Below are 254,629 nucleotides of genomic sequence, written 5' to 3'. Positions count from 1 at the left end.
GCAGAATAATATTGAAGAAATACAACTTGACATCATCCTAGAATTTCAATAGGATATTAGCTTGTTCCTGTCTCAGCATAAGCCTTTAATCTTGAAGCTAAGAAACAGCTACAGGGAAATACAAGCCATGTCTGATCACGTAATTATCAGCACTTGTTAAGCTGTTAATATATAAAAGACAAATCCATAAATCATTGTAAGGCACTTGAATTTAGATTCTTTTTTCAGTGCTCTGGGAGGTTAGTTGAAAATTAGGTATGAGGATTTCCCCCAAAATGTATTACTTGGAATGCAAAGGGTCCTTATTTCAGTTTTGCAACTGAAGTTTGCTTCCAGGTCAAGTTTATTCTGCTTTTTAGAAGATTTCTAAATGTTATTTATAGAAAGATTATGAGACTAATTGGTAGCAGAATTATATAATTTTTTTTAAAGATGCAGGACTTGTTTTATGGATTACAATTTTGTCAGTGACTTCTGTTGAAGAGTAAATAACCTCTTACTGTGCCATCTTCTGTATTTCCGCTACCCTTCAAACAGTGGCTTGAACCTTTTGTATTTTTGTTCCTGTTGGCATAAGATTATTTGGTGCAAATAAACCTTTGCTTCCTTTACAGTAATTGTTGAAATAAATTATTGTGACCCAATAAAATCTTGCAAGTGCTTTAACTGCAGAAGTTAACATTATCTGTGCCAGATAAAACAACTGAGCTCACTGTCTCTTCAATGTAGTAATAGTCTTGACATTTATATTGTGCTTTTGAGTTACCTCCATATCAAAGGTCGAGGTGGAGCTGATGCTGCTTAGTAAACTGTTGGCAGGGGTGAGATTCAAACTCTGGACTTCTTGATTTGTAGCTCAGTTTCTCAATCATTACAGCATGCTACACTATTGCAAATAACCCCTGGGCAACTATGCAGGGACACAATTAACTTGGCACCCGTCCCCCTCTTGATACGTAACACAGGTAGCTTCTGACACCCCCAGAGCCTAGTTCGTTGGGGCTGCTGTCCGTTGTGCAGAATGCCCACCTGCTCCCTGAAATTAAGTGAACTGTCTTTCCGTAAAGGCTTTGCTTGATGCCCCCAGTCTTCACCAGCTGCAATGCAATGTAAGCATATTCGCATCTGTTCTTCATTACCTTTGCCTATCCCAACCCTTCCCAGTTGGGTGTAGTGGTTAAGAGCAGTGGACTGGAGAACTGGGTTTCATTCCCCACTCCTCAACATGCAGCTGCTGGGTGACCTTGGGGCAGTCCCAGTTCTCTCAGAGCTCTCTCAGCCCCACCTGCCTCATGAGGTGTCTATTGAGGAGAGGAAGGGAAGGAGATTATAAACTGCTCCAAGACTCCAAGTGAAGGGCAGGGTATAAATCCCATCTCTTCTTCTTCCCTGTCTTGTCCCTCTTCCCTCAGTTATTTTTGAGTGTAAGCTCACTGGGGCAGAGCTCTGAGATCTTTGCACAGAGTGCCTGGCATGGTGTAAATAAAGCAACAATGACAGTTCCCACACAGCCAAGAGAACATCATTTGTAGGTAGTTTCAGAGTGTAGACGTGTTGGGCTGCAGTAGAACAGCTAGATTCGAGTCCATTCGCACCTTTGAGACCAACAACAGATGAAGGTTATGTTAGGTTTATTCAATTTATATCCCGCCCTCCCAGGAAGCTTTAACTCCAAAAGCTTATCTCCCCCCCCCCCCCAAAAAAAATCTTGTAAGTCTCGTGTTACTGGACTTAAATCTAGCTTTTCTTTGTGGAGTATAGCATGAATTCTCTCCCGTTTTAGCTTTCCTTATAGCATCTGAATCATTTTGACTGTGCAGCTGGGGTAGTCTTCCTTCCTGAACGGTATTCATTAAATGAGAGTGTTGCAATACAATTTATGAACTCATCATGAAAGAGCAAGATTTCAAAAATTAAGGCTTCTAGAATTGCATCTGTTTACTTCTGCCTTGGATACATCACTACAACAACACACAACCCATTTCTGAATATAGCTTCAGAAATATGAAGCCGCCGTAGGCATGGCACTAAACTTTGCCAATTGGAAGGTATCTCAGTGTGGTCTAGTCAACTATAGCAGCACTTCAGAAGCGCTGCAGCTGATATATAAGCAGCATTTGATAAAACCCTTTTTGAAACTATTTAGAAGAGAAGAATTTCCGAGGGGCCAGAGGAACAAGTGTGCAGTTCCTACAGCCAGCAGATGGCTCCATGCCACAATTGATGATGTCAGTCTGGGAAGTGACAGAGTTCCTGGGGGTTTTTTATACATTTCAAGTTTGCATTTGCAAATACTGATTTTTAAAATTGCAAAAGCAACACAAAATATGACCAGGGATAAGTGAATAACAGTGTCAAAAAAAGCATCATGCATAACTAATTGCAGGCATTGTTTAGACTTGCAAAATGGAAGTTTCCCACACCTGTCCTTCCCTCCTGCAACCAACTGTGCCCCATAAGATTCTGTCCCCGTGGTTCTGGTACTACTGAGCATAATTCAGGAGCCTCCAGTGGAAGGAGAGAAATCAGCAAAAATGACCTGTGGAGATATGCCAGCATGGCTTAGTGTTCGAGTGTCAGCTTAGGATCTGGGAAATTGAGGTTTGAATTCCTACTTCTGCCCTCCAAGCTCACTGGGAGAGTTGCTCTACTTTGGAACCCCACTGGGGAGAAAAGCAGGATATAAAGTAAATAAATTTCTAAACTTATACCCTTGGTTATCTGTTCAAACCCAAAGTAAATCAGGAGATGTTCTGAGCCCCTGCTGCTCAACAATAGGTTCCAGAATCTCCCCACAGTAACTGATTTTGAACCATTGGAACAAGGCCTACTTCTCCAGCCTCCACAAAGCTTGAACAAAGTTTCTCAGGATCCTGTGGATAAGAAGCCTGGAGCTTCTGCTCCCCAATATAGGAAGGTGGTGGTGATTGGAGACTCCTTGCTCAGAGGGGTGGAGCCCAAAGTGTGCCGACCGGACTTGTCATCCCAAGATGTCTGCTGTCTGCCGGGTGCACGCATCCAGCATGTGAGAGAAAGGATTGGAAGACTTATCAAGCCCACGGATTACTATCCTTTCTTGCTGATCCACGTGGGAACAAATGATACTGCCCATCATAGCCCTGAACGTATTAGAAAAGACTATGTGGCTCTGGGTTAGAAGGTGAAGAAGCTGGGCGTACAGGTTGTGTTCTCATCAGTGCTTCCTGTTGAAGGCCGTGGCTTAGGACGAGAAAGAAGAATACTGGCTACGTCGATGGTGTCGTCAGAAGACCACAGTTTACACTTTCAAGATGGTGGTCTATTGGGAGAAGATTTGCACCTTATGGAGGTAGGGAAAAGGGTGCGTGGTAACAGCCTTGCTAACCTACGGTAATAAGGAGGGCTTTAAACTAAATTGAATGGGGGAGCGAGACAGTAATTCAAAGCCTTGTATGATGCCAGAAACTGGGAATAAGAACATTTAGGATTTGCAGAGAGTGGCGCATACGCTAGGTAATGTTAACTTGCAGGCTTGTACGGAAACCAAACCCTCGGGATGCATAAAACGTGGATTCCGATGTCTCTACACTCTCTCTCTCGGCTTGGCTTCGCGAACGAAGATTTAAGAAGGGTGCAATAGCCCACGTTTGCTGCAGGCTCGCTGGTGGCTGACAAGACCAATGTGGGACAGGCAGGTCCGGCCACAGCGGCTGCAGGGAAAAGTCTGATTTAGGGTTGGTCCTGTAGCAGTGCGATTCTTCCTCAATCTCCTTTTGTCCTCAAGACCAGCTATGCGTGCGTTCTCAAAGGAAGAGACAGCCTGGTGGATGGTGTGCCTCCATGCTTTGCGATCTGAGGCTAGGTCAGACCACTGGTGATGGTTGATGTGACAGGTGCTAAGGGATTTCTTCAAGGAGTCCTTGTACCTCTTCTTTGGTGCCCCTCTATTTCGATGGCCGGTGGAGAGTTCGCCATACAGGGCAATCTTGGGAAGGCGGTGGTTTTCCATCCTAGAAATATGCCCTGCCCAGCGCAGCTGCGTCTTCAACAGCAGTGCCTCGATGCTGGTAACCTCCGCCCTCTTGAGGACTTCAGTGTTGGTCACAAAGTCACTCCAGTGGATGTTGAGGATGGTGCGAAGGCAGCGCTGATGAAAGCGCTCAAGGAGTCGCAGGTGATGACGGTATAAAACCCACGATTCGGAGCCGTAGATGAGGGTTGTCATCACAACCGCTTTGTAAACATTGATCTTTGTGCCTTTTTTCAGATGCTTGTTGCTCCACACTCTTTTGTGCAGTCGGCCAAAGGCACGGTTTGCCTTTGCCAGCCTGTTGTCAATCTCCTTGTCGATCTTGGCATCTGAGGAGATGATGCACCCCAGGTAGCTGAACTGCTGGACTGTCTTCAGAACTGATTCACCCACAGTGATGCAGGGAGGGTGATAATCTTCCTGGGGTGCAGGCTGGTGGAGAACTTCTGTCTTCTTCAGACTAACTTCTAGGCCGAATAGCTTGGCAGCCTCTGTAAAGCAGGACGTCATATGCTGCAGAGCTGATGCCGAGTGGGAGACGAGTGCAGCATCATCAGCAAACAGTAGCTCTCGGATGAGTTTTTCCATTGTCTTGGAGTGGGCCTTTAGTCGCCTCAGGTTGAACAGGCTGCCATCGGTGCGATAGTGGATGTATACACCATCGTCATCATCTAGATCTACTGCGGCTCTTTGGAGCATCATGCTAAAGAAGATCGTAAAGAGAGTTGGCGCGAGAACGCAGCCTTGCTTTACACCTGTGCCTATTGGGAAGGGCTCCGAGAGGTCGTTGCAGTGTCTGACTTGGCCTCGCTGGTCTTCGTGTAGCTGGATGATCATGCTGAGGAACCTTGGGGGACATCCTAAACGTTCCAAGATTTGCCACAGGCCTTTCCTGCTAACGGTATCGAAAGCTTTGGTAAGGTCGACAAAAGTCACATACAGAGCCTTGTTCTGTTCCCTGCATTTCTCTTGGAGCTGCCTGAGAACAAATACCATGTCAGTGGTGCTCCTGTTAGCTCTGAAGCCGCACTGGCTCTCTGGGAGGAGTTCTTCTGCAATGGTGGGCACCAGTCTGTTCAGGAGTATTCTGGCAAGGATTTTGCCTGCGATGGAGAGCAGGGTTATCCCCCGGTAGTTGGAGCAGTCTGACTTTTCCCCTTTGTTCTTGTATAGGGTGATGATGATTGCATCGCGAAAGTCCTGTGGTAATTTGCCTTGTTCCCAGCAGGTGACAAGTACTTTGTGAAGTGAGCTATGTAGTACTGTGCCCCCATGCTTCCAGATCTCTGGTGGAATTCCATCAACTCCCGCTGCCTTGCCACTTTTCAGTTGCTTGATGGCTTTAACAGTCTCTTCTAGGGTGGGGATCTCATCCAACTCTGTTTTCACCGGTTGAAGTGGGGTGAGGTGGATTGCTGAATCTTGAACTACGCGGTTGGCACTGAAGAGAACCTGAAAATACTCCGACCACCGGTTCAGTATGGATGCCTTGTCTGTGAGGAGCACTTGGCCGTCTGCACTATGCAAGGGACTCTGAGCCTGATATGATGGACCATATACTGCCTTCAGGGCTTCGTAGAACCCTCTTAAATCACCAGTGTCTGCACACAGCTGGGTTCTCTCTGCAAGCTTGGTCCACCACTCGTTCTGAATGTCTCGAAGCTTGCGCTGGAGGTTGCTACATGCAGCGCGAAAGGTTGCTTTTTTCCCAGGACAGGAGGGCTGAGCAAGATGTGCTTGGTAGGCAGATCTCTTTTTTGCCAGTAATTCTTGGATCTCTTGATTGTTCTCATCAAACCAGTCCTTGTTCTTCCTTGTGGAGAACCCGAGGACTTCTTCAGAGATCTGCAGGACGGTAGTTTTTAGGTGTTCCCAGAGTGCTTCTGGAGAAGGGTCTGTGGGGCAACTGGGGTCCTCAATTCTTGACTGGAGTTTTGCCTGGAAGGCAGCTTTAACTTCGGCTGACTGGAGGCTGCCAACCTGAAACTTCCTCCGAGGGATACCTCCTCTCCTGGGTGTGGGTTTAAAGTGAAGACGGAGATTGCAGCGTACAAGACGATGATCCGTATGACATTCTGCGCTGGGCATTACTCGGGTGTGTAAGACATCTCGAAGGTCTCTCTGGCGCACCAGAATGTAGTCGATAAGGTGCCAATGCTTGGACCGTGGGTGCATCCAGGTTGTCTTCAGACTGTTCTTCTGCTGGAAGATAGTGTTGGTGATGGTGAGCTGGTGCTCCATGCAGAATTCTAGCAGGAGGCGCCCGTTGTCATTGCAGTTGCCAATGCCGTGTTTGCCAAGTACTCCTTTCCAGGCTTCCGAGTCTTTACCTACTCTGGCATTGAAGTCGCCAAGGATGATCACCTTGTCCTCTGTAGGGGTCTTCCGTACGAGGTTGCGTAGATCAGCATAGAACTTGTTCTTTTCTGCAGGATCTGCTTGAAGGGTTGGGCCATACACACTGAACAGTGTTGCATGCTGCTTGTTTTGAAGTGGGAGGCGCATGGACATGATGCGATCTGAGTGACCTGTTGGCAGGTTTTCAAGTTTGGAGGCAATGGAGTTCCTGACCATGAAGCCAACACCAGAAAGGCGGCTCTCAGCCTTTGACTTACCCGACCAGTAGAGGGTATAGCCAGCACCGTGTTCTTGAAGACTACCTTCCTCAGGGAAACGGACCTCACTGAGAGCTGCTATGTCGATATTCTACACTATATTCTACACTAATGCACAGAGTATGGGAAACAAACAGGAGGAACTGGAAGTCCTAATAAAGGAGGGAGACTATGATATAACAGGCCTTACTGAAATGTGGTGGGATGATACTCACAACTGGAATATTAGGATTCAGGGGTACAACTTATTTAAAAGGGACAGGCAAATGAGAAAGGGCGGAGGCATAGCAGTATATGTGGAGGTATATTCTTGTGAGGAAATACGTGAATCGGAGCATGGCAGCTCAGTTGAGAGTCTCTGGGTAAAAATAAAGGAGTAAGAAACAACAGTGATATTATTGTGGGAGTCTGCTATAGACTACCAAGTCCGGCAGAGGACTTGGATGAGATACTTCTACAGCAGATTGCAAAATTCTCCAAGAGAAGGAATACAGTGATCATGGGAGATTTCAATTACCCGGACATCTGTTGGAAGTCCAACTCTGCTAAAAATGAAAAGTCAAATAGATTCCTGACTTGTCTTGCTAACAACTTCCTTTTCCAGAAAGTGAAGAAGGAAACAAAGGGATCTGCTATCTTGGATTTGATTCTCATCAACAAGGAAGAATTGATTGAAGAAGTGGAAATAGTGGGCACCCTGGGCAGTAGTAACCATGTGATTTTGGAATTTACAGTCTTAGGGAAGGGAAAAGCTATCCGTAGCCAGACTTATGGGTTGAATTTCAGAAAGGCAAACTTCGATAAACTTAGAACTATGCTGGGTAAAATCCCATGGTCAGAAATACTTAGGAGGAAGGGGGTTCAGGAGGGGTGGGAGTTTCTTAAAAATGAAATACTGAAAGCGCAATCACAGATGATTCCTATGAGAAGAAAAAATGGAAAAAGTCTAAAGAAGCCAAAGTGGCTCCATAAACAGCTGTCTAAAGACTTGAGAAATAAAAAAGACTCCTTTAGGAATTGGAAGGAGGGCCTTATAACCAAGGATGAATGTAAACAAATCAATGCTTGTAGAGAAAAGGTTAGGAAAGCTAAAGCTCAGTATGAGCTTAGGCTGGCCAAAGATGCTAAAAACAACAAAAAAGGGTTCTTTTCTTATGTTCAGAGTAAGAAAAAGAGCAAGGACTTGGTAGGCCCATTGCGAGGGCAAGAAAGTGAAATTGTAACGGGTAATGAAGAGAGGGCAGAACTGCTCAATTCCTACTTTTTCTCAGTTTTCTCTTCTGAGGGGAACGGTGCTCAACATGGCAAAAACAGAACATATAAGGAGAGTATGAAGTTCCAACCCAGGATCAGCATAGGGGTAGTACATAAACACCTAGTTTCTTTAAATGAAACTAAGTCCTCAGGGCCAGATGAATTGCATCCAAGGGTTCTAAAAGAGCTTGTGAATATAATTTCTGAGCCTCTGGCTATTATTTTTGAGAATCCTTGGAGAACAAGAGAGGTGCCCGAAGATTGGAAGCGGGCGAATGTTGTCCCCATCTTCAAGAAGCGGAAAAAAGAGGATCTGGGTAACTACCGACCCGTCAGCTTGATGTCTATACCTGGAAAAGTTTTAGAACAAATCAAACAGTAGGTCCTGGAACATTTAGAAAGAATGGATGTGATTACTAAGAGCCAGCATGGTTTTCTCAAGAACAAGTCATGTCAGACTAACCTGATCTCTTTTTTTTAGAAAGTGACTCCCTTGCTGGATCAGGGGAATGCTGTAGACATCGTTTATCTTGATTTCAGTAAGGCTTTTGATAAGGTTCCACACACTATCCTTGTTGACAAGTTGGTAAAATGTGGTTTGGATCCTGTTACCGTTAGGTGGATCTGTAACTGGTTGACAGATTGCACCCAAAGAGTGCTTGTGAATGGTTCCTCATCCTCTTGGAGAGGAGTGACAAGTGGAGTGCCTCAAAAATCTGTCCTGGAACCTGTTTTGTTCAGCATCTTTATCAGTGATTTGGATGAAGGAATAGAGGGAATGCTTATTAAATTTGCAGATGATACTAAATTGGGAGGGGTTGCAAACACAGAAGAAGAGAGAAACAGGATACAGGCTGGAAAACTGGGCTAAAACCAATTAAATGAATTTTAACAGGGATAAATGTAAAGTTCTGCATTTAGGTAGGAAAAATCCAATGCATGGTTATAGAATGGGGAAGACCTGTCTTAGCAGTAGTATGTGCTAAAAGGATCTAGGGGTCTTAGTGGATCATACGCTGAACATGAGTCAACAGTGTGATGCGGTGGCTAAAAAGGCAAATGCAATTTTGGGCTGTATCAACAGAAGTATAGTGTCCAGATCACATGATGTGATGGTATCGCTTTGCTCTGGTAAGACCTCATCTGGAGTATTGTGTTCAGTTTTGGGCACCACATTTTAAGAAGGATATAGACAAGCTGGAATGGGTCCAAAGGAGGGTGATGAAGATGGTGAGGGGTCTGGAGACCAAGTCCTATGAGGAAAGGTTGAAGGAGCTGGGGCTGTTCATCCTGGAGAGGATACAATCACCATCTTCAGGTACTTGAAGGGCTGCCAGAGAGGATGGTGTGGAATTGTTTTCTGTGGCCCTGGAAGGTAGGACCAGAACCAATGGGTTGAAATGAAATCAAAGGAGTTTCCGGCTCAACTTTAGGAAGAACTTCCTGACCGTAGAGCGGTTCCTCAGTGGAACAGGCTTCCTCAGGAGGTGGTGGGCTCTCCTTCCTTGGAGGTTTTCAAACAGAGGCTAGATGGCCATCCGACAGCAATGAAGATCCTGTGAATTTAGGGGGAAGTGTTTGAGGGTTTCCTGCATTGTGCAGGGGGTTGGACTAGATGACTCTGGAGGTCCCTTCCAACTCTATGATTTCTCATTGTCTGTTATTTGTAGCTGCTAATTTTGTTTCAGACGTGCAGGGTTCAAAGTGAGAAGATACGGGAGATGGATTCACACCTTAGCTTTCTACCTCCTTTTCCCCACACAGAGAGATTCATGATGAAATTTACTTTTTCCCTAACAACTCCTTTCCTGCTTTCGCTTAAATAGCATGTGTGCATGCATGCACACGCCTGTGCAAAGTTGGCTGCAACTCCACCACGTTTTTGCACAGTGCCGCAGTTTATGAGGAGTCCTCTGGCAGACGCTCTCGAGAGCTTTTTTAGTCTTGTTGAAAATAAAGGAACTCTGGCCAATGCCGTAGAGCAGCTGCGCAGTGATACTCATCTCCTGCCTTTCTTTGCAAATCTGCATGGGTTTTTTCTTCGTGATTCTTTAATTTGATCCTGCCCACTGGTCGTGATGTGGGCAGTTTTTGTAAGCCTCTCCTGTGCCAACTGCGCTCTTTCCTCCAAATGGATCGATCCCCAAGTGATTCTGTCATGGGTGCTGGGGACCCTGCAGAAGAAGCTGAGCCTGCAGAAGAAACTGTGCCCCTGCCACCTGCACCAGTGCCCCTGCCTCCTGCTGGAGAAGATCCAAGCCCCCCTGCTTCGCCCTCTCAGGTGGCTCGTGTGCGTGACCGCCTCCGTCAGGACCTCAGGGATCGGAGGAGGGCGGCATGCTCACAAGCAAGACGCTCCCTGAGCCCTGAGTTTTGAAAGGATTCTGGCCCTTCTAGGAGTGAGGGTGCTTGAGTCTCAGCAGGATCCTGGCTGCCTCTCTGAGCCAGCAATTAGCCCAAATGGGCAACAGACAGCAGAGGGCTATATAGCTGTGGGCTTTGGGAGGAGGCTTTGTGGAAGCAACTAGTCACTTACCTGACGTTCTAGCATCCACTTCGGCTTCTGGACTCCCTGACTCTGGCATTGACTTCTGGACCCCCTGACTTTGGCTTCTGAACCTCTGACCTGCGATGCCTGGACTGTGATTTGGTTTTGGCGCCTTGGACCCTCTTTGCTCACCGGCTACAGACCTTGGACTGCCCCTGGACTTTGCCTGACCCGGCCCCAGCCCGTGACAGATTCTTAAGTTGATCGGTTTGCAGAAAGTCCGTGAGGCTCAGCCACCATTTTAATGTTAGACTTCCAGAGACTGCCAAAATGGTTCTCCCCTCCCCCCCCCCCCCAAAAAAAAACCCCTTTGTTTACTAAAGCATTAAAGGAAAAATGTTTCCAAAATTTTAGGCTTTTCATCCCAGTGCCCCCACCCCTCTTTACATCCCATGTCAATTCATTCCATGCTGACGAATTTTGTCCACACACTTTATTTTGTCCGCATGCAGCAGTGAAATCCCCCCCTTTTTTGGCACTGAGGATGCTGCCATTTGCCTGTTTGGTGTAGTGGTAAAGTGTGTGGACTCTTATCTGGGAGAACCGGGTTTGATTGCCCACTTCTCCACTTGCAGCTGCTGGAATGGCCTTGGGTCAGCCATAGCTCTCCTTGAAAGCTATGTTGTCCTTGAAAGGGCAGCTTCTTGGAGAGCTCTCTCAGCCCCACATATCTCACAGGGTGTCTGTTGCGGGGGTGGGGGGGAGGTAAAGGAGATTGTGACCGCTCTGAGACTCTGGGATTCACAGTATAGGGCGGGATATAAATCCAATCTCTTCTTCATCATCTTCTCTCCAATCCCTCTTTCAAGTCAATACCAGCAGGGAACTAAACCTTGCCCAGCTCCTTTTACACTTCTCCCCCATTGTTGGTTTTTTTTTTTAAATTCTGCAATCAAAAACTAGTGATAGTCTCATATCACTAGACTCATGCCGCTTGTTAGAAAAAAATTAAAAATTCAAGATGAGGAAAGTAATCAATGGAGCTTGTACACTGATGAAGGAGGGAGGATGGTGGAAAGTGCTGAGTGGGCAGAATGACCTCAATGTGGGCCAGGGAGTGACCTTTGAGGGGCAGCAAAAGGGTGGAGGGGGGATCCAAGGGAATCCGTATGCTTCTCCTTCAGCTTGGAAGCAAAACAAGGGGAAAATCTGCACAAAAACACTCTCAGAAAACTCGAGGAAACGGCAACTAGAAAGTGAAGTGAACACTAAAAGGAAGAAAATCAAAGCAGAACAAAAAAGAAAACCCGATGGACGTGCACAATAAAAATGAGGGGAAATGCCAGTGCATCATTGGCCTTTATCAGTATCTGTGTTTGGACATCTGAGGAACGCAGGGGCTACAGCAAGATGGTAAATGTGGCAGATCCATCCTGCAGCACTTCAGACAAATGCAATGTGAGAACCACATCTTTTATTAATCCTACCAACTCATGGAGGGGAACAACCATTGACAGTTCGGGGGGTGAAAATATTAGAAAGCATCTTTGTAGATCATCTCCAATCCATACTTCTTAGTTCATACTTCAGTTTGGCTCCCACCAGCAGAAGCAGGGTCAGGGTTACTTGGCTATCTCCACCCCCCCCCCCCCAAGCATCCTGATGTGTGCTGGACTTTCCAATTCCCTGAGGGCAGACTGTCTACCCCCTCCTGATGGACAATAAATATCATTTACAACCAGAGCGCCTGCAATACCTGGGGGCTCAGTCAGCCACAAAAGAGGTGAGGCCGGCTGGCAGTGAATCAGGCTGTTATTTATTTATTTCTCCCTTCCCATTACTCTGTAACATAACAGAAACAACAAGAAGTCACTTCAATTATTATGAACTCAAAAAAACCCTAAAACCCCACATCACTTCTGTTCCCAACATCTTGTTTTAGGATTATTCTTTCAGTCCTTCAACCACAGCCCTGAAGATGCCGTCCATTTTCTGTCTCCTTTTCGTCATTGTTGGTGCTCACCTGCTCTCTCTCACCCTTCCTTCTCTCTCTCTGGACCTTCTTCACCTCCCTCTTTTTAGAAGAAGATATTGGGTTTATATTCCACTTCACTCTGAGTCTCAGAGTGATCACAATCTCCTTTACCTTCCTCCCCAACAACAGATAACCTGTGAGGTGGGTGGGGCTGAGAGAGCTCTCACAGAAGCTGTCCCTTCAAGGACAACTCCTGCGAGAGCTATGGCTGACCCAAGGCTATTCCAGCAGGTGCACGTGGAGGAGTGGGGAATCAAACCTGGTTATTGCAGATAAGAGTCTGCACACTTAACCACTATACCAAACTGGATCTCAAGAGAAGAGATTGGATTTATACCACACCCTTAGCTAGCCAAAGGAGTCTCAGCAGCTTACGAATCTCCTTTCCCTTCTCTTCCCCACAACAGATACCCTGTGAGGTGGGTGGAGCTGAGAGGGCTCTCCCAGAACAGCCTTGAAGAGAACTTTTGGCTGACCCAAGGTCACCTCAGCAGGTGCATGTGAAGAAGTGGGGAATCAAACCCCGTTCTCCCAGATAAGAGTCCACGCACTTAACCACTACACTAAACTGGCTCTCTTTTATCCAACTTTGTCACCCACACTCTTTCCACATTTTGGGCCTCTCTCTTCACTTGCTCTGCATTCTATCACGCAGTGGACTTAAAACGTTGAAGTGGATTCTACTTCCAAACTGAACCTTCAAGCACATCCACGTTACTTCCCCCTCCTTCACATAAAATGCAAGAATCTCACACCAGTTAACCCTGAACCAAATTTAGATTCTGTTTTTCATGCTTCGTATTTCTACATATATATAATTACTGTGCAAAAAAAGCTGTATTTTATGGCTATAATGCAAGCAAACTGAAATTTGCCCTTACACCTCCCACACTTCTAGATCACCCTATCTCTTCCTCTTCCCTTCTGGCTTCATGATCCACGTACATGAGAACTGCAGTCCACTTTTGGGTTCTGATCCGTGGTTTGGGAACCTTTGCCGCAAGGCATGATATATCCATTTTCAGGCTTCTGTAAAATAGCAGATCACAGTATCTTCTGTCACTTCTGTACCAGGTGTGCTCAGGGCTCAAGGTTCTCTGGGTTTACTCAAGAGGAGGGACTTGCCTGCAGACGATCATGAAGCAGGGTTTGGAGCTGGCTCCAGCAGGCAAGGGCTGAGCCTTGTGAAGTGGCCATCCAGCAAGGTTGTCTTTCCAGGCATCGGCTTCAGTAGACTGGGACATCACTGGGCCCAGCTTCATTGCCCACAGGTTCTGAAATTCCTGAGAAGGCCAGGATCGGGCAAGGAATCACCTTCAGCTCTCTAGCTCTATCCGGGTGTGCGCATGCAGCCTGGAACTCCACCTCCTCTGTGCCATTTTGCCCAGGCCTTCTGCCGCCAACCTTCCCACATACTGGGAGAGGGTCCTGGGTGACTACAGGGCTGGAATCCTGCCCGGTGGAGGCTCAGTAAATATTTCTGAAGCTGGTGGTGAGGCTTCCCGATAGGGTTGGGCAATGCGGCCCCTGGCACCGAGGAGGCATTGAGCATGGGTGGTTCTTTCTGCACTGTGCCAGGTCAGTCCAGGCCCCTGCAGTCACTGACCCCTCGGGATTCTGAGGCGGTGTCACTGAGCAGGTCAGAAGGGTTGTGATTCTGGACCCTGCAATGCTATTTGCAAGATATGTCATGTCTTAAAAGATGGTGCTGTAGAATAATGATGTTTGCAAGGCACTAAATATCCCCAAGGTCTCTGAGGCACGATGGGCACAGAACCAGACTTCTGGAGCAGCTCAGGCACCAGACAGTCCCTCGTGTAAACCTGAGCAGCCTGGAAACTTCTGTCATTTATATCAACCACTTAATGTAATGGAGCTCCTAACAACATTCGTTTCCTTGGCCACATCTTCATTCTCTGTCACCCCGAAGAGTCTTCTTGGATTGGTTTAACCTTTACAGCTATGGAACCACCTCCCCAGAGAGGTGTGCCGGGGCCCCTCCTTGAAGACCACTTTACTTAGGCCTGCATTGGACTGCTTTATTTTTATTTATTGGCAGCCCTAATTAGAGTTTTTAAATCGTGACCTTTTACATGGTTTTTTTCATGACTGTTTTATTCATTTTGTTTTAATATATTTTCACAGTTTCATTTATCTCATAAACAGCCTTGAGTTCTGCAAGGGAGAAAGGTAGCTAATAAATGTTTTGAATAACTAACAGATAATTGTTCATAAGCAATTTGGACCCCCTTGCCTGTTTTTGGCATACTGTAACGTTTCTGTTTTTAGATCATAATCATAAGTGGTGTTGATTTCATCATCTCGCCACGCTTACTCAGCTGCGATGACTGAAGAAAATTCTACTTTTTCTAGGTACAGAATATTCTTGAATACAAACTGAAGACTGTGATTTCTAAATTAATTCAAATTAAATGAATCCGCTGGTTTAGGGTTGGCAGGAGAACATGGAGCTAGATCCTCATGGAATCTGAACGCAAAACCTCTTCCTCCCTTCCAGAATATTTGGATCCTGGCAAAGGAAGTTTATACTACTTATTGTTCTGAATGGTCTGCATGGCAAGGTTCTCATGGAATGCACTGGGTGCAGTTTGAATGTGCCCGGAGTCAAACTTTCCCATCCAGTTCCAAAACCACGATTTGCTGTGACTAGTTGCCGGGCAGGCACCAGAGAGAGACTCGCGGAGAAATCATTTGAAGTTGGGATAATTTCATTCTGAAACAGCTTCATTGGAGCAGCCTACCCTGACAAAACATTTAAAGCTACCCACCCTAAATATGTCCCAAGTACATCCTAGCTATGGTGTGCTGCTAATCAGGGCAATGCTGGGCCCAAGCCTTTCTTTGAGTTAGAAGGCTGGAACTCTGAAAACTTGGTTTGGGGGTCTGAAGAGCCCTTGTGGTCCATTAGACCTTTCTTTCCCTGGCAGTGGGGGTATTCACAAAGATTTCGGTTCTGAACTTGCGTTCTTGGGGTGCGTACTGATGCTTACTCGGTAGTTTGCTCGGTATAAACAAAGGTACTGGGAGCACATTCTTGTAGGGAAGGTGATACATTTTCAATTTTTTCCCAGGCCTTCCCATTTGTATCTTCATTGTAGGAGATCGCTGTACAAGGAAAGTGTCTTGATGCTGTGTTTCATACCTCTCACGACAGGCACTGTTCCACTCCAGCAGTGTGGTCCTGTAGAAAATGTAAACTCACACTAAGCTAATGGAATGTATTTTCACAACGTGAAAAGAGCCAGAACCCAACACCCCATTCCCACATGCACCCTTCTGCTAAGAGCTAGCCCTGGGGCGCGTGGCCCCTCAGGTAGATTCATTGCCCACTGCCCCGTGCCCCCGGGGGCCCTATGTGCACATGCACCCCAGGTCGGGCTGCCCCACTGCCGCCCCTCCCTCCTTCCACAGCTCTGCAACATGGCACCATGCTCGCTGTCGCCCCCCCCCCCCCACAGTGAACTCAGAGGAGCCCTGCCCACTTTGACATGGTCTGGGCATCTGAGCATTCTCTCTTAAGAGAACGCTGGAGGATGCTTCACTTCCCCCTCCTTTCCGGAACTGGAAGGGAGGAAGAGTGAAGCCTCCTCTGGCGCTGTCTTAAGAGAGAACGCTCAGATGCCTGCATCGAAGTAGGATGGGCCGAGCCTAGTGGTGCTCCTCTGAGCACACCGGGGGTGGTGGTGGTGGTAGCAGGCAGCAGAGCACGGCACTAGGGAAGCGAGGGAGGGGCAAGTGGTAACAGAGGGAGGAATTAGGCATTTGTCTTGGGTACCAGGAGGGGGGTAGAGCCCAGTTCAGTGCCCCCTCCCCTGGTGCCCTAGGCAAATGCCTGGTTTGCCTAATGGGTAAGCCGGACCTGCTTCTGCTGTTTGTAGGTTTTGTTATATCTCTCTGTACCACCTGAATGCATTAATTTAAGCATTCTTTAGAAGCTCACAAATGCTTGTGCCACAATAAATCGGCAAATCTTTACAGTGCCACAAGACTTTATCATGTTGGCTGCAGCAAATAAATCCCCTTCTGGAATCTCTATCCAGGGGTGGCCAATGGTAGCTCTCCAGATGTTTTTTGCCTACAACTCCCATCAGCCCCAGCCATTGGCCATGCTGGCTGGGGCTGATGGGAGTTGTAAGCAAAAAACATCTGGAGAGCCACCATTGGCCACCCCTGCTATAGACTGATGGAAGTTAAAATCAGAATCTGCAACAAGGAGCCAACTTTTGATTTATTTTCTATATTATTTTTACTTTTCCTCTCAATCTCTTGACTCTCTCCCCTTTTCTCTCATCTGTCTTCTCTCTTCCATGTCAAAATATGGTCCTGGTATGGAACCCACCTTAAACAAGGGTGTGACTTAGTTGTAGGCAACAATCTTTTATCTACAGAACAACAATGTAGAAATTGTCTTTTCCCTACAAATTAAGATCCATTCAGACCCTGGCCTTGTTAGCAATATATATTACACTATCTGGAAACACATCTCGATCTGCTTGATCTCTTCTCATGCTTAAGCAATGCTGCATGATTATTTTGATCCCTATTTTAAAAAATTTTCTACTAAAGCAATCTCAGTTCTCAGAAGCTAGGTAGGGTTGGCCCAGGCGAGGGAGACCTCCAAGGAATACCAGGGTTGCAACACAGAAGCAGGCAATGGCGAATCACCTCCAAAGGGCTCTTGCCTTGGAAACCCCTCAGGGTCAGCTGTGACTTTACAGCACTTCCTACCACAAACCAATCGAAGCAGAGTACTAATGGCATCTCAGCTTATGAAAACCTGATCACCTGTTTATTTGATGGTTCTCTTGAAGTCATTTTGCTCTTTAACAGCTAGATTCAAGCCCACCAGCACCTAAGAGATGGATAAGATTTTGGGGGTATGAGCTTTTGAGAGCCCAAGTTCAATTCCTCAGAAACCAACAAGGTTAGCCCTGACCCAGATAGCCCAGGCAAGTCCGATCTCATTAGATCTTGGAAGCTAAACAGGGTTGATGCTGGCAAATACTTGGAAGGGAGACCTGCTTGGAATACCAGCAGTCAGGAGGCGGGGGAGGTTTTATTCAGCCACCTCCCTGAATATCCTCCAGGCCACCAGCACAGGTGTGCCACCAGTGGTCGAAATGACACCCAAATACCAACAAAATTTTCAGGATATGAACTTTTGAGAGTCAAAGCTTCTTTTGTTGCACGTACCTGACAAAGAGAGCTTTGATTCTCAAAAGTTTATTTCTCCCCCCCGCCCCTACGTCTTTTTGGTCTTGTAGATGTACTGGACTCCAATCTAGCTCTTCTGCTACAGGTCAACACAGCTACCCTCTGGAACTTGGCTCCCAACACATGCTTTTGAAACAGCAGTAGCAGACAAATGCATTGATTTGTCTGGATGAAAGAAGCATCACAAAGACGAGGGTCTAGAGAAACCACTTTCCAACACACACGCACTAAAGTACCTGCTGATTCACACAGAGTTTAATTGTTCCATGCCTATTACGGGTTTCTTCAGATCTGTAGAATAACTTAATGGACAATTTTCTTTTTTCACGGTAGCCAAGCACAGCAAAGTAACTTCTTGTCATAGGACAAAATTTTGAGTCCAGTGACCAACAAAGACCGACAAAGTTTAATTCAAAAGCTTATGCCCAGGATGAAACTACATCGGTCCTAAAGGTGTCCCTGGACTCAAACTCTGATTGCTTCAGACCCACCTGAAATCGAACTTCTTGTCAGTCTGAGAAATCTTAATCAAGCCATCTCTAAAATTCTGAGCTATAAAATCATTCCCCTAAATCATGGACAACCATTGAAAGGAACAATGAGTATTTCTCAATCGTCTCTCTTTCACTATCGTTCTTTTAACTGGGCTCAGTTGGGCCTCAGCACAAACTAAAACAAATCTAAAACGACGATAAATCCTATTCAAATGTTATAAAATCTACTGCAAAAATAATTTTGAAAAAAACCCACCCCACCCAGATAAATGAGAGTGCTGGGCTTGTACCTCTCCTGCCGTCTCTCTTCCAGAGTCAGATCTTCCCACAGCAAAGAGAAGCTTTCCTTCTTGGCATCATCTCGCTCTTCTACATCGCAGTTGAGGACCCCGACTTGCACGGTGTCAGGGCTTTTTAGCAAAGGAACTGGCATTGCAAAATGTGGCTTTCTACCATGAATAAGCAAAAAAAAAATCCCCCTCGGCCGGAGGCGCAACGTGTTAATTTTTTGATCTCGTTTTGTTGTGGGAGTTCGGTTCAGATTACCGCTACTTAAGTATTTTAGTGGACCTATTTTTATATTTATGAATCACTTGGTGGGCGATAAGATGAATTGGCACGCTGGATCCTCAGGGGCGTTCAGACGTAAATGTCTTTGGGTGACTAACTGAGAAAGAATGTGGCGTTTGGGACTACTAGCCTGACACATCCATTTTGCTGGGGCTGTCAAGATTCCAAACTAGACCCCCCCCCCCCGAACAAAAACAGAAGAAAGAATGGCCATTTTGTTTTCCTTCTTAGTCTCTTGGCTGTCTGAACAGAGTAATCTTTCCGCCAGTGGAATTCATGGGTGGCACACTAACATGACACCCGTCTGCCCCACCCTTGTGGGCATAACTGCTGTCTAATTTATTTTAATCAATCTACCTCATTTATACACCTACCTTTCCCCCCCAGTGGAGACCCTGTTGCAACTTCTTGTGCCTGAAAACAAAACGGGGCCTATTTAAATGGATTAGAGGGGGAAGACTTTTCAGTCCGGTAGGGTTGCCAGCCTCCAGGTGGAACCTGGAATTCTCATGGAATGACAAGTGATCTCCAGATTACGAATCTGCCATCTTAGTCTTTGTAATTTTAGATTTTGTATATTTTAAATTGGTCTTTTACTGCTTTTACTGTTGACTGTTTTTATGATGCAACCCACCCTGAGCCTTTTCTACGGGAAGGGCGGGCTAAAAATAGAATAAAATAATTAATAAAATACATTAAAAATAAAGGTCAGTTCCCCTGGAGAAAATGGCTGCTTTGGAGGGTGGAGTCTGGGGTGTTATACCCTGCTGAGGCCCCTCCTCTCCCCAAACATCACCATCCTCAGGCCCCACCCCCAAAACCTCCAACACAGAACTGGGCACCCAGTGAGGCCAGCGAGTGACGTCTGTGAGGGAAATGAGGGAGTTGGGGAGAGTTCTCTCTCATGATCTCTCTATGGCCCTTGGGCAGTTACTGGCTGTACTTCTGTAACAAACGGCACTGGTTGTTTTGTTAAGTTGCTCTAAATCTCCCACATATAAGAAGGATTTTAGAAACGAAATAGAACACCCTGCTTGCGAGGGCTGTCATCTTTGGGTTAAGAAGCATCTTGTGATTTGGGGGGTGGTCTCGAGAGGGGAGGGACCTCAGTGGGGTAACCTGCCATAGCGCTCACCTTCCAAAGCAGCCATTTTCTCTTCTGTTACCTGGGGACCGGTTGTAATGCTGGGAGCTCTCCAGGTACCACCTGGAGACTGACAACCCTTCTCCTCACACATGATCCTTTTCCGAAAAGTCTGCTTGTCACTGTTCCTGAGACAGACAACCGTCGCCTGTGATGATGACCTTACGCAGGGAAGAAATAATGAAACCCTTCAAATCAGAAGGTCGTAATTTAATCTCTCACCAGCACCTTGTTCTCTTTCCCTCACACAGACACACGTGTGCATACACCCTCAGCTGTGTTTTCTCGCTCCTCTGTCCTAAAACAGACTGGCCTGGACAACTCGTGAGCCCTCCCCACCCACCCAGAACCAGCAGTCCGAGAGGCACTAGACATGTCTCTTGTTTCTGCTGCCTGCTGGGATTACAAAAATAGGAGGTTGACACCATTCAGCAGGCCAGGCCGCTGGACACGATGAGCAGGGCACTGCCTTGGAAGACGCCATGGGCCTGGGGTTGCCAACCTCCGGCTGGGACCTGGCGATCTCCCAGAATTACAACTGGTCTCCAGGTAACAGAGATCAGTTCCCACAGAGAAAATGGCTCCTTTGGAAAGTGGACTCTATGGCATTATAACCTGCTGAGCATCACTCCTAGGGTTGCCAGCTCCAGGCTGAAAAATATCTGGAGATAGGGTTGCCAATCCCCAGGTGGGGGCAGGAGATCCTCCAGTTTGGGGCCTCTCCCCTTGCTTCAAGGTCATCAGAAAGCAGGGGAGGGAAATGTCTGCTGGGCACTCTATTATTCCCTATGGAGACTGATGCCCATAGGGTATAATAGAGAATTGATATGTGGGTATCTGGGGCTTGGGGGGAAGCTGGTTTTTGAGATAGAGGCACCAAATTTTCAGCATAGCATCCAGTGTTTCTCCCCACAATACCCTCCAGGTTTCAAAAAGGTTGGACCAGGGGGTCCAATTCTATGAGCCCCAAAAGAAGGTGGCCCCATCCTTCATTATTTCCAATGGAGGGAAGGCATTTAAAAGGTGTGCAGTCCCTTTAAATGTGATGGCCAGAACTCCCTTTGGGGTTCAATTATGCTTGTCACAACCTTGCTCCTGGCTCCACCCCCCAAAATCTTCTGGCTGCACCCCAAAGTCCCCAGATATTTCTTCAATTGGACTTGGCAACCCTACCTGGAGATCTGGGAGCGGGGCAGGGTTTGGGGAAAGGACAGACTTCCATAGGGTATAATGCCACTGAGTTCACTTTACAAAGTGTCTATTTTCTCCAGCAGAACTGATCTCTGTTGCCTCAAGATCGGTTGTAATCCCAGGAGATCTCCCAACCACTGCCCGGAGCTGGGCAGCCCTAGCCACTAATCTCCCCTCCCCTACTTAAGCCCCATCCCCAAATCTCCAAGAACTTACTATTACAGAGTTGGCAACCCTTTGGACCAGCTCTCTGTGGGGTCTATTCATCGACCTTTTGGGCCAGAGCCTGGGGTGTTTACCTCAGACCAAGGCAGCAACCCAGGATCAAGTCTCCGGATTCCCGGACTCTCTCACTGTTAGGGTTTCAGACATTCTCCCTGAAAACCAGCCGTGAAGTGGTCACAAACCCGTAAATCCCAGCTCTGTCACTGGGAAAGTTAACTGTTTAAAAAGGTTATCTCTACAGGAGCTGAATGTTCCAAACAACTTTTCCTTTTTAAAAAAACTAAAACATCCCAGAGGGTTCTCTATGTTTCCTAAAGGGGGAAGGGCTGGCAAAAAGGTCAAATGCAACCAGCCTGACCTTTCTGTGTCTAAAGGCAAAACCTTTCTAGGTTTAGATTAGGGTTGCCAATCCCCAGGTGGGGGCAGGGGATCCCCCAGTTTGGAGGCCCTCCCCCCACTTCAGGGTCATCAGAAAGCGGGGGGGAGGGGAGGGAAATGTCTGCTGGGAACTCTGTTGTTCCCTGTGGAGATTTATTCCCATAGAAAATCATGGAGAATTGATCCGCGGGTATCTGGGGCTCTGGGGGGGCTGTTTTTTGGGGTAGAGGCACCAACATTTTAGTATAGTATCTAGTGCCTCGCCCCAAAATGCCCCTCCAAGTTTCAAAACGATTGGACCAGGGGGTCCAATCCTATGAGCCCCAAAAGAAGGTGCCCCTATCCTTCATTATTTCCTACAGAAGGAAGGCATTGAAAAGGTGTGCCGTCCCTTTAAATGTGATGGCCAGAACTCCCTTTGGAGTTCAATGATGCTTGTCACAGCCTTGATCTTGGCTCCACCCCCAGAGTCTCCTGGCTCCACCCCCAAAGTCCCCAGATATTTCTTAAATTGGGCTTGGCAACCCTAGTTTAGATTCAGGTGGACAGCCGTGTTGGTCAGAAACAATACAACGAAGTTTGAGTCCAGGGGCACTTTTAAGACCAACAAAGTTTTATTCTGCTATAAGCTTTCGTGTGTGTACAAAAAAAAGCTTATATCCAGAAATAAACTTAGTTGGTCTTAAAAGTGCCCCTGGACTCAAACTTTGTTGCTTCTAAGCTTAGAAAGTGCCTTCGACTACGTTTTTTAGTCTTGATTGCCTTGTCAATTGTCTTGATTGCCGAAAAATTTTGTATTTTCTGTGCATTTGACCTTTTTAAGTGGCTCCCCGTCTCGTTCTGATTTTTTTGCATCAGTTTTATCTTCTACTTAATGAAAGACACCATCGTCTTAGAGGATTCCTCTTTATGTGCTAGATTTTTAAAAAGACTATTATTAATAAAGTAGGTCCCCCTTCCGTTTCCCTCCTCATTGTTAGATAAAAACACCACATAACCTAATAGGATGTTCTAGGCGCGCCATCTTTTCCCCTGACACAGAAGGCTCTGTCTCTTCACCAGCTACATGATGGACAGAAATTCAGCCTCTGTATATCACTGTGCCTTCAATGCTAAGCTGATCTGGTGAATGTCTGCATTTTATATAATTGACAAAAGCGTATGTTGTGTCCATCTCAAATAGAAAGGATTAACATTCTCTTTCAGTAGTATTAATTTTACTTGACATGAGTTCTTGCTGGGAACATGTTTCACACATTTTGTAACTGCAAAAAAATGCCATGTTTTGGTACTTGCTGTGGTCAGGCACGGGGCTTAAAGAGTAGATCCAGATTTAGGAACATGTTTCTCTCCAACTGGAAGGGGAATTTAGAGAGCTTTGAGATTTTTAGCAAGAGGGAAAGGGGGAGGAGCTGACAGGTTTGCCATTGAGAGAGAGATTGAGATCCAGTGTAGGAGAAACCCATGGACAGAGCTGAGTTATTTCTGAGGAAGAAGAGAGGAGATTGGATTTATACCCCTCCCCTTCACTTGGAGACTCAGAGCAGCTCCTTTCCCTTACCGCAACAGACACCCTGTGTGGTAGATGGGGCCCGGCTGAGAGAGCTCTGAGAGAAATTGCTCTTGAGAGAACAGCTCTGACAGAGTTATGACTGACCCAAGGTCACATCAGCAGCTGCAAGTGGAGGAATGGAGAATCAAACCTGGCTCTTCCAGATATGAGTCTGCACACTTAACCACTGCACCAAACTGGCTCTCCTATCTAGAGAGGCTGGGCTTTCTACTGGAGAAATACCATTGTCCCTGAGGAAAAAACAATATTAAGGTTGCAAGCTCTGGGCTGGTAAATTCCTGGAGATTTGGGGGAACTGCCTGGAGAGAAGAGAGACCCCAGCAGAGTTACAGAGTCCACCCTCCAAAGCAGCCATTTTCTCCAGGGAAACTGATTTATGTCATTTAAAGATCATCTGTAATCCTGAGCGATCTCCATGCCCCAAACTAGAGGCTGGAAACCCTGGGAGTGGTTAAGAAGCTGGTGAGTAGAAGAGCAGCCATTTTGGAGTTGGGGCACTTTAGTTCTTCAACTCCAGTGGAACTTCTATCACTGTGACAGAAAGGAGACTTCTGTAAGCATCCCACATTGACAATGACTCTTCTACAGCAAGAGACTTATGCTCACCTGCCAAAATCCAAAGAGAGCTTCCAGCTCCTTCTCATTTGACCCCAGAGACTAAGGAGATATATTTCATTCCTTGCACTGACTTTGGGACTAGTCTATACATTACTGGGGTCAGGGCTTCTTTTGCATTCCAGCAGGAACTCATTTGCATGTTAGGCCACATCCCCTGAGGCCAAGCCAGCTGGAACTGCTTTCCTGTATGTTTCTGATAATAAAAAAAAGACCTGACTGGGTTACTGCTAACAACATTTCAGTCGAAAGTCTGATTAAATGCTTTTTAAGAGAAAGGAGGCTTAAAAATGCCGTAAGCAAAGATATCACGCTCCCTGTTCCTATTTCCTTTCCCCACCCTTAAATAAAAGTTGTTTTAGGTATGAACGGTGTGTGCAACAACTGTTCTGTGACCAGAGAGACAGTAGTGGGACCAGGCCTTTGTTTGCCAACAAGGGTTACACTGAAAGGGTGACATTATTCCCATTCTTGACAGGGTGGGCACTGACCCCTGCAACATTCAAGGGCAGGAATACTGGCAAAGAAAATAGAGAATTACAATTAAAAGCCAATGAAATCCAACTGTGATTCTCTCTCTTCCTTTCTCCTGCAGCAACGGCCTACTCTTTAATTAACCTTTGCCACCCCTCCTGTTAAATTTAATTCTTTTAATTTCATGCCTCCCCTCTCCCCAGATGTACAGCACATACTTCCTCTGTTGGTTTTTTTAAGTGCAATTTTAGGGCCATCCCCAGCAGTTGTCCTACACCCCAAGACAGAACACCACTGGCCCTGGGTTAAACCACTGAGCGATGAATGCAACAAAACAAAACTCACAAAAGCTAATACTCAGAATGCGTCGGTCTCAAAGTTGCCCCTGGAATCCAGCTTTGGTCTTCTGCTTCAGACCAACATGGCTACCTACCTGATCCTATAGACCACCTGAATCTATAAATCCAATATTTATATAAAGTGACCCTTCATAAGAAATGCCGATAGCTAGATAAACCAAACCAGATGCAATGTAGGACATCTCTGATCGATTCTTCCAACATATTTATTTAAAGGAGAGATACACCAAATAGGTTCTGGAGAGTAGCACTGGAGAGAGGGTGTCTCCTCACAGCATGATTTCTACAATCTAAATTACATTTCCAAACTGCTACTAGGCATGTCAGAGGTACCTCCATTTTGTTTACAGATTGGGGTTAAAAACAGCTTCATGAGGATAGAGGGATAGATGTATTAGACTGAGAAATTACTGGAAAGCACTCTACTTGAAGGGCAGGAGGAGGAGGAGGAGGAGGAGGAGGAGGAGGAGGAGGAGGAGAAGAAGAAGAAGAAGAAGAAGAAGAAGAAGAAGAAGAAGAAGAAGAAGAAGAAGAAGAAGAAGAAGAAATTGGATTTATATCCCGCCCTCCACTCCGAAGAGTCTCAGAGCGGCTCACAATCTCCTTTCCCTTCCTCCCCCACAACAGACACCCTGTGAGGTGGGTGGGGCTGGAGAAGGCTCTCACAGCAGCTGCCCTTTCAAGGACAACCTCTGCCAGAGCTATGGCTGACCCAAGGCCATGCTAGTAGGTGCAAGTGGAGGAGTGGGGAATCGAACCCGGTGCTCCCAGATAAGAGTCCACACACTTAACCACTACACCAAACTGGCTCTCCAGAGGAGAAGAGGAAGTGTTCCTTCTTTATTTCAGTTGTGCTTGTGCAAGAGAATGCCATGATAATGCATTTAGGGCAGCCTATCTGAACAACAGCAACTAATGAAGGCTTGACTTTGATTCACGGATTGGAAAAGTGCCGCTTGTCAGCTTTAAACTTCAGTTAATTTCCTGGAGTGCCCTACTGAAGCTCTCTAGGGCGTCTCTGAAGGACTTCAGCAAAAAGGATCCCAGTTCATTCCCCGTTTCCTGCACTGCTGCATCGTAGCTGCCAAAGAGCGGCGTGGAAGCCTTGATGTCGTCACGCTTTGCCTCCAGCAAAATCATGTGAAGGTCTTCCGCTATCCTCTCATATTTCTGGCGATCAAATTTCGAAAGATCGGCTTCATTAATTGGGTAACTGATGTCGTTTGGATAACAGTCTTTCGGAACTGGGAATTCAATATATTTCAGCCTAAGAAAGTCAACGAAAATATTGAAAAGGCACTTCAGCCCTCGAGAAGATAGAGGATTTCCGAGGAACTTCAGTTCCTCCAGCTTCCGGCAGGGGACCAGTCCCAAAACCAGCATGTTGACGTGGATGTCTTGAATGTTGCACTCCTCGAGGGTGAGGCTCTTCAGTGTGTGAGACGAGTGGTTCAGAAGTTTGAAGAAGGTGGATGGGTAAAGGTCTGTCACATCATGTCCGCTGAGATCTAGAACTTCCAGGTGGTTAGAATGAAGACTGTTGGCTAAATATGCCATGTCGGCATGGTTTAAGGAGCAGTTAGAGACATCCAGCACTTTCAGAGGGGTTTTCAATGGGCTGAAAAAAAGTCAAAGGCAAGGGTAATGCAAAGGTAAAAATCTACAAACCCCACCCCCCACTGGATATTTATTAAATCATCATTGAATATACAATTACCCTATACACAATGGATGCACCTGTGTCATCAGTGAAGGTAGGTTTTGTTGACATCACTAAAACTCACATATGAGAAATGAGAGGCAGGATTATAGACACAAAATCATAGTGCCAATGGGGTTTCCTTTTTTGCCATCTAGTCACAACTAGAGAGCTGGTTTGGTGTAGTGGTTAAGTGTGCGGACTCTTATCTGGGAGAACCGGGTTTGATTCCCCATTCCCCACTCCTACACTTGCACCTGCTAGCATGGCCTTGGGTCAGCCATAGCTCTGGCAGAGGTTGTCCTTGAAAGGGCAGCTGCTGTGAGAGCCCTCTCAGCCCCACCCACCTCACAGGGTGTCTGTTGTGGGGGAGGAAGGGAAAGGAGATTGTGAGCCGCTCTGAGACTCTTCGGAGTGGAGGGCGGGATATAAATCCAATATCTTCATCTACCTCACAGGGTGTCTGTTGTGGGGTGGGGGAGGGAAAGGAGATTGTGAGCCGCTCTGAGACTCTCCGGAGGGGAGGGTGGGATATAAATCCAATATCTTCTTCACAACTGACTTATAGCAACTTCACTGGGTCTTCAGGGCAAGAGACCTTCAGAGGCGGTTGGCCGTTGCCTGCCTCTGAATCATGACCCTGGGCTTTCTTGGTGGTCTCCCATCCAAATACTAACCAGGGCTGATCCTGCTTAGCTTCTGAGATCTGGCAAGAGTGGGCTAGCCTGGGCCATCCAAATCAGGTCCCAATGGGCTGTAAGAGACCTCAGACTCTTTGGTCCTTACCTGGGAGGAGGAGGAGGAGGAGACGAAGAAGAACAGGAGGAGGGAGAGACTGGAGATTGGATTTATTCCCTGCCCTTCACTCAGAGTCTTCGTGCAGCTTACAATCTCCTTTCCCTTCCGCTCCCCACAACAGACACCCTGTGAGGCAGCTGGGGCTGAGAGAGCTCTTTTGAGAACTGCTCTTGAGAAAGCAGCTCTTTCAAGAACTGTGACTGACCCAAGGCTATCCCAGCAGCCGCAAGTGGAGGAGTGGGGAATCGAACCTGATTCTCCCAGATTAGAGTCCGGCACTTAAGCACTACCCCAAACTGCCTCTCTGGAGGTCATGCTATTTCTTGATTTTCTTGATTGGTTCATTGGTTAGAACAGTATGATCAAATCAAGATAAACCTTTAAAGAATGAGAGCAGCTGTGGAGAGGGAAGTAAACCACAATCCCCTCAGTTATCCCAGCATAGTTATCAGAAACTAAGTAGAGTCAACCCTGGTTAGTACTTGGGCAGGAGAATACCAAGGAATATGCAGAGGCAGGCAATGGCAAACCACACTGGAACTTCTCTTGCCTCGAAAATCCTATGGGGTTAACATAAGTCAGCTGCAACTTGGCAGTTTCCGCCACTACCAGCAGGACTTTTTTTGTAGCAGGAACTCCTTTGCATAGTAGACCCAGGGCCGAATCTAGGGGTGAGCAGAGGGGGGTGCTCGCTCCGGGCACTGATAGAGGGGGGAGGGCGCCAAATTGGGTATGGAGTCCATTGTATTCTATGGGACCATAAGATAGAATGGCCCGTAAGGGGGCATCATTTTTTGATTTTGCCCCTCCTCAAAACCATGCAGATCCAAACCTGAGTAGGCCACACCCCCTGATGTAGCCAATCCTCCTGGAGCTTACAGTAGACCCTGTACTGAGGGGAACAAAGTTTGAGTCCAGTGGCACCTTTAAGACCAACAAAGTTTTATTCTGGGTATAAGCTTTTACACTTCTTCAGATACAGTGAACCAGAAATCACCAACAATTACCAATAGGTAGATGCAGGGGAGTGTATTGCCAGGAAGGGCTAATTAGAGCTCAGATGCATAAGTAACTGGGCAGTAAATATAGCTACGACTGGATGAAGGCAATTGGTAAGATCTGTGAATAGCAGCAAATTAGCATACAGCATAATACAGGCGTTTACAGATGTGTGAGCTGAATGACATTAGCATGTGTAGTGAGATAAGAAACTGATATCTCTGTTAAGTCCTGGGGGTTCCACTGTCCTGAGTATTGTAATAACCCGTAACTCAGCAGTCTTCCATTCTAGTCTATTTCTGAAATTCCTTTGTAATAAAACAGCTACTTTGAGGTCACCCACTGAATGTCCTGGAAGTGTTCTCCTATAGGTTTCTCAGTTTTGTGATTCTTGATATCAAATTTGTGCTCATTTATCCTTTGGTGTAGGGTTTGACCTATTTGCCCTGTGTGGAGAACTGAAGGGCATTGCTGGCATTCAGTGGCATACACAGTGTTAGAAGGAGAGCAAGAGAATAAGCCTGAGATGGCGTAGTTGATGCTGATAGGTCCAGTGGTTATGTTGTCTGGGTGTATGTGGCAGAAAAGTTCGCATCTGGGTTTATTGCAAGTTCTGGTACCAATGTCTATGTTCAGATTAGATGTATTATTGTGGGTGAGGAATTGTTTAAGACTGGGGGGGGGGGTTCTATGGGCAAGAAAAGGTTTGCCTCCAGTACTTGTGAAAGAGAACTTTAATTATCCAGTAGACTAGAGATTGTAAGTTACTGATGATGCTGTTTTGAGGAGAGCTGAAGAAGAAGAAGATGATGATGATATTGGATTTATATCCCGCCCTATACTCAGAGTCTCAGAGTGGTCACAATCTCCTTTATCTTCCTCCCCCACAACAGACACCCTGTGAGGTGGGTGGGGCTGAGAGAGCTCTCACAGCAGCTGCCCTTTCAAGGACAGCTCTGCGAGAGCTATGCCTGACCCAAGGCCATTCCAGCAGCTGCAAGTGGAGGAGTGGGGAATTGAACCCGGTTCTCCAAGAGAAGAGTCCGCACACCTAACCACTACACCAAACTGGCTCTCACTGGTCTTACCAGTTGCTTTCATCCAGTCTTAGCTATATTTATTGCTCAGTCACTTCTGCATCTTGACTCTAATTAGCCCTTCCTGGCAACACTTTCACACCTTCTACTGATATTTAATGGCTGATAACTTCTGTTTCAATGTATCCGAAGAAATGTGCATGCACACGAAAGCTTATGCCCAGAATAAGACTTGGTTGGTCTTAAAGGTGCCACTGGACTCAATCTTTGGTCTTTCTTCAGTTTGAGAGTACTTTGTCTCAAAACGGTGATTCTTGATGCAGATTCAGGGGGGCGGCTGATTCAGACTGAAACAGCCACCCCCCTGAATCCGCATCAAGAATCACCGTTTTGAGACAAAGTACTCTCAAACTGAAGAAACCTAAGTAATGAAGCCAAACACAGATTCTGCACACAACAGTACAGTCTGTGTCCCAGCATGTCTTTCTGTTCAGCGATCAGCATCCAAAATGTCAGGGGAGGATCTGCAGCTCACTGCAAGAGCCTCTGCTTTGTATTCAGAAGGTCCCAGGTTCAATCCCTGGCATCTCCAGTTAAAAATGGTTCTGGCACCAGCTGATGTGAAAGACTTCTACTTGAGACTCCAGAGAGCTGCTGCCAGTCTGAGTAGACAATATCAATCTTGATCTGATCTGGTGTAAGGCAGCTTCAAATGTGTTCATATGTGTAGCTCAGATAAAAAGGTAAAGATAGTCCCCCTGTGCAAGCACCAGTCGTTTCCGACTCTGGGGTGACATCGTATCACAATGTTTTCACGGCAGACTTTTTATGGGGTGGTTTGTCATTGCCTTCCCCAGCCATCTACACTTTCCCCCCAGCAAGCTGGGGACTCATTTTACCGACCTCGGAAGGATGGAAGGCTGAGTCAACCTTGAGGCTACCTGAACCCAGCATCCATCGGGATCAAACTTGGGAGCAGAGCTTGGACTGCAGAGCTGCAGCTTTACCACTCTGCACCACCGGGCTCTTGTGGCTCAGATACACAAATGCTTATATAATTTTTCAAAACATTTAAGCAGACTCCAGCCCCTACTGCACCTGAACGCCAAAATATGGAAGAGAACCCCTCCACAGGAACATATCACAGCTCTCTGCCTCCCCCAGAATATATCTATGGCCTTGCCCCCAGGAAAACTGGCTTCAAATCCCTGCTCAGGCATGACCTCAACTACTTAATTTTGGGTCTGTTGATCTTCAGTAAGATGAACATAATATAAGGAACCATTAATAGGGCCAAGAAACGCCCCTGCCCAAAGTCTTAGCAAGCTACTGCTATTACAGTACCTAAATAATACAAAGCTGCATGGACCAGGGGCTTGACTTAGCAGAGGACAACAGAAAATGACTTTACCTTTCTGCGTTTTCATTTGTAAATACTGTTCCAGCCGCATGACCTTAACTTTCCTCAAGGGGCAGCAGCTCCATGACTACCCTGTGATCCTGTTAATGTAGGGGGAGGTCTTTGTGAGTTCCCTGCATTGTGCAGGGGGTTGGACTAGATGGCGCTGGAGGTCCCTTCCAGCTCTATGATTCTATACCATCATCCACTCCTACAACAACTGTTCTGTTGTGAGGCAATCTACCACACCAGTAAGGATTATCCCAAACAACTTACCTGAGCAGTTTGCGTATCCTTCCCGTGAGGGTGGAAAACGGCAGGCTCAGCTCCGTCAGTTGGGTCATCTGGCTTAGCTTTTCTCCAGTGCTCGCCAGGGTGGCTTCGTCCTCCGGAGCAAATCTCCTCACGTCAAAGGTCCTCGCTGGGAGCATGAGGGCCGTCAGCTGAGGGAAGTGGACGTTATTCAGCAGGACCTGCAGGTGCTCCATTTCCAGCCGCACATTATGGACCACTTCGAACCGGCGCAGCAAAGAGGGCTCCACAAGCTTGATGATGTAGAAGAGCTTGCGCGGGGCCAGGTTGTCTGCTCTGAAGGCCACGCAGTGAATCTTCAGGGGGCTGTGGTGCCTCAAAAACAAGGCCTGGACAGCCAGCTCATAGCTTCTCTCTGTCACAAAAAGATTGACGAGAACATCGACAGAAATCTCGGAAACGTAGGGGCCAAGCTGGCGTCTTTGGATCTCAATAAGCAGATCGAAGCAGATCTTGCAGAGCATCTCCGTCCTGGCCCAGCGCCCCAGCGTCTTCTGACATTTGCAGAGCTGAACTTCCACATCTTTGATGCCCGTGAGGTCCACCATTTTGAGTCGCTTGGCGTAGGGAGAGGAACAATTCAGCACATAGTCTCTCAGACCAGCCAGACAGCTGGACAAACACACAAAGCAGGCTCTGCTGGTGAGGTCTTCCTCGTGATCTGCTGTCCTGCCCAGCAGTCTCCCGATGTTCAGTTCTGGCAGCGGCCAGTTTTCTACTAGGTCATGGATCACGTCGCCCTGCTCCTGCAAGAAACCGGCCTTGAAAAGCAGGGGGAAAAGATTGTGTGCAACACTGCCGAGATTCCTCCTGACCCGCTGCGTGTCGGATACCAGAGCCTCCGCACTTATGAACCGCAGAGAGCGCATAGCTACCGTCCGACTCCTTCTGTCATGGAGGGTTTGTATCCAAGCAGAGCACTCTCTGGTTCATCTGTCTATTTTTAGCTGCAGCTGCCACTGTGTGGGTATGTGGGAAAAGCAAGCTGAGAAGTCACATGCTGATCTGATGTTACTACTTCGGTGCCGGACACTTGACAAGTTTAATACATGTGTGGGTTAAGTTATGCACGCACAATCGCATTTACATCATCTTTTGTAATCACAAATTTCTTTTAAACTTGGGGCTGAGAGTTAAAGTGACCTGTCTGCTGCAGCGAAACACACACGCAAGAATTCTTGGAATAAATATTCTGACAATTTACACGTAATCAGATTTATTTAGAGAGGGAGGCAGCTATAAAAAAAATCAAAACAATTTTGAAGACTCTCGTTTCTATCAGCAGTCTTTGAAATTCTTAATATACCATATTTGATATGTATTTGTGTATTTTAAAACTGCATGTTCGGTATCTCCCAGCCGAAAAGACTCTCAAGGCAGCTTCCAGTATACGAGTAATATACAAAATCAAAGCCAGATTAATATATCAAATACAATAAGACAAAATATCTTTCACAGAACAGTCCATAATACCCTTTCATGGTAAAAACACTCCGAAATATAAAATCTAAGAGGGGAAACCAGCACTGCTGTCCAATCAAGCAAAACCCAACAAGTCAAATAAAGCAATTACGACATTGGTTCAATGCCTGAGTAAGAATAGGCTTTTTGTTGCTGATTTTCAAATCAGGCACCTAAAGCTAAGGAGATTCAGTGCCAGTCACATCTCTGAGAGGACAGAATTTCAGGGGCAAAGTGCCACCTCATAAGGCGGCTGTTAACCGCCCCCCCCCCTCTGGTCAACAGCCAACTCAGCTCTGCAGGTTGGATGGATAACAGAAGATCTTATCTTCTGGTCAGAGATGGACTGAAGCAGGTGATTTCCACAACATTTAGGGGAGGGGCATTGAACATAACAAATGAGGGCCATATCTGACACAAATGGAACTCTGTGGGCTGAGTCATGCGTGTCATAAAATGTAATGCCAGGTAGTGGAGATATAAACTTTATAAAAGATACAGATAAACACAAAGATTTTTTAAAACTTAAAACTCGACATGTTTTGTTTAAAATGGAAAGGTGGGGGAATAGTGGGATTTGGCAATGCAATCTTTAACATCAAGAAAAAAACACAAGGATCACAGCAGAAACTAAAAGTATAAACTAAAAATACAAAATGCTCTGAGCCTGGGAAAACATGAAATCTCTGGGCATTTGGCAAGCTTCTCCCACCCCACCCCACCCCCATCTACTCAGATCGGCAATGGCTCTCCAGTGTAATATCCATCTTTGTCGGTGGGTTCCCAGGTTAGAGTACTCACTAGGCACCAGTTCTCAGGTCCATTCACCTGACTCAAATCATCAACCCTTTATTTGCAAGGAGTTTCAACTGGCCATAAACGCTGCAAAACTTAAATTGCTTTAGGTCCAGTCTACTGAAATAAATTGCAGCAAAGTTGCAAGAAAATACGAAATGGATTTTCCATTAAGGCCTCTGGGCCCAGAGACACTATGTGGGTTCAGAGACCATAATGGAAAATCTATTCCACATTTTCTTGGCAGCTTTGCAAGCCCAGAAGAGCTTCCAGCTGGAGCAGGCAAAGACAAGGCAGAAGGAGCTGGGAACGTTGTTGGCCGCCTCGGAGCTTCGAAGAGTGAGGGCAGGAGGGAAGAGGAGATTGCTACGGGCTTGCTTGAAGCCCTGGGCAGGCCAAGTGTGTTCTTTGTGGGCTGGGAGTTTCACAGCCCTGATTTAGGGCCTCAAATAATTTTATGTTGATAAGGGTCCTGCAATCCCACTCGATCAAAGGAAAGGCCCATCTAGTCCAACATCCTGCTAGTAGGAACAAGTGACCAGACATTTTAAGGAACGCCCCAAGCAGGTAATGAAGACATCAACCCTCTCCTGCCATTTCTTTTCAGCATCTGGTATTCAAAGGTACACTGACTCTGTACATGGAGGTTCTATGAAACTATCATGGTTAGTAGTTACTGACATACTTGTTTGCCACGAATCTTCCTAATCCTTTTTTAAAGTTGTCTGAGCTTGATCTACCGTTTCATGACCTGACTGCACAAGAACCTTTAGGGAGAAAAAAAGATCAAACAATACATACCACTAGTTAAAATGATACGAATTTCTTCTTTATTGTTGCATTTTAAAAGGAGTTATACAAGAAGATTTCCTGAATAACAAAAATAAACCTACTTGGACAGAAGTTGCATACAAGTCCACTGTTCCCCAAGGATGCGGCAGATGTCCTTATGAAAGCGCAGCCACTTGCTGAAGGAAGCGCAAGTCCTTCGCGAACTCCTTTCACCTCAATGTATCTGTGATATGTTTAGGCAAAGTGCCAGACTCCCTGATGAAGCGACACAGACAGCTGTGCAGGGAGTCTTGAGTGGTCTCGCTCCGTAGCCCTGCATCGTGCACCGAGGACCAAATAACGCTTGAGGATCGCATCTGACAAAGGATGAAGGAAGATCCAGGTTTTGAAGCTGTTAAAAGAGGTTCTTCGCCCACCGCACGTGTCCTGGCTTCCTTCTCCCATCACAGTCCGCACGACAGGAATATCTATCTGTATATCTATATATCTCATTCCAAGCACGGCCCCATAATGTTGACCAAAAAATCCACATAAGAGGCCCCTGTATAGAAGGGGGAGATTTTTCTACACATCTGGGGAAATGCCCAGGTTTCCAGATAAATAACATAAAGCAAAAGGGGAAGGGGTTTACAGCTCTTCAAAATGGAGGATGCCAGCTGAGACCTCGCAGAACCTTACGAGACCATAGTCAATATGGTAAGGTTGCCTAGCTACCAAGGCATGGGAGCCTGGGCCTTGGCTACCAAATAGGACAAAAGATTTGGGGTGGGAATGGCGGAGAGGAGAACGAATTAGTGAGTGGGAGTGGGACAGTAGAGCGGAGGTTGAGAAGACCACGGACGTGGGGGACAGTGTGGTGGAGAACAAATCCTTTTCAGTTGTCAGGGCTACATTTAAAAAATATTTTAAAGTGCCACATATATATTATCCCTTTATGTGGTTGTCATTCACCTTATTTAGGGAAAAAAAACAATGGAGACAATTAAAAAAACGCTTAGCAACTGTTCCAGGGACTGGGGGGAGATGTCTGAATGTCACAGGCATGAGCAATCAGTGCTGTCCAGAGCTGGCTTTTGCTCCACCTTCCCCCACCCCCTCCCCAGTACTCAGGACTGGATCTGTTTCAACTAAACGTAGTGAAATTATTTCCAAATTCAACCCATTACTGTATAAATGTTGCATTTGTCTTCAGCAATGTGACTGTGACATAGTTTTAAGCATTTACACACGCACACACACACACAATGGCAAGGATTCTTAAGATTCTACCAAAACTGCACAGACCATACTTATAAGCCCAATACAGATTTCTGGGGCTGTGTGAACTGTGCTTAAAAAGAAAAAAGATAGATCCAAATTCTGTACCTTAAAAAGCTGAATTCTGTGGTCGGTATTTGCATAGTTCCTCTTTTATGCATTAATTTTACATGCCAATAAAACTGACTGACTGGTATTAATTTAGCTTTCTTTGCTAGCCATGGGAAAGGGCAAGGAACTATGAAATATCCCAAAGTGTGAGCACTGGATACCCTATTCGGTCACCCCTCTGGCTTTCCGATCCACCTTCATATAGGAGTAGAAATATAGAATTAGGACTTTTAGGAAGTGACGGACAGTTCGCATTTTCCCAGTGCTTGTACAGAATCATGGGATACTCACAGCCTAAAGACTTTCACCTGCCTTTATGTACTTGAGTGGCCGAGCGTACAGCCTAATTGAATATAATCAGATACTGTGACCTGGATAACCCAGGCTAGCTCAATCTCATCAGGTCTCAGAAGCTAATCAGTATTTGGATGGAAGACAACCAAGGAACTTCTGGGTTGCAATGCCCTGAGAACTCCAGCAGGGGTCGCCATAATTCAGCTGTGACTTGATGGCAAAAAAACCCACAACAAAATCAGGCATCGGGTCTCTTTAAACTTCCTCTTTGCGACCCCATGGCCAAATCACGGACAAACGTCCTCTTGCTGAAGTTCAAATAACTCATTCTTCTCAGTACAGAAGCTTACTTTGAGCCTGCTTAGGAATCTCAAGCCTAAATTATTACAAATACATTGATCTGTTCTTACTATTCCCATATTTTAATTCAAGTCCACGTATGCCCTCTGCACAGAACAATCACTAGTTAAGAATTCAAAACAAAATACTTCTATCAAAAGAACAACTCATATGGTGACACAATAAAATATTTACATGACGGTCAATGGCGCAAAACCATTAATTGTACACATAATGCTTTCTGCATTTACAGGATTGCCAGAAATATAGTAACATCTAAATCTCATCTGCCGAATACAGGTCCAAGTTGAAGAAAAATAAAAGAACCCCACAAAACTGGACTTCTTACATACAAACAATGATAAATCCCCTTCCCAGAAGAATGGCAGCTAGAATCCATGGAGCTACAGCTGCGGAGAGGTTCTGGTTTTAGAAGGTCATGTTATGTACTCAGCACCAAATCGTCCTGGAAAAAAAAAAATGACAAAAGAAAGTTTATCTTGTAATCTGCAAGTGCTGTGAGGGGATTTGAGGGGAAACATGTTCTCTGAAAGGGAGGGGAAAGCCCCTTACTAAAATCCAGGCTCCAAGATGTATGGGATTGCCTGATAAAAGGAATTCATATTATCTACAATTTCTGGGTCTGCACTTCTCTGCATAATTCCTCAGCATTTAAGCTTAACTGTCAGTTTCTGTTTCAATTCCAGACATTAAATGGCATGAAAATCTGTCAAAACAATAGGTCCAATGCAGCCAGTATACACACGGGAAGGGAACCACAGGAATGCATTTGCTTGTTTTCTGTGCCAGCACAGCTCACGGATGAAGTAGCAATCCAGGGGAGAAGAGGTCCCTCCTCCCTCTTGCTGGAGAGACCTCCCAAGGCCTCATCCTCAGGATGTGAAAGAGGCTGCCAAGGGCCTCAAAATTATCTCCCTTAAGTTTCCTTGGGGGCTTCAGTCCAAGGAGGCTGGGAGGAGACCGGGCAGTTGCAAAAGGTGGAGGAACCTGCCCCGAGATTCCCCAAGGCCAAGATGCAACCTTGTCTCCTCCTTCCTAGCTAAAAGTTAACCAGCATGCTCAGGCCAGTCCCAGCTTAGGCCATTACATGGTCTGTTGGGAGGCAAGAAGAGCGCATTAGGATGGCAGGGTCTTCCCAACTAGAATGACTGAGGCACAGATGCTCAAACATGCAGATCACAAAGTTCTGAAGGCTACCAACAGCATGCACACTCCCCCCGAGCTCATCTATGACTGCAAAGGCCCAGTCTGCACTCTGTCCTCTGTGCACAGAAACTGGGCCTGGAAATTAAATCAAAAGAGTTTCCGGCTCAACGTTAGGAAGAACTTCCTGACAGAGCGATTCCTCAGTGGAACAGGCTTCCTCGGGAGGTGGTGGGCTCTCCTTCCCTGGAGGTTTTTAAACAGAGGCTAGATGGGCCTCTGACAGCAATGAAGATCCTGTGAATTTAGGGGGGAGGTGTTTGTGAGTTTCCTGCATTGTGCAGGGGGTTGGACTAGATGACCCTGGAGGTCCCTTCCAACTCTAGGATTCTATAATCATGTTCAGTAAATGCATCTTCTTTTGAAATCACTACTAGTTTGCAGATTTGTAGCATGATGGAATCCAGCTTTGTTCGGAAAGCAGGATGATATCTTGGACTGGGACAGAAATAGCTCAATTCCAACACCTGTTCAGACTTTGCTAGGCTGTTTCTCCAGTCTAGAATGGTGTTAAAGGTGCCTTGAACAATGCAAGGATCCAGGTGAGCACAGTCTCATCAGACCGTGAAAGCGAAGCAGCATCAGCCCTGGTTTGTGCTTGGAGGGGACACCAACAGGGAAGCCCAGGGTTGCTACCCAGAGGCAGGCAATGGCCAACCACCTCTCTTGTCCTGAAAATCTCCTGGGGTCAACATAAGTCAGCTGCGACTTGACAGAGCTCTGCCACCAACAATGAAAGGCTCCCCTTCCCCTGCCAGGGTTTCATTTCCTGTCCCTACATCATGCCAGGCCAGGGGTTGTCTAGATTTAGCATTCTGTGGGCTTCTGGGGACAGCTGAAGGAGCTATTTTTGACCTTTGATAACCTTCAGTCAGAAGAAGAAGAAGATGATATTGGATTTATAGCCCGCCCTCCACTCCAAAGAGTCTCAGAGCGGCTCACAATCTCCTTTCCCTTCCCCCCCCCCCCACAACAGACACCCTGTGAGGTGGGTGGGGCTGGAGAGGGCTCTCACAGCAGCTGCCCTTTCAAGGACAACCTCTGCCAGAGCTCTGGCTGACCCAAGGCCATTCCAGCAGGTGCAAGTGGAGGAGTGGGGAATCAAACCCAGTTCTCCCAGATAAGAGTCTGCACACTTCACCACTACACCAAACTGGCTCTCCATGAGAACAAGAGAGAAACATGAGAGAAAGCTCATGTTACCAAGACACCACACTTTCCCTGTGATTTCCCTGCCCGTGTGATTGTGATGTCATCACTCATGTCACAATCCATTCTGAGGTCCTTTGGGGCAAGCCCTGCAGAAGGGAGTTCACGCCCAGGAATCTCCTCTAGGTTGTGTCTCTGGGCTATTGTCCTTCCTTTGAGGCTCATCTGTGTGCATTTATCATAATCTGAAAAACCTGCATGTCATTCAGGCCCAAGGCAACTACAGGCCATATTGTGGCAGTAACATTTTTTCGAAAATCCCACATCTGATGAAAGCAAGATAGTAAGTTGACTAGCCTCAAATAAGGCTGAAACCATCAAAGTGGTGGCAAACTTCCTTTACTGTGTTTATAAGAGAAGTCTGTTTAGAATGTTTAATTAGCCACCTTTCCCCCCTGCTTCCTTGGTTTGATACTGTTGTCGTTATGCCAAAAAAGGTTCTGTGACTGTCAAAATCCCACAGGCCAATTTGAGAGAACGGAGAGAAGAACCATTTCAAAGAAGTAAAGTTGATGACAGTTACAATAGGAGTTAATTCAAGATGAGTAGCCATGTTAGCCTGTTTGCAGCAGTAGAAAAAAAGCAAGAGTCCAAGAAACACCTTCAGGACTAACAACATTTGTGACAGGGCAGAAGCTTTCATGAGGCAGGTATCTGAAGAAGTGAGCAGCATCCCACAAAAGCCCGTCCCCTGCCACAAATGTTAGTCTTGAAGGTTCTCCTGGACTCTGGCTCTTTTCTACTAACGTAAGTTAATATTCAATATTTTCTCCAATACTGTTAGAGCATGCAAGTCAAAACCTTCTCATGCCCCGGTATGATTGGTTATTCATTTTTTTTTTTAGCAAATTAGAATCAGCCTAGTATTTTAAATTAAATAGATCAGTTCTGCATAAAGCTTTACTTACTGAATGTATTGTCTGTGTGTCAAACCATGGTTGAAAGGCCTAAAATATGAGAGGTTTCGTTCTGACAGAAAAGGGAGGGAAAGTTAATTAAAATCAGCATGACTTCTTATTAAAAATCATCCACCCCCTACTGCTAATCCATTTTCTTTACCTTCATAATACCTCCTGGTCGACAAGGACTCTCACGCACTAAGAGTGTAATCTCATGCCTATTTACCTCAGTGGGTCTCGTAGGGTTGCAATAATGTTTAAGATTGCATGGCCTTAGAGTTTATAAAAGGTGATGATGTAAGCATTTATTGTATATTTTGTTTGTAGCAATAAAGAAGCAACGATTTAAGGTAAGAGCATCAGAGAAGCTATGTTGGATCAGGCCAATCATTCCACTGTGGCCACATGGGGGAAGTAATTTTAAAAGTATGATGGGAGTAAGGTTTGATTATGACAATTCTAACCTAAGAAAAAATTTAAGCTAGATGCTGTGCTATAATTTAGCGCACCTTCTAGTGATGTGGGGGGGGGGGGGTGGCATTCACAAATGAGTTATGGAAATGAGTTCCGCTAATGAGCTCCAGCACCTCTTTTTCTAAGAAATGTCTCCGGATGACCCAAAGAGTCTTCCAGTACCTGGAGCGAGCAGAGGGTGGTCCCTGGCCAATTAAGGGAAGAGCCTGCCTGTTCCTTTAGATCAGTGGCCCCCAACCTTTTTGGCCCCAGGGACTATTTTTGTGGAAGATAATTTTCCCACAGACCGGTGGGGGTGCTGGGGTTTTGGCTGCCCCAGGTTGCCCCCCACCCACACCCCATCCCTGCCCCCCATGGGGGTCTTTAAATGAGGAGTAGGTGAAGGGCGCTGCCTCACTCCGTGGCCCGGTTGCTAACAGGTCACGGACCGGTACTGGTCCGCGGCCCTAGGGTTGGGGACCCCTGCTTTAGATGGTCTGATGGACAAAAGGGAAAAGTGAAGGGCAAAGCCTCGAGGCAAGGCAAACAAAAAAATTGTCTGTCTCCTTGAATCTGGCACTGCCCACTGAGAATTCACACCTCCCCCCATCAATTCTCCCTCTAAGCTGCAGAGTCTTGTGAGCAAAAATTCTACTTTGTGAGTGACTGGCATTAAAGTTGTGAGCTACTGCTCTGGCGCCATCCTTCCTGAGCTAAGAAAAATGTGTGAGCCAGAGGCTAAAAAACTGTGAGCTAGCTCACGCTCAGCTTAGAGGGAACACTGCCCCCCATTGGAGGTCTTGAAAACGCAACTAAAAATTCAAGCCAGGCCTTCCAGTCACCTCAGGCTAGGTTATGCACATTATGGCAGTCTAGCCAGGCAGTATCACCCTGTCTGGCTCAGGCACTTCCAATTCCCACAGATACTCTCCAAACTACTGTGGCTTCCTTTGTCCTGGAGCATGCTGGGAGGCTTCAATTCCTTTCTGGGACACTGTGGTGACTTCTCTGAGTTAGTGAGGACAGGTGAGCAGCTGCTTTTGAACTGGCAGAGTCCCAGTGATTAGTTTTGCTCTCTGGATTTGTTGCTGAGGGAACTGAGCCAGAGGGAGAGGGGGGAAAGTCAGGAGAGGAAGCTGAGCAAAGTTAGAGTCCAGTGGCTGGTTTTTATTCTGGCTATAAGTGTTCATGTGCATGCACATTCCTTTGTATACATTGAAACAGAAGACACCAACCATTACATATAGGTAGAGGATGGGGAGGATGTTGCCAGGAACGGCCAATTAGAGTCAAGATGTATGTAACTGAGCACTAAATATAGAGTAGACAGAATGAAAGACCTGTGTATAGCAGCAAATTAGCACACGCCATAATAAAGGAATTTACAAACAGATGTGAGAACTGAGTGTCAGCATATGTAATGAAATAAGAAACCGATGTCTCTGTTAAGCCCTGGGGGTTCTATTGTCCTGAGCGTTGTAATAACTTTTAATTCCGCAGTCTCCCATTCTAGACTGATTCTGAAGTCCCTTTGCAATAAGATAGCCACTTTGAGGACCCCCATGAAATATCCTGGATGGCTGAAGTGTTCTTTTATAAGTGTCTCAGTTTTGTGATTCTTGATGTCAGATTCGTGCCCACTTATCCTCGGTGTTAGGGTTTGACCTATTTGCTCTGTGTAGAGAACTGAAGGGCATTTAATGGCTATTTGATGTGAGAGCAAGCCAGGAAATACAGCATCACCAGGAGATGCATCATTTATGATTTTGTTGGTATTTAATGTGTTATAGAAATGTCTGCTTGTTTGTGTGACCAGTGGATTTTTAATAGCGTTGCTTACGTTCCTCGGAAAGATTAATACCAGTGGACCAACTTATAGCAGCATCACAAATCTCTCTACAATGTACAGCCACAGAGAACGGGAGGGACGGTGGCTCAGTGGTAGAGCATCTGCTTGGGAAGCAGAAGGTCCCAGGTTCAATCCCCGGCATCTCCAAAAAAGGGTCCAGGCAAATAGGTGTGAAAAACCTCCGCTTGAGACCCTGGAGAGCCGCTGCCAGTCTGAGTAGACAATACTGACTTCGATGGACCATGGGTCTGATTCAATATAAGGCAGCTTCATATGTTCATATGCTTGGGGAGGGACGGTGGCTCAGTGGTAGAGCATCTGCTTGGTAATCAGAAGGTCCCAGGTTCAATCCCTGGCATCTCCAAAAAAGGGTCCAGGCAAATAGGTGTGAAAAACCTCAGCTTGAGACCCTGGAGAGCCACTGCTGGTCAGGGGAAGGACGGTGGCTCAGTGGTGGAGCATCTGCTTGGGAAGCAGAAGGTCCCAGGTTCAATCCCCGGCATCTCCAAAAAAGGGTCCAGGCAAATAGGTGTGAAAAACCTCAGCTTGAGACCCTGGAGAGCTGCTGCTGGTCAGGGGAGGGACGGTGGCTCAGTGGTAGAGCATCTGCTTGGGAAGCAGAAGTTCCCTGGTTCAATCCCCGGCATCTCCAAAAAAGGGTCCAGGCAAATAGGTGTGAAAAACCTCAGCTTGAGACCCTGGAGAGCCGCTGCCAGCCTGAGAAGACAACACTGACTTCGATGGACCAAGGGTCTGATTCAGTAGAAGGCAGCTTCATATGTTCACCTTCACAAGTCTATGTCTAATCACTGCATAGACCATTCTAAAATTAAGGGGCGGGACAGTGGCTCAGTGGTAGAGCATCTGCTTGGGAAGCAGAAGGTCCCAGGTTCAATCCCCGGCATCTCCAAAAAAGGGTCCAGGCAAATAGGTGTGAAAAACCTCTGCTTGAGACCCTGGAGAGCCGCTGCCAGTCTGAGTAGACAATACTGACTTCGATGGACCATGGGTCTGATTCAATATAAGGCAGCTTCATATGTTCATATGCTTGGGGAGGGACGGTGGCTCAGTGGTAGAGCATCTGCTTGGTAATCAGAAGGTCCCAGGTTCAATCCCCGGCATCTCCAAAAAAGGGTCCAGGCAAATAGGTGTGAAAAACCTCAGCTTGAGACCCTGGAGAGCCGCTGCCAGTCTGAGAAGACAATACAGACTTTGATGGACCCAGGAGGGTCTGATTCAGTAGAAGGCAGCTTCATATGTTCATATGTTCAATGCTGGGGGTGTTCTATGCTGCATTGTGTGAACTGTGTACTCCAGAACATGCCCCAGAATCCTCTGCAAATGTGGCACCCATTCAGAGTTCCCAACAGACACCAAGACAAAAAATATTCTCTGAACGGTAACACTCTGGAAACCCACCACCGTGCAACGAATAGACAGATATGACCTGGGTTTTGACTTGCTTTTTAAATGGTGCTGCGCAGCGTAGGACACCTAGATTTGAATCCAGGAGCACCTTAGAGGACCGATACGATTTCAGGGTAGGAGCTTTCGAGAGTCAGAGTTCCCTCCATTGAATCGGACAAACAGGTCAGTTTGACCCTCAAAGGCTCAGACCTCAGGAACCTTGTTGGTCTTCAGGTGCACTTGATGTCAAGTCTGTCTGTAACTCTGGCTCAGTCAAAGAGCATTCTGGGTAGAACCAAAGTATATTCAAATGCTGCTAGCTCATGTCTTTCCTACCCCTCCCTTCCTGTAGTGAGTGTCCTTGCTTTGAAATGGAAAGATGTGAAAGTCTTATCTGTGCCTTCTCAGGCCTGGCTCTCGGAAGGGAGTCAGGAGCCCACTACGATCAAGGCCATACAAGCCTGAGAACGAATTGGTAACATCAATGTGTGAATGTTCCCTGCATAATCCTTCCCCCGTAGGAATCCCTTTGAAGTGTCCCTTATACGCAATGTATCTACAGGTTATTCTTCAGTCTTTTCAATACTGGCCTAGCCTCAAGTATCAGTATCAATAAAGTAGTTTCTTTGTATCAACAACGACTCGTTATTGAATCTGCCGACTTGACACTTGAATCCACTGGAACGTGGAGGTGAGGCCTCTGCTATAGATGAAGCAGAAAAGGTAAGAACGCCCTCCAAGCCTTGAAGCTCCCAAGCCAGACTCCCTCTAAGCTGTGGAGTCTTGTGAGCAAAAATTCTACTTTGTGAGCTGCTGGCATGAAAGTTGGGAGCTAAGCCAGAAATGTGTGAGCTGGCAGCTAAAAACCTGTGAGCTAGCTCACACTGATTCAGCTTAGAGGGAACACTGCCTCCTAGTGGCAATGGACTGAGCAGCTGGCAAAATGTTTCAACTGCTGTCCATCTTTCCCTGTGATTATCGTTCTTTGCTCTAGATAAGGAGAGACTGACCTCTGTGATGTACTGAGGGCTGGCCTTGGATCGGGGGTTCTTCTCGGAGAGAGCGGGCGATGTGCATTGCGAGGGCAGCTTGGAAGAACCAGGGCTGGGACTCCCTTCTTCATCTAGAAACCCCTCTGAAGGCAGCGAGGAGAGCCCAGCCGGGGCAGAGCCACTGAACCCGCACAGACTTTCACCTGACGTGCACTGGGAGGACTCAGAGCTCTCGGTAACTGCAGGAAACAGGAAGGAAGAGGCCAGAGACTTTAGAGGCTCCCATCAGCCTATTCTTCAGCTGGAATTCCAGGGATACACACACACATACACACAAACCTGTGATTAAGATTACAACTCTTTGACAACTGCAGCACACCAGCTGCTAACATTCCTGGGGTTGCCACATCTACTTCCCTGGCTGGTGGGAGGGAGACTTCCGGGAGTGGGGAGGGCAAGGTGACATTGCGGCATGCAACATCATCAATGCAATGATGACACATGGAAATGACATCATCACACCAGGCATGTCACACAGGGATGCTCTAGCATCGGAGTAAAAACTCTACGGTTAGCATAGAGTTTTGGCCAAAACACTACATCATTGCTTGATGTGATAATGTTACTTCCGTATGACATCACGCAGACGACATCAACACGGGAGGGGACTCTTTGGGGGTGGGGCTTTTCCTGCTGGCCTCCTGGCTGGCAGAGAATTGGAGCCCCCATGCCTAAACATTCCGCCAATATCCACCTGCAGCCTACAAAGCATCAACCGTCTAATGACTCACTGCAGGGGCTCCCAACCTCTTTGAGCCTGTGGGCCCCTCTGGAATTCTGACACAGCATGGTGGACACAGCCACACAGCAACTGTCATAAAATGGCTGCCACAGAAGAAGTATAGTTGTTTTTTATACCCTGCCTGCCCTTCACTACCCAAAAGAGTCTGAGAGCGGTTCCCTTCCGCTCCCCACAGCAGACGCCCTGTGAGGGAGGTGGGGCTGCATCTTGAGCGCCTTCTCTGCAACACGCCTCCCACCTGCTGACTGGGGCACAAGGACTCAGAGACCTCTAGTGCTCCTCAGAACTGACGAAGGAAACTTTGTTGAAAGCCTTATGCCCCAAAAATCTGGTTGGTCTCTAAGGCACTACTGGACTCAAATCTAGCTGCAGTGTGGTGTGGTTCCATAGCACACGGCAAGTATTTCTCAGCAAACATGTGGATGTGGAACATGCAAAAACCAGCAGGATAGCACCAAATGCAATCGACTATGTGAGTGAGAGCCCTGAGCTGGGTCATTCTAGATGCCCGTCTTGCCTCTACCAGGGCCAGGACTTTCTCGGTGCTGGCCCCGACTTGGTGGAATCAGCTCCCAATAGAGATCCGGGCCCTACCTGGCTTGCTGGCCTTTTGTAGGGCCTGCAAAACGGAGCTGTTCCGCCAGATCTTTGGAGGAGGCAGCGGGCATCTATTCATCGATCGGTTGGCCTCCCCACTACTGCTCTGCTGCTCTACTGTACCGTGATGCTGTATTGCGGTACTGTTTTGTGCTCTACCACCTTGCTGTCGTGTCATCTTGCTGAATCATCTTGCTGCAGTTTGATGAAAGTTGGAATTGGTTTTATTATGATTTTATTTTTATTTGCTGTACTCCGCTCTGAGCCCCCAATGGGGGGATGGGCGGAATATAAATAAACAAATAACAATAAAATAATAATAATAGTAATCTCGGAAGCTAAGTAAGGAAACAATAAAATAATAATAACAGTAATCTCGGAAGCTAAGTAAGGAAACAATAAAATAATAATAATAGTAATCTCGGAAGCTAAGTAAGGAAACAATAAAATAATAATAATAGTAATCTCGGAAGCTAAGTAAGGAAACAATAAAATAATAATAACAGTAATCTCGGAAGCTAAGTAAGGAAACAATAAAATAATAATAATAGTAATCTCGGAAGCTAAGTAAGGAAACAATAAAATAATAATAATAGTAATCTCGGAAGCTAAGTAAGGAAACAATAAAATAATAATAATAGTAATCTCGGAAGCTAAGTAAGGAAACCACCAAGAAAACCCAAGGAAATCCAAAGTTACTATGCAGAGGCAGGCAACGGGAAATCACCTCTGAACGTCTCTCGCCTTACAAACCCTGTGGGGGAGCCATATGGCAGCTGCAAACTGAGAAGGGAGCCGTTCTGAATAGTCAGTAGTGCTGTCTGAAGATATTTACCACTAGGCTTTAGCATGGGTCTATTAGCATCACTTTTATTAACTGGATTTGTGAATTGCCCAGTCCCTGTAATACACAGGGCTCTGAGCAATGTACAAAGTAAGTACAAAACACATGAAAACACATACGACAAAAGATCCCAGATGGTGTCACCACATAATCTTGTGCCCATTCTGGATTCCACCACTGCATCGTGGGCAGGGTAAGGAGGAGAAAAATAGAAGGGCAGGGGAGAAGGAGGAGGTGCCAACCATGATAAAAGCCGTCACTACCCTCAACCAAAGGCCTGGTGGAAAATCTATACCTTACAGGCCCTGCAGAACCGCACGAGGCCCCACAAGGCCCAGGTGGTATCTGGCACAGAGTTCCACCAGGTCAGAGCTAGGACCGAGAAGGTCCTGGCCTTCGTTGAAGACAGCCAGACATCTTTGCAGCCAGGGATCACTAAATCACTGCACCGCTCTCTCTGCCAAACTGTGAGTTATAACTGGCCATCGTTGCCACTTTTCCCTAAGTCAGGGAAGTATGTAACATACTCACTCATGGAAGGCTGGCTTCCAGTTTCTTGCTCCAGTTCATCTTCCTCAATGCAGGTTCGGACATCGTACGACCAGTGGTAGAAAGGTGGCCCAACTAAGCCAGGATGAGATGGCGTCGAATACACATGCAAGTTCAGTGAGCCCAGGATGGAGGAGGAGGACTGGCTGCTGGAGGAAGACGTGCTGCTGTTGGAGATGGTGGAGTGAGGCCTCTTAAACGGAGTGGAGTGGTCAAAGGAGGAAACAGCGATCGAGGCACGAGTCCTTGACTCTGGCAAAGTGAAAAACGACAACAAAAACCTTCAATTGATTCTTCAGTCCCTTATAGGAACATCAGAAGAGCCCTGCTGGATGAGACCAGTGGTCCGTCTAGTCCAGCATCCTGTCTCACACAGCAGCTAATCAGTTCCTCTGGACAACCAACAACTGGGCAGAAAGGCTGAGGCTTTCATAAGAAAAGAAGAAGAGCCCTGCTGGATCAGACCAGTGGTCCATCTAATCCGGCATCCTGTCTCACACAGGGGCCAACCAGTTCCTCTGCAGCGCTAATAACAGGGCAAAGAGGCCTAGGCCTTTATTAGAACATCAGAAGAGCCCTACTGGATGAGACCTTAATCCAGCATCCTGTCTCACATAGGGGCCTACCAGTTCCTCTGGAGGGCTAATAACAGGGCATAGAGGCCTAGGCCTTTATTCGAACATCAGAAGAGCCCTGCTGGATGAAACCAGTGTCCGTCTAGTCCAGCATCCTGTCTCACACAGCAGCTAATCAGTTCCTCTGGACAGCCAACAACAGGGCAGAAAGGCTGAGGCCTTTATTAGAACATCAGAAGAGCCTGCTGGATGAGACCAGTGGTCCATCTAGTCCAGCATCCTGTCTCACACAGGGGCCGACCAGTTCCTCTGGAGAGGTAATAACAGGGCAAAGAGGCCTATGCCTTTATTAGAACATCAGAAGAGCCCTGCTGGATGAGACCTGTGGTCCGTCTAGTCCAGCATCCCGTCTCACACAGCGGCTAATCAGCTCCTCTGGACAGCCAACAACAGGGCAGAAAGGCTGAGGCTTTCATAAGAAAAGAAGAAGAGCCCTGCTGGATCAGACCAGTGGTCCATCTAGTCCAGCATCCTGTCTCACGCAATGGTCAACCAGTGGTTTTGGATGTCTAGCAACAGGTCACAGAGGTCAAGGCCTTCATAAGAACATGAGAAGAGCCCTGCTGGACCAGATCAGTGGTCCATCCAATCCAGCATCCTTTCTCACACAGTAGCCAGCCAGTTCCTCTGGATGCCCAACAACAGGGCACAGAGGCTGAGGCCTTCCCCTGATGTTGCCTCCTGGCTGTGGGATTCAGAGAATGAGTGCCTCTGAGCCTGGGGACTCATAAACACTCATAAACACCATGGCTTATAAAATAGAAAGCTGCTTAGAGAAAGGGTCTGGTAAAGGGCTGCAGTGGAAAAATACATACTTTGCATACAGAAGGTTCTGCCCCAGGCCTATTCAGCTGAAAAGAGTCTTGGGAAAGACTTTTGCCCAAGAACCTTGGAGAGGCTCTGCCATTCAGAATCAATAGTACTGGTCTAGGCAGGACTTTGGTCTGACTCAGGAAATAACAGCTTCATACGTAAGAACACATCCACTGTCAGGCCAGTTATGTCTCTCGCTCAACACGAAGGCCATCTCGGAAGGGTCAAAAACGGTTTTCAGATAGAAAAAAAATGATATGTTGTACCTGTTCACTAACCTGATCTGGATGGGCCAGGCTAACCCAGTCTCACCAAATCTTGGAAGCTAAGGAACATCAGCCCTGGTTGGTACTTGGATGGGAGACCACCAAGGAAGACCAGGGTTGCTATGCAGAGGCAGGCAATGGAAGAACACCTCTGAACGTCCCTTGCCTTGAAAAACCATCAAGGTTGCCTGGTTGGTACTTGGATGGGAGACCACCAAGGAAGGCCAGGGTTGCTATGCAGAGGCAGGCAAGGGCAAACCACCTCTTGCCTTGAAAGCCCTCTGGAGTTGCCACAAATTGGCACTTTCCATGACCACCTATTCACTAATCATGTGGTCACTCCAGGTCAAGATTCTATGGATTCTGAACACTGGTTTGACTTCAATCACACTTTTTGCCTAGTGTGAGACTTCCCCTCCACCATACTGCCATTTGACCAGACCCTGATATGATCTTGTGACCGACCCTTGGTTTGACTTCAGACCTTCTCAACCTGCCATGACCCTCAGCACCTGACACTTCCATGTGTGAATGGGGAATCATGGCAGAACTTCTACACCACCTCCAACTCAAGGATTTTCACTGGAGTTCGGTCCCAGTGACATGCTGCAGTAATTACACATGAACACGTAAAACTGTGTTATATCCTTGGTCCGCCAAAGTCAATACTGTCCTCTTACACTGGCAGCAGCTCCCCAGGGTCTCAGGTCGAAATCTTTCACCCGGTCCTGATTTAACTGGAGATGATGTGGATTGAACCTGGGACGTTCTGCATGCCAAACAGAAGCATGGCCCTCCCTGAATCAAGTGATACACACAGATGTGTGAACCTGTCCTTTAGACAGAGTGACGTCTCAGCAGAACTGCCCTGCTCTGTTGCCAACGGGGAGCTAGACTTGCATGCTTCAACACCTGAAGCTGAAGAAAGCATTCACGTATCCATTCACATATGGAGGTGAATATTACATTGTAATCAGCATCAAATTACTTATCCTGGGATAAGAAAAGCCTGCTGCACCTCTGTCCCAGCTGTGCGGCTCCATGGGACTCCATGAAAGGTCGCTTATAGAAGACTTTCAGGAGGTCTCCCTACCAGGATCTGATGGAACCCCCACCTGCTCAGACTTGGGAAAGTTCGACTTCCGCCCCCGCCCCCCTCCAAACTATACGCTGGCTGTTAAACAGAGCATCATAAAGCACGCATGAACACACATGAAGCTGTCTTCCCCTTAATCAGAACTTTAAATTCATCAAGGCCAGTCTTGTCTGCTCAGACCAGCAGGGGCTCTCCAGGGTTTCAGGCAGGGGCCTTTCACATCACCTCCTCCCCGGTCCCTTTAAATGGAGATGCTGAGTATTGAACCCGCCACATGCCAAGCAGTGCTCTACCACTGAGCCACGGTCTCTCCTAGTCAGGGCTTTGTTTTGTAGCAGGAACTCCTTTGCCTATCAGGCCACATAGCCCTGATATAGCCAGTCCTCCAAGACCTTACAGCACGCCCTGTACTAACAGCCCTGTAAGCTCTTGGGAGATTGGCTACATCAGGGGGGTGTGGCCTAATCTGCAAGGGAGTTCCTGCTACAAAAAGAGCCCTGCTCCTAGTTCACTGGCATGATGTCTGTGTTTCTGGTCTGGTCTCCAGAAGCCATGGGAGAATTTATTACTTCCCTACTGAGAACATTTACTTTTACGATCTCCCCCCCCCCTCCCACTTTCATGAAGGGCTGACGGAGACAAAATACTGCTTCTTTGTGGAGATGTATAAAAGGTGGCTTTTTCTGTACCCTGAATGAAGACTGAAAGTGCATTCCTATACCAGCCAGAAGAGTAGCTTATATGGCAGAGGGGGGCAAGCTGACTGTTCTTTCTTTCTTCCTTTCTTTCTTGACCTTGACATTTATTGTTGGCACAAGGAAGGAGGGAGAGAGAAGGGGAAGGAAACTGTCTATTCATCTGACTGGGATCCAGCTGAATGTGTGGTGGGAGCCAGTTTGGTGTAGTGGTTAAGTGTGTGGACTCTTATCTGGGAGAACCGGGTTTGATTCCCCACTCCTCCACTTGCACCTGCTAGCATGGCCTTGGGTCAGCCATAGCTCTGGCAGAGGTTGTCCTTGAAAGGGCAGCTGCTGTGAGAGCTCTCTCCAGCCCCACCCACCTCACAGGGTGTCTGTTGTGGGGGAGGAAGGTAAAGGAGATTGTGAGCCGCTCTGAGACTCTTTGGAGTCGAGGGCGGGATATAAATCCAATATCTTCTTGGTAATGCCTTTCCCTTGAACTGCAAGCCCTCAATTCTATCTCATGCATTACTTCAGAAACTCTCTATACCTTCAAAAGCAGCTTACCATAAAACATATGGGGGAGGGGGGTTGCATTGCCCTTCTGCACACATGGTTTTTAAAAATGAGGTTTATTACTCTGGATTCTTTAAGTTAGGCTGAGTCCTACCTGCTCCTTTCATGATGTAGTCAATTGCTCTGTCGCTTATAGCTGCGTCGCTGGGCTTGATATCCATGAACGGTTTGTTCCCAATGCCCATGGACACCATTTCTTGCATTCGGAGTTCTAAGGAAACCAAACGTAAGAGACATCATATCACATACCTCCTTTTTCCAGGCAGGAAAGGCTTCTGAGCTAAGGAAATCCAACGGCATGCCAAGGAAGATGACAGTATATGGAAGATTCAAGTCACCTAGTAGCCACCGCTGCAAATGGGTGAGTTATATACAAACTGCATGGTAGCCAGTTGCCTGGTGGTTGCTGCTGGGCCTGGCCCCAATGAGCACTTCCTCAAGGGTGGAGTGGGGAAGCAGGGATGGGCTAGGAGGTCAAAACCGCCCTGCAAAGGGCCTTGCCCCCTCCTGCTGCCTTTTACTGTCAGAAACCAAGGCTCGAAGGCTGGCAACATTGTTGTGGATGCTAAGCAACCTCCTACAGTGGCCACAGAGATGTAAGAGGGCATTCATTACTAAAAGGTACAGGCATTGTTTCTATTATTTGGATGGACGTTAACCCCCAGTGATTTTTATTTAGCTTTCTTATTTCATAGAGTCCCTGCTACACCCCCCCCCCTGCTTCTGGCTGAGCAGGTCTACTCCAGGGTGCAGAGATGGAGCCTTATACATACCCAGGGAGGGAGAAATGTTAAGTAGGTTGCCCTCCTTTAAGTGGCAGGGTCTTGGTTCACCATCTTGGAGCCTGAAGAGGTGGCAGGGGAAGGTTAAAGGTTGCTAGGATGGGCCATTCTTTCCATCTGTGGCAAGCCCTCTGAGAAGCATGGTTGTGCTCCAGACCACACTCAGCAGAAGAGGCCTGTTATACAGCCTGGCAAATTACAAAGACTGATGGGACCCACCGGAGGGACCACTGTTCCCACTATGAGTCTATGGGCTATCTCAGATCCTCTCAGAAATTTCTCAAGTTGGCTCCCACCCATAACTCTTCCCAACCCACCATTGCTCAGGCAAGAAGAAGATGAAGAAGATATTGGATTTATATCCCGCCCTCCACTCCGAAGAGTCTCAGAGCGGCTCACAATCTCCTTTACCTTCCTCCCCCACAACAGACACCCTGTGAGGTAGATGAAGATATTGGATTTATATCCCGCCCTCCACTCCGAAGAGTCTCAGAGCGGCTCACAAGCTCCTTTCCCTTCCTCCCCCACAACAGACACCCTGTGAGGTAGATGAAGATATTGGATTTATATCCCGCCCTCCACTCCGAAGAGTCTCAGAGCGGCTCACAATCTCCTTTACCTTCCTCCCCCACAACAGACACCCTGTGAGGTGGGTGGGGCTGGAGAGGGCTCTCACAGCAGCTGCCCTTTCAAGGACAACCTCTGCCAAGGACAACCTCTGCTCTTTCAAGGACAACCTCTATGGCTGACCCAAGGCCATTCCAGCAGCTGTAAGTGGAAGAGTGGGGAAATCAAACCCGGTTCTCCCAGATAAGAGACTGCACACTTAACCACTACACCAAACCGGCTGAGTTTTCTCAGTCGTGGTTCTCCTAGATGAAATGAGTAAGACCAGGGCATTTTTTGTAGAAAAAGCCCAGCAGGAACTCATCTGCATATTAGGCCATACCCCCTGACATCACTATTGTTTCACACAGGGCTTTTTTTTGTAGAAACAGCCCAGCAGCAGCTCTTTTGCATATTAGGCCACACCCCCTGACACCAAGTCAGCCGGAACTGTGTTCCTGCTTTAAATAAGGCCTGAAGTCTCCTGCACTTGTGTGGGTCCTCAAGTGTTTCAAGACTGTGCCGTTTGCAAGGCATCTTGAAAGTACTTAAGGTTTTGTGATGCATTTGTAGAGAAAGCCTTTCAGGGCAGTTAGCCGACGTAAGAATTTGTTCTGGCATTCAGGTTAAATGAATTTTCATGTTCTCACTTGCCCATGTGCTGTTTTGCAAGTTGAGTAGCCCTAGAGATTTTCTAACAAACACATAAATTTGCTGGTCGAGTACAGCTTTTACATGTTATTTCTCTGAAGCTTTGCAACTGACATCTGGGCTGAAGGTAGACTTTTAAAAATTCAGATGCAGAGCCTGAGACTCCTTGTGGTTTTTGTGGATGATGCCACATGCATACCTCGGTTTCTCAGTGCCTGCCTCCAAAGGATCTTGCCGATGATGTTAGTCCACGCAGTCTTTGTGTCCACTGAGTTTGCTTGAAGGATGTAAGTGTCCTGGGATTTCCTTCGCCTTCGGAACCAGATTTCAAATCGCAGGCCACTGTCTCCGACATTCTCAGTCATTCCAATCTCAGCCGTCTACAAGCCAACAGGGGGAATGCAGTTTTAGCAGCCTGAAAATTTATAGGACTCGCCAAATAAAGGGTTGCAGATAGACCACTTACGGCAGCTGAAAAATCATAAACATACAGGTTTTCTCCAGAGGAAGAGAAGAGATTGTATTTATACCCCACCCTTCGCTAGGCAAAGGAGTCTCAAAGCAGCTTACAATCTCCTTTCCCTTCCCCTCCCCACAACAGACACCCTGTGAGGTAGGTGGGCCTGAGAGAGCTCTCTCAGAACTGCTCTGGAGCAGAACAGCCTTGCGAGAATTTGTGGCTGACTCAAGGTCACATCAGCAGGTGTATGTAGAGGAGTAGGGAATCAAATCTGGTTCTCCCAGTCCATGCGCTTAACCACAATACCAAATAATATTAGTTAAACCAGTGGGCAACGAGCACAGAGATTTATTTATTGCATTGACTTTGCTATCTTTAAGACAGAGGTCGGGATTTGAACCTCTATCTCCGCAGTGCAAATACAGCATTCTGTCTGCTTCACGCCCTGACCTGGATGGCCCAGGCCAGCCTGATCTTGACAGATCTTGGGAGCTAAGCAGAGTCAACTTTGCTTAGTACTTGGATGGGAGACCACCAAGGAAATCCAGGGTGACTACGCAGAGGCAGGCAATGGCAAGCCACCTCTGTTCATCTCTGCCCCGACCTAGATGGCCCGGGCTAGCCCAATCTCGTCAGATCTTGGAAGTTAAGCAGGGCCAAGTGGTCAGTCTTGTTTAGTACTTGGATGGGAAACCACCAAGGAAATCCAGGGCGGCTACACAGAGTCAGACAATGGCGAACCACCTCTGAACATCTCTTGCCTTGAAACCCCTTGAGGGGTCACCAAAAGTCAACCGAAACTTGACAGCAAAAAACAACAACACCTGATTCACATCACTGTCATCATGCTTTTAAAACTTAAGGTGATTTCAAGGATAGATTGGACATGCAGTGACTTAAGAGTGGAAAGTGAGGGAACAAATCAATGGGTCTTCAATGTGTTTAAGAACGGCTGGGTCCTGCCTTCAGCATTCCCCGTTAGTAGAAACCACAAGACCAAAGGCCTGCAAAAACTGGGCTCCCAACACCCACCAGAGAGGAATTTACCTTGAATGACTGTTTGTACATGTAAATGTCGTATCCTCCATCAATCTTTTTTGTTTTGCTGAACAAGATGAGATCTTCAAAGAGAAAGACGTGCCTCAGATACTTCTTTCTTCCACAGCACACGATAAACTCATCTTGACACATCAGTTGCCCTTGCTCCTTTAGATTGACCTGAGGGAAGAAAGAAGTAACTTCTGTTGTCATTCCTTGCAATTTCAGACACAGAGGTCAGGCCAGTTTCACTAGGCCTGTGGTTGCACTGAAGTCTTGCTATCTGAACAACACTAAGCCTCTTTCTTTCTTTCTTTCTTTCTTTCTTTCTTTCTTTCTTTCTTTCTTTCTTTCTTTCTTTCTTTCTTTCTTTCTTTCTTTCTTTCTTTCGTAGGCTTATATTTCCACTCAGGGCTGATCACAACATTAAACAATTAAAAACCTACAATTCAAATTTAAAACAATGCAATAAAAACCACAACAATAGAACAATAGAACAAAATAAACTGCACCACGGATAGAAAGGGCACATTTCACAAAATGCAGCAGTTTTTGGCTCAAGAAGAAGTAATGGTATTAATAATAAGATTCAGCACCACAAAAAGGCTGAAAAGCATGACATCACAACAAGGAAGGCCAATGTGGAACAGTTGCTGGAACAGGACGCCCGCTGCCTCAACCAAAATTTTTGTAACATGTTTCAAGTGGAGACAAAGGGCCATTATCTCTGTGGTTGATACACTCCTAGCCAACAGCTGGTGCTTCTGAGACCTTCTCTGCTTCTGCCTCTTAGTTGACAAGTGGGCGTATCAGAAAGTAGTCTGGATTTGGGCCTCCTGCTGTCACCTCAGATCTGACATGCTATTATCCCTATCCTGCTGACATGGAGCTTAGTCTAAAGGAAATCTATGGGTTGCCAGCCCCCCAGTAGGGATGTGGGGTTTCCCCATCTCTGTCTCTCATTTCTCACGGCTCCTCACAGCGCTAGAGGGAGATTTTTTTTTTTTAACGTGGCTGTTGGGTCAGTGGTGTGTCATCACTTCTGGGAAAAATCTGGAAGTGATGTCATGCCTCTCTAGGAATCACTAGAGACTCTACAGCTTTACCATAGACCCTGGTTTGAATCTAACCTTGCTGCAAACGTATTTAGGATATCTTAGACAAAACTCACAGTGCAAGCCTGTAGGTAAGTCTTTGTGATTTTATCAGGGTTCCCAGCGATTCCTAGAGGGACATGATGTCACTTCTGGGCTTTCCCCAGGAAGGACAGTACACCAATACCGATGGTCACCCCTTCATGTCCCCGCCTACACTGGTTTCCCATTGGTTGCCAGGTCAGATTGCAGTGGTTGTACTGCAATCCTACATGTATTTTCTTGGGAGTAAGTTCCATTCAATGCAATGGGTCTTACCCTTAGGCGCTCATTATTTGAATGTTTTTCTCCCATTTCATTGTATCTGAAGAAGTCATGAAAGCTTATACCTTGAAGAAAACTTCGTTGGTCTCAAAGGTGCTACTGAACTCTAACTTTTTTCTGTTGCTTCAGATCAACATGGTGTCAGCTTGTGTTCATTGTAGTAAACTGTTATTTTGAAATGTTTATTTACTGCCAACTAACTCCATAAATCTTTGCTTTACTAACACCAGTGCCATTGTAGAATGTAGAGGGGAAGGAAGGGGGGTGATTTAGGTGCCAAGGGCCAGCAAGGTCTTTGAAGTGCAAAACATCCAGCTGCTTCTCAGGCGCCTGCTGGAGCCGGGCAAGGACACCATCAGGGGGAAGACACCGCCTGCCCAGGCTGAAGATAAGGAGTGTGTGAAATGGTTGCTTTATTATGAGAAGTGATTTAGATCCCCTAGTCTTTGATGTATGCCCATAAATGCCAATGCTTTTGCCTTACATGTTATCAGTATCAATAGACCTGTGTAGAGAGTAACATTGTTGTAATCAATAAATCGAAACTTAGTTTTAGAAAAGAAACAAGTCTCCTCATTCTTGAAACTCCAATGAACCCTTTGCCGACACATGGCTGCCCACCTGGATCTATGAGTTTGTCTAAGATCACCTAAATATATTTGCAGCCAAGGTTAAATTCAAACTAGGGTCTTTCTTACAGCTCACAGCTATTGTGTCAAACAAAAACCAAACATAAACAGTGTTTGAGATGCCTAACAGGAAGCAGAATCTGGCTGGGCTTACATCACATCCTCTGATGGCATCCATAGCAAGCAAATCATTCCCATGGCGAAGCTGAAACTTGACCATTTCTTCAGCAGCACGGAGGGCGCTGAGCTCCTGCTCTTGTGCCGCTGAGCACTCCTTGATCAGATCCTTCAAAAGGAGAGCATATTTGCTCATCCTCTGGATAGGTTTCAGCAGATAAGAAGCCAGATCCATTTTATCGCCCAGTTCCTGTTGCTTATTCTGTGGGGATATGACAGAATGTTAGGGGAGGAAGCACTTCAAAGAGCCAGCAAATTCTACAGACACTACAGCAGACAACATTCAACGGAAATTACTTTGAAGAAGGTATTTCCATGGTTTATGAGTAGGGCATCTGACTGTGGCTTGTTCTTGCTGTACAACGCATACATCCCAAACTGTTCTTCCTGAAATAATGGAAAACAGTATTGACAAATATCAATTAATGGTGTTGCAAACTGAAGGTCATTTGTTGGTAAGGGTATATTATCATAGAAAGATTTTTTTAAAAAACTGGCTTTTTTAAGTGTTGTAAGATAAAACCTAATCATTTTTAGAAGAATGGAAAAGAATGATACATACAAATTCAGACAGCTCAGTAACAAAAATTATAAAGCCACAAGGGAAAAAAAGGAATACAGGTATAGACTTTTGACAGAGAATAGAAAGTAAACATAATCATGTTGTTTAGTCCATACTGCTTAACGATTATGTCCAGAAATTCAATATTTGTCAAACTTCATTTTTTGTAATACCGATATTTTTGTATATAAATGAAATTCCTTAATTTTATCTCCGAAAGCTTTATGAAGTGGTATTGTTTTTCTATCTCTGAAATTCAGTGAACATCAGCCTTAAGGCAGTTATAGCATTTAAAGCAAATATTCTAAATTTCTTTAGGAAAGCAGCCATCCAATCCCATTTTTTTGAAGTTCAGGAGAGCCAATAATGTTATAACCTGTCTCCTTCACCAGATAATTGTCACCATTTCCCAAAATTTTGAGGCACTAATACACCCCAATCACATGTGGGAAAAGTCTGCCTGAGGTTTTACCACTGAACTGGCAGTGGTGGTTAGCATCTTTATAACATCTGCTTTCTTACAGTTGTGGCTTAAGCTGGCAACCGTTCACTATTGCAGATTAAACAAGCAACACAAACTGACTGGTGTCAGATTGAGCCGCCATGCCTTCTTTTTTGTGAACTATGTTAAGTTTCATTTCTCTAATGCTTGTACGTAACCATATATTTTATACTCTAAGTGAGGTGCAGGAGTAAGACGGAGGACAGAGACCTTGTTATCTATCTATCTATTCTATCTATCTATCTATCTATCTATCTATCTATCTATCGATCTATCTATCTATCTATCTATCATCAATCAATCTATCATCAATCAATCTATCATCTATCATCCAATCCATCTATCACCATCCCATCTATCATCTATCCTACCTACCTACCTACCTACCTATACCTACCTACCTACCTACTATCTATCTATCTATCTATCTATCTATCTATCTATCTATCTATCTATCTATCTATCTATCTATCTATCTATCTATCAATCAATCATTCATTGTTGTAACAAGCTTGCCTTATCTAGTTGTTATAGCAATGGACCATTTGGCTGCCTCGGAAGATGCCTTGCACTTTGGGAATACCAACCTCTATGGGGAAACAACAGACCAAGGGGGTGGGGATGATGCTAGCCCATGCTTTTTGTTGCTTGTAATTGTAAGCACTACGCCTATCGGGCCATTCCTGGCAATGACTTTCTAGCAGATTACGGTAATTCTAGTATCTGACTTTAATAAATCCTAAATAATGTGGGGGCTTCAAGAGACACACAATATGTGTGAAAGAGCCACGTGCGGCTCCTGAGCCACAGTTTGGCCATCCCTGTATAATAAGAACCCTGTAAGCTTTTGTAGGATTGGCTACATCAGGGTGTTTGTGGCCTAATATGGAAAGGAGTTCCTGCTACAAAAAAAGGCCGGGGGGGGGGAGGAACATAGAGCTGGAAGGAGCCTCCAGGGTTATCTAGTCCAAGCCCCTGTGCAATGCGGGAAATTCACAAATAGGTCCTCCCACGCTCCCAGTGACCTCTAATCTAAACCCAGAGAAAGGCAAAAAACCTCCAGATCCCTGAGCCAGTCTGGCCTGGAGGAAAATCCCTTCCTGACTCCAAAGAGGTGATCAGCCTTAACCTGGGCATGTAATGAGTGGTCATGAGAGCTAAGCAATGACTCATTCCTTCCTGCCTGTGGTGTCCTGAGCTTGAGGCGCAACACAATAGACTGAGAGGATCCAAAGACCTGCATTCTGATTGGCTGCATAATTCAAACTGGCCAATCAGGAGGCAGTATCAGGGAATTCTAGGATCTACCAATGGGTATGGATATTCTAATGAAGGATCCAAAAAGGGTGCAATCACGGGTTTTCTGCTTCACTGTATAAATTGCTGCATGTTCTGAGTGCTTGTATGTAGGATGTGGTCATTTAATAAAGATGAATCACTATGCTGGCTGAACTCACTACTTAACACAGCCCTCTGTCTCATGATCTCCCTGGGCGTTTTCGCACTCACCTTCAGCCAGCGCGACCCCCCTCTTCACCGCGCAGGATCTGCGCGGATTTCGCAGTAAACGCCGCGGAGCAGCCTTTTGCACCGGAAACTCCCGGCGCAAAAGGCCGCTCAAACGGAAACTGCTTTTTGGCGGGTTTCCGTTTGAGCGGCTTTTGCGCCGGGAGTATTCCGGCGCAAAAGGCTGCTCCGCGGCGTTTAGTGCGAAATCCGCGCAGATCCTGCGCGGTGAAGAGGGGGGTCGCGCCGGCTGAAGGTGAGTGCGAAAACGCCCCCTGTGTTATATTCTGGGGTTTTGCTGTTAGAGCAGGCTCACGAGGACTATTCTCCAGGAGCTTTAGTGGAGGCTTGACGTTCCTGAGCAATAGACCACTAGGATCTTGGAATCTGCATGCTGATTGGATTTACAGTTAATTGCCAATAGGGAGCCCAGAGAAAGTTTACACCTCCAGTTTGAGGAGTGGGCGGAGTCTGGGTGTATTAACCAGCCTCAGGCCCGAGTGTTTTATGCATGTGTTTCGTTTGGAATATTTTTGGTGGTTTTAAAAAGGATGTGTTATGGTTAATGGCTTGTAGAGTGTAAATAATGGTCTTTGACTGTAAATAAATATTCATTCATTCACGTGTTTGCTGAAAACACTAATAAAATGAGCTGATCACTAGTCGAATATCTGCCTATACATCAAACCCAGTACATTTTAGCCTGAATTCACAGAATCAGCATTGTTGCCAGATGGCTTAAAAACCTCTCAAGGAGAGCCTGCCACCTCCTGAATTATATGAATATCAGCACAACAGAACAAGGAGAGCTCTGGTAAGGGTCTTTTTTGACCTGTGATGGACACACGCAGCTGTTTCTATGGAGGAGGGAGACGACTGCGAAGCAGAACTGGACAATCCTTTGTACAAACAGAATGTAGAGACACAACAGAACATGGCAGCCGAATAAGAAGAAACAGGAAGTTATATGCTGTGGTGCGCACCAAGACTCTGTTGGCAAGACTTCGCCCTGCCTTGGAAAACGAGACTCACGTGTCTGAGAAAAGAGTGGCTGACTCGCAGGGGGTTGTCGGTGCAGCGTTCCAGCTCTTTCAGGAAATACTGGCAATGGAAATCATACAGTTTTTCTAAATTCCCAAAGATGATGTTCCGTTTTCCTCGCAAGTCCTGAGGCAAGTCGATCCTTTCCATTTCTGGAAAATAACTGTCGATGATGTAGCCCAAGGATCTGACATATTCCCTTTCTGTTGTGATCATCTCATCCATTATATGGTGCACTTTGCTACTGAAAGACACAGGAAGACTGGATGGGACACAGGCAAATGCGAGGAGTCCCAATGCAGAGCACTTGACAGGCACAGTTCTTAACTTACTATGACTCCTGTGAACCAAAGACATGGAAACATCCTGACAGATTAAAGCTTCCCTACGATGGACTCCTGAGAACTGCCAAACTGTGAACTGCCAAAGGCCCTTCCCAAAACAGCAGTTCAAAGATCTCCTTGCTCGTTCTGGAGAACCAGAACAGGAGGGCCTTGTGGCTCAGTGACAGAGCATCTGCTTGATGCAGAAGATACCAGGTTTGATACTCAGCATCACCAGTGGAAAGGATCAGGTCACAGGTGATGCGGAAGACCTCTGCTTGAGACCCCAGAGAGCCACTGCCAGTCTGAGTAGACAAGACTGACCTTGATGGACCAAGGGTCTGATTCAGTAGAAGGCAGCTTCATTTTTGTGCGAGTGTGTGAGAGAGAGAGAGGGAAGGAGAGAGGCTCAGTGGTAGAGCATCTGTTTGGTACACAGAAGGTTCCAGGTTCAATCCCCAGTCTCTCCAGTGGAAAGTTTTGGGTCACAAAAGATGTGAAAGACCTCTTCCTGAAATGCTGGAGAGCCACTGCCAGTCTGAGTAGACAAGACTGACCAAGGGTCTGATGCAGTATCAGGCAGCTTCATGGGTGCAAAAGAGACATTTGTCCCTCTTTATATTCTTACGACACTGCCCATGGGTGACCTTTGTAGGACAAAACCTTTTCCAGAAAACTGGCCTGCATAGTGCCAGTGTCCTCACTTTAGCATGTCTCGCCTCTTCCAGACTCAAGGGGCCTGCTGAGGATGCCTTGCCCAAGGGCTCCCCCACAAAGAAAACCAACCCTACAGCTGGTGCCATGGAGAGAGGCTTGTGTGATCGCTTGCTAAATGGTTATTGCTGAGTTAAGCTTACAGGTGTGCCTCCACCTCACTTTGCCATCACTGTAGCTCACCTCTCTCTCCTGCCTCTCACATTCTTGTCTCCTGACCTAGTTCCCATCCTCTTCTCCCCCCCCACACCCGCCCAATATGACAGCAAAGTATTCACAGGTCAAACATGGCAGGGGTGACTCCCAACAGTTGACAGAAGCTGAATAAGAACAATAAGCCGCCAGGAAGACAAAATAATTTTGCGTTTTGAAAAGTCTCCCCCCCCCCCGCCCTTAGAATAGAAAAGTTTCCTATGGCATCTGCAAAAACTGCCATGACCTTTTCTGTGTTTACATTCTGGCGGGAAACAGAAGAACATTCTTGGGATGATGGACAGCTGCTTTCTCACCGGCTTCCCTTAAACAATACGGCCTCCAACAAACAGGGAGTTCCTCCTGGGACGGGGACCAAAATATTAAAATAAAAGGCAAACAGAGTTATTGGAAGAGGCATGAAGGCTGGATTGAAAGGCCTACTCTGAGACACAGCCATTGCGTCTCCATAGGGATTTGGGCTCTGCCCCCCCCCCGCCCCGTTGAATACCAGACTCCATGGTCCCACCATAAGTGCTCTTATGCATATGCAAGGGTATTTTTGGGGAATTATTTTTGGGGGGGGGCAGGGCATTTTTTTGTGGGGGGGGAAAATCCAGCAGGAATTCATTTGCATATTAGGTCACACACCCCGGCATCACCAGTGCTTCACACAGGGCGTTTTAAAGAGAAAGCCCAGCAGGAACCCATGTGCATAAGAACATAAGAGAAGCCATGTTGGAAGGGTTGCCAAGTCCAATTCAAGAAATGTCTGAGGACTTTGGGGGTGGAGCCAGCAGACTTTGGGGGCGAAGTCAGGAGACATTGGGGGGTGGAGCCAGGAGCAAGCATGTGACAAGCATAACTGAACTCCAAAGGGAGTTCTGGCCATCACATTTAAAGGAACTGCACACTTTTTAAAAATGTCTTCCTTCCATTGGAAATAATGAAGGATACGAGAACCTTCTTCCGGGACTCATAGAATTAGAACCCATGGTCCAATATTTTTGAAACTTGGGGGATATTTTGGGGAGACGCACTGGATGCTATACTGAAAATTTGGTGTCTCTACCTCAAAAAACAGCCCCAGATACCCACGGATCAATTCTCCATTATTTCCTGTGGGAATAAGTCTCCATAGGGAACAAAAGGAGTGCCCAGCAGACATTTCCCTCCCCCCCCCCCGCTTTCTGATGACTCTGAAGCGGGGGGAAGGCCTCCAAACCGGGGGATTCCCTGGCCCCACCTAATGTTGGATCAGGCCAATGGCCCATCCAGTCCAACACTCTGTGTCACACAGTGGCCAAAACTCAGGTGCCATCAGGAGGTCCACCAGTGGGGCCAGGACACCAGAAGCCCTCCCACTGTGCGCCCCCCAAAGCACCAAGAATACAGAGCCTCACTTGCCCCAGAGAGTTGCACCAATATTAGGCCACATCCCCTGATTCTAAGCCAGCCAGAACTGTGTTCCTGTTTGAAAAAAAGCCCTGTGCAAGGGGGTCTCATTTGTCCGCTTATGGTGGGAGACCTCCAGTCCACTGAAGCCCCTGCCTGGTGATGCTCAGCTGATTGGCAGGTGGAAACTGGGGCCAAAGGGGGTGGGGACATGACCAACCTGGGATGAAACATTGAAAGAAAACGAAGGCCTCATCTACTGACAGGAAGTACTGGCCACAGGGTTCCTAACGATGCCTAGAATTACCCACGAGTGACAAGGGTAGCTCTAGCAATTGCCAGAAAACCTTGTCACTTCCAGGTAGGTCTAGGAATTTCCAGGAACTCTGTGATCAGGACTTCTGGTAAGTAGCCAAAGTCTTACTTTTCATTTTAATTTTTTCTCCCAGGATGCTGTTGCTCCCACAACTCTAGTATGTGCACATGTCTTGGGGTGCATAAAGGGGATAAGGCTGCCCATTCAAGGAAGTCCAAAGTCTCATTAGGTATGGAGAGGTAATTACACACCTCTTTGGATTAAACTTCTGGCTTACAAGGTTTGGGTGGGGTTTTTTTGGGAGGGGGGATACATGATTTCAACCACTTTTGCAGAAACAAGAGATTACCAATTCATGTCTTTGGCTACAATGGACATTTTTCTTACACCCAGACTTTTGTTAAGCATGTGAACTGGGGAAAGATCCATGAAGTTAAGCAGAAGGATAAGGAATGGTGGCTCAGTGGTAGAGCATCTGCTTGGGAAGCAGAAGGTCCCAGGTTCAATCCCTGGCATCTCCAAAAAAAAAGGGTCCAGGCAAATAGGTGTGAAAAACCTCAGCTTGAGACCCTGGAGAGCCGCTGCCAGCCTGAGAAGACAATACTGACTTTGATGGACCAAAGGTCCGATTCAGTATAAGGCAGCTTCAGATGTTCATATGAACATCCAAGAGATTATTATGAGCTCTCGCGTGCCATTTTAAGATGGACCAACATTCTAAGACGGACCAATCCTTTCGACTTTTTTTTTGAGCAGGAATGCACAAGAATGCAGTTCTGGCAGGCTTGATATCAGGGGGTGTGGCCTAATTTGCAAATAAGTTCATGCTGGGCTGCTTCCCCAAAAAAAGCCCCACTCATAGGTAATACTCGAGCACCTTCTCACCCAGCTGGAGTGTCTACCTAATGCACAAAAAACATTTTTAAAATTCTGGTTCCAGTTCACGGGAGCCTCAGACTGGCATCTATCTTGGGAGGATGGGGGTGGGGAGGGAGCCTAGCCTCCCACCAAAAGCATGCTCAGTCTTGCTTTTCTAGACAAAACAAATCTTGACCACTAGATGGCAACCAACATGAAACGTATAGAACGGACTGGCTAGCCTATATCAGCCCTGTCCTGCATAGCCCAGGCTCAGCTCCATCTCCTTGGATCCTGCAAGCTAAGCAGGGCTGCCCAGTTTGGTGTCGTGGTTAAGTGCGTGGGCTCCGATCTGGAGAACCGGGTTTGGTTTCCCCCTCCTCCACTGGCAGCCAGCTGGGTGATCCTGGGTCAGTCACCGTTCTCTCAGAGCTCCCTCAGCCCCACCTAACTCAGAAGGATGTCTGTTGTGGGGAGAGGAAAGTGAGGAGATTGTAAGCGGCTCTGAGACTTTGAGTGACGGGAGGGGTAGAAATCCAGTCTCCTCCTCTTCTTCTTAATACTTGGATGGGAGATCCCCAAGGAAGTCCAGGGTTACTGAGCAGAGCAGGCTATAGCAAACCACCTCTGAAGTCCCTTGGCCTGAAAAACCGACAAGTCAGCCGTAGCTTAATGGCCCTTTTCCACCACCACACCAGTATCTTAAGTCAGTAACTTCTAAAAGGCTGAGAACCGTTACCTGAAGAGCAGCCCTGACCTGGATGCTCCAGGTTACCCCATCTCATCAAATGCTGGAAACCAGGGCTTTTTTTGTAGCAGGAACTCCTTTGCATATTAGGCCACACACTCCCGATGTAGCCAATCCTCCAAGAGCTTACAGGAGGCCCTGTCTTAAGAGCCCTTGGAGGATTGGCTAAATCAGGGGTTTGTGGCCTGATATGCAAAGGAGTTCCTGCTACAAAAAAAGCCCTGCAGTGGAAACTAAGCAGGGCCTGCCCTGATTACCACTTGGATGGGAGACCAGCAAGGAAGCCCAGAGTTGCATTGCAGAGGCAGGCAAGGGCAAACCACCTCTGGATGCCTCTTGCTTTGAAAACCCGACAGGATTGTCATAAATCAGCAGCAACTCAGAGGGCACTTTCTACCTCCACCAGGCTATGCCAGCAAAGGTAGCTCAGTCAAAATGTGTCATGAGCAAACCACAAAACGATTTCTTCTCCACCCGGTCATGTGCAGAGTCTCCACAAACACGCATCTAGCCAGCATTCTAGTTTGACAAAAAAAAACCCCATAGATCAGCTCAGGACAGCAGGAGCAGCCAAGTCAACAGGCTCCCAAGCGTCAAAGTGTGTTTTGAAGACCTGTCCCGTCCGTGGCATCAGCTCTCTTCATCTTATCTCTAAAGCTTCCTCTAAACTCTTCTTCTCTGTCTACAACAAGCGACTATAAAAATAATAGAAATATTTATAAGTTGGTAACAAAAACAGGAAGAAGTTTAATCTCATGCATCTACGGCATCAAAATCACAAACAGTTCCTTTCCGATAAATCTATCACTAGGAGGAAATGCTTCCAAACAGAACAGTTTTACGGAATGCGAGATGAATGAGATGCAACAGGAATTAATACAGAGGGTCTTTTCAAATTCAAGGTTGTGCCTACTGCATCAGGGATGTTATATTTTTAGTCTCCTTAATTTGGGTAGCAAGGATGTCTTTATTTTCCTTGAGGAAACAGGGTTGCTTTTAAGAGCATCCTAACTTAGATAGTCACAGCCGGGACCTCTGTGCCCAAGAGAAGACGATAAGCAAGAGCCAAAGCAGACCTTTGGCAGATGCATGCCTCGGATGAACATCTCAAAAGTGGTACAGGGGATGCCGTTCTGGGGTGGAGATGCACCAGAGGGGAAAGTAGCTGCGGAGAAACCTTTCCCATGCCTACTTCTTGCCTTCTGCACCGCCTGTCCATGGCTTCCAGAAGTGTACTTGCTGCAGCTTGGAGAACAGAAGCTGAGAACCAGTTCGGAGAGAAAATTGTATCACTTCTGAAAGCAGCCCCGTGGCACAGAGCGGTAAAGCTGCAGTACTGCAGTCCAAGCTCTGCTCATGACCTGAGTTCGATCCCGGTGGAAGCTGGGTTCAGGTAGCCGGCTCCAGGTTGACTCAGCCTTCCATCCTTCTGAGGTCAGTAATAAAATGAGTCCCCAGCTTGCTGGGGGGGGGGGGGAAGTGCAGATGACTGGGGAAAGTAATGGCAAACCATCCTGTAAAAAGTCTGCCGTGAAAACGTCATGATGCGACATTACCCCAGATTCGGAAATGACTGGTGCTTGCTCAGAGGACAACCTTTACTTTATCACTTCTGAATCTGCAATGTTGAGGTCAGAGCTGAATGATACTGATTGGGACTCAGTTTGAGTCCAGTGGCACCTTTAAGACCAACAAAGGTATGAGCTTTTGTGTCCACGCACACTTCTTCAGATACACTGGAACGGAATTCACCAGTCCATACATATAGGGAGCGATGAGCAGTAAATTAGTAAATTAGCATGCAACACAATGAAGATATGTAGCAAATTCAGGAATAACAAGTTTTGTTTATATTGTTGCTATTTGTTTGGGTTCAGTTCTAGGGAGACCGTTTGGAACTGTGCAACACAAGCGTGTTAAAAATCAAGATGAAAATATACCAGGATAAAGAGATTTGAACAACTGGAAGAATGGTTTCAAGACAACCATAAATGGCCTATGCCAAAGCCTATCACAGGGAAGTTTATAGAGGTGGATTTCAACTATGCAACCCTATCTGAAGGAAGAAGAAGAAGATATTGGATTTATATCCCGCCCTCCACTCCAAAGAGTCTCAGAGCGACTCACAATCTCCTTTACCTTCCTCCCCCACAACAGACACCCTGTGAGGTGGGTGGGGCTGGAGAGGGCTCTCACAGTAGCTGCCCTTTCAAGGACAACCTCTGCCAGAGCTATGGCTGACCCAAGGCCATTCCAGCAGCTGCAAGCGGAGGAGTGGGGAATCAAACCCGGTTCTCCCAGATAAGAGTCTGCACACTTAACCACTACACCAAACTGGCTCTCACTGTTCTCTAGCCATTCTTACAATGCAAACATGACAACCACCATTTCTTACAGGTAATAACATGACAACACAAAGTTAGAAATTTAAGCTTTCCCTGGCACAAGAGGGGAAAAAATATGCATAGAATATTAACATAGAATATTATTATTTAGAATCATAGAAACACAGAGTTGGTATCTCCAGGGTCATCTAGTTCAACCCCCTGCACAATGCAGGAAAAGCACCTTCCCCTGCCCTCCATCTCTTCAGGATCTTCATTGCTGTCAGATGGCCATCTAGCCTGGTTAAAAACCTCCAAAGAAGGAGAGCCCACCACCTCCCGAGGAAATCTTGAGAAACCACTCTGTCAGGAAGTTCTTCCTAATGTTTAGCCAAGAAATCTTTTGATTTAATTTCTACCTGTCAGTTCTGGTCCTACCTTCTGGGACCACAGAAAACGATTCCACAACATCCTCTACGTGACAGCCCTTGCCTGCATAGTAGATGGAGATAGCCTCGTTTGGCTATCCTTGTTTGTGGACAGAGATATCCTTGTTTGGACAGTGGATGAATTCAATCGGTGGTTTGCTACGATACAGAAGGAGGGAACCCCATGGTGCAGAAATATAAGTTTCAGCACTGAAGCCCAAGCTCTGCTCATGACCTGAGTTCGATCCCAGTGGAAGCTGGGTTCAGGTAGCCGGCTCGAGGTTGACTCAGCCTTCCATCCTTCCGAGGTCAGTAAAATGAGTCCCCAGCTTGCTGGAGGTGAGGTGTAGATGACTGGGGAAGGCAATGGCAAACCACCCTGTAAAAAGTCTGCCGTGAAAACGTTGTGATGTGACGTCACCCCAGAGTCGGAAATGACCTTTTTACAATACAGAAGCCAGGCGGAACCATTCCTCTTAATTAAGTGACTTCAGATGAATAGAAGAGGCGGGTGGTGACTTCCAGCAGCTTCTGCTCTTTGGGAAGCTTTTGTCAAGGGATAGCAAGAAGCACAAGCAGCTCCCTCGAAAAGCTACACCTTTTTCAGTCAGTTCTGAGAATGGCAAGTGACAGACAGTTGCAATTATCCAAGAAGCCCAGGAGAAACCATCACCAATGAGACCATGAAGGAGGGATGGCCACCAAAGTGGAAGGGCTGCTCTGTCCATGATCATTCTTCTGATGCTAGTGGAAGCCGACACCAAGTCATAGCCAACTTATGGTGACCCTTTTCAAGCCAAGAGACATTCCGAGAGGGTTTTTGCCTTTGCCTGCCTCTGCCCAGCAACCCTGGACTTCCGGAGTTGACCCTGCTCAGATTCCGAGATCTAATAAGACTGCACTAGCCTGGGCAATCCAGGTCACAGCATTCTTCTACTGCGTTTGGTTTATATGAGCTCTTAAGGACACTTGCAGTGACTGAAAAAAATGCAGGCACACGTAACTTGGCTTTCTGCTTAGGGGAACAGTCTTCTCTTTGGATTGACAAAAATGTTTTGTCATTACAACAAAGTGTAATAAAGACATTTTGCCTTTCTTTACTTGTGCTTCCTGTTCTCAAAGAGAGAACTTATTGGGTTAAATGCAAAAAAACCCCTCTCCATTTATCCCTGATTTCCCACATTTCCTGATTAAGGGGGAAATGCTATTCAAACAAATTACAAAGATGACCTGACTCCAGTGGTAACAAGAGAAATTTTATTTACAAAAATAGAAGCACATCATATATGACACATTTATTTAGGTACATTTAACTTATTGTGAACAGATTAACTTCCAAAATGTTAACTTTTCTATAACTCCAAGCCCAGGAAAGAGACAGAAAAAGAGAAGTCCTCTATAAGATGAAACAGAAGGCAAGTAACGGCCAAAGAGGCTCAACATCTAACCCATGGGGAGCAAATGCCAAGTGTACCCCAGAGAGAGAATTCCCTTAACCCTTTCTGTACCCTTAATACTTTCTCATTCCACTGGGGCACTGCATTCAACTGAATAGCCTACCTAGAATGCACTAAATTGGCCTCCGCCGGCCCAAAGGGAAACATCCATTGTTTTCCAAGTCACATCCCTTATCCAAAAGTCATAATTTCCCAAATGTAGTATGTTAGAAAGCTCGTCTAGGAAGCCAGCTCTGAAATTGCCTAATGCGGATGTCGTGCTGCAGGCCTCTTATTTATTTATTGAAAACATTTTTATGTATCCTCCGTCCCCCCACTTCTCTTGCGGCTGGCCCCAGCTTGCCATCCATATCTATCCTCCCACCCCACTTCAGCCAACCTCCCTTTATTTTCCCTTGCTTGAGGTGGGCATCTCACAATCTCTAGCTGGTGTTGATGGGGTGTAAATTATTCGATTTATGAAGTTCCTCCCTTCCACAGTTGCTCCTGCCCTGAACAGTTCCTGCCCCTCCCAACGGTTTTGTCTCAACTGTCATCTTTTTAAAAAATGAAACAAAAACTGTCCACGTGGGGGGGGGGGACATTTTGATGTCACCTTTCAACCTGATCAAGGCTCCCAAGCCACCCACATAAATGCATCAAAACATTTAAGCAATTATAAACAGCATTAAAAAGCCCCACCAAATAGGAAGCCCCACCAAACAATGGGTACATTCACAAACCAATTGCCCTCTCACCACACCCCCTCCAGCCTAGAAATAGCAGCTCTCCAGCAGCCCTGGCCCCACTCAATGCACAGCAGCCAAGAAGGTCAGAGCGCCTGCTCCGGCTGCAACGCCACTGAGGATGTTCGCAGCTGAGAACAAAACGTCTGGAAGAAAAACTTTCTCCAGTAGAACACGGCACTTGAGCCCGAAAGATTCTACAAACCCTAAGCATTAAAAATGTTAAATAATTCAACACAAACACATTAACAAACAACACTAGAACTAGGGAGAAAGGCCGGTAACTGTATTAGAGGGGTACGACAGATGGGGAAAAAAGCCTTCACCCTCTGGCGGAAGACATATAGGGAGACTGACAAATTTCCTTGGGGAGGAGTTCCAAAGTTTTGGTGCCATGACAGAAAAGGCCCTTTATAAGGTCACCACCTGGCTAGCCTCAGAGGGCAGGGATAACCAAAGCAGGCCTCCAAGGATCACCGGAGTGAGCAGGTTAGTCCATATTGGAGAAGTTGGCCCTTGAGATATGTTGGTCCCAGGCCATACAGAGCTTTAAAGGTCAATATCAACACTGAATTAAGCCCAGAAGCACACTGGGAGCCAGGGTAGATAGACACGAAGCAGACTGCACTCCACTCTCCAGCCAGAGTGGTCCTTGCCAGCTTCAACCTTTCTTTCCAAGAGGCCCCACCGCTAATGGTCATGGGCTGAATTCTTTTCAAAAAGAGCAGAGTATAGCACGTTTGGAAAAGAAGAAGATATTGGACATATCCCGCCGTATACTCTGAATCTCAGAGCAGTCACAATCTCCTTTACCTCCCTCCCCCACCCCCACAATAGACACTTTCTGTGAGGTAGGTGGGGCTGAAAGGGCTCTCACAGAAGCTGCCCTTTCAAGGACAACTCCTACGAGGGCTATGGCTGACCCAAGGCCATTCCAGCCGGTGCAAGTGGAGGAGTGGGGAATCAAACCCTGTTCTCCCAGATAGGAGTTTGCACACTTAACCACTACACCGAACTGGCTACAAAGGGCAGGGGAAACCCAGAAACAAGAGGATTACGGCATGACATCATCTGGTAGTGCCAAAAAGAAGTGCTCCACTTTGGAAACCGAGGCAGACATCCCCATGGAAGCAAGTGACGGCTCCTTTTTAATCAGGGTGTGGTACTCAGGCTGCCGGGGTGGGAAGGGCCATGCACAATGGACCAAGGAGAAGCTGAGGGGACACAAGGCCTGTCAGAAGCATGACAGCAGCAGCCAACAAATGTGGGCTTTTCTCATGTCACTCAATCATGCCTTTCTTGCCGTGGGAAAATATTACACATTCCAAATATTATTATCCCCGGGTGGGAGAGGTGGTATCTCTATTGAGATCTCATTTATTTTAACTTCAGCAGAGAAGTAATGAAGAGAATGGAAAATCCTGCTGGACTGCGGTCCTTTGCACGGTTGGGTTGCTTCAGTTGACATCTATGGGACTGGAGTTGAGATGTCCCAGCAAGGACATTTGGAGTTCTTTTTGATTCGAGATGTCATCCGTATCGGTGCAGCAGGCTTTTTGTGGCTGCATCATTAAATCTCTTTTTAGCTTCCATTATGCCATTTATACACTGCACAACGGGTAAAGTCCACTAAAATAAGATTGGATCATCTGGATCCATTCTGTTAGCAGACCTGCTTCACTCCAGCAGAAGATGCATTCCCCAGAGCAAAATCCTCAGAAGGAGATACGAACCACTGGCCAATGAGTTTGTTTTTAGAGGGAAACTCCGTATGAGGAAACTAATCCAAGCACAAAGAGTCGCAGATTCATTCCTCACAAGGGAGAAATTAAAATTGAAATGGGCGGAGGGGGTCGTTACAACCAAGTTAGACAGCTTGATTTGGTCTTATTTCTTCTTTAAACAATCCACACAGGGATAGAATTATATACCCTTTCATGTAGGTATTATTTAATTGTACCCTGCCCTTCTCTGCAATGGGGACCTAAGGTAGCTTTATTCGTTCTCTCCTCCATTTTATCCTCACAGCAACCCTGTGAGGTAGGTAAGGCTGGAGGTGGAGAGGAGGTCTGAGAGGAGCAGAGCAGAGCAGCTCTGATAGCTGAGACAGCTGGAGAAATTGCTGAGAATTTCTGAGTTTTGAAGGACTTCATTCTAAGGTTTGTGGGGCTGCCTAAAATTCTAAGGTGTGATAGCTGGGGAACTGCTCTTTGTTTGGTTGACTGCTCTTTGTTTGGTTGACTGCCTTAAGGGTGAAAGAGATTGAGAGTGATTGCTGCTGATTGAGAGTGATTGCTGAGGAGTGCCTCTGCCTCTGCTCCACCTCTTTGCATTTTAAGCTGCGCCTTGCCAAAGGCGCGAGCCGAAGGGCGAGAGCTAAAGGGCTCTTGGCCTGTGGCTCTTCGGCTAGGGGCTCCCTAAGGAGCAGGAACCCAGATCCCTAGCTTCCTTGTTCTCCAAATAAGGTAAGTTCCCAATAAGGTAAGTTTAGGTAAGGTAAGTTGACCCGCCAGAAGGGGAGCCACTTAAACAGCATTTAAAGAGGACTGTATATTTTAATATATATATATATATATACAATGAAGATAGAATGCCAGCAGGGGGTTGGGGGCTTTCCAGTGTTTTGCACTGAGTGTCACATGTATGACTATCTGCCCAAAGGACAGAAGTCTTGGGTGTGTGCTCGATGCAAGGAGCTCCTGGTCCTCAGGGAACGAGTTCGTACCCTTGAGGCCGAGGTGACTGCCCTGGAGAAGCAGAGACGGTCAGTTAGGCACTTGGGGAAGACTCTCGGGGGCGTATTAGATGAGCCCCGCTCTGAACGTAGCAGCCCCGTTGCTGCCAGAGAGCGTGAGGGTCGAGAGGGAACAGGGCACCGTGCTGAGGATAAGGGGAATGTGCCCTCAGAAGCGACCTCTTCTTCGGTTGGTGAGTGGGAATCCTTTCGCGCCAAGGAACCTTCCCTGAGCAGGGGGAGAGGGGGGGTATTGGTAGTTGGTGATTCGATCATTAGGCAAGTAGACAGCCGGGTGGCGAAACCGCGTACTGACCGTATGGTGACTTGCCTGCCTGGTGCGAAGGTAGCGGACATTACGCGTGTAGTAGATAGACTGATAGACAGTGCTGGGGAGGAGCCTGTGGTCGTGGTGCATGTTGGCACCAACGATGTGGGGAAATGCAGTCGTGAGGTCCTGGAGGAAAAATTTAGGCTGCTAGGCAGGAGACTTAAGGCCAGGACCTCCAAGGTAGCCTTCTCGGAAGTGCTACCTGTTCCACGTGCAGGGCAGGAGAGACAGGCACAAATTAGAAGTCTCAATGTGTGGATGAGACGATGGTGTAAGGAGGAAGGGTTTAAGTTTGTTAGGCACTGGGATGCTTTCTGGAACAAGCGGGAGCTGTACAAAAGAGACGGTCTCCACTTGTCCCCGGATGGAACCAGGCTGCTGGCGCTTAAAATCAAAAAGGTGGCAGAGCAGTTTTTAAACTAAATCTTGGGGGAAAGCCGACAGGAGATGAAATGTCTCTGGTTCAGGAGGACTCGTCTCAAAGAGATGAAGGGTTAGCTGCTATTTTTCTACCGGGTAACGGACCGGAGTTGTCCACTGTGAAGGTGACAAACAATATGGACTGTCTGCCAGAGTCTCGAGGCAGCAGGAGGAAGGTGGCGGGCCTAGCTCGCCTGGGAAATTATAGATGTTTGTATGCAAATGCTAGAAGTGTTCAAAGTAAAATTGGTGAATTGGAATGTTTAGTGTTGGGAGAAAACATAGACATTGTGGGAATTTCAGAAACTTGGTGGAATGAGGAGAATCAGTGGGACACGGTGATTCCTGGATATAAGCTATATCGGAAGGATAGGGAGGGAAGGGTTGGAGGTGGGGTGGCTCTGTATGTCAGAGAGGATATACGGTCCAGTAAGGCTGAGATCAGAGAATTAGATTCACTTTTAGAAATGCTTTGGGTTGAAATAGAGGGCCCAAAAGGAAATTTAACTATGGGAGTTTGTTATCGCCCACCAAATCAAAAGAGAGAGGACGATTATAATATGATGGAAGGCTTAAAGATAGCGGCTAAACGTAAAAACTGTGTTGTAATAGGTGATTTTAACTACCCGCAGATTGATTGGGTCAATATGTGTTCTGGTCAAGAGAAAGAGATTGAGTTTCTTGATGCTCTCAATGACTGTGCTATGGAGCAGATGGTCTCAGAACCTACCAGGGGTGGGGCGATCCTTGATTTGGTCCTAAGTAATGCCCAAGACTTGGTGAGAGATGTAAAAGTGATTGCGCCGCTTGGGAGCAGTGACCATAATGTTATTGATTTCACCGTTTGTATAAATAGGGAGTTGTCCAAAAAGACCGCCACAACCACGTTTAACTTTAAAAGGGGTAAATACACTGAGATGAGGAGGCATGTGAGGAAGAAACTGAAAGGAAAGGTACATACGGTCAAAACCCTTGGGGAAGCTTGGACGCTATTTAAAACTATAATCCTAGAAGCTCAGATAAAATACATACCACAAGTTAGGAAAGGCACAAACAGGCATAAGAAAAGGCCTGCGTGGTTAACAAACAAAGTAATGGAAGCTGTAAAAGGTAAGAAGGACTCCTTTAAGCGGTGGAAAACCAGTCCAAGTGAGATTAGTAAAAGGGAACACAGGCTGTGGCAAATCAAATGCAAGACTGTGATCAGGCAGGCAAAAAGGGACTATGAGGAGCATATTGCAAAAAACATAAAGACCAACAATAAAACTTTCTTCAAATATATTAGAAGTAGGAAACCAGCCAGGGAGGCAGTGGGGCCCTTGGATGACCATGGGGTAAAAGGATTACTGAAGGAGGATAGGGAAATGGCTGAGAAGCTAAATGAATTTTTTGCCTCCGTCTTCACTGTAGAAGACGAGAACTTTTTGCCCGCCCCAGAACCACTAATTTTGGAAGGGGTGTTGAAAGACCTGAGTCAGATTGAGGTGACAAATGAGGAGGTCCTACAACTGATAGACAAATTAAAAACTAATAAGTCACCGGGTCCGGATGGCATACATCCAAGAGTTCTGAAGGAACTCAAAGTTGAACTTGTGGATCTTCTAACAAAAATCTGTAATCTTTCATTGAAATCTGCCTCCATTCCTGAGGACTGGAAGGTAGCAAATGTCACCCCCATCTTTAAAAAAGGTTCCAGAGGAGATCCGGGAAATTACAGGCCAGTCAGTCTGACTTCAATACCAGGAAAGTTGGTAGAAACCATTATCAAGGACAGAATGAGTAGGCACATTGATGAACACGGGTTATTGAGGAAGACTCAGCATGGGTTCTGCAAGGGAAGATCTTGCCTCACTAACCTGTTGCATTTCTTTGAGGGGGTGAACAAACATGTGGACAAAGGAGACCCGATAGATGTTGTTTACCTTGACTTCCAGAAAGCTTTTGATAAAGTTCCTCATCAAAGGCTCCTTAGAAAGCTTGAGAATCATGGAGTAAAAGGACAGGTCCTCTTGTGGATCAAAAACTGGCTGAGTAATAGGAAGCAGAGAGTGAGTATAAATGGGCAGTCTTCGCAGTGGAGGACGGTAAGCAGTGGGGTGCCACAGGGCTCGGTACTGGGTCCCATGCTCTTTAACTTGTTCATAAATGATTTAGAGTTGGGAGTGAGCAGTGAAGTGGCCAAGTTTGCGGATGACACTAAATTGTTCAGGGTGGTGAGAACCAGAGAGGATTGTGAGGAACTCCAAAGGGATCTGTTGAGGCTGGGTGAGTGGGCGTCAACGTGGCAGATGCGGTTCAATGTGGCCAAGTGCAAAGTAATGCACATTGGGGCCAAGAATCCCAGCTACAAATACAAGTTGATGGGGTGTGAACTGGCAGAGACTGATCAAGAGAGAGATCTTGGGGTCATGATAGATAACTCACTGAAAGTGTCAAGACAGTGTGCGTTTGCAATAAAAAAGGCCAATGCCATGCTAGGAATTATTAGGAAGGGAATTGAAAACAAATCAGCCAGTATCATAATGCCCCTGTATAAATCGATGGTGCGGTCTCATTTGGAGTACTGTGTGCAGTTCTGGTCGCCGCACCTCAAAAAGGATATTATAGCTTTAGAGAAGGTGCAGAGAAGGGCAACTAGAATGATTAAAGGGCTGGAGCACTTTCCCTATGAAGAAAGGTTGAAACGCTTGGGACTCTTTAGCTTGGAGAAACGTCGACTGCGGGGTGACATGATAGAGGTTTACAAGATAATGCATGGGATGGAGAAAGTAGAGAAAGAAGTACTTTTCTCCCTTTCTCACAATACAAGAACTCGTGGGCATTCGATGAAATTGCTGAGCAGACAGGTTAAAACGGATAAAAGGAAGTACTTCTTCACCCAAAGGGTGATTAACATGTGGAATTCACTGCCACAGGAGGTGGTGGCGGCCACAAGTATAGCCACCTTCAAGAGGGGTTTAGATAAAAATATGGAGCAGAGGTCCATCAGTGGCTATTAGCCACAGTGTATGTGTGTATATAACATTTTTTGCCACTGTGTGACACAGAGTGTTGGACTTGATGGGCCGTTGGCCTGATCCAACATGGCTTCTCTTATGTTCTTATGTGTGTGACTGGCCCCAGGTCACCCAGTAGGCTTCCTTGGAAGAGTGGAGATTTGAACACGAGTCTCCCAGATACCAGCCCAACACTCTACATGCCCCCCCCCCCTTATCTGAAGATGCATGAAAGAGCAAGAAGGATCTTGGGGGGGGGCACAGTGGGAGGGCTTCTAGTGTCTTGGCCCCACTGATGGACCTCCCGATGGCACCTGGGTTTTTGGCCACTGTGTGCCACTGAGTGTTGGACTGGATGGGCCATTGGCCTGATCCAACATGGCTTCTCTTATGTTCTCTTAAAGATGACTTGATCAAGTGTAAAAGAAGGAAAGGTATGCCTCTATGAAAAAGAAACAGGAACTTGTACTATGAGATGAGCTAGATTCAATTCCAGTAGTAGAAGAAGAAGACCGCAGATTTATAACCCACCCTTATCTCTGAACAGAGACTCAGAGCGGTTTACAATCTCCTTTCCCTTCCTCCCCCACAACAGACATCCTGTGAGGCTGAGAGAGCTCTCACAGTAGCTGCCCTTTTAAGGACAACTCTTGTGAAAGTCACGGCCATTCCAGCAGCTGCAAGTGGAGGAGTGGGGAATCAAACCTGGTTCTCTCAGATAAGAGTCTGCGCACTTAAGCACTACACCAAACTGGCTATTACCACACCACGACACCACTAGAAACACATCACTAGCACCTAGGAGCCCAACAATGTTTCCAGGGTGGGAGCTTTTGAGAATCAAAGCTCTCTTCATCAGATACAAGTAGGAATGGAAAACCCAGAGCCCTTATATTCAACCTGAAGGTGGGAGGGGTGTGGCAAAGAAAAAACAGGTTTCTTACCTGTAACTGGTGATCTTCGAGTGGTCATCTGTGCAGATGCAACACCCCTCCCATTCTCATAATAGGATGTAAGAACTTGGGATCTCCATTCCTACATGTACCTGACAAAGGGCACCTCAGTTCTCGAAAACTTCTACTTTAGAAACCTCGTTGGTCTCAAAGGTGCTACTGGACTTACCGCATTTTTCGGACCATAAGGCGCTCCGGACTATAGGACGCACCTTCCTCCTGGGGGGCGATCCGCCGCCTCCGCCTCCGATCCTGGCGCTTCCCCCGCGCCTCCCTGCCTGGCTCCAGCTTCTTCCAGCAAGCGCTGGGATCGCTCCACGCTGCCCCCACCGCAAACCCAGCGCTTCACGAGCGCCGGCTGCAGAGAGGGCAGCGTGCTTCCTCTGTGCCTGTCTGGCTGGCTCCAGCTCTGACGCTTAAAGCAAGCGCCAGGATCGCTCCCTCTGCCCTCCGATCCCAGCGCTTGCTTTAAGCATCAGAGCTGAAGCCAGGCAGACAGGCATGGAGGAAGCACCCACCCCCTCCGCAAGCCCAGCGCTTCGCGAGCACCAGCTACGGAGAGGGCAGCATGCTTCCTCCGTGCCTGTCTGCCTGGCTCCAGCTCTGACGCTTACAGCAAGCGCCAGGATTCGCTCCCTCCACCCTCCGATCCCAGCGCTTGCTTTAAGCATCAGAGCTGGAGCCAGGCAGACAGGCACGGAGGAAGCACGCTGCCCCCTCCACAGCCGGCGCTCGCGAAGCGCTGGGTTTGCGGAGGGGGCGGGTGCTTCCTCCGTGCCTGTCTGCCTGGCTTCAGCTCTGATGCTTAAAGCAAGCGCTGGGATCGGAGGGCGGAGGGAGTGATCCTGGCACTTGCTGTAAGCGTCAAAACTGGAGCTAGGCAGACAGGCACGGAGGAAGCACGCTGCCCTCTCCGCAGCTGGCACTCGCGAAGTGCTGGGTTTGTGGTGGGGGCAGCATGGAGCAATCCCAGCGCTTGCTGGAAGAAGCTGGAGACAGGCAGGCAGGCACGGGGGAAGCGCCGGGATCGGAGGCGGAGGCAATGGATCACCCCGCCCCCCCGGAGAAAGGTACCTTCGCTCCATAAGACGTACACAGTTTCCCCCCATTTTGGGTGGGGGGGAAGTGCGTCTTATGGTCCGAAAAATACGGTAATTCTAGCTCTGCAGACCAACACAGTTACCCACCTGAAACTGTTCTGAGATGGTACTGCTTGAGTAGCCATAGGAAGAACTCATGGTGTACCTTGTAATGATGTTGCAAACACCACATTTGACATTACCCTGCCAAAATAACTGTTCCCCTTGCAACATCACATGCATCAACAGGTGCGCTTGCTGGGAGCAAAAATCACAGGTTCCCCATCAGTGGTGTTTAATAATGGCAGATGTGCTTGGTGTCAGAAACCCCTTCAACAAATTGTGACAGCCAAATTGCACCTCCTGCACCATTGAAAAAACCACTCATCTTACATAGGTAACTAGGATAAGCATAAGAATTAGATCAAGATGAGCAGCTGTGTTTGTCCGGAAAAAAAAGAAAAGAGGTAGAGTCCAGGAGCACCTTAAAGACTAACAAAATTTGTGGCAGGGGATGAGTTTCACTTCTTCGGAACACAAAAACTCGTCCTCTGCCACACGTTGTTAGCCTTGATGGTGTTACTGGACTCTTGAGCTTTTCTGCTGCATGAGCTTCAAATTTAAAAAGAGAGAATATTTCTAAATGCCACTGGATGCTTATACACTGGGATTTCCTCCTTGAATGGACAGCAGCAAGCCCCCACTTTCAAAGGGACCATCCGTGTGACACCATGTTTCTTCCCAGCATGATTTGTAGGCTTCCTGGGGCTTTCGCCTTTGAACTGGATCAAAGGAAAGCCTCACTTGGTCCATCTCAAAACAGGAACCAGGGGATTACCAGTTCAGGGAGGGGGGCAGAGCAGACAAATTCTGTATTTCATCCCCCACCTCTTTAGCCCCTTAAATTAGCTTTTTCCTTTCACAGCTGAGCCAAGAACAGCTTTCCTTCTGTCTTATGAACTGTCTTCTGGTTTTATGGGGGAGGGAGCTGTTTTCAATTGTGCTGCAAACTGCCATGGTCAAAAGGCAGCCAACAAATTTACTGAATGAATAACTTTTGAGTCCAGTGGCATCTTTGAGAACAATCACGTTTAACTCTGGCTGTAAGCTTTTGTGTGCATCGATTCATGTGTATCTGATGAAGTGTGTGCATGCACACATGAGAGCTTATATCCCAAAGAAAACTTCATTGATCTTAGAGGTATCACCAGACTTAAACTTTGTTCTGAATGTTTCCTGTGACCAAAGTATTTAGCATTTACCGATGACTAAGAGGGTTGAATTCTTCTATGTAATTTTTGCACTCATTTAACATTCAGTATTAGTACCAGGGTGGAATTCTAGCAGGAGCTCCTTTGCATATTAGGCCGCACCCCCCGATGTAGCCAATCCTTCAAGAGCTTTAAAAAAAGAGCCTAGTAAGCTCTTGGAGGATTGGCTACATCAGGGGCTTGTGACCTAATATGCAAAGGAGCTCCTGCTAGAATTCTACCCCTGATTAATACTTATGCTTTGCTTCACCTCTGAATATATCCAGATTGCTAAAAGTCAGTGGAAGATCTGACAGAAGGAATACAGAAGGAATACACAATACTTTATGGATAAAAACACACACACACAAACATATTTCAAAGGTTCAGCATGTTATTAGAGACATTATTAGAGACAGTTTACTTAAGAATATGAGAAGATTTAATGATTTCATAACTTGTCAAGAGATGTTGAATTCTCAAGGGAAAATTAAATCGTGGCAAAAAATAGAAGGGGGGAAATTAAGCGAATGATATATCTTCAAGACTCAAGGAAGCTATCCATGACTATAGAGGTCTATTGAGAGAGTTAACAGACTTTGAAAAAATAATAACTCAGCAAAAGGACCACTTGTGGGGAAGAATTTACAAACTTTTAGTCAACAATGGGAAAATCTATGGACAAGAGCTATTAAATTTAATGCCTGTCAGGCATTAAAGTTGGTACAAAATGTTTTTCGTTGGTATATAACTCCTAAAAATATTAAGATGGACCAGAGTTACTTAGATGTCTGTTGGAAATGTAAAGAGGTGGAAGGTTCCTTCTACCACATGTGGTGGACTTTATTTCTGTGTTACCACTACTTCTAGATAAGAGATGTAATCTTGGAAGGCACGTATGGTTGTGCTATTGACTGTACCTCAGCTTATTTAGAAAGCTTGTTTAAATTTAAATAGTTAATGCATGTTGAATTTGGGGATAAATAGCAGGGCTTTTTTTGTAGCAGGAACTCCTTTGCATATTAGGTCACACACCCCTGATGTAGCCAACCCTCCAAGAGCTTACAGGGCTCTTAGAACAGGGCATACTGTAAGCTTCAGGATGATTGGCTACATCATGGGGGTGTGGTCTAATATGCAAAGGAGTTCCCGCTACAAAAAAAGCTCTGATAAATAGTAATAGAAGACAACTTTGATAATAGTCAAGGGAATAATTATGTTTAGAAGAAATTACTGTATTAGAAGACTGGAGTAGATTTGTATTGTCACAATAATAACTGAATGTATTGTTGGTGTTATGTTTGGGTTGCTTTGAGACGGAAGAAGGGGTAGACACTTTATGTTATTTTCTTTTCCTTAACCTTCCCTTTCCTTAACCTTTATGTTATTTTCTTTTCCTTAACCTTAATTTTTGTATCCTATAAAACAAAATAAAAATATTTGAGACCAAATTGCTACAAGTCAATCCTATAGCACTGTCTACTGGATGTCCCACTCTGATTATATTGATCATTGTGTGTTCTCTACCTTGAGTCCCAGTGAGAAGAAAGGAGGTCTATTAATAATGCAAACAAACAAACAAACAAATAACAGCCCTTTGCCCAGAAAAAGCACAGTTCTTGCAGACTACAGCATGAAAATACCCGTGGGGTGAAAACTACTGGGAAAAGGTTTCTGCCAAGAAAGGAGGAGTCAGGTACTGTGGAGACCTTAAGAGTGACTCAAAATAGAAACTGGGGTGGGGGGAGGGAGGAAGGGAGCAAACAGAAACAAGGGGAAAAAATTTGGTGATGAGAGATTTACAAAAAAAAAAGGGGAAAGTTGTCCTATTACAACCTCAGACTTTTAAGTCGCAAAAAGAAATGTTTGGGAAAACAAGATACCTTACCTGTAAGTGTTTCTCTTCATCAGTGGTTCAGTAAAGGTAAAGGTAGTCCCCTGTGCAAGCACCAGTCGTTTCCGACTCTGGGGTGACATCGCATCGCAACGTTTTCACAGAGAACTTTTTATGGGGTGGTTTGCCGTTGCCTTCTCCAGTCATCTACACTTTCCCCCCAGCAAGCTGGGTACTCATTTTACCAACCTCGGAAGGATGGAAGGCTGAGTCAACCTCGAGCCAGCTACCTGAACCCAGCTTCTGCTGGGATTGAACTCAAGTCGTGAGCAGAGAGCTCGGACTGCAGCACTGCATACATATGGCCCTGGGCAGGCCACTTGGTGGGAAACTCTTCTCAGACCGGTGTGACATCGGCTTGTAGCAGCATTTGGTGCCTGTCTGTGGCCAGTCTTTCTCAGTATGCAGTGCCCTTCCTAACTCCTCAGGAGGAGATCTTTCACAATGCCCACAATATGATATTTTTAGCTGGAAATGCTGGTGACTGAACCTGGGACCTTCTGCAGGCCAAGGAAATTCTCTACCAATGAGCCATGCTCCCTTCCCTACATGAGGCTGCCTTGTACTGAATCTGAATCTTGGTCCATCAAAGTCAGTACTGTCTACTTGGACTGGCAATGGCTTTCCAGGGTCTCAGGCAGAGGCTTTTCACATTATAGAATCCTAGAGTTGGAAGGGATCTCCAGGGTCATCTAGTCCAACCGCACAATGCAGGAAACTCACAAATACCTCTCCCTAAATTCACAGGATCCTCATTGCTGTCAGATGGCCATCTAGCCTCTGTTTAAAAACCTCCGAGGAAGGAGAACCCACCACCTCCTGAGGAAGCCTGTTCCACTGAGGAACTGCTCTAAAGGTCAGGAGGTTCCTCCTAGAGAGCCGGAAACTCTCTTGATTTAATTTTGATTTATATATCACTTTATATTTTCAGCTGGAGATGCCTGAGACTGAACCTGGGACCTTTTGCTCTTCCACTGAACCACCGTCCCTCCCAAGTACTGACTTGGGCCTATACTGGATTCAGCAACTGGCTCATTCACGGCAAGCCCTTTGGCTTGTGTCTGTGATCACACCCCAGAAGAGGACAGGAAAGGAAGGCACCTGTGGACCAGTGAACCAAGAGACTTCTCCAGAGCACAGACACTGCTGCAGGAGGGATTCTGGTCAAGAAGGCCAGTCAGCTGGGGAGCCCTGTTGGTGACACTTGCATGGACCCCGCTTGAAGAAATGTATGTTGCGGGGAAAGCTTTTTGGTACTTTAGTGGGAAGAACATAAGAGAAGCCATGTTGGATCAGGCCAATGGCCTATCCAGTCCAACACTCTGTGTTACATAAGAACATAAGAGAAGCCATGTTGGATCAGGCCAATGGCCCATCCAGTCCAACACTCTGTATCACATAAGAACATAAGAGAAGCCCTGTTGGATCAGGCCAGTGGCCCATCCAGTCCAACACTCTGTGTCACATAAGAACATAAGAGAAGCCATGTTGGATCAGGCCAGTGGCCCATCCAGTCCAACACTCTGTATCACATAAGAACATAAGAGAAGCCATATTGAATCAGGCCAATGGCCCATCCAGTCCAACACTCTGTGTCACATAAGAACATAAGAGAAGCCATGTTGGATCAGGCCAGTGGCCCATCCAGTCCAACACTCTGTATCACATAAGAACATAAGAGAAGCCATATTGAATCAGGCCAATGGCCCATCCAGTCCAACACTCTGTGTCACATAAGAACATAAGAGAAGCCATGTTGGATCAGGCCAATGGCCCATCCAGTCCAACACTCTGTGTCACATAAGAACATAAGAGAAGCCATGTTGGATCAGGCCAATGGCCCATCCAGTCCAACACTCTGTGTCACATAAGAACGTAAGGGAAGCCATGTTGGATCAGGCCAGTGGCCCAAACAATCCAACACTCTGTGTCATTTAAGAACATAAGAGAAGCCCTGTTGGATCAGGCCAGTGGCCCATCCAGTCCAACACTCTGTGTCACATAAGAACATAAGAGAAGCCCTGTTGGATCAGGCCAATGGCCCATCCAGTCCAACACTCTGTGTCACATAAGAACATAAGAGAAGCCATGTTGGATCAGGCCAGTGGCCCATCCAGTCCAACACTCTGTATCACACAGTGGCCAAAAATTTATATATATATATACATATACATATACACACACACACTGTGGCTAATAGCCACTGATGGACCTCTGCTCCATATTTTCATCTAACCTCCTCTTGAAGCTGGCTATGTTTGTAGCCGCCACCACCTCCTGTGGCAGTGAATTCCACATGTTAATCACCCTTTGGGTGTAGAAGTACCTGGTACTTTAGTGGTAAAAAGTGTTCAAAATTAAATTTAAAAATAAAACACGGAGGCCAAAGTAAAAGTCTGCAGTGGGCCATTATGTTTCATGCAATTATATCAGTTATCTGGGCATCGTGAGAATTTTTAGGACAGAATACATTTTCCATCTATTGTGTGTGTGTGGGGGGGGGATGTTATAGCATCAAGTGGTCATTTCTCTAAAAAGTGTATGTTTAAATCCAAACATGTGAATATCAGCATTCTCTTCCACTTTAGTGATATTCAAGCATTTGTCAGTTTCACACATGCTGAATAACACACTTTCCATCCACTTTCATTCCGCTGGACGTTACTGTGTGAAATAGCAAAATATGCTTGCAAAAATTGCTAAAGTTCATTGAAAGGGTATTATTCAATGTCAAAGGAGGATTTATCAACAACTGACAAACAGAATGCTGGATGTCTGGCACCATCTAAGCGTGTTGGGGAGTGTTCACATATCCATGCTGTATTCTATCATCAAATATTTGCAAATCAAGAAACACCAGAGATTGCTACAGATTTTAACTACTCTCTAATTTAAAAGTGGAAGGACAAAATGTGCAAACCCGTCTCCAATGTCATCAAATTCATATACCAACCTACATATCCTGCATTATGGGCACGGAGTTCTTGCTCCTGAAGACACCCCATTCACTTCATGGAGGGGGGCACATTCGCCCTTCCTCTGGAGTGAGTGAAAACGCAAAAAACGAACCGAGATAAATCCCGGGGAAACACAAGTTCAGTATAACGGTTAATTTCAGGAACAGAGTTGAACATGTGATAAGAACCCAATGTGAAATTCGCTGTGGATGCTCTTTCTCCCCTCCTCTTGGTAGTATTACAGGCCTAGAAACTCAGCTGCGTCTTCCTGAACTCAGAGCTTTCCTTGTAGAAAAAGCCCAGCAGGAATCATTTGCCTAGTAAGACACAAACCCCGACATAACCATTGTTTCACACAGGGCTTTTTTTGAAGAAAAAGCCCAGCAAGAATTCATTTGTATATTACAGGGGTGGCCAAGGGTAGCTCTCCAGATGTTTTTGCCTACAACTCCCATCAGCCCCAGCCAGCATGGCCAATGACTGGGGCTGATGGGAGTTGTAGGCAAAAAACATCTGGAGAGCTACCCTTGGCCACCCCTGGTATATTAGACCACATCCCTGACACCAAGATATCTGGAACTGCATTCCTGCTCAAAAGAAGCCCTGCCTGAACTTAATGATGGCATGAAATCTGTTCCCTCAGTGGCTCTGAGAACAAAACTACTGCTCGCTTAATCTTTCAAGCTCAGATCCAAAATTATGTTTTCAGGGCCGGATTAACCATCAGGCCAAGTAAACACTGGCCTATGGGCACCTGGCCAGCTTCCCCTCCCACCCTCCCCCCAGTTTCCCCCCTGCTTAAAGCCTGCACACGCAGCCAGCAACTGAGCCGCTCTTTGCCCGACTTGCCTGGTGCGGCTACTGCTGGTGTAGTTGCCAAGTTTGCCTCTCTCTGCCTCTCCCCCGCAGCTTTGTCAAAGGGGCTTTTGGGGAAGTGCCTGCAGGCTGCAGTGGAGACCATGGGTGGCGGGGCGGGCCCTCCAACTCTGAGATAATTTGCAAGGGGGCCCCCGAGATTTTGACTGCCTAGGGGCCTCCACAGGGTTTAATCCAGCATAATGTTTTTTGAATTATAAGCTGTTCTGAGAGCTTCATGGAGCCATAATACACATAGACCCATGAAGCTGCCTTATATGGAATCAGACCTTTGGTCAATCAAAGTATCGTTCACTCAGATTGGTGGCAGCTCTCCAGGAACTCAGGTGGAGTGCAGGCTTTTCCCATCACCTCCTACCTGGACATTTTAACTGGGGATTGAACCTGAGACCTTCTGCATGCCCAGCATGATGGCTAGATATAAATGTTAGAATATAAATACATTAAAATAATTGACAATTCCTCTAATATGTTGCTTAGTGCACACTGCAATGCTAAAAAAGAAAAAGTGTCATCTTTGGTGAAGGAACCTTAATCCGCCACCCATACAGAGATGGTACAACATTTGTTGTTAGTTTAAACAATTAAAAGTAAGACAGTTAGGAGACTAGAAATCTTTAATTTGCTAGCACTCTCACGAGAGCATGCTTAAAGCTTTCTACCCCTTCCGAGGTTGCAGTACGTTGCTGCCAGCTCTCACCTTCCCGCTCTTTTTCTTTCTTCTTCTTCTTCTGCCACGTGGTGAATTCGTGACGGAGACGATAGGCTCCGATTCCTGCCAACCAAAGGGCTTTTAACAGTGGAGCGCTGCGTGTGCCTCTTCTCTGCGGCGACATTACTGGCCACCTCCAGTCCTCTGATGTAAACGCCGGTGTATCCCAGGTGGTGATCTTCACGGTGGCTGCTCTCGTGTCGGGTCAGTTCAAAACTCTGTGTCTTCTTCATGATCTTCTTTAGCGGGTGTTTCCTGTGACGGGTGGTGGGGGTTTGGACTGGCTCAGAGTGGCAGGTGGAGATGCTGTCCAAATCCTCTGAAGCACAGCTAGTCCTTCGAAACCTACCCAGCAGTGGAGTGCGCACTTGTGACTGGGAAGGGTAAACAGGAGAAAACACCTCTGTGCTTTGAGTTCCATCCCTCTGATTTACAAAAGGAGAGGCGCCATCTGTTAGGCTGCCCTGCTGAAATGTACAAAGTGACTTTGTGTCCCAGAGGTTATCATCAGGGCTAGTGGTGGGGCAGTGCTGAGTTCCAGGTTCGTTTCCCAGGCCGTGGCTACCCCTTTGGCCAGCTTCCTGGAGTGCCCTGGTGGTTTCTTCTGGGCTGGAACCTCTAAGTGCTTCAGAAAGGACCTCTTCTAAGTGGTGCTTGGCCTGCTGGCATTGCAGCCATAAGATATTCCACCGCTTTAGTTCTTCTTTGCTACCCAGGGCGATGATAACCTCGTTGACTCTCTGAAAGTTTTCTGCAGAAACCTTTGTCGCTTCCTGGTGGTAACTCTGAAGACAATGAATTGCTGACTGGGAATATTTGGCTTCCGCTGAAAGATGCTCAAGGTACTCGTTACAATGAAGCATCCACTTGTGAGCCTGGGAAAGAATCAAGGCCAAAAAAATGATTTAATGAAGGATACTATTACACTGGTAGTCATTAATTAACTTTTTGTGGGTTTGTGCAGCAGCCGTGCCCTGACCTGGACAGCCCCAGAACAGCCAGATCTCAGCCCTAGTTACCCTATCCTCTGGGGTCACCCCAGCAGTGGGGAGAAAAGGGGACATCTTGGCCTCTGAGGGTTGATGAGTTTCACGAGATGGCTTCACAGGAAAAACTGGGACCGATTTCACACTAGGTTTGTCCCTTGTGCTCCTGGCACTACTCTCGGTTTTTACACAAGCTGCCCCGCAGCTGCGAGTTTGCCTGCCGTTTTTCCACAGCAAGCGACATCCTCTTACAAGCGGTTTCTGCTTGCCACTGAAAAGCAGCAGGCTAATTCACAGCTCCAGGGCAGCTTGTGCGAAAACCAAGAGAAGCGCCAGGGGCAAAACGGCTCTCCACCCAGAACAAGCCCTAGTGCAAAATCGGTCTGGATGATTTTTTGGAGATTGTAAATTAAGAGGGTGGACAAATATTTTTCTCTCAAATCAGACCAGATTCCACACTCCAATCAAAGCTGTTCTAAGGACTCAAGCTGGCCAAATCTACATTTACAAACTCCCCCGATTTACAAAATCCTTCCCCCGATGCGAGAGGACAACCTCAAACCTTTTCTTACCGTTTCATAAAATTCATACAACTTGATCAGCTTCTCCAGCTCCCTTCTCCTCTTCTCTGTCTGAATGGTGATGTTGTTCAGATATCTGCTGAAGGTCTGAAATTCCTCCTCAGAGCTTAAAGCAGAATTCTCCTCGATGAGTTCCAGTCCCTTCTGGGAGTATTGCTGCAGTACAAAACAAGAAACACGGCACTGGCTTTTCTTCATGACCCAAGCTGGGTTTGGGTTTGTTTTTTGTTTCGCCGTTGCTTAAGGAAAGGGCGATGGATCTGTGGACTGGAGAACATTGTTCCCAATTCTTGGAAGAGGCTGGACAGTGTTTTGTAGAGAAGAACATGTTAAACCTTCAAAGATGATATTTTGCGACCAAGTGGCACCATGCGCTTCAGTTATATCAAGGTGAACAATATGAGGTGCGGAAGACCCAGAAGGTTCAATTATGGGCTCTGTGAACTGTTCTCTCTGCACTGCCGGTTCTTGGCTCTACAACGTGGGTCTGCAACATGGTGCCCAGCGACTCCATGGTGCTCACTGACACTTTTTCCAGTGCCCACCAAACGTTTTTAGAATGTGAGTGGGGTCAGGTGGGGCTACTGATTGGCGGATTATTAAAAACATTGCTTGGGCAGCAGCTGCCACCACAGCACAAGATCTTCACTGTGTGGGGCAACCATTTTGTTGCTGGCTCCACCTCCAGCGGCAGCCATTTATGGCAGCCATTTTGTGGCTGCATGATGCCCACCACACAAAGATGCTCACAGGCTCAAAAAGACCGGAGATCCCTGCGCTACACCTTTTGGGTACTTTCCCTCTACTTGGCAAAGTCAAGACTAGCTCCCTCAGAATTTACAGACTCATTGGCTAAACAAAACTCATTGGCTAAACAGAACGGCTGCTTGCACAATGAGCCAAGAGTGTACCTGTGTCTGCCCAGCATTTGCACAATATGTGCTTAGAACAGAGTACTTGTTACTAGTCAAAACTAACATCCCCACTTATTTGGACAATTAAGGCTAATGCTTCACTTCTCTGTGTCTTGAAGATTGGGGAGCATTTTTATACCTCAAACAGATGCCTAGAAGAAGAAGAAGAAGAAGAAGAAGAAGAAGAAGATATTGGATTTATATCCCGCCCTCCACTCCGAAGAGTCTCAGAGCGGCTCACAATCTCCTTTCCCTTCCTCCCCCACAACAAACACCCTGTGAGGTGGGTGGGGCTGAGAGGGCTCTCACAGCTGCTGCCCTTTCAAGAACAACAAAAGGAGCTCCCTTGCATAGCTCAACTGTCTAAGGATAATTTGGAAGACAGTTGTTTATTTAAATGCTTGTAAAATCTCTTCCAACAAGAAGCAGTGATGTTAACTAACAGTCCTATCCTATTAAAAGTTTGGAAATATAACTTTTTATTTGCAAGGCTGCTTCAGCTACACAAGGAATTTAAGTAAGCAAATGAAAAAGGTGTCCTGAAGCAGTAGCGTACCATTGCTCTGTCATGGAAACCTTGGAATTCTTCCTGCTTCATTTTCACTTTTTCAGGGGAAAACTGTTCTTGGTCCAATGGGCTGAGATACCTCTTGCTCTCATTTTCAAACCAAATTTTTATCTATAAAGAATGCATCTAAAATTAATAAGCAATTTATCCAAACATCCTTTAGCAAAAAAAAGAAAAAGAGAGAGTAGCTGTACAAAAGTAATTTTTAATTCGCTTTATAAAAAGAAAACACAACTCCTGTCTCTCCTAAACTGATCATGTATATTTCTATAACTTTCATGGGCAACTTTTCATTTGTAACTTTCAGCCTCACACATAAAGGCACATGAGTACACCTGACATACACACCTTTTCTCCAATTTTTAACCTGTGTATAATAGGTAGGGAGGATGAGGGGGAAGCACAAAGACCTGCTGTGGTCGCCTCTCACCCTTCTTTCCTGCTCTGCCAGGTCAGGGGCCCTGAATTCAGTTTTGTTAGGTTTTGTGACGACTCTGTTTCTGGTTGCTTCCACAGCTAGATTTGAGTCCAAGAGCACTTTTGAGACCAACAAGATTTTCAGGCTTTTGAGAGTCAAATCTCCCTATAACAATTAACAGAAAGCTCTGACTCTCAAAAGCTACCCCAAAAACCTTGTTGGTCCTGGACTTGACTCTAGCTCTTCTCTTACAAACCAACCCAGCTGCCATCTGGAACTATTTTCTTAGTTGGGTCCACATTTCTATCATCCAGATCCTTACTGCATTCTTCATTGGATGTCCTGGCCTGATGCCTAGGCAGGAGGAGGGAGGGGCTGTGCTCCAAGAAGCTCTGGAGACTTTTACAGCTGGACGGCCACAGGGGCAGGTCCTGAAATGCTAGACATCAAGCTTGGCTTCCAGTGTTCCACAAGGGCCTCTTATTTTCCTAAATAACCGTTTCAAGCCCCAGCAGACTTGGTTATAACAGTTAGTCGCACTGACCTGATCACAGCCTTCTTCAAATTTTCTCATTGCCAAGAAATTCTCCAGTTGCTGCAAGCACTTATTAGACAACAGAACCAGCCTATGAACTTCCTCATCTACTTGATTATATAGCCTCGTAGCTGTTTCCATGGCATCTCTGTTGGGGGGGAAACATAAGCACCCATCAATTCTATATTGTTGTTTTAATTCTAGACGATGCCAAAAGTTAAGTACTTCCCTGATTTTTCAAGCAGCAGCAAGGTCTGCTTACCGAAAGGGAAAGCTAAAGTTTCCGGGCCAACGGTAACAAAATGATCTCAGGCCTTCTGATCGCTAAGGAAGTATCTGTATCGTCTGCATATTGTTAAAATGAAAGCCTGGAATCAAGACAGCAGTGTCACTCGCTCCCTGCACACAACGGATTTGGGTGGCTCTCTTCCTTGAGTAGAATTCGTCCACACATCACATGACAAAGCATCTTGAGAGGGCTTTAAAAGTGGACTGCAATTCATGGTAGGGGGACCAGGAGTCTGATCTTTACAGGAACAGGTCAAAAGTTCCATTGTGCATAAGCAAACAGTTGCACATGCCTACAGGCTATGCCCTCACCGGGACTAAAACTTGAACGTCTTCCTAAAATCCTCCATCCAGAATCTTGTACGCAATTCCCTAATCAACCGAACCACCAGGCTGGAACTGACTTTGGCCACATCGGCTGTGATGTAAGAAATCAACAGTTTTATCTAATCGTCAGCAATTTTACTATTTCCTAATCAGCTTAATTATTTTAAGAGATTAACATGTCAGTCCCGCTTCTCTGCTTCACAAGAAGGCTTACACTAAATGGCAAAAAGAAACGAGCAACCATTAAACAACAAAAATAACCCTTACACTAAAAATATAGTTGCCAGCAGGGCTTTTTTTGTAGCAGGAACTCCTTTGCATATTAGGCCACACACCCCTGACGTAGCCAATCCTCCAAGAGCTTAGAGGGCTCTTCTTACAGGGCCAGGAGGATTGGCTACATCAAGGGGGTGTGGCCTAATATGCAAAGGCGCTCCTGCTGCAAAAAAAGCCACACCCCCTTCCAGCAACAACTCTCATAGGAATAAAAAGCAGTAGAATGCAGCATCAAAGTGTCAGAAAAATTCTGAGCAATCCCACAACATTACAAACACTTCTTACTAAAAAAATCAAAACCATTAGCGAGTAAATTTGTAGCCAGTCATAAAAACTGTGCAGGAGCATAATAACCAATGGATAGAAACAACAACTGGAGATGGGGGAAATTCACAAATGTTGTCAAATTAATCCATAAAACAAGAGTATCTACAAAGGATGTACCTACCGATAATCATCTGTATTGCAGAACTCCTCTTTTCGAAGCCTTGCCAAGATTGTCCCGCCCTCAAGTCTTAAGGTCACCAACAGTTCGTCTTCCAGAACCAGCTTCATCATGGTCTTGTGCTTGTGTATCAAGTCATTCGCTTCCTATAAAAATTAATGACCTTGCTCACAACTCTACAAAGAAACTGCTTCATTGGCCTTCTCCAGTTATTGCAGGGTTTTGTTATTATTTCTTTAGTATATTTTTATCCCACCTTTTTAGAGTCGTGCTAGAGCTGGCTTGTGAGAAGGCTGGGGTTTTAAATGATGTTTGAATAGAGGCAGTGTGATGCAAAGGTTGACAAATGTGGTCTCTACTTCAGCCTCCACATGACAGACTTATCCTAAGTGCATAATGGATCCAGAGGAGTTAGCCATGTTTGGGGCTTTTTTCTGAGCAGGAACGCAGTTCCGGCTGGCTTGGTGTCAGGGTGTGTGGCTTAATATGCAAATTAGTCCCTGCTGGGCTTTTTCTACAAAAAAGCCCAATGTAAAACAATGGTGATATCCGGGGGTGTGGCCTAATATGCAAAAGAGTTCCTGCTGGGCTGGTTCTACAAACAAAGCCTTGGCCATGTTAGCCTGTTGCTGCCAGAACTTTTTTTTATAGCAGGAACTCCTTTGCATATTAGGCAACACACCCTTGATGTAGCCAATCCTCCAAGAGTTTCCAGGGCTCTTCGTACAGGGCCTACCGTAAGCTCCAGGAGGATTGGCTACATCAGGGGTGTGTGGCCTAATGTGAAAAGGAGTTCCTGCTACAAAAAAAAGCCCTATAGCAAGTCCAGTAACAGTTTTAGGACTAACAAATTTAATAATAACAAATTTTATTGTAGCATAAGCTTTCAATAAACACAGTAAATAAAATTTGTTAGTCTCAAAGGTGCTACTGGACTCTCTACTATTATCCCAAGTGCTTCTTATTCTAGTACACGTGAGGGAATTTGCCACTGCTTATTTAGTGGTGTGGCTGCCTGGTGAAGTAATGATGGTGGTGAGTTCTTCTCTCCTGTAGTGCCTGGACTATATTTTACAGAAACGCCTTGCCCTCACTAGGACTTTAATGAACCCATGAAGGAACTGTGAAAAAAAAACAGTAACTTCTATTGACTTTCTTGGATACAGGCTAAAGATGTTAAGCAAGGAGTCATAGATTTTTAGTTGTTCATTCTTGTGTCCTTTTTGCTTCTCCACTCACATGGCTGCTCCAGGGCTGCACTTCTGGGTTTTCGGGTCACTTCCGGTTTTACTTGGTCTGAAAAACTTCGTTTTGGGTTGGGATTTCCCCTCACCAGTGGCCCTAATAACAAATGAGTCTGACACCACTGAGATTAAAGATTTTCAGATTTTTCTTTTGAGCCCATATTCTGTCTATTCAGCTAGCTGCAAGAGGATGATAATCTAACTCTTTGCCATCTTTAGATAATTTATTATATATGATTTCTGAAAACTGACAGGAAAATAATCAAGCCCATTTACAATATCCAAACCCTTATCGCTTAACTGCAAGGTGTCTTGTAATAACCTATTCAGATCTCTTCTACTGCAGGAGCTGGTGGAGAAGTCTCTACAACTTTGTTTTAAGCTATTCCTATCCATGTCCAAAGAGCTGATGTTGAAATCTCCAGCTATAACCAAGGTTCTGGATGTAACCTATAGATCTTAGTTTTTTTCACTTCTGATGTCCTCTGTGATGTTGAAATCTGTAATCATGAGAAAACCTCCTTGGCCCTAATCACCCAAATTACAGTAAGATCTTCTTGCCAGAGAATCAAAACTGCTCCCCCCACCACCACCAGCTCCTTCCGTAACAAAATACCAAATAGATGATCCCCAGGTCCAATACTTCTGGGTCTCACTCCATCGATTTATACAGGGGCATTATGATACTGGCTGATTTGTTTTCAGTTCCCTTCCTAATAATCCCCAGCATGGCGTTGGCCTTTTTTATTGCAGTCGCACATTGTCTCCACATTTTCACTGAGTTCTCTACCACGACCCCAAGACATCTCTCTTGGTCGGTCTCCACCAGTTCGGACCCCATCAGTGTGCATTTATAGCTAGTATTTTTTGCTCCAATGTCCGTTACTTTGCACTTGGCCATGCTGATACCCACTCATCCATCCTTCACAGATCCAGGGCCATAGCCAGAATATGGAAGGTTGGGGGGGCATTTAAATTTGTCAGGGGGCACTCACACCCCCCAGCGCCCCACACAACCTTTCCTCTCCTTCCTCCCCCCTCCCTCCCTGCTGCTCTTGCTGCTGCTTTCCCTTCCCCGCCGATCCCTTTAACTGGTGCGGGAGGCTGGGGGCTGCTTCTGCCCCCGTCCACGCACACTATTTTAGTGCAGGGAAGGGAGGGCAGCAGCAAGAGCTGCTCTCTTGTTGGCCTTTCTTCCCTAGTCAACACTAAAGTAGAGCGTGGGGCCGGGGGCAGTAGCTGTCCCCAGCTGATCCGCACGGGCCTTTTATCTGGTGCCGGGGGCTGCTTCTGCCCCCGCCCTGTGCGCTATTTTAGTGGCGAGAATGGAGGCCGGTGGTGAGAGCGATTCTCCCTGCCGCTCTCACCGCTGCCACCCTCCCTTCCTGCCACTAAAATAGCTGTCGGGCAGCAGCAGAAGCAGCCCCAGCCCCCCAGCTGATCTGACCCTTTAACTTGTGGGAGAGGTTGGGAGATGCTTCTGCCCCCGACTCGACACGCTATTTTAGTGGTGGGAAGGGAAGGTGGCAGTGAGAGCGGCAGGGAGAATCGTTCTCACCATTGGCCTCTGTTCCTGCCCTAAAATATCACCTGGGGCCAGGGGCAGAAGCGGGCCCCGGCACCAGTTAAAGGGCCCCCAAGAGCCCTGACTGCTTCTGCTGCCTGCCCCGCAAGCGAATTCTCCACCATGCAAATCGCTCGCGGGGCTGGAGACAGCCCCCCGGAAATGGCAGAGGACCCAGGGGCTGCTTGGGGCCCCGGAGTCGGGGGGGGGGGGGCTTGGGCAGAAGTCAGGGGGGGTGCCCCCACAGGCCCCCTCGTAGCTACGGGCCTGCAGAGATCTCTTTGGAATGCCTCACAATCCTCCCTGGGTCTCACCACACTGAACAATTTAGTGTCATCCTCAAACTTAGCCACTTCACTGCTTACTCCCAACTCCAAATCATTAACGAACAGGTCAAGAAGCAACAGATCCAGTACTGAGCTTTGCAGTACCTTTTGTTATAGATAGCACCATGCCCTGTGGTTCTTTTGGTTATGGATAGCATTATGCCCTATGGTACTTTTGGTTATAGATAGCATTGTGTTTAACAAAAACAAATTAGAACAACACTTACCTGTGCAGTGACTGGCGTTGGAGTATTGTTAAGTGAACACACAGAATACTGTAAGAAAACAATGGCTTCTTGGCAGCTGGTAACAAATGGCTCAAGTTTCTGCAAGTGCAAGCACAATAACTAGATAAAACTGTTTTGAAAGACTATGATCATCATCCCCTTATTCATTTATCTCATTTCTAAGATGAAACAGAGGGGGCTGTACTTCTGCCAGAAAACTCAAAGGACTACTCTTATTTATTTGCTTTATTTATACCACACTTTTCTTGGGGACTCAAGGTGGCTCACGACATTTCCCCCTTCTCCATTTTGTCCTCACAACAACCCTGTGAGGCAGGTTAGGCTGAGAATGCAGCCAGCTTCCAGGGCAAAGTAATACTGTTTTTTCAAATGCCAGATCATTCCCAAACCATGATTCGGATCCACTGTCAACTTTCATTTACCATCCTCACAGCTCTGTGCGCGCGCACGCGTGTAAGTTCACCACTATCGTCACAGTTTTGGAACTGAGGCCTCTAGAAGTGAAGCTGTGACTGGAGCTGTGGTTTATTAAGTCGAACTCCATGCCAAACAATAGCACAAAACATGGTTTGTAAACCCACAACAACAACAACAACAAACAACAACAACAACAAAATTTTATTTATATCCCGCCCTCCCCGCCGGAGCAGGCTCAGGGCGGCTAACAACATAATTCAAGCCTTAATTATACAAAGATAAATAAATTACATTTAAACAGTTTAATTAAAATTCTAATTAAGTTTTAAAATTAATTAGTAAAAGTGCTAATACTATGTTTGCTTTTATGATGGCGGTTTCCTTAACTGTTTCCTTCTTCAGCGAAGGCCAATCGGAAGAGGATGGTCTTGCAGGCCCTGCAGAACTGTTCAAGGTCCCACAGGGCCCGCATTTCCTCTGGAAGTTGATTCCATAGGCTCGGAGCTATAGAGGAGAAGGCCCGGTTACGGGTGCTTTGCAACTTCACCTCTCTCGGTCCGGGAATAGTCAACAAGTTTTTCCCGGCTGACCTCAGTGCTCTCTGGGGTTCATATGGGGAGAGACAGTCCCTACGGTAGACAGGTCCTCGGCCATATAGGGCTTTAAAGGTAATGACCAGCACTTTGTAACGAACCCGGTATACAACTGGCAACCAGTGCAGTTCGCGTAGCCCAGTTCGCGTAGCCCAGGCTGTATGTGCTCCCACTTGGGAAGCCCCAACAGCAGTCTAGCTGCCGCATTCTGCACCAGCTGCAGCTTCCGGGTTCGGTACAGAGGCAGCCCCATGTAGAGGGCATTACAGTAATCTAGTCTCGAGGTGACTAACAGCAATGGTTTCTGATTCCAGTTTGTCAACACACTTGGCAGTTCTTTTTTCTTTTTTTAGTGTAGGAATTAATATATATTAAGTGTGCATATATTTATTTCATTCGATTTATATCCCGCCCTACCCCACCAAAGCATATATCAACATATTTATACATCTCATATAAATACACTTCATTTTTTTGCTTCTTGTCTTCTACAAATCAAACTGAATACTAACAACAAACAAATGAACTCCTTCCTCTTTATCTTAGTTCCTTTCTTTACCCGATTTCACCCGATCCCTGGAGCACTTTTCTAATTCTTATTCTAATCATAATAATATTCTTTCTTTTTGTTTCCAAAACTTCTTTACTTCTTTCACGGATTTCCATCTTTACACACTTAATATTTTGAAACTTTAACTATCTTCTCTCATGCCTGCAAAAAGAAAGCTGGACAGGATTACCTCCAGAACTGGGTGCTGCAGAAAAATCTCTACAGTCGGAGAGTTCTGACATCAAACTAAACTTCCTACCTGCCACAATGGCTGACTTGCGCTAACAATTTTTTTAACTGGTTCATATTTAACTCTGGCAAAAGAAAATTATATTTCTAACTTTGGCAACCAATTCAATGAGAAAAACAGGGCTGCTCGTACCTGTAACTAGTGTTCATCAAGTGGTCACCAGTGCAGTCACACATGGCTATTGCACATGCACAAGGCTGCTGAGGAGAATGCAAAAAAAAAAAAAAAAAAAAGCACAAGGCAGCCTTCTCCCATACCAGCTTCCCACTTTTTGCAGAGTGAAAAGGAGGAAGGAAGTTCCTCGACTCAGTTTCCAGACTAGGTAACAGAGAAAAACAAACAGAGCTCGCCCTCTGGGTGACTTGATGCCACCTGACTGGCATGACTTAACTAGGCCTGGCTACTGGCTACTGTTCAGCAGCAGCCCCCCATAACAGCCAGGGTGGGATAGCACTTCAGACCATGGTCTGCCAGACCCAGGTTCTTGCTGTGGAAGCTGACTGGGTGATTTTGGAACAGTCGCAGACTTTCAGCCTAACCTACCTCATAAGGTTGTTGTGCAGATCAAAAGGGAGAAAGGAGAATGATGTAAGCTGCTTTGGTCCCCACTGTGGAGAAAGACTGTCCTTTTCCTAGGTAGAGGCTGCAGGGAATGGGGAGGAGATGGAAAGCTGAAGTCAGAGGAGCAGATAGGTAGGCTGATGGTTGGCTGGGAAGGAGATAGGGTTGCCAACTCTAGGTTGAGAAATTCAAGGAGATTTGAAGGGTGGAGCCTGGAGAGGGTGGGGTTTGAGGAGGGATGGGACCTCAGTCAGGTAAAATGCCATAGACTCTGCCCTCCAAACCAGCCATTTCATCCTGGGGAACTACTGCTGCCAACTCTCCAGGTGAATTACAACTTCTCTCCAGATGACAGACATCAACTCCCCTGGAAAAAATGGCTGCTTTGCAAGCCGGACTCTGTGTCATTATACTCTGCTGAGGTTGCTTCCCTCCTGCTTTGGTCCCCACTGTTGAGAAAGACTGTAATTTCTCCAGGTAGAGGTTGCAGGGATTGGGGAGGAGATGGAAAGCTGAAGTCAGGTCACTTCCCCTACTGAAAACAGCCACCTTGAGGTGCATGCTCTGTGGTATACCATAACACAACCATGCCAAGCCAAAAAAGACAGGTCATGCCACAAGCACACACTGATACGAAAAGCCGCAAGGCTGAATATAACAGGAAAAGGCAACAACGATGCACTGCAGATTAAAGGAATGCTGAACTTCAGCATCTGCTCGATCATCGTCATGCTATGATGCCATGGCACCTTGATGCTGGGCGTCGAAGACCAGGACACTCACCCAGAGCCTCTTTCTAGAGCCCATTGTATTTATTCTCACAATGGGTCTTATTCCAAGAATTCTATAAAGCACAATGAGAAAGACATGATATTCTGACTTACCCTTCTGAAACGTATCCAGTCATTGTGATTGTAGGGGAAAATTCCATCAAAGTCAGCTGTCAACTGAGCGCAGTCGATGTACCTAAGCAAAGCTTTCAGTGATGAAAGAACTTCACACTGTCGAACAAAGTTAAGAGAGGAGTGCCCAGTTTGTAGGGTCATTTCTTATTGCGTCACACAACAACACCAAAAACAGTTAACAGGGTGTCTAACGTCATCTAACATCAAAGCTTTTAAGAAAATACACAGAATAATGACACTGAACTTTTCTTCTTATGTAGCGCTCTCATTTACAAAATTCATCGCAAGAACACTGGGAATTCATATCATCAAACCACAGCAAGAAAGCTCACTTGTGAAAAATAATGACTATCACAAGATCAATATCTATCCATCCACTCATCCACCCACACAGACTGGCACAGGATTTCATATCTGATCTTCAAAGCACTGCTATCAGCTGCTATTCAAAACCTCCTTCCTTGGAGGATTTTAAACAGATGCTAGATGGCCATCTGACAGCAATGCAGATCCTGTGAATGTAGGGGGAGGTGTTTGTGAGTTCCCTGCGTTGTGCAGGGGGCTGGACTAGACGACTCTGGAGGTCCCTTCCAACTCTAAGATTCTATGAGACTTTTGAAATTGCTTCTGTATGAGTGCCAATATTCAAAAATGGAAAAGGCAGAAGTCCAAAGAGGATCAGATACTTTAAAAACAAACAGCTGTACTTTATAAGACGCCCCATCCTATACAAACGATTTGGAAATCAGTGTCATTTAATTTTATGGGGCTCCAGCTCCAGCACTGCAAACAACTGCTTTGCCCGAAGGAAGTGGCAGTGGAGACACCCTGATAAGAAGGATTGCCAGCTCCTGGTTGGGAAATACCTGGAGATTTTGGGGGTGGAGCCTGGGAGGGCGGGGTTTGGGGAGGGGAGGGATCTCACCAAGGTATAGTGCCATAGAGTCCACCCTCCAAAGCAGCTATTTTGTCAAGGGGAGATGAGATGAATTGTAATAGGGTGTGATCTCCAGGCCCCACCTGGAGTTTCGCAGCCCTACAAGGAACTGGCATGGCTGTGTTAATTCTCTTGTAATTCTTTACATAGTGAGTGATTAAAATGTGGAATCTGCTGCCAGAGGAGGTACTGATGATAGACATCGACAGCTTTAAAAGGGGATTAGATAAAATCTTAACAGTAGTGGCTACTAGCCATGATGACTAAAAGGAACCTCCACAGTCTGAAGCAGCCAGCCTTTGAATCCCAGAGCCAGGAGGCATCAGGGGAAGGCCTCAGCCTCTAGGACTTGTTGTAGGACCTTCAGAAGACCTGGTCGGCCACTGTGTGAAACAGGATGCCAGTCTAGATGGGACACTGGTCTGACCCAGCCAGGCTCTTCATATGTCCTTATGTTTTTCTCTCTCTCTCTGAATGGACACTTCCCCTTACAAACTGCACAAATATGTGATTTATTCTCTTCTTTAATGACATCATGTTATCCGTTCTCTTTATTTTTGTAAACAACTGTGCTTAAATTCTTCATTAATCTTCATTGGTTTTAGGGTAAAATGCATTTCTGACTGTAACCAGTTTTGTCTTCCAGATTATTGGTTTGAAATTCCCAAGGATTGTACCATTCATGCCAAGGGGAGCCTATCAAATTTCGAATGTTCCCATTTTATAGGCAATTAAAATTCTTACTTGTGGGGGGGGGGGCTGTTTGGTGCCCTAAAAATGCAGGTACAAAATTGCACTTAGGGAAGGGGCTGTGGCTCAGTGGAAGAACCTCTGCTTGGCACGCAGAAAGTCCCAGGTTCAATCCTCAGCATCTCCAGTTAAAAAGTAGGTGATGTGAAAGACCCGAGCCTGAAACCCTAGAAGTAGACAAGACTAGACCTTGATGGACCAGTACCAGGCTTCATGTGTCCATGTGTGCACTCCCTTCCACACAGTTTACCAATTGCGAAGCAAGAATAACACAAAGTCAAATGACAGAAAACCCTTGAATGTTCCTTTAAAGACATAATAACAGCTTAAGGCGTAAGAGGGAGGGGATTTTGATTAGCAAAACCACGTGGTGATTGAAGAGATAAACTCCATCTCTACTCTACCATATGGCACTGCTCTGGAGGGGTGCCACAAACCATTTGCCTTTTACAAATGAGCACAGATTTGTGATCACATCTGTTTTGGCTCCAGCCACTCCTCTCTCCTCACCCACTCCTGATGATCCTAAACAGCACGGGGAAAGCCCCAGAACACAAAGGAGTGACACCCTTCACTCATTGTGTCTGCATGGCATTGAATTTTCCAGTCAGAAATAGTTATAATGATCATACTATATATATTTTTTATTTTGATTTGCTTCTGTCAGAATGCACACCACTTCTGGCTGGTCAGCTAGCTTTCGCCATGCCTTGGCTTCTAGAGTACCACACTGTTTACACCTCAAGCAAAATGTAAGCCATAATATCAATTATGATCTATCTTTAATCAATTTGATTTTTTTTTTACCTGAACAGCAACCTCTTTGTCAGGTTTGAAAATGGATTCCTTATCAGTCAATATCAGAGCACTGTGAACAGAGTGAGGAATGGCACCCTAAACAAGGCAAAATGATCAGTAAGTATTGACATACTCTTAAGTCCCAAAGCCAAGATCAGCCTTGATACTGGTCTATTTGGTAAGCATGATGGTAACTTTTTTTTTAATGAAGATATTTTCATTCTTAAAAATAAATCTGCAGCTGTAATAATAATAATAAATTTTATTTGTACCCCGCCCTCCCCGCCGAGGCAGGCTCAGGGCGGCTTACAGGACATGGCAAAAGCCTTGTGAAACAATAAAACAAAAAATACAATTCAATACAATTAACAATTAAATATTTAAATAATCTAAAAACAATCTAAAAATATAATCTTATAGTGCTACTATCTCAGTTATAATAATGATGGCGTGATGTTTATTCCAAGTTCCATCTTAGAAGGCTAGCCGGAAGAGGGCGGTTTTGCATGCCCTACGGAATTGGCTAATATCCCGTAGGGCCCGCACCTCTTCCGGCAGCTGGTTCCACCATTGGGGTGCTTTTATAGAGAAGGCCTGTTCTCTAGTTGTTTTTAATTTGGCCTCCTTTGGCCCAGGTACTTCCAGAAGGTTTTGTGAGCTGGATCGTAGTGCTCTCTGGAGAACATATGGAGAGAGGTGGTCCCTAAGGTAGGCAGGTCCTCGGCCATATAGGGCTTTAAAGGTAATAACTAGCACCTTGTAACAAACTCGGTATACAATTGGCAGCCAATGCAGCTCCCGCAGCCTAGGCTGCACATGTTCCCACCGGGGTAGGCCCAATAGCAGTCTGGCTGCCGCATTCTGCACTAACTGCAGTTTCCGAGTTCAGCACAGGGACAGCCCCATGTAGAGGGCATTACAGTAGTCTAGCCTTGAGGTGACTGTTGCATGGATCACTGTTGCCAGGTCATTGCGTTCCAGGAAGGGAGCCAACTGCCTCGCCCGCCTAAGATGAAAGAAGGTGGATTTGGCAGTGGCTGCTATCTGGGCCTCCATTGTCAAGGAAGACTCCAGTAGCACTCCCAAGCTCCTGACCCTGCGCACTGGTACCAGTGACGCACCGTCAAAAGCTGGAAGGGAGATCCCTCCCTCCGGACCACCGCGGCCTAGGCAAAGGACCTATGTCTTCGCTGGATTCAATTTCAGCCCACTCAACCTAATCCAATCTGCCACAGCTTGCAACGCCCAGTCCAAATTTGTAGGGACATCGGCAGCCCGGCCGCCCATCAATAGATAGAGCTGGGTGTCATCTGCATACTGGTGACAACCCAGCCCATATCTCCGGGCAATCTGGGCAAGTGAGCCACTTGTGGGAAGGGCGGGATACAAATCTTAAATAAATAAATAAAAATAAAAATAAATAGATGTTAAATAACATCAGGGAGAGAACTGCCCCCTGAGGCACCCCACAATTAAGTAGGTGTCTCCAGGACAGCTTTCCCCCAATCGCCACCCTTTGTCCCCGGCCCTCCAGGAAAGAGGAAAGCCACTGCAAGACTAACCCCTGAATCCCTGCGTCGGCGAGGTGGCGGGTCAGCAGCCAGTGGTCGACCATATCGAACGCAGCCGAAAGGTCTAACAACAGCAATATCGCTGCACCGCCTCGGTCCAGATGTCGCCGGAGATCATCCATGAGGGCGACCAATGCTGTCTCTGTCTTATGGCCCGGGTGGAAGCCGGACTGAAATGGATCTAAGATGGAAGCGTCATCCAGGAAACTCTGTAGCTGCAACGCCACAGCCCTCTCTATGACTTTGCCCAAAAAGGGCAAGTTTGAGACTGGCCGGTAATGAGCCAATTCGGCCGGGTCTGATGTAGCTTTTTTCAGGAGGGGGCGGACCACTGCCTCTTTCAGAAGGGTTGGAAAAGAACCCTCCAAAAGAGATCTATTTATGATGTCCCATATAGGACATCTCAGCTCCTCCTGGCAAGCTTTAATTAGCCAGGAGGGGCACGGGTCCAGATCACAAGTTGTTGGGCGTGCAGTAGAGAGGATTCTGTCAACTTCCTCTAGGCTGAGCGGGTCGAAATGGTCCAGAGTCAAACCAGAAGACAGGCACGGAGCCTCGAGTTCACATACTGTACCTAATATGGCAGGGCAGTCGCGGCGGAGCGACTGGACTTTGTCTGCAAAAAATTTCACAAATGCCTCACAGCCTATCTCTAATTTCTTAACATTTGGTTTGCCTTGTGGCAATGTAGTAAGGCAAACGCCTAGGTCCAGGGCTTTTTTGTACAAAAAGCCCAGCAGCAACTCAGTAGCATATTAGACCACATCCTCTGATATTAGCATACTAGGTCACACACTCATTAGCATATTAGGCCACACCATCTGAGATAATCAAGTGCAAAATGAGCTGTGACAGTAACTTTTCCAGGTCCTGCAGCAATTCTGGCCGGCCAGCCAGGCCCCAGGGAGGCTGCTGTACAGTACATCTGGGCCCTGTGATCCCTTCCTGGGCCTGGGGAGGCAGCATGGCTGGGCCCCACGATCCTCACTGGCTAGCCAGGCCCCAGAGAGGCTGCCACATGGCTTGGTTCGGCCTAGCAATCCCTGAGGGCCACACTGCATACAGCCCTTGGGACGGAGGTTTCCCACCCCTGAGTTAAACCCACAGCTTCAGAAGAAAATTCACAGTACAATAATTATTGTGGGAAATGCCTCGTTCCCTTCTTGCAAATGCAGACTTAGTTCAATGTGAATTACAATTAAAAAAAAAATCTTTCAAAGGACGAGTTGAAATGTGCCAGGTCCTGACAAAGAAAGGCATTATAATTCCTCATTATAATCTAATTCCTCACTTCCACTACTTTCAGCAGAGGCCAAAACCTTGTTAAAATCTGCTGCCAACACAAACTCTCATGCTTCCAGAATTTAGTTCTCCGTCTCATGAGGACTTGCTTTCTCACAAGGCGTGCTTGGCATATCCAGGAAACACTAACATCAGTTTAATAATTGCGCTGGTATGAATTCAAGATCTACCCTCCTGGATCTGTTGACTCAGCCACCAGAAAGTAGCTGAGTACTTGCTAGATGTGCTGGGCTTGCCTCTCCCTTCTTTTCGTGTGATGAGCTTGGAATCATCAATACATAAATCAGTGGCAATCAGGGCGTTTTTGGTAGAAAAAGTCCAACGGGAACTCATTTGCATATTGGGCCACACACCCCGACATCACCATTATTTCGCACAGGGGTTTTTTTATAGACAAAGCCTAGCATGAACTCATCTGCATATTAGGCCACACCCCCTGACACCAAGCCAGCCGGAATTGTGTTCCCTCCTCAAAAAAAGCCCTGATGACAATGCAGCCATCTTTACTGAGGTTCCCGGCGACTGCAAATCTTAAACTGGAGTTCGATGGCCAGAAAAGCAGGAGGAGGAAGGGAGGGAGGCAGTAGAAATGGTGATTTCTGATCTGATCTGTTTTTCAATGGATGTTTCTTCCAGCCCTTTCAAAATGTTAAAGCAGGGTTCCCCAACGCGGTGCCCATGGGAGGCTTGGTGCCCACTAGTACTCGCCTTGGCACCCATCAAGCTTTTCAGAAAGAGGAAGGGACGCATTGTAAGGAAGGGCTTGTTATTGGCTGCCACATTCCAATGAAAGGGTTTTCCACCGGAGAACTGAGAAGCACTTGGGATTTCAACGATTTCAGGTTTTCACGGCTGGTAACATCATTAGGGTTTGTAGAATCTTTCGGGATCAAGTGCCGTGTTCTACTGGGGAAAGTTTTCCTTCCAGACGTTTCGTTCTCAGCTGCGGAGAACATCCTCAGTGGCTTGCAGCCGGAGCAGGCGCTCTGACCTTCTTGGCTGCTGTGCATTGAGTGGGGCCAGGGCTGCTGGAGAGCTGCTATTTCTAGGCTGGAGGGGGTGTGATGAAAGGGCAATTGGTTTGTGGATGTGCCCATTGTTTGGTGGGGCTTCCTGGAAGGGTAGTGATAAGGAAACTGGCTGTTTCAGTTTCCTTATCACTGTTGAATGGTCACATTCAACAGCCAGTTTCCTTATCACTACCCTTCCAGGACGCCCCACCAAACAATGGGCACATCCACAAACCAATTGCCCTTTCATCACACCCCCTCCAGCCTAGAAATAGCAGCTCTCCAGCAGCCCTGGCCTCAATGCACAGCAGCCAAGAAGGTCAGAGCGCCTGCTCCGGCTGCAACGCCACTGAGGATGTTCTCCGCAGCTGAGAACGAAACGTCTGGTAGGAAAACTTTCTCCAGTAGAACACGGCACTTGATCCCAAAAGATTCTACAAACCCTAACTTGGGATTTCCTTAGCTATTGTACGGTTCTATTCCTCCTTCAGGTTTCCTTCTCAGGAGGTTAGGAGAAAAGTACTGGGTTTGGCTCTGCCTCCTTTTGGGGTGGTGCTCACCATCTCCATCTCCATCTCAAACTTCCCAAGGTGCTCGTAGGCTCAAAAAGGTTGGGGAACCTTGTGCCAGAGGTATGGCCAGGAAAGAATGCTTCATTGGGTAGCAAGCTATAGCCTTTGTAGGGTCAGGAAGGAATTTTCCACCAGGCCAGATTGGTTCAGGAATAATGAGCCTTCCTTTGGGCACAGAGCAAGGGTCTCTGGAGGAGTGGGGTCGAGGGATTTGTGAATTTCCTGCATTGTGCAGGGGACTGGACTAAATGACCTTTAGTGGTACTTTCCAGCTCCGTGTTTCAAAAGCAATGGCAGCATCTTCATGCTCCAGGCCTCAGAGAAAGCCAATTAAAATCAATCGTACCTACAGCTACTACCATCCTAACTAGCACCAGCACCTAAATTTCATCAAGCTACACAGCACCGCAGTGAGAAAACTAGGGCCGATTTCGCACTCACCTTACGCCACTCTCCCGTCTGTCTTCTCAGCACAGCGTCCTCCTGAAATCAGTTTCCGTTTGCTGCACAAAAACCGCGATGTTTGCTGCAGCCCCGACGCAAATAGTGGGGAATCAGGAGGACGCCGCGCTGAAAAGACGGACGTGGGAGCGGCGTAAGGGTGAGTGCAAAATCAGTCTAGGTCAGGCAGCAGCAGCAGAAAGCGGCAGCTAAAAATGCACCAGTTGCAAGGGAAGAAATACCCTTCATTGTTCCTGAACAGAGAGGCACATACCAATGCCGAATTATCAGAAAAGAGCCCTAGTCAGATAGTAGATGCTTCATTGTAACTATCTGCACTCACCTGTAAAGCTGCCAAGGCTTTGAAAAAGACAGGTACATTCTGACTTTTGCGAGCATCCATTAAAATGAGTAGTCCCAAAACACGGACCTCCTTTCTAAAACAAAAAGAGCAGACATTCTGTAAACTGTACCGGCTAAAGAACTGAAGTGGCAGAAATACAAATGACATACTAAACCCCGCTGGGCAGCAAGAAACATTAAAAAGCAGAAATGTGGCCAGAAACCCCCAGAGACCTGAATATGAAGCTACGCTTTATGGACAATGGAAGAGCAGCAAACCATTTCCCCTGTTGTTTCCCTTGCTTTAAGCTGCCTTGAGTTCCATAAGGTAGAATGGCAGCTAATAAATGTTTAAAAACAAATAAATAAATGACAATGGAACATACATAAATATGCATCAAAAGAAACATCACCATGTCTATTCACAAAGCTGAGTAAACCTGATCTCTCCCCCTCACCCCTGCAAACACACACCTTCACTGTCTTTTATAAAAATCTGTATTTAACCCAACTCACCTTTGCTTTTATCCCTCCCACGAACTCCGGACAAACTGTCCATACGTGATCTTATTTTTAAAAGAGCAGGTTCAATGTTTATTCAATGTGGTGCCCTCCCCAACAACAAAATGCCTTGACCTGGATGGGCAGACGAGGCCAATCTCAATAGCTAAGCAAAGTCGGCCATAATTAGTGCTTGGATGGGAGACCACCTAGGAAGTCCAGGGCTGCTATGCCGAGACAGGAAGTAGCAAACCACCTCTGAACATCTCTGACCCAGAAAATCCTATGGGGTTGCCGTAGGTCAGCTGCAACTTGATGGTACTTCCCCCCACCATAAAACATAATAATAGTTAGTTTGTTAAACTGCTCTAAGGTTGGGGGATAATCACCAAACCCCTCTCCACACAAACACAGTATTCAAAGTTTTAACATTTATAGGTGTTTACTAACAAATCCAAACAGTAATAAATTCCAGTAAATGTACATAATATGCAATCTGCAAGAAATCATACAGGAAAAAATCCATCCACAACGCACGCCACCCCTACTGTACCTTTCTGTAACCAACATCCAAATATTATTATTTATATTTACTGAAAATCCGACGACTGGAGAACCGGTCCAAAATTGTTTCAGGCCAAGTAGCCCTTCTTCCAGGGACTGTCTTCTCAAATAATAAATGCAGTAGGTAAGTAGTGCCGAAATTCAGTTGCTACTCATCATCATGTGTCATTTCTCCTGCCTTGCTGTATTTTATTTATCATTCATCCTCGAACGTTTCTGCAAATTACCTTCATGCCAGTTTCTAAAAACGATCTCAATATTTGGATGTTGGTCACAGAAAGTACAGTAGGGGTGGCGTGCGTTGTGGAGGGACTTTTCCCTGTATGATTTCTTGTAGATTGCATATTATGTACATTACTGGAATTTATTATTTTTGGATTTGTTAGTAAACACCAAACATTGTTAAAACTTTGAATATTGTGTTTGCACAGAGATGGGTTTGGTGATTATCCTCACATTGTTCCTCTGTGGTCCCAGCAGCTAAGGATGGGGGAGGCGGTGTCCTGATGGTACAGACACTCGCCAGACAGCCTGGAGTCTCAGTAAGAAAAGTGGACTATGGCTGCTAACAGAAGGCAGTTTAAGGTGACCCTGAGATGCCTTAGAAACTGACTAGAAAAACCCGTCCACACAAGCACATCTGTCGCCTGCTCCCATCCCGTACTCGCCCCATCCTCCAAAATCCTCAGAGCGACTTTTGCAGGGGTAGCAAATTTCTGAGCTGCATGCCAGTCATATCTTTGGGGTCTGGACACAGATGCACACGAGCAAGGCAGATTGGTGGTGTGAACCTGCCAATCCGCTCTAGGCGCTCACCAGTATTATTTTTTTAAAAAACCTGCCCAGAGCACACGAGCGCATATGCACATGACCACTAAAAATGTATGGGGAAAAAGAAACCCAAACTGTGCCGAGGGAATGGTGCGCTGCAGTTGCCTCATGCTGGAACATGTGGATGGTTTAAGATGCTTCTTTTTGAGCTTGCCCAATTTGGGACACCTCCCACGTGCCCCAAACTGCCTGCCTGCTAGCAGCCTTATAAGTAATTAAATAAAATGTAGACATTGAACCAGCTTCTTCTTCTTTTACATACCTTGGGATGCTGTAGAGATACATCAGAAGTCGAGTGAGCTCCTGGACTCTGGAATGCTCACTGAACCACACACCGTTTTTAACGCAGACCTGCACCACGGCTCTTCCACCACGGTCCCTGTTTCCTAACCAGAAATTACAAATGAATAAAGAATCTCTATGTAACCATTTCCCATGCCTCCGCATCTGCTTGCCTCCTGATTCTGCCTCCAAATCACTTTGCCACTAGAGGCAGCTCCTGAAAAAACACAGGATGACATCAGAAGCAGCTTTGTGACATCAGGGAGCCCTTACACCAATCCCCGACTTCTGATGTGTGATGGGCATGGGATTGATGCAGTGGTGCTGACGTCACAAAAGCAATGCCCTCCCCTGGCTATTAGGTTACTTAGCAACCATAGCCAGCCTCTCTGAACTTGGCCTTGGGAATGGCCTCTGTGGAGAAATGTGGTTTTCTCCAGGAGGGAGGTTAGCAAGCTGGCATTTTAAAAGGCCTTTCCCCCCTACAGGCTGAGAAGGAAGAAGTAACTCATGGCCTTTCAGACCCATCTCTTAAGAAATGTTAATGGGTACCCCTCCTTCTGCAAGCAGGTAACATTCACACACCCCTTCTACGACTGCAAGCACGGAACATAGAGACATGGAGGACTTTTTGCTAGACAGGTAACAGGAAGGGGCTTCCTGGAGACACAGGTTTGTTAAAACTGCCTTGCAAGGGGGAGGCGGTCTCTCTGTTCCTGGGGATGCTGAGCTGAACAGACCTCTTGACAGAAGATGGGAGCAGCACTTAATTTTGGACCATGCGGCTGGCCTAGAAAGCTGGACTAACCTCTCAAGGTAATGGAGGATCTTTACAGGAATTAGCTGTTTTCTGTCCTACTTTTCTATCAGTTAGAGCATGTATAGAAGAGGGACAGAGGTTTTGCGTTCTGCCAGTTTCTGTTGCTCTTCCTTGCTTCAATCTGGTGTGGTGCTAAAATCATGTGCTTGTAAATATTTTTTTAAAAAATAAATACTTTAAACTTTTGATTCTGGAAGTGGTTCTCTGTACCACATAGACCCACATTGGGGACCCCTGATCTTGGATGATGGGCTTTCTTTCATGCTTCACAATTAACTTTATAGCACTGGATCAGGAGTGACAGAAGCTCTTGCGAGGACAATGCCGCAAGAAATCTCCGTGCATGTGCTTGTACAGTATTTTGTCAAAACGACACCGTTATCTATTTTACTACGTACCACACAGAGTTATGATTCCTGACTGCAGTAATTCTTGATTCACTTCAAGCAGCTGGCTGGGAATCGTACAGTCAGGATCCCCGCTACTGGCCAAGAGTTCATTCTCACGCCGAAGCCTCGTGTTTACATTAGACTTGCAACTCTGGAAACTGATTCTGGAGCCTCTTGCTGGGTCTGGAGAGAACACTAGGCAAATGAAAGTGGACAGCTTAAATACCTTTCTGGTTATTTGAAGTTTACTTTGGATTGTTTGGTAATGTTCTGGGAAAGCATTACATAGGGAACTAACATTAGAGGTTGGATTAGTTTAACTTTAAACAAACCCAGAAGCCTGTGATATTCCAGAACTACTCCAGCTGTTCTACTACAGGCCATCTGTAACCCAGGGGTGTCAAACTCATCTGTTATGAGCGCCAGATCTGATATAAATGAGACTTTGTTGGGCCGGTCCAGACCACGTCGGGCCAGGCAATGTATGTACCTATTTAAGATTAGGTAGCGGAGATAAAAATTTTATAAAGGACACAAACACAATTAAATATATTCTTTAAAAAACTTAAATTTTTAAGTTTAATGCTGGGAATTATTAGGAAGGGCATTGAAAACAAATCAGCCAGTATCATAATGCCCCTGTATAAATCGATAGTGCGGTCTCATTTGGAGTACTGTGTGAAGTTCTGGTCTCCGCACCTCAAAAAGGTTATTATAGCATTGGGGAAAGTCCAGAAAAGGGCAACTAGAATGATTAAAGGGCTGGAACACTTTCCCTATGAAGAACGGTTGAAACGCTTGGGGCTCTTTAGCTTGGAGAAACGTCGACTGCGGGGTGACATGATAGAGGTTTACAAGATAATGTATGGGATGGAGAAAGTAGAGCAAGAAGTACTTTTCTCCCTTTCTCACAATACAAGAACTCGTGGGCATTCGATGAAATTGCTGAGCAGACAGGTTAAAACGGATAAAAGAAAGTACTTCTTCACCCAAAGGGTGATTAACACGTGGAATTCACTGCCACAGGAGGTGGTGGCGGTCACAAACATAGCCACCTTCAAGAGGGGGTTAGATAAAAATATGGAGCAATCCATCAACATTTTATTTATATCCCGCCCTCCCCGCCGAGGCAGGCTCAGGGTGGCTAACAACATCAAATACAATAAATTATACAATAAGTATTTAAAAACAGTAACTAGTTTTAAAACAACCTAATTTAAAATTTCCTAAAATTAATATTCTGGTGCTATTTCAATAAACATGGTGGTGAAAGTCACTTAGGCGAGTCCCTCTGTCATTTAATCGGTAAAGGCCATTCCAAAAAGGATGGTCTTGCAGGCCCTGCGGAACTGTTCAAGGTTCCGCAGGGCCCGCACTTCTTCCAGGAGCTGGTTCCATAGGTGTGGAGCTATGATAGAGAAGGCCCGCATACAAGTGCTCTGCAGTTTTGCCTCCTTCGGCCCGGGGATGGTCAGTTGGTCAGCAGAGGTCCATCAGTAGCTAGTAGCCACAGTGTGTGTGTGTGTGTGTGTATATATATATTTTGGCCACTGTGTGACACAGAGTGTTGGACTGGATGGGCCATTGGCCTGATCTAACATGGCTTCTCTTATGTTCTTATTAAAACATGCTTAAAATGTTAGCACTCATTGCTCTTAAAGGTGCTTTCTTTGTATTTCTCCCATGGGATCCAGGGAACTGGGCAAAGGAAGCTCTGGCTCTTTCCTTCCTTCCCCAGGGGACCAGGAGCAGGAGGAGCCTCAGCCAATAGAAGGAAGAAAGGCTTGGCTCAGTAGCTCGGCTGTGCAATTGAACAAGCCTTGCAAAGCAAGCTGTGATGCAGAAGGAAGCAAGATATAGGGAGAAGGAAGCAGATGACAGCCAGTTGCTCAGGTACCTGATAGGAGCCTTCCGGGGGCTGAACCACATGTTTGACACCCCTGCAACAAATTATGTACACTTTAGTAGCTCAAGACAGTAAATTGCTTCCATGGTGACCAGGAGCTGGGCAGTGGAAGACAGAGGCGAGGTCTTAGAATGTGGAAGGGAAACTGGGAGTCCCGACCCTCCCGGTGGGCAATTCTGTATGAAGGTCATGTGATGGTGGTGGTTACTGGAGAAAGTGGAAGAAACGCCTCTCCAGGTGGTGAGAAAAGCCCCAGAGGGGCAGGGCGGAATAGGGCCTGCAGGTCAGAACAGGTGCATTCTGCGACTTAGCCACCTTGTGATAGTTTAAGCAGGTTCTCTGAATCCCTAGCTTTTAAAAAGTCTCTAGTTTTCTCCCTTACAGAAATATGCATTTCCCCCTTTTTCTCTGTGAGGGAAGAAGCTAGAGACTTACTGGTTTTTTTTTTTAAAAAGAAATCTGGGAATTCAGAGAACCCATTTAAACTATAATTACATGCTATACCTATATAGCCATATTTTAGAGCCTTTAAAAAAAACTAATAACTGACACCTCTCATCTTCAGGGGTGGGGGAGGAGAGGAAGTGGTTTGAAGATGGTGACTGTCCATTTGTCGAAAAGTGAGATAGAGGTAGATGGGAGGGGGTGGGACAAAGAAACCCAACAGCATTACAAACAAGGAAAAAGCTGACTCAAAATTGGGGTAACAGTAGTTTTAAAAAACTTGATAAAAAAAGGAAAAACAAAATTTAAAAAAGAAGTAGAAACTAAAGGCACAAAAATGTGTGTGAAAATCAGGTGATAAACTGAAGCAAAATGGGGCCAGAACCAATGGGGGGAAAGAAACATGCAGAAAAGGCCTGGAAAACACAACTTTGCTGGAAGAGAAAAGAAGTAATCTGCATCAGTTTTGACCTATGAAGTCACTGGGACTAGCAACACAGTCACACTGCATTTGACCTAAGTGTGCTATTGCAGCCTCAATTTTCTAAAGATTCCAGTCCTTCCATTAATTAGTTTGTGGCCAGGACAAGAACGAGTGAATGGAAAGTTTAAAATGCTATTTTTATTAACATTATTGGTAATTTTAATTGCTCATTGTTATTTTTAACATCCTGAAGTTAGCTGCTGCGGACTGAAAGTCTAAAAGCTGTACAGAACCACATACCTTGACAGTTGCTCAAAAACATGCAGATTACAAAATTATTCCAGATACAACAGCAGTTTATGATAAAGATTTTTATTGAGCATCTCTGTATTAATTCTGAGATAAAAGTTCTTGGCACAGGGAACAAGGACTGCTCTGAAAACAACCAGTGGCTTTCAGAGGGGAGCCCAACCCAAACTGAAGCTGAAGCTCCTAATCCCCTAAAACTAGAAAAAAACCTGACCAATTTGCAAGAGCTAGAGCCTCGAGATTAGGGGACTTTGCATTTAGTCATGAGTCATGGGGGAGGGACGGTGGTTCAGTGGTAGAGCATCTGCTTGGGAAGCAGAAGGTCCCAGGTTCAATGTGTCGGCCTTGTGTTGGATGTCGGGGAGAGGTTGGCGATCTGGCTGGTGTACCGTCCACCTAACGCACCGGCCAGCGCCTTACCATCCCTGATGGAGGCGGTGTCCGGCTGGGCGTTGGAGTACCCAGGGCTTCTGGTCCTGGGTGACTTCAATGTCCACGCCGATGACGCGGCTTCCACTCAGGCGATAGACCTAGTGTCTTCTATGGCGACACTGGGACTCTCCCAATTTATTACGACTCCCACACATCAGGCTGGGCACACATTAGATCTGATCTTTGCGGCCGGGATTAAAGTGAACGAAATCGCAACGGAGGCGATACCATGGTCGGATCACTTAGCCCGCAAGGCTCGTATGGAGACGCTACCACAACCCTGTAAGGGCGGAGAGCCTATTTTGGCTCGCCCGCGGAGCCTGATGGAACCGGAATGGTTCCAAACGGCTCTTCGGGATCCTTGGCCCCCTTGATGCCCTGGTTGATGCCTGGCAAGACCGGCTATCTGGGGCAATCAACGAGATCGCACCCCGACGTCCTCTGCGCCCTCGTTCAAGGCTGGCTCCCTGGTATACCCTGGAGCTACGCCGGTTGAAACAAGGACTCCGACGACTAGAGAGGCAGTGGCGGCGCACTCGTGGCGAAGCAGCGAGAACATCCTACAGAACGTTTATGAGGTCATATGAGATGGCAGTCAAGGCCGTGAAGAAGAAGTACTTCGCAGCCAAGATTGCGTCTGCAAATTCGCGCCCGGCATAATTGTTTAAAATAATTGGACATTTAACTACACTGCCCCAGGGCAGACCAAACGTTAAAGAATTAGAAATAGGCTGTGAGGCTTTTGCAAAATTTTTTACAAACAAAATCACGTCGCTCCGCCAGGACCTGCCCATCACCTTAGATACAGTACATGAGCCCGAGGCCCCATGCCTGTCTTCTGATTTAACTCTGGATCATTTCGACCCGCTCAGCCTGGAGGAAGTTGACGGAATTCTCTCCTCTGCGCGCCCTACAACTTCCGATTTGGACCCATGCCCCTCCTGGCTAATTAAATCCTGCCTGAGGGAGCTTGAATGTCCTCTACGGGACATCATAAATAGATCCCTCTCGGAGGGGCGCTTTCCATCATCCCTGAAAGAGGCTTTGGTCCGACCCCTCTTGAAAAAAAGTACAGCAGACCCGGCCGAATTGGCAAACTACCGACCAGTCTCTAATTTACCGTTTTTAGGTAAAATAATAGAGAGGGCAGTGGCGTCGCAGTTGCAGAGCTTTCTGGATGACGCTTCCATCCTAGACCCTTGCCAGTCCGGCTTTCACCCGGGTTATGGGACGGAGACAGTACTGGTCGCCCTGGTAGATGATCTCCAACGGCACCTGGATTGGGGCGGTGTGGCGATGCTGATGTTGTTAGATCTGTCGGCCGCGTTTGACATGGTCGACCATCGGCTACTGACCCGCCGCCTCGCCGATATAGGGGTGAGGGGGTCTGCCTTACAATGGCTCTCCTCCTTCCTCGAGGATCAGGGACAAAGGGTGGCAATTGGTGGCGAGCGGTCCCGGAGGCGCACACTGGATTGTGGAGTGCCTCAAGGGGCAGTTCTCTCACCAATGTTATTCAATATCTATATGCGCCCTCTTGCCCAGATTGCCAGGAGATATGGACTTGGGTGCCATCAATATGCAGATGACACCCAACTCTATCTGCTGATGGACGGCCGGCCTGACTGCGTCCCTGAAAATTTAGACCGGGCCTTGCAGGATATGGCAATGTGGTTGAGGGGGAGCGGGCTGAAACTGAATCCAGCGAAGACAGAAGTCCTTTGTCTGGGTCGGGGCGCCCGGGAAGGGGAAATACCTCTCCTGGTCTTCGACGGGGCGCCGCTGAAAGCGGTGCACCGGGTTAGGAGTCTGGGAGTTTTACTGGAGCCTTCATTATCAATGGAGGCCCAGATTGCAGCCACTGCCAAGTCAGCCTTTTTCCACCTGAGGTGGGCAAAGCAGTTGGCTCCCTTCCTAGAGCGCCAAGATCTGGCAACGGTACTTCACGCAACGGTCACCTCGAGACTGGATTACTGTAATGCCCTCTACATGGGACTGCCTCTGTACCGAACCCGGAAGCTGCAGCTGGTGCAGAACGCAGCGGCCAGACTGTTGCTGGGGCTCCCTAAATGGGAGCACATACAGCCTGGACTGCGCGAGCTGCACTGGCTGCCAGTTATATACCGGGTTCGTTACAAAGTGCTGGTCATTACCTTTAAAGCCCTATATGGTCGAGGACCTGTCTACCTTAGGGACCGTCTCTCCCCATATGAACCCCAGAGAGCACTGAGGTCAGCTGGAAAAAACTTGTTGACCACCCCCAGACCAAGAGAGGTGAAGCTGCAATGCACCTGCAATCGGGCCTTCTCTGTAGCCCCGAACCTATGGAACCAACTTCCAGAGGAAATGCGGGCCCTGCGGGACCTTGAACAATTCCGCAGGGCCTGCAAGACCTTCCTCTTCCGACTGGCTTTCGCTGACGAAGAAAGAAATTGCTAATGATTACTGCCATCAGAAAAGAACAAATAGCATTAGCACTTTTATCAATTTAATTAATTAATTTTAAACTTATCAGAATTTTAATGTTAATGTTTAATGTTAAATGTAACTTTGTCTTTTGTATAATGGAAATTTGAATGATGTTGTTAGCCGCCCTGAGCCTGCTCCGGCGGGGAGGGCGGGATATAAATAAAATTATCTATCTATCTATCTATCTATCTATCTATCTATCTATCTATCTATCTATCTATCTATCTATCTATCTATCTATCTATCTATCTATCTATCTATCTATCTATCTATCTATCTATCTATCTATCCCCGGCATCTCCAAAAAAGGGTCCAGGCAAATAGGTGTGAAAAACCTCAGCTTGAGACCCTGGAGAGCCACTGCCAGTCTGAGAAGACAATACTGACTTTGATGGACCGAGGGTCTGATTCAGTATAAGGCAGCTTCATATGTTCATATATGTTCATCCTAATATGTTCACCTAAGCAACTAAGGGAGCAGAGTCTCTGCCTTTCTTGCCATTCTTGCCCCATCTACAAAGCAAAGATCATAGTCTAAAAGAATATTGTGAGCATCAGTGCCAGTTTGGTGTAGTGGTTAAGTGTGCGGACTCTTATCTGCGACAGCTGGGTTTGATTCCTCACTCCTCCACTTGCACCTGCTGGAATGGCCTTGGGTCAGCCATAACTCCTGCAGAGTTACCCTTGAAAGGGCAGCTTCTGTGAGAGTTCTTTCAGCTGCACCCACCTCACAGGGTGTCTCTTGTGGGGGAGGAAGGTAAAGGAGATTGTGAGTCACTCTGAGATTCAAAGTGGAGGGTGGGATATAAATCCAATATCTTCTTCTGATGTCAAGGAACATATATGGCTGAAAGTGAGGCCTGGGTTTCTGGCCTCTTCTGGTCATACAACCAAGAAAAAGAGCCCTGGAACTGCTTTGCACATTAAAAGCTTTTGATAGGGGAATTACTTGCCATAGAAGAAAGACCAACTATAATTTCTGAATGCATGCCGTAACGTTTGACGCTTCTTTGTGGTATAAAACTCCACTTCCCAGTGTGTGAACATTCAATAATTTCAACAGGTGTAGGACTGTTAAAGGTAAAGATAGTCCCCTGTGCAAGCACCAGTCATTTCTAACTATTTGGTGACATTGCATCATGATGTTTTCAGGGCAGACTTTTTACAGGGCGGTTTGCCATTGCCTTCCCCAGCCAGCTACACTTTCCCCCCAGCAAGCTGGGGACTCATTTTACTGACCTCAGAAGGATGGAAGGCTGAGTCAACCTTGAGCCAGCTACTTGATCTTAGCTTAGGCGGGATCGAACTCAGGTCATGAGCAGAGTTCCGGCTGCAGTACTGCAGCTTTACCACTCCGCGCCATGGGGCTGCTTAGGACTGTTACAGATTACAAATTCCCCGTGGGGAAATCATACAAATACAAATTTCTAACTCTGTGGTGACATTGCACCATGATGTTTTCACGGCAGACTTTTTACAGGGTGGTTTGCCATTGCCTTCCCCAGTCAGCTACACTTTCCCCCCAGCAAGCTGGGGACTCATTTTACTGACCTCAGAAGGATGGAAGGCTGAGTCAACCTCGAGCCAGCTACTTGATCTTAGCTTAGGCGGGATCGAACTCAGGTCATGAGCAGAGTTCCGGCTGCAGTACTGCAGCTTTACCACTCCGCGCCACGGGGCTGCTTAGGACTGTTACAGATTACAAATTCCCAGCGGGGAAATCATACAAATACAAAAGTGAGTTCATGCAGCATGTAGGAGAAGACATTCATCTGGCGAGAAAATGAATTGCTATCATTTCCAGTCAACAAGACCCATTGAAGCAAGGCTGCTGCTTCCATCACATGCTTTGCAATACACCTTGTTGCCCTCTCTGGCACTGGAACAAAGAGAGCGTGGGGATTCTTCACGGCAGACAAGGTCACCTAAAACCCAAACAGAATAACGCGTGTCTGGGACAAGTGGCTAAGAAGTAGTGGGAAAGGGAAGATGACAAAGAACCAGTACATCGGGGGTCCCCAATATCGTGCCTGTCAGCGTCAGGGTGTCTGCCACCTTTCCTTGTGCCCTTCAAATATGTGAATATTAAAAAAAAAGCAGCTGCCACCATAGCATAAGGGTCTTCACTGAATGACGGAAGATAAGCAGTGGCTGCCATTTTGTGGTGGTGGCTACCACGCTGGCCAGAGTTCCACAGACGCCCACAGGCAGTTGGGTACCATGACAATACAGTGCAACAGCAAAAGAACTGACCAAAAGACCAAGTCCTATGAGGAAAGGTTGAAGGAGCTGGGCATGTTTAGCCTGGAGAGGAGATGGTTGAGAGGTGATAGGATCACCATCTTCAAGTACCTGGAGGGTTGTCATTTAGAGGATAGTGCAGAATTGTTTTCTGTGGCCCCAGAAGGTAGGACCAGAACCAACAGGTTGAAATGAAATCCAAAGAGTTTCCAGCTCAACATTAGGAAGAACTTCCTGACCGTTAGAGCGATTCCTCAGTGGAACAGGCTTCCTCGGGAGGTGGTGGGCTCTCCTTCCTTGGAGGCTTTTAAACAGAGGCTAGATGGCCATCTGACAGCAATGAATATCCTGTGAATTTAGGGGGAGGCACTTGTGAGTTTCCTGCATTGTGCAGGGGGTTGGACTAGATGACCCTGGAGATCCCTTCCAACTCTATGATTCTAACTGGACTAGGGGTGGTTTCCACATGGGGATGGTCTTGGGTGGTTCCCCTGTCAAGAAGTTTGATTCTCTGAGTTTGATTCTCTAAATGGATTCTGTTTCAAAGTGCTTTGGTTAAGCTGTTTTTGCAGCCTGCTTTCCGTTTTCCCTACAGCCTCAACTTGGGATCATGCGAGAGGGCACCATGACCTTGTACAGGAGCCATAACACCAGCTGTGCCTTGTCTGCTCTTTGCCGTTATCTGCCCTGTACATTCCATCCAATTAGCCACCTGTGAGAGAGTGAAGTTGTTTGGCTGCAGGCAGACTCTTCTGCCCTCTCACATGGGCACAGACCAGTAGGTCATATGGTCAATCATCTTACATGTTTGGCCATAGGGAATTGCTTCGAGCCCTGACTGGTGCAAAGGCCTCTCGGGTCTCTTAGCAATAAAAGAAGTAACCAAAAAGCTATCCTTTAGCCTAGAAGGTGCCTACACGCTGTCATGGTCTATAGGCATGTCTTAGCTCATTTTGGCCATCTTTGGGACTTAGGTTGCTGAAGCCAAACCAGCACTGGCTTGCTGAACTCTGGAGAAGAGTTGTCTTGAAACCCACAACTGGAAGGGTAACATCCTGTACTTGTGAACTTTTTGTCTTTTAAGAATTTTAGAAAGCAACTAAATATCTAGAAACTAAAGTACTCTTTGCACTTTAATAAAATATATTTTAAAATTCATAACTCTCGTTATTCGTCTTCACAGCTAGCAACGGAATCTAGTGCCTCAGACTGGCAGGCCACCTACTAAGTTTTGTGAATCCTTTCTGTGAGTCCACCTCGCAGGGAGGAATTCTTAGCCATTCCCAGGAAGGTCAGGAGTTGTTCCTTTGGCTCCTGACTGGAGGGAAGAACAAGAGACTGGAGGAGGTGGTGGTGGAGGAGGAGGAGACTGCAGATTTATACCCTGCCCTTCTCTCTGAATCAGAGTCTCAGAGTGGCTTACAATCTCCTTTATCTTCTTCCCCTACAACAGAAACCTTGGTCGTTTTCGCACTCACCTTAATCAGCAGCGACGACCCTCTTCACCGCGCAGGATCTGCGCGGATTTCGCACTAATTGCCGCGGAGCACCCGGAAGAGCCGGAAAGTCCCGGCGCTTTTGCGGCGCAAACCGAAACTTTTCCGTTTGTGCCGCAAAAGCGCCGGGACTTTCCGGCTCTTCCGGGTGCTCCGCGGCAATTAGTGCGAAATCCGCGCAGATCCTGCGCGGTGAAGAGGGTCGTCGCTGCTGATTAAGGTGAGTGCGAAAACGACCCTTGTCTAAGACAGGCTGATGATACATGAGTCTTGGTTTCTGGACCTTCTTAACACCACACAAGGGACACAGGTCACGTTTATTATTCCCCCTCTCTTAAGCCTTCATTTGCTGGCTCTCAATCACAGTGAGTCTTATTTCTGTCTGCAATTGAGTCAGCTCACTACAAAGCACTTTTTGATAGGACCACCTAGGAGATATCATGAGTTAGGCACAGAACACAACTATCAGCCTTCTGCTCTTTCAAAAATGACTCCTTTAAATCCAAATGGAAGTTTTATAATTTTTTCCTCCTGTGCTCATGAGAAGCCATGTTGGATCAGGCCAATGCCCCATCCAGTCCAACACTCTGTGTCACATAAGAACATAAGAGAAGCCATGTTGGATCAGGCCAATGGCCCATCCAGTCCAACACTCTGTGTCACACAGTAGCCAAAAAACCCAGGTGCCATCAGGAGGTCCACCAGTGGGGCCAGGACATTAGAAGACCTCTCACTGTGCCCCCCAAGCACCAAGAATACAGAGCATCACTGCCCCAGACAGAGAGTTCCAGCAATAAGCTGTGGCTAATAGCCACTGATGGACCTCTGCTCTATATGACTATAAACATATGTGCAACATGGCCCTGAGACTGATGCTCAGTTGGGGGCCCATTCATTTCAACACCTTCTGCTTAGAGGTGCCATAAATCTATTTACTTCCCTCAAAACCATCATTTGCTTCCAAAACATCTTGAGATGCAGAAGAATAACAATGAAAAAGAAAAGAAACAATCAAATCAGCAAGTATCTCCACAGCATTCTTGAACTAACTGTGGTTCTGAACTGTTGGAATAGAATTAACTGATAACATATAATGAGATATCCATTATACACTTATTTTACCTTCACCCTCTTGGCTGGATTTTTGGTTTTCTGAGGAAGTGAATTCATGGAAGTGCGAATCCAGTTTCTCCAGCTTTACAGAATGTCCGTTTAAGAGCTTTTTGGGATTTGCACCAAACATTCCATCTGAGGCAGCCCTGGGCTTGTGATCTTTACTTCGGGAACTCTCAAGTGTCCTGTCTAAAGACCGAGATCTTCTTGAGTCTAACCTACAACCTGCCATGGAAGAAGTTTTGTGAGGTACAAAGGATTTTTCTGAAGCTTGGGAATGATCCCCGAATCTAATAATGTCTTCTTTCGGTTCCTCCCCTCTTGCCAGGACTCCGCTAGAGAAGTTCTCTTGCTTGACACAGTTTCCACATATTTTGCTTCTGGAATCACTCCTTGCCTCCCCTGAATCCATTACATGCCTTGAAAGTTCTTCCTCTGCAATCGATTCCTCAGAGCTGGAGCCCAGGTTCATTGGGTTTTGCAACGCTTCTATGTACGACTTTCTAAACAAACGTTTTGTTTCAAAGTACACAGAATCCCGCCCTCTTTGACGCGGGCTGCTCAAGTCGGTACCAAAAGTTATACTTCTAGCACCATTCCTTTTCACAAGCGGAGGAGTTGGTGCATCATCTTTCAAAAAACCTGCAGTCAATTCAGAAGTCTCTCCAGGTTCCCTGGTGGCTTGGCCTGAAATGGAGTCCGTAGGTGGGCATCCTTCAGAAAGTGCTCTTGGATTTGACTCATCACCTTTGCCATCCTCGGCTGAGGTGTCTGAGCTTTCCACTCCAGCCTGGTTTTCAGGACCGTGACACGTGACAGAATCATCATTGCTCTGGTGACCACAACTGTGTGCCAGAGGTACCTCTATCATGGTAGAGCCCGTGTCATTCGATGTGGAACTCTCACGGGAGCTGCTGCTTTCTAGGGTCTGAGCCATGGCTTTAGCATCAGGATCGTTGAGGATTAACCTCTCAAGCAGAGAATTCCCAGAATAGTTTTGCAGGATGGTTTCAGCTGTCGGAATAAAGATAGGATTCACAATATTCTTCCAAGGAGTCCTGTAGGTGGCTGGACCCGTGGTCAGCAGGCAGCTCTGCAAGGGACAGCCATCCCGTTTGCAATTCACATTTTCCAAAAACTCTGCTGTGAAAATATAGCCATACATGGTTTCAGGTACAATGACTTCTTCCATTCCTGGCCCATGTCTGGAGAGGCATTTTAACAAGAGGCTGGCTGACTGCTTCCCCACCGGCACGATTTGGAAGTAGAAATCTCCAGGTTTTAAACGGACTTTGTGGAGAGGGGCCAGCTGGACTACAATTTTCTCATGGATGCACAATGGCCATCCTTCATGGTAGAAAATAAGGCCGGTATAATTGCCCTGTAAGTCAGAGAGAAAACAAGATATTTTAGCAGGAAATGTTTCCCCTCATGTCATTACTTTCTAAAGAAGACTTACTCCCCGGGGGGGGGGGAGGTTTGGAGCAGGACCTCCATTGCATCTTAGGCCACACACCCCTGATGTAGCCAATCCTCATGAAGCTTCCAGGGCTCTTCGTACAGGGCCTAGTGTAAGCTCCAGGAGGACTGGCTACATCAGGGGTGTGTGACCTAATATGCAAAGGAGTTCCTGCTACAAAAAAAGCCCTGCTTAATCCACTACTGACACTTCAGGACAACAGAAAAGAGCACTAAATTACAGTACTGACTTTTAATAAAGCCTAGTAGGGAACAACATATCTTAGAACCAACAACGATGGTTTCAGAACCATCTATGTGTCTTGGGTTCAATATCCAGTTTAGTGTAGTGGTTAAGAGTGGCAGACTCTAATCTGGACAACTCGGTTCAATTCCACCCTCCTCCACTTGAAGCCAGACCTTGGGTCAGTCACAGGTCTCAGAGCTCTCTCAGTCCCCTCAAAATAAGCTTTAAACAACAGAACTTAAGGCTGCCAGACAATTTCTGCATCTCCTGGCTATATGACACACAATGCCATAATAATAATTATCAGGGCTTTTTGGGTAGGAACTCATTTGCATGTTAGGCCACACCCCGACATCACCCTTGTTTCACACAGAGCTTTTCTGTAAGAAAAATCCAGTAGGAACTCATTTACATATCAGGCCACACACCCCAGACACCAAGCCAGCAGGAGCTCCGTTCCTGTGCGTTCCTGCTCAAAAAAAAAGCCCTGATAATAATTTATTATTATATTCAAGTCCAGTAGCATCTTAGAAACCAACACGATTTTGGGAGGGTATGAGCTTTCAGGAGTCAACGCTCCCTCCACCAGAGCTTTGACTCTCAAACATTTATAACCCCAAAAATATTTTTGGTCTCTAAGATGCTCTTGGGCTTGACTGGACTGGTATCTACTGGACTAAGGTGCCATTGGACTGTTCTGCTGCACACCAAACCAACAAGATTTGGAGGGAATGAGCTATTTGGGTTTGCTATTTGGTAATGCTTAGGGTTCAAACAGTTAGCATTTGTAAGCCACTAACCATTGCATAATTGTAAATAATTATTTAAGTCACAAGCATGATACATTATAAAATCATGTGAGCACATTTTTTCTGGCCTAATCTTAGAAGCCCTTAAAATAATGCAAGGCAGTATTTGTACCAGTTTGCATTCTGAGGCACTAACTACCAGCTATGTGTGATTTTGCTCACTGTACCGGATTCCTCGTCTGATGAAGCGTGCTTAGAGAGCACACGAAAACTTACGTTCTGAATAAAACCAAGTTGGTCTTAAAGGTGCCACTTGACTCCTATTTTGTTCTGCAAGGCAGTATGTTTATACAACATGTAAAGATGAACTTTTTCTTTGCTGAATGTACACTTGGGAACATCCAAAGCAGTGGTAAGGAAGTCTTATGTTTTGGTGACCTCATACAAACTTGAAGGCAAGAGACATTCAGAGATGGTTTTCCATTGCCTCCCTCTGCACAGGGACCTTAGAGCTCCTTGGCAGTCTCCCATCTAAATGGGCATGGGCACAGGCAGGGGAAGCCTGGTTCATTCTGGGGGTCATGAACCGGGCAGTCCTAAACCGAACCCCCGAACAAAAACACTGTACAAACTGAACCAGTTTAGGGGGTGTTGGGCCCTTTCACCAGCATACCTGTGTTACCTGAAAGTGAGGTGAGCACACTGGCAACATGCTCATGTCATTTATGAATGGCACAGGGGCCCAGCACTACCCAGAAGTGGGATGCTGAACACGTGAGCTGAACTGAGCAGAAAAGCTCGGTGAGTGTTTGGGGGAAGGCGCCTTCCCTGAATCTTGGCTCACGAACTCAGAACCAGGCAAAATCTCACCTGGACTTTGGCACGGGTTTGGGTCTGTGCCCATCCTTACATCCAAGCAGGGCTTTTTTTTTAGCAAGAACTCCTTTGCCTCCTTTGCTTGATGTAGCCAATCCTCCCAGAGCTTAGAGTGGGCCCTGTACTAGGAGCCCTGTAAGCTCTTGGAGGATTGGCTATTTCAGGGGGGTGGGGCCTATTATGCAAAGGAGTTCCTGCTACAAAAAAAGCCCCGCATCCAAGTATTAAACAGGGATAACCCTACTTAGCTTCCAAGATCTGACAAGGTCAGGCTGGCCTGGGACATCTAGGTCAGGGCCTTCTGAACTTAGAGAGAACTTCTATATTTGAACACCTTCAAATAACATGCTACATAATGTTATGCTGTGGGAAAGGCAGCCTGGAGAACTTTGCAGTTTTGTGGAGGAGATGGGAAAGGTGCTGCAAGAGAAGGAATGTGGGTAAATACAAAAGGAGCACAGACCACAGAACATCTGCTGCTTGTATTGCATTGATTACACTGATCAACTGCTGAACTCTTACACACAAACATTCCATTGCATTTCTCACATGAATGGCCCTGCACCAGTTAGGGAAGAAGACCTGTCACATTTCTGACTGCAGAAGTAGCAGCAGTAGCAGTTGACTTTATTCTAATGCATTGACCATCGCTCTTAACATTATTACAATATTAAAACAAATTATTACGATATTACAAAAATGATACCGAACCCGGAAACATCAAAATGAAATTACAACATACCCGACAGTTTATAAGTAATGTTCCGTACCAGTTGATCTAATCCTTATTTGCAGCTAGCGCAAACAAAACAACTCTATTAGAGATGTAAGCATCCTTATCTGCAAACAAAAATATTACTTTTTTCCAGAAGTTCCTTCACGCATGGATAGTATATTAACAATAAATTTGTTTTGGGGTTCATGATGGAGGAGCAAAAAAAAAATTCCCAGAGGATGATGATCACTATATACCGAGTCTAACACTTCAAAAGAATAGATTTTTCTAACAAGTTCCATAGAGACAGCTATATAATCAATTACATTTGCCCAATGGGCAGAAATATATGTAAAGGCTCCTCCCAGGAAATTCAAACCTGAACCATTCAACGAATACAGATTGAGGACTGACAGTAACTCCAGAAACTTGCCCAAAGCAAGTCATATGAGGAAAGGTTGAAAGAGCTGGGTATGTTTAGCCTGGAGAGGAGACAACTGAGAGGTGATATAATCATTATCTTCAAGTACTTGAAGGGCTGTCATATAGAGGATGGTGCAGAGTTGTTTTCTGTTGCCCCAGAAGGCTGGGGGGGGAACAATGGGTTGAAATTAAATCAAAAGCATTTTTGGCTAAACATTAGGAAGAACTTTCTGACAGAGTGGTTCCTCAGTGGAATAGGCTCCCTTGGGGGGGGGGGTGGGCTCTGCAGGTTTTTATACAGAGGCTAAGTGGTCATCTGACAGCAATGCTGATTCTGGGAACTTAGGCAGATCACAGGTTATAACATTGCTTAGTTCTCGTGGCCCTCTCTTACACAACCTGTGAAATGCTGATTGCCAGTTTGGGGTCAGGGACCAGTTCCTTATCTAGTGTATACTCAAAGAATGAACAAAAGCAATATTTTTATTTTTCTACCATGCAATAGCCTGCATGTTGTTCCCAAAACCTCTGGCATTCTAAAAACTTTAAACGGTGAGTTCTCACTCCTCCAGTTTTACAACACACAATGGTTCTAACTAGTAAACTGTGCCGAACTCGGAAATTGCAGCTAGTGCAGAATGCGGCGGCCAGGCTGTTAGTGGGACCACCTCGGTGGGAACACGTGTAGCCTAGGCTGAGGGAGCTGCACTGGCTCCCAATTGTGTTCCGAGTTCGCTACAAGGTGCTGGTTATCACCTTTAAAGCCCTATATGGCCGAGGACCTGCCTACCTTAGGGACCGCCTCTCTCCATATGTTCCCCAGAGAGCACTGAAATCTAGTTCCCAAAATCTCCTAAAAATCCCTGGACCGAGCGAGGCCAAACTGAAAACAACGAGGGAGCAGGCCTTCTCAATAATGGCTCCCCACTGGTGGAATCAGCTACCGGAGGAAGTGCGAGCCCTGCGGGACTTTAACCAGCTCCGCAGGGCTTGTAAAACTCTCCTCTTTCAATAAGCCTATAAGGTGGAACTCTGAAAGTGACATCTGGCCATCTTGATATATATACATTCTGTACTGTAGTACCTTTAATCTATTGTGGTTTTTTAAATCATTTATGTAACTGTCTTTTAACCGTATTTTATTAACTGCATTTTATTATATGAATTGTATTTATTGTAATCATGGTCACACCGTGTCTTATGAGCCGCCCTGAGCCTGCCTCGGCGGGGAGGGCGGGATATAAATAAAAGTTTATTATTATTTATTATAAAACAAGAGAAGGCAAGGAGATGGGGGGGGGGAAACCAAACTGATAAGTTTATGCAAACACCACACTGAAACACCACATCAGATAGTGGTGTTTTGGTTCCACCTTCTGGAAACAACCAGCCAAGCAGCAGGAGAGGGTACAAGGCCTCTCACACTGAACCTTCCCAGACAGTCTGGAAGGATACTAGATTCAGGTGAGCAGCAGCGTTGTTCTGAAGCAGTAGAACAAAGTTTGAGTCTAGCAGCACCTTTTAAGACCAATGCAGTTTTCTTCAAGGGATAAGCGTTCATGTGCATGCATATTGCATCTGTCTCTCTGTATCGGAAGAAGTGTGCATGCACACGAAACTTGTACCTTGAATAAAACTTTGTCTTAAAGGCAATGTTCCCTCTAAGCGGCAGTCTTGTGAGCAAAAATCCTACTTTGAGAGCTAGTGGTATTAAAGTTGTGAGCTGGCATTACAGTTGTGAGCTGCTGCATAAATCATTGTGCTCTGGGGTAATTCTTCCTGCGCTAAGACAAAAATGTGTGAGCCGGAGGCTAAAAATCTGTGAGCTAGCTCACGCCAACTCAGCTTAGGGGGAACACTGCTTAAAGGTGCCACTGGACTCAGAAGAAAACGGTCACTGATGGAACTGAAAGCCACTGGGAAGTCCAGAAGAACAGACACGGTTGCCCTTCTTCAGTCTTTCCTCCAGCAAAGGGTATCCACAGGGCCATCATGGCTTGCAATTCCGGTTTGGAGGGTAAACATAAAACACATTTTGTCAGCCTTGATATGATCAGCACCTATGCTTCGCCTCAGCACAGGAAGGAAGTCACAGCACACAACAGAAGACGGAAAGTGAGTCTGGGACTCATTCACGGTATGTTCTTGAATGTGAATTGGGCCATTCTGTGGGAAGTGCATTGAATTTGCTATTGTGTGTGTGCGTTCAGCGGGGAATTGCAGCCAACCGTGGATTTCTAATCATTGTTCCTGCATGATGCACATGTTCCCAAAACTCATATGGTACTCATTCAATACATGTCGTTTTAAGTGCCCAGTTACAACTGTAATATGTGCCTGTCCCATCATGTTGTGACTGAGAGAAACTAGAATAAACTTGTGTTTTTTTCCAACATAATTAACAAAGAAGTGAATCTTAGCAACTGAGGTGATACAAAAGCATTTAAGAACATACATCTGGTTCCTTTCCTCTTGAGGGACAGGCGATAAGTTCAGAACACATCAATTCAATTGTTTCTCATTAAATGAACAATATGGGGAGAGCAAAGTATGACGGAAGCATCCTGCCTCCTTGCTGGGAGAGGCATATTTCTGTCTTGGATTTCCATCATGGAGAAGTCTTTATTTTCCCCCCAGAGGCTTCAGACAAAAACATATGAACATATGAAGCTGCCTTCTACTGAATCAGATCCTCGGTCTATCAGGTCTATCAAAGTCAGTATTGTCTACTCAGTCTGGCAGCGGCTCTCCAGGGTCTCAAGCTGAGATTTTTCACACCTACTTGCCTGGAGATGCCAGGGATTGAACCTGGGACCTTCTGCTTACCAAGCAGATGCTCTACCACTGAGCCATCATCCCTCCCCAAGAGACTGACCAGCAGGAGTCACCTTAGACTGGAAGAGACTATGATCCATTAAAGTTTTTTTGTTTGGTTCATAATTCCATGTAGCAGCAAAAAAAATAGTATTAAGTTCAAAATCTCCAAACCTCTACAAGAATTAGTAGTACAATGCAGGTCCCAATTCCAGTTGCACAGTACCTGACTAAGGATTTGGAATAAAGAGATAACTCACAATTGTGCATTTCTTTGGGGGGGGGGGGGTTGGGAGGGGGATTTAAGCCAATGCTTTTGAGTTTAAACTGTTGTGGAGGGGTACATTTAATCCAATGCCTCCCCTGAGGGCACAGGGAAGAAAGGAGACCCAAATATACAAACTAATTTCAGATCTAGAAGTACTGCAATATTAATACATTAAGGGCTACAGACTGAAGAACAGTAATTTTTGATAAAATCTGGAGTAAAATTTAATTAAATTGGTCCAGTCTTACTGTATTAGGCACTAAAGGAAATTCAATATAATCTGCAGCACCTCTTTTTAGTACTAAACCAGGCACCTGAGAGCCAATAAACAGCCAACATTCAGTCCTTCTCCTCTCCTCCTCCACCACTTCTGAACACTCCAGCTCACGGCCCAAGTGGATGTAATGGGTGTCCTCATGGCCACAATGCACATGCCACTGCCATTTTAAAGTAATTAAAAGTGCTGTGAGGGCCTGGTCTTGATTGGGCCCAAAGCAGGGGTGGAATTCTAGCAGGAGCTCTTTTGCATATTAGGCCACCCTAACCCTGATGCAGCCAATCCTCCAAGAGCTTACAAGGCTTTTTTTTGCAAGCTCTTGGAGGATTGGCTACATCCGGGGTGTGTGACCTAATATGCAAAGGAGCTCCTACTAGAATTCCGCCCCTGGCCCAAAGCATAGCACTCTTGTTCCCCTCCCTGTGTGTTGTCAAAGGCCAACACTTTAAAATGATGGTAGCGTCCTCACAAAAGCTACAAAGATGTCTTCCCATCCAGTTTGGCTCTCTGTTGTTCTTATTTGCTTGATTGCCCATCCCAGCCAAGGCCAGGCTCAGGGTGACGTACAACAGATAAAACAATATATGATCAAAGTTCCAAGCAAAACATTTCAAAAGACGAAACTGATAAAACTCTGAAACTCGTGATGGCATCCCACTAGTTAAGTTCTCCTTCTGAACTATCAGAGCATACGGGTGGGGTGGGGAGGAGACTACTGAAGGGGGCTTCACTAATATAAATATAATACAACGTAGATGTCTGAAAATTCAAGCAGTATTCTGATTTCCATCAAATGCAGTGAAGATCCCGATATTTTGAATTTTATTGCATTTTCCAAATAACATTATTTCTCAGGTGATAAGTGCCATACTGGACTGATTGGTCAACTGTAATAGTGAACTGTTCAGGTGAAGATTACCAAGCTGGCAAACAAACTATTATTACAAAAGTTTTCAGCAGCTGCAAAGGATTGTTCTTGCTCGGCCTAAGAACTCTAGCTCAACACCAACATCTATGGAACGGTTTATCAAAGTTATCATGGAAACCAATGTATCTCATTCTCAACATGGCCTAATCTGTGGATACTCAAATGCATTGAATGGAACTACGGAGAGCGAAGGCAGGTTTTTCAACAACCCGCTCCCCCAGCTTTGCAGAAAATTCTGAACAAAATTAAACAAATTTGTGTGGGGAGGTTAAAATCCTGCCAAAATAGAAGAATACATTGTAAGTTTTAGAAGGAAGTAGGTATCCATGCTGTCCCCCTCACTGGGAGCTGATAACTGGGTGGGTGAGCTGGGGGGGGGGAGCACCAGCATAAGTAGGGCTTTTTTGGTAGCAGGAATTCCTTTGCATATTAGGCCACACCCCCTGATGCAGCCAATCCTCCTGGAGCTTACAGTAGGCCCTGTACTAAGAGCCCTGTAAGCTCTTGGAGGATTGGCTACATCAGGGGGTGTGGCCTAATATGCAAAGGAGTTCCTGCTACAAAAAAAGCCCAGAGCATAACCGTTTCCAGTGAGCAGGTTGCCCAGAAACTGACAGGATGGCAGGACAGGGGAGGGAGAAGGGACCCTCCCCACCATGAGTCTTGAAGGTCCCCACTTGTGGATATTCTAACAAAACTCTCAGAAAAAATGACAAGCAACCTCAGATGTTCATTAAAGACACTAAAACAATATTCACTGAGATAACAGAAGGCCGTTTGAAAATATTTTAGCGCCTTATTATTTTAAATAATATTTCTACCCCTTCACTGAACAAAGTTCATTCATCTGGTTGTTAAAATATCTATATCCCACCTTTCATTTCCAGTTAAGTTTGAAATCATCCTCTAGCTTAAGGGGCTCTTCTAGCAGAACCACTTAAGTTGGAGGAAGAGCCACTTAGAGGGTAGTTGGATCCACTCCTGTGTTTATCATCAACACATATAATGCTAAACCAGGGTTATGAAGAGGGAGGTGACTTCATCCCAAAGAACAAAGGGGTAGATGATTGTGTATTCTTACAGTGCAATCTAGGGGTGTGCAATATTTTTGAATGGGTATTTTTTGGTTTGGGGCTATTGGGCACAAAAAAAATTTCAGGGTTTCAAAAAAAAAATCCTGGATCCCCCAATACAGATAGTTTTTGTATCTGGGATTTTTTAGAAATTCTGAGTTTTTTCAGGTTCAATAGACCCAAGGGGGAAAATATATATTCACTCAGTGAATTCCCACAGGAGGTGGTGGCAGCTACAAGCATTGGATAAGCATATGGAGCAGAGGTCCATCAGTGTCTATTAGCCACAGCTTATCATTGGAACTCTCTGTCTGGGGCAAGTGATGCACTAATTCTTGGTGCTTGGGGGGGCACAGTGGAGGGCTCCTAGTGTCCTGGCCCCACAGATGGACCTCCTGATGGCACCTAGTTTTTTTGGCCACTGTGTGACACAGAGGGCGTTTTCGCACTGACCTTTTACTGGCGCAACCACCCTCCTCACGCCGGCGGATCTGCAGGGATTTCGCACCAGAAGCGCCGGCGCAGCCAAAAGAGCCGGCTACTTCCGTCGCGAAGCCAGCTCAAACGTTTTCCTGCTTCTTGGCGGTTTCCGTTTGAGCTGGCTTCGGGACGGAAGTTGCCGGCTCTTTTGGCTGCGCCGGCGCTTCTGGTGCGAAATCCCTGCAGATCCGCCGGCGTGAGGAGGGTGGTCGCGCCAGTAAAAGGTCAGTGCGAAATCAGCCAAAGTGTTGGACTGGGTGGGCCATTGCCCTGACCCAACATGGCTTCTCTTATGTTCTTAAAGTAACATTTTTCCCCATGCCAGCTTGATCCTGGTTTAAACTGGGCTTAAAACTGGACTTTGAACTAGTTTAAGCCAGTGTAAAGCTGAGCCAGCAGGGAACACTTTGCCCCCTGTGAGCACAGCCAATCCTGGCTGGGCTCACTTCTCCTAAGGACCAGTTTAAACCAGTCTGCAGAAGAAGCCAGTGCGAAGCAGATCCTGGGGCTGGCTTATTTTCCAGCCTAGTTTAAACCAGGCTGCATGAGAAGTGAGCCCCAAGCCGAGCTGGCAGGCTGCTCCCCACTGGCACACAGCTGACCCTAGAGCCATCTTCTGTAGTCCCTTTAAACTTTATTTAAGGGGCTGCAGTAGAACCACAACAAAACGATCATTCCTACCTCTCTATTATTTTCGGATCTACCAGGTAGTTCCCAAATATATCTAGAATGGGAGGGGGGAATCTTTTTTTTTCTCTCAAGAACACCTGGATACATTTCGGGTGCCAGAATCTACTTTCCAAGTAGATCTTCAGCTTAAGTAGATCTGAATGCATGGTTTCCTGGAAACTGGCATGACATCTGCACAGAACCTTGGTGCTGAGTCATTCAAAATTCGTTAGTTAAGTGCAGTTTGGCAGCCAAGCGGTAGCACTGGAAGTGCGTGTCTTTCCTCAGTTAGATTTCTCAAGTCTTGCAGCAGGGCAAAATGTCCTACACATGCTAATATACTATAAGGAATTGTCCTATAATTGCTTCCTTGTGCAATGGAAAGCTTTTATGCTTGGTTTAATGCAAACACTGTTTTACTGTAGAACAAATACAATATATTATAAGTGCTGATGTAATGCTGAATTTCAGCTCTGAACATTTCCAGTGTATGGCCAGAATTGTTCCCTAGAGCAACACACAGCCTTTGTAATTTTCCGACAGCCAGCTAGATGAACCAACCGGCTTACTCCTAAATCAATATATTATACACAATAAACAGCAGGTAAGACTTCTCTTCCTCTTTTCAGGTCTAGACAGGTGCTTTGCATCTACAAGCTACTAATTATTTTTCAAACTGATTTTTTTAAAAACTTTGTTAACCAAAATGCCACCATCTGGTTACATTTAAATATTAGCTATTTTGATTTATAGGGTGCTTACTGATGTAACAACTGAACTATATCATTACTCGGTAGCATGACTGACTTTTCCAGGTGTTTTCCAGGTGTTTTTACTAGCAGAAACTCTACCTTTGCAAAATCAACAATGGACATTTTCTTCAGAGAACTCTGTACAAAGAGCTATTTGATGATAATTTGTTTAACTTTTAAACCAACAGCAATAGGAAATTGCTTAGAAATCATATCCATTTAAAATGGGGGAGGGTGCACACAACTTTATTTTTAACACAGAAAAACAGAAACAGAAGCTACTCTGTTGTGTTTTAAAGAGAGAGAACAGGAATGAAACATCCATTGATGTTTACTGGGCTGGAATTAATTACAGAGACAACACATTTTCCAAGAAGGATGCAAATCTGTAAGTTAAAATGCAATGCCCCAAGCTACACAAAATTCAGAGGATAATCACATAAGTACATCTAGATCAGGGGTGGCCAAACTGTGGTTCAGGAGCCATACGTGGCTCTTTCACAAATATTGTGTGGCTCTCAAAGCCCCACCACCCTGTTGGCCAGCTTGGAGAAGACATTTCTCTCTTTAAATCACTTCTCCAAGCCAGTGGCTTGAAGAAATACAGTTAAAGTTAAAAGTTGCTTTCTTTCCACCTCTTTCTCCCCCCTCCCTACATCCATCCTTCCTGTCTTGTGGTTCTCAAACATCTGACATTTATTCTATGTGACTCTTACATTAAGTAATGTGACTCATTACATTTGGCCACTCCTCATCTAGATCATCTCTCCTAAACACCACAGTGATCACATAAGCCAAGAAGTATATGCAAAAAGGGGCTTCAAAAGCCAGGCATTGTGTCTTCCACTTACTCAACTTTGCACAAGCATCAGGATTCACACATGAAATTGCTAACTACAGTTTCTAACTGCTGCATTTGCTTAAAGCAGTGGTCCCCAACCTTTTTGGCTCCGGGGACCAGCACCAGGGCCGGCCTACCAGCCACGGCCCCAGGGCCTGCAGGGTGGGGACACCCAATTCGGTCTCCCCGCCACGGCATTTCCTCCTCCCTCCTTCACCCCCCATACAGCCTCATTGCCTCCTCCCCCCCCCCCATTTCCTCCCTCGTTTCCTTCTTCCCGGCTGCTATCCGTGCAGCCTCCCCACCTCCGTTTTCCTCCTTCGGACTTTGCCGTCGCCGTTGGCACAGCTTCGCTGCCTCCCCCCCTCTATTTTCCTCCTTTCTCCTTTGCCGCCACCACCGTCGGTGCCCCCTCCCCACTTCCCCTCCTTTTTCCTCCTTCACCGCAGCCTCGCCGCCTCCCAACTCCGTTTTCCTCTTTCGCCACCATCAGCCCCCCTCCCTGCCTCTTCCCTCCGTTTTCGTTCTTCCAACTTCGCCACCACCACCGTCAGCCCCTCCTCGCTGTCTCCCCCCCCCAATTTCCTCCTTCGCCACCGCTCTCAGCGAAGCCTTGCCTCTTCCTCCTCTCCCCATTTTCACCATTTTAAGGCTGGGGAAGGGGCCTTCCCTTCCCCAGTCTTAAAATGGTGAAAACAAAGGGGGGGAGAGGTACCATGGGGGGGCGGGCATGAGGCTGCGCGGCCCATCTCAAACAGGCCACGGCCCGGTACTGGTCCCTGGCCCGGGGATTGGGGACCCCTGGCTTAAAGGCTCTTCCGCATTCTCATTTTCCTCACTTGTATACCCCTATTGCTTCAGGGGTATTTTTTCTTTTCTGTATGAGTTTTGCTCCCTTTCATGCTTAATTTAATACTACATTGCTGTATGCCTGGCGTAACTTCCTGCTGATTTAAACTGCAAGTTTTTATGCCAGACACAAAGGGATGTAATATCAGACTGGCCACTAGATGGATGGGGGGGGGAACCAAAGCAACAGGAAGCACAAGCAACAAAAATAAGAATTAATAAGAGCCCTGAGACTGCCCATGAGGTCACGAACTTCAGCAAGTACAAAATGGTGCAGCCCCATTGTTATTTGGGGTTAGCTGCTGGGAGTAGGCTACTTCCATTTTGTGATCTCTCTAGGGGCCAACTGTTTTGCTTCCTTCCAACCCCAATTCAAGGTGCTAGTGCTTGCTTTTAGAGCTCCTTCTCAGCTTGGGACTCAATTATTTGAAGGACCAGTTCTCCTGGTATGAGCCCATGCGGTCATCATTTGACACCAAGACATCTTCTTTCTGCACCTCTCCCCCAATAAAGTGTGATCAGATGCTGCCTATTTGTGGGACATTTTCTACCATCACCCATGTCTTGTGGAAGAGCTTCCTGAATAAGGCATTGAAGGCATCCAATGTCAAATTAGAGAGGACAGAAGACAGAAATTTGTTCACGTGTACATTTGGAGACATTAAAGGGCACAAAATAAGGAAGGCTTAGGGTTTTTTAAAAAAAGATTTTGGTGATTTATTGGACTACATAAAGAGCCAGTTGAGTGTAGTGGTTAAGTGTGCGGACTCTTATCTGGGAGAACTGGGTTTGATCCCCCCACTCCTCCACTTGCACCTGCTGGAATGAACTTGAGTCAGCCATAGGTCTGGCAGAGGTTGTCCTTGAAAGGGCAGCTGCTGTGAGAGCCCTTCAGCCCCACCCACCTCACAGGGTGTCTGTTGTGGGGGAGGAAGATAAAGGAGATTGTGAGACTCTTCGGAGTGGAGGGCGGGATATAAACCCAATATCATCATCATAATCATCTCCTTCCTCTTTTTCCTGAGTAGTAAAGCTGCAGTACTGCAGTCAGAGCCCTCTGTTCACGACCTGAGTTCAATCCCAGCGAAAGGTAGCTGGCTCCAGGTTGACTCAGCCTTCCATCCTTCCGAGGTCGGTAAAATGAGTCCCCAGCTTGCTGGGGGGAAAGTGTGGATGGCTGGGGAAGGCAATGGCAAACCACCCCATAAAAAGTCGGCCATGAAAACGTGATGCAACGTCACCCCAGAGTCAGAAACGACTGGTGCTTGCCCAGGGGACTACCTTTATCTATTTAGGGAATGTGCAAACCTATTCAGCATGTATTACCAAAATCTTAATGGATAATCCACCCGCTAGGCTTGAATTCTTGCCCAAACTAAATGGGGTGTGCTAATTTGATGGTCCACAAAGATTCTATCCCACTCATCAGGGATTCTTGGGGAGTCATCAAATGCCTCACACATTCAAATGCTATCAGATTTGCAAAACAGATGAGAGATTCTGCACTGTCCATCCTTCTGCTTCCCTGCATGCCGGAACAAACTTGGCTTTGCTCAGGGATCATGTGCTCTCATGCAGCAGCGCCCCTACCCTCAGTACCTCATATGCTGCATGTCGAAACTTTGTGCTCCTCCCCCAAACAAAATTTTGCATATCGAAAGGTTGTGCTCCTTCCTCAAACAAAATAAACAGAACTAAAGGTTATTAGTTTGAGTCATTTCATCACTGCAGCCGGTGTATTTTTTAAACAAGGTTTTCTGAGCCATGACCAAAAGGCAGTCTGAAGGACTGAAACACAATCCTCACCCACAGAAGCTGGGAGAAAGGCTCTGATGCCAGATTGTATTTATAACTTGTGGGTAACATGGAAGCAGGTGATCCCTTAAGTAGCCTTGGTTCTGAAGGCTAAGGGCAAAGGTCTCTTAACCATTTTGAGCCTGTGGGCACCTTTTGAATTCTGACACCACACAGCCACAAAATGGCTACCACAGGAGGAGCAGGCCACACAATGGCTGCTGAGTCTACCCTCAGTCATACATCCTTGCGCTGTGAAGGCAGCTGCTGACAAAGGAAAAGGAAAGGTCCTCTGTGCAAGCACCAGTCGTTTCTGACTCTGGGGTGACGTTGCTTTCACAACATTTTTATGGCAGATTCTTTACGGGGTGGTTTGCCATTGCCTTCCCCAGTCATCTCCACTTTCCCCCAGCAAGATGGGTACTCATTTTACCAACCTCAGAAGGGTGGAAGGCTGTCAACCTCAAGCCGGTTACCTGAAAGCCCAGCTTCTGCCGGGGATTGAACTCAGGTCGTGAGCAGAGCTTAGGACTGCAGTACTGCAGCTTTAACACTCTGCGCCATGATAAAGCAACACTGTAAAAAGCCCGTACAGTCAATCAAATCTCCGAAGGCCAATCAGGAGCCTTTCTGGGTAAAAGCCTCACTTGGTCCCACCCACTTTCTTAAACTAATTGGCAGGCACAGGAAAGGTGTCAGTGGCTGTCATGGTGCCTAGAGGCACCACATTGAGGATCCCTGGTGTAGGGCTTTAGAGGTCAAGGCTAGCCTGCTAAAACTGGACTCAGAAGTAAACTGGTCATTGTTGAAGAGAGCAAAAGCCCAGTAGCACTTTAAAGATTAGCAGGGCTTTTTTGTAGCAGGAACTCACTTGCATATCAGGTCACACCCCCTGATGTAGCCAATCCTCCAAGAGCTTACAGGGCTCTTAGTGCAGGGCCTACTGAAAGCTCTTGGAGGATTGGCTACATCAGGGGGTGTGGCTTAATATGCAAATGAATTCCTGCTACAAAAAAAGCCCTGAAGACTAACACAATTTGTGGCAGGGTATGAGCGTTTGTGAGTCACTGCTTGATCTTCATGAAAGCTCCTCCCCTGAAGCAAATTTTGTTAGTTTTCAGTGTGCTTCTGGACTCTTGTTCTATTCTACTGACAGACTAACACAGCTGCTCATCTTGGCCATCACTGAAGTTGTCATAAAACTGGTGTGAGACATTCCAAGCAGCTCGCCCCAATTAACCCTTGAGCTATCGCTTTCTGTGCCAGTTCAATCCAACAGTGTTCAAAAGCAGTCACAATCACAGTACATTGCAGTAGTCCAGTCTGGAAGTACATGAGGCATGAATGAATGATCATCGCTCAGTTGCTCCTTTCTAGGAAATGTGGAAAATGCACACGTGGCTACCATAGCCTGCTGGGCATCTAGAATAAGTGTCAGAGCCAAGAGCATGTTCAACCTACATTTTAATGGGGAATTCCACCAGGTCTACACTTATCCCTGGATCAGACCAATTTCTAACCAGTAGTTTTTTTCTGCTTTAAGTGTCAGTTCACTCGCCCTGAAACTTGCACAGACTGGGCAACACAACTCCCAAAGCAGCAGAGAACCACACCTCCTGCTTCTAACAATAACTAATTGTGCCTGCTGTTACAACACTTTTTTAATATATAAAAACTAATAACTTGGGGAAGCACCATTCATAGTGGTGATAAAATACATTTGCAACTCTTGCAGCTCCATTGTGCTTCCAGAACATGCCGCACTCTCCCTGAAGATAATAATAATAATAATAATAATAATAATAATAATAATAATAATAATAATAATAATAATAATAATAATAATAATAATAATAATAATAATTTTATTTTTGTATCCCGCCCTCCCCCGCCAAAGGCGGGCTCAGGGCGGCTCACAGACATGGAATTCCATGATTCAAGTAAAACAATGTAAACAACAGTTTTAAATATAATCAATTACATAATAAATTATTTAAAATAGATAAAATAGGTGCTATAAAATACTGTAAGTCATAATATCCACAAGATGGCTAAATGGCTACACGTCAAATTGGTCAGGTTCTGTCTCAAAAGCAAGCTGGAAAAGAAATGTTTTGCAAGCCCTGCGGAATTGGTTCAGGTCCCGCAGGGCTCGTACCATCTCTGGAAGATGATTCCACCATCGAGGGGCCATTACTGAGAAGGCTTGCTCCCTGGTTGTCTTCAATCGAGCCTCTCTTGGCCCAGGGATTGTTAGAAGATTTTGAGAGCTAGATCTCAGTGCTCTCTGGCTAAAAGATGCTATTTGCCGGCAAAGGCCAAACTGGCTCTGGTTGGTTTCCCAGCAAAGAAACTGGAAGTTGACAGCAAAAAAAAAAAAGGGGGGGGGGAGTAGAAAAGAACTAGTTGGTGAGGGAAGGGGGAGAGAAGAATGGTACTTGAGGGCTGAAACCTCTGTCATCAGGGCAATGAATAACTGCCGCTGGCACGCAGTGGAAACAGAACTGCCCTTTATGTGACTGTAACAGCCACTAAACCCCTGATTCAGACTCCTGTTGAGGCTTTGCACAAACATTGGGTTGTAAATCCTTTTGCCTCCCTAGTGAGCCGTGGTCTGGGGGGCTGTAAATCTTCAAGTGATTTCCTGAATAGCTGCATTCCTGAGAAACTTGCCATTCACAAGGCATGTGGGCAACCCTTCTCTCCTTCCGCTTCACTCCCCCGTGAAGGCAGTTGCTCCTGCTCACGCTGGAGCCAGCTGAAAAACTGACTGTCCTCAGCAGCAAAGGAAACTGTCTCAAAGCCTTAAAGGAAGGTTCTGTGTTCCTACACAAGGAGAAGGAAATTCAAGTATTCAAATAATATTTTGACACTAAAATGTGCGCAAACCAGTCATTGCTTTGAACAACCTCCTGTTTTCTAGCCTCTCTTTATTTTTGCAATAGGAGAAGCTGCCAGCCTGCTCCTGAACTACACTCGCTTGATTTTGTATTGTACTATCTTGGATAAAGCCCCCACTCTGAGCTACTCGTAGGTTAAGCATTAATTCTCAAAGACTGCATGTGAGTGGAACATGCACACTGCAAAGCATAGCCGGATTTGTTTATTCGCCAGCAAAACTCAAGTATTTTGTAGCTGACTCCGTTCCAAGAGAATTGCAGTGTTAAATATCAAGCACAGCTCTCCCTTACTCATGCCAACAGTCCCAGAGAGAGACAGAAAAAACAAGGCATGCAGAGCAGAACTCCGACTTCTGAGCATCTCAGTGTTTGTTTATTTAAAGCTCCTTGTTAAAGCATGTGTGCAAGTGAATGGTAGAGTCTACACTCTCCTCTTTGGGCAAATCCCCTTTTCTTAGGGCTGCCTGGAGGGTTGTATTATACGCTCCTGGCAACCATCGGGGAAGGGGGGGACGGGCCAGGAGCAGCAGGGAGGCCCATCCAACATACAGTGATGTGTCTACATCACTGCCCATGTGACTTGGAAGTGATGTCATCACATCCGCGATGTCTGTGTGATACTCTGGTGTTTGGGCAAAAACTCTATGGCAGATTTGGCTCCTGCCATAAAGTTTTTGCCCAAATACCAGAGCACTGCCCAGACATTCCAGATGTGATGACAGCAGTGACACAGATATGTCACTGCACATCAGATGGATCTCCCTCTTTTTCAGGGTAGGTTCCCCCGCCCCCACCAGCCAGCTGATCAGCAGCAGGGAGGTGGGATCTGTCAGCAGGGACCCCCTCCTGCCTCCACTGGGGGTCCAGCAACCCTGCCCATTCTGAATATGAGAATGTCGCAGCAGGAAACAGAGTGAGTGCAGAGGCTCCTTTTCAGCCGTCCTCTTCTTCAGTTTGTGCGCACGAGGCCCTAAGTTTGTTTCTCTCGAGTGGGGGGAGGGGTATGTGTGTGCGGGGAGTTCAGAGGGTGTTCCATGTGGGTTTTGCATTTTCTTTTAATCGCAGAAACCCGAGGACTGGATCGCACACATCCATTTCTGCTAACCGGAGGGCTTTCCTCCTGTGCTTTCTTCTTGACTCAGGATGGTGTGGAGTGCCCTTGGTACGGGAGTGGATCTCCTGGATCCAGTCCATGAAAATGAAATACGATTGTCAAAACAGCAGTTGGGCTGTAGGAGCACAAAATGAAGCAAACTGTGTTCTCAGAGCTTGGGCAACTTAAGGCAGCTGTGCAGATCTCAAATTATTTGGGCTCAGCCAGTTTGATGTAGTGGTTAAGCGTGCGGACTCTTATCTGGGAGAGCCGGGTTTGATTCCCCACTCCTCCACTTGCACCTGCTGGAATGGCCTTGGGTCAGCCAGAGCTCTGGAAGAGGTTGGCCTTGAAAGGGCAGCTGCTGTGAGAGCTCTCTCTTGATTTTAACATGTGAAGAGACACACACAAAAAGGTTATGCTCTAGTAATGGTATTATTGAATTACACTTTTCAGTACCTAATCCAAATACAATTCTAATGCTTACACAATTACGCAAAGAAAAAAAAATTCTCCTGTGATTAAGAACCACTCTTTTGGGCTTCTGTCACTTCTCTGACTGACAAGAAAGCTTAAAAAAAAAAAGAGTAGGGGGAAACAAAGTATTCCCCCTCCCCCCGCAGCATTTCCCAAATGCATCACCAGCAGCTTCCACAAGCTTCCAGTTGTGCTTCAGGTTAGGGTTAAAGATGGCTCAGATCATATTCCCAGTAGAATGTAAAGGAAGTTGTATATTTCTGCTCTCTCGCCGATACATCTCTTTCTTACTAGAACGCACACTTTCCCATGGTTATCTAATGCTTTCATTAGCTCGATTCAGAAAGCTTAGCAGTAAAAAGATTAAACTCCACATCTTTTTCAAAAAAATCTTAAACCATGAACAAAGGCAGTCTCTGTTCTAGCAGAGAAGGTAGAAATATACTCACACAGGTTTCCCGCTGGATGCTCTGCAAGACTCTCTTGGCTGGGACAAGGAAATCAATTAGACATCTGAGACCATCTCCACGGTAGAACTTTTCAACAATGCTGAACAGCTGCCAGAGAACAGTAGCAGCCGTGGCTTCAAAAGGTGGGTAGAGAGACGAAAGAGTATTCTGGATATAAGTATCAAGGGATTCCGAATCCTGAAATGAAAAGCCACAAAGCATTAGCTTACGGGGAAGGAAATAATTCAGGGTAAACAAAACATAAACACACACCAGCAGCATTAAACCTTTAATGTATTAGTTTTTCAAACTGTGTTCTTGAGTACCCTGGGATTCTCCGCAACTCTATTAGCCGCGCTGGATAAATATGAAAGACAGCCTGACTACTACTCCAGATTGCAGGGGAAGGTGACTCTGCACAAGGGTGTAACATCCTTTGGAACACATAGGGTTTCTCATCCGACAAGACAAAGTGAAAGGTTTCCCTGAAAGTAGAATGTTTGAAAAACACTGATGTGGAGAATATGCTTCATGTAACTTTTGACTGTCTGTGGTGTGACTTTATCTTTGAGATTCTCTTCATCCATGGTAAGGAAACCCTCAAGAGGTTCTGTTGGGTTTTGGGCAACTTCACTTCCTGGAGTCATGAGTTAATTAATTGTTTGTTTATGCATGCTGATACTTAGCCAGTCAGTGGTAGGACCAATGAGCTAGTCTGTATGTACTTCCCACTAGAAGCTAGGTGTCAATATGCATATTAACCTGTGTTGGTAAACTCTAATTGGGTAATCAATACATTGGGGATGGACTAGGGAGAAAGCATTGGGTTTCAGTTTATGGTCCTTTGTTTACGTCTCTAGTCTTCCTTGCCAGATGCTGTTTAGAACTCAGAAAGTGAACATGTAGTTAGAGAAGACAAATAGGATGTTAAATCCTTTTCTTGTTCCGCAGGACTCCAAGTTACCCCTTTCCTCAAGAGATCAGTAAAGATTACCTTGTTAAAGCTAAATGCGTGTGCCTGGCTGTTTTGTGGTTTAATCTGCATAACTCTGCCAGCAGGTTCCACCAAGACTTCAACATCTGTCAACCTGAGCCTGAACCAGTCCATACAACAGGCCAGTTTTTGGATACCATTATGGTGTTGGAAAGTGCCATCAAGTCACAGCTGATTTATGGAGACCCTGTACGGTTTTCAAAGCAAGAGATGTTCAGAGGTGGCTTGCCATTGCCAGCCTCTGAAAAGCAACCTTGGGCTGCCTTGGAGGTCTCCCATCCAATCTCTAACCAGGGCTGACCCTACTTAGCTCCCAAGATGTGGCTAGCCTGGGTCCCTCCACATCAGGGCAGATACCATTCTACAATTATGCTATAGAAACATGCAAAGCTTTCTTGGTAGAAAAAGCCCAGCAGGAACTCATTTGAATATTAGGCCAGACCCCCCTGACATCACCATTGTTTCACACAGGGCTTTTCTGTATGGAAAAACCAGCAGGAATAATTTGCGTATCAGGCCACATCACACGGCGCCAAGCCAGCCGGAACTGCATTCCCGTGCATTCCTGCTCAAAAAAAGCCCTGGAAACATAACCAGCACTGAACACTACACATGTCTAAATGCTTCCCCTTCACACAATCCATTGGCTATAGCCAGCATTAGTTTGCAGTATGCTCCATTTCCAGAAGTTACACTTAAAAGTTGTACATTAGAAGTGGTACATTTAAAAAAAAAACCTTAAAATAAAGCATGCTTAAAACATTAGCACTTGTTGGTCTTAAAGATGCTTTCTTCGTATGTTTCCCATGGAAACTGGGTTCAGGTAGCCGGCTCAAGGTCGACTTAGCCTTCCATCCTTCTGAGGTCGGTAAAAGGAGCACCTAGCTTGCTGAGGGGGAAGTGTAGATGACTGGGGAAGGCAATGGCAAACCACGCTGTAAAAAGTCTGCCATGAAAATGCTGTGAAAGCAACGTCACCCCAGAGTCCGAAACGACTGGTGCTTGCACAGGGGACTATCTTTACCTTTTTGTGGCTAAAAGCCACTGATGGACCTCTGCTCCTTATATTTACCCAGGTTCCTCTTGTTGTGTACTGGACTCAAGTAAAGGCTGTTTTAGGTTTTCCTGCCTGGCTTATTGGAGCCATACGAATGGAGCTTGGGGACTCAGGAACAATGGGCAGCAGAATCCAAATCCTTGCTGCCCTGTACCAATCAGAGACCCCGGCTGGTTTGAATGACCCAATAACATATTTGAGCAGAAACCCAGGGTTGTATATAGTTGGCCCCATTGCTCAGTCCTTGTAATGCAGCCACCTATCATGCTGTATCGAATAAAGATTATCACTACCACTTCGCCTTTCAATGCACCAAACCCACTATATTATAGTAGTCCAGTACACAACATCAAAATGGTCTATGCTTAGAAGTACACAGTCTTCTCTTCCCTGGAACCTGTCCTCTCCTTTGCCTCATACAATGAATATCTCTCCTCCCACCACAATAAAGCGCTTTCCTTCCTTTTTATGTCACAAACAGAAACCCTTATTCTTACATTATAGGAATATTAACAGAACTCTAAGAGAGTTTCACAGAAAGCCTGGAAGTTTAAGACAGACTATCCTGGAAGAAAGAGAAAAGCATCTCTTGATTTTAATACTTCTAAATACCATTTCTGTCATCTATACTAAGTGAGCTCCTTCTTTGCAGCACCCCTCCCAGCTTCTGATTGAGATAGAAAGACTCAGAGATCTCCACTCTGACTGTATCTGACAAAGGGAACTTAAGACTTGCAAAAGCTCTTGCTCTGAAAAAACTGTTGGTCTCAAGTAGGGTTGCCAAGTCCAATTCATGAAATATCTGGGGACTTTGTGGGTGGAGCCAGGAGCAAGGTTGTGACAAGCATAACTGAACTCCAAAGGGAGCTCTGGCCATCACATTTAAAGGGACCACACACCTTTTAAATGCCTGCCCTCCACCGGAGATGATGAAGGATAGGGGCACCTTCTTTTGGGGCTCACAGAATTGGACCCCCTGATCCAAGCTTTTTGAAACCTGGGAGGGTGTTTTGAGGAGAGGCACCAGATGCTATGCTGCAAATTTGTTGCCTCTATCTCAAAACACAGCCCCGCCCCCCCCCCGAGCCCCAGATACTCACGGATCAATTCTCCATTATACTCTATGGGAATCGGTCTCCATAGGGAATAATGGAGTGCCCAGCAGACATTTCCCTCCCCCGCCCCACACTTTTTGATGACCCTGAAGTGGGGGAGGGCCTCCAAACCAGGGGATCCCCTTCCCCACCTGCGGATTGGCAGCTCTAGTCTCAAAGGTGCTCTTGGATTCAAATCTAGCTGTTCTACTGCAGACGAACATGGTTACCCTCTGAAACTGCAAAGTAAAAGAAATCTTCATGTCTTTGCTTTGGAATATTTCCTAGAATTGTCTCTTCCCTACCCGTATCAAGATACAGGGGAGAAGTAAACAACATCTCTACAGCAGCACCTTTGTTTTAAAGTCAATGTGGGTGTGGAAATGAAAGAGTAAATATGGACTCGCCTGCAGCAGCTAAGTCTCCGCGATAGTGTAGAAAAGGACCATAAATCAGTGGGGCAGACTGCAAGCAAAGAAAGAAAGAAAGGACAGAATCTCTCCGAAATTACGGCCACAAATTATTTTTTTCCCAGTTCGAGTTCAGAAACCTGATGGGAATCAAAGAGCTTTGCAAAGTTTCTCACACTGCTGTGCAAACACAAGTTCAAAGCTCCCTCTCAATGGGGAAGGTTTTCATGCCAAGGATTTCACTCGCCCTGTGTTTGCACAATGCCTGAGACAAGGAATTCTTCCTTCTGACTGGGGCCCTCCAACAACCAGTTATAACAGCAACAATGTGTTGAAAGTCCAATCTGGCACTAAGATCTCCTGCAGGAGTGCCACTGAAGCAAGTGGGAAACATATGAAGCTGCCCTATACTGAATCAGACCCTTGGTCCATCAAAGTCAGTATTGTCTTCTCAAACTGGCAGCGGCTCTCCAGGGTCTCAAGCTGAGGTTTTTCACACCTATTTGCCTGGACCCTTTTTGGAGATGCTGGGGATCGAACCTGGGACCTTCTGCTTCCCAAGCAGATGCTCTACCACTGAGCCACCGTCCCTCCCCTGACCAGCAGTGGCTCTCCAGGGTCTCAAGCGGAGGTTTTTCACACCTATTTGTCTGGACCCTTTTTTGGAGATGCCAGGGATTGAACCTGGGACCTTCTGCTTCCCAAGCAGATGCTCTACCACTGAGCCACCATCCCTCCCCTAACATCATGCACTGGTACATCTCTGATGCATTGGGGTGCCCTCCTCTGGGGAGCCCCTGGAGATCTCATTTTCACATGACCAAGATCAGCTTCCCTGGAGAAAATGGCTGCTTTGGAGGGCGGATCTGCTGAGGTTCTTCCCCTCCCCAAAGACTCTGCTCCCCAAATCTCCATGGATTTCCCAAACCTGAAAATCCTAAATCCACTTCACTGGGCTTGGGCAGGAGAACAGCCCACTAGTTTGGGAATATGACAAGAAACCGGAACTACAACATTCTAGAGCTGAAGCAACTTTTAAACAATATTTAATTCAATTATGCCTAACCTGAACAATTTCATGTCCATGACGCTCAACCAGGGCTGGTGCCGGAGGTTTTGCTGCCCTAGGCCCCCGCCCCTCGGCCCCCATGCCTACGGTGGCAAAGGCGAGCGTGGCAGCAGTGGCAGGGGGCCCAGCAAGGGAGGGCAGGCTCCATGCACCTCCGCGCTCACCCGCCACCATGCTGCCCCCATTCAGCCTTCCCACCGGGTCTGTGCTTCCAGAAAAAAATAGACCCGGGAAGGCTGAGTGGGGGTGGTGGGGTGGTACATGTGCTCTGAGGCGCTCTGAGCCTGCCCTCCCTTGCCGTGGAAGCCTTTTGTGGGAAGGGAGGCAACTCCAAACATCTCCCAGCACACCTGCCAACCCGGCACCTCTATGCCCCTTCCCCCACCACTACCACCTGCCCGCCTACAGCGCTCCTGGTAAGCAGCAAGGTGGAAGAGGGTGGCAGAGAGGCTGGCAGCAAGGGCAAGCATAGCAGTGGGGAAGGGGCACCGGAGCGGTGGGACATGTGCGGGGGAGCGGTGCCTGCCACCTGTGCCCTGTGCAAGGTGGCACTCTAGGCAGCTGCCTACCTGGCCTACTGGAACACATAGCCCTGAGCTCAACAGCTGGCCTTGGGCAAATTTCCATTTCCTCACCCCATCCTTCCTCATAGAGGGTGCTGTGATGTTAAGACAACTTCCCCTATTCTGCTCTGAGCACCATGGACTGACCAGGCACAAACTGCATCCATTTTTCCTTTATCCAGTTTTCCTCTTCAGCTCTTTCATTTCCCGTTCTCTAACATGGGGTTAATTGTGTGTTTCCTCCTAGGGAGTGGAGGGCTGTTACAATGAAGAACGGGGTCTTCTCAAGAACTGTAAACCAAAAATATTTTGCACAGACAGCCAGATCTGAAAGCCTAAAAAACCTGAATCCCTGGATTATATCCCAACTAGATTTATGGGACAGTTGAAATCCAGGAATTTCTGTAGCTTAATGAAGACAAGGAGATGAGACAAGGCAGGATCCTCAACGTCACGTTTTATTAGGGATGGCAGCTTCCAGGTGGGAACTGCACATCTGGAATGACAACTGATCGCTGGATGACACAGAGCAGTTCCCCAGGAAAAAATGGCTGCTTTGGAGGGTGGACTCCATGGGGTCATGCCCTGATGAGGTCCCTGCCCTCCCCAGGCTCCACCCCCAAAATCAAGAACCAAAAAGGTTAGTGCAAACACTGGGAAAGAGAAAGAAAAGAATATACATACATTATGGGGTCCCTCCTCAAAGCCCCCGCCCCACTACCTTCTGCACTGAACGAGAGCTGGTATCAGAAGCAGGAAATAGGGGGAACAGGCACGCAATGTGAAATAAAGTGAGTTCAGCCAGCTCTGAATCAACTCCTTGCAATTTATTGCAAGAAGAAGCAGTCATAAACAGCACAGGCACTTCACTCATTATATACACTGTGACTGAGTCAAACACGCCCCCTTTAGCAGGCAACAGTTATTCCTATTGGCTCACTCCAGAATCCTTCTTTTGCATCTCTTTGTTACAAGTTGTTACATGCCTAGCATCCTGATTGGCCAGTTTTTCCAGGCTTCAGGATCCTGGTTTGCAAGGAGTGCCTGTCTCAAGCTCAGGCAACAAGAACCCCATGAGATGCAATACACAACACGATGATTTAATGTACTGCTAACACATAAACTAAAACATACATTATCAACTCATCACCTCCTTTCTTTTGTGTTTGCATTCAAGTACTTTAGTTAAGTGCATGGTGAAGTTGAAATGGTCACCAACTCAGCTTGTTGCTGTGCAGTTTCACTAGGCTTGCCAGCTCTAGATTGGGAAATACCTGCGGATTTGGGTGGTGGGCCCTGGGGAGGCAGGGTACAGTGCCCTAGAGCCCACTCTCCAAAGCAGCCATTTTCTCCAGGGGAACTGGTCTCTGTGGGCTGGAGACCAATTGTAATAGTGGGAGATCTCCAGACCTCACCTGGAGGTTAGCAACCCTAGCTTTCACACCTTCCCTCTCCCTTCTTGCATAGAAAAGCATAGTTAGAAACTAACTCCAGTTATCCGTGACACACAAAAATGCAGGACATGCAGGGTTCACTGGAGGTTGTTTCCTCCCCCATAACTGGGATTCCGAATGAGGGTTTAATTTGAGTTTAGGATCTATTTGTTTGTTTAATTTAAAAATATCATCATTTCACAATTCCACAATGCCTAAGGCAGTTTACAAATTATATAAATATACACGGTTAAAAAGAAAGTTGAAACACATACATAAAATGGATAAAATACAGGAGACACATAAAATGAAGGCTGGGACAGTGATTTAAGCTGCTTTATGTTCTCACTGGGCAGAAAGGAGAGGTTTATGTAGTAAGTAGGAAAGGAAAGGTCCCCTGTGCAAGCACCAGTCGTTTCCAGCTCTGGGGCGACGTTGCTTTCACAACGTTTTCACAGCAGACTTTTTATGGGGTGGTTTGCCATTGCCTTCCCCAGTCATCTACACTTTCCCCCCAGCAAGCTGGGGACTCATTTTACCAACCTCGGAAGGATGGAAGGCTGAGCCAACCTCGAGCCAGCTACCTGAACCCAGCTTCTGCTGGGATCGAACTCAGGTCGTGAGCAGAGCTTAGGACTGCAGTATGAAGCTTTAACACTATGCATCACGGGGCTCATATAAAGTAAGTAAGTAAATAAATAAATAAATAAATAAAGGAGAGGTCTGTGTAGTAAATAAACAAAAATAAATACATGGAGTTAAAACTGCATCAAGTACATGAGGTTAAAATTCCTGCAACAAATACCACCACAAACATAACTTAGGCAAATAATGATCTCATACCTATTTTCCTATAAACAGTGTAATAACAAATATGTCCAGCCCACACAAATGTCAATCTCAAGGAATTTCTATGGGTTGCCAACCTCCAGGTGATAAGCAATCAAACAGGAGACTCACGGACAGGAGAAATGCCTAACAGACAATACCATGATTGAACAACAAGGCCACAGATTTGCAAATATATATTTGAATATTTATCTACTATTTGTGAAACATACCAAATTTCATTCAACAATTCTTACAATGCTCCATAAACACCATTTCATAGTTATATAAGGTACCACAAGCATCAACATTCAGCGTCCAAAAAAGTTCCTTTGTATAGTCCAAACTCCACACTTGAAAAACAGAAAAGTGCTTGTAGAAAAAATCCTTGTCTCAGTTAAATGCTTGCAGGACAATACTTGTCACACTCAAATGTCCATTCTTCTACTGGGTGGAGAAACTTCATATGCCTCCTCCATTGGAGATGCCAGCCTCAGTAGTCCTCTATTTCCAAAGTAATCTTTATCAAGGGCTGTGATCACACACACTAAATAACATACTTTTGATTTACTTTCAATGCACTTTACAATTGGATTTTACTGTGTGAACTTGCAGAACACAGTTGGAAAGTGAAAGTTGATTGAAAGTGCATTATTTAGTGTGTGTGACCACAGCCAAGGAGGGGTCTAGAGAAGAAACTCACAACTCCAATACTGCTTGTAACTTCACTCATACAAGCACACATTCTTCAGAGATATCAATCCAGGTGGTGTCTGGAGATCACCTGGGATTAATACTCCTTCTAAGCTGTGGAGTCTTGTGAGCAAAATTTCTGCTACATGTGCTACTAGCATTAAAGCTGTGAGCTCCTGCATAAATTAGTTTGCTCTGGGGCCATTTTTCCTGAGCGAAGACAAACATGTGTGAGCCAGAAGCTAAAAAACAGTGAGCTAGCTCACACTAACTTACCTGATCTGATCTCCAGGTGACAGAGATCAGTTCCCCTGGAGAAAATGGCTACTTTGGAAGGTGGAGTCAATGGCATTAGATGCCACTTAAGTCCCTCCCCAAATCCCACCCTCTTCAGGCTCCACCCCCAAAATCTCCAGGTATTTCCCAACCCAGACCTATTTCTGCACTATTGCATTTGAACTCTCCTTACAACAGGACGAAGACCCATCACAAACAAACATATTTTTACACACTCGCTATATGCTACTTTTTACAACACTTTTCAAGAGCCCCGTGGCACAGAGTGTTAAAGCTGCAGTACTGCAGTCCTAAGCTCAGCTCAAGGCCTGAGTTCGATCCCCAGCGGAAGCTGGGTTTTCAGGTAGCTGGCTCCAGGTTGACTCAGTCTTCCATCCTTCCGAAGTCGGTAAAATGAGTACCCAGCTTGCTGGGGGGAAAGTGTAGATGACTGAGAAAGGCAATGGCAAACCACCCCGTAAAAAGTCTGCCATGAAAACATTGTGAAAGCAATGTCACCCCAGAGTCGGAAACGACTGGTGCTTGCACAGGGGACCTTTCCTTTAAGAGCCCCGCGGCACAGAGTGGTAAAGCTGCAGTCCTGCAGTCAGAGCCCTCTGCTCACGACCTGAGTTCGATCCCAGCGGAAGCTGGTTCAGGTAGCCAGCTCGAGGTTGACTCAGCCTTCCATCCTTCTGAGGTCAGTAAAATGAGTACCCAGCTTGCTGTGGGGGGAAGTGTAGATGACTGGGGAAGGCAATGGCAAACCACTCCGTAAAAAGTCTGCCGTGAATACGTTGTGAAAGCAACGTCACCCCAGAGTCGAAAATGTCTGGTGCTTGCATAGGGGACTACCTTTACCTTTTTTTTTTAACAACACTGAAGCGCTGTAACGGAGGGTTAATAATAGCGTAGTTTAGCTCTTGAACAAGTTGTGTACAGGCATGTGAGAAACAGCACGTGGTATCTTCATTGTGAATGCATTTGCATTTATCTATACCCCAGAAGATGACGGCAAAAGGTGAGATGGCTGGACAGCGTTACTGATGTAACAAACACGAATTTGAGCAGACTTCGGAGGATGGAGGAAGACAGGAGGGCCTGACGTGACTTGGTCCATGGGGTTACCAAGAGTCAGACTCGACTGTGCGACTGAAAGACAACACTTTTCTCCCCAGTTGGGACTCAAAGCAACTGAGAACATCATTTACTCCATCCTCCATTTTCTTACAAACACCATTCTGAGGAAAGATAGGCTGCGAGATCAAATGATCCAACGGAAGTGCTGGATGAATCCTCCCTTCCCCTCCCCACACTGATAATGTCAACTAACAGAAGCTTCCCAGATTCCTGGGAATACACACCCACAAAACAGGCAAAAAACATTTTTTTAAAAAAAAAACCAATGAAACTGCTAATTCAAATGTTGGGCTTTGAGCTAGGTTCAATTTCTCTGTATTAAACATAAGAGGATCTCAGGTTTCTGTACTGTGGCTACATCAGTTTCTGCCCCTTTGCCCCTTTCTCCCCCTCATCGTGGTTTCTGCAACGGAATCTTCATGGTACCGAAGCATTCCAGAAGCAGAGAGCTCACTTCTGGCCAGTGTCCCGATGATTTATTTCTGATTAGCTAAGCCCTTGCCGGCACCCTCCCCACAGCAGGCTGTGCTAGGCAGAGGTACAAGTGTAAAGTGCACCTGCTTCACAGACCAAATAAACCAAAGGTGGGGGGCAGTTTAAAAGCTTTTCCAAACAGGAACAACCTTACCAGATCAGACAAAAAAGAAACCCATTTTTGCAACCAACAGCACTGAAAAGTGCCAGTAAGTGACCTGCACGATCAGTAAGAAGCATCAACAAGACGTTCTGGACCAAAGGATATTCAATGCGGTTTCCTAGGCAATTCTCTGATGGGAAGACAGAATCATAGAGTTGGAAGGGACCTCCAATGTCATCTAGTTCAACGCCTTGCACAATGCAGGAAACTCACAAATACTTCCCCCTAAACAGTCTCTTTTCTCCTCAGCACTCAAACCAAAATCCACAAATTCTGGCATTCAGTTTTCAGAAGCAACCAGTCAGATGTCTTGGGGGATGCTCACAAGCAGGACATGCACCCCTACCAGGGGTCATTTCGTAGAAAAAGAGGTGCTGGAACTCATTAGCACAGCTCATTTGCATATGCCACACACTTCTGAAATCACCCGAAGGTGTACTAAATTATGTCAGCTCTGCATCTACCTTAAAATGCTTCTTGGAATTATAACTGTCATAAGAATACCTTACTCCCCTCATACCTTCTAAATCACTTTCTCCTAAGTGGCCACAGTGGCATGATGAGGATTTCCATCTGTCTGCTTGATATGTCTTGGTTATTTTCCCATTTTTGTGGGGAGAAAACATCAGAAAGTTTGTAAAATCTTAAGAGTTCAGCAAAATTTTCACAGGGGGTTTAAACAATGGAACCCAGTAGCAAGTATTTGCGGGGGGGGGGGGGGGTTAAGAAAGAAAGAGCATCATAAAATGTGGTTCCAGAGCTCTGCTCCTGTGAGCTCCTGCCCAAAATGAGGCCTGAGCCCTGCCCTCCCTTGACCACAAAATCTGGTCTTCAGACGAACTGCCTTTGAGCATGGAAGTTCCACACGGTGTTTGTGGCTATCACCGGTGAATTTGTCTAATCATTTTCCAAGGTAATTTAAGCTAATTACCATTGCCCATGGTAGCAAATTCTGCCTGTTAATTATACAGGATTATTCAAAGGCCTTGCGTGTGGGCTTAGATGTACTACCTTCATCTTCTGCTGTGGCTTTTAAAAAAAGAAACGCTTTAAAGATTGCATCCTCCGGCAGTCTGTGGATAACAGGCTTTGGGAGTGGATGTCAAAGGATGCCAGCTTGGGAATCCTGGAAATCCCCTAGATTCCTCTAGGCATCTTATGCCTCGGTCTTTGATCCCCGAGGCATTTCGCGGGAGAAAGCCTCCTTCGTTTTGAAGAGCCTTGGCACAAGTAAAATATTTTTGGGGTGATGTGATTGTGAATCGCTTGCAAGATCAACAAGGCTCACACTCTAACAGGACTTTTTACAAAATGAAACAGGCAGCTGAGAAACGAAACAGCCGCAATCCGCAACAGCCAGGTGCATGCATACTAGTGCCTTCCTGAACTACTGTTTCATGGTACAGTGCACAAAATTGTTTCTCATGTTTTTGCAGAGGATACAAAAAATGTCTCTTGTATGGAAGATGCATTTCCCTAAACAGCAACACTTTGGGTCCTGATCTGGATAGCCCAGGCAAGCCTGATCTCGTCAGATCTTAGAGATTCTACGGGGGCAACCCCGGCAAGTACTTGGATGGAATACCAGGGCCGGGATGCAGAAGCAGGCAATAGCAAGCCACCTCTCTAAAAAACATCCAAACCCCAGTAGGGGTCACCAGGAGTCACCGTGACTTCCAGGCACACACACACACCAAAAAATTCAATCTCTGTCATTTCCAGTCAAAAAGCATCATGTGAACGACCTCTGTATGAGGTCACAGAGAGCTGCTGCTAGTCTGAGCAGACAGTACTGACCTTGATGGACCAATGGTCTGATTCAGCATAAGGCAGCTTCCTTATCCTACCATCACTGCACCTGATGCAGCCCAAAATTGCATTTGCCTTTTTAGCTGCTGCATCACACTGCTGACTCATGTTCAATGCACAGTCCACCAAGACCCCTAGATCCTTTTCACACAAACTACTGCTGAGACAAGTCTCCCCCATCCTATAATTATGCATTTGATTTTTCCTATCTAAATGCAGAAGTTTACACTTATCCTTGTTAACATTCATTTTATTTGTTTTAGCCCAGTCTGTCAAGATCATCCTGTATCCTATCTCTGCCTTCTACTGTATTTGCAACCCCTCCCAATTGAGTATCATCTGCAAATTTAATGAGCATTCCCTCTATTCCTTCATCCAAATCATTTATAAAGATATTAAACAAAGCAGGCCCCAGGATAGATGAACTGAGTAAATAAACGGCAGCCATGACACTAGTAGTCATGTGACATAATCCTTCCCCATCCCCTCCTAGTATGTCTCCATAATGGCATCTGATCCCCTCCTGACCCTTATGAACTGCATGGGGAGGGCAAATGGGGATATGCTATAAGGAGGAAGGAAAATCTGCAAAAATTCCCCCTTATCCCCTCCAGTTTTGCAAGCTTTCTTCCTCCAGCAGAAGAAAGCAGTTGGATACATGCAAGGCATGCGGCTCAGTCTCCAGTGCCAGTCCCCAGGTTCCAACAGCCATCATGCGCCTTTAGATCATAGCAGGAGGAAAGCAAGGGGCAGAGCGAAAAGGCAGGGCCACAAGTGTGTGAAGCCTGTGAGAAAGGCAGAGGAAAACTTCATCCCCTAGACTGCTCTCCTTTCCTGCTCCTGTCTGAAGAAGTTGGTTGAAATACAGCAGATGTTTACATTCAGCAACTTCCATGAGTAAATGGCCCCAGTGAGATCACAAAAGTGTGGGCTTGCAAACTGTGCTTATTTGACTGCTTTGTGAGTGTGTGTGCATGTGTCCCTTTAAAAAGCCATACTTGGAAATGTTTCCAAAGTCTGACAAGGGGTTTCGTGGGGATATGACAAATTTTGCTCTCATTTAGTGGAAATGTAGCTGCCAGGATGGGCAAAAAAAGAGAATGAGGAAATTGATTGTATTCTGGGGGACTGCACTGCTGTATTTTTATTTATTCATTTAGATATTGGGAAGGTCTCCAAGCTCCACTCCCAAAGTCTCCTGGCTCTACCCCCAAAGTCCCCAGATATTTCCTGAGTCAGACCTGGCAACCCTACAAGGAAATAGCGGACAGAGTTCTTGCGTGACAGAAATCATTCACCATTCAGGAAGGAAAGCTGTTGGTGCAAATCCAGATTTGGCCAGTGTGTACTTCCCACCATGCAGGTTTGGTACTTAGAAGCAGAGTGATGAAAGCAGAGAAGGGTGCAGGGCATCCTTGGATTGTCATCCGTGTGGGAGCAGCCAAGGACTTCTTCCATCCTCTGCTGAAAATAATCAAACCCTTCCCACCATGCCAGGACAGGAGGGAGTCAGATTTATAAAAGCCTCAAAGCAGTTTTGCATCCCTCCCTGAAGATATGAAAGGGCATGCAATAGACAGGAGAGAGAGCAATTGGGAACTGATCACGAGAAACCAGACCTATTTGGATTCCTAACAGCTAATTAATCTATTTTTAAACAAGACTTGGGGGAGTTTGCTCATCTTTATTCTACGTTGCACTGGCTCTTCATTTATTAACAGCAGATAGGAACTCACTACAAAAAGCTGGCCATGATCTTTTGTCTGCATCTTACTCCCAGAGCTGTACTAGGCACAGGAAAAATAAATCACCTAAAAATTTGGCTTAAAAATTAAAAAGCAATAGAATGGCTTTTATTTGCCCATTTTGCATGGGGAGGCTGCATTGAGGCAATTGGATATGGAATATGGTACCTTTCTTGCATACAGTAAGTACCTTGCCCTCACCTGGATGGCCAAGGCTAGCCTGATTTCATCGGATCTCAGAAGGTAAGCAGGACCAGCCCTGGTTAGTACTTGGGTGGGAGACCACCAAGGAAGTCCAAGGTCGCTCCACAGAGGCAAGTAATGTTGGATCAGGCCAATTGCACATCCAGTCCAAAACTCTGGGACACACCGTGGCCAAAATCAAGACGTCAGGAGATCCACAAGAGTTCTTTCAGAACTCTTGGATGTATGACATCTGGGCCTGGTGATTCATCAGTCTTTCATTTGTCTATCAGTTGTAGGACCTCCCGTCTCATCACCTCAATCTGACTCAGGTCTTTCAACACTCCTCCTGAAATAGGGAATTTTTGAGTGGGCAGGCACCTTCCATCTCTTGCCAGTGGAGATATGGGCAAAAAATGCATTCAGCTTCTCTGCCATTTCCCTGTCTTTTCATCCCTTGGTCATCCAAAGGCCCCACTGCCTCCCTGGTTGGTTTCCCACTTCTAATGTATTTTATCTGTTTGTCTCTTGCCTTGAAAATTCCAGGAGGAGTCTCTGTAAATCAGCTGCAACGCGACAACACTTTCCACCACCACCTTTCTCACAGAGAATCACAACTTCCAGCAGAATTTTACTGAGTCAGAATTATGAACTGTGTTTTGAAAAGACAAAGCTAACATTATATCAGCAGGAAGCACAAAATGGTACATGTCTGCATCTTCGTCTGATTTCACTGGCATCGCTGCCCCTATATAATAAGTCAATTCAGGTGTGGCACTGAAGGATACCATGTACAGGCATTCTGAGGCAGTGCGTGCACTGCAAAGTATTTATATAGCTGGGTTTGCCCTGCATCATTCACTCCTCCCCAGTCAGCCATACCAAGTGCTCATTTTCTTCGTTTACGTGAAATGTATGAATTTACTGCACATCAACCTTAGCAAGCACAGACAGGCTGTGAGGGAGGGCATTATGTATCTTTCACAACTGTGCATGAATAGCAATACCACAGTATTCCACAATGCAACACAAGCATCCAAAGGGCAAAAAGGATACAGAAAATGCTTTCTTCGGCTCATGGCTCTGCTTCTTGTTACCCCGAGGTGGGGGAAGGACAGAGAATGAAAAAACGAGACACCAGAATGCCAGCTGTATCCATGGGAAGGATTCTGCTAAATCAGATTTACTAATTTAGTTCATTTATAGTCTGCCTTTCCCTTCCAATGGCTTCTACATCCTTCTTCTCTCCTCCATTTTAGACTCACAACAACAACCCTCTGAGGTAGGTCAGTCTGACTGTGTGACAGGCCTGAGGTCAACCAGAAGCTTCCATGGCTGAGCAAAGATTCAAATCTGGATTTCCCCGATCCAAGACTGAGACCTATTCCACATTTAACACTCGCCTCCTATAATATAGTGGGTTCAGTGCGTAGAGGAGATGCGGTTGCAGTGATCATAGCTCTTTATTGAGTTACAGCATGGTAACTAGTAGCTAACGAAGACTGCTGAATTGGACCAATGGGGCCAACTACATACAGTCCAAGGTTCCCGCGCTAGAACGCCATTGGGTCATTTGAACTAGCAGGGGACCTGTGATTGGACCAGGGCAGCAGGGATTTGGATCCTCCTGCCCATTGTTCCTGAGTCCCCAAGCTCAGTCCTTCAGGCTCCAATGAGCCAGGCAGGAATACTGATAAAGGAATATGAACATGAGTCCGCATACACAACACCCCCCTTCTGTGTGGATTCTGCATCGGCTGTGTGTTCCCTGCTTGCTCCCTGCTCCACACAAACTCAAGAGCCGAGAACAAGACCGGGACAAAAGCTAACGTGGAATCTGACACTTCAACTGCTCCAACACCCTGGCTCTGTATTATATTTCCTCCCCTGCTACAGCTGATGGGAAATACTTTTACCCCCACCAAACCATATTTGTCGACATCGATTTCCTCCAAAAACAACGTCCTCCAAGGAAAATGCGGTTTGAGACAAAAAGGTAAAGTAGTCCCCCTGTGCAAGCACCAGTCGTTTCCAACTCTGGGGTGACGTTGCATCACGACGTTTTCACGGCAGATTTTTTACAGGGTGGTTTGCCACTGCCTTCCCCAGTCATCTACACTTCCCCTTCAACAAGCTGGGTACTCATTTGATGGACCTCGGAAGGATGGAAGGCTGAGTCAACCTCAAGCTGGCTACCTGAACCCAGCTTCCGCCGGGATCGAACTCAAGTCATGAGCAGAGGGTTTGGACTGCAGTGCTGCAGCTTTACCAGCCCCCAAATGCCGAAGCTGTTGAGGGCTATCCCTAATAGAGAAGTCCTGTGGGCCATGATGAAGCAGCCCACCAAAGCACTTAAATTGCTGTCCGAAGAGCCTCTGTTCACACCACTGTCCTCACAAATCAAGTACCACTTATATTTTATTTTTGATTTTACCAGATATGTATCTTGCCTTTCTGCTCTCACAAGGGACACCAAGGTAGCTAACAATTTAAAACATAACACAATTAAAACTACACTTTAACACGCAAACATCCCGCCAAATATGAGATTCATTCACATTCACTCGAAAGAAATGCGCTTTAAGAGTATGCCACAGAAAAACCTGATGAGCTTGCACAAGACAGACAAGCCATCTTTTCTTAATATGTCTGCAACCTTCCTTTCAGGACTGATTCAAATTGATCCATGCGACACACAGCAGATTTTTCAGAGAACAATGCCGAAGCTTTTTCAGATGCACACACACAAAAAGACCACAGGAATTCTTTGTTTGGGACCCGGCTCTCCCCACAGGAAAAAGGTTCTCCCGTTGACTCATGTAGTCTACGATTACACTGTCCAGTCCAGACTTGTTAATGCCTTTCAACTATCCCGTACACCAGAAAGGTCTTGTTGTCAGCTTGGGTTTCCAGCCCCTTTTCAAAACCAGGAGGTGAAAAGGTTACTTTGCACTCTGATTATGATCCAGTCAAAGATAAGGCAGGTAAACAACTGAGTGCTGGATGAGACAGGCTTATAAATAATGATTTGGCTGAATCCTCCTGTATGCTTGGGCCTTCACACAAGGGTGGTTTCTAATTCCATAAAGCACTTCTTGGTCCACAGTTATGCCACTGCTGTGTGAGTACCAGGACATCCTTTCTAAGAATATGAAGCACACCTTCTTTACTTTCTGTTTTCTCACAACCCTTAGCGGGGACATCAACAGCTACTCATTTTAGCCTGCCCAGGAGCGCAAGAAAGTTTAAAGATCTTTAGATTGCTTAAGGCCGCTATAAACTACAATCCATCAATGATGAGATGCTGGAGGTGGAAAGATAAAGATCAGGCATTTCCCCCTACCTGCAGATCCACTTATCTGCCCATGGCCAAACAACACTGAAATGAGTGGGGAAAGCTACAGCTATTTTGAAATGTTTTCAAAGCATAAGGCAACTTTAATCCTGTAAATTATAGTCTCAACCTGTGCTCATACAGAAGAAAGTAGTCCATTGGCACCTTTATAACCAACAAAGAATAAGGTTTTGCCCTGATACTATCACAAGACCTCTTGAGTCAATAAAGAAGCCTTTATTGAAATATCAGGTAGCAAATACTATTAAGCATACATTCACAAAGAGAAGAAGGAGAAGGAAGAGAAGAAGAAGAAGAAAAAGACTGAAGAAGATTGGTGATGATGATTGATGATGGTGATGATACTGGATTTATATCACCATCTCCTTTACCTTCCCCCCCACACAACAGACACCCTGTGAGGTAGGTGGGGCTGAGAGAGCTCTCCCAGAAGCTGCGCTTTCAAAGACAACTCCTACGAAAGCTATGGCTGACCCAAGGCCATGCCAGCAGGTGCATTGGAGGAGTGGGGAATCAAACCCGGTTCTCCCAGATAAGAATCCGCGCACTTAACCACTACACCAAACTGAGAATTGGAAATTACAGCTCACATATAGTCTACCAGTCAATGGCTCAATACCTTTTTCTGCCTAACCCTCTTCTGCTTTAAGTCTTTTGAATTATATTCCCAGGCCTCAGGGGCACTCTCGGTCAAGGCCACATTCCAATTGCCCAGACATCTCCTGTTGGTATCAGTCTTCATCTCCATGGAGACAAGATTAGGCGAGGCCTTTTTCCAGCAGCTGGTACTCTTTCCTTCCAGAATGAATATACTATATAAACCATTATACCTAAGTTACCTACAAAACTAAAAGGCTATGAATATAACTAGAAGGAGTTAATTAATATTCATCCTTCCAGAATGAATATACTATATAAACCATTATATCTAAGTTACCTATGAAACTAAAAGGCTATGAATATAACTAGAAGGAGTTAATTAATATTCATAGATGTACTTACATATGCATGGTTATAAAATTGTAACTAGTTCTTATCATAAGCAATGGCAACACCCATAAGGAAATCACTATAGCACATGACACCACTGCTGCGAAGTACACCTGACACAAAGTTTTATTCGAAGTGTGAACTTTTGTGTGCATGCACACTTCCTCAGACATAGTGCTCATACAGATTGGTCTAAATGTAAGGCACTAAGTATGCATTAGGGGTGTGCATTCAGGTCCATCTGAGCCACAAATCTACGCAAAAAATACAAGTATTTTTTGGGGGGAGGGTAGATTTTGGCATCCCAAATGTATCTGAGTTTAAAAAAAAATTCCAGATCTATTTGGGTATTCCCAGGCAGATTCAAAAACAGCAGGGACTCTGGAGCACATTGCTCCTGCCCCTCTACTGTTTGTTGGGCTTCAACTGCAGTCCCTTTAAAGTTTAAAGGGACTGCAGAAGACAGCCCAAGGGTCAGTTGTGCTGGTGGGGATCAAATTGTTCCTGCTAGCTTGGCTTGGGGCTGATTTCTCAGTTTAAACCAGGCTGCAGAAGAAGCCAGCCCTAGGATCTGCTGTGCCACCAGGAACAGACTGCTCCCCGCAGGCTGGGCTTTGCGCTGGCTTCTCCTGCAGCTGGGTTTAAACCACACTGCAGGAGAAGCGAGCCCAACCAGGATCTTTCGTGCCGCATGCAGCACATTGCCTCAGCAGCACAGCAGCTCTTGGGCCTCACTTCTCCTGCAGCCCAGTTTTAAACTAGACGTTGGGAGAAGCAAGCCAAGCCAGGATCAGCTGTGCCCACTGGAGGGGGGGGGGGCAGATCGTTCCTCACTGGCTCAGCTTTGCACTGGCTTTTAGCCAGTGTTTTTCTTCTTGGGTCTATTGGACCTGAACAATTCAGGATTTCTGAAAAATCCCAGACCTGAATACTGCATCAGTATTGGAATCCAGGGTTTTTCAGAAATCCTGATTTTTTTTTTTTGGGGGGGGGGGGTGTCCAATAAACCCGAACCAAAAAATACCAGGGTTTGGGAGGGGGTTTTGCACATTCCTAGTATGCATACAGCAGGGAGACAGACCAGACTGGATGGGCTGTTGACTCTGATTATTCAGTAGTACAGCGTCTGCTTGGCATGCAGAAAGTCTCAGATTCAATCCCTGGCATCTCCAGTTAAAAGGAGGAAGAGGAGAAGAAGAAAGATTTTTACCCCGCCCTTCTCTCTGAATCAGAGTCTCAGAGAGGCTTACCATCTCCTTTATCTCCTTCCCCCACAACAGACACCCTGTGAGGTGGGTGGGGCTGAGAGAGTTCTCACAGCAGCTGCCCTTTCAAGGACAACTCTGCTAGAGCTACGGCTGACCCAAGGCCATTCCAGCAGCTGCAAGTGGAGGAGTGGGGAATCAAACCTGGTTCTCCCAGATAAGAGTCCCCGCACTTAACCACTACACCAAACTGGCTGGAAAGGGTTGGGGACCCCTGTGTTAAGGGCTTGTTGGCAGGGTGAGACTACAATGCCAGGGCTGGTTCAGCTCCCAAGCAGCTGTTCAGGGTTCCAGATTAGCAGGAGGGCTTCATGGGAGAGGGGTGTATGTCATTACCTCCCAGACTGCCACCAGATGCCTGGGCCCAAGGTAGGCTGCAGAATCCCTCTTCAGGACCCAACAGGGACAGAATAGAGGGAGAGGACTGGAAGCAGAAGACTGGGCTGAACATGATCACTACAATTCAGAGAGATCTCATACCCCTCAGCCCTGAATATTTTAGTGCCAAAGCAGCTTTGTCCTCTCAGCTTCCCTACCAACATTCAGGATCTAACTGTAAAGACTCGGGAAGTCCCTGATAATGACGGTGAGATAAATATAGTGCTTTCTGTATGTTTTCCCTCTCCCTGAATATTACTTCTAAGCCTGTGTTGTTCATGACGCCGGCTAAAGCAAAGTCCAGCTTGTCCAGGTGTTTCCTTGAAAACCAGAGACCAGCTTTGGTGACTCGCCTCTTGGCTCCGCTCTCATCAATTATTTCAGAACAGGATGACATGTCCAAAGAAATCTGTATTTAGCATGGCTAGGTTTTGTTTGTCTGCTTGTCTGCAGGTGGTGTGCCAATATCTCCCTTATGGAGGAGACAGATTCCACAAAACCAAAGCCTGGAATGAAGGCTTCTGCCAAAACACCTCTGCATTTACTTGCCATCCTACTGCTGTGTTTGATCCAGCCTTTTTATCATTATTCTTTCCTTTAGAACATAAGAGAAGCCATGTTAGATCAGGCCAATGGCCCATCCAGTCCAACACTCTGTGTCACATAAGAACATAAGAGAAGCCCTGTTGGATCAGGCCAATGGCCCATCCAGTCCAACACTCTGTGTCACATAAGAACATAAGAGAAGCCCTGTTGGATCAGGCCAATGGCCCATCCAGTCCAACACTCTGTGTCACATAAGAACATAAGAGAAGCCATGTTAGATCAGGCCAATGGCCCATCCAGTCCAACACTCTGTGTCACATAAGAACATAAGAGAAGCCATGTTGGATCAAGCCAATGGCCCATCCAGTCCAACACTCTGTGTCACACAGTGGCCAAAAAAACCCAGGGGCCATCAGGGGGTCCACCAGCAGGGCCAGAACACCAGAAACCCTCCCACTGTTGCCCCCAAAACATAAAGAAGACAGTGCCCCAGGCATAAGAACACAAGAGAAATGCTAGATCAAGCCAGTGGCTCATCCAGTCCAACATGCTGTATCACACAGTGGCGAAATCCCACAAGCCATCAAAAAGTCCACCACTGGGGCCAGAACTCCAGGAGCCCTCCCACTGTTGCCCCCCAACCACCAAGAACACAGAGCATCATTGCCCAAGTATAAGAACATAAGAGAAGCCATGTTGTAATTGGCCAATGGCCCATCCAGTCCAACATTTTGTGTCACACAGGGAACAAAACCCAGGGGCCATCAGGAGTTCCACCAACAGGGCCAGAACTCCAGAAGCCCTCGCACTGTGGCCCCCCAAGCACCAAGAATACAGAGTATCACTGCCCCCAGGCATAAGAGAAGCCATGCTGGATCAGGCCAGTGGTCCATCCAGTCCAACACTCTGTGTCATACACTGGCCAAAACCCAGGTGCCTCAACAGGTCTACCAGAGGGGCCAGAGCTCCAGAACCTCCCACTGTGGCACATTCTGTGACGCATGCAGTAGTACAGAAAATACATAAATAGGATCCTACTTAAAATAAGCTATTCAGTATAGACCACTGTCCCTCATCATATTAGCCAAGCAAGGGTGAGGTCAGACGTTCATAAAATCCCGCTACGAGCATGAGTGGAGTCCGGAAGCATGTCGGATTTTAAGCAGTTGTCCAAACGTCAGCATCTGCGAATGGTGGTTAGCTCGTTCGAGTCCCGCGTTGAGACGACTGGGGCGCAGACTAATTTGATACTGCTTTAAATCAGGAACAAAATCCTTCTGACGGTTCCTGAGCGGAGTTTCTCTGTTTGAACGCTCCATCGTTGGCGACTCGTCGGAAGCGCACCATCGCTTCCCTCCCAAAGCCCCTGCAAGTGATATCACTGCGCCACTGAATGAGCGAGCGAATGTTGGCTCGATAAATCGTTTACCCACCCTTATGTCCGGAAACAAAAATCACTTTTGAAAGTAGATGTGAACTAGATGTGAACTGATTTGAATTCCTGGGTTCTTTTCTGCACGCGTAGTGCTCGTGCTGGAAAAGTAGTGCCAACGGACTAGCAAAACTTTAGTGATCTGACCCATTTAAAAGCGACGCGCTGCAGATAGTGGGCATCACTGCGCCTGCGCTAATGCAGATTGACGTCTCATGAAACGAGGTCCGGTAGAGCAATCTGATCAACCAGCGACGGGACCCACATGGGATAGAACAGGAGCCTGGCTGTTGTCTGATCGGAAAATTGGTTGTGCAGATTATAATACAGGTGCGTTGCAGATGGATTTAATGGTGAGTGTGACCGCACCCCAAGTCTGTAAAACTGTTTTGTACAGTGCAACCCCAATAAATACCTGCACAGAAAAGTCCTCTTGGAGAGTTCAGTTTTGCATAGTTTGTGTGGAGCCAGGACTGCGGGAGCTTTTCTGACCACCTCAGGCAGACCATTCTATAAAGCAGGAACTACAGCAGACAAATCACATATACCAACAATCGTCGATTTTGCCCCTGCTGACTGAAGTTGTCATGGTGGGGGGGGGGTCCTGAAAAAAAGAGGCGTCAAGGCCATGGAGGGCTTTGAACCTTAAATGGAGCCCAGCATGGCTTTTTTTGTAGCAGGAACTCCTTTGCATATTAGACCACACACCCCTGATGTAGCCAATCCTCCAAGAGCCTATAGTAGACCATGTAAGAAGAACCCTGTAAGTTCCAAGAGGATTGGCTACATCAGGGGTGTGTGGTCTAATATGCAAAGGAGCACCTGCTTAAGCTCTTGGAGGACTGGCTACATCAGGGGTGTGTGGCCTAACATGCAAAGGAGCCCCTGCTAGAATTCCACCCGATACTATGTAGTAACCCCATACCATGATTGCATCCATGAGTACTATGCTGTTGTCACTGGTTTTTAGAGTTACTAGTTCCATGTTGGGAAATTTATGGGAATTGGGGGGTGGGGCATGATGGGGTTTGGGGAGGGATTTAAGCGGGGTATAACAACCTTTCAAGGCAACCATGTTCACCAAGTGAACTGATTTGTCACTTGGAGATCAGTTGAAATCCCAGATCTCCAGCCACCAACTGGAGGTTGGCAACACTACTGGTTCTCTTTATTTGGTGAGCCAGATGAGTATTCATAAAAACTTCAAAAACTCCTCTCTTTACTTGGAGGGGGGAAAATGCTTCAGCATGCCTGGGGATTTCCAAAGAGGATGTGGGCTTTATCTCTAGAGAACAAGTTGAGTTGGCTGATGCCAAGAGCTCCTGTTTGTTTATACTGATCCAGACTATAAAGACCTTGTAGATAATAAAGGAAGTCGTCTTACTCAAAACCAAAGCACTTCTTGGATACTTTGTGGGGGAGTTTTCTGCAAATCATAACCCTGCAAAAACTGACGTGTGTTAGCAGAAGGAGCACTTTCTCTTGGATACTTTTTTTAATGGGGAAGAATCAGTAAATGTACCTTTGACTTGATCTTCAACAACTCTGAATCATGACCACAATGCTGACATGAGGGGCTGTGGCTCAGTGGCAGAGCATCTGCTAGGAACGCAGAAGGTCCCAGGTTCAATCCCTGGCATCTCCAGTCAAAGGAATCAAAGTAGCGTTCTTGTTCAGTCACACAGTCGACTCCGACTCTTTGCGACCCCATGGACCAAGTCACGCCAGGCCCTCCTGTCTTCCACCATCCTCCGAAGTCTGCTCAAATTCTAGTTAGTCATATCAGTAACACTGTCCAGCCATCGCATCTTTTGCCATCCCCTTCTTTTTTTGGCTTCTGTCTTTCCCGGCATCAGGGACTTCTCCAGGGAGTGCTCCCTTCTCATTTGGGGGCCAGAGTATTGGAGCTTCAGCTTCGGCATGTGACCTTCCAGGGAACAGTCTGGGTTGATTTCCCTTAGGACTGACTGATTGGATCTTCTGCCTGAGACCCTAGAGAGCAGCTGCCAGTCTGAGTAGACAACGCTGACCTTGATGGAACAGGGATTTGAGTCAGTATAAAGCAGCTTCATGTGAATGGGGGTGTAGTATATGAATGAGTCTCTCTGGGCCACCATCATCAGCGGGGGGCTGTGCCCGCAAAGAGCTTTGATGCCTTGCATAAAAACAGCTCACAGTGCTTACAGTAGCGCTCCTCATTCAGGGGCCCCCAACATTTTGGAGCACCCTGGGAATTCTGACACAAGGCAGTGGGCGCAGCCACAAAATGGCTGCCACAGGGGGGGGGGGGCGCAGAGCCACACCCAAAGGAAGTCCAAGTGCAGGGGGAAAGAGGAGCACTTTTAAGAAATTCACTGTGAAAGAACAATGAGAGAGAAAATAAAATACCGCTGCAGTGGGACCGGCCGTCAAATCAATGTTATTTTAATTTGCACAGCTAACCATAAGTCCTATCAGGCAGGAGTCCCAATTGGCCCCCGCCACTGCCCCGAAAGATGTGACACCAGGAAAGGTGTTGTTGGGCCTGCACTAACAGAACCAGCTGCACTTCGCAGTTGCAAGAACTCGAGGGAGCGGTTTCAGACAAATCCTGTTCCACCTCTACCAGTTTCCATCCATGACACTTTATGAATTGCTTGATCACTCCACCTTGTCATAAAACATAAAGTGCTATTTTGAACTTGGCAACTTGTTGGAATGCAAGCTATTGTACATTCCAGCCATTATATAGTTAACTGTTTGTTTACCTGATAGAGGAAGTGATGTATTGTGACCTAAACTCAATTGTGGGATGGTTCTTACTTTGCCCACGAAAGATGTGAACACAACATTGGTCAGAGAGGATGTTAGGTGTGAAATGCTTTGATCTTGTATGCAAGTTTTATTGCTCTTCTTCCTGGCGAAATGCTTTTTGGGGAGAAGAACAGTTGAGACAAAGAACGTCGCCATGTAGATCTGACATAGATAGACTAGCTGGTAAGCTAGATTGTTTTTCTGTTTTATCCCAAGTACCCTATCCTGATGTTTTCTAGTAAACTTTATTTCTTTTGCTAAGCTTAAGCCTCGACTCCAATTACTGCCACTCCAAACCTCTGAAGTTAACATGTATTTCCTAACATTTTGGTAGCAGATGATAAAAAAGGTTCCAACAGAGTAAAAGAAACAACAACAATGACAAAACCTCTTCTTGGTATCTATGGGTTAAGTCAGGAGTCCCCAACATTTCTGAGTCTGTGGGCAGTTTTGGAATTCTGATACAGGGTGGTGGCCATGGAAAGCCACACACACAGAGGAAGTCCAAGTGCAAGAGACAAAAGATGAGTTAAAAGTACACGGGAAAAGAGGAGTGTGTGAGAGAACACAACCAGAACTGTGGTGGCAGCTGCTGCCACAACCATGCTGTTTTCATCTGAACAGCCAAAGAGATTTTGCAGAAGTCCCACCTGACCCTACTTTTTAAAAATCACTTGGTGAGAGCCAGGAAAGGTGTTGGGGGGGGGCACTCTTGACACCCAAGGCCCCATGTTGGGGATCTCCGGTGAAGTATTCTAGCTCCGGCTGGTATCAGCATTCGTGACTACACAATGCAACCCAACCTGTGTTGAATCCAGGGCTTTCTTTGAGCAGGAACACACAGGAACGCAGTTTCGGCTGGCTTGGTGTCAGGGGGTGCGGCCTACTACGCAAATGAAGTTCTGCTGGGCTTTTCCCACAAAAAAGACCTGTGCGCAGCAATGGTGACATCAGAGGGCGTGGTCTAAGATGCAAATGAGTTCCTGCTTGGCTTCGGCCGAGTCACATGTATACAACTGGACTTACATCGGGGGAACTCACCTTAAAAAGCACTGTCACCTGATTTCCCTTCCATGCAGCTTTTGCCAGTCCTGTGTGTTGGTCTGCAGCAATGTTCCCTCTAAACTGCAGTCTTGTGAGCAAAAACTCTACTTTGTGAGCTCCTGGCATTAAAGTTGTGAGCTCCTGCATAAATTACTGTGCTCTCTGGGGTCATCCTTCCTGAGCTAAGACACAAATGTGTGAGCTGGAGGCTAAAAATCTGTGAGCTAGCTCACGCTAACTCAGCTTAGAGGGAACACTCGTCTGCAGTAGAAGAACTAGATGCAAGTCCAGTAGCCCTTTAGAGACCAACAACAAATGAGGGGGGGGCATAATGTAAAGCTCCCTGCGTCTGAAGAGAACTTGACTCTCAGAAGCTTATTCCTCCCATAATCTTGTTGGTCTCGAAGGAGCTACTGGACTCAAATCTAGCTGTCCTAATCTTTTCAATTTCCTGTGATAATTTTTTTCAGTGAGGAACAGCATTACTGCACGCATGATATCTCTGAAAGTTTCACAGAGAAGTGAATGCAGTAAAGATGCCTCAGATTAAATCCCAGTTCTTTGAATTAATGAAACTCAACAACAATTATTTAGAAGGAGCTGGTGCTGCATATGGAACACCAAACACTTCAAATGCATTTGCAGCTTCAGGGCAAGTGGGTGCAGGATGAGGGTCATCCATGTGAAAAATGGGGGGGTGGGATAGAGACAAGGTGGATTAAAGGGGCAAACTAACACCAACTTCATAGTTCAACTTGTCAGAGCATGTAGGTATGAGGCCAGCTGGCAGGTGCTGTGGAGAGACAAAAACCGGTACGCCTCTCCCCCGCTCTTTTTTCTCGGCGCTGCCACAAAAACCTGGCCTCCCAAAAACAGCTTTTCTTTCTAGCCCTGAAGGCTAAACTTGAGCTTTCGTGGGTTTTAAGTCATTTCTTTGAGCCAGGCCTCCCTTTCCACACTGAGCTGCCACTTCTGATTGACAGCTTTGGTTTAAAAGAAGATCCTTCTGGAAACAAAATTAAGACCAAGCAGCCAGCTGTTTTCATCTAGACGATGAACTCCTGCAGGGATATCAGCGATCTCCACAAGAGGAGTGCTAAAACCCTTTTTTCCACCCTGTTGAGTGCACCAGTCGGACAAGGAGGTGAAATTAGTAAACTTAACTGTTTCAGTAATGAGTAAGGTTGGGATTACTCAAACGTGCTGAAATCATCCTGATAAATCATTTTTGCTACTTCTGTGTCCTTGCAGAATGGCCAGCTCTGGGCTGTGGAAATCCTGAAGACTTCTGTGGTGGAGTTTGGAGAGGGCAAAGTTTAGGGATAAGAGGGACTTCAGTGGGGCACGGAGTCCATCTTCCAAAGCAGCCACTTTTCCAGGTGAACTGATCCCTGCCGCCTGGAGATCATTTGTAATCCCAGGAGATCTCCGGTTACAGTTGGAGGCTAGCAGCACTAACAGTGAACACTGGCTGAGTTCACACACACTAAATAACACTCTTTGCAACTGGATTTTTACTATATAACAATAGCAAAATCCACTTGCAAACAGTCACTGTGTGAGGTTGAGAGCCTGTGTGAGGTTGTGATATGATCACCATCTTCAAGTCCTTGAAGGGCTGTCATATAGAGCAGAGGTGGCCAACGGTAGCTCTCCAGATGTTTTTTTGCCAACAACTCCCATCAGCCCCAGCCAGCATGGCCAATGGCTGGGGCTGATGGGAGTTGTAGGCAAAAAACATCTGAAGAGCTACCGTTGGCCACCCCTGATATAGAGGATGGTGTGGAATTGTTTTCTGTGGCCCCAGAAGGCAGGATCAGAATAAGTGGGTTGAAATTAAATCAGAAGAGTTTCCAGTTTGATATTAGGAAGAACTTCCTGACCGTTAGAGCGCTTTCTCAGTGGAACAGGCTTCCTCAGGAGGTGGTGGGCTCTCCTTCCTTGGAGGTTTTTAAACAGAGGCTAGATGGCCATCTGACAGCAATGAGGATCCTGTGAATTTAGGGGGAGGTATTTGTGAGTTTCCTGCATTGTGCAGGGGGCTGGACTAGATGACCAGGAGACCCCTTCTAACTCTGATTCTATGAAAGCACCCATAAGCTGTAGTTCTGACCAGGGCTTTTTTTGAGCAGAAACGCACAGGAATGCAGTTCTGGCTGGCTTGGTGTCAGGGGTGTGCAGCCTAATATTCAAACGAGTTCCTGCTGGGCTTTTCCGACTTTAAAAAGCCCTGCTATTGACACTATACAGGTGTGGATCTCAGTGCCTGGATAGGAACCCATCGGGACTTCCACGGAAGCCACAGCCCTGGGCTAGCTACACATCACACACGAGCCACACACATCAAAGCCCCAGGGCTAGCTTTGTTTTAGAAAAGCTTTTTCAGGAGAATAACTGAGAGAAGAGACTAGCCAGGGAAAAAGACACCCAGTCCTTGTCCTGTTTACTATTTTCAGGCCCTAAATTGCTCCACAAGTGAAATTTTCCAAAAAAAAAAAATGGTGTTCAGAAATGTTGGCACATGTGTGCTCACTCCCAAAGTTTTGCCAGGAAAAGAGACACAAATCTGATTTTAAAATGATAAGGACAGCTTATTTAGCAATGACAGCCAGAGGAAAGATAGAGCATATGCTAGCAACAAGCACCGGATATGTTTGAATTCCATGTTATCAACATGCCAGACGGCACAACTTGCCCACCTCCGTGGCCATGTGGTCTGCCATGAGCTCATCAACTCCCTGGCCCATGGATCGGTGACACCCCACCCCCACCCCGCTGCATAGACTCTGTACCTGGTTAGTGAGCTGCATTCAGCATGGCAGGTCACAGATTTTGCCAGCTTTAAAACTTTTTCACTTCTGTCATAAACACATATTATATGTTTCTGCTTATCTACAGTGGGTTCAGGAGGGGGAGAGCTGCTCCTCTTGAATCACTAGCGATCCTAAAACTGTGATAGGCTATACATGGCAAGGAAAACACCAGTAAATTAGCCTCTCTTTTTTTTCTGCTGGCATCACAATCATTTATTCAAATCTTCAGGAAAAAGCACCAAATCAGTTGTCTTCAAAGGCATCTTGCATTCTGAAGGAAGGACCACTTTCTTGAGCCAAATGGAACAAATCACTTGACGCCTTCAATTTCCCAACCCAAAACACAATGCAGAAATCCCTTCCCTCACACCCTAGGTATGAAAGTCCATTTAGCTTTGCTTGGCTATGCTTTCTGCACTACTTTAAGGTGTCCTTTAAAAAAAAAAAAAGATATGCCAATTAGACTGTCCAAATGTACGCCCAGCTTCTGTTCTGTGTGAAAACAAGACACATTAAAAATCTTGCACAACGTGGAATGTTGGGAGAGGAGCTCGGCCTCTGATTGGCATTTGGAAAGTCCCAGGAATTAGGGATGCTGATCTCCAGTTGGGGGCAGAGGATCCCTTGGTTTGGAGATCCTCCCCCCACTTCAGGGTTATGATAGGGGCACCTTCTTCTGGGGTTCACAGAACTGGACATACTGGTCCAATCTTTTTGAAGCTTGGGGGTGGGGGGGTTGAGGAGAAGCATCAGATGCTATGCTGAAAATTTGGTGCCTCTATGTCAAAAAAGAGGGCCAAGCCCCAGATACCCACAGATTGATTCTCCATAGGATATAATGGAGTGCCCAGTTGATGTTTCCTTCCCTCCCCCCACTTTGGGAGCCAGTTTGGTATAGTGGTTAAGTGTGCGGACTCTTATCTGGGAGAACCGGGTTTGATTCCCCACTCCTCCACTTGCACCTGCTAGCATGGCCTTGGGTCAGCCATAGCCCTGGCAGAGGTTGTCCTTGAAAGGGCAGCTGCTGTGAGAGCTCTCTCAGCCCCACCCACCTCACAGGGTGTCTGTTGTGGGGAAGGAAGGGAAAGGAGATTGTGAGCCGCTCTGAGACTCTTCGGAGTGGAGGGCGGGATATAAATCCAATATCATCATCTTCTTCTTCTTTCAGATAACCCTTAAAAATAATGGCCAGAATTCTCTTCAGCAGTTGAAATAGGCCATCAGGAACTTATTTGCATATTAGGCCACACCCCTGACATCACCATTGTTTCAGCCTTTTTTGCCATTGCTCTGCCATTGCCTATCCCAGTCATCTACACTTTACCCCCAGCAATCCAGGTATTCATTTTACCGACCTCAGAAGGATGCAAGGCTGAGTCAACCTTGAGCTGGCTACCTGAACCCAGCTTCCGCCAGGATCAAACTCAAGGTCGTGAGCAGAGCTTGGACTGCAGTACAGCAGCTTACCACTCTGTGCCATGAGGTTCAAGAAGATAAGCAGTACGTAAATAAGCTGGTGAACAAACAGACAAACAAAGCAAAACAAACAAGTGCATCGCAGGCAAATACAACATTATTCTTGTATACACACACAAACACATACAGACACACACATGTAAGCTGAATTTGTGATAAGAGCAAGGGGTTTAATTATCTGCCAGTGCACTGGTAGTATACAAATCAACCTCATTAAATACCTACAAAAGAGACCACAAATAAAATCCAGGGCTTTTTTTGTAGCAGGAACTCCTTTGCATATTAGGCCACACACCCCTGATGTAGCCAATCCTCCTGGAGCTTACAGAAGGCTCTGTACTAAGAGCCCTCTAAGCTCTTGGAGGATTGGCTACATCAGGGGTATATGGCCTAATATGCAAAGGAGTTCCTGCTACAAAAAAAAGCCCTGAGTTACTAGGCAATCCACCCACAAATACGATATAGTATTTTTATTTTTTTCCTATTTACAAAAGATTCCCTTTTTTGGAAGGAACCCATGAACCTCCTGATATTGAATCAGCCCATAAGTCCATCAAAGTCAGCACTGTCTACTGGAGAGTGGCTCTCCAGGGTCTCAGGCAGAAGTCTTTCACATCACCTCCTGCCTGGTTCTTTTTACTGGAGATGCTGGAATTGAACCTGGGACTTTTTGCATGCTAAGCAGACGCTGTACCACTGAGCTGCAGCCCCTCCCAAAGGAATTCTCTCCTCATAAAAGCTGGCCAAAAATGATCAACTATTGCCCTGCAATAAACGCACACGACACTTTCTTTCCTTCTGGACCTGTTTCAAATAACTCCAGTTGAAGGTATATACACTTTCATCAACCCCAAACTGGAAGGAGGGGGTGGCCATAATTTTCCATGAACATCTCTCCTTTTGCAGATTCCTAGGGGAAAGCATTGCCAGCTTTGTGTCCTACAGTGCCTGTCTGCCAGGTAGCTGAGGGATAACAAGCTATAACTGAACATAGGTGAGACTACCATTCACAGATGCTGGTGAATCTAATTCTCTTTCCAAGCCATCTTTGCTTGTGACCATCACTATATCCCAGTCTCCAGATGGGAGTCCCTCAGAATACAGAGATCAGTTCTTCTGGAGAAAATGGATGCTCTGGAGGGTGGACTCTATGGCATTGTACCTCACTGAGGTCCCTGCCCTCCCGAGGCCCCATCCCCAAATCCCCAAGAGTTTCCCAAACTGGATCTGGCAACCCTATCCCCCATCCCCCACTAGTGGTCAGGGGGAGCTGGCAACTCTAGTATATCCACGGATAACATAATGGTTGAAGTTTCAGACTAATATCTGGGAGACCTCAGTTCAAGTTCCTACTCCTAAGGAAGCTTGCTGGATAATCTTGGGCGAGTCACACAATCTCAGCCTAACCTATTTCACAGAGTTGTGAGGATACAATGAAGGAAAGGAGAACAATGTCAGCTTCCTCAGGGAGAAAGCTACAGGACAAATCATCTAAGTACATTGCGTAAGCATGTAAATAATCCTCAAGTTTAGGGTTGTCAATGGCCAGGTGGGGCCTGGAGATCTCCCAAAATTACAACTACAGAGGCTACAGAGCCCAGTTCCCCGTTGGGTTGCCAAGTCCCCCGCAGCTGCAAGCAGGAGACTTTTATTGCACAAGTGGAGTGCCCATGGCACGATGATGTCATCCGGAAGAGATGTATCACACTGGGAACGTCGCACAGGGACACTCTAGGAATTTGTGGGAAACTCTATGGTTTTTGTACAGGGATGCTCTAGCGATTTGGGGAAACTCTGTGGTACCGTAGAGTTCCCCCCCCTAATTGCTAGAGCGTCCCAGCACAAAATCATAGAGTTTCCCACAAATTCCTAGAGCGTCCCCGCACATGTCTGGTGAAATACATCACTTCCAGGCGCCGCACACACACTGTGTGGCAATGGGACTCTTTGGGGGGCAGGGATCCCCCCCAGCGGCCTCCTTCCTGCCAGCGGGTTGGGGCCTGCCAAACCAGGGGATCCCCTGCTCCCGCCAGGAACTTGGCAGCCCTAGTTCACCGGGAGAAAATGGCTGCTTTGGAGGGTGGACTCTGTGGCATTCTAACTCGTTGAAGAACCTCCCCAGCTCCACCCCCAAATCTCCAGGGATTTCCCAGCATGGAGCTGGCAACCCTAACTGAGTTTGCCATTTTCACTACTGCCACACACTAAGCCACCATTCTCATTGAACTAGCCATAGCAACCAAGATCTTTTTCCTTCTTATTCTCAGACAGTTCAGACGCCATCAGCATGTATTTAAAGTAATGCATCTTTCTTCCAGTGTGCATAACCTTACTTGCGTGCATTTGTTTCCATTTCTACTTAGCTGCAACCATCCGTCATGGCTGCCCAGATCAGTACGAATTTATTGCCATTGTTGTAACACTGTGTTATAATATTCATTGGCTAAAGAAAGGCTGCTTTGTCAACACAACCCTATTTTACGCATTCCCTATTGCTGGGGGTGGTTGAGGAGAACCACACACAATTTCATGTAAAGGCAATGCCAACTCTATAGCAAGACTATTAGCCAAGATAGCTGAATGGAAACTTCACCTTCAGAGGCAGTTTACTTCTAGCTATAGCTCTGTTCCTCAATTGAAAATATTCACCTTTAACCCTTGGAGTAGGGGAAAGGCCCTCAGTATAGTCCCAGATATGATAACAGTGGGCCACAAGGAGGAGGCCGTCCCATGCACACCCTGCTTCTGAGGGCATCTAGCAAGATAAAGGACGAGACAGCAGACAGGCTATCGAAGAAGGGAGCGTTGACTTCGAATGCTTCTGCCCTGAAACTCCTGTTGGTCTCTAAGGTACTGTTGGACTCAGATCCAGCAAGGCAGGCTTTAATTGCCTACCTAAGAACAGATTAAGCCAGGAGTGGCCAAACTGTGGCTCAGGAGCCACACGTGGCTCTTTCACATATATTGTGTGGCTCTTGAAACTCCCACCGTCTCATTGGCTCAGAAAAGATATTTCTCTCATTAAATGCATTCTCCAAGCCAAGTCAGCCAGAGGCTTGGAAATGCATTTAAAGTTGAAGTTGTTTTCTTTCTACCTCTCCCTCCCCCATCTATTTTCCTCCCTCCTTCCCTTCCTTCCTATCTTGTGGCTCCCAAACATCTGACATTTATTCTATGTGGCTCTTGGGTTAAGAATATATGCATACATTTGCTCATATGCACGGCTTTCTTTGTAGAAAAAGTCCAGCAGGGACTCATTTGCATATTAGGCCACACCCCCTGACATCACCATTGTTTCGCACAGGGCTTTTTGTAGAAAAAGCTCAGCAGGACCTCATTTGCATATTAGGCCACAGCCCCTGGCACCAAGCCAGCTGGAGCTGCGTTCCGGCTCAAAAAAAAGCCCTGCTTATATGGCGTAATGCATTCACGTTCTGCTAATCAATGAGATGTGTTTATTTCATTCATTTATACCCCACCTTTGTCCCAATGGGGACCCAAAGCAGTTTACATCATTCTCCTCTCCTCCATCCTATCCTCACAGCAACCCTGTGAGGTAGGTGAGGCTGTGAAAGCAGGAATGGCCCAAGGTTATCCAGTGTGATTCTGTAACACAAGTGAGAATTCGAAACTGGGATACTAGCCCGGCACTCTAAACCACTACACCAAATATCTAGTTAAAATCCAGTTCCCTTGAGCACAAGAAATACTATTAAGCACTATCTTTCCTCACTTTCCAAGTTTTTACCAAGTATTGCCTGAAATTGAACAGGTCATATATGGCTAGATACAAAGCACTTGACTAGAGGATTACTATGAGGTTGCCAGACTGAGCTAGGGTTGCCAATCCCCAGGCGGGGGAAGGGGACCCCCTGGTTTGGAAGCCCTCCCCCCCACTTCAGGGTCATCAGAAAGCGGGGGGGGGGGGAGGAATGGCTGCTGGGCACTCCATTGTGCCCTATGGAGACTGATTCCCAAAGGGTATAATGAAAAATTTATCTGTGGATATCTGGGGATCGGGGGGGGGGCTGTTTTTGAAGTAAAGGTATCTAAATTTCAGCACAGCATACTAAGCCTCTTCTCAAAACATGCCCCAATTTTCAAAAAAGATTGAACCAGGGGGTCCAATTCTATGAGCCCCCGAAGAAAGTGACCCTATCCTCCATTATTTCCTATGAAGAAGAAGAATTGCAGATTTATACCCCGCCCTTCTCCCTGAATCAGAGACTCAGAGCAACTTAAATCTCCTATGTCTTCTCCCCCCACAACAGACACCCTGTGAGGTGGGTGGGACTAAGAGGGCTCTCCCAGCAGCTGCCCTTTCAAGGACAACCTCTGCAAGAGCTATGGCTGAGCCAAGGCCATTCCAGCAGCTGCAAGTGGAGGAGTGGGGAATCAAACCCGGTTCTCCCAGATAAGAGTCCGCACACTTAACCACTACACCAAACAGGCTCTCTATGGAAGGAAGGCATTTAAAAGGAGTGTGGTCCCTGTAAATGTGATGGCCATAATTCCTTTTGGAGTTCAATTGTGTTTGTCACGACCTTGCTCCCAGCTCCACCCCCAAAGTCCCCAAATTTCTTGAGTCGGACTTGGAAACCCTACCAAACTCCAGGTGGCCCTAGGAAATCTCCCGCTATTATAGTTGGACTTTATGACATTATAACCGCAGATGTCCCTCCCTTCCCCAACCCCCCCCCCCCAAAATCTCCAGGTATTTCGCAACCCAGAGTTGGCAACCCTAGATCACCATTAACTAAAGAAGGATTTGAAACAGACTTCGATGGTAGCCCTGCTTATCTGCCTGGGAATGAAGTAATTTTTCCTCAGTGGGGAGTTGCCAACGTTGGCTGGGGCAGTTCCTGGGAATCTGAGCCAAAGTTCAACTCCCCCTGTAACTGTGAGGTCACTTCCTCCCAAGAACATTCAACTTTCAAATTTAAATTCCACACCACATATCACTCCCTTATGTTGTATTACTTATTTGTTTCTGTTTGTCATACAAAGATCCCAAATATAAGTGCTGGTTTAACTGGCTGTTTAACCTGGAAAAAAAATTCCTCTTCAGGTTTTCTCAGTTTTAGATAGAAAAATCCACTGTGAAGGCTTGCAGGAAAGTACCAACTAGGGTTGCTTTAGTGGGAGGCCTCGCACCAGTGACCCCCCGCCAGCTCCCACTGCCCCTCAGTAGGCCAGGAGGGGAAAGTGGCAGGGAATCACTATCATCTTAACAGCACGGTGTCATTTCCAGGGCAAACCTGGAAGTGATATCACACCACTCTACGCTTCAGCAGATGCTGTCATAATTTCAACTGAATCCTAGAGTGGTGTGACATCACTTCCAGGTTCACCCTGGAAATGATGCCATGAGGGTGTCCCTCTGTCCCCCACCCCCCAGTCTTCTGCCTGATGCCAGCTACAGGTTGGCATTCCTGACACCAACCAACACCAGTGTTTTGGAAGCACTGAGGAAAGACTCTGCAGGGGGCTCAGCTGTCTCTAGCCAACAGAAGTACAGGGGTGCTTGGGGAGGGGCACAGTGGGAGGTCTTCTAGGGTCCTGGCCCCATTGGTGGACCTCCTGATGGCACCTGATCTTTTGGCCACTGTGTGACACAGACTGGATGGGCCATTGGCCTGACACAACGTGGCTCCTCTGATGTTCTTATGTTCTTAGGGGGGGAATGGGCTAGCATTCCTTCCGCGAACCACCTCCCTGACAGCCAGGTCCAAGCCAAGTCCTTGGGCAACCAAATATGTTCAACTCTATCCAATGTTCCCTCTAAGTTGCAGAGTCTTGTGAGCAAAAATTGTACTTTGTGAGCTACTAGCATTAAAGTTGGGAGCTACTGCAGAAATTAGTGTGCTCTGGGGCCATTTTCTTGAGCTAAGACAAAAAAATGTGTGAGCTGGAGGCTAAAAATCTGTGGGCTAGCTCATGCTAACTCAGCTTAGAGGGAACACTGACTCTATCTACACTACTCTAATATGTATTGCTCTGCCCTGGATGCTCTGACCAGTCCATTGAGAGCCAGTTTGGTGTAGTGGTTAAGTGTGCGGACTCTTATCTGGGAGAACCGGGTTTGATTCCCCACTCCTCCACTTGCACCTGCTGGAATGGCCTTGGGTCAGCCATAGCCCTGGCAGAGGTTGTCCTTGAAAGGGCAGCTGCTGTGAGAGCCCTCTCCAGCCCCACCCACCTCACAGGGTGTCTGTTGTGGGGGAGGAAGGTAAAGGAGATTGTGAGCCGCTCTGAGACTCTTCGGAGTGGAGGGCGGGATATAAATCCAATATCATCTTCTTCTTCTTCTTCTCATCAGGTCTCAGTAGCTAAGCAGGGTTTGGAGAGGAGTACTCAGAGGGGAGACCATGAAGGAAGTCCATGGTTGTTATGCAGGGGCAGCAGTGGCAAATCACCTCTGAACATCTCTTGCCTTGAAGACATAGGGTGACCATAAATTGGTTATGACCAGTGTTCCCTCTAAGCTGAGTGAGTGTGAGCTAGCCCACAGTTTGTTAGCCTCTTGCTCACACATTTTTGTCTTCGCTCACAAAAGGCCCCAGAGCAAACTAATCTATGCAGTAGCTCACAACTTTAATGCTAGTAGCTCACAAAATAGACTTTCTGCTCACAAGACTCCACAGCATAGAGGGAACATTGGTTGTGACTAGGCAGTCTTTTCCACCAACAGCATTACACATTAGTTGGACTTTGAATCAATGTTGGAGTGCTCAATTGTTTGGGATGCCCTACGTTATTATAACACACAAACTTGTTCTGGTACGTTTACCAGACTTTTATAGACAATGAGGTTTGCTTTCTAGAAGCAAAAACTCCTCCTCGGAGCTTGGCCTATTCGAAAGGAACTGATTCACTATCAGCAAGTGCGCTTCCAAAGTTTTCTTATCTTTTCGTCCAGATTTCTTTAATGCACTTTCATTCCAACGTAAGCATCCAAAAAGCTGTCATCGTGATGTAGAAACATTGCAGGAAATAACATTTTCAAAAAAACCAAAGGGAAAAAAATCCCAAGTTTCAGCTCTGTCAATAAAAGACAAACTCAAAACCATTTTAACAATTTGCATAAGATTACAAAGGCAGTTCTGTAGCTATCTTTTCACTTCACAAAGGGCTATCTTTTTAAGCTAATCCTCACTGCAAGCCAAGAGACATTCTTCCATAAAAGCCGATGCCTATGTTCTGAGGAGAACAAATTCCAAGTCTCCCACAACACGCAATATACTACAGCAATTCATTTTGCCCAGCTACAAGCTAGAAGACCCTATTAATCAATCAATGCCAAGTTAGTGGGCAGGCAATAAAAGGGAGAGCCAATCCCAGCAAATGCAACAGGTTCCCTCCAATTTAGTGATGATAGTAATTCACGACCAAAATGAACACTCTCTTTAAACTGATACAGAAGCATTATTCAAGATGGGCAGTATGATTTATTTGTGCACAACAAGAAACATATAAATGTTCTATGAAACAGCTACTTTTGCAAACAAGTAATAATAATAATAAAGCATTATTGGAATTAATTGATTTTTTTAAAAAAATCAAAAGGCATTCTTTAACTCTGTTTTCTTATTATTGTGTCGGCATTCAACATACCTTTATGCTCAGATAATTATCACCTCTTGTCTTTGGGACGGCAGCTTGGTGATGCATAATGACACGTCCGCCGAATTCAATACAAAGAAAAGTAGCCCATAAAATCAGCCTTGTCAAGACAATGCAGACTGTAACTCAACTCCATGCCCTTCTAATAATTTCACTTGACGTCTCTGCCAGATTCCCTTCGCCCTCTTTTGCATGTGGATTTTACACCCTCCTTAAATGTTCTGCGGACGCTTTCCGCACTGCCAGTTGCACACTTATCGGACCGTGAGAACAGACCAAAGAGACTGCCTCCAAACGGCCCCCGGACTGCTCTCTCCTTGCTTCATTATGCATACTGATGTAACTTCCTCCAGCCCAGAGAGAGAGAGAGAGAGAAAGAGCCCACCTCAAACAAAACAACAAAGCTTTTCTGAGTGCCCTGCAGGGAGCGGACAGATCACCACATTTCCCGTTCCGTACACCAAAATACAAGATTTCTGCAAATGCCACTGTGAAACAAACTCTGCAGGTTCTCAGTAAGAAATCAGGAAATTTCCCAGAGCAGTGAAGTGCAAAGGCGATTCTTTTTTTATGCTCCAAAGACACTATCCGATTCTAGTCTGCTGAATGTATTACATCTCAATCACACACCTGAGGGCTGTTTCTGCTGTGATCGCGCCACACACCCACAACCTGGAGATTATCTCTTCTGTGGGTAAAACACGCCTCACTTCAGACGGGTGTAAATATTTATGAAAGATTTGCCATGGGGATGTGAGTCAGGAAGCACACAAAGTAGCTCATATGTGGCTGCACTACAGGTTAAAAGTACATCTGACCACAGATCTTCAACTCAGCCTACAGCGTGGCTCAGTTATCCTGGTCTTCTTAATCACCCCAACCTCTCCCGCCACCTTCTTCACTCTCCCTTTTATCCACCATTCCCTACAGCTGAGGCAGAACCTCCACTTACCTGTCGCACCCCGCACACCTCTCCCCTTCCTTCTGTTGGTTCCTGCTCTCCTTGTGGCCTGATTACTTCCAGTCTCAGATGCTTGGAGAGCCAGTTTGGTATAGTGGTGAAGTGTGCGGAATCTTATCTGGGAGAACCAGGTTTGATTCCCCACTCCTCCACTTGCAGCTGCTGGAAAGGCCTTGGGTCGGCCATAGCATGCGTAGGAGTTGTCCTTGAAAGGGCAGCTTCTGGAAGAGCCCTCTCAGCCCCACCCACCTCACAGGGTGTCTGTTGTGGGGGAGGGGGGAGGTAAAGGAAATTGTGACCGCTCTGAGGAGATTCTAAGTATAGGACGGGATATAAATCCAATATCATCTTCTTCTATCTTCTTCAACTCCATCGAGGAGCTGGGGTGGGGCTTGTCAACACAGAGTACTGGACAGTGAGTTAAATCTCTGTCACACAGGCATGCACACTGGCCTACCTTCAGTGATGGCCTGCAAGCTTTCTCCACATGACCATATCCTGATATTTCAATGGCCTTTTCTTTTTCATCAGTGTTTGACTTTGTTTTTGTATGCTATATGCTGCTTCAGGCACTACTTTGCTGCAAACCTGGGCTACTTTGCTGTAAACCTGTGGCATCCAACGTTAAAAAGATAAAACCTGTTGCACACAGCCTAGTTATATCTCAAGCACCTCTGATTCCCAGGCTGCCATACAGATATATGCCTTATATGGAATCAGACCACCTGACAAAACACAAAAGGAAAGAGACCTGGGAGTCACCTGCATGCTGGGCCCCTTTTTTTTTTTTTTTTGTAGCAGGAACTCCTTTGCAGATTAGGCCACACCCCTCTGATGTAGCCAATCCTCCAAGAGATTACAGGGCTCTTATTCCAGGGTCTACTGTAAGGTCCAGGAGGATTGACTACATCAGGAGGGTGTGGCCTAATATGCAAAGGATTCCTGCGACAAAAAAAGTCCGGTCTGCATGCAAAGGACAACTGACTTCTGAGGTCCCCAGCATGGTGCCTGGGGGCACCATGGCATCGGCCAACACCTTTCCTGGTGTCCACCAGGTGCTTTTAGAAAGTCAACAGGGCCAGGTGGACCTTTGCCCCACAAGGCTTCTGATTGGCCTCTGGAGACTTCATTGGCCGCACAGATTTTTTAACATCGCTTTGGCAACAGCTGCCACCACAAAACAAGGATCTTCCCTGTGTGACTGAAGGTGAGCTGCAGCAGCTTTTCTGTGGCTGTGCCTGCCCAAATTCCAAGGCCCCCAGCCTTGCTGAGCCTGCAGGCACGCCCCCGCCTTACTTCAGTTTGGTGTCATGGTTACTTCAGAGCCAGCTTGGTGCAGTGGGTAAGAGCGCAGTCTCTAATCTGGGAGAACCGGGTTTGATTCCCCACTCCTCCAGCCGGGTGACCTTGGGCCAGTCACAGTTCTCGAAAGAGCTGTTCTCTCAAGACCAGTTCTCTCAGAACTCTCTCAGCCACACCTACCTCACAGGCTGTCTGTTGTGGGGAGAGGAAGGGAAGTTGATTGTAAACCACTCTGCGACTCCAAATGAAGGGCGGGATATAAATCCAACTCCCACTTCTACTCCTCCTTCCCACCTATGGAGAATCTCTGACAACATTTTCATGCAGTGATTCGTACTTGTACCCAGAGTAAGTGAGACACAAACACTTGAAATAAACATGTAAACAGGCAATAACCAAGTGGCCAGTTGATCCTTTAACTATGGTTCATGTTTATGGTTATTGGATTTATATCTCGCCCTCCCTGCCGAAGCAGGCTCAGGGCAGCTCACAGCACATAGCAGAATAACAATTAAAAAATTACACTAAAACATTAGATTAAAACAATTTAAAATAATTTAGTGCTAATTTCAATACAGTTTAAAAATGGTGTTCAGTGATCTTAAGCATCCATTTAGACACAGTATGTCACAGAAGTGAGTGCACCCCCTCACATTTTGTAAATATTTAAATATATCTTTTCATGTGACAACACTGAAGAAACGACACTTGGCTACAATGTAAAGAAGTGAGTCTACAGCTTGTATAACAGTGTAAATGTGCTGTCCCCTCAAAATTACGCAACACACAGCCATTAATGTCTAAATTGCTGGTAACAAAATTGAGTACAACCCAAAGTGATAATGTCCAAATGGGGCCCAAGTAGCCATTTTCCCTCCCTGGTGTCATGTGACTCGTTAATGGTACAAGGTATCAGGTGTGAAGGGGGAGCAGGTTATAGCTCTCACTCCCTCATACTGGTCACTGGAAGTTCCACATGGCATCTCATGGCAATGAACTCCCTGAGGATCTGAAAAAACGAATTGTTGCTCTACATAAAGATGGCCTAGGCTATAAGAAGACCGCCAAGACCCTGAAACTGAGCTGCAGCACGGTGGCCAAGACCATACAGTGGTTTAACAGGACAGGTTCCACTCAGAACAGGCCTCGCCATGGTCGACTAAAGAAGTTGAGTGCCCGTGCTCAGCGTCATATCCAGAGGCTGGCTTTGGGAAACAGATGTATGAGTGCTGCCAGCATTGCTACAGAGGTTGAAGGGGTGGGGGGACAGCCTGTCAGTGCTCAGACCATACGCTGCATGCTGCATCAAATTGGTCTGCAGGGCTGTTGTCCCAGAAGGAAGCCTCTTCTAAAGATGAGGCACAAGAAAGCCCGCAAACAGTTTGTTGCAGACAAGCAAACTAAGGACAAGGATTTCTGGAACCATGTCCTGTGGTCTGATGAGACCAAGATAAACTTATTTGGTTCAGATGGTGTCAAGCGTGTGTGGCAGCAACCAGATGAGTACAAAGACAAGTGTGTCTTGTCTAGAGTCAAGCATGGTGGTGGGAATGTCATGGTCTGGGGCTGCATGAGTGCTGCCGGCACTGGGGAGCTACAGTTCATTGAGGGAACCATGAATGCCAACATGTACTGTGACATACTGAAGCAGAGCATGATCCCCTCCCTTCGGAGACTGGGCCACAGGGCAGTATTCCAACATGATTCCAACCCCAAACACACCTCCAAAACAACCACTGCCTTGCTAAAGAAGCTGAGGGTAAAGGTGATGGACTGGCCAAGCATGTCTCCAGACCTAAACCCTATTGAGCATCTGTGGGGCATCCTGAAATGGAAGGTGGAGGTGCGCAAAGTCTCTAACATCCACCAGCTACGTGACGTCATCATGGAGGAGTGGAAGAGGACTCCAGTGGCAACCTGTGAAGCTCTGGTGAACTCTATGCCCAAGAGAGTTAAGGCAGTGCTGGAAAATAATGGTGGCCACACAAAATATTGACACTTTGGGCCCCATTTGGACATTATCGCTTAGGGGTATACTCACTTTTGTTGCCAGCAATTTAGACAATAGCTTTTTGAAGGGACAGCACATTTACACTGTTATACAAGCTGTAGAAAAAGAGCCCCGTGGTGCAGAGTGGTAAAGCTGCGGTACTTCAGTCGGAGCCCTCTGCTCATGAGTCACAACCTGAGTTCGATTCCAGCGGAAGCTGGTTCAGGTAGCCGGCTCGAGGTTGACTCAGCCTTCCATCCTTCCGAGGTCGGTAAAATGAGTACCCAGCTTGCTGGGGGGAAAGCTAGATGACTGGGGAAGGCAATAGCAAACCACCCCGTAAAAAGGTCTGCCGTGAAAACATTGTGAAAGCAGCATCACCCCAGAGTTGAAAATAACTGGTGCTTGCAGAGGGGACCTTTCCTTTTACAAGCTGTAGACTCACTACTTTACATTGTAGCCAAGTGTCATTTCTTCAGTGTTGTCACATGAAAAGATATACTTAAATATTTACAAAATGTAAGGGGGTGTACTCACTTCTGTGACATACTGTATAGTATCTTGGTGGTGGTCATCATTTCAGTTAAATGCTAGCTGAAATAGTATTAGCTTACAAGCCTTGTGGAATATGACTTTTACAATTTTCTGTACAAATTATTTCTATTGAGATACACCAGGACACCCACTAGGTGCTGCTATCTATTTAATGAATTCTTCAGCATACAGTCTTGGGAATACATTCCTGCTTCCTACTCTACTGAAATGCACCTCATATGGAGAAATCACAAACTAATTTGGGTAGTAAAAACAGAAATGGAAATACATTGTGGAAGTTTAAAATACACTTCTTTGAAGTTATCACCATTATTGTTATCACTGAAATTGCTGAAGTTAAATTCATCATCATCAACATGTATTGCGATTGAAGATCAGCTAAGCAGTTTACCAGCACACTTTACATACAAATGTAAAGACCCTGGAGAGCCGCTGCCAGTCTGAGTAGACAATACTGACTTTGATGGACCGAGGGTCTGATTCAGTATAAGGCAGCTTCATATGTCCATATGTCCAAAAATGAAATTAATAAATAAGGATAAATTCATAATCTTACAGGTCTAACTGACTATAGATTAAAGAGTTATTAAAAGTTCTGGAACATCTGCTTTCTTATGGCTAAAGCCTCAGCACAGATTTTCTTCTTCCTTGGTTACCCACTTTCTATATTATGGTCGGTGTTCCCTCTGAGCTGAGTTAGCATGAGCTAGCTCACAGATTTTTAGCCTCTGGCTCACACATTTTTGTCTTAGCTCAAGAAGGATGACCCCAGAGCACACTAATTTATGCAATCGCTCGCTTACAACTGTAATGCCAGTAGTTCACAACGTTAATGCCAGTAGCTCACAAAGTAGAATTTTTGCTCACAAGACTCTGCAGCTTAGAGGGAACATTGATTATGGTATGTCATATTTTAAACAGGTTTTTCCCCTGGTTTTTGTATCAACTGTTGGACAATTCTGTCATCCTAGTCCTGCCCTGTGAACTGATGTGCTCTGCTCTCTGATTGTTTTATCTTGTAATAATCCACTTTCTGTCTCAGTGGGAAAGGTGGGCAACAGACTGTACACAACAGAGAAGCAAATAGAAATCTCAGAAATATGCAGTCAACTTTCCAGTTTTGTGCAGTGTTATCAAAGACTTCTAAATAACCCTGGAGGTCCCTCCCAACTCTATGATTCTATCTCTCCTGATACTGGGGAAATGTTTTCATGTACCTTCCTAGTTGGAAGAACGCTTATTAGCATCACTGACTTTGTTCCCATGTTTTTTTCACTGACAATGGAAGGGCTACATCAAAAGGCTGAGGTCCCAGTAATCCTCCTCACTAGGATTGTATGCTGTGAATGAACCTTCGCTGGTATTAACGGTGGACAACCCTGAGCTAACCTTCAGTTCACAGGTCACCTGGCATGCATAGGCTTAGAATGTGCACTGAGTCCAGGAAACTCTGCCCCCCAGTCATTTCTTTCACAAAGGACAGCACAGTTGGAATGAAAAGGCTTACATTTTGCATTCTCCAGTCTTGTTACTATATAGACTTTACTACTATTACTCTGGTGTTGCAAAGGAATGTTACCGTACTTTTTTAAAAAAACCCACCAATTCAAACTGGAGAAGCTTTTTTTTAATATAATAATCAGGAATACATAATTAATAAAAAGCGATAAAACGAAGCCTTCATTATTAAAATGCAAACTGTTCCAGCTATCTGTTGCCAGATGCAGGGTATTCACAATATTTAATTTTTACCCTGCCTTTCTCCCCAGTGGGAGCTCAAAGCAGCTCACACCTTTCTCCTCTCCTCCATTTTACCCTCACAACAACCCTGGGAAGCAGGCTAGACCAAGAGTATGTGACTGTCCCAAAGTCACCCAGCAGGCTTCCACGGCACAAGTGGGGATCCAAACCTGGGTTTTCCAGCAACTTGGCCTAACCACTCTTAACCACTACACCCTACTGGCTTTTAAACAAAGATGACTAAAAGTACTATGCATTTTGTCAACAAAGACTAGGCCAAAAAAAAACAGACACAATTAGAAAGTGGAGCTGGAAGGTTCTATGCAGCAATTAAATATATCGTACCAAGCAATTTTAGCTTTATGGGGAAATTGTACTATCATAAAAAATGTAGATTAAACCATCACAGTTGCTCAAAAACTGTACAAGTACTGAGGAAGCAGGACCGGCCTCAAAGTGTTTGGCGCCCAAGGTGAGGCCCCGCCTCACTGCCCACACCCTTCCTCCCTCACCCCCAGTGAGAGCAAGCGCCATGGCGGCAGCACTGTGCCTGTGCTCCAAAGCTCAGCCCGGCTGCTGTCGCTTCAGCTGGACGGCGCATGCACTAAGCTTAGCACAGGCCCTGCACTGCCACGTTCGCCCATTTCCCTCTCCAAGGAGCCGAGGGTGGGGGCAGGGCCCCAAACGCCCCTGGGCCGCACCCTACGCAGCTGCCTAGGGCTGCCTAATGGACAGGCCAGCCGTGTGAGGAAAATCAAAATTAAGTAAGCCGAATACCAATGTAACAATATGGGAATTCTGATAAAACAACCAATCCATTTTAATCACTGGAAGGAAATAAAAACCACCCTGCTTCTTCCAGTCAGCAGACACGAAGCAGCATCCTGCGCCAGGCTAGCAGTACAATCCTAGGAACACTTCCCCAGAAATAAGTCTCAGTGAATAGACCCAAGTAGGATTCTGAGTATGCCTGCTTAGACTACTGGCTCGTGAATATGTACCCTATCAGACAGTGCTGCAGCGGGACCATGCCTCAGCGGTAGAGCCTCTGCTTGCCATGTAGAAGGTCCCAGGTACAATCCCCAGCATCTCCAGTTAAAAGGACCAGGCAGGAGGTGATGGGAAAGACCTCTGCCTGAGACCCCGGAGAGCCACTCTCCAGTAGACAGTGCTGACTATGATGGACCGATGGGCTGATTCAGTAGGAGGCAGTTTCATATGTTCATCCAATTAACAAAAATGAGCCATTTGCCCAGGGCCACCCCCTGCCACTGTGCACACAGCACTCAAGGAGGTCAGAGGTGTTGCAAGAAAATTCTGTCTGTGAACTTTGGGTTAGATTAAAAGGGCTGCTTGCCTGAGATGTCTGCAGGGCCTGCCTGCACTGTGTTCCCTTTCCAGGCGAGTCCCAGGTGTTGCTGGGGCCTGCTGTCTTCCCCCCTGGCAGTGCCAGGGCTGCTGAAGATGACCCTCCTGCCTGCCCATTCTGGTTCAAGTTGTGGGCACAGTGTTGCCAGGTCCCCCCTGGCCACCAACAGGGAGGGGGGGGTAGGGTTGCCAAAGCCAGAATGAGAAACTCCTGGCGATTTGGGGGTGGAGGTTGGGGAGGGCAGGGGCCTCAGCGGGGTACAATGCCAGAGTCTACCCTCCAAAGCATCCATTTTCTCCAGGGGAACTAACCTTTGTTGTCTGGAGATGAGGCTGGGCACATCAAGCACTGCAGGAAATTTCCTCAGAGGGACCCAACCCAGGGGACAGCAGGGCAATCTAACAGGAGGAAACGGGGAGGAGAGCCACACACTTCTCAAACTGCAGCATTCACTTGCTTGGGCCTTTTGTGGGGTGAGCCAGCCCCCTTGAGTTACTGTGTCTCCCCAAACCTTGGATTTGGAACACGACACCAGGTCCCTTTATGTTCATCGGCCTTTTGTTGTGCTTCTGTGAGACTTGAAAGCATGCCACAGACTGCATGGGTTCATTTACCTTTGATCAGCTTGTCCGCCAGCAAACAAAGGGAGGACCAGATGCTCACCTGTCCCTTTTAGTTACAGCTGGGGAGGTCCTTGTTGATTCGGAGACCTCACCATGACATCACCCCAGAAACAGATCCTCCCCCCCCCCAAAAAAAAAAACAGAAAAGCAGCCATCTGCATCCTCATGGGGACATTTTGACTGCCTATATTCCCATTATTTAAAAATAAGACATAACCAATACCTGTTTTAATATCCAAAATATGTACTGTGGTTTCCTCAGTCTTTTGACACAGTTTGCTAGGCAGAAGGATGCATTTGAAGATTAGATTTTAGATTAGATTAGATAATTTTATTTATATCCCGCCCTCCCCGCCGGGGCAGGCTCAGGGCGGCTAACAGTAACAGTAACATTCCATTGTATAAAAACAAGGTTACATTCAACATTAAAATTCTAATAGATTTAAAATTAATTACAGTTATAAAAGTGCTAATGCTATTGCTATTTGTTCTTTATTATGATGGCGGTATCATTAGTACTTAATTTTCTACATCATCGAAAGCCAGTCGGAAGAGGAAAGTCTTGCAGGCCCTGCGGAATTGTTCAAGATCCCGCAGGGCCCGCATTTCCTCTGGAATTTGGTTCCATAAGCTCGGGGCCACAGAGGAGAAGGCCCGATTGCGGGTGCATTGCAACTTCACCTCTCTTGGTCCGGGGATAGTCAGCAAGTTTTTTCCAGCTGACCTCAGTGCTCTCTGGGGTTCATATAGGGAGAGACGGTCCCTGAGGTAGACAGGTCCTCGACCATATAGGGCTTTAAAGGTAATGACCAGCACTTTGTAACGAACCCGGTATATAACTGGCAGCCAGTGCAGCTCGCGCAGCCCAGGCTGTATGTGCTCCCATTTAGGGAGCCCCAACAGTAGCCTGGCCGCTGCGTTCTGCACCAGCTGCAGCTTCCGGGTTCGGTACAGAGGCAGCCCCATGTAGAGGGCATTACAGTAATCCAGTCTCGAGGTGACCGTTGCGTGAAGTACCGTTGCCAGATCTTGGCGCTCTAGGAAGGGAGCCAACTGCCTTGCCCGCCTCAGGTGGAAGAAGGCTGACTTGGCAGTGGCTGCAATCTGGGCCTCCATTGATAATGAAGGCTCCAGTAAAACTCCCAGACTCCTAACCCGGTGCGCCGCTTTCAGCGGCGCCCCGTCGAAGACCGGAAGAGGTGTTTCCCCTTCCCGGGCGCCCCGACCCAGACAAAGGACTTCTGTCTTCGCTGGGTTCAATTTCAGCCCGCTCCTCCTCAACCACATTGCCATATCCTGCAGGGCCCGGTCTAGATTCTCAGGGCCCGGTCTAGATTCTCAGGGACTGTATAAACGTGGGAATTCTCAGCACAGCAGTTCTAGAAAACTTTCCTGGTAGTACCCAAGACAACAGAAATCCACAATGAGTTCACAGTATAAAGAAATGTTCGCTGCACTGCCCCCAAGAGACACACTAGATTGTTCTCCCATTAAAAACCATTTGGCAATGTGATAAAGGGCTTGATGAAGCATTCTTTGATCTTTTATCCTATTATGATCTTGCACTAAACCGTTTAGAAAACTGAAAAGAGACACACACACACAAAAAAAAAAGTTTGGGATTTGTCAAAGTCTTCTCTTTGAGTTTGACTTTATACATTATTTTAATAGGATTGCAGAAACCTGGAACAGATACATCCCTTCCCCCCCAAAAAAGAACAGATCTCAGAAATATTTAGCCAAATGAACCAACACAGCTACAACAAAAAGAAAGTGGGACTTGGTGCCGTAAATAAGCACATATTTCAGACCAATGTGAACTGAGAGCTGTTAATTTTTCTGGGACAGAATTTTGTGTGTGTTTGTGCTGCAGAAATCACAGACATACATTCTGTTATTAAGCCTCTTAATGAAGTCCTCATAATGTCTGAACTCCCAATGGAGAGAAAGGGCCTTGGAGTTTTCCAAAGACAGTGGAATGGAAACTTCTGAAGAAGAAGGGTTGGAACAATCAAAGGATTGCCAATGGAGAAAATTCTGCCTGTCCCACTGGCTCAGTTCCATGAGTCAGCAGCACCAAAAAAGTGTTCCTGAACATGCGAGATCTAGCAGACGTTGAGGACCACCTTTTCCGATATGAACCTACTCATCCATCCCCTCTGGTCATCTTGGGAGACCCTGCTTTGGATGGCACCACCCACTGGGGCTAGGTGGATGGCAACCCGAGAGGGGGCCTTCTCTGCCACAGTGCCAAAACTCTGGAACTCCCTCCACAGGAAGAGTCATCCATCTACCTCTATCGGTGCCTTCTGACAGCAGGTGAAGACTTTTTTTGTTTCATCTGGAAACAAAAGGCCCTCCTTCTTGGATTAGGGGCGGTGTGTTTATGTAAGAACATCAGAAGAGCCCTGCTGAATCAGACCAGTGGTCCATCTAGTCCATCATCCAGTCTTACACAGCCAACCAGTTCCTCTGGACAGCCAACAACAGGGCTTCCCCTGACATTGCCTCCTAGCTCTGGGATTCAGAGGATTGCGCCTCTGAATGTGGAGGTTTTCCTCCATGAATCAGTCTATCCAAACCATTTTTAAAGCTGCTTGCTCCTGTGGCCATCACCACATCCTCTAGCAATGGAGTCCACATTTTAATCACTCCCTGTATAAAACAGTTTTGCCTCTTGTCCATCTTGAACCTGCCGCCGATCAGCTTCACTGGATACTCTTGGGTTCTAATACTTGGGGGGAGGGAGAAAAAAATTCTCTTTGTTAACTCTCTACACCCCAGGCATGATTTTATAAACCTTTATCATGCCCCCCTTTAAAAAAAAGGTAGTCCCCTGTGCAAGCACCAGTCATTTTCAACTCTGGAGTGACGTTGCTTTCACAACGTTTTCACGGCAGACTTTTTTACGGGGTGGTTTGCCATTGCCTTCCCCAGTCAGCTACACCAGGGGTGGCCAAGGGTAGCTCTCCAGATGTTTTTTGCCTACAATTCCCATCAGCCCCAGCCAGCATGGCCAATGGCTGGGGCTGATGGGAGTTGTAGGCAAAAAACATCTGGAGAGCTACCCTTGGCCACCCCTGATCTACACTTTCCCCCCAGCAAGCTGGGTACTCATTTTACCGACCTCAGAAGAATGGAAGGCTGAGTCAACCCGGAGCCGGCTACCTGAACCAGCTTCCGCTGGGATCGAACTCAGGTCGTGAGCAGAGGGCTCCGACCGCAGTACTGCAGCTTTACCACTCTGCGCCACGGGGCTCTTTTTGCCCCCCGTTAGCTGTCTCTTTATATATAAATGTCTTTTATAGAATTTTTATATATTGTTTTAAATGCTGTTTTAATGTTCAAATCTTGCTGCCAGATCTAGCATAGAAATGTTTCCATTTGTTAGTACTAACTAGCTATTTGTTAGTACGACTGTGGAATAGAAGGATCTCTCTTTCTCTCTCGGTGTCACAGGCTGTGATGGATAAAATAAAGGGGTGGGGTGTCAAAAGCAGTGGTGGAAGAGAGGAAGCTGTATGGTAGTGAAACTGAAGGCAAAGTGGAGAGCATTCTGCTGCAGCAGCACAACTCAGCAAGTGAACTCAGAAGGCATTTAAAGGGACATGAGCTTCTAGCCAAGCCCAAATAAAAGCTGAATAATATCAGCTTTTATTCAGATAAGGCTATTTCAGTAGCCAAATCAGATTCTGTAATAATAGAATCTTATGGAGGAACCAAGACAGAGGTCAAAGTGCAAATGTGGCTGGGTAACTAATCAGCGCCCTGACTTGGGCAGCCCAGGCTAGCCCAATCTCATCAGATTTTGGAAGCCAAGAAGAGTGAGAATTTGGATGGGAGATCACTTCTGTTAGTATCTTGCAGTGAAAACCCTGCAACCTGATGGCACTCTAGCCATACAATTAAAGAGCACTTGCTATTATATCACTGCTCAGTGATCTGGGACATCTGGGCTGTTCATCCTAGTTTTGACCAGATAGCAATATTGGTTTATATCATCTCTTCAAAAATAAAAAGGCACAGTCTAGGAACGCAGGGGCTGCCTTCAGTCAGGAACAAAGGAACATGACTAATTCTTCTCTTGAAGAAAATGTCCGTAGCCTTTGACATCATAAAATCCTGGAAACTGTCTGCAACAGCAAGAAGAAACCCCTCTAGCCAATCACCAGAGCTACATGGCTGGAAGCTGGGGTCATTCTGCAGAAAAAGAAATGCCAGAGCTCATTAGCACGCCTTATTTGCATTTGCCACACACCCCTGACATCACCAGAAGGTAGATCCAGGTGGGCAGCCGCGTTGGTCTGAAGCAGGAGAACAAAGTAGGAATCAAGTTTCACCTTTAAAACCAACAAAGTTTTGCTCAGAATGTAAGCTTTCGTATGCATGCATGCATACGAAAGCTTACTTTCTGAATAAAACTTTGTTGCTCTTAAAGGTGCCCCTTGACGCCTACTTTGTATCACCCGAAGGTGTACTAAATTACATCAGCTCAGCATCTATCTTAAAATGCTTCTTGAATTATAATTGTCATAATAAAACCTTACTCCCGTCATACTTTTTAAATTACTTTCTCCTATGTGGCCACAGTGGCATGAGGAAGATTTCCATCTGCCTGCTTCATGTGTTTTGGTTATTTTCCCTTTTTTGTGGGGAAAAATATTTAAGTTTGTCAAATCTTAGAGTTCAGCAAAATTCTCACAGGGGGTTTGAACAACGGATCCCAGAAGCAAATATTGAGGGGAGAGATGTTTAAGAAAAAAGAGCACAATAAAATTCAGAGGTTCTGGAGCTCCTGCCCAAAATGAGGCCTGGCTGGAAGCCAATTCATCGATCCATTCGCTCCTGTCCCCCCCCCCCACTTGGAAAGGATCAATGAATTGGCTTCCAGCCAGCTGGTCTCCCCCACTTCACCCTGCTCTTTTCTATCTGCATGTGTATATACTACCCAGATACACTGACTGGGGAAGTCTCCCCCACTTCCCCAGCTCTCTGATTCATCTGAGCATCTGGGAGCATTTTTGGACTGATTGCCATCTTGGGAGTCATGGTATTGGATCTTAAATTTAGATTACTGTATTTAAATTAATTTTTAAATTGTATTTATTTGGTTGTAACCCATCCTGAAGAGCCACGTGGCACAGAGTGGTAAAGCTGCAGTACTGCGTTCCGAGCTCTCTGCTCACGACCTGAGTTCAATCCCAGCGAAAGCTGGTTCAGGTAGCCGGCTCCAGGTTGACTCAGCCTTCCATCCTTTCAAGGTTGGTAAAATGAGTCCCCAGCTTGCTGGGGCGAAAGTGTAGATGACTGGGGAAGGCAATGGCAAACCACCCCGTAAAAAGTCTGCGGTGTAAACGTTGTGAAAGCAACGTCACCCCAGAGTTGAAAACGACTGGTGCTTGCACAGGGGACTACCTTTACCTTTAACCCATCCTGAGCCAACATGCGACGAAGGGCAGGGATAGAAATGTGATAAATTAAACAAATAAATGGCCATCTGATTAACTGTGACCTTCAGAGCAGAGCAGGTACAAAGGAGGGGAAGACATCTTCTATTTCCCCATCACAGAAAGATGGTGCTATGAGACTGAGACAGAGTGGAAAGATTATCCAAGACTTTAACAAACCACTCCCACCAGGAAATGATTTGGCACTGTAATGTGTCTGGATCTCTTACAAAATATGACAGAGCTATAAGAAGGCCTCAGGTACACAAAGCTGAGGAGCACAACAAATAATTTGTGGCGGAGGATGAGCTTTTGTGAGTCAATGCTATATCTGAAGTAGAGAGCAGTGACTCACGAAAACTCATCCTCCGCCACAAATTTTGTTAGTCTTTCATGTGCTGCTGGACTCTGGCTCTTTTCTACTGCTACAGACAGACTAACCCAGCCAGACCCATAGCCGGAATTTGTAAGGTTGGGGGCATGTATAGAGGTCAGGGGCCACTTAGTAGATTGCTTCTGCGCGTGGCTAGAGTTGCCAGCTCCAGGTTGGAAAATAGCGGGAGACTTTGAGGATGGAGCCTGAGAAGGGTGTGGCTTAGGGACTTCAATGGGGGATAATGCTATAGAGTCCACTTTTGCTCCAGATGAACTGATCTGTCACCTACCCATGGCTCATCGGAAAAAAGGCTGGGCAAAAGTCCCATCTATTTTCTAAAAACATCTGATGGGCACCAGGAAAGATGTCAGCAGGTGCCATTGCACCCATGGGCCCAACTTTGGAGACCCATGCTCTAGAACTTTCCAGATTTGCTTCTGAGAGCAGACATAGGCAAGGCTGACGCATCCCAATAGGTCAAGTAGGCAGCTACCTAAAGCACTAGCTGGCTTCAGGGGTGGCCAGGGGGTGTCCCCTCCCTGCGTGTGCCCCGACACCCCCAGTGCCCCTTCGCCGCCACCACCATATTCAGCCTTGCCACCCTCCTCTCTACCACCCTCCTCTGCCTTTCCACCTACCTGCAGGTGGGCAGGCGGTGCGGAAGGGGCACCAGGGGCAGTGGGTGTGCAAGGGGCACCAGGGACCTAGGGCACCACAAACCCTGGCGTTGGCCCTGACCACAGGTCCCATATGTGGGACTGCAGAGAGACTACAAGTATTTTCTTTTATTGTTAGAATCATTTCAAACATTTTACTGTGCAGTATCCCTCTTATTATATTGAACAGAACTATACATCTGGTGTTCTGTTGATTGCACTATTTTAATTATTTTAACATTATTCCTTAAGGTAAAAGCCTTCGCTTAAGTTTCACTTGATTATGTTTGTTGTTGGCTGTGGCTGGTGGCCCAGACAAGGCCTTGCTTATGTTCTAATAAAGCACTAACTAACCATGCCCGGTGGAGTTTGTCACTTGACCTGTATTCAAGGCCAAATTTATCTGAAATGCAATTTAGAAAAAATACTATGAGCCTATTTCATATTGATGCTTCAGGCTAGAATAGGGTCACAAGCAGTGTTCCCTCTAAGCTGAGTTAGCGTGAGCTAGCTCACAGATTTTAGCCTCCAGCTCACACATTTTTGTCTTAGCTCATTAAGGATGGCCCCAGAGCACACTGATTTATGCAGTAGCTCACAACTTTAATGCCAGTAGCTCACAACTTTAATGCCAGTAGCTCACAACTTTAATGCCAGTAGCTCACAAAGCAGAATTGTTGCTCACAAGACTCTGCAGCTTAGAAGGAACATTGATCACAAGTCTCCAGGTGAGGACTGGGGATCTCCCGAAATCAGAACTGACCTCCAGAAGAAAGAGAGCAGTTGCTTTGGAGGCTGGACTCTATGGCACTGTACTCCACGGAGGTCCTGTCCCTTCTCAAATCCCTCCCTCCCAAGCAACCCTCCCCCTCCAAACTCCAGGTATTTCCCAACCCTGTGTTGACAACTCTATGCTAGAAAGACAAATTCCAGACCGAAGACAAGGAATGGCTTGTACTACCGGCAAAAAAGAACCTGACAGCGCTGTAAAGACTTGATTAAGTTTCTTTGAGGTGTTCAAAAATAATGGCAGGACACGACAGATCTATCGCTCAGAAAGATTTGTTTCATCTACTGTTTGTTTCTATCCTAAATATTGTTGGACTGGCAGGCCAAAATATCAGCCCAGCCTCTTCAGGGAACATCAAAGACTGGCGTCCTGTGAGTTATCCCCCCGATCTTGCTGTCTTCCAGATAAGAGCAAAGAAATCTGACCAAAAAAACCCCCAACCCTGGGCTCAGTTAGCTGCCTGCTCCAAAGAGTGGCTCAAACCGGGTTTCTCTGCTGCTGGCCCTTTTACCTAGACTGCTGTATTTCAAGGTATTTTGTCCCACCCATTTGGCTGCCACTAACTGTGTCCTAGAGGCTAGAGGAGATGCCCATGGCCTCCTGTCCTGCGAACAGACAGGAGTAAGCCAAGTCCCTGCAATTTTGTCAGTATGCTGCCCTCCTCAATGTGCTGTTACTTGGCTGGAGTACCACCCCTAGCTTTGATCAGCATACTTGCTCAAACTTTACTTGGAACAAACGGAGGGAAAATGAAACACACGGCCATGAGAAGCCATGCCTGCCCTCTGATGTTCTATCCCAAGGCCCTTGCTTGAGTTCCAAACCTTGCTCATCCCTAGTTCCGTTGCCAGCCCTTAGATCTTCGTTCCTGCACAGCTCTGGGGGCCTGCATTCATCAAGGTTGTAACTTCTACAGTCTTCTGAGACTGCCAGTTGTCTACTGGACTCTGCAATATGCAAGAGCTGGACACAGTACCGAAGCTTGTATAAAACTTGGGCTCTCCTGGACTCACAGTACCTTTCAGGATATTACAGCAGCCTGTTCTTTGACCATCGGCTCATTGCCGTGCTCTCTATATAGTCATCCTGCCATGATTGCAGGGCAGCATCTCAGCGACAATGCTAATTAAAACCTACACACCAACGCATCAACCGCCACTGAACTTTAAACCCTTCCCAGCAGCTGTGCTCTACTTCTACCTTTCCATCAACTCATTCAGCGCTCCATATTCATTGGCCCCTGCTTGAGTGAGCAAACAGCGAAGCCCAACAAATATAAAATTGTCTTCTTGTTGACAGCTCGGAACCAATTGGTAATTGAAACTGCTGCAAATTTTTTATATCTAGCTTCTAGGAGGAGCTTAATGTATTTGCAAGTTGCCATTTGATGGATGGATTGGTTCCTTGTTATGTTCAATATAGGGTTGCCAAGTCCAATTAAAGAAAAATCTGGGGACTTTGGGGGCGGAGCCAGGAGACTTTGGGGGTGGAGCCAGGAGACATTGGGGGTGGAGCCAAGAACAAGGATGTGACAAGCATAATTGAACTCCAAGGGAGTTCTGGCCATCACATTTAAAGGGACAGCACACCTTTTAAAATTCCTTTCTTCCATAGGAAATAATGAAGTATAGGGGCACCATCTTTTGGGGCTCATAGAATTGGACCCTCTGGTCCAATCGTTTTGAAACTTGGGGGGTATTTTGGGGAGAGGCACTAGATGTTATACTAAAAATTTGGTGCCTCTACCTCAAAAAATAGCCCCCCCAGAGCCCCCAATACCAACGGATGAATTCCCTATTATTCCCTATGGGAATCGTTCTCCATAGGGAATAATAGAATGCCCAGTAGACATTTCCCCCCCCCCACGCTTTCTAAAAGGGGGGAGGACCTCCAAACCAGGGAATCCCCTGCCCCTTCCCTCTCTCTCTCACACACACACAAACACACACTTACCAGATCTTCTTCCGGAGAACTCTTGCTGTGAAAGCGAAAGCAAAAGAAAGGGCAGGGCTGTTCTCCCAAGCCCTTCCTGCTCGCTGCCCAGCCTTAAAGGGGCAGACATTTTACAAACGGCTCAGGAGCTCTATAATGAAGCCTACAGGTATGTTCTCCCCCCCCTCCACCCCCCCCCCCGCTTCCCACTTCTTGAAGACCGGGAGATGAGGCTGCAAACCCAGGGGACTCCCGCCAGAGCGGGGGGGTTGGGAAGCCTAGTTCAATATCATGCTAATAAAGGTTACTGTATTGTATAGCAGCAAAAGCCCGTCCACAAGCTCCCCCACTAAGCTCCCGTATGCCGCACGATACGCACTTTGGCATGCTCAGGTGGCTGCAGTGCACCATTCCCTTGGTGCGGTTTGGGTTTCACACCACCAATCCACCTCGCTTGCGTGCTTCCACATCCTGATAGGCTAGATGCCGTGCGGCACAAATATTTGCTATCCCTTCTGAATTGGTAGCTCTCCCTCCTTCCCCTTCCTCCCCAAGGGAGGAGCCTCAGCCAATGGAGAAAAACAAAAGCTTTGCTCTGTAGCTTCTGTGTAATTGAGCAAGCCCTCCATCGCAAGCTGTGATGCAGAAGGAAGCAAGAGAGAGGGAAAAGGAGGCAGATACACTTTACTCCTCAGCTTCTCCCATGCTTTACAGTAAGAATGTGGGTGGGATGGTGGCTCAGTGGTAGAGCATCTGCTTGGGAAGCAGAAGGTCCCAGGTTCAATCCCTGGCATCTCCAAAAAAGGGTCCGGGCAAATAGGTGTGAAAAACCTCAGCTTGAGACCCTGGAGAGCCACTGCCAGTCTGAGAAGACAATACTGACTTTGATGGACCGAGGGTCTGATTCAGTAGAAGGCAGCTTCAGATGTTCATATGTATGGGAGGGATGGTGGCTCGGGGGTAGAGCATCTGTTTGGGAAGCAGAAGGTCCCAGGTTCAATCCCTGGCATCTCCAACTAAAAAGGGTCCAGGCAAGTAGGTGTGAAAAACCTCAGCTTGAGACCCTGGAGAGCCATGAATGGGGCTGTGGCTCAGTGGTAGAGCATCTGCTTGGGAAGCAGAAGGTCCCAGGTTCAATCCCCGGCATCTCCAAAAAAGGGTCCAGGCAAATAGGTGTGGAAAACCTCAGCTTGAGACCCTGGAGAGCCGCTGCCAGTCTGAGTAGACAATACTGACTTTGATGGACCGAGGGTCTGATTCAGTAGAAGGCAGCTTCAGATGTTCATATGTATGGGAGGGATGGTGGCTCGGGGGTAGAGCATCTGTTTGGGAAGCAGAAGGTCCCAGGTTCAATCCCTGGCATCTCCAACTAAAAAGGGTCCAGGCAAGTAGGTGTGAAAAACCTCAGCTTGAGACCCTGGAGAGCCGCTGCCAGTCTGAGAAGACAATACTGACTTTGATGGACCGAGGGTCTGATTCAGTATAAGGCAGCTTCATATGTTCAGATGTTCAATCCTTCATCTGCCTAGGGTTGCCAAGTCCAATTTAAGAAATATCTGGGGACTTTGGGGGTGGAGCCAGGAGACTTTGGGGGCGGAGCCAGGAGACATTGGGGGCGGAGCCAAGAGCAAGGCTGTGACAAGCATAATTGAACTCCAAGGGAGTTCTGGCCATCACATTTAAAGGGACTGCACAAATTTTTAAATGACTTCCTTCCATAGGAAATAATGAAGGATAGGGGCACCTTCTTTTGGGGCTCATAGAATTGGACCCCCTGGTCCAATCTTTTTGAAACTTGGGAGGTATTTTGGGGAGAGGCACTAGATGCTATTCTGAAAATTTGGTGCCTCTATCTCAAAAAACAGGCCCCCCAGAGCCCCCGATACCCATGGATCAATTCCCCATCATTCCCTATGGGAATCGTTCATGGAGGTGCATGATGGCTCTGGGGGTGGGGCTTCCCCCGCTGGCCAGCTGGCTGGGGGAGGGGGGAAGCCTGTAAAACCGGGGGATCCCCCTCTGGGACCTGGGGATTGGGAAGCCTACATCTGCCCCTTCCTTGATAAAATGAACAAAATGAATCTTCCATTGCAGGGGCCCTCTGGAAGTGTTGAGTTTGGCCCCACAGTGCTCGTAGCATATAGCAGCGACTTCCCCCCAGCTCCAACTGCCACTGTACAAGTGGTGTACATTCCTAATAACGCTTTATGCAACAGTGGCCTACTTCAATGCGATGAACACTGTCACATTGGGGCTACTGAGCGCAACTTCCATATCCCAGTCATAGCATGAATAGCAAAGGAAAAACTGAGTTCAGGACATTGGCAAGATTCCACTGGCTGCTGGAAATAACAGGGGAAAGCATGAAGGGCACAAGAAAATCTGTGCAAGTATTTAGTACTCCCAAGCTATTATAACTGAACAGATCCCAGGCCAACTTGCGTTAGTCAGAACAAATATGAAAAAATATACCTACAATACAGTGTGCAAATCTCAAGGGCCCTACTGGTAAAATGTGCTTCATTCAAAGCTGAGAAACCCTAGACCCTGCAATAACATCACTCACTCTCTCATACCGAAAACTGCTTCTTAGTAAAAGCACCTGACATCCTGATTTTGCCACACACAGGCAGCACATGGAAGAAATTGACAGAAAGGGGGAGAATTTGCGGCCAACCAAAGGAGGCAATTGGGAGCACCAACCAGCTGTCTGCAGTATTTCAGATCCTGCTGAAGTCCAAAACTTCAAAAACAACTGTAGCTCACATCCAGTACATAGTTGTACGTTCTGCGATGTACGTGTGGGTTCTGGTTTTTCAACACCATAGAGCAGCGCGAAGAGAACTCAGTTGGCAGCCAGCAAAAGCAGATGCAGGACAACAGCACAACAAATGAGGCAGCAACGTTTTCTGTGTATTGCAAAAGAAACCTGTCTATTTGAAGAAGCCAGCTGTGTGCCTACAAACCTGGAGAGAATTACTGAAGGCTAAAGAAGAAAGAGAGGCTTGGTTTTTCTTTTAAAGTAGCAGCGTGTCTTTTTTATTTCCTTATTATCAGCCATGGGTCTCAGACTTCTCTCACAAGTCAACAGGGAGTGACAGGTGGTGAAAGAGCAGCCAACACAAGATCTCTTATGATGTCAGAAATTAAGCCTTGACCTTCCTCCATAACCAAACGTTTTTTGCTCACCTGGTAACCATACAAAACGCTTTCATAGACTAATCCCTCCTGCAGCTTTCTGCCCATAAAAGCCACCTGTGCTTCTTTTCCTCTTCACCTGACTAAATCAAATCTTCAGTCTACTGAAAGGTGAGTCCACCTGGGCTGCAATACATTCAAATTCAGGCTTGAACAAAAGCACACGGCTGTTTCCCTGCTTAGAGAGCTGGAAAAGTGGATTTCGCAAAAAATGCAGGCAGTTGCTCAGTGATTGGTCCTGCAGCCGCTTGGTCCAAAAACAGCCCCAAGAAGACAGATCAAGATGGGCAGAGCTGTGCCAGTCTGTCTTTAGCAGGAGAAAAGAGCAGGAGTCCTGTAGCACCCTAAAGACTAACAAACTTTGTATCATGACATGGCATGAGTTTTCAGGATCTGAAGAAGTGAGCAGTGACTGAAATGTTTTTAAAAATATGTACAGCCGATCAAATCTCCAAAGAAATCCAAATCCAAATCTCACTTTGCCCCAACTACTCTCTAAAAACACTCAGCAGGTGCGAAGGAAAGCCATCAACAGGTGGCATTGGCACCCACAGACACTATGTGGGGGGCAGGGGCTGAAATCAAGCCTCTCACTCTGATCCAGGGAACTTCTGCACAGGTTGCATCCATAATAGCTGGCCCATCACTTTGATTGAACTGAACGCTCCTTTCGCACTGGGGAACACTGGAAATTGCATGTGGACAGAATGGGGTGTTTAGCTGCCAAGTTTAATTGTTTAAATGTTTTTTTCAGGGGGGGGGGCTGATGTTAGATTGCATGTGTTGTGTGCTTTTTAAAGCAAACATAGTGCTAAAACAGAGTCTACACGCACACCTTCTGACTTTGTTGGTCTTAAAAGTGCCACTGGACTGAAACTTTGTTCTGATGCATTCTATGTGCCCAAGGGGTGGTTTTGCCTGTTGCAACAGTTTGGCTGACTCTGCTGGATAACTCAAGCCCTGTAATTGTCTTGTCATCCCCCGCGCCCCCCCAAGGGCTCTTGTAATCAGAGATGAAAACCAAAGAACATTTGCTTAGAGAAAACAAACCCATTTAACTTTTGATGCAATCCAGAACGACCAGAGAAACTCCCACTTTCCATCCATCTGGGGATCCTCTTTAAATGCCTCAATGCATTTACATTGCTCAGATCCTATGTTTTCCACCTGAAGGCGTGCATTTTGAAGAAAACAACATGTTGCAACAGGATTGCTAGGACACACATGACCATTTTTAAATCAATATGTTTGGCATAAAGCAGATCTTTCTGTGAAAGCTGTGATGAGTTACGAGCTCACATCACCTCTCATGGGTCTTGACTCTTCCTTCTTTGTGTGGTCTTGGATATCAAGCACCAAGCTAGCTGACAGCAGCAGATCCAGGCATCAGAAGCAGATTTATCACCAAGCAGGAAGAGAAAGGGAAATTTGTATTACATTCGCAGGGGAAAGGGGGGTGCCAAACCAGGCCTGTAGCTACATGGGGCCTGGGGGGGAAGTCACTCCATTCAACCCCTCCCCTTCCATCTATATGCCCCCTCCATTGGAGGGCCTCCAATTTGTCCCCTTTGCTCACTGCCACTTACCACTGCTCTGAACAAGTGCAGTATTGGTACTTTATGGGCTTCAGATTGGCACGGGGGGGGGGGGAGCCTACTTGTAGCCAGCTGGAGGTTTAATGGGTTAGACAAATTGGGGGGGGGGGGGGTGGCCTGTAGCTTTACTTGAGAAGCAGAGAAAATGTTGAGGGCCAAACTGGGTGGCCCCTGGCCCCCCCAAAACAAAAAAATACTGCTGAGGGCCCCACCAAAGATGAACTCCTGGCTATGGCCCTGTGCCAAACACTTCCCCCATTCACTCTGTCCTCTTGAAACTTGCTTTTTAAAAGTAGGTTTTCTGCCCAAGGCTTTGAGACAGGAAACATGCCCTGCTGGGAGAAAAACAGCTACACTTACCTGTTTGAAGGAAGAGGCACATGAGCAAAGGTGGGGTCCACTCCCTCCCTCCTTCCTATCCTTACTTTGTTCTACAGCAAGTGGCAGATCAAGATGGGGCGCCATATTAGTCTGTATGCAGCGGTAGAAAAGAGCTGGAGTCCAGGAGCACCTTCAGGGCTAACAAGATCTGTGGCAGGTAGGAGCTTTTGTGAGTCACCGCTGACATCATCAGATACCTGAAGAAGTCAGCAGTGACTCACAAAACCTCCTACCCTGCTGCTACTAATGTTGTAGTCTTTAAGATGTTCCTGGACTCTTGTTCTCACCTTATTCTACAGCAATCTGGCTATAGATTCTGCCGCTATTGTGGCCCATCATAGTCAACAGCAGGGGTGTGAAACACACGGCCCAGGGGCCGAATTAGGCCCCCAGAGGGTTCTTATCAGGCTCCCGAGCAACTGGCTCTTGTTTGCTTCCTTCTCCCTCTCTCTTGCTTCCTTCTGCATCTCAGCTTGCTTTGCCAGGCTTGCTCAATTGCACAGGAGCTACAGAGCAAAATCTCGCTTTCTCCATTGGTTGAGGCTCCTCCCCCCCTTCCTGGTCCCCTGGGGAGGGAGGGAAAGAGCCAGAGCTTCCTTTGCCTAGTCCCCTGGATCCTATGGGAGAAATACAAAGAAAGCACCTTGAAGACCAACAAGTGCTAATGTTCTAAGCATGTTTTATTTTAAGGGTTTTTTTAAAAAAAAATATTTAGTTGTGTTTATCTGTGTCCTTTAAAAAGTTTATATCTCTGCTACCCAATCTTAAATAAGTACACACACGGCCCAGCCCGACATGACCCGGCCTGACAAGGTCTCATTTAAGTCAGATCCGTCCCTCATAACAAAGGAGTTTGACACCCATGGTCTACAGGAAATGATGGGTGTAAAAAAAATAAATAACTGGTCCTGTTAATGTAAAACAACTGCTACAATTCTGGCTGCTGGTGGCTGCTGGCTTCTAGCGGTGTTTTCAAGGCAAGAGACAAAGAGAGGTGGCCCGCTGTTGCCTTCCTCTGTGTAGCAGCCCTGGACTTCCTTAGTGATCTCCCATCCAAGTGCAAACCATACCTGGCCTTGCCTTGCTTCCAGTATCTGACAAGATCAGGCTAACCTGGGCTATCTGGGACAGGGCAAACTCCAGCTAGACACACGTAAATAAGATTAGGCTTGGCTAACCTAAGGGCAACAGGAGTATCACTTCCAGAAATCCCACCTTCTACCCAAGTCCTACTGTGATCTTTTGCATCTGGTCACTCTATTGGTTACTGGACTGAGCTAGCCTCTTGCAATTAAAGATCCAGTCTTTGTTCTTTAAAAAAAAAATCTGCAAAGGCAGTACAAGTTATTCACCAGTCAAAGGTATTTTTTAATACCAACACTCCAAACATGGGGGGGGGGGGAACCCTATAAAAAAGGCCCATGGAATAAATGAGCATTTCTGTCCTCTTCCCCCACCAGTCTACATACAGATTTAATTACAGTAAGCGATTCAGGGTCATTCATTACGAAAAGAAAACTTTGACAACTCCAGCAAGGAGCTGAATATTTGTAACAAAAGCCCTGCACAATTGTTCTTTGTTCCACAGCTGACTGCAACTCAGAGGCTACAGTGGGCCCTAATATTAGAAGAATTACAATCTGCGCCTTTAACTCTTGCAGCTACAGGGAAAATGTTTCAGATGGATTGTTTGAGCAGGTCCACATCAGCTTCTTTGGAAGCAGTGCAAAAGGCATGAAATTATTTGGGTATGTTCGCAGTTTCTCTCCAACAGTGTAAAATTTATTTACTTCTTTTATGGTCCTGTCCCCCACAGGCTTCTCCCCAATGGGAACTCAGTTCGGCTTATACAGTTTTCCTCATCTCCATTTTATCCTCACAACAAGCCCTGTGAGGTAGGTTAGGGTGAGAGTTTGTACAACTAGCCCAAGGTCACCCAGCAAGCTTCCCCAACAGAATCAGGATTCTGGTCCAGGGATCCCCAGTGGGTCACCTATGGGCACCATAGTGCCTGTCAACACCTTTCTCAGAACCCACCAAATGTTTTTAGAAAGTGATTGGCCACTGAAGACCTGATTGGCTGTATGAATTAAAACCACATTGCTTCAGTGACAGCTGCTACCATGTTGTTGGTTTATTCTCTCACACACCTCTTTCCCAGTTTGTTACCCCTCTTCTCCCTCCTGCAGAAGTCACCTTGTGACTGGCTCCACCTCTTGCGGCCAGTCAGTTTGTGGCTGTTCCCAGTACCCTGTGTCCAAATCCCAGAAGTGCCCACAGGCTGAAAAGGGATGGGGACCCTTTTTCCAGTGCAACACTCTAAATACTATACCACACTGGCTGGATAGAAAGCCTGAATCTTGTATTCTTAGGCTGCCATCAAGTACATGAAGTGCTTTTTTTTGTAGAAAAGTCCCAGCAGGAACTTATTAGAATATTAGGTCACAACCCCTGACACCACCATTGTTTCACACAGAGCAGCGAATCAGGGAGGGAGGGGAGAGAGTGAATGGGAGGGCGGGAAAGCTGCATGGAGCCCAACTGGAAGGAGGTGGGGAGAGGTGGCAGCCAAGGGGGAAAGGCAGCGGATCAGGGAGGGAGGGGAAGGAGGCAGGGAAAAGCAGCCACTGGGGGGTGGGGAAGGCAGCGAATCTGGGAGGGCCGCAGTGCCATCTTGAGTAGGGACTCCTAAGAAGTGTTCAGCAGTGAATTTTTTTTAACAACAAAAAGGTGGGTGCACCTCATTTGGTTTTTGTGTGCACACACAATGTGCGTGCACATGAAAGCTTTTACCTTGAATAAAACTCCATTGGTCTTAAAAGTGCCCCTGGACTCAAACTTTGTTCTGCTGCTTCAGACCAACTTAGCTGCCCCACCTGCACATGCTGCGGTCTCTATTGGAGATTCTACCCTGTTGACTGTACTGGTTTATCCTGTGTCATTCCTCCCTGAGTCCCAGTGATAAAGGTGGACTAAATGACATAAAACCTACTTGCCCACCCAAGCATGATTTACTCTTTTGTATCTAAAAAGCCCCGTGGTGCAGAGTGGTCCAGCTGCAGTACTGCAGTCCAAGCTGTGCTCACAACCCGAGTTCGATCCCAGCAGAAGTTGACTCAGCCTTCCATTCATGGTTGACTCAGCCTTCCATTCTTCCAAGGTGGGAAAAGTGAAAGTGGGAAAGTGTAGATGACTGGGGAAGGCAACGGCAAACCACCCCATAAAAAAGTCTGATGCGAAAACGTCGTCATGCGACGTCACCCCAGAGTCGGAAACAACTGGTGCTTGCACAGGGGACTGCCTTTGCCTTTATTATCTAAAAAGCAAAGAGCTTTATAAAGTTTCCTTCTCTGATTGGCTGGAGGAACCTTTGCTCATGGTCAGCATAGTTAACAAAGAAACTGGCTATTCATAAACTTGGATCCTGCCTCTGATGCGACACAGTTCCCAGTGAGGCTGACTCCCGCACTGTAGCAAATTGCTTAGCAGAGCCACACTGCCTCTGAACATCGAACGTCCTCATCATCCATCATAGCTAATACCAACTGATGCACCAATTCTCAACAGACTTGGTTATTTCTTTTTTAAAAGATATCATTGCACCTTCCTGGAGCCATTCTTCACCCTCAATTGCCACTACTTCAAGACACTTTTATCAGCATAAATGCAACTCTAATTGATGGTGCTCCGAAAGAAAGTGGATGGTATTGTTTGAGGTACATCAACCCCAAAAAGAATTGTATAATCTGGAGAACAAAGTAGGAGTCAAGTCTCACCTTTAAGGCCAACAAAGATCTTGAGAATGAGCCAATGAAGGCACTCCCTGATCCCATAGCGTCTCCTTAAATATACTGCTACAGCAGTTAGGGAAAACTCAGAAGTTCAGGTAGCATTGAGGGGGGAATGTATTGGTTAAAAGAAGTATTACAGGAAAAACAAGGCAGAAAAAAAATCAGAGCACACAAGAGGGCATCTTCATGAACATCTACTAGGGTTTTCTATATCCCAATTATTATTGAAGGAAAACACATTTTGTTTTTTTTTTCTCTGACCAGTTATCCTGACATAGCAATCCATTAAATTGTAATAACACTGGAGTAGTTTATAGGAGCAAAATTGAAAATTAAACAATAATTGCTACACGCTGCAATGAATGGAAGATCACATATACAATGGTTAAGACACAAAAATAAGCAGAGAGGGGGAAACACAGAATAGCAAAGTGAATCTACTACCTCCCTTCTGCTTTTGAGTTCTGTGTGCTACCTAACAGGGAGGAGGGGCGCTGCAGCTGCTGTTCTTGCCAGTGTGATTTAATGAGCCTCATATGATTTAACTGTGCGGTGCGGTTTCCTGAACAATTGACAAGTATGATAACAAAAATAAGAGCCAAGAACAACCCATCATTTCTTGCAATAACTTGGCACCACCGCAAATTAAAGCTTTGCAAAAGGCTGCTATTTTTACAACTTAATAAACACCAGCACTAAAAACAATCTAGGTGCTATATGATAGAGTCCCAGGGACAGGTCTGTTTGGCTTGCAGCGCAGCAGGAGAAAAAATATCTTCAGCCCACCGGTCAGCCTTCAACTATGGCAAAATGAACTGCCACTCTCTTTGCTTTTGCCATAAGCCATATATATGTCACCATATGTGTAAACTGAAAAATCTCACTTAGCTCAGAAATGCTTTAACATCTGTTTCTTACGGCTTTTCAAAACATCGCTAGCCCCAGGGTTTTGCTCAGAAGATGAATAACAACAGTTACACTGAAGTTTTAACCTCCCAACACCCCAGCCCAAAGCAAAACATTTCCCTTATTTTATAGAAAATTTATAACATTTTATATAAAATGATGAGAATGACATTCATTGAATTGAAAGATTTATATCCTACACTCTCTAAGACAGGGATGTCAAACATGTGGCCCAGAAACCAAATCAGGCCCCTGAGGGCTCTTATCAGGCCCCGCGAGCAACTGGCTGTCATCTGCTTCCTTCTCCCTCTCTCTTGCTCCCTTCTGCATGACAGGAGCTACAGAGCAAAGCCTCTATTTTCTGCATTGGCTGAGGCTCCTTCCTTGGGGAGGAAGGGGAGGAGGCAGAGCTTGCTTTGCCAGGATCTCGCACTCGCACAGCAGAGCTACTGAGCCAAGCCTCTCTTCCTTCCATTGGCTGAGCTCCTCCCCCTCCTGGTCCCATGGAGAAGGAAGGAAAGAGCCAGAGCTTCCTTTGCCCAGTTCCCTGGATCTCATGGGAGAAATATAAAGAAAGCACCTTTAAGATCAATGAGTGCTAATGTTTTAAGGGTTTTTTTCAAAATTAATTGTGTTTGTCTGTGTCCTTTATAAAGCCTATATCTCTTCTACCTAATCTTAAGTAGGAACACACACAACCCGGCCCAACATGGTCCGGTCCGACAAGGTTACATTTACGTCAGATCCGGCCCTCATAACAAATGAGTTTGACACCCCTGCTTTAAGATATGCCCAAGGCAGCATTACAAATATACACATGAAATGGCACAGTGAGAAAGAAGATGGCCAAGGAATTGTGTATCTGCATCTTCAAGAGGTCTGTTTCAAACGTCATTAGGCATGCATGCATGCATGTGAAATAAATGTCCCCTCCACCACCACCACCAGAGCGGCAGCCTGATTAAAATTCCCTCTTCAATCCCATTTCTCTGCCTTGGTATACAAAACAGAAGTCCTTCTGTTCATTTACATGGGTTCCGAAGGTATGTCATCACAAGAGACACTACAACACCCCACAACAACAAATGTAAAATGAGAACAGCTCTCTGTCATGACATAGCTTTGGATTCTCAGTATTTTTAAAAAAGCATGTAGGGTGTCAGCAAGTCATGAAGAATGGATGATCTCTAAGGTTTACAGGTTCTATACCAGGTAGTCCATTCTGGTTGACCTAACAATGCAATACTGACCTTCTGCAATAGTTTTCCTTATCCACATGAAGCTGCCTTATCATCAGAGCATTGTTCCATCAGACCTGCAGTGGCTCCCCAGGGTCTCAGGCTGAGGTCTTTTGCATCACCTGGCTGCCTGGTCCTTTTAACTGGAGATGCTGGGGATCAAACCTGGCACTTTCTGCATGCCAAGCAGATGCTGTGCCATTGAGCCACAACCCCTCTCACTGCCCCTACTTTCACGCAATGCTCTTGTGCTGTTCAGCTGACATTGGAGGTGCTGTAAAGCTGAAAAAAACCTGTGAAACATGACCTTATTTCAGGATAATTACATGCACCAGTTATTTGTTCACTTAAATTTTTAGAGAGGGACTCCTTAGTAATCTTTAGACTTCTCTTTATTACTGTTTCTGATTTGGATGAGAGTGGCAGCAGCCACCACATACAGGACACAGAAGTGGACATAGGATGGAAATGAGAAAATACAATGAGGCAGACAGGGAGGGGATGCTTCATTAGTAACAGCAAGTCATCTGTCAAGGTGCAGGCAGCCTAGCCCCGCCTACTGGTGCTTCTGGACCCAGAACTGGTGGGAGTTTCAGACCCCTCCCAGCAAGAAAATCATAAGATGGCATGACCACATCATTAGCCACAGGACTAACAGATGCCAAGACTTTGCCTCATCTGTCTTCCAGGATAAACTTCATCAGGATGGCCAACGTCCAGATTGCAAAATATCATAGTTCCACTGTATACCACGTTGGCTGGGCCACACCTAGAGTAATGTGTGCAGTTCAGGCAGCCTCACTTTAAAAATATATACGTGGATAAAATGGAACAGGTGCTGAAGAGAGCATGGATGACCAGGGGCCTGGAGATCAAGCCTTAGGAGGGACTTGAGGATGTTCAGTCTAGAGAAGAGGTGGAGGGGAGACATGATTGCTCTCTTTAAGTATTTGAAGGGCTGTCACTTAGTGCAGAGTGTTAAAGCTGCAGTACTGCAGTCTTAAGCTCTGCTCACGACCTGAGTTCGATCCCCGGCAGAAGCTGGGTTTTCAGGTAGCCGGCTCGAGGTTGACTCAGCCTTCCATCCTTCTGAGTTGGGTAAAATGAGTCCTCAGCTTGCTGGGAGGAAAGTGTAAATGACTGGGGAAGGCAATGGCAAACCACCTCTGCCGTAAAAGTCTGCCGTAAAAACGTTGTGAGAGCAAAGTCACCCCAGAGTCGGAAACGACTGGTGCTTGCACAGGGGACCTTTCCTTTCCTTGCACTTAGATTATGGCAGCGAGCTGCTCCTATTGGCAGCAGAGGAGAGGACTCACAATAATGGGTTTAAATTAAGGCCGGGAAGGTACCAGCTGAATATTAGGCAAACTTTTTTTACTGTAAGAATTGTTCAGCTACTGAGGAAGGTGGTGAGCTCTCTCTCACACAGGCAGTCTTTAAGCAGCGGCTGGACTTGATAGAGATGCTCTATGATCCTGCATTGAGCAGGGCTTGGACCAGATAGCCTGGATGGCCCCTTCCAATTCTATGATTCTAAGTGTTCCCTGGGGTGCTGCAAATGAGTAGAAGGCTCTATTTCATGGAATTAGAAGAAGGCTGTATTTCTTTTTTCTTCACTCTCCTTTCCTTTGTAAGCAGCCTCAAGTCTTTGGATTAAGGTAAGACAGAAAAACCACGTCTTAATTCCACTTCCAATTCTGTCATCAACGTCCTTGCATATAACTGGCCATTTTAAAATAAAAAGACTTTTATTTCGCTTTGGCTAAAAGCGGAACAATTTCAGTTAACAGCAAAAGATTTACTTAAGACGTCTCCTTTTATTATAAACATTATGTATCTGGCAATGCACCGAAACAGACCAATTTGCACCCGAAAGATAAGAACAGCCTTTTACAAAACAAAATGTTATGTTTATTCTGCTTCCTGACTTCTATCAAATTTCTCGTGTGAGGAACCATCTCGTGGAAGGGATTCTCATGAGCACATAAACTTTGCTTTCTAGTATCTCAATGCAAAACTCCTTTTTTTCCCTGTGGAGATTAAAGTTTTTAAATTAACAGAGTCCACATGCTCTTAACAGTTTCTCAGTGCCTGCACCTCTATAAAGTTGGGTTGCCATTAAGATGAGGTAAGAGATAGAACATGCCAGTATTTAGTTGACAGTCTCCATTAAGCATGAGCGTTCTTTTCACCCTTGTGACTTCACATACAGACAGATACCCCCTCTCAGCTCCCCTGAGCAAACCCAACTTCTAAAGAATTCCTTAACACCTGGGCAAACACATCCACAGCTGCTGAACCACACAAGACCCCTTCAGCGCTATTGTACCCTGTTGCTCAGCCTTATCAGTTCAGACCGGAATCTAAATTCACCGGAGCGTGTGTAAATATTTGAAGAAACCAGTTTTTTAAACAAAGCCCAAAACCTTCAGGAACATTATCGTTCCTCACTGTGGCCGCAAAAAGACAACACTGTAGGAAAATTTTACCAAGTCAAATAATGAAAGAAATACAGTGGTTAAAAATGATCAACCTCTCAGAAGTTTTTTGCTGGAGCCAAAAAGTCGTATTCAGAAAATGGGATTCAGTCAGATAAAACAATCTCGACACAGAGGTGTTTTTGTGAACCATCCTGAAGTAGCAGGAATAATCTGTAAAGGCATGGGAACCAAGGTCATTACACATGATACTGAGAGAAACATTGAAATACCAGTCTGAAATACTCGCTGGAACACTGACGAGAGTAAGAAATTACAGACGTTTGAAGAAATACAAGCAGAAGAATCTTAAGAGATATTCAACAGTCACCTCATTCTCCATCTTAAGGGACACATGCTCTGTCCTTGAATACATTCCAGTAGCTCTTGCTGATCACTGAAAGCAGCCATACATGAGATAAAATTCCCCCAACCTTTTCCAGCCCGTGGGCACTTTTGGAATTCTGACACATGGTGGTGGGCACAACCACAAAATGGCTGCCACGGGACGCAGAGCTAACCACAAAATGGCCACCACAAAAAATGGAACCTCCCCCCCCCACACATATACAGAGGAAAGTGCAAAGCAGGTGTAATTAAAGAAATACACTAGGAAAGAGGAGTGAGAGAGAAAATTAAAACAAACATGATGGTGGCAGCTGCCACTTAAATGTTATTTTAATCTGTACAGCCAATCAGATCTCCAATGGCCAATCAGAGGCCATGCTGGAAAGAGCCCCACTCACTTCAAAAAAACTGTTGGTGGGCTCCAGGAAAAGTCTGGATAGGTGCCACAGTGCCCATGCACACCGCAGTGTGGACCTGAGACAGGGAGCCTCCACCACAGCCCACATAGGCTAAGGATCTGATACTCAAAAACTGTGCCTGGACCAGTTATTAGATGGCCAGAGAGAAGCAGAAAGCAAAACTTTAGCTTCATGACTTGAACTGTAAAAGAAACTAAGCTACATAATCCAGTGAAAAAGCCAATACACTACATTTCGGTGTACTGGTTAAGTGTGGGGGCTCTTTCTGGGAGAACTTGGTTTGAATCCCCACTCCTCTGCTTGCAGCTGCTGGAAAGGCCTTGGGTCAGACATAGCTCTCACAGAGCTGTCTTTGAAAGGGCAGTTTCTGGGACAGATCTCTCAGCTCCACCTACATCGCAGGGTGTTTGTTGTAGGCTTCCCAATCCCCAGGTCCCAGAGGGGGATACCCCGGTTTTACAGGCTTCCCCCCTCCCCCAGCCAGCTGGCCGGCGGGGGAAGCCCCGCCCCCAGAGCCATCATGCACCTCCGTGAACGATTCCCATAGGGAATGATGGGGAATTGATCGGTGGGTATTGGGGGCTCTGGGGGGGGCTGTTTTTTGAGATAGAGGCACCAAATTTTCAGTATAGCATCTAGTGCCTCTCCCCAAAATACCTCCCAAGTTTCAAAACGATTGGACCAGGGGGTCCAATTCTATGAGCCCCAAAAGAAGGTGCCCCTATCCTTCATTATTTCCTATGGAAGGAAGGCATTTAAAAATTTGTGCAGTCCCTTTAAATGTGATGGCCAGAACTCCCTTGAAGTTCAATTATGCTTGTCACACCCTTGCTCTCGGCTCTGCCCCCAATGTCTCCTGGCTCCACCCCCAAAGACTCCTGGCTACACCCCCAAAGTCCCCAGATATTTCTTAAATTGGACTTGGCAACTCTAGTGTGTTGTGGGGGAGGAAGGTAAAGGACACTTTGAGGTTCAGAGTGGAGGATGCGCTATAAATCCATAATCATCTTCTATTTTAATTCTTTTGCATTTTTCTGTGAAATTTCTGTCTGCTCATTTGACTTCCATGCACAATATACATGGAAAAATCCACATGGAAAAAAATATTATTCCACAATGTGTATTTTGAGAGCCAATGTGGCCCAGTAGTAACAGTGTTTGGTACATCTGACAGAAAACTAGATCGGCAGCTCTGGACTGGTAAAGAGTCCAGTAGCACTGGCCTCTTTTTGCAGAAACAGACTAACAGGGCTAATTCCTCTAGAGTTTGAACTGGAAAATTCCTGAAGATTCTGGGAGCAGAGCCTGCAGAGGGAAGGGCTTGGGAGGGACCTCCCAATGCCATATAGTCCACCCTCCAGTGCAGACATCCTCACCAGGGGAACTGACCTCTGTTGCCTGGGGATCAGTAGTAATACCGGGAGATCACCAGGCTCCAAGTTTAAATAATCATGATAATGGGCCTGCCATGGCTAGACTACCACATAGTTGTAAAGTTCATATGCTGTTATAATGGAGTTGCGAAATTCTTGGAGATTGGGAGGAGGGGGGAGCCCAAGGAAGGTGGGTTTGGGGAGGGACCTCAGCAGGGTACACCACCATAAAGTCCACCTTCCAAAGTGGCCATTTTCTCTAGGGGAACTGATCTCCGTCACCTGGAGATCAGCTGCAAAAACAGGAGATCCTCAGCCACCACCTGGAGACTGGCAACCCTATGTTAGAAAGACCTTGAAGAATTGCAGGTGGGGGATATCTTTGGAGTTAAGCGGTTAACACTTCCCATGTTCTTTTTTTTTGTCCACACCCTTCAGTGGACAAAAACACTGGATTCTGCCCTTTGTCCAGCCATGTACTGCAGCAAAAATTGCACCCAAAGAGACAGATCGCACCCAAAGAGTGCTTGTGAATGGTTCCTCATCCTCTTGGAGAGGAGTGGCAAGTGGAGTGCCTCAAGGATCTGTCCTGGGACCTGTTTTGTTCAACATCTTTATCAATGATTTGGATGAAGGAATAGAGGGAGTACTTATTAAATTTGCAGATGATACTAAATTGGGAGGGGTTGCAAACACAGAAGACGACAGAAACAGGATACAGGATGACCCTGACAGGGTGGAAAACTGGGCTAAAATCAATAAAATGAATTTTAACAGGGAGAAATGTGAAGTTCTGCATTTAGGTAGGAAAAATCCAATGCATGGTTATAGGATGGGGGAGACTTGTCTTAGCAGTAATATGTGTGAAAAAGATCTAGGGGTCCTAGAGGACCATATGCTGGACATGAGTCAACAGTGTGATGCGGTGGCTAAAAAGGCAAATGCAATTTTGGACTGTATCAACAGAAGTATAGTGTCCAGATCACGTGATGTGATGGTATCGCTTTAATCTGGTCTGGTAAAACCTCACCTGGAGTATTGCGTTCAGTTTTGGACACCACATTTTAAGAAAGATATAGACAAGCTGGAATGGATCCAGAAGAGGGCGACGAAGATGGTGAGGGGTCTGGAGACCAAGTCCTATGAGGAAAGGTTGAAGGAGCTGGGGATGTTTAGCCTGGAGAGGAGGCGGCTGAGAGGTGATATAATCACCATCTTCAAGTACTTGAAGGGCTGTCATCTATAGGATGGTGCGGAATTGTTTTCTGTGGCCCCGGAAGGTAGGACCAGAACCAATGGGTTGAAATTAAATCAAAAGAGTTCCGGCTCAACATTAGGAAGAACTTCCTGACCATTAGAGCGATTCCTCAGTGGAACAGACTTCCTTTGGAGGTGGTTGGCTCTCCTTCCTTGGAAGTTTTTAAACAGAGGCTAGATGGCCCTCTGACAGCAATGAAGATCCTGTGAATTTAGGGGGAGGTGTTTGTGAGTTTCCTGCATTGTGCAGGGGGTTGGACTAGATGACTATAGCGTAGAGGTCCCTTCCGATTCTATGATTCTATGAAAAATAGGAATCTTCCAGCATCTTAGAAGACTGTTACCAATTTCGCACACAGCTTACCACGCGGTCACATTCCTGTTCTCTGCACAGCGTCCGTTGGATTTCCCACTATCTGTGCCGGAGTTACAGGAAGTGTTGCGGTTTTCGTGTAGCAAACGTAAACTGCTAAAACCCAGTTTACGTTTGCTACACAAAAGCCGCGACACTTCCTGTAACTCCAGTGCAGATAGTGGGAAATCCGACGGACGCTGCGCAGAGAACAGGAATGTGACTGCGGGGTAAGCTGTGGGCGAAATCGGTCTAACAGATTTTTATCCCAATATATGCTATCATGGTCAGGAACCCACTTGTCCAAATGCAATAAGTGGATCCTCACTACACTGACAGATCCTCACTAAGACCTTTTTCAACCTGACCCTGTTATAATGGAGAAAGAGCTGCACATTGGAACTTGTGTTGTCCCTCTTGAAACGGAAAATTTCAGATAACCCAAGGGGCCATCGGTCTGGGAGGATCAGACTGCAGTTACTAAGGGGAAACTCTCACTTCCCTCACCAAACTACAGGTTCCAAGATACCTGTGAAAAAATAAAACAAAACTGATTTGAATTCAGATGTTTCCTTGCCATTCATACAAACCGGAAGTCTGCCAGCCATACAAATCAGGAGCACAATACACCTGATTTGTATGGTCACCAGGGTTTTTTTGAGTTCTGGCTTGCTTGGTGTCAGGGAGTGTGGCTTAATATGCAAATGAGTTCCTGATGGGCTTTTTCTAAAAAAAAAACCCCTGTGAGAAACAATGGTGATGTCATGGGCGTTGCCTAATATGCAAATGAGTTCCTGCTGGGCTTTTTCGACAAAAAAAAAAGCCCCGGAGGTCAGCATCTTGTGTGAATGTGGCAATGTGTGGATTTTCAATGCACAAGAACCAATACCCTAAAAAAATAATAAATCAAACTTCTGTTTTGAACACATGGAGCTGCCTCATACTGACTCGGACCCTTGGCCCATCAAGGTGAATATTGTCTACTCAGACTGGCAGTGGCTCTTCAGGGTCTCCGGCAGAGTTCTTTCCCATCACCTCCTATCTGAGCTTTTTAACCAGAAATGTCAAAGATTAAACCTGGGATCTTCTGCAAGCCAAGAGGATGCTCTAGCACTGAGCCACACCCTGTCCCTACATCTCAAATGGAAACTTCACCTGCATGGAAAATCCACCTGTTGTCCAATTTACACAAGACGATACATGGATTCATGAAGCTGCCTTATGAGGAATCAGAATACTGGTTCCATCAAGGTCAGACTTGTCTACTTAGACTAAAAGAAAACACCTAATCCTGGGGTTCCCAGCGAATCCTCTGTTTTGGCCCTCAGCTGTGACGCTCCCAATGGGATCCTGGATCAGTCACCATCTCTCAGACTAACCTGCCTTGCAAAGTTAAAATGAAACAGCCTCATAAATGGAGTGCCCAAATTCCTTTGGAAGAAGGGTGAAATGAGTAATACTTAAATAGAATCTTATCACAGTTTTGCAATCCAAATTAATTTTATTTATTTATTTACTTACTTTGGATTTATATCCTGCCCTTTCCAAAAGCAACAACAGGCACTTAGAGCATTTTTACCAATTCTTCTTAAAGCTTCCACTTCTGTTTTTGGAAACTTAGGTTTGGGGATTTTTGAATGCCTAGCACCAATAACAATGAGCTCAAACTTTAACTGAAATGCTGTAATGGTTAACCCTGTTAGCCAACAGTTGTGTGCAAAAGGTGATGTGAGTTGTGTTTTAGAAACAATGTAACACTCTCTCTTTGCATCTTTCTTGGAATTATGCATTAATTTATTCTTATCGTAACAATCACTTGTGCCCCCCACACACACTATTAACGCCTGTGCTTCTGCAATACACACACACACACACACACGACAGAAACACAGAAGTTAATAGTTTCCAATGATTTAAGGTTTGCCTTAATATTTCATTTCATTTATTTAATTTATACCCCCTCCCAATCCCACAAGTGGGCTCAGGGGGATTCTAAAACAAAGGGGGGGGGGGGGACAAAGCAAATCCTTATTCTACATCTTTATTTCATCATCTTCCAAACCATTAATGAGTATTGCTCTGAATGTCTATTTTGTGTCTTCAGCGCTTTTAACTATTTGTAACAACATATCTAAAGCGAAGTAAAATAACTGTGTTCAGTGCTTAATATCTCGGATCCTCTAAATCAAGGATGCAGCAGGATACAATTCAGTCCTCCAAGCAGAAATGCATCATGGTTCAAAACTTAACGAATTCTTTAACTGTGTCCATTGAAACAACCAACTTGACACTGGAAGGCTGCTACAGACATACCCACAACTTTGCTGCAGTGTCAAAAATTGTTAAAAGAACCCAAACCGTTGGGCTGGTGAAGAGAACAATGTTCAAGTTTGCAAAGCCCCTTCCTCCAATGGACCAAGAAAATCTCAGTCTGTACCAACCCGCAAGCCAAACCTCACCTCCCCAAGTCAGCTGTTTTTCCCCATCCACTGAACACAAGGAAACATGAGGCTTAATCAAAGAGGGGAAAGAATGGGGCAATTGTTTGTCAGAACACACACACAACCTCTTGCGCCCTGGAGGGAGAGGGAATCTTTGATGCAGTCCCCCAGACACAAATCACTAATGAGAAAGTAGCCAATCAACACTGCCCAGAGTAGAAGGGGAAGAAAGGTGAGGGGAACAAATGGAGAACCCCGCAATGACAAGGTGATGGAAGAACAACTGGAGAACCCCACAATGACAAGGTGACGGCTACTCACACCTCTCTGGGTAGGATGCTAACCTGCTGGGGGGGGATTCTAATACATTATACTCTGCTGAGCTCCTCCCTCTAGATTTGCCAACCTCCAGGAAGGGCCTGGAGATCTCCTGGAATTACAACTGATCTCCAGATGACAGAGAACTGCTGGAGAAAAAGGACTCTCTGATACTCTATGGCACTGTATTCCACTGAGGCTCCTCCCCACATCCCAGATTCCACCCCCAAAATCTCCAGGAATTTCGCAACCTGGAGCTGGCAACCCTACCCTCTGGAGCATAAAGGGAGGACACAATTGTGACTAGATGCTGGAAGCACAATTTGGAAGGGGAGCCCCCCCCCCCCTTCACACACAGGCACTTATGGTCCATTCTTCCCAAATGCAACCACGCTGAGGCAACAGGTGGATTTTCTTCACCACCAGCACCATGTAAGGGCAGCAATGGAACCGACGGCTTTAAAGTCCACTGCCTTTCCCTCCCCGTCTTTTGTCCATCAAACACCAAAGAACACACACACACACATCCGTTTCAGGGGCCAGGGGCCTGGGCACACAGGGACCAATTACAAGGAGCGGCACCTTCCAGACCAACAGTGTTTGGTCCTATGTGAGCTCTGCTGAGTCACAGCTGAGACTCAAAACTCCTTTTCCCGGACAGGTTGTTCACCTTTAAAGGGGCCACCACACCAGACCTTGAATTAGTTTGCCTGGGACAAACAGGAAAGAAAGACTCAAAAGAACAGCAAAAGACAATATACAAAACTGCCAACAGAGAATGCATCCTTTGCCCATGGGGAATAACAGGTGCCACACTTGCCCATAGGAAAGAACATCCTTCATTTTAGAATGTCCCACGACAGACTAAGCCCAGCTGCTTCATGGCCCATCTTGCAGAGATACCCCCCCCACACACACACACACCAGTGTTCCCTCTAAGCTGAGTTAGTGTGAGCTAGCTCACAGTTTTTTAGCCTCAGGTTTACACCTTTTTGTCTCAGCTCAAGGAAAGGGACCCCAGAGCACACTAAGTTCTGCAGCAGCTCACAGCTCTAATGCCTCATCAAATCTCTGAGAAATTTATGCCCTCATTTTAACCCAGAGCTAACATCACAACAGACTCCCACTTATTGCACTCACACTCAGGATATGTAATGGATTTAGGACACGGGCATCAATGTGCTATTCCAACTTAATCGTTGTTGTTTCAGCCCAGTTAACATAAACTAACAAACAACAGACCCTCAACCTGTGACTCTTTTAATCTGCTAAAAAACATTTCCATGTCTCTTCGTACTCACTGCTCACTTTTGCTATATTTAGGACCAATGTTCCCTCTAAGCGGCAGAGTCTTGTGAGCAAAAATTCTGCTTTGTGAGCTACTGGCTCTGGGGTCATCCTTCCTGAGCTAACACAAAAATGTATGAGCTGGAGGCTAAAAAACTGTGAGCTAGCTCACGCCAACTCAGCTTAGAGGGAACACTGTTTAGGACTCCTTGCCATTCCATCCTATTGTCTGATGAAGTGTACTCGGAGCATATGAAAGCTTACATTCTGAATACAACTTTGTCGGTCTTAAAGGCGATCCTTGACTCCTACTTTGTTCTGAATACAACTCTGCCGGTCTTAAAGGCGATCCTTGACTCCTACTTTGTTCTGAATACCACTTTGCCGGTCTTAAAGGTGATCCTTGACTCCTACTTTGTTCTGAATACAACTCTGCCGGTCTTAAAGGCGATCCTTGACTCCTACTTTGTTCTGAATACAACTTTGTCGGTCTTAAAGGCGATCCTTGACTCCTACTTTGTTCTGAATACAACTCTGCCGGTCTTAAAGGCGATCCTTGACTCCTACTTTGTTCTGAATACAACTTTGCCGGTCTTAAAGGCGATCCTTGACTCCTACTTTGTTCTGAATACAACTTTGCTGGTCTTAAAGGCGATCCTTGACTCCTACTTTGTTCTGAATACAACTTTGCCGGTCTTAAAGGCGATCCTTGACTCCTACTTTGTTCTGAATACAACTCTGCCGGTCTTAAAGGCGATCCTTGACTCCTACTTTGTTCTGAATACAACTCTGCCGGTCTTAAAGGCGATCCTTGACTCCTACTTTGTTCTGAATACAACTCTGCCGGTCTTAAATGCGATCCTTGACTCCTACTTTGTTCTGAATACAACTTTGCCGGTCTTAAAGGCGATCCTTGACTCCTACTTTGTTCTGAATACAACTCTGCCGGTCTTAAAGGCGATCCTTGACTCCTACTTTGTTCTGAATACAACTCTGCCGGTCTTAAAGGCGATCCTTGACTCCTACTTTATTCTGAATACAACTCTGCCGGTCTTAAAGGCGATCCTTGACTCCTACTTTGTTCTGAATACAACTTTGCCGGTCTTAAAGGTGATCCTTGACTCCTACTTTGTTCTGAATACAACTCTGCCGGTCTTAAAGCTGTTCCTTAACTCCTACTTTGTTCTACTGCTTCCGACCAACACGGCTGCCCACCTGGATCCAGCTTTCATGCCAGCAGCAGCTCACAAAGTAAAAATGTTGCTCGCAAGCTTCTGCAGCTCAGAGGGAACACAGTCCCCACCCACCCCCCACCCGCACACCTGAGCGACGCAGGGAGGGGGGGGCGTTCCCAGGCAGGTGTGGGGCTCTTTGCGGGCCGCCCCCCCCAGGCTCCCCCCCCCATAAACCGGGCGGCCCGCGCGGGCTCCGGAGGCCTCCGGGGCGGCAGGAGGCGGGGAAGGCAGCCGGCGAGCGGAGCGAGGGGAAGCGAGTACCTGCGGTGGGCGGCGGCGGCCGGAGGCGGGCAGGAGAGACGGTCACGGGACGGAGGGGGCTTCGACGCCGCAGCGAGGGAGAAAGCCGCAGCCGGGAAAGACGCCCCGGGCCCGGGCGAGAGCGGCGCTGCCCTGCACCGGGCGGGCTCTTTTGGCGCGCCTTTCTGGGCGGCGTGGCCGGAGCAGCGGGGTGGGGCGGGCTCCCCCCTCCCCGCCTCCCTCCAAAGCGGCGCTGCGCAGGAAGGAGAGGGCGCGGGGGGGGGGGGGCGTCTGCCTGGGAAGCAGCAGGTCGCAGGTTCAATCCCCCGCATCTCCCATTAAAAAGGGTTCAGGCAGGAAAATAGGTGTGAAAAACCTCAGCTGGAGAGCTGCTGCCAGTCCGAGTAGACAAGACTGACTTTGATGGACCAAAGGGGTCTGAATCAGTAGAAGGCAGTTTCAGGAAGGGATGGTGACCCAGTGGTCGAGCATCTGCTTGGGAAGCAGCAGGTCCCAGGTTTAGTCCCCCACATCTCCCACTAAAAAGGGTCCAGGCAAGGAGGCGTGGAAAACATCTGCTGGAGAGTAGACAAGACTCATTCAGTAGAAGGCAGCTTCATATGTTCATATATATGATATTTTAGGGGAGGGACGGTGGCTCAGTGGTTGAGCATCTGCTTGGGAAGCAGCAGGTCCCAGATTTAGTCCCCCGCATCTCCCACTAAAAAGGGTTCAGGCAGGAAAATAGGTGTGAAAAACCTCAGCTGGAGAGCTGCTGCCGGTCCGAGTAGACAAGACTGACTTTGATGGACCAAAGGGGTCTGATTCAGTAGAAGGCAGCTTCAGGAAGGGATGGTGACTCAGGGGTCGAGCATCTGCTTGGGAAGCAGCAGGTCCCAGGTTTAGTCCCCCGCATCTCCCACTAAAAAGGGTCCAGGCAAGGAGGCGTGGAAAACATCTGCTGGAGAGTAGACAAGACTGATTCTGTAGAAGGCAGCTTCATATGTTCATATATATGATATTTTAGGGGAGGGACGGTGGCTCAGTGGGGGAGCATCTGCTTGGGAAGCAGCAGGTCCCAGGTTCAATCCCCCACATCTCCCACTAAAAAGGGTCCAGGCAAGGAGGCGTGAAAAACATCCGCTGGAGAGCCACTGCCAGTCTGAGTAGACAAGCCTGACTTTGAGGGACCAAAGGGGGTCTGCTTCAGTAGAAGGCAGCTTCATAAGTGTTAGGGAGGGACTGTGGCTCAGTGGTAGAGCATCTGCTTGCGAAGCAGGAGGTCCCAGTGTCAGAACTTGGATGAACTTCAAGAGAATCCAATACTTGTAGCAAGTTAGGAATCTTTATTGGAAGAACTTCAGTACTATAGCAACGAAATAACAGTAATGGCGAGTCTGGGCAGTTGGTTACATTTTATGCCCACAGCAAAGCATAATAAAACAATAATTCATGGCAGTTCACACGGTTCCAAGCTAGTGTCTCTTTCCCAGCCTTCGTTATCAGTAAAGGAAGATGCCCCCCTATTGCGAAGGCCAAACGGCCTGGCTTCAAAGGCCACCTGTGGATGTTAAGCAGAGACTTTCTGCCGCCTGTCTTACCGCCCTAAATATTTAGCATAGCAAAGAGGCTTGGGTCAATGACCGTTGTCAATATTCTGAGTTACAACATGGAGACAGTTTGGCTAAGCTAAGAAATCACAGTTACAAGTTCTGACATACTGCCCCCCCTAAGCTCGGCGGCCTGGGCTTGTGTGGGTACAGTAGGTGAAACTTTTTTAACAATTGCGGTGCAGATACATCAGTAGATTTTACCCATTCGTCACAGCTAGGAGGAAAATACTTCCATCTAATAAGATAGTATACTGCCCCTCTCCGGACTTTTGAGTCTAGGATGTCTAACACCTCATGGTGACTCTGACCCTTCACTAATGTCGGCGGCGGTTCCGGGGGGCGGGGATGGAATGGCGTAGCTCCAGGATCCTTGCGAAGAAGGCTGCAATGAAAAACAGGGTGGATCTTACTAAGGGATTTGGGCAACTCCAATTCGACAGTTACTTTGTTGATAACTTTCTTTATTTTGAAGGGCCCCAGGTATTTGAGCGCAAGTTTGCGGCACCCTTGCGGGAGAGGCAAGTTCTTTGTGGACAAAAACACCGTGTCCCCCTCTTTCATGTCCCACTGGGGGGCATGCTTTTTGTCAAAATACCTTTTGTATTCCCTTTTTGCCTCCTCGAGGTTTTCCTGGATGACTTTCCACCCTCCTCTTATCCCCTCCCACCACTGGAGGCAAGATGTTGGTTCTTTAGGTCCTGCCGGAAGGGGGAGGTTTGGGAAAGGTTTCCCTTCGTAGCCGTTGACTATTTGGAAGGGGGAGGTCTTGGTGGAGCTATGGAGGCTGTTATTGTACCCATACTCCGCAAAAGGCAGCAGTTCCACCCAGTTCGTTTGTTGGTAGTTAATGTAACATCTTAAGTACTGCTCGAGAAGCCCGTTCACCCTCTCTGTCTGTCCGTCCGTCTGTGGGTGATAGGCGCAGCTAAGTCCCTGTTCGATGCCAGCTAGCTTGCAAAACTCCCGCCAGAAGTTGGCAACGAACTGCGGCCCGCGGTCACTAATGACCTTCTCCGGGAATGAGTGTAGGCGGACCACGTGATTGAAGAAAAGTTGGGCTAGTTTCTTGGCAGTTGGTAGTTTTTTACAAGGGATGAAGTGGGCTTGCTTCGAAAAAGTATCAACCACTACCAAGATCACCGTTTTCCCTTGAGAGGGGGGCAGCTCCACTATGAAGTCCATTGACACCACGGCCCAGGGTCGGTTAGCCGTGGGGAGAGGGACCAGGTGCCCGGGGGGCTTTCCCCCTCGGCGTTTGGACATGATGCATGTAGGGCAGGCTAACACGAATTCTGATACATCCCTCTTTAACTTTGGCCACCAAAACTGCCGAGAGACTAGGTGGAGTGTTTTTACATACCCAAAGTGGCCAGCTAGGCGGTTAGAATGGCACCTTTCTAGCACTTCTTTTCTCATGGACTTGGGCACATAAATTTTCCCTTCATGGAACCAGAGGCCCTTTTCGCCTTGCTCTAGCCCGTCGGGGCGGTCTGTACCTTCTAAGTCCGCCTCTGAGGCGAAGCGTTCCTGTTGTGGTATTTCTGGGGCCCCGGTTGTTTTCCCTGAGCGGGTGGTGACTCCCCCCACAACCGCCGATGGCGGGATGAGAGAATCGATCACCTCCTCCCTTTGGCTTTCGTGCTGTGGCATGCGTGAAAGTGCGTCGGCTAAAAAGTTTTTAGTGCCGGGGATGTGTTTTAGCACAAAATCAAATTTGGCAAAGAAGCCCGCCCACCGAATTTGCTTAGCGGTCAGCTTGCGGCGGCCTGTGAGAGCCTCTAGGTTTTTGTGATCGGTCCAGATTTCAAAGGGGACTCAGGCTCCCTCTAACCATGATCTCCAGGTTTTCAAGGCAAACATCACAGCAAAAGCCTCCTTGTCCCACACCGACCAGTTTCTCTGCTCGTTTGAGAATTTATGTGAAATGTAAGCGCAGGGACGCAGTTCCCCCTCTTCGTTCCTCTGCATCAATATGGCTCCCACGGCAACGTCGGAGGCGTCGCATTGCACCAGGAAGGGTTTCAATTCATTGGGGTGAGCCAGTATGGGTTCAGAGGTGAAGAGTTGCTTAAGTTCTTGGAACGCCTGATGGCACTCAGGTGTCCAGGCCAAGCGCGCCCCGGGTTTTTTCGCCGCTTCCCCTTTCCCCTTCGTTTTTAGCAGCTCCGTGAGGGGGAGCATCACCCGGGCGAACCCCTTAATGAATCCGCGGTAGAAATTTGCGAACCTGATGAAAGATTGTAACTGCCGTCGGGTTCGGGGTGGTTCCCAATCTAGAACAGCTTGGATTTTTGCGGGGTCCATGGCCAATCCCTCCCCCGACACTCGGAAACCCAGGTAATCTAGTTCCGTCTTGTGGAACTCACATTTAGACAATTTAGCATACAGTTTGTTCTTACAAAGAGTCGCCAACACTTTTCTCACAAGAGGCACATGGGATTCAAGGTCTTTTGAATAAATAATGATGTCATCAAGGTACACCACCACCCCCTTAAACAGGAATTCTCTCAACACTTCATTTATAAAGTTCATAAAAACCCCTGGTGCACCCTGGAGTCCAAAGGGCATGACTAGGTACTCAAACTGTCCCATGGGTGTGTTGAACGCGGTCTTCCACTCGTCTCCTTCCTTAATCCGCACGCGAAAGTACGCGTCCCTGAGATCGAGCTTAGTAAAGATCTTGCCCTCGGCCACTGTGTTTAAGAGGTCTCTTATCAGCGGGATTGGATAAGCATTAGACATCGAAATCCCGTTTATCCCGCGAAAATCCGTGCAAAGCCTAAGCCCCCCATCCTTTTTCTTGCGGAATAAAACGGGGGCCGCATGGGGGGCGGTGGCGGGTCGGATGAAACCCCGCTTCAGGTTTTTGTCAATGAATTTTCTTAGTTCCTCTTTTTCCGCCCAGCCCATAGAGTACAGTTTGGCTTTTGGTAGCGCTTGCCCCGGGATGAGTTCGATTGCACAGTCTGTGGGGCGGTGAGGGGGGAGCTCGTCCGCCTCCTTCTCGCTAAAGGCTTTCCTCAAGTCCCTGTACTCTTTGGGGATCGATCCTATCTCCTCAAGGGTGAGACAGAGTCTTTCGTTCTGTGGGGGTGCTTTCGGGCCCCATTCGAGTTTCCAATGGTGGTGCTCGCACCGCCAGTCTGGAAACCGCACTATTTGCTCAGCCCATCGGATGTCCGGTTGGTGTCTTGCTAGCCATCCCAATCCCACCACCACGTCGAAGGAGCAAGAGGGGGCTATGACAAATGCTTCCACCCCCCAGTGTTCCTCGGTTCCTACGGGGATGGCCTGGGTCTCTAGGGTGCAGGGTTCCCCCCGCATTGGCGTCCCGTCCATCTGCTCAAACTGGATAGGGTGTGGGAGGGGAGCCGTGGCGAGCCCCAGCGCTTCTACTAGGCGGGGGGTAATGATGTCCCGCGTGCACCCAGAGTCAATTAGGGCCCGGGCGTGCATGAATCTTTTTAGGTTAGGGTTCAAAAGGGTGACCGCCATAAATAATAGCCCCCCGGTAACTCTCACCGTTAGTAGTGCCGGCGTTTTGTCGACCTGCCTCGCGGCACTGACTAAAGCAGGTCGCTGTCGTTTCCCGCCGACTCTTGGTCCCAGGACTCCTCACTGGATTCCTCTATGGTGGTAATATCCTCGTCAATCGCCAGGGAAGTGGCGACGGTGCCCCGACTGGGTTCCTTGGTTCGCCCGCCTTTCTTCTTCGGCGCAGTGGGCGTCGATTTAGGCGGTGGCGGGGTTGGTGTCGACTTCCCTGGGCAGTTGGCGGCCAGGTGGCTTGGATCTCCACACCTGAAGCATTTTCGAGCCGCTGTCGAGGGGGTTGAGGTCGCCGGGCCCCGCTTCGCTTCTGTCTTGCTGGGTGAGGGACTTAGTTTCCCTCCCTTCTTGCTCTGCTGCTGCCGTCGCATCCCGACGTGCTGGAGGTCGGTTTCTACTTCCCCGGCTAGTTGGATCCATCCTACCAGGGTGTCTGGTCTCCCCTGGTGGTAGCACCGATCTAGGATGTTCGCGTTCAGGCCATTCTTGAACGCGGTGTACTTCATGACTTCGTTCCACCCCCTGGCCGCCGCACAGTAGCCCATGAACTCGGTGGCATACTCTTGAGTAGTGCGGTTGCCCTGTTCGATCCGCTGCAGGGCCGCGACGGCTTTTTCTTCTCGCAGGGGGTCTCCGTACTGCCGGAGCATGGCCTGTAGGAAATCGGCCACGGTGGCTAGTTCGGGCTTCCGTCCCGTGTAGAGCCCCACGTACCACTTCTGGGCCGGCCCTCTCAGTCGGAAGGCGATGTGGGCCACGCGGCTTGCTTCCGTGGGGTACCCCGCTCCCCAGTGCCTCCGGCCGGGGCGACGGGGGCGGGAGCCGCCGGGGCTGCTGGGGCGACCGGCCCGCCGGGTGGCGGGGCCGGCGGTCCGACTGGGGGCCCGGCAGGCGGTCCCGCTGGCTGTCCGGCCGGGGGACCTGCTGGCGGTCCGGCCGGCGGTCCGACCGGTGGCCCGGCCGGGGGTCCTGCTGGTGGCCCCGCGGGGCCTCCCGCTGGGGGGCCGACCGGCGGCCCGGCTGGGGCCCCAGCCGGCGGCCCCACCGGAGCTCCTGCCGGGGGTCCGGCCGGCGCGCCTGCTGGCGGGTCCGCCGGTCCTCCTCCCGGGGCTTGTCCAGTGGCCACGATCCCTTGGAGCGTTCGGATCTGGTCGCGGACCGCTCCTAGGTTCTGTTGCATCTCTTCCGCCATCAGGATTCGAGAAGCGTGAACCTCGTCGTGGATTTCTCTCACCCAATCGAACAGCTCATTGCGCAGCGTCCGGATCAGGTCCCCTCCTCCGTACGACCCGAGCCCTTCGTCCCTGGGCTCGTCCTCGTCCCCTTCGCCTTCGCCCGTGGCGATGCGCCGGTAACGCTGCTCTGCGGCCTCCATGGCGGCCGTAGACTTCCGCGGGCTCCAGGTTCTCGAGGGGAAGGCGTCGACGGTGAACGGCGCGGGGACTTTAATCTTCCTCCTGGCGCTGGTTACTTTCGGGTCGAGGGGTTCTTCATCTGGTGGAATGGTGGGCTCTCCGTTGTCTGGTGCCAGTGCCGCCATCGGGCCAGGTTGCCAGTTCCGATAAGCCCAAACAAAAGGATTACTGTTATAATGTCAGAACTTGGATGAACTTCAAGAGAATCCAATACTTGTAGCAAGTTAGGAATCTTTATTGGAAGAACTTCAGTACTATAGCAACGAAATAACAGTAATGGCGAGTCTGGGCAGTTGGTTACATTTTATGCCCACAGCAAAGCATAATAAAACAATAATTCATGGCAGTTCACACGGTTCCAAGCTAGTGTCTCTTTCCCAGCCTTCGTTATCAGTAAAGGAAGATGCCCCCCTATTGCGAAGGCCAAACGGCCTGGCTTCAAAGGCCACCTGTGGATGTTAAGCAGAGACTTTCTGCCGCCTGTCTTACCGCCCTAAATATTTAGCATAGCAAAGAGGCTTGGGTCAATGACCGTTGTCAATATTCTGAGTTACAACATGGAGACAGTTTGGCTAAGCTAAGAAATCACAGTTACAAGTTCTGACACCCAGGTTCAATCCCCGGCAACTCCCACTAAAAAGGGTCCAGGCGAGGAAGTGTGAAAAACCTCAGCTTGAGACCCTGGAGAGCCGCTGCTGGTCCCGGTAGACAAGACTGATTCATTATAAGTCAGCTTCAATTGGACAGAGAGACAGACAGACGATAGACAGACGATAGACGGATGGATGGATGGATGGATGGATGGATGGATGGATGGATGGATGGATGGATGGAAGGGGGAACCAGGTTTCTGTGGACTTCCCTGGTGCAGGGGGCGACACCTACCTGCCTGGCCGCTGTGCCCAGCAGGGCCCCACCCCCACCCCGTGGTCCAAACTCCCTGGGGCAGGGGTGTCAAACATGCAGTTCGGGGGCCGTATCAGGCCCCAGAGCAACAGGCTGTCAGCTACTTCCTTATATCTTGCTTCCTTCCTTTGCAGGCTTGCTCAATTGCACAGGAGCTACAGATCAAAGCCTCTGTTTTCTCCATTGGCTGAGGCTCCTCCCTTGGGGAGGAAGGGGGGGAGGAATAGCTTGCTTTGCCAGGCTCTCTCAATTGCACAGCAGAGCCACTGAGCCAAGCCTCTCTTCCTTCTATTGGCTGAGGCTCGTCCCCCTTGTCCCCTGGAGAAGGAAGAAAAGAGCCAGAGCTTCCTTGGCCCAGTTTCCTGGATCCCATGGGAGAAATACAAAGAAAGCATCTTTAAGACCAATGAATGCTAACGTTTTAAGCATGTTTTTTAAAAAATATATTTGTGTTTGTGTTTTTTATAAAATTTATATCTCTGCTACCTAATCTTAAATAGGTACACACATGCCCCCACCTGTCAAGCATGTGGGTTCAATTACGAGTCGAGGTGGATACAAAGACTACGTTTATTGATAGACCGATACTTTGGCCGAAGCCATATCTTGAGAAGAATTAAACTGATACATTGATACAATACTTTTAAGGCTTACTTCAAAAGGATTCCAAAGGTGGGGGGGACGCAGCAGAGTGTTCACACATAAAATATCAAAACTGTCTACATTCCCAGGGCGTTATCAGACATTCGTCCTTGCTATGCCCAGATGTCTCATCCTCCCGCAAGAGGATACATGGGAAGGTGCTGATTACTTTGTTCCCTTCTCAATACTTCTAAATTACCAGCCATAAAGTGGGGTGGAATTCAGGAAAGAATAACAAACTAACAACATTTGGTCCTCCAGGACAATTCCCAGACCAGGCTCTGGCAGGACCCTAAAACAATTAATTATTGATCAGAATTATCCATGCTTGACACCACCCCGACATGGCTCAGCCCACCCCACATGACCTGGCCCAACAAGGTCTCATTTATGTCAGATCCAGCCCTCATAACAAATGAGTTTGATGCCCCTGCCCTGGGTGCTCTTCCCCCACCCTGTTCCTCATGCCACCTGCAGAGGGCATCTTGGCCAAGCTTACCTGTTGGCAAGCAGGGCAGGCTGGCCCTTGGGGGGGGGGCATCTTTTGAGAAGCAAAAAGGAGGCCGCCTTTCCTGACTGACTGCTTTGTACGTAGGGTTGCCAGGTCCAATTCAAGAAATATCTGGGAACTTTGGAGATGGAGCCAGGAGACTTTGGGGGTGGAGCCAGGAGCAAGGGTGTGACAAGTGTAATTGAACTCCAAAGGGAGTTCTGGCCATCACATTTAAAGGGACTGCACACCTTTTAAATGCCTTCCCTCCATTGGAAATAATGAAGGATGAGGCACCTTCTTTTGTGGAATTGGATCCCCTGGTCCAGACTTTTTGAAACTTGGGGAGGGGGGAGAGTTGAGGAGAGGCATTGGTGCTATTTTTATTTATTTTTCTTTTCTTTTATCAGATGTATATTCCGCCTTCCCCTGGCGGGCTCAGGGTGGCTAACAACAGCAAATTAAACCACATAAAACATAAAAAAACAAATTACACAATAAAATCAATCATACAGTTTGCAATCATTAAAACCAAGACGTGCGTTTTTGTTTACTCTGATGTTCTTGATTCAGTTATAATAATTCAGCGGGATTATCGGTGCCATGGAGTAATAGCTACCTTCCTTCCGCCGCTAAAAGCGAGTTTAAATAATTCAGTTTTACAGGCTATGCTGCAAATTTGGTACCTGCACCTCAACAAACAGCCCCTCTGGAGCCCCAGATACCCATGGATCAATGCTCCATTATACCCTATGGGAATCAGTCCCCATAGGGAATAATGGAGTGCCCAGCAGACATTTTCCCACCCCCTGCTTTCTGATGACCCTAGTTCCACTAGTCCTCCTGTTGAAGAAGGGGGGCCTGGCTTCCCTTGGGGGACCAGAGGGCGAAACAGGCTCAGCCTCCCGACCAAAAAGAGGACATTTTCATCTGTTTAAAGAGGACAGGTGCCCGAGAGAGTACATGTCCTCAGGGCTGGCCCCAGACTGTCGGGCCCCCTAGGCAAGGCTAACTTCTGGTGCCCCCCCCCCCGCACTGATAATGTCACTGAGTCACATGGGGGTGCCTGATTTGGCACCCCCCCAGAAGGCCAGCGCCCTAGGCAGTTGCCTAGCTTGTCTAGTGGCAGGGCCAGCCTTGGGTGAAGGGAAAATCGAGAAAGAAACAAAGAAAACAAATAGAGAGGGGGAAAGAGAGAGAAAGAAGATGGAGACAGAGGAAGAGAGGAGGGAGGAAAGGAGGGAAAGAGGGAGAAAGAGAAATAAGATGGGAAGGAAGGAAGGAAGGAAGGAAGGAAGGAAGGATGGATGGATGGATGGATGGATGGATGGATGGATGGATGGATGGATGGATGGATGGATTGCCCTGCAAGAGAAGCTGGGCCCAGGATCTCTGTGCAGCAGGTAGGTTTCTCGTTGCTGCATGGAGAGCCTGCTTACAGGCTTCTCTTGCCAGGTGCTTTAAGCTGCCCTGTGAGAAAAGCCAGCCCCTCAATCTGTGGAGCGGGGAGTTCTCCCCACCACACGCAGACTCTGGCTGGAAATGGTTCAGGAGCTGTGCTGCTGCTGAATTCAAGTCCTGGTTATGTCCCCCCCCCCATGTTCATACCTCCAATCCACCTGCCAGTTGTCAGGCTGGCATGGCAGCAGGGTTTGGGCTGCTTGTCCACCACCCAACAAGGGCAGCCGTCTGTGGCGGTGCCCTTGATGGCTTCAGGCTCATCTTCAGTGAGGGGCTGGATGGACGCACAGCTTACCAATTACATTTCCTGCAAGTGGTCATGGAGGAAATGGCACATCTGGCTAGAGCAGGGATCCTCAACACGGTTGGCATGGTACCTGCTAACACCTTCCCTGTGCCCGCCAAGTGTTTCAAGAAAGTGGGTGGGGCTTTGGCACAGCAAGGCTTCTGACTGGCCACTAGAGATCTGATTGCTTGTGCAGATTTTTTAAAGCATTGCTTTTGGGGGTAGATGCCATATCTGATGCAGTATCTAAAGAAGCGTGCCTGCACACAAAAGCTTATACCCCTAGTTAATCTTTGGTGATCATAAAGACGCCACCGGACTCAAAAACTTGGATCTGTGTTTCCTTTGTGTTTCAATCTGCATGAGGCTATGCCTCAAAAGCATTTCTAGACCTTTCAAAGGTTTTCCTCCTGTACGGCAATCGTTGTTTAAAAAGGTGAGACAGACCTATGAACGCGTGACCGAAAGAATCAGCCCACTAGTTTGATCTGAAAAAATCATCTGTTGAAGCTTTTTGCCACATGAGAGTAAATATTAACATAAGAACATAAGAGAAGCCATGTTGGATCAGGCCAACGGCCCATCAAGTCCAACACTCTGTGTCACACAGTGGCAAAAAATTTTATATACACACATACACTGTGGCTAATAGCCACTGATGGACCTGTGCTCCATATTTTTATCTAAACCCCTCTTGAAGGTGGCTATACTTGTGGCCGCCACCACCTCCTGTGCAGTGAATTCCACATGTTAATCACCCTTTGGGTGAAGAAGTACTTCCTTTTATCCGTTTTAACCGGACTGCTCAGCAATTTCATCGAATGCCCACAAGTTCTTGTATTGTGAGAAAGGGAGAAAAGTACTTCTTCTCTACTTTCTCCAATTACTATTAGTAATATTACCAATTACTAATGCATGTCTTTATGTTACTACCAGGTAACGATGGCGCTACTACTCGAAGAAGTGTATAAGCAGAATGAGAGCAAATATATTTTAAATCTACTTCTCTGCCACAAAATAGGAGTCAATTTGCACCGTTAAGACCAACTTAGTTTTATTCAGAACGTAAGCTTTCATGTGCTCTCTAAGCACACTTCATCAGACAAGGAATCTGGTACAGTGAGCAAAGCCACACATAGTTGGTAGTCAGTGGCTCAGAATGCAAACTGACTACCAGCTATGTGTGGCTTTGCTCACTGTACTGGATTCCTTGTCTGATGAAGTGTGCTTAGAGAGCACAACGTTTTCATGGCAGACTTTTTACGGGGTGGTTTGCCATTGCCTTCCCCAGTCATCTACACTTTCCCCCCAGCAAGCTGGGTACTCATTTTATTGACCTCAGAAGGATGGAAGACTGAGTCAACCTCAAGTCGGCTACCTGAAAACCCAGCTACCACCGAGGATCGAACTCAGGTCGTGAACAGAGCTTAGGGCTGCAGTACTGCAGCTTTAACACTCTGTGCCACGGGGCAATCAAAAAATGGAAATGAAGTCTCACGTGGATAATATCTTAGCCCAAGTTCTCCAAACAAAGACCCAGGTGCTTTAATTTCTCTGTTTAAATTTCTTTTACAAATCTTCAACAGTGGTTAGGCTTATGTTGTAATTCACATCACAATGTGTAAATAATCAATTATTCTTCTTGATTCTTATTCCAGTCCAATAATGTTACTTGTTACGTTGGAAGACACCAAGGAAATTAAGAGCACAATCCAAAGGGGGGGGGGCTGAAAGCGCTCTGGGAGTGGACTTGCCTCTACGTGGACGCCAGAAGCAATTGTGCCAACGTATGGCCGTCGTGGGGGAGGGGAGTTACATGTGCGGGGGGCTGCCAGAGCGCTGCTCCACCTGAGGGCAGCAGCGCCTGAGGGCTGCGCCCGAGCGTGGGCGGAAGTGAGGCGGAGCACGGTGCTCAGGCGGAAGAGGGGGTGGAGTTGGGGGCGCGGCCAGGCTTAGGCAGCTTCCTGAGCAGTTTGGGCCATGATACGCCCCCCCCCGAGAGGCGCAACATTACGCCTGCAAAAACACCAGCGTGTCCCATAGGCACTCATTGAAACCAAAAACAAAGGTTGGCTCCGCAGCTGCAGAAGCTTGCAAACCCCTTAGGGAGTGGCGTGATTGCCTCACCAATCCCCTCGCGCCTCGGGCTGACAAGCCCCCTCCCCAGCACCCAATTGCGATCTCCCCCCTCCTAGAAATACTTCCACTCTGGCCTCGCACAACTCAGTTGTTAGGGACAGCTTCGCATGGTGGGAAGTTCTGCCGGTGAGCTCCCGGCCATACAGAATTAGAGTGAGGGACAGGCAGGCACACTGGTGACAGGTTTTGCACTGCACAGTTGCTTTCACAGTATCTTTGACTTGTAAGGGGGAGAGAGAGGTCTCTCCCCTGGGGCTAACTGCTCTTGTTTCCAGGTCTCCACAGGTTCCGGGTTCGTGGAGGCTCTGCATGCGAGGACTGTCGCCCATGGCTGGGTAAGTTCCACTGTGCCCCCCCCAGCCTCCCCCTCCCCTCGCTCTCAACCGCTCAGTGTGCGAGCGTCTCTGGCACTTGAACCAGGCAGTGGGCTCCGGCAGGCGGCATTTGCTGACCCTGCTCCCCTGTGCTGCTGCCTGCTCCCTTCCCTTTGTCTGCCATCTGCTGCTTTCCCAACCCCTGGCAGAGCACAGGGGTGGGGTGTGGCAGCTGCCCCGATGCGGGGAGGTAGGTCAAAGACTGTCCCTTTAAGAGAGCAACCAGCTGAAACACAGCCTGCCCCTCCAACTGCCGCCCCTGCAGGTCCTTGATCTCTCTCTCCGTTTTATAGGTGGGAATCCAACACAGAGGCTTCCGTGTTTGTTGCTCCACCCCCCCTCCACTCCCTCAGCTGTTTCTGCCCGCCGCTCTGAATGGAGTCCCGCCCACAGCGAGACTGCCCAGCGTGCACCAGGGAGACTGTTGCACTCTGTTCCAGAAAAGTAAAGTCTGAGCTGTGCCCTCTGTTGTCTCTCCTGCTTAGCATCGCTGCATGTTCCCTGGGCAACCCGCCCCCCCCCCCGTCAGTGGCCTCTCCGAGGGAATGCCTGGGAGGGTGGGCAGACTTGGTTCTTGAGGGGGCGAATGGGCTGTGAGCAGCCACGCTGCCCCCCACGTGGCTGGACGGGGGGGGGTGCTTCTCAGCCTGCCCGGGCTGACAGCCTACCCGACACCATAGGGCTGTTGTGTGCAGGGCACTAAGGGGGGGCTGCTGAAGTGGATGCATGCCCAGTGGTTCGCACTCTGAGTTCCGCGGCCCCCAGAGGAGGTGTTCCTTGCACATAGCTGGGGGGGGGGGCTCCGGGGGGTTGTCTTTTGAAATTGGTCTGCCCGCTCCCAGACACACTTTCCAGCCACTGTTTAGGACAGCGAACTCCTGCACTTGGCACTTCCTGCTTGTCTGCCTGCCAATGGCAGAGTCTCTGACACCAGGAGGGAGGGGATTGATGGCCTCTCAGGCGCGGGCTTTCTGCCCCCTTGCCTGGTCATGTGCAACGGGCTGGCCAGTCCTGTGGTGCAGCAGAAGCCTGTGCCTCCCCCACCTCGGCAGCAAGCCAATGGCATGCGCCTGGGTGGAATCACCATGGCGATGGGTTCTCTCTCACTCGTTGGGCCGCTCTCCCCCTCCAAGTGTGGCGTAACATCTCCCCTTTGGGAGCCGATTGTGGTCGCCAACGCTAGTTCTGCACTCGAGTGCAGCTACATGGCGGTTCTCTGGATTGGGCTGTAATTCCTATGTTCCGAGCTCTCCTCTGTATCACTCTTAGGAGTCAGAGGTGTCCTAGCTAGGAAGAAGAAGAATTGATTATTTACACATTGTAATGTGAATTACAACATCATTGTAAGCCTAACCACTGTTGAAGATTTGTAAAAGAAATTGAAATGGAGAAATTAAAGCACCTGGGTTTTCATTTGGAGAACTTGGGCTAAGATATTATCCAAGTGAGACTTAATTTCCGTATTTCAACCTGAACATGACCTAATAGCAGTTTGGCACTTTAAAGTCTCATTGAATTCAATGAGTAAGAGCAACACTTAACCCTTAATAAACTATGCAGCCCGATCTTATGAGTTTCCCTAGATGTGGAGCTCACTTCCTAATAAGACAGCCATAGAGTCACAGCCTTGAAAGCACTGAACTTGGCAGAATTGTGCTCTCAGTGCACAAACAATTACATGACACCTTCCCATACTCTCATATTGTTGATCCTTTAGACCCAGAAGAAGTCATGATGTTTATTCCCTAAGCCTGATTCTTCTCTTCTAAAACATGCCTTTCAACTCTACTGCTAGCCTTAAAGCAAGCTGTGTTAATGTTAAACACTTGACTCATTGGAAGCAAGCTGCTTATTAGGTTAATGTGTAATTAGGGTGGGGCAGAAGGCTGGGAAGAAATGGTGTTAGAGTAATGTGTACCTAAGTTTGCCTTTAATTAGCCTCTCTCTGCAGAGGGATGTGATACTGAGGGCCCAAGTATTAATCTTTAAAATGAATCTAGACCAATAAATTCAGGTTAATCTCTTTGCAGCTTGTGGAAAGCTGATGCCACAATAAATGCATTCATTTTAAGGTGCTACAAGACAGGCTGTTGAATGGTGACCGACCAGCTTGAAATGAGGCTTCTGCAAGTATGAGGCCGAATGCCAGGCAACTTCAGAAATCAGCAGGGAAGTATTTATCACCACTTGCCCTTCTAGCTGCTGTTAAAGCCACAGCTACAGTAACTGGCTTGAGACCTGCCAACTGATTTGAGAGCCCAGGAGGATACAGTACGAAAGGGTCTGGTTTGGATGTAAGCAATGTTCCCTCTAAGCTGCAGAGTCTTGTGAGCAAAAATTCTACTTTGTGAGCTACTGACATTAAAGTTGTAAGCTGCTGCATAAATTATTGTGCTCTGGGGCCATCTTTCCTGAGCTAAGACAAAAATGTGTGATCTGGAGGCTAAACATCTGTGAGCTAGCTCACTCTAACTCAACTTAGAGGGAACACTGGATGTAAGTCAGATTTATATCCCCATTTAGCTGTGAAGGTCATTAGGGAAGGGGCTGTGCGGCTCAGTGAAAAAGCCTTTGTTTGGCAGGCAGAAGGTCCTGGGTTCAATCCCTGACATCTCTAGTTAAAAAGATCAGGCAGTAAGTGATGTGAAAAAACCTCAGCCAGAGATTCTGGAAAGCTTTATGTGCCTGTGTCCTGTTGGGCAAGTGACATTCTCCCTGCTCAAGTACCTCTCAGGGATGTTCGATTGACCGGCTGGCCTCCTCTTATTTATGTTGTGCTCCGCTCTGAGCCCCTATGGGGAATGGGCAGAATATAAATAAACAGATAATAATAATAATAGCAATAATAATTGTTGTGAGATTAACTGCGCTTTCACATACACTAAATAACACACTTTCAATGCGCTCTGCAACTGGATTTTACTGTGTGAAATGGCAAAATCCACCAGCAAACAGACACTGAAGTGGATCGAAACGGTGTTATTCAACGTGTAAAAGCATCATAAAACACAGTTTACAACTCAGTTCATACATTGGCTGTATGATCCCTATGCATTTTTGCTCAGAGGAAGGGTAGGTAAAAATATAACGCATACTCGTGTAGAATAGCTTCCGCGCCCTAGCAAGCTAGATTGCAGTTTTCAGATACTGATAGATGCTATTTTTATAATATAAAACAGACTGTTATTGATTCCACAGAACTGCGGGGGGTGGGGGGAGTTAGGACTACTCATGAGGCAAATGAAGATTTTTGTGTAGTTCCAAAGTCTGCATAGTCTGGTATCAACAGAAGTTGCCCCACTAAGAAATAGCCCCTTAATTAATTTATATCTTCATATGTACTTATAATATGTGTGTACTTATAATATGTATTTTTAACTGTTGATGTGTCTATGTTGTGAGCCGCCCTGAACCTGCTTTGGCAGGGAGGGCAGGATATAAATTAAATATTATTATTATTATTATTATTATTATTATTATTATTATTATTATTATTATTCATGAGCAAACAAGTCATGTCCAGTTAAAGTGATTTTCTGGAGAGGCTGAAGTCATGCTGTCAGAACTGAGCAGTTCAAAGGGAAGTTAAGAACAATAGGAAAAGATTGTAAGATTGGTTGGCAGGAAGCTGCAGGTGGGCAGGCAGGAGAAGGGTTTTTTTTAGCATATTATGTTCTGAATTTCTCTGCCATCCATTTTTTTTAATGTATGTTGTCTGGATTGTTCTAATAGCTTTATAACAGGAGTGTCAAACATGTGGCCCAGGGGCCGAATGAGGCCCACAAAGGGATCCTACCAGGCCCTCGAGCAACTGGTTGTCATCTGCTTCCTTCTCCCTCTCTCTTGCTTCCTTCTGTATCACAGCTTGCTTTGCTGGACGTGCTCAATTGCATAGGAGCTACAGAGTGAAGCCTCTGTTTTCTCCATTGGCTGAGGTTCCTCCCTTGGGGATGAAGGGGGAAGGAATAGCTTGCTTTGCCAGGCTCTCTCAATTGCACAGCAGAGATACTGAGCCAAGCCTCTCTTCCTTCTATTGGCTGAGGCTCCTCCCCCTCCTGGTACCCTGGGGAAGGAAGGAAAGTACCAAAGCTTCCTCTGGCCAGTTCTCTGGACTGCACAGGAAAGGTACAAAGAAAGCACCATTAAGACCAACAAGTGCTAATGTATTAATAAAGTTTTATTTTAAGGTTTTATAGAAATCTTTAATTGTGTTTGTCTGTGCCCTTTATAAAGTTTATATCTCCTATACCTGGCATTAAACTTTATGGCATAGAGGTCCTGGCCCAACAAGATTTAATTTATGTCAGATCCGGCTCTCCTAACAAATGAGTTTGACACCCCTACTCTATAAGGTGGGTTACCTCTGTATTGCAGACAGAAAGGAGCAGGCTGAAGGAGGTGAGGGTTTAACTAAAGGCAGAAAAGAAATTCTAGACTTAGGGGAGACCCATCCTTCCCCAGCCAGATTCTATGTACGTTTCCTCAGAAACCAACCCTGGGCTTACCCCCATGTAATCAGACCATGAGAATTACCAACCCTGGGCTTACCCCCATGTAATCAGACCTTTTCAGCTATGTAACATTCGTGTCATTCTGTGTTATCCTGCAATACATTTTATTTTCCCTTGCTGTGGTTCATTCCTAGTCAAAACAATAACTGCTCTGCAGTACCATTATTCCAGCGTGGTGTAGTGGTTGGACTAGGATCTGGGAGACCCAGGTTTGAATCTCCACACCGTTGTGGAAACTGCTGGTGACTTCGGGCCCAGCCTAACCTACTTGACATGGATGTTGTAAAAATGAAATGGATAAGAGGAGAATGAAGTCAATTACTTTGGTCCCCACTGAGGAGAAAAGTAGGGGTATAAATGAAGTAGATAAACAGTAAATGAAGTAAATAAATTGTAATGGAGAGGGTCTAAAACCACCCCCACTAGTGTAACTAGTATTATCATGATAGGTGCCTGTTATCTGACCAATGTTGGCATCATTTGGATGTTTGTAATATTTATTTATAATGTAGATTTATGGATTCACAGGGCTCTGGGTGATTAACAACAGTAAGATTTAAAAAGTAAGATAAAACAGTAAGAAGAAGAAGAATTATATCCTGCCCTCAACTCCGAATTTCAGAGTCTCGTAGCAGCTTACAATCTCCTTTATCTTCCTCCCCCACAACAGACACCCTGTGAGGTAGGTGGGGCTGAGAGCAGCTGCCTTCTCCCAGCAGCTGCCCTTTCAAGGACAACCTCTGCCACAGCTCTGGCTGACCCAAGGCCATTCCAGCAGGAGCAAGTGGAGGAGTGGGGAATCAAACCCAGTTCTCCCAGATAAGAGTCCGCACACTTAACCACTACACCAAACTGGCTCTTCCAACCACCCTTTCAAGGACAACCTCTGCCAGAGCTATGGCTGACCCAAGGCCCTTCCAGCAGCTGCAAGCGGAGGAGTGGGAATTAAACCCAGTTCTCCCAGATAAGAGTCCATGCACTTTAACCACAACACCAGACTGGCTCTCTAAACTGTTCATCTTTGGACCTGGTGGTCCTGTCCAACTACCGCCCAGTATTGAACCTTCCATTCCTGGGTAAGGTAGTTGAGAGCAGTGTTCCCTCTAAACATGTGAGCAAAAATTGTACTTTGTGAGCTACTTGCTTCAAAGTTGTGAGCTGCTACATAAATTAGTTTGCTCTGGGGCTGTTTTTCCTGAGCTAAGACAAAAATGTGTGAGCCAGGGGCTAAAAAACTGTGAGCTAGCTCACACTGACAGCTTAGAGGGAACACTGCTCACCGGGTTGTTGTGAGGAGAGGAGAATGATGCAGGTTGCATCAGGTCCCCACTGGGGAGTGGGGGAAGGTCAAGGTCGTCGCCTGTGCAAGCACCAGTCGTTTCCAACTCTGGGGTGACGTCGCATCACGATGTTTTCATGGCAGATCTTTTACAGTGGGGTGGTTTGCCATTGCCTTCCCCAGTCATCTACAGGCAGGGTATAATAAAGTTTTTTTTTTTTTTAAGTACATTGCATTGAGTGAATCTTTTTAGAGGCACCCATTAACTTAGCAAAGGGGCAGGTACTGGGGAGTGCAAACCTCCACGTTGCTATTTCCAAGCAGTAGATGACTGAAGTTTGTGGAGGTCGAAGAGTGTAGACGGACAGGAGCAAAAGTTTTAAGAAAGCAAGTTAAGATTGTAAAGTATTTTCATAGACCGAAACATCCAGAGGGTGTACTGCACACATTTGCTGAACTGTGTACTCGGGAAGCGTGGTCTCTGGATCCAGGAGACAAAAGAGTTGTGTTTTTAAACAAGAGTTGACAAAGAGTTGAGGCATGAATAAGCAATTGGACATGAGAAAAGCAAAAGCAAATGCACCCTCCATGCCTAAGCTGTGGGAGGTTTCCTACTTAAATTACTGAGATAAACAAGCCATCGAATGGGAATGCGAAATGAATTGAGGGCACTTGGAACAGAAGTATTCTTGGGCTGCTGCAACACAACGGGGCTTTTAAAATTTTATTCCCCCCCCCCCCCACGTGGCTTCTTTGAACAGGTGATTAGATTTTGGTGTTTCTGCTACTGTGAGTTCAGGAAAAAAGGGAAACTCTTAATAAGTAGCAATTTTGATGTGTGCCAGTGTTGCTCCATATACTGGCAGATCAGAATGGATGCTCTTCATGCATCCCGTGCTGACCTTACCCTGCATTACTTTGTTCCTGGTCCAGCTAGGACTGGCAAAAGGACTGGTAGAGAGAGAAGGAACACACTGTACCGAATCCATTGCTCTCCATGTACCCAAAATTCTGTTTGTGCCAAAACGAGTTCTGTATCGGCAGCTCTGTAATAAACATCTCTGTAAGGATGTATCTGCGCTGGTCAGTGTTCTAGGATCAAATGAACTAATCCATTGCATTCAGACTCTGAAAGAGACATGTGCTCTGCATTTGAGAGCCAGTTTGGTGTAGTGGACTCTTATCTGGGAGACCCGGACTCTTATCTGGGAGACCTGGGTTTGATTCCCCACTCCTCCACTTGCAGCTGCTATAAGGGCCTTGGGTCAGCCATAGCTCTGGTAGAATTGTCCTTGAAAGGGCAGCTTCTGTGAGAGTCCTCTCAGCCCCACCCACCTCACAGGGTGTCTGTTGTGGGGGAGGAAGATAAAGGAGACCGTAAGCCGCTCTGAGACTCTGAGTGGAGGGCAAAATATAAATCCAATGTCGTCGTCTTCTTCTGTCTGCACATTGGATGGCAGAAGTGGTGCCAGTCCACATAGCGAAAAGAAGTCCAAATGGGAAACTCCACTCCAAGGTTATAGATTCAGGCTATTCCTCCACCACCATGCAAAGCACTGAAGTGTAGAACTAGGTGGAACTCCCATGCAGACACCCCACCATGGGTTGATATGTGAGCGTTAAGTGCCATCAAATTGCTTCCAACTTTGCAATCCATGTGATCCATGAAAGCTCCTCCCCTGCCACAAATTTTGCTAGTCTTTAAGAGGCTACTGGATTCTTACTCTTTTCTACTGCTACAGAGAGACCAATTTCGCACTCACCCTTCGCCACTCTGACATTCCTCTTTTCAGCGCAGCCTTCTCCCTATTCCCCACTATCTGCCCCAGGACTTCAGCCTGCGTCGCCGTTTTTGCACAGCAAAGAGAAACTGGTTTTTAGCGGTTTCTCTTTGCCTCACAAAAATAGCGACACAGGCTGAAGTCCCGGGGCAGATAGTGAGGAATAGGGAGGATGCCACGCTGAAAAGAGGAACGTCAGAGTAGCGTAGAGTGATTGCGACATCGGTGATCTACCATCTTGATCTATCATTAACTGCCTTCTTCAGGTCTTGCAAACTGAGGGCCCTTTGTGACCTCCTTGACTGAGTCAGTCCATCTCATGTTGGGCTGACCTATTTCTCAGCCGCCTTCAACTATTCCTACGGTTATTTTGTTTTCCGGTGACTCCGGTCTTCTCATGATGTGACCAAAGTACAATAGCCTCAGTTTAGTCATTTTACCTAGCTTGGTTTGATCTAGAACCCATTTCTTTGTCTTTTCGGCATCCGTAAAACTCTCTCCCAACACCCCATTTCAAATGAATCAACTATTGTCCTGATAGCCATCCTAGGCTCTCAAGGATGCACATACAGTGAGACCAAAGGGTAGTGGAATCCCTTCAAGAAACGATCTACATATTAAAGGATGAAGCCTTCTTTGTTGCATAATTCCTTGGGAGGGGGATCTACATCATAGAAGGGATGGGGTGCTTTCAGATTCCTTTGCTGGTTGCTTGTCCTCTGTTTTTTCATTGTTATTTTTTTTAAAACCTTTCCCTTCCACTGGAATCACAGACCTGTTTATCATGCAAGCTTGGTTCTGAACTATTGAACTTGTACTTATTAGCATTTTAGAAAAAATGGGATGCATCTTTTAAACCAAAGGAGATTTAAATAATCTAATTGATACAGTGACTAAATGCTGAATCAGGTGGCTAGAATGTTGTTCGAAGTAACAGGACAAAGTCTGAGACCAGTGGTACCACCTTTAAGCGTAACCAAGTTTAATTCTGGTTTTAAATGTGCCGCTGGACTCAAACTTTGTTCTAAAAGTTGGATCTTTATATTTAAGCAATCCTCCTTAAGCCTGTACTCACGAATCCCAGTTTGCAATGGCAGAATGCTTACTTGGAAAGCACAATGGTGGTGGGGGGAGGAAGATAGATGGGGGGAAGGAACCTTCCCCGTTTGCCTCCATTTTAGCAATGAAAGAGAAAGGACAGGGTGAATACAATGGGGGAAAGCATATTTTAAAAACGGTGTTTTTTTAAAGCGAAGGCACTGAGAAGGGAGGACGGCAACTGATTTTCCCCCTCCCTTTCCCAAAAGCTCAGGATTATATGAGGGTTCGTGAGGCAAAATGATCAAGCATTCACCTTTTACAAGACTAAATTAACTTTTAAAACGGCACCAAAATTGCACAGATATGGGAACTGCTTATGATGTATTTTTAATTTTAATGCAATATTGGGATTTATATCCCGCCCATCCTGCCAAGACAGACTCAGGGCAGGTAACAACATAACACGTATACATCAACTTCATTAAAACCAGGGCTTTGTTTTTTGATTTGTTTTGTTTTGTTTTGTTTTGTTTAGCAGGAACGCACAGGAACGTCATTCTGGCTGACTTGGCATCAGGGGTGTGTGGCCTAACATGCAAATGAATTCCTGCTGGGCGTTTCCTACAAAAAAAGCCCTGATTAAAACAAAAAAAGTCATCAATAAGACAGTTTACAATTTACAGTGTAAGAACAATCCAGATGGCTATATTCCTTTGGCCTGCCTAAGCCTACTAGTAGTAAGTAAAGTTTCAGGCGCTTAACAAGAAGAGCCATGTAAGGGCAGTCTGGGCCACCATACAGCATGCAGCATGCAGCAGAAGGGGCAAATCAACTCAGGCAGACATCCAGACCCCCAACAAGGACTTCACTTAAATGCCTGGCAGAAGATCCAGTCTTTGCTCACAAAACTCCACAACTTGGAGCATTGCCTGTGAGGTATGCAGCCGGCCCAGGGTCATCTAGCAAGCTTCCATGGCACAAATAGGGAATTGAACCTGGGCCTCCCAGATCCTAGTCCAACACCCACTGCTAGACCCTACTAGCTCTCAGTCATAACTAATCTGCACAGCAGCTAATCACAACATTGAAAAGGAAGTTCAGAACACAAGATAAGCCATGGATCAGGCCAATGGCCCATTCAGGCCAACATTCTGTGTCACCCAGTGGCCAAAAAACCCCAAGGTGCCATCAGGAGGCCCACCAGTGGGGCCAGGACACTAGAAGTTCTCCAGCTGTCGCCCTCCAAGCACCAAGAAGACAGAGCATCACTGCCCCAGACAGAGAGTCCCAACGATAAGCTGTGGCTAATAGCCACTGATGGACCTCTGCTCCAGATCTTGATCCAATCCCCTCTTGAAGCTAAGTTGCAGTTAGGGCTATTGTTACTCTTAATCATAGTTACCCAGATCCAGTGTAAATGGTACATGCTCCTGATTATCGAAACTTCTGATTATCCAAGATCTTTGCAAGGCCAATTGCCAACTGTCACTTGCGCTTTTAAGGACTCTTCCCATGTATCATGCGTTCTCATCCCCCGTTACACATATACCTGAATATGGAGTTTATGCCAGTTCTGTTCCATTCCACTTGACCGGGGTGGCCAAACTTGCTTAATGTAAAAGCCAAAAAGAATAAATGTTAGATGTTTGAGAGCCACAAGACATGAACAAATACTGCACACGTGTTTTTATTAAAACTCTTAATACTGGACTCAGTAGTGAAACCACTTTACATGCTCACTTTTCTCTTTTGGCTCTTGCACTCTTTCCCTGTTCTAGGTGTCTGGGTGACCTCTGTGGTGGAGGAGAAGAGCTTGCCAGCCTGCCTATTTCCCTCTCTTTCCCTGCTTATCACATGGTGGAAATAGTTGCCTACCTATGAGTCAGCACTCAGAGGCTGACTGGGGTCCCAATGCTATGCACACTTACTCAAGAGTAAGCCTCAACCTCCAGGAGCCACACAATATGTCTGAAAGATCCGTACGTGGCTCCCAAGCAGCAATTTGGCCACCCCTGCACTTGACTGATAAATGTACATGGATCCAGCAGGCCTCCTTCAAGTCAGGTGACCCTCTAGGAATTGTGCCTGGATCAAAGGAACGTATCGTTCTGCACATGCAAGTGTGAAAGATGATCCTCCCAAAAGCTGGGATTGGGAAGACCCTTCCATTCCCAAGATTTGGGGTCCCTCCCATGCTGCCTGCCATCACCTTTACTGGAGCCCCCCAAATGTTTTTAGAAAGTCAATGGGGGCTGTCTCCATCGGGGCTTCTGATTGGCTACCGACAATCTGATTGGCTGTGCAGATTGAAACAAAATGTTGGCAGCAGCTCCCACCAACATGTTGGTTTTATTTTCTCTTCCCCTCTTTCCCAGTGAATTTTGTACATTACACCATCTTTATCTATTTATTCAGGACTTTTTTGGTAGAAAAAGCCCAGCAGGAACTCATTTACATATTAGGCCACATTCCTTGACACCAACCCAACTGAAATTGTGTTCCTGCTAAAAAAAAAGCCCTGTATATATGGTTTTTTAAACTGATTTATATCCTGCCCTTCCCACAAAGCAGGCTCAGATGTTGCACTTTGGCTTCCTCATTGTGCGTTTGTGTGGGTGGCTCTGCTTTCTGTGGTGACATTTTTATGATTGGCCTGTCTCTCATGACAGCCATTTTGTGATTGCGCCCAACACCCTGTGTCAGGATTCCAAAGGTCTCCACAGCCACAGGCTCAAAAAATTGGGGACCCCTGTCCAAGATTCTCACAGTGTTTCTGAGGAGAATCCAGTACAATAATTTGGATCTGTTTAGAAATCATTTTATGTTTCCATTACTCGGTGAAAAAAAAAAAGGCTAGTGCTGGATCCAATGAGCAAAGTAGTCCTCTCGAAGTAAAAACATGAGTACCCCCACACGTCACTTCTGTATCATCCTCTACAGCATTTCTTGCACCCCCCTTTAAAGTAGTCCTCTCCCCCACACACCCCTTTTAGCAGGAGGCTGCATATCTTTTGATTCTGTATGATTGTCTGTCCTAAAGGAAATCAACCCTGGCTATCAAAGATTTCAGGTTTTCACGGCTGGTAACATCATTAGGGTTTGTAGAATCTTTCAGGCTCAAGTGCTGTGTTCTGCTGGAGAAAGTTTTCTCCAGTAGAACACGGCACTTGAGCCCGAAAGATTCTACAAACCCTAACAACCCTGGCTGTTCCTTGGAAGGTCAGATACTGAAACTGAAATACTTTGGCCGCCAAATGAGAAGGGAGCACTCACTGGAGAGGACCCTGGTGCTGGGAAAGATTGAAGGTAGAAGAAGGGGACAGCAAAGGATGAGATGGTTAGACAGTTCCAAGTGGGCAGCTGTGGACGTGGTCTGAAGCAACAGAACAATTATTCAATAATAGAACATTATTCCGAATGTAAGCTTTCGTGTGCTAGAAGCACACTTAATCCTATTGTCTGATGAAGTGTGCTTCTAGCACACGAAAGCTTACATTCGGAATAAAACTTTGTTGGTCTTAAAGATGCCACTTGACTCCTATTTTGTTCTATGGCTAGTGTTACCGATGCAACGAACATGAATTTGAGCCAGCTTTGGAGGGCGGTGGAAGATAGAAGGGCCTGGCGTGATGCGGTCCACGGGGTCGCGAAGAGTCGGACTCGACTGTGCAACTGAACAACAACAACAACATGGGGGGGTTGTTGCCTGAGGTGCAAACATACTTTCCCAACACATCACCTCTATCCCTTTCATAGACAGATAGTGAAGGTCTCAAGACAGGGGGAAAGAGCATGTAGAAAAGTGGACTAAGCTTGTGGCCCTAAGAAGCAACGGCTGAAAGAATGGCAAAGCCCGACCTTTAAAGGAACTTTCAGAACGGAATAGCAGCCAAAAAGTACAAGCACAGCCTCTTCCACAACTCATTATGATTGAGACGGTGGAGAAGCAAGCAGCATTCTAGAAAGACTGAACATAGTAATTGCAAATTATTCGGCATCTCACGGTTAGGAAACAAAGCACAATGAGCTGTCATTGGAAGGCATTCAGTAATTGAGGGACTCACTGGAGGAGAAATCCATGAGTGGGACCCTGCTGTTTCTTCAGCTGCAAGCAGCAAGGGGGGGGGGGAGGGGGGAGCGGAATCTGATCAGGGCTGTAGGTGTTAACCCTTCCGTTGCCTTTGTTCTTTCCATGGTATCAATGTTCCCCCTCCCCTGGACTCTTTGCCCCATGGGTGGGAACCAACCGTGTTTGTATGGCTTGTATAAATTTCCCCCCAGGGCAAATATTAGCCTGGGAGGGAAGTATTGTGAGAACAGCGCTAGTGGAGGAAATGGTTAACACCCCCCCCCCCCCCAGCCAGGACATTGATCTAAATGGAGGTTCCAAGTAGGTGCGATTTGCAATTTTAAAAGCAATAGGAAATCCTTATGGAGGTCTCTGACAGTCACATCGGTTCAGTTGCTCAGGGTCTGGCTCAGTGTACCTGATTCCTTGTCTGATGAACATAAGAGAAGCCGTGTTGGATCAGGCCAACGGCCCATCCAGTCCAACACTCTGTGTCACACAGTGGCCCAAAAAAAATTATACACACACACACACTGTAGCTAATAGCCACAGATGGACCTCTGCTCCATATTTTTATCTAACCCCCTCTTGAAGCTGGCCACGCTTGTAGCCGCCACCACCTCCTGTGGCAGTGAATTCCACATGTTAAACACCCTTTGGGTGAAGAAGTACTTCCTTTTTTCCGTTTTAACCTGACTGCTCAAAACGGATGAAGTGTGCTTGGAGCATACGAAAGCTAACATTTCTGAATAAAACTCTGTTGGTCTTAAAGGTGCAACTCGACTCCTACTTTGTTGTAAGGGAGAGTGATTCTTTGGATTTTGTGGGTATATCTTCCTCACCATGTTTTCATGTGGAGATGCCTTGTAATTATGAAGTCATATAAGCAAACTTTCCCGTATATGCCACCTAAAAGCATTCTGAGCCTCTCTCCTGCTTTAAGTGTGTATGTGTAGAAATTGCCTTTAAAATGTTCTTATATCAGACTTTTAAAAATCAATCGATGGCCATTCAAGACAACTGGTCTACCATCTCATTCAGGGCTTTTTTTGTAGCAGGAGCTCCTTTGCATATTAGACCACACACCCCTGATGTAGCCAATCCTGCAAGAGTTTACAGTAGGCCCTGCAAGCTCTTGGAGGATTGGCTACATCAGGGGGTGTGGCCTAATATGCAAAGGAGTTCCTGTTACTAAAAAAAAGCCCTGATCTCATTTAAACTGCCACTAGTACAGAAAACCGGAACCCCACCCTCCCCACCCATTTTTTCCACTGCCTTCTATATATCTTAACCTCTCCATTGTGTATCAAAGCACATTTGGTCACTATTAACAGGTGTTCCCCCCACTACCCTTCCTCTTTAACGAAATATATGTAATAAGGAGTCAAGGACTGATGAGGAAAAGGAAAAGGAAAGGTCCCCTATGCAAGCACCCGTTGTTTCCGACTCTGGGGCGACGTCGCATCACAACATTTTCAGGGCAGACTTTTTACAGGGTGGTTTGCCATGGCCTTCCCCAGTCATCTACACTTTCCCCCCAGCAAGCTGGGTATTCATTTTACCGACCTTGGAAGGATGAAAGGCTGAGTCAACCTCGAGCTGGCTACCTGAAAACCCAGCTTCCGCCAGGGATCGAACTCAGGTCGTGAGCAGAGCTTAGGACTGCAGTACTGCAGCTTTAACACTCTGCACCACGGGGCTCCTAAGGACTGATGAAAGCACCTCCTTTTCTTTGCTGCCGTAGAGCTAAAAGCCTCTCCACTGGTTATTTACATTCTTCTCCCTCTTATCTCCCTAATTCCCAAATACTTTCACTAGTCTGCAAGCTTCAGCTATCCCAGTAAGGTTGACGTATTTTGTCTGGATCTGCTGAGAGCCAGCACGGTGCAGAGATTAGAGAGCCAGGCATGACTCTCCACTTTGCCAAGGAAGTTGGCTGGGTGACCTTGGGCCAGTCACGTCCTCTCAGCCTAGCCTGCCTCATAGGACTGTTGTTGAGGATTAAATGGAGGAAAGGACCCCACTTGGGGTTCCCACTGGGGAGAAAGGTGGAGTATAAAAGTAGTGAATATTTTATTTAATACAATAATATTTAATGTTATGATAATAAAATACCGTTATTATTTTACTACCAGGGCTTATTTTTGGAGCAGGAATGCATAAGAACACAGTTCTGGATGGTTTGGCATCGGGGATGTGGCTTAATATGCAAATGAGCTCCTGCAGCTTTTTTGTAGAAAAAGCTCTGTGTGAAACAATGGTGATTGCAGGGGTGTGGCTTAATATGCAAATGAGTTCTGGCAGGGCTTTTCTACATAAAAAGCCCTGCTTAACAACGAAGAAGGGACTGTAATATTCCTTTCCCAGAAAGGAGAGAGAACTGTACTATCTTCAGAAAACAGGGTGGGGGGAGGGAAATGTCTGCTGGGAACTCCATGATATCCTGTGGTCCAATCTTTTTGAAACTTGGGCGGGGGGAGGTGCCAGGTGCTATGCAGAAAATTTGGTGCCTCTACCTCAATAAGCGCCCCCCCTCCGCAAGCCCAAGATAAACATGAATTGATTCTCCATTATATCCCAACACATACATGGCAACCTTAATTCTTCTTCCTAATCCTCATCCTTCCTTGTTATGTCCGCTTCTCAGTTTAGCCCCAGCTGCGCATCCTAAAATAGGAAGATTGGGGTCATGGACACAGGAGAATTCTCTACAGACCTCATCAGTGGGTCCAGGACACATGCCACTGGTTCTTTCCTATCACCTCACCTCTTTAAGCCCTTTGAGCCAATATAAAGTAGTCACTTATACAGATGGGTGGGCTTCTAATCCACATAAATGTTACTTTTGCAGCTGTATATATGAATCATATGAGTCAAGGAGATGAATCATAGGATTTGATGAGTGTTGGAGGGAAATAGGAGAATGTGATTGTAATGAGTGGGAACTACAGAAGCAACACTAGAGATGGTTTGTCCTAAACCAGGATCCCAACCCCCAGGCCGGTACTGGCCGTGAGTTGTATAATTATTTCATTATATATTACAGTGATGATGATGACGATGATAATACATCATATTTATATCCTGCCCTTCACTCCAAATTTCATCGTCTCAGAGTGGCTCACAATCTCCTCCCTCCCCCACAACAGACACCCTGTGAGGTGGGTGGGGCTGAGAGGGCTCTCACGGCAGCTGCCCTTTCAAGGACAATTCCTGCGAGAGCTATGGCTGACCCAAGGCCATTCCAGCAGCTGTAAGTGGAGGAGTGGGGAATCAAACCCGGTTCTCCTAGATAAGATTCTGTGCACTTAACCATCACACCATACTAATAGAAATAAAGTGCACAATTGTATCAACCAGAAACCATCCCCCTGGTCCGTGGAAAAATTGTCTTCCCCAAAACCGGTTCCTGTTGCCAAAAAAGTTGGGGACCGCTGTCCTAGACCTCCCAATACCATACCATACCAAACCTTTAATGGCATAATAGATTCAAATAAAAATACACAGAATATAAAAATTTAAACATTGGAGATAAAATCAAAATGAAACCGAGCTTACAGATGCATTCAAACATGGTCAGAATTAAATTGAAGGATGTCAGCCAGAAATTTTGCCACAGCCTCACTAACCACCCCCTCAGTATCACTCAATAAATAATAACAGGGTGGCAGAATAGACAAATCTGGGGAAAAAGAAAGCTTGCCAAATAAATCTTTACGGAGGTTATGGTAAAAAGAACAATCAAGCAATATATGCTGGATTGAGTCAGGAGTATTCGCTCCACAGGATTCGCTCCTGTCGGCTAAAGGGACTCGCTGATATCTCCCTTGTAAAACTTTGGAGGGAAACGCATTTAGTCTAGCCAACATAAATGCCCTGCGATGACTTGGAATGGTTAAGTCTGATAGATAATTGGGCATTTTGCCACAGAAAGCATAGAGACCTAAGGAAGCTGGAGAGCAAATATAAGGGTCTGTTGGCCGTAATTTCGTTTCCTCCGATTCCCACAGACTCAATTTAATACATCTGAAGATATATGACTCCCAGTATTTGGAGATTGGACCCATCTCTCAGGGCAACCATTGGGTGGGTGGCTGGGTTGTGCACCCAGGCAGCTGTCTGATTGTGACACCTACTCAGCGTTCTCAAAATTCCCGAGGACCTGTTTTATACCCTATTATTCCCGTTTACATCTAAAAATGCCTTCTGATTTAGGTTTTTATTCCAATCCATTCCTTCCAAGAAGAAGCTCTTGAAAACATGGAGGAGCAAAGTTTTAAATAAGTTCACCAGATGTTTAGATAGAACAGATATAAATCGTACAAGAAAAAAACTCCCCTACGTTTGTTTTCAAGGCTGCCAAATCGAAGCTTTCATCTCAGTTTCATAAATTCAGCATTTTATCATTTCTGGCCTGCGCTCTGGTCATCCCCCTCTTCTGCTGCTATTTAAAAAGTCTCTCTTAAGCCAGCCCAGTTGTGCTGCGATTTACAGGTTTGGCACTTGGGGCCCCCTTACAAGTAATCTGCCATTACAGTTCATGCGAATAGGCTCTTTGCAAATAAGGTCGCACGGCTCAAATTAGCACCACACAGGTTGTTTCTACTTCTACACAACTCTCAGAATACACAGTACCCAGCGCCAACACTTCCAATTCTTTAAGGACTAAAAGCAGACGGGGATTCAGATGGAGCTGACGGAACATCTTCCCCCAACAAGGACAATAGCTGATCTGGGGTGAGCAATCAGTGGAGGTAGCGAAGGGACTGCAGGCATTTGCTTTCCCCTCCAGCCACATTGCAGCTGCTGGGCCGGGGAGAGAAAGACTGGAGAACTGGCAACGTCCAGTTGAAAAGTGGATTGAAACTGCATTATTTCGTGCGTGTGACTGCAGACGCCTGTAGGGTTGCCAATCCCCAGGCGGGGACAGGGGATCCCCCGATCTGGAGGCCCTCCCCCATGTTTCAGGGTTATCAGAAAGTGGGGTGGGGGGAGGAAATGCCTCCTGGGCACTCCATTATTCCCTATGGAGACCGATTCCCATAGGGTTTAATGCAGAATTGATCCGTGCCATTATAGAGCCCTGCTTCCAGATTAATTTCTCTCAGCTTGTGGCGTTGGCCGTTCCTAGAGAGCTGTTGCCTAATTACTTTGACCTTAGAATATTAAGAATTGAGCTGTGGTTCCAGACAACTACCTTCTTTTGTCAGATGAAGAATCGCATTCGAAGCACGAACTTTACCGGAATCGTGTCACATTCACATGTTCTTCTGGTTGAGAAAATTCTGGCACCTTCCTATAATTTTCATGTGTCAAGTGTTTTTCCTGTGCAGGAGGACTATACATGGAATCGTTGTAGATTGCTATATGTGTTCATGTTTTCAGTGTATGTTTTCTTCAATGTATGAGTGTTAAATTATTTTTCTAGGCATTATTAATAATAAGCAATGTGTAATCAGTACTTCTTGTGAGTAATGTGTAATCAGTACTTCTCATGAGTAACAGTGATTTAATGTTGGTAATTTTTCACTTGTAACACGGTTTTCCTCCCATGTTCCTTTCCATGTTCCTTTCCCTTTCTTGCCAGGCCCCAGGTGGGTAACACAACAAAAAATACAAACTAGTGACCAACTTACTAAGAAATATATAGAAACCAGTCCAAATGTCCAAAACATGTACATTCAAGTCCCAAAGTAGTGTGGTGACAAGCCAATCGATTAAGTACTTGTTTCTTTCCAGTCTTCATCAGACCTGGGACCAATATTGATTCAATTATATAGATTCTTTACATAATTTTTAAAAAAGAGAATGCAGAGCATCTCCAACAGCAATTTCACATCGGCTACAGCTCAGTATGAGGCTTCTTTTTAAAAATTATGTAAAGAATCTATATAATTGAATCAATATTGGTCCCAGGTTTGATGAAGACTGGAAAGAAACAAGTACTTAATCGATTGGCTTGTCACCACACTACTTTGAGACTTGAATGTGCATGTTTTGGACATTTGGACTGGTTTCTATATACTTCTTAGTAAATTGGTCACTAGCTTCCGTTTTTTGTTGTGTTATCCATTATAGTGACCTCTCTCGGTTTGTATTCTATTCTAGTCCCCAGGTGGGGGCAGGGGATCCCCTGGTTTGGAGGCCCTCCCCCCCACTTCAGGGTGATAGATAGATAGATAGATAGATAGATAGATAGATAGATAGATAGATAGATAGATAGATGATAGATAGATGATAGATAGATGATAGATAGATAGATAGATGATAGATAGATAGATAGATGATAGATAGATAGATAGATGATAGATAGATAGATAGATAGATAGATAGATAGATAGATAGATGATAGATAGATAGATAGATAGATAGATAGATAGATAGATAGATAGATAGATGATAGATGATAGATAGATGATAGATAGATAGATGATAGATAGATAGATAGATAGATAGATAGATAGATAGATAGATAGATGATAGATGATAGATAGATGATAGATAGATAGATAGATGATAGATAGATAGATAGATAGATAGATAGATAGATAGATAGATAGATAGATAGATTTATTGTCATTGTTCTCAACAAAAAGAGAGCAATGAAATGAGGTGCTCTTCCACAAACATACCAACACATCAAACACACATATTCATAAACTATTTAAAATACATCTAAAACCATTAAAACCATTTAAACCATTTAAATACATCTAAAACAGATAATCCTTCATAACCCTGCATTTAACCTAACCACAGCACTTGGATAGAAACTGTCCTTAAATCTGTTTGTCCTAGCCTCCTAAGCTCTGCTCACGACCTGAGTTCAATCCCCGGAGGAAGCTGGGTTTTCAGGTAGCTGGCTCAAGGTTGATTCAGCCTTCCATCTTTCTGAGGTCAGTAAAAGGAGTCCCCAGCTTGCTGGGGGCGGGGGGAAGCGTAGATGACTGGGGAAGGCAATGGCAAACCACCCTGTAAAAAGTCTGCCGGGAAAACGTCGTGAAAGCAACGTCACCACAGAGTTGGAAACGACTGGTGCTTGCACAGGGGACCTTTCCTTTCCCCTCTTTTAGAAACTTGAAGAGCTCCTGTCGTGCTCAGTGAAAGCGAAAATGCTCCAGTTTCTGGTGACAAGGGAGTCAAATACAGAGAAGGGGTCTTTCTCCTCTCTCCTGGCTCAAACCTCTCGCTATCTGTCGCTTTTGTTTAGTTTTAGAATTTACAGCCAGCCAGATCAATGGAAGAAGGGGAACAGCCTGTTAGAGACACCCACTGAGATGTTACAAGCAGATTAGGCCCAAACGCCCAGCTTCTTAGAGCAGGACACACGAAGCCCAGCAGACTGCGGAGGGTCCGGGCAAAGGAAAGGGCTTTTCGAAAACATTCCTGAGCTGGGAGTTTGGATTGGTTTTCCCGAAAACTACTTCTGAAGACGTTCCTTTTTAAATGTCATTTTAAAGACATCTGCAGTAGATCAAGGATTGTAAGAGGCAGGTAATGTGCAGATGTTATGCAAGAGCCAGGAGAGATACGTGGGGGGAAACTAATCTAGAGATTCTGCATTAGGATTACGCAAAGTTGAAACTTTGCACACACAAAAAAAGACCTGATGTGATATGTCTAAATAGGACAGAAAATGGAATTGCAGAAACAGAAGACAATCATAGGGTTAGGGTCTCCCAGGACAAGTGACCTCCAGATTGCTCATCTTGTTATTTATACATATAACCAGGGGTCGTTTTGTAGGGGAAAAGGTGCAGGAGCTCAGTAGCATATCTCAGGGGTGGCCAACGGTAGCTCTCCAGATGTTTTTTGCCTACAACTCCCATCAGCCCCAGCCACCATGGCCAATGGCTGGGGCTGATGGGAGTTGTAGGGAAAATATCTGGAGAGCTACCGTTGGCCACCCCTGGCATATCTCATTCGAAGAAGAAGAAGACTGAAGATTTATACCCCGCCCTTCTCTCTGAATCAGAGACTCAGAGTGGCTTACAATCTCCTATGTCTTCTCCCCCCACAACAGACACCCTGTGAGGTGGGTGGGGCTGAGAGGGCTCTCACAGCAGCTGCACTTTTGAGGACAACTCCTTTGCATATGCCCTGGGATCTGTGTGCAGCAGGGAGAGAACTCCCCACTGCATGTAGACCTTGGCTGGAGGTTCAAGAGCTGTGCTCCTGTGAGCTCCTGCTGAATTCAAGCCCTGCATATAACACGTTTATTCCACTAATCCTGGAGAAACGCTGCTTTGAAAGGTGGATTCTGTAGCATTATACCCTACTGAGGTTCCCCCGCACCCCTCAGCCTCACCTTCTCAGTCTCCACCGCCAAATCTCCAGGTATTTCTGAATTTGGGGTTGGCAAACCTAATGCAGTAAATGCAAGATACGTAATACATACGTCAAACAGACAATATACACATCATAGCACAGTGGCATAGACTACGGTCAGGTATGTGAATATATGTCTCTCCCCAATGGGGACTCAAAATGACTTCCATCCTTCTCCTTGCCTCCATTTTATCCACATAACAACCCTGTGAGGTAGGTTAGGCAGAGTGTGTGTGACTAGCCAAGGTCACCCAACAAGTTTCCTTGGCACAAGTGGGGATTCGAACCTGGGTCTCCTAGATCCTAGTCCAACCACTGCACCACACAGGCTCTGTATATTAGTTAACTGCTTCCTGGCACATAACCCCCCCCCCCCCAACAACCCTTGCATGGGAGTAAAGTGAATTGCATAGACCTGAATAATATTCTGAGCAGAGTTGTGTAAATTTGTTCCAGCAAACTTTCTAATGCAGGCTCTACCCATCTTTTGGCTTTCCGTCCTGGAAGCGTGCTACAGTTTTCTTTGCGAATGTTGAAGTTGGAAAAAAAACCCTGGTATCTGAAATGCTTAACATTTCCAAGGTAAATTGAGCAACAAACCCAAACATTTTGCTCTTTTGCCAATATCACATCTGTTCTGCAGGTGAACATCTGACTGGGCCAAATTTGCATCTGCCTGAAGAGTGAACTTTGCACGAGAACCGGCACTGCAGTCCAAAGGATTTGGATGCAAGATCAGCATCCTAAAGCAGAAGGCTGTAGGGCTTACGTAGAACGCAAGAGTTTCCCTGAGGCTAAATCCCACCCCCTGGATTGTTTCAGGTAAGGAAAATGGTGGTGTGGGGGGTAAGGCTGAAGTCGCTGCTCCAGGGACACTGCAGTCACAGTTCAGTCACATTCAGGGCTTTTTTTTGTAGCAGGAGCTCCTTTGCATATTAGGCCACACCCCCTGATGTAGCCAATCCTCCGGGAGCTTACTAGGCTCCTAGTACAGGACCTATTGCAAGCTCTTGGAGGATTTGCTACATTGGGGGTGCAGCCTAATATGCAAAGGAGGTCCTTCTACCAAAAAAAGCCCTGGTATCATGCATGCAGAACACAGGAACTCATATGTGACTCTGTTACATGGGTGGTGGACCCGTCTGAAATGTGGAAATCAGCCATCTGGGTACAACCGGGACTGTTGTACCCACTGCACGGTCAAGCAGACTTGGACACCCATGCCAGCTGGCATGGTGTCTTGGAGTCCTGCCAGCAGACAGGGGGGTGAGAATGTCCTGTCCTTTTCACACTGGTTTAATGGGAAGTCTTTTTTTACCACATTGTGTTATTTTAAGCAGCCCCGTGGCGCAGAGTGTTAAAGCTGCAGTACTGCAGTCCTAAGCTCTGCTCACGACCTGAGTTCGATCCCCGGCGGAAGCTGGGTTTTCAGGTAGCCGGCTCGAGGTTGACTCAGTCTTCCATCCTTCCGAGGTCAGTAAAATGAGTCCCCAGCTTGCTGGGGGGAAAGTGGAGATGACTGGGGAAGGCAATGGCAAACCACCCCGTAAAAGGTCTGCTGTAAAAATGTGATGCGACGTCACCCCAGAGCTGGAAACAACTGGTGCTTGCACAGGGGACTACCTTTACCTTTTTAATGTTATTTTACCTCCATTCCATGAAAAGCTTAAACTGCCCATTTTGATCAATTAAGCCTCTCGGTGTATTGTGCAATGGCTATCGAGTGCTTGTCTGTGTCTTGCCTATAGATTGCCATAAATAGCTATATTTAAGTACAAAGTTTGAGTCCAGTGGAGCCCTGAAGACCAACAAAGTTTAATTCTGTGCATGCACATGAAAGCGCATAACTTGAATAAAACTTTGTTGGTCTTAGAGGTTCCACCGGACTTCAACTTGGCTGTGTTGCTTTTAGACCAACATGGCTACCCACATAGGGCTGCTAATTCCCCAGTCTGGGCAGGGGTTCTCCCATCCAGGAGGTTCTCACCTGCTGGCCCACATTGGGTCAGCGGGGGGAACCTCCCCCGATGTCACCGGCACAATGACATCACCCATCAGTGACGTCATCATGCCAGCAACTTCAAGCTGGCCGCTCTATGCATTTCTGGAAAAACTCTATGGTTTTCCCGGATGCTCTAGCAATTTGGGAGGGAAAACTCTATGGTACAATAGGTACCATAGAGTCCCCCCCCCAAAAAAATGCTAGAGCATTTGGGAAAACCATAGAGTTTCCCCAGAAATGCCTAGAGTGGCCAGCGTGACTTGGCAACCCTATACATCAATCTAGCTATTTTTAACTTGGGTAGCCCTGTTAATCTGTCAGTAGCAGTAGAAATTCAGATTGCCGGGAAAAGCATCAACAACCTCCGATATGCAGATGACACTACTCTAATGGCAGAAAGTGAGGAGGACCTAAAGAACCTCTTGTTGAGGGTGAAAAGAGGAGAGCACAAAAGTAGGCTTGAAACTCAACATAAAAACCCCCAAGATAATGGCATCCGGCCCCATCACACCTTGGCAGATAGAAGGGGAA

The 254,629-nt window shown here is 46.6% G+C and overlaps 3 protein-coding genes across 3 annotated transcripts; all 3 read right to left on the bottom strand.

Annotated features, from left to right (window-relative positions):
* Window positions 1-15,326: 15,326 nt before the first annotated feature.
* On the bottom strand, window positions 15,327-18,586 carry LOC132577953 (telethonin-like). Its single transcript, XM_060247743.1, has 2 exons — window positions 18,421-18,586; window positions 15,327-15,603 (listed from the first exon to the last, which is right to left on the bottom strand). Exons 1-2 carry the CDS (start codon window positions 18,561-18,563, stop codon window positions 15,327-15,329), a joined length of 420 nt encoding a protein of 139 aa, XP_060103726.1. The 5' UTR covers window positions 18,564-18,586.
* A 7,001-nt stretch (window positions 18,587-25,587) lies between these two features.
* On the bottom strand, window positions 25,588-31,815 carry LRRC14B (leucine rich repeat containing 14B). The gene is made up of 2 exons (XM_060247811.1): window positions 30,868-31,815; window positions 25,588-26,277 (listed from the first exon to the last, which is right to left on the bottom strand). Exons 1-2 carry the CDS (start codon window positions 31,770-31,772, stop codon window positions 25,632-25,634), a joined length of 1,551 nt encoding a protein of 516 aa, XP_060103794.1. The 5' UTR covers window positions 31,773-31,815; the 3' UTR covers window positions 25,588-25,631.
* Window positions 31,816-40,750: 8,935 nt separating this feature from the next.
* Window positions 40,751-177,962, bottom strand: PLEKHG4B (pleckstrin homology and RhoGEF domain containing G4B). The gene is made up of 23 exons (XM_060247742.1): window positions 177,607-177,962; window positions 139,970-140,167; window positions 119,847-121,218; window positions 109,013-109,198; window positions 107,775-107,898; window positions 105,618-105,711; window positions 100,388-100,474; window positions 97,873-97,989; window positions 94,597-94,695; window positions 91,239-91,381; window positions 89,909-90,047; window positions 88,935-89,057; window positions 87,456-87,620; window positions 85,886-86,772; window positions 60,207-60,459; window positions 56,902-56,991; window positions 56,582-56,806; window positions 54,390-54,560; window positions 53,082-53,262; window positions 50,938-51,054; window positions 46,760-47,029; window positions 44,004-44,224; window positions 40,751-40,834 (listed from the first exon to the last, which is right to left on the bottom strand). Exons 1-23 carry the CDS (start codon window positions 177,661-177,663, stop codon window positions 40,751-40,753), a joined length of 5,403 nt encoding a protein of 1,800 aa, XP_060103725.1. The 5' UTR covers window positions 177,664-177,962.
* Between the last annotated feature and the right edge of the window lie 76,667 nt (window positions 177,963-254,629).

This window comes from Heteronotia binoei, chromosome 10, assembly GCF_032191835.1.
Source record: "Heteronotia binoei isolate CCM8104 ecotype False Entrance Well chromosome 10, APGP_CSIRO_Hbin_v1, whole genome shotgun sequence".
Classification (NCBI taxonomy): domain Eukaryota; kingdom Metazoa; phylum Chordata; class Lepidosauria; order Squamata; family Gekkonidae; genus Heteronotia; species Heteronotia binoei.
The sequence above is the reverse complement of the archived record's forward strand: the minus strand, read 5'-3'. Positions and strand labels throughout refer to the sequence as shown.

What these genes read in the sequence shown, in the direction of transcription:
- LOC132577953 (XM_060247743.1), bottom strand. Translation starts at nt 18,563, where the DNA reads ATGCCAGTTCCTTTGCTAAAAAGCCCTGACACCGTGCAAGTCGGGGTC. An exon ending in GAAGAGAGACGGCAGGAGAG is followed by an intron (nt 15,604 to 18,420) that starts GTACAAGCCCAG and finishes CATTTTCTACAG; the next exon opens with GACCACACTGCTGGAGTGGA.
- LRRC14B (XM_060247811.1), bottom strand. Translation starts at nt 31,772, where the DNA reads ATGCGCTCTCTGCGGTTCATAAGTGCGGAGGCTCTGGTATCCGACACG. An exon ending in AGGATACGCAAACTGCTCAG is followed by an intron (nt 26,278 to 30,867) that starts GTAAGTTGTTTG and finishes ACTTTTTTTCAG; the next exon opens with CCCATTGAAAACCCCTCTGA.
- PLEKHG4B (XM_060247742.1), bottom strand. Translation starts at nt 177,663, where the DNA reads ATGCATCACCAAGCTGCCGTCCCAAAGACAAGAGGTGATAATTATCTG. An exon ending in CTACATCATGAAAGGAGCAG is followed by an intron (nt 47,030 to 50,937) that starts GTAGGACTCAGC and finishes TCACTTTGCCAG; the next exon opens with AGTCAAGGACTCGTGCCTCG. An exon ending in TGGAAGCCAGCCTTCCATGA is followed by an intron (nt 44,225 to 46,759) that starts GTGAGTATGTTA and finishes TGTTTCCTGCAG; the next exon opens with TTACCGAGAGCTCTGAGTCC.